General features: G+C 39.5%; 1 protein-coding gene and 1 non-coding gene across 3 annotated transcripts; both read left to right on the top strand.

Moving 5' to 3' along the window:
* Nucleotides 1-93,246: 93,246 nt before the first annotated feature.
* On the top strand, nucleotides 93,247-255,654 carry Cpne8 (copine 8). Of its 2 annotated transcripts, XM_087899190.1 has the most exons (18): nucleotides 93,247-93,282; nucleotides 114,605-114,708; nucleotides 120,966-121,005; nucleotides 138,932-139,009; nucleotides 158,315-158,378; nucleotides 171,847-171,950; nucleotides 174,239-174,343; nucleotides 175,754-175,795; nucleotides 190,781-190,856; nucleotides 205,196-205,249; nucleotides 206,299-206,360; nucleotides 219,620-219,666; nucleotides 224,993-225,174; nucleotides 233,651-233,778; nucleotides 240,757-240,859; nucleotides 242,382-242,439; nucleotides 246,315-246,388; nucleotides 253,940-255,654. In XM_087899190.1, the coding sequence occupies exons 3-18, from the start codon at nucleotides 120,968-120,970 to the stop codon at nucleotides 254,126-254,128; spliced, it is 1,404 nt and encodes a 467-aa protein (XP_087755316.1). In that variant the 5' UTR covers nucleotides 93,247-93,282; nucleotides 114,605-114,708; nucleotides 120,966-120,967; the 3' UTR covers nucleotides 254,129-255,654. The 2 variants fall into 2 exon arrangements, with proteins under 2 accessions (XP_087755316.1, XP_087755317.1); XM_087899191.1 differs by lacking the exon at nucleotides 138,932-139,009.
* LOC125407518 (U1 spliceosomal RNA) lies at nucleotides 231,376-231,542 on the top strand. The gene has a single exon (XR_007234242.3). It is a non-coding gene; the product is annotated as a U1 spliceosomal RNA (small nuclear RNA).
* Nucleotides 255,655-288,358: the final 32,704 nt, after the last annotated feature.

Genomic DNA, 288,358 nt, shown 5'->3' with positions numbered 1-288,358 from the left:
CTTGTTTCATTACCTTGTTGTTGTGAGAAGAGTGGCTATAAATATAGTGAATCTCCATGGTAGCAGGAAAGAGTCCTTTGATTAGGTCATATTCCCTTTATATTTTAAAGGAACCTCCACATAGATTTCCAGAAGGGTTGGGCCCATTTGCTTTCCCATCCACAGTGTGTTCAGGTACAGCTTCTCTGTTCTCGTATCCTTACCAGCATTGGTTGTCATTTGTTTATTGGTGATAGCCATTCCATCTAGCATGGGACAGAACCTCAGTGTAGTTTTGATTTGTATTTCTCTGATGGCTAAGAATGTTGGACAGATTTTGAGTGTTTGCTAGCCATTTGCTTCTTCTTTTGAGAACTTGATTTAGTTCCTTAATCCAATTTGTTTAATGAATTAATCTTTTGGTTTTGTCTTTCTTGATGTTTAGCTTTCCAGTTCTTTGCACACTCTGGATATGAATTCTCAGATGCCTAGCTGGGAAAGATTGTCTTCGTTCTCTGTGTATCTTTCCTTTTCTGTACAGAAGCATTTTACTTTCATGAGTCCCCATTTTTAAATTGTTGGCCTTATTTTCTGACTAACCAGAGCCCCATTCTGAAAGTCCTTCCCTGCGTCTGTGCATTGAAGTGATTTTCATACTTTTCCTTCCATCAAGTCCAGCATTTCACATCCTCCATTAAGTTATTTGATCCATTTAGAGTTGATTTTAGTGACAGACAAGAGATATAATTTAATTCAGCATTGGATTTCTAGCTTTTCCCAGAAACATTATTGAAGAATCTTCCTTCTCTCCCATGTTTATTTGCTTTGGTAGCACTGGAGAGATGGCTCAGTGGTTAAAAGCACTCACTGCCTGCTCTTCCAAAGGTCCTGAGTTCAATTCCCAACAACCACATAGTGGCTCACAACCGTCTGTAATGAGATCTGGTGCCCTCTTGAGGAAGAGACCTAGTCAGTCGACCTCATGAGCTTAGGCCATAAAACCCAGTATGGACAAATTCAATTTAAAAAAAAGCATATACAGGATGCCCATGCATGCTGCAGCATCACCAGGAAAAAATTTCATTCATTCATTCATTCATTCATTCATTCATTCATATTTTCTTGGGCATTTGTGTCAAAAGTCAGATAGCTGCAGCTGTGTAGGTTCGTAATTGTGTCCTTGTTTTTTTCTATTTACCCACATGACTGTTTTGTACCATTCATGTGCTATTTTTATTCCTCTGGTTATATATACTGACTTGGCCTTAGGTTTAGGGGTATCTTCAGCATAATTCATTTTTCTGATGGTTTTCTCTAGCTAGTTGTAATCCTTTCTGCTTACACATGGATTTTAAAATTAAGACAAATTCTTGGCAATTTTATTAATACTTGCAAGGTACCCTTGTTTCTCTACTCCACACTATCTATTCTTTTTCCCATCCCTACCAGTTCCACATCCTTCCTACTGCCCCTTCCCTAGATTTTTTACATATGGTTCTGTTGTATGACCCCTGTGGTGAAGGCAGCCATCTGTGTGGCCACTGACTTGTTACTACCCATTGAAACCTGGTGGGGTTGCCAGTACATACACAGCAGAAATTGTGGACTTTCCCCTTCCCTGAATCTATCCATGGGAAATAGTTTAGCAGTGAGATACAGGGTTCTCTGAGTTCCTCTTTCATCTTTGCTTGGCTGCTGATAATCTCCTTCTTATGCAGACCCAATGTAGTTATCTGTAGTTGTTGAGATTTCAGGGTTGCAAAGGACATAGGACCACTTACCTTGGAAGAACAAACCAGTTTTTGCTTGTTTGCATAGATATTGAAGGTCTTCCTGTGGTTTTCACTTCTAAAAAAAAGCCTTCCCCATACCTCTCCTTTCAACAGGCCTGAAATTTGGCTTTAAGGTTGTCGTCCTGCGAGCAGGTAAATCAATAATCCTTTTAATTATGATCTGATTGAACGTATGGTTTTCCTCAAGGCTAACAAATGCCGTTAACACTATGAAACTCTAGTTCATGGATTTTTAAATGGGTTTCCAGTAGCAAGTATGGAATATCTCCTGTGATGAGGGTCAGATCCAAGCAGTTGTTGGTTGCTCCCATAACTGCTGTGCTACTATCGCATACATGGGCACATTTTGTCTCCAGGTCAGTATCATTATTTGTAGGATTTATAGCTGGCTATGCCTCCCCCATCTCCCTGATAAGAGTCTGCGTAATATCTTTGGAACTGTGGAAGATAGTTGCGTGGAAGGAGACTTCCAGCCCGGTTCCAACTTGATTTCTCTGTATCATGTAACCAAGGATTCTAGTGTCTCCAACAATACGGCCATATCATATAGTTCTTGTGGGAAGCAAAGAACAAAGACAAGGACTGATCAAGAACTCATAAGGAGTTAACACATTCCTATCACTGGGATTTTTGTGTAATAAACTATAGCATCAAGGAAGAATTCCTTTGAAGAGCTTTCACCAGCCATGCATGGTGCCGCCCTTCCAACATTTAGCTTGGTTGCAAGACTATAGGTTTAAATTTGGCTTTTCCATTGTGGTTGACCATTCCCCTTCAACCCCTTAACCTCCATTTCTCCCACCTTCCCTACTTACACTTTTCTACCTTCAGTGTTCACTATCTCTTCTTTTATTGCACCTACAGTGTACTATCCACCCTCCCTAAAGGCCTCTCTCTCTTACTTGTACAGAACCTCCACAAAGTTCACAGTGAATGGCAGATTGGGGGCAGGGTAGACTGATGGCTAGCAAGCCATCTCCCTTGCTGGCAGCTAGGAATGCCAAAGGGACCTGGGGAGGAGGGTCCTGGTTTTTCTCCCACATGGATGGTTTAGGTAGCAGAAGGTCCGGGGCCACAGGGCCACTGCTAACTCACCTCTAATGTTCACCAAGTATTGGTCTTCATGGAGTTCTCAGGGCTTGTACAGAAACTCTAAGTTGAATATACAAAATTAGAAATCTGAAGCTATGGTTTGTTCTGTTTCCTTTTGTGGGGGAATACAGCAGGGATGAGAGAGGAGTATGGAGGAATCCGGAGGTGAACAGAATTGGGGTGCATAATGTAAAACACCAAAATATTCTATAAGAAGTAAAAAAAAAAAAAGAAAAAAGAAATCTGAAACCAGAGCCCACATGTGAAAGAAAACTACACTGGTGATTGTTTCTTCTGTCCTGAAGTTATCTCACTCAGTATATTTTCTAGGTCCATTCATTTATCTGAAAGTTTCATGTTTTAGTTTTTCTTTAGAGATGAATAAAATTCTACTGTGTATGTACACCACTTCTTCACCATCTATTCGTCGGATGATGGACCCCTAGGCTCATTCCATTTCTTGCGATTACGAATAGAGCTGCAGTAAAGAGAGATGAGGAGGATGTTGGTGACAGGGTATAAAGTCCTTCGGATATATGCCCTTACATGAGCAGCTGAGCCACAGGGTAACCGTATTATCATTTCAATGATTTCTAAAGTGGCTCTCTCAGTGTGCAGTTGCACCAACAGGAAGTAAGGGTTTCTCTTTATCATTTGTTGTCATTTGATTTCTCAATAGCCATTTTTATTGTGATGAGATGGACTCTCAAATTATTTTAAATTTGCATTTCCCTGGTGGCTAATCATGTTGAAAAGTTTTAAAGTATTTAGTAGCCATTGACATTTCTTCTTTTGAGTTTTTTTTTTAACATGTCTTTAGCCCATTTCTTGAATTGGTTGTTTGTATTTTTTATGTTTTATGTTTTTGAGCTCTTTGTGTATCCCAGATATTAACTCTCTGTCAGATGTGTAGCTTATAAAGATTTTCTCCAATTCTATGGACTTCTTATTCACTTGACTGATTGCTTCCTTTACTGTTCAGAAGCCTGTTAGTTTCATGAAGTCCCATTTATCAATTGTCAGTCTTGTTTCCTGAACAAACAGGGTCCAATTTATGATATCCTTACCTATGCATACTGTATATTGTGGCATACTCCCTACTTTCTGTTCTAGAACTTTGGAGTTTCGGGTTTCACACTGAGATCTTTGACCCAGTGTGAGTTAATTTGTGTGCATGGAGAGAGATAAGGGTCAAGTTTTATTCTACTACATGTGACCATCCACTTCCTCAAGCACTGTTTCCTGAGGCAGCTTTATTTTCTCTAATGGATATTTTTGTGTCTCTGTGAAAAATCGGTTGACTGTAGCAATTCAGGCTTAAGTCTGTCCTTTATTCTATTGATCTAGGTGTCTGTTTTTGTGGCAGTATCATGCCATTTTTATTACTATGACTCTGCATCATTACTTGAAATTGGGTATGATCACGCTTCCAGCACTGTTCTATTACTCAGAATTGCTTTAGCTCTTGAAGGCCTTTCTGTGTTTAAATGAATTTTGAGATTTTCTTTATTTCTGTGTAAAATGGCAGAGGGATTTTTATTGGGTTTAGATTGAGTCTGGAAATTGCTATTGACAGGATGGACATTTTCCAGGTTTTTGTTTTAATAGGCTCAAATCCATTTATTCATGTCCTCTTTATATTTATCCAGATGTTTATTTGTGAACTCTTCGTACTCTCTGAACACTCTAAAAATCTTTATAATTGTTCTTTTCATTTTAAGTCTTGGGTTTCATTTACAATTTTCTCATTGGTAACACTTGCCATGGGATTGGTGGCTTATGGAGATAGGGCATATTTCTAGTGTTTGGGGAATTGTTGATTTTTGATTTTTAATACTGCTTCTGATTTTTTTCAGTGGGACCAATAGAGTTGGGAGATGGTTGAATCTTTTGATATGAGTGTTTAATAGAGTGGTATGGGAGGCACCATGGTTCAGGTGCACTGAGGGGATGCAGCAGAGGGGAGCTGGTCTCTTACTAGGACCTCGTGGGTGTTTAGAGAGAGGCCCAAGGTCTGGTGAAGAGGAACGACTAGGCAGTCTAAGGAAAGGCCTTGGAGCCTAAGATGGCAGAGTCAGTTTTTTAATTTAGTATGCAGTGAGAGTTCCCAGGGTTTTGTGGGTGGGAACTAAGCAGGGGAAGCTAGGCTCCTAGGTAGTGCCTGAAGCCACTTAGGCCAGAGGTCTGGAATGAGTTTCTTGGGGTGAAATAAGTGGACCTAATTTTCTCAACTGGTTTCTTAGGGTGACCGTGCTGGGTGCCTAGAGACAGTTGTCTGTAAGGATCTTCAGTTGATGTTTATACTTCTGTGAAGAATGCTGTTGGTAGTTTTATTGCGATGGCATTGCAGCTGTAGATTAGCTTTGGGAGGACAGCCACTGCCACGCTAGAAATTCACCTGACCTATGAGCACAGGCAGTCTTTCCATCCTCTAGTGTCTTCCTGAATTTCCTTCTTCAGTGTTTGCATTTCTCTCTGTAGAGGTCTGTCATTTCATTAGTTAGGCTTACTCTTCGTTCTTAATACAGAGGAAAGCTACAGATTTTTTTATGTTAGTTTTTTTTAAATTTTATGAAAATGTTAATTATATCCAAGAGTTGCCTGGAGCAACCTTTATAGTGCTATATATATGAAATCACATCTTCTGCCAATAGAGATACTTTGAGTCATTTCTTTTATATTTGCATTTCTTTCAGTTCCTTTGTCTTCTACCTGAGAATTCAAGCATTGTAGCAAATAGGAGCAGAAAGGGTTGATGACACGATTGTTTTACTTTTGATCTTAGCAGGAAAGCTTCATTTTTTTCTCTACTTATCATGATAGTCTATAGGTTTCTTTATATACAGCCTTTATTATGCTGAGATGTATTCATGCCATTACTATTCTTTGGGGGGATTTAATCATGAAGGGGTGCTGGATTTTGTCAGAGACTTTTCTGCACCTGTTGTAATAATCATGTGATTTCTTTTAAACCATTTATTTGATAGATGTGTTACACTTACAGATCTGCATATGTTGATCATATCTGCATCTCTGGCATAAAGCCAAGGAGATCTAGGTTTTTTGTACTTAATTTGTTTTTTATGGAGAGTTTTGATTTTGCATGTACTTCACCGAGGAATAATCGATACAACAATTGAATATTTGCTCAATGCTTTTTTTGCTATATGGAATCTAAATATAGTCTTCATATAATTGAGGAAACAACGACACATCTGATGCTCTAATTAGACATCTGATATCACTATGTTAAACCTCCCATGACAGGAAGGGGTTATAATTTGTTGAATTGTTTGCTGACGGAGTCTTCTGGACCCCCTAAATAGCTCAGGCTATTGCTAAGTCTATTGGTTACTCTCTCTAACTTGATGGTAGGGCCCAATTGTTGAAGACAGCACTTACTCATTTCATCAAAAAGAGAAGTTGAACCGGTACCCAGCTAGCAGCTTTACCCTTCCTGGGTAGGATCCATGGTGCTAGGATTCTTCATGCTACTAGAGAATAAAAGTAATCATTAATATCTCTTAGGCGGGGTATTGATTTGACCTATATTCCTGTGGCTTATTACAACAAGCAGTCTGTCTGCACGATATATTGATGCAATAGTGTCAGAAAAATATGGGAGTAACCAACCACTTTTTCACTGCAGTTAAAGCCCATTCCATAAGATGGAACCCACACCTGACACCGCTAATGTAGGCAAGAACCTTAGACTAGATTCATTGTGGGCTTAGGGGAAAAACTACTGCTATTGTTTTACTAAGGGAACATAACTATAAAATGATCCTTAGTGACATATTGTCATACCCATAGATTGGTGTTTCTCTCGGCCCTCATCGGAGAAGCTTCTTATTGAAGTAGATGACAAGAAAGACAGAAGCCCACACCTGGACAATGTACAGAGAGTAAGAGACCTTAGCGCACTCAGCCCTAAATGGGACATCTTTATCAAACACCCCACTCAAGATTGGTGGCAATTTCTATGTCATTTTTTTTCTTTAGTAAAAGTGTTTTCAATGTACAAGAGGGCGAGCTTTTGTAGAGCTGGGATGTGTTTTTCTCTACTAGACTGTATTTATGACACCAAGCTCTATCCCCAATCTTCCCCCAAAGAATACTGTTTATGACAATAATAGTCACTATCAGGCATAGATACAATTATTGAATTCTATAAGTATCTCAGTGTTTTTTTTCCTAGCTCCTTGATTTTAGTAGTTTTCTCAGAAAGTGTGAACAGTATTTAAATATGGTCATTTGTTTTTCACTTGCTTCACTCCCTCAAACTTTACATAGATTTACTCTGTTGATAAAAATTTAAATTACGTGAACATTGAGAATTATTCCTACTTCAAAACCATCGTTTTATTTTTAAAGACCAAATACAGAAAATGTAGAATCTTTTTATCCTTTTATCATAAAAGATTTGCTCCACTTGATGGCTCTATTCTCACTTCGAAAATAATGCTCATGCTTCCCTTCTTTTAGTTGTTTTTAGGGAGAATTCATTGCCATTAATTTGAGCTGAGTAAGATTTCAGCTATTTGAAGAAAGACAGGAATTTGATGAAATTAATGAAGATCAACCTAAAACAATCTAATTTTATATTAGATCCTTTGAGTTATGATATGGACACAGGAGTGCTTTGGAGGTAACTGCAGTTGTTGTTTTGGGTCTTGAGTAAGAGGAAAGTAGATGTTTATATCAGTTTATATCAGTTATTTACAGTTGTTCCTCTAATTTTATACTTCTAACAAATGTAGACTGCTCTCCTGCATTTTAATAGTGTATTTGTATGTTTGGTTTAGCTTATATGGATACACTTAATACCAATTATACCTGAGCAAAAGTGAAATGCTTTATTCTGAGATTCTAATATTGGCTTTAAAATAATTAGTATAAATGATATGCTGGTACTAAAAATATACATTATGCTGGAAAGAATGAAACTAGCGTCCTTTTCTCCCCTGTACTGTGTATAAATCTGAGAACCTCAATTACTTCAGGTTGTAATTGCGAAACAAAGCAAACATTCTTCATTTAAATGTATTCTTCATCCATAGTCTATCACAACTGGAGGAATAAACTATTTTAAGTCACAAAAACAAAGTAATAAAATTGTTATTTTTGATGCAAATCAAAACAACTCTGAGATTCCATCTTATACCTCTAAGAGTGGCCAAGGTCAAAACCACTGATGACGACTTATGCTGGAGAGGTTGTCGGGTAAAGGGGACACTCCTCCAATGCTGGTGGGAGTGCAAGCTGGTACAGCACCTTTGGATATCAGTATGGTGATTTATCAGAAAATTAGGAAACAACCTACCTCAGGGTCCAACAGTAGCACTTTTGGGTATATACTCTGAGGATGCTAAATCGTACCACAAGGACATGTGCTCAACTATGTTCGTAGCAGCATTATTTGTCATAATCAGAACCTGGAAATAACTTAAATGACCCTTGACCAAAGAATGGATAAGGAAAATGTGGTACATTTACACAATGGAGTACTACACAGCGGAAAAAAATAATGACATCTTGAAAATTGTAGGCAAAGGATGAATCTAGAAAACATAACAATGAGTGAAGTAACTCAGACCCAAAAATACAAGTATAATATGTACTCACTTATAAGTGGCTTTTAGACATAAAGCAAAGAAAAACCAGTCTGCAATTCATAATCCCAGAGACCCTAGACAACAAAGTGGACCCTAAGAGAGACATACATGGATCTAATCTACATGGGAAGTAGAATAAACAAGATCTCCTGAGTAAGTTGGGATCATGGGGACTTTGGAAGAGGGTAGAAGGGGAGGGGAGAGAAAGGAAGGGAAGTGAAGAAAAATATATAGCTCAGTAATAACAATTTTAAAAATTGATATTTTTGTTAATACATTTTAAAAGATTAGAATCAAATTAAATTTCCTACCTCAATCCAGTAGAATGAAATCAGAAATCAGCAACAGACAGAAATAGGGAAATTCAAAATGCATGAATATTAAACACATTTTAAAATAACACATAGGTCCAAGAAGAAATACAGAAGAAAATTCTATTCTAAGATGTTACAAGATTTCAATCTTTTTCACTTGTTAATGGTTATGTTTTTTCCTTGGCAAAGTTTCTACCTTGGTGAGGATTTCCCACACCTCTATGAAGAACCTGGGCTCTGCTGTTCTTTGGAGAAATGTTCTGTGTATGTCTGGTAGGGCCACTTGTTTTATAGTACTGCTCAAATCCCATATGTTTAACCGTCTGTCAAACTGTCCTCTTCATTATTAAAAGGATATATCAAAGTCCCCCTCTTGCTGTTATGTTGTGATTTCTTCCCTCACCCAGAACACATGGTTTACTCTCTTCTTGCCTCCAACGAGAATTTGTGAATTGAGGTGGTCTCTCTGGGTCCTAAGTATACACATCCCAAGTATGTGTGTGTGGGGGAATGGAAATCATTCTTCCTGTCTATTTTAGAACAGGTGTTCTTCATTTGAACTCGGCAGAACATCAAAATATTATAGTCCGTATATATGGAATATATTCCATATAAGTAAATCATTGCTTCTGGGAAAACTGGCTCTGGGATTTCTTCTGCTATCTTGCTGATGTCTGATTGAACTGAATACCTCTAGTGCTAACCACTTCTGTTTATACAGAGCAAAAAGGTGGCAGAGCGCCTTGGGACATCATCTCATTTGATGTCTATAAATCTTGATAAATTGCGTTGCTGCTTCAGCTTACTAAACAAAATTTCCTTTCTTTTAACTATCTTCTACCTCTCCACCCATGATCATATTCTAGCAATCCCATTGCCCAGTTAAATTGTATTTTCTCTGGATATTGAATTTTCTATACACATTTATTCTGAAGTTTTCTAAAGTAAAAAAAAAAAACAAATACATAATACCAAATGAGCATTATTGCGTATATCACTATAAATCGAGGTATAGAACTTGCTATTTGCTTTGTAAACCTGCACATTTCATTACACCCAAGATTATCTGTGCCCTCTTATCATCCCCTGCTAAAGTACCCACTGCAAAACGAAAGCTACAAAACATCCTCTTTATTATTACAAGGGGAAAGAGGGGATGAGTAAGCCATGAAAGCCCCATTGCTTAAATTTTCATGGTAACGGCATTCTTTTGTGTAATTTTAGTTTCATTCCTTCACAGTAAATTATCTGAGGATACTCTGATAAAATCTCTTAACACTTGAAGGAATCCATTTCCATACTCCAGATCCAAGGTCTGAGATCTGAAGACTGGAGTCAGGAAGAGAACAATGTTTGTGCTTGTACTGTGTGTCTGGCGAGGCTGCAGCCGTCCTGACGAATGCCGCCATTGAACAGATGTATGGAGAGCTCTTGTTTGCCTCCTCCATTTAGATTAAGAGAGAAAAGCAATAAAGAAGGTGAAAATCATGGGGAGATGATGAAATCCCACTCCAATAGATTCTGTTTTTATTTTATTTTCACGTGCCTTTACTGTACATTTTCATGATGCTAGGTAACTTAGAGAAGTCCCAATACCAAGGGTCTAAGCAAAGCCCATGTTTGAGGCTTAGGCAATGAGAATTAAGAGCTGCTCTGCGTATTTTTCAACACTGCGCCTCCATGACCCATACAACCAGGGCTCATACTTCAAGTTTTGAGTGTGTGTTTAGACACAGCCTTCACTTTTCTGAAACAAACTATGTTCAAAAAGGACCTTAAAAATAGAAGCCCTTTAGAATATTGGCATTCTCTAAACTGCTGCTTTGTGCACGCCTGTGTATTGTTCCCATTTGGTTAAAATTCCTTTTCTCCTATGTTGAAAATGCCATGATTAAAAAACGGTTGCTGTGGAATTGATTTCCTGGCATGTGGGACTATTATGATAGTTTTCCTGCAAAGTCAAATATTACTTCTGTAAATGAAAAAATGGATCTAAAACCAGAACACAATATAATTACGGGTTTAAAAAGTGTTGACTTGAAAGGAGAACTTTCCTTTATTAAATCCTGAACAGTAAAATTGAATATTCCTTGAGTCTTGCCTTTTTGAAAAAAAAATCCACAATGGATCATATTTCAAAAATAACAACTTGCAATATTTTTAAAGCTCCAGGGATACAATAAACACAGATTAAATTTCCAGATGAAAGGCTGGGAGCTCCACCAGCCTTCATGGCACAGGAAGAAAAAGTACCGGGCCAGTGTGCGCTCTGACAGATGTGACACAAAGAAGGGAAAGGCTGAGATGAAGCAAATGAGATGCGAGTGTTATAAAAGCGTGAAGATTGCCAGGAGGACTTTATTCCAGGTCCTTTGCTTCACAGACATTTACTTAACTAGACACTCATCAAGCTTCTGTGCTCTTCTGATTGACGGGATGAAGTATCACACTTAAAACTGCTCTCTCTTGGACCTGTTTCTACTGTATTTCATCTGGGACCCTAAGCATCCTGAGGGGTTCTCACAGAACCTTAAAAACATGTGTGTGCTTAGACACATGCTGACATATGATAAGACATGGGCTTCCCTCTTGAAGAGCTTAGTACACAGCACTCCTAGTAGATACCATTTCTACATGCTAGGAAGGAGCGCCTAGAAAACTCAGTTTGAAGCCCCCTGCCGTGTTTCAAACAGCTTATCACATGGAGCAGCCTAACGTTATTTACTAGTACAGTGGAGTGGAGTGACGTGGGCTCATAATACTGAAATTTTTTCTAATTAAAAAATAATTGACAGAGAGGTCATTTGTGAATCGCTGAGCATTTTTTCTTATGAAATATAGTTTTACCTCTGAGAATTTAGTAAGTAGCTTAATTATTATTAATTATTATTATTAGTTCTTATTATTTTATTTTACAGTCCCCTCTCACCCTTCCTCCCAGTCTCTTCCCCACCACTCTGTTCCCACTTCCCAATCCAATCTTCCTACATTTTTCTTGAAGAAATGGCAGATCTTTCATGGATATCTGTGGCGCGCCCCTTGACCAGCAAGGAAGAACGACCATGAAGTTAAGAATCCTTCTCAAATCACACTTTATTGGAGCCTCTTGGTTGAAGGGAGAGCGGGAAGCGAGAGAGAGAGAGAGAGAGAGAGAGAGAGAGAGAGAGAGAGAGAGAGAGAAATAAAAGAGAACAGGAAGAGAGAGAAAAGGCTAGAGAGAGCGAGGGCCAAGCGGCATTTGCTTATATAGGTTGAAGGGACTCGGGTACTGTCCTGATTGCTGAATACCAGTCTGCTGATGCCCAAAGCCTCGGGATTGGCCAGGGACAAGGCTCAGTTGCGCATGTACAGGCAAAGGGCGCTCAGCCCCACGCAGCAGTACCAAATAAGGACTTGATTACCTCCAAGCTGCAGGACCACCAGCGCCATCTTGTAATGGCGATAATCGGATGGCTCCTTACAGATATTAACAAAACCTGGCATATTAAGATGCAGCAATACTAAGTACCTCCCCGTGAATTAAGGTTGGGCAAGGTGACCATGTATGAGGAGTAAGGTTCTTAGAACTAGTTAAAGAGTCAGAGACAGCCCCTGTTTCCACTGTTGGAGTCTTACAGGAGAATCAATCTGCACAACTGTAACATATGTGTAGAGTGCCTAGGTCAGTCCCATATAGGCTCTCTGGTAGTCAGTACAGTCTCTCTGAGCTCCTATGGGGCATGTTAGTTGATTCTATGGGTTTTCTTGGCGTCTTAGACCCCTCTGGCTCCTACAGTCCTTTTTTGCCCTCTTCTCCAAAATTCCCTAGCTTTGCCTTATGACTGTGACTCTGTATCTGTTTCCGTCATTTGCTGATTGAAGCTTCTCTGATGACAATTGGGCTTGGCACCAATCCCAGCCCATCCCAAAGGCAGGACACACTGTAAGTTGAATGCTAAGTGTCTGGGTTAGTTTCCCACTCCCTCCACTTGAAGTCTTGCCTGATCTAGAGAGATGGCCCATTTGGGTGACATATTTGCTAGAAGTCTTAACTGGTGTCATCCTTGTAGATTCCTGGGAGATTCCCTCATGCCAGGTTTTCACCTGACCCTGAAATGCTCCTCCCCTTTTCAGTCGGCTGTCTCAGTACTCTTCCCTCTCTGTTCCCTCCTCCCAATCTGATCTTTCACGTTCCCATCGCACCCTCCGGCAGTCCACTCACAATGTTTCTTCCATTAAACCACAAACAGAATGAGCAGTTTAATATCATAATTATTGTGGTTATTCTTTACTTGGTTTTATAACTCACAAAGCAATTTCTGCAACCCAATTTCATTTGACTCTCAGTATGCTCCTATCAGATTTATATCTCTAATTAACATCATCTAGATTTCAGAGAAAGAAATGCTATCTTAGAATGATCTCATGGTTGTCAAGACAGTGACAGGGAACCTGAGCTGCCTTCCCTTCTTCTTTTTTTTTTACATTCTTTTTTCTAAGTTATGTGAAAATCTAATGTAGTTATTCATATTAAGAAAATAAAGAGAAAGAAAGAACATGTTTATGTATGTGAAACAGACAGTGAATTAAATTTGGTAACAGGAATACATGGATGCTCCTTCTTTATTTTTCCCTTCTAGTAAAGTAAGGAGTGAGCAAGGTTACTAACTTGTGATAAAACTGTGGAGATTTCTAAAGTTTGTATTAAAAATGTGCTCTCTGAGTTTTAAAGACCAAAATAAATGCAGAAAACACAAGCTATACACATATGAGAATACAAAAATCCACAATCTAAAGTTCTGGAGTGCCTATGGAGCAATAGAGAGCTTTGTTCTGGCACAAAATACACTATGGTCTTTTTGGAACACACTTTAGTCCCCTCATACAGACTCACACAGAGGTTTATCACATGCTTTGCCCATTATAACCTTGTTAGGCCCAGATCACGGAGTTCCCTGTAATGATCTGTCCTGTCCCTTTAAGAGACAAGTACCACCTATTTCCTCTGCCCTCTCTCTGCCCCACTCTCTTTGGAAAAGGTAGTGACTCCTCTCCCCTCTCCTCTCTCTTTATCTCTGTCTCTCCCTCTCCATCTTCCCCTCCCCCTCTCTCCCTTCCATTTCCTAAATAAATACTCACTCTGCCTGGTGTGCCTATCCGTCTCTGTCTCTCACCTGCCATGGCTCCTTGTGGGACCTGCTTCCCTGCCGATGACCCATAGTGGTCTCCCACCTACTGAGGCCCTAAATGACCCACAGTTGCTCCCTGCCACCCCTCGGGGAACTGAATTGCAGTGTTTTACCTAAGCCATAACACCCCACAAAGCCAACTAGGAAAACAAGTCCTTTATGCAAAAGTGAAGAGCCTTTATTCATAAACAAGTTTGCAAACTTGGACTCTCCGTGTGTTGATGGCAGAAGTCACAAAATAATCCCACACTAGTTCAGAATTATGAATAATAAAGGGTTAGTTATTTAAAGGAAAACTTATAGACCACTGTCCGAGTCCACAGTCATCTGCATGAACAGGGAAAAGAAAGAGTCTAGCAGCCAGAAGTGAGAGCCGAAACAAGAGAGCAAGCACACACTTTACAGCTGCTTTTGCAGTATAAGAGAAAACACCCAAGTGGGTTGGTATCTTAAAGGCTATTGACTGAAGGGGCAGAATGTGCTCCTACAGTACCTCCCCCTTTTCTTTAAATAAGAGAGTTACAGACCCAATATAAAACAATATACACTAGGAACAGATATCAAGTATAATTAGAATTACAGCCAACATAAACAATATTAAGCAAGGAATGTACGTTAAATGTTTTAATAAACATTCTATCCGAAGGAGTCGAAGTCTTGTATAGGAAGTGGCCTGACTAGATTATAAGAGTACAGTATCTATGACTATCTAATCTTCAGCCCCATTGAAGGCCTGGGAAGGATGATAATATTACTTGAGCAGGCAGGCAGTACCGTCAAGCAGCTTCCAAAGGAAGTAATATATGATGGAGACAATTAGCTACCTGAGTTATCACCCAAAGTCTCATTTGCAACATTGACACAATCAACTTTGGCTAAGGCCTAGCATAACTGACAGACCATTTTCAGAGGCAGGAACATTTTCAGAAATGTCTTACCCTGTCTTGGGAAGATTTGACAGTCTTTTTCCTTCTGTCCTGTTTATTCATTTCTGGATACCATGTACTTTGTCCGTGGTTGAGGCATAGGAAGTTCCTTGCCCAAAGGCCAATGGTGCCAAGAAGAAAACAAACTCCAAGTGGAGTGTCTTTAGTGCTCAACACTCTCTTGGGAATATATTGATGCTGTCAGGAGCAATCATGTCTCATGACAACAGAACCCTAAGTTATTTAAATGTCATGTTCTACAGATCTTTGAAGTGGTTGGAGATGTTCTATCTAGACAGAATACAATCTCTATGTATCTAAAGAACCTAATTGATTTGACTGTATGTATAATAAACATGAGTAACTATTGACCTATAATATTTAATACCTGTATAACTTAAAGACTAAAACTTCATGCCACAATTTTAAATAATCTGTAAACAAATGTGCAACAGATGAGGACACTGACCTCAAAATGTAAACAATGTATACGTATCATGATCAGAGGTAGGAGTATAATACAATATGAAAATATATTCTAAAAGTTGTATCAATGTACAAAATGACCTAAAGAGAGGTAGAAACATGCATATATACAATCTGAAAGAATAACTTTGTATAGGTGTAGATAATGTAAACAAAAATAACAAATATAATTTGAACTTGTATCAATATACAATATAAAAAATTATACCAATGTAAATTATCCATAAATAATAGCTCACAAGTATTCACTCTATTACCCACTATTATTACCCCTCCTTTTTTAATAAACATAGTTTTCACCCCAACCCTCTCTCTATTACAAGTAATAATCAACAACTCCTATACACTAAAGACAAACATTTTTGAGATAGGGGGCATCATCCTCTAGAACTGCTTCCTGCTATCATGGGAGTGATGTTCTCTTAATGGGATCCTACAAAAGTAAAGTGATGGTTAAGTTTCAAAATTACTGTCTAGTGTAGTTGCAAACAATTTTCAAGGGTGTTTTTCAAAGTTCTCATTTGAAGTTCTGACCAGAATGTCATGAGAAAGTGCACCATTTTAGCAGCTGGTACCTAAAAATCTGGTCTTATAGTAGCGCTACCAGCATCACGATGTCATCTCAACCAGGCAGAGTTGTTGCTGTGGGGCCCATCTTCTTCCTGGAAACTTCAAAGATTACTACAGGAAAAGGATCTGTAGGAAAATCTGTTGTTCATCATGAAAAACTTAAACATCATTTATTAAACATACATTCAATTAAGAATACGATATAGACAAAATAGACAAGGAGAAAGTGAATTTTTTTCTAAAGTCTTCCTTCTGTCCCATACCAGATGGCTCCCAATATGAGACAGTCACTCTGAGTGTTCCTTTTAACAACACGCTTGGATTTAGAGAGGTACAGAGCCATTGTCCAACTCCCAAACCAACTCTATATATTGACATATATGTTTAAATGTATGTGCAGCCAGTACTTGGTCTCATAATCCATATTCCTTTTTTTCTAGATGATCCTTAGTTGACAGTTAGATTTTCTTCTGTCAGCATTTAAACATTCAGGGTCTCTTGAATTTTTGATGATGCGTATTTTCCTGTAAAGATAAGAGCAGAACCCTGCCCCAACCCGATATGACTTTCTTTACCACCTGTATGGTTGTCACTGTTGTGGATGAGCTGTCATTTTTCTTTTTCAGGAAGTTTCTCCTTTTCAAAGCAAATGTTTATCAGCTTTGGTGGTATCTATAATTTTTCTTCTCCTGTGGAAACAAGAGTGAAACCCCTTCCCCAATATAGCACATCTCCTGGTTTCCATTATAAGGTCAACACATCCTTGAAATATACTGGTTGATTCAATTTAGAAGTTTTTTCCATTATCCAATGGCTCTCTGCTGCTGCTGTTCCTTTCTCAATAACATTAAGAAAATCCAAGGTTAATAAAGCATTATGCAATCTATTTATGGGGGTATTTTCCACCCCTTTCTGTTTATTCAGGAGATGAAGAATACACGTGTAAGACCCAGCCATGACAAGCTCAGTAGAGGCCTTAGTCTCAGTTGTTTACCCCGGGGCAATACCTGGTTCCAATAAAGACCACAGACTGAGACTCCCCAGGCACCACCCAGGAACAGACCATCCAAAGGAAATTCCTAATATTCCAACTGTTATAGATAGGACCACCTGCCAGCACACACCCTGCTAATGTAACTTTTCTGGGTTTTGACTTTAAATAATGCCTTCTAGAAGGACAGGATACTTCCTCTTGCCACTGCTGCACCAGTTGCTTTTGAGGAGGTTCCTGCCAGCTTTTATTATGTACACAATAAACCATGTTTTTGAATTTTGGTGAGTCGGTCTCCCTGGTGGTCTTTTGGGGTTCATGGGCTGAGCATAACAATATGGAGTCTCCCAAGAGTTTACATATTTGCCTGGAATTTGGCAATGACCCACAGAAGTCCTCCTCACAGTTATCTCTTCAGGCCCGAAGCACTCCAGCTTCCCATCCTTTGAGTTGCTCTATCGTGGCTGTGACACCAATATATCTACACTTGTAATCGAAGTGGCCTGTTGTCTCACACAATGGAAAATAATTACAGAAATGCAATTATCTTTTATTTCAAGAGCCTCTAGCAGTTTAGAATAGTCTAATGAAGCTGATATTAGAATCCAGATTGTTCCCACTGTACATTTATGTTTGATCCAGAATTACTGAGATCCAATAAATGCAATGTAGAGATATTTAACAGCACTCATTGTTTGTGACTTGAGGTCGTCTCAGCACGAAATAAAAAAAAAACCCTCTGAATTCTGGATGGGTGTCTTAGTCTCCTGTGTGACAAGCATTGAGGGGTCGCTGGAAAGCAGTGTAGGAGACACCATATGAGGCCTCTGGTCTACTACATTACTGCTGTTCTCCAAGATGATAAATTACACCAGGAAATGATAGAGTTTTCACAACTGTACTGTTTTTGATGTCCATGGGAAGAGGCATCAAATAATCATCTTTTTGTAGGGAAGAAGGGAACAGGATTGGCAAGCATGGGGGCTTCAAAAGAGTTTCGAGGGAGCAAGCAAAATGTATTATATATGTATATGTATATATACATATATATATATGAAGTTATTAATAATTTTTTTCATTCTCCCAAATGAGAGAACATCTTACCCTGTAACATGGCTCCAGGAGATGTTTGAAAATTATAGTTATTTTTAAAGGGTCATATAAAAGTGTTTTTTTTTTTAAGGAGAGACAGACCTCGTTACACAGCAGCAGCATCAAGAAATGTAATATTTTAATAATAATTAAGTAATTAAAGAGCACTTAAATCAATCTTCAACTTTTATAAATTATTAGTATTACTTAGAACTAAGATAAATTCTCCATGTAACTTCCACTAAAAAAAAAACTATAAGAATAATTTGGTTTGCTACTTCCATATAATTATACAAAATAATTTTATTATGAATTAATAATATTCAACAAGGATCAATAAAGCAAGACCCTCTTTATAGTATTGTTCCTAAACATGTACAGAAAATATGTGGCTAAATTTTTTCAATATATTGAGAAGAACAATTATTGTTTCTAATGCCCAGAAAATGTAAGTTCTTACATTTCTTACACAGCTTATGCCAGAATAGTATCACCTATGCTGACTTTCAGACACAGCTGTTTAAGGAGCAAGATGTAGGCCATGTCTCAAAATACATTTTACATATAGATTATGGATTGATTTTCCTTACTTGTGAGCAAGCAAAATGTTTCTCAAGTGAATTGCTAAAGGCAGCAAATTCACTGTATTTTTCCAGATAAAGAAAAAAATGAAAGATCCTGAAGCGGGAATGAAATAGATGACAATTAAGACAATTGAACACCCCCATAGCCTCAGCAGCAGCCAGAGACAGACATCCCCTGCGTGGATTAGACCAAGAGGTGAGTGACTGGTCTCCAGCTGGACAACCCAGTCTCTAGGCCATACATCTTGGAGCACACCCTGTGCCCCTCTCCCACCCATCACAGCCCCACTAGCCCCATCATTCTATCTGTCCCTGTAATCTACAAGTCTCACCCTGCCCCCAAATCCATCCATTTACCCTGGCATCAACAGCCCCTGATGCTCAGACACTGCCTGTACTGATGGGAGGAAGAGATGGGTGGATGCCAGTGGAGGAATACATTCAACAACATACAGAGCAATATGGCACCATCAGAACCTAGTGGTTCTGCAGCAGCAAGACCTGAACATCCCAACACAGAAGAAACAGAGTAAAACAACTTTAAAAATAACTTTATGAAGATGGTAGAGGTCCTTAAAGAGGAAATGAGAAATTTTCTTAAAGAAATGGAGGAAGAGACAAACAAAAAATTGGAAGAAATCAATAAGACAGCTATGCAGCTTTGTGGTGTCTAAATAATAAAAGGAATCTCAGAATTTCTTTGTATAAATTAAGACTTATAATTTCCAACCATCTTTTAACTTTTATCTTATAAATGGCTCTAGTTTTGGTCTAGCTCACAATTCTGTGGAGATTAATGTAAATTATTTAAAATGCACAGTGCTTTGTTCAGTCTTTTCACTGGCATTCCCATTCTCTCTGTCCGTTTTGTTCCTGAGAGAATTGTGCACGGGTCAGAGGAATCCCTGTCTTGAGGTATTAATTATGTACAAAAGAAAAGCCAACCGTGAAAGGATTTTCAGCATCAAGTGCATCACGGTTTTAGCCTTCAGTACTTTCTTGGAAACGAGGGTGAAAGTGAAGTGTTAAGAACTTGACAGACACAATCACATCATCGCAGCCTATGCCCTCAACCGTAGTACAGATGTGGACACATCTGTATGTAAAACCTCTTTAATTGTTAAAGGAGTTGGCACCATTAAAGACAAGCATGGGACAACAAGGAAAGGTTCCCATTATGCCTCCCATTCTGCTCTGTCTTGTCATACAAATGTAGTCATTCATTTTAAAGGGGCCATTCCAAACTAGGAATGCCACTGAATGGGGTTCCTTGCTCAAAACAAACACTCAGTGTCAACACACAAAGGATAATGCAACTGCGGTGTCTGGGAAACAGGCTTCATCCTCAAATGGCAGCAGAACTTGGAAGCATTATCCACATAGTATCAGTTTTGCCTGAGTAAAGAAAGCAGGATTATGTGAGTCATACAGTCCTATACTAGGGCTTCAGAGAGACAGTGAAGTAGGGCAGTATGTTCTAGCGTCAGTGTTCTGGCAAGAGGCGCCAAAGGCGATTGCATGAAACTGTCAAAGTGAAGGTTAATTTGCAGTGAAGAAACCGTTATGTTGGAGATGCCAGGACCATGAGACATTGTTGCATTATTTTCTTTTCTCTTACTATAATAAAGCATCCTAACCAAAAGCAGCTAAGGATAGAAAGTTTATTTTGGCATACAATTCCAGAGGAATAGAGTCCATCATTATGCAGAAGACATGCAACAGATGCAGGAGAACATGACTGATTACATCCCATATGCATTCAGGAAACAGAACAGGAAATGAGGATGGGTTCAAAACCTCAAAGTTCGTCCTTAGTGACATACTTTCTACAGTCACGCTCTATTTCCTGAAGAGTCCGTAACCTTCCCATGCTACACTGAGAGCTAAGAGTCAAATGCCCAGACACATGCTCCTGTGGTAGACACGTTGTAGTCAAACCACAGCAAATGTCTGCCGAGGATCACTGCAGGCAAGAAAGAAAGTCAGCCGTCCAACCGAGGTGCTGTGCACTGCAGATGTCAGAGCCGGAGGGGAGGTAAAGATGACACTGTCACGAGCCTCAGATGCTGAAATGCAGCATTCTGTGTCTGTCCTGCTGGGGTTGGGTCCCATATTGGTCAGCTCATTCCTCCTTATGCCCCCGTTTATCTCTTTTGGAATGGGAATGTTTACTCTTTGCCGTTGTATATTGGAATTATGTATTTTGTTTGTTTGTTTGTTTGTTTATTCTTTGTAGAAGCTCTCAATTAAGAGATTGCCTTGAGATTTGTTGAGACTTGGCCTTTGCTTTTAAATTATTTTGAAATTGTTAATGACAATCAGAACTTATGAAGAACTTTGTATTATGAGAGGACAATGAGCCTGTGGGGGACAAGGAATGTTAAGTTATGGTTTTAAAGTGGTGTGTTTGATTTCAGTGTAAGAAGGGGTGGAGTTGTGCTGGTTAATCTAGATTGTCAATTTGAGGAGATTTGGAATCATCATAAGTATAAATCTTTGCAGGCGTCTGTGAGGGATTATGTAGACTGGGTTAATTAAGGTTACAAGGTCCATAAACATGGATGGTGCCATGTGTGTGCTGTGGTTCCAAACAAAATACAAAAGTAAACTGAGGACAAGCTTTCGTCTCTCTGCTTCCTGGTTGTGGATTGGTGTGTGATATTTTATTTGTGATATGACAAATAAATCTTGCCTAGAGATCAGCGGGCAGAGCTAGCCACTAATTAACCATAGAAGCTGAGTGGTGGTGGCTCATGCCTTTAATCCAGGCACTACAAGGAGGAAAGAGGATGTGACAAGGTGGGACAAAGACAGGATCTTGGCCCTGTCAGACTGAGGAACCGGACAGGTAGGAAGCAACCGGAAGTTACACCTGGTTCTCTCATCTTCTGGGTTTTACCCTGATATCTGGTTCCTGGTTTTCATTGATTAATGCTATTTAGACTAATGCTTCAGTGAGCACAAAGAGATCAGTTTCCTCTTGCTTCCATGGTCACGAATTTCCTGCCATGGTAGACTGTATATGTTGGCACTACAAGCCAAATTAAATCCCCTGTCAGCCACTTTTGTAGGATATTTTTTTACAGTAAGAAAAACAGAAGCTAACAGAGGTAGGAAAATGACTAACTGTGGAAAAGAGACAGGGGAATCTAGGGTGGCTTAGAAAATAGCTTTTTCAAAAGGCTAGTATTGTGTTAGAATTTTCATGAAAAAAAGAAGGTACTACAAATGACTTAGATGTGAATGAGTTAAGTCTTTCACTTACATATTTACTGTGATGATGAACATGAGCCAGGATCGTAGGGAACCAAGGCAAGATTTAAAACACACCCCACATGTGGGAGAAGTATTATAGTTCAGTAAAATTGCTGCATGCTTTCGCTCACTTTTTGTCTGTCCTTCTGGTATATATGCATAATTGTGTCTTTGTTCACATGTGGGTGGGGACTTGAACAGACACAAGTCACTTCCCTCAATGCAGTTACTGAGTATCATAGATGCCTTAAAAATGGCAATGTACCATCAACATAAAGTCCAAAAGTATCCAGAACAGATGTAAAGTCATTCTCTGAACTTTCCAAGCATCATCGCTGTGGAAGACCCTGGTAGCACAGAAGAAACCAAGAATTTGTCATTGCATTTTAGGAAATGTCACTCTTTCCAAGTTCCTTAATTCAAATTAAATGAACACTGAAGGTACATTTGGCCCCATAGTATACTCACCGAGACTTTCCACAGCAGAATCTCCTAAGAACAACCTTAGGGGAGAGGAAGTTGAGTGGTCTGAGAGCTGGGAAATGTGTTCCAAAGCAGTATTAGAGGGGAGAGAAGGAAGGTCAATGATGCATCAAGTGAACTAATTAATCCTGACCCTCAATAGAGCGAAAAGCTCAGCTCCCTCTTGCGTAGGGTTAAATTGCTTTCTATCGTATTGTTTTAAGAGGAAAATTACTAAATTTGTGTGTTCTTTCGAATGACCAATGCAGAATTTTCAACTCATAATATGTAATGTTTCACTGTGGCCAATCTTTCAACTCCAGATATTCCCAAACAGATTTTTATGAGAAAGACAAATGGCTCACTAGAGTTGACTTTCTGGTAACCATTTTGAAATTTGAATTTATTTCAAAAAAATAAATCAATTTAGAAGCCAGAAACAATATTCAAGGCTTTTTTGTTTCCAACAATTACAAACATGGTACTAAGTAAATGGACTATGGTTTTTGCTTTAAAAATTTTAATCACAAAAAATTTCATGCAGTATATTCATATGCTTTTCTCTTCTTCCAACTCCATCCAGATCCTCCCTAACTTCCCATCCACCAAAATCCAACTTGACACAACCCTCTTTAAAAACAAAACCTAACAAAATCCAAGAAAACAAACCAATCAAACAGCAACAACAGAATGCAGGAAATAGAATTCAAATACAAGCAAATGATTAATAAGACAAAAAATGTCTACAAAACTGCCATTGAGTTCCTTTTGTCTTGGTCAGCTACTCCTGGCTATGGGGCCTAATCTGAGAATCTGAGGAGCGATTAATATGCTCAGGGAGACTCTGTTGGAGAAAACTAACTTTTCCTTTGCCAGTGGAATCATCTGCCAGTATTTAGGGATAAGAGCCAGTATCTACTTCTCATTCTCAGTGCTCAGACCCAGCTGGTTTGAACCCTCCAGGTCCTGTGAAGTCTGCCACAGTCTCTGTGAGTTTATATGTGTGTGGAAGACTCTCTTTCCTTGGAGTCGTCCATCTCTGCCTTTGTAGTGTTTCTGTCTCCTCTTCTGCATAGATCCTGAACCCTGAGGGTAAAGGGTTTGATGGAGATATTCGATTTAGGACTGAGTGCTCCAAAATCTCTTACTGTCTGCACATTGTCCAGTTGTAGGTGTCTGTGTTAACTTCCATCTGTTGTAAGAGGCTTTTCCAGTGATGGCTGAGCAAGACGCTGTTCTAAGAATATAGCAGAATGTTGATAGGAGTCATTTTATTACTATTTTTTAAACCAAATATATATTTGGTTTTCCCCAAGGCTCATGGCCTATCCATTCTTGGGTTCTTGTTCGATGGGACAATGGTCTTGAACTCTGTAAAGATTTGTCACTTGTATTGGTTTAATTAAACACTGATTGGCCAGTAGTCAGGCAGGAAGTATAGGCGGGGCGAACAGGCAGAAAATATAGGTGGGGCAACCAGAATAGGAGAATTCTGAAAAAAGGAAAGGCTCAGGCTGCAGTCATCACCCAGACATAGAGGAAGAAAGATGAAAATCCCTCACTGAAAAAAAATACCAAGCCACATGGCTGACACAGACAAGAATTATGTGTTAATGTAAGATGTAAGGGTTAATAAGAAGCCTGAGCTAATAGGACAACCATTTTAATAAGTAATGTAGGCCTCTGTGTATTTCTTTGGTACTGAATGGCTGCAGAACTAGGTGAGACACAAACCTCTGTCAACATTCTTGGACATCCTAGTAGTGTCAGACATGACTTCCACCCTGTAAAGTGGACATTAATGTCAGAGAGTGGTTGGTCATTCCATCAACATTTAGACAACTATTGCACCATCATATCTCACAGGCAGGTCATCATTGTAGATTGCAGAGTCTGTACCTGGGCTGAGGATTACCTTTCTCCCCTGATAGCATGCAAATACCTTCTAGCACCATTATATTAGACAGTGTGAGTAAAGCCTCTGGTTAGGCATGAGCTTGACTTCTCCATGTTCAATGAAATATGGAAGTGTTGTATTCAGCAATAGGGAATTGCTATCAGTTTATGAAGAGCAATCAATAGACTTGGCAATATCTGAGATGTTTGGGAGTTCCATATGAGCTTTTTGGTTAATGAGTCAACAAAATGAAATCCATTCCTGGAAGTGGATGATTCACTTCATGGCGTAAGATGTCTAGTTGAAGGCACAATCTCCTCCTATAAGTTGGTAACTCCATTTAGATTTCTTTCATATATGAGTATATATTTTAGGAAATTTCTACAATAAGTTTCCATATAGTTCCTCAAATGGCCCTTAGTATTATTTGTCTTTCCCCATATTTCTTCCCTTACCCTTCTCTTCCATACCCACCATACAGTTGATTTTCCACTCACTCTAGTCTACCCCTGTCTCTCCATAACAATATATTCTATTTCCCCTTTCTTGGAAGATCCTCATAGCCACCCTCAGTCCCCTGCTAGGTATCCGACTTCTGTGGTTATACAGACTATAGAGCACATTGGATGGATTTATTAATATGACAAAAACTCATAGAAAAATGTTAATCTCAATTGAAAATATAATCAAATGGGATTAGTGCCCATTCCTGGACTCTGCTACGCTCTGAATAGACTTTCTTGATTGCAAATTTGGAGACATAAATTTTAAGCTATTATAAACTGAAGATAATTTAATCAGAATTTTGCAGAGAAAAATATTATTGAAACAGAAATACAAAATTGCATTAATATTTAAATTCTTTGATTTAAATATTGTCAGCCAGATATTCATAGAATAAGATTGAGCTATAAATGAATTTTTTTTCTTTGTACAGCATTGGTTTTTGTCTTAGCCTATACCCAAGTCTAATTTTGCTTCCTCTTTAAGTCTGGATGAATAACATAAGCAGTCTCTTGCTGCAGAGCTAAGGTAATTCATTTTTATGTTCTTAGGCATAATTAGCAATGAGGCAGAAATAGGGCTTCTGGAGTGGAGAAGGCAGTGATATGATTAGCTGAAGGCAGTCTGGCTACTGCAGGAATAGAGAAATACATACCCTGAGTACTGTGTAAGAGTCAGAGCTGTACAGAGAGAAGTTACAGGCTTAGGGGAAAGAAAACCATAAAAGGGAACGGATAAGTATACCATTAGAGCAAAATAGTGACAGGAGAAATAGATAAGTAGGCTACCCAGCCTTGGTTGGCTGGTGAGAGATTTCTAAAGAACAAGCAAGTGAGGCCACTCTTGTCTGTCCATTTCAACAGAATGAACCATTTATTTCTGTCACTGTACATCTCCCACACTGGCAAACAAAATTCATTGTCTCTATTCATGTGAATCAAGTCTCCTCCACATTCCTTATCAGAGCTAGGCAGAGTCCCACAAGCACACCCTGGGCAATGTGAAGCAGAATTAACCTTGTGTTGTGATAAAGGCACAGGTCTTGTGCTTCATGGCACCAAGTGAGAGCTTAGATAACTTCATTGGAAAGATTCAGGGAACTATTTAATGCAGAGGGTTGTGAGTAGCGTGAGGAGAAGAGTTGGGGTGAGATTAATAAAGTTATCATTTGAGAAAAGAGGTAGGAAATGGAAGAAAAGAAATAGAAGAGTAATTTTGAGTTATCGTGTTTAGTAGAATACCAGATTTCCCTCAGCATCATATTACTGAATAAAATCCATATTTCCCCAATGATATGCGATTTCTTTCAGCTTCTTATGTGGATCAGTTTATCCAAGTGGATACTGACCTACCTATTTATCTGCTTTGGTTACTGCTATATTACTGTTATAGTTTTTATCTGAAGTATCTCCTTCATTCTATGTTCAATGCTTAGTCTCCAGCAGTGGAAAGGTCTGGAAATTTTAAAAGATAGGGACTACCTGGAGGAAGTAGGCTCTTGTGGCAGGCCTTGAAAAGTATGCCCACTCCCTGTCTTGGTTCCTCTCTCTGCTCCTTTTTCTTTCCCACCATGAATAAAATAGTCTCCCTCCACCTCTATCTACTTCTGCTTTAGTGATGTTTTGTTTCTCCTGTTCTCAAAGCCAGCAAAACCAAAGACCATGAATAGAAAAACTAATAGCCAAAACATGTCTTTTGTTCTGTAAATTGTCAGTGTGGGGCATTTGCTCATATCTTCAAAAAAAGTGACTACCAAGTTTATGTTCTAGCATCTGGCAGTTAATGTTGGTAATTGGATGTGAAAAGTCAAAAGTTATGTATGAGAATCTCAGTTCTATTAATTTTTCTTCTGGGTTCTATGATGAAATACTCTGATAAAAGATATTGTTTGTTTTAGCTCACAGCTCCAGTTTTGAGTCCATCATGATGAGAAAGTCACAGAAATGGGACTTTTGAAAGAGATGGTCCCTCATCCTTGTATTATATTATATCCATGGTCAAAACAGAGCAATAAATGAATTCATTCTAGTACTAAACTCATTTTCTCTACCCTTAGGCAATACAGAATCCACTGCTTAGAGAATGGCGACACCCCTACTAGGCAAGTCTTCTCACTAATCAAGACAGCACCCCACAGACATGCACACAGGATGACCCAATCTTGACAATCACTGACTGAGACTCCCTTCCCAGGAAATTCTAGATTGTATCCAGTAGATAATTAAAACTCATCTTCACAGTGAACAAGACCCTATCACCCATTATTGTAAAATTAAAAAATGGAAAAATACCAATTCCTCAGCAAATTTCTTAAAATCCAATATAGCTTCTTATCAGTTCTTTTATAAAATATAAAACTATTGTTTGTTTTGAGACAGGATCTCACTATATAGCTCTGGCTGTCCTGGAACTCACTATGTAAACCAGGCTGGCTTTGAACTCATGAGATCTGTCTGCCTCTGCCTCCCAAACGCTGAGTTTAAAGGTATATGCCACTATGCCCAGCTAGCATACAACTATTTTGTAAAGCAGTGATATAGTACTTGAAAACCATTGTCTACCGGAAAAGTAATAAGACTTTCTTCCTGAAGCTATCAAACAGTTTGGTTACAGGAGGCAGAGAAATCAAGTTGGAACTGAGCCGCAAGCTCTTTCCCTGATGGCTAGCCCGCATGTGCAGATCCCTGATGGCTAGCCCGCATGTGCAGAAAGGTGTTCTATGTAGGCTGTTGGTGGAGAAAATTCATCAAGTGTCTACACACATGTGTACACTGCCAGCTACAGCACTGACCTATCAAGAAACATATGCTCAATGTTGTAATAATGGGATGACTCTTTCAGGACAACCAACCATCTTCTGAATGGATTAAAGTCCACTCTACAAGAGGGAATATGTGGTTGATAATTTAAACTTGACCAGAAGACCATCTCTCTGAAAATCAGAGGACATGGAACTGAGTGGGGGAAAGGTTAGAGGATCTACAGGGGATGGGAATGGGGTTTGGATATAAGCATTATTATATCATGGATGGGTTCTTTAAGATTAGTTTCAAAAATATTTTGAGTTATTACTGAATAATAAGTCCTCTGGCTGAGGAGCTTACAGACCAGGGATGAGGCAGAGATGACTCTACTCCAATGTTTTGCCAAGTGGGCATGAAACCAGCAGCCTTCTACATACTCATGCTTCTCCCAGCGGATGAGTGCTGCTTTCAGTCTTGAGCAAAGAAGCTTCTTAATTAATACAGGCTCATAGTTTTTCAAGGTGATGCAAGGCATATCCAAAATGGTGCCTATAAATATTCTATCACAAATGAAGGAGGCGCTCCTGAGCCCCTCCTAGGGAGCTGTGGGTAGTTCATGCTAGTCGGAGTGGGAGAAGCAGTCATTTTCTTCACTAGTGTAGTCTCTTTGTAAGTTCTCCAAGGTCAAGAAAATAGCCATCAACCCATACATATGTGAGCAAGATTAAACAAACCTGACTAAACTCATTGGTCCAAAACCAAAAACTAAAAACAAAACCCAAACCTGAAAGTAAGAGGACTGGTTGAGAAGAAGGCATTCTGGGCCTGGCGGTGGTGGTGCACATCTTTAATCCCAGTACTCGGGAGGCAGAGGCAGCCAGATCTTTGTGAGTTCGAGGCCAGACAGGTCTACAAGAGCTAGTTCCAGGACAGGCTCCAAAGCTATAGAGAAACCCTGTCTCAAAAAATCCCAAACAAACAAACAAACAAACAACCCCTCTCCAAAAGAAGAAGCAGGCATTCTGGAGTGGGAAGGAATAAAATATACTTTACTCAGATATGTCAAAATATTGTTTTATTAGAGATAAGAAGCACATAATAAAGAGGTAAAAATTAAATCCATACGATGCTAAACACACAGAAAATTAGATTAGTTAGAAAAAATGTGTATACAAAGTGATGATTAAAGCAAATGTGTATTTTGTAATAAATTATATTACCAAAAAAGATACAGACTTAAAACTTAAAAAAAAAAACTATGAATCAAGGGCTTAAATGCATATTTACTTAGTGGAGTGTCCCGAGTGTCTCACACAAGATCCTGACACTCTGTCTAATTGTATACAGAATGCAATTTAAAGACGCTTTCATACCCTTTTGTGCAATCAAGTTTGGGAGAAATTAATTATTGGTACCCAGTAAAACACAGTAGGTGTAGTCTGTTTAGGTTCAAGAAAAATATACTCTTGAGAGGGATGAGTGGTGTCTGTCTTCACTAGCATCCCACCACAGCACTTTACCAATGTTGTGTTGTAGAAGGGAGTGACACCAGTCACATTCCCAGTAATGGACAGTGTATTGCGGTTATATAACTGGTTTTCTATGAGATAAAGAGTAAATGAAGACTTTACCATTTTGGCAACTTTCGTGAGTCTCAAACTATTTCAAATAAAGGATATATCTTTTAAATCTTAACTGGGAAGATTGGGTAGGATGAGAGTGTACTTGATATTGTTAATACAGTATTGTGCTCATTGTATTCACAAAATAAACAGGGTATAATCTTTTGACATAGGCAGAAGTGCTTTGTGTTAGAGGTTATTAGAACACACAAAATGTCACGGTCTGATCAAATTACTCATATAGAAACCAAACTACTACAGGCAAGAAAGAACTAATAAAGCATTTGCATAATTTAATAAATCAGACTAATATAGTGAGGAGACTCCCAGTTTGTAGCTGTAAAGTATGATGATCATAATCATATTCGTGGTTTTTGCAGACAAAAGAGCCACTAGAACAATTTACACAATTTATGTTTACATAATTTCTTTCCTTAGGGTGGTGCTCACTGTATGTTGATGTCTGTTTCAGTGAGCAGAGGAGACTGGAGAGAAGACATCTCTATGTTTGGGGTGTGATATTTCAAGTACTGTGACAGACCTGTCAGCTTTCTCATTAAATCTTCTAATGACTGCAGGTCAAGTATGATTGGCCCCACTTGAAAGTATTGAATGGAAATTGACTCAAGAGATCAAGCAACTTTTCAAAGGTATAATAACTACGTGAGGGCAGGGTGTGCACTCAATCTGCAGTGTTGCTCAGCCCCACTCTTACATACATAAGGACATGATGATTCTGATTTTAACACTAGCTCAAAGACTGTATCTGTCTCTAGAGATAATGAGCTTCTGCTCTTAGCCAGGGAAAGTATTCTGAATTAACGATTATTTTCTAAATTCTCTGTCCTTATGAGAACATTCGATCAGATAGGGATTAAATTCTAAATATTCTTGAGCACTTGGAATTTTCTGTTGCTTTCTCTGTGGTGATCCTCCCCTCAAATAACAGAATCTGCTCCTACTTCCTCCAGAAAGAACAACTTTATTTCAAGGATGTTGGAAAGGCCACCGAATCTTCTGGAGAAGTGATGTCTAGTCACACTGCTGCATTGAACCGAAGTGCCACTCTGTGCTGATGGTTATTTTCTGATGCTCTCAGAATTGAGCATCAGAACCTCTAACATTGCTTTTCTTTGTTTTAGAAAAAGTAAGATAGAAGTTCTATAGCACTGTCTAGAAAAACCTCCCAAATATAACTACAGCCGCATGGTGCGTATTTTCACATTGACGCCTTGTGCAAATATGTTTGATGTGCAGATTCTAAGCCACGAGACAGTATTATGAATAAATGAGTCACCAGGTCTGTTTAAGGAGACATTTTAGATGACACAGCTGGAACACAGCCTTTCAGCTTTAATAATCAAAATAGCCATTTATCAGATGACTAAGTGATAAATAAGGAAACATGCTGACTTTCAAGGACCAAGGACATTGGCCCCTGAAAAAAAAACTGAGTCCCCGGGAACCCAGAAGGTATCCATGCTTGTTCAGACCCTGGGAATAAAGCAAAGCAAGGAGTGTTTCAGTTGAAGCACTCTTCAAGGTGAGCCCCTGAGCTCTTGAGTCCGTTCTACAATACTTCCTGCACATCACTCAGCATTTACTGGATAATATGCTTCCCAGAAGCAGATGCACACACTTTCTGACAGGACCCCATTTACTACAGCATCATCTAACTATGTTTTTTATCAATTATAGATGGAGAAGCAATTTGACTTTACAGTACTGGACACTGAAACTATTGTGCTTCCTGTCGACAATGTCTGAGCCAACATTAAAATTCAAGAACTTACTGTCTGCTTTACTGGGATTCATGGTGTTCAATAGCAATATTGCTTCTGTCCAAAAGTAAATACTTTTTACAAAAATAAGTGAAGGTCATTTAGGATTGTATAAACGAGATTCACGAGTCTGAACTTCATTGTTGTTGATACAAGGGTTGGTACTGTATATCTCTGCCTGGCATGTTAAAAGCTTGAATTTCGGATTAGTTAATGAATCATGAAAAGTCAATGAGCTATTCCAAAAGATTTATCAAGTACTCTAAGTCATTTTATGCACTATTAAATTTCATATTGTCAGACAGCAGAGTATAAAGTGGGTTTATTCTAAGTAATTATTTTACCTCTAATGATCAAGTCTGGATCTGCTGCTGCAGAAGTTCAGGGACTACTGATGTGGCAATGCCTGGTGGTATGGAAGAGTCTTTGGAAACATTTTAAGAGAGAATTCAGAATCATTTTCAAGGGAAGGCTAGAGAAAGCCTGTGGAGGAATCCTATAGCTTGGCACTTAAGTATTCTCCTCAAAGTCCGTGTGGTAAAGACTGGACCTAATGTGGTGCTATTAGTAGGTTATGGAACCTTCAAGGCATGGATATTAATGGGAGGTCTACAGGTCATTGGGAGCTCTTGGAATGGATTGTAGGACTTGTATATTTAAATTAGTCTATCATTCTATCAAAATCTTCTGCTTCAAGATGGTGGAGGCTGTGGCAAAGCTAGTGAGTTGTTAAGCATGTGCCTACTGCCACACTTCCTTAGTAGTGAAGTGGGTTCCCTAGACAGAAGCAGTGTTTCATGTACTATCATTATGGTGGCTAAGAAATGACAGAATTGTTGGCCCAGGGATGGCAGTTTTGGCAGAAGAGTTATATGTAGGAAAAGCAAATTCATAACCAGAATTAGTATCTCTTTTAGTAAGGAGAGAGTATTGCTCTTTCCAGGAAGGAAGTGGTCTAGTGTAGTGACCTGCTACCAGGTCATGGGCTGATCACCCCAGGGAATGGTGCCATAGTGAGAGTTCAGTGTTCATCTCTGCTGCTGACTGATTTGGCACCCAAAAAGAGCTGTAGATAGATCAGTCTCAGTAAGTGGAAGTTCATATTGGTAAGCCCATGCATGATCTCAATCTCTGCCATGGTGACCACTTTATTCATAGCCAACTGGGCAATGGAAGAAATGGCTGGGGAAAGAAACTGATAGTCCAAGTAATAACCTATTTGATTAGTAACCTCTTCCTCTTTGAATTCACCTTTTAATGGGTATTTTTGTGGGACATAAATATTTCCATGTTCTTTGTTCAAATGCCTTTCTAACTAATTTTCTAATCATACTCCTTCCAGTTAAATAATTGGCTCCAGCCCATGAATCAGTGTATAGTGGCACACCTGCTCATTTTTCCTTCCAAGAAGAATGCACAACCATATGTACTGTCTGAAGCTCTGCCCACTGTGAAGATTTTCCTCCTTCAGTATCCTTAATGTCTGTCCCAGAAAGGAATTGGAATGCAATTGGTTCATTTCTGGATAGGGCATGCATAGCTTGCAGAACCATCTGCAAACCAGACCCTAGCCTTCTCTTTCTCAGTCAGCCAATCATAATGTGTTCCCCAGAAGACTATATGTGGACTACAGGGAAATGTGGGGAGGGAGAAGATATTATAGCAATAATAGGAACTGTGGTGGTTTGAAAGAAGTAGCTCCCGTAGGCCCATAGAGAGTGGCCTTATTGCATGTGCGACCTCGTTGGAGGTTGGAGTAGGCGTGGCCTTGGAAGAAGTGTGTCACAGGCTGTGGGCTTTGCAGTTTCAGAAGCTCAAGCTAGGCCAGGTGGCTCATGCTTTTCCTGCTGCCTTCTGGCCCAGATGTAGAATTGTCAGCTCCTTCTCCATCACCATATCTGCCTGCATGCTTTCCACCAAGATGATGATAGGCTAAACCTCTGAACCGGAAGCCAGTCCCAATAAAATGTTTCCTTATGAGCGCTGTCATGGTCATGTCATCTATTCACAGCAACAGAAATACTGACCAAGGCAGGGTGATAAAATTTATCTACTTCCAGAAATTAATTTACATTGAGAAACAAAACCACACAAAGAAATGGAGGCATGTAATTACTAGATATGAACAAAAATGACTGAAATGAAGAGAAATACAGAATGTGTGGGAGATGCAGCCTGGTGATGCGTTTAAATTCTTTTTTAACGTAAACTTTAATACTTGGAGCAGTGCCAAATAAAACTTTTGGGGACGAAATTATCAAAACCCAGAAAAAGTAGAAAATACATGGCTAGGTGAATTTGGTAGGCTTTATAATCAGGAAAGTCAAATAGATCTCTAGGTTAAAAGTTCACCGTTCTCTCATGTGAACTCCATTTAGTCATCACATTGAACACTAACGTTTGCATGTGCTTCTAATACATAAGGGAACAGGGAATGATTTGAATCAAGGAATCCTAGGTGTATCATGGTTTGAATCTTTAAAATCCCAAAGGCTCATGGGCTAAAGGGTTGGTCCCCAGCTGATATAGCTGTAGGGAGGTGATTAGATTGGAGGTTGCTAACATCATCAAGTCAAGTCATCAACCATTGTGTGTGTGTGTGTGTGTGTGCTTGCCTTCACAACTGAATGGGCTACTAGGAAACCATCTTTCTCTTTGCTTTCTGAAGGCCTCATCTCAGTTCCTATGTAGCAATGGCCATGTACAGAGGCATCTAAAACTGTGAGTCAGAGTGAACCCCTTCAACTTGAACAAGGCTTCAGGGCAAAAGAACACCAGCACAGGCAGAGTATTAATCTGTGTTATACATAAAAATGATATTCACATACTAAAATCTGTAGCTCCTACTATCCAACAGTTTCCCCACAACCACCCCCACCATCACCACACACCCAGTTTTGATAATCTTGCTGTTATTTTTCTTTAGGGAAACACCTCTACGCAGTTTCCACTGGCAGTGTTTTAACGCATGCATTCTTCTCTGGAGAAGCTTGAATATTTGCAGATGGTGTGAAGGAGAGGTGGGGGTGGAACTAAGCAATCAAAGCTTTGCTTCCTGCTGTGAGTAGACTCTGATTCTTCCAGGCTCCAGTGAGATTGATGAAATATAGGAACTAGTGTTTCCCAGGGTCGCAAAGAAAGACAAGTGTTTTCTTTTTCAGAGGTGTAGCGACATTCCCACGAGACTAAAAATGACTGCACCTATGATTGGATAGTCAGTAATGGGAGAAAGAGAATGATTTGCACTTCTGCATCAAGCCCTGCTTTAAGAAGTCTTGCAGGGCTGATCTCTGTGTCACATTTACTCACAGTCAGAAATAGCCCTGGTTGATAGCCTCAACTGCTTCCTTAAGTGATTACACACATACACACACACACACACACACACACACACACACACACACACACACAACAAAGACACCCAGCAGGTTGAATTTATACATTTGTCCATACATATACACATATGCTTATGAGTAAAACAATAATAATCAAAAGAGGTTGTCAGTTTGAGAGTGGGAAGGACATGGAGAGGGGACTGGAGAGAGGGTACCTGGGAAGAGATGATTGGTGGAAATAGAAAGGAAAAGTTTTACAATTATATCTTGATTAAAATTTAAAAAATATTACAGGGCTTTTTTGAGTTTTTTGATTTCATTGTTTTTCTTTTATTATACTGGCTGATTAAGGATATTTTACTCACAGTCAGAAATAGCCCTGGATGATTGCACCAACTACTTAGATTAGACAGATATATGTACTAGAAAGTAGAGGAAATTTTATATATTGAAATAGCATACAATACAGGACTGTAATACCATTTACTGGCAGCAATTTTTCAAAGCTTTTAAATTCTAGTTATAAAATAGCTGCAGCTTTTGATTTAGGACAAGCAGTCTTTTGAGAGACACTTGCATTGTGTTAAAATTCGTAATAATATTTAAAGAACTCAATTTGATGAAGTGGTATAAAATAGCTGATACTCAGGATAATGTGTATTCATACTTATTAACTCTGAACAAAAGCCCAAACCACTTGTAGACGGAAAATGCAGCTGTGTAAGAGTGGGCAAAGTTTTGCTTTTCTATTCATACAGATTTAATAATCGTCTTCTTTCTTTCTAATGCTATCTTCCTCAATATTTCCTGCAATTCCTCGTCTACATGATGACTTTTCTCCAGCTTGAGGACCTCACTATCCACATGGCCAGCTACTAGGAAACACTCCCTGTCATCTGTACAGAATGAACATTTATCCATCTCATAGCCTTCATTTGCAATACTTCCCTAGAAAACTTTTCTTCTCCTTCCCTTCCGTTTGCGTGTGTGCAAGAGAAGTGTATGCATGTTTGAAATGCGTAGATGTGTTTACGTGATTACAGGCTTGCATGTGTGCCTGGGTATATGTGCATGTGGAGGCTGAATGTCAAAGTTCAGTGTTTGTCTTTCTCCACGACTCTCCACTGTACTCTTTTGAGGCAGAGTATCTTGATTTAAGCCAGAGCTCACCAATTGACTAGCCTAGTTTGTCAGCTTGCTCAGGGGTCTCTTGTCTCTGCCTTCTGAGCATTAGAAAGGCAGGCAGCAAACATGCAGTTGGGGCAATCACATGGGTGCTAAGAAGACAAACCCCAGTCCATAAGCTTGCACAGTGAGCTCTTTACCCACTAAGCCATCTCATCAACCCATGATAAAGATTGTTAATATTAAATCATTATAAAATAAATTATTAATTAGTTAAATTTTATGAAGTAAAAGAACACCAGTTCATACACTATTTTAGACATTAGGTGGAAGATGGGGACTAAAGACTTCTATTACCTCGCAGGTGATCTTTGCTAACTCTTTTGAAAGTGCTCATGGGCTAGGAGCATCATCTCCAAGACAGCTTCAACTTGACTTTAGAAGAACAAAACCCACTGTTTGGAGCAGAATAAATGATAGAAGATGAGTCTGTTAATAGATCCAGAAGTCAGGCAATGTTGCCTTACTAGGTAGAAAAATTTTAAAATTTAGTTCGAAAAGGCCATTATCAAGAATCTGGTCACTCAACATTAATGGCCACTAAAATCACAAGAGCAACAATCCCAAACTATGTGGTTCTCGGTGGTAGCAGAGAAGCATCTGTGTCATAGATTTCTAAGTGACTGAGTCTACCTGATTAAACTTTGCCTTACACAATATTAAAACATGCAAAGGACCAATGAGCATGTAGATTGATGTAAAGATGTAAATAAGTAAAACTCACACTGTGAGGAAAGTCCTGCAAAAAATGGCATTGTTTCTACAAATCAATCTTCAGGTTTCATAGGGGATTGGAAGTGTGGGGATGTGGGAGTATGGGGAACCTGGAGAGACTGTGACAGAGAGGTTTTGTTTAAATCATTTCAATAAATATGCTCACAAGTTGTAATGTGTGAACTGAAGTTTTGTCTTAAAGCTCAACGAAATGGAAGAAAATTAGAGAAATCAGGATACTGACCGGATATTTTATACTAGTAGGAACCTGGCTAATATCTTGTGAGGCTGTTAGTTCTCTGGGTCTGCTTTTAAACACAGATTCTATCTTTTGTAGGTATGTAACAACATAGTCATTGATGGGGCAAATAATCCTGGGAGAGCTCGGGAGGGAATTGGATAGAGATGATGCCAGCCTGCTTCTGCCCAGGGGATGATGTAAGGTAAGTAACTTTTGCTCTTATGACTTTGTTTTATCAGCTTTGGGCCTCTAGTGATGTCTCCTTCCTGTAAGATTTTCCTGTACAATGAAATTTAATAATATAGATTGCTCTCTTCGGATAGTATTATAGACATCTTTTATACATATGCTCTACAAATTATTACCAGGACACCTTATAATTCCGTTGTGTTACTGGTCCCTATTGCTTGCATATGACAATAACATGAGTTCTACCAGGAACTTCCAAAGACTTGCTGTTTGCGCATCTGCACATTTCTTCCTCTTTTAAATTTGAACTCTAACTCCTGCTGGCATTATACACAATTTCAATGAATTTAGAGTCATGTAAAGTTTTTATTTTTACTTTTAGGTAAAAGTAAAACACATTTATTCATTTTAGACTTCCTTGATAATTTTCCATAAATTTGATAGTTTTCTGTCATCAGTATTAGATAACTTTTGTCATGCTAAATTCTCATTATGGTACCGGCAAATGTGGAAATTTGAGTATCTTTTCATACTGCAAAGCAAAGAAGCGGCTAAATGATGCTACCGTTATGTGAGAAATGGCTCGTGAGCCAGGCACTTTAGATCCATCAGCTGAACTGGGGAGAAATGGGGTTAGAGAAGATTGCACCTGCAGTAGCCTTATGCAAGGCTGTGTTTAACTCTCTACACTTAGAGTGTAAGCACTCAACACTAAAAGAAAAATCACTTGCTAACTTTGGGGACTGCAAATAAACTTATTACTTGAAAAATTAATAAGTAAAAGAAAGAATCTAGCATCGCTCTTATTGTGTCAGTAAACCATACCCCAGGGTAACATAATTTGGATAAAAAAACTATTTCCTTGCATGGGAACATTTTTGATTTTTAAAAAAGGAAGCATTATCATTTCAAAACAATTAATTAAATGCATCTGAGCAATTATAATCAATGGTTTTAATGTGTCACAACTCCCCAGCCATGTCTGTAAGGCCAAGTGCCAAAGCTCGTTTGTCACAAATGACTCTAATGAAGTCACTACATCTAAGGACTAACTTCCAAGAAATACAAGAAACAGCAGAAACTTAGTAGATAAAGCAGGGACACATTTAACAAAAATAGATTATAGGACATTTAACAGGACAAACTTTGTTCTTCTTGAGCAACTAAAAGTCACAAGAAACAAAGTACACAGAACAGAACATAAAGCGTAAGGCTCCTTTGGGTTCTTAACTCAGCAAATGAATAAACACACTGCTCTGACAGCTGAATGTGGATTGATTGATTACCTGTACAATACTATGTTTTACAAAAATGACAACTCTTATTCTCAGAGAATTCCTTTCTTATTCCTTTATTTTATTTTAGAGTTCAATTATGTGATATTTAATTATAATAAGTATCACAGATATTGTTATAAACTCCTTGTTGAATTTTGTTTTCTGTTTCAACAATAACTTTACATTTCTGCAAACATATCTTTCCTAAAAATTCACTGAGCCAGGCACAGTAGGGCAGACAATTCAATTATATTAATTATAATATTAAATATTAAATTCAATAATAAATATTAAATTCAAATAATTATAAAGTTAAAGCAGAAGGGTAGTAAGTTCAAGGTCATCCTTGGCTAGCTAGCAAGTTCCAAAAGAGCTTGGTTTATACAGAGCCTATGTCAAAGGGGAAACAAACGAAATCATTAATGTTTCATGGGCATATTAACTTCCAGAAGTTTCTTTTGGGACATGGTTTTTATGTGTTTTGGTGTTTCTTAATCACTTCCTTCTTCCATTCAGATGGTAACAGTTCTGTTGTGAACTGGGTGATTCAGTGTACTCACCTTCCCTAAATAGTTCCCATTCTTGTATATTTCGTCAGCTTTCAATAGCAAGGGCATTTCCAGGAAGACTTGTCGGTGGAAACTAGCTAGGTAAGATGTGGGTTACTGCTGGAAAAGCAACTGCAATGAGAGGAAACCTCAGAGGTGGAGCGGAAACCGCATTCTTTTGTTAAAAGAGTGATTATGATAGGCTAGGGAACAGAACAAGAGAAATTTAAGGCTCTATGTGCTCCAATGGGAATGATAATTCACAGTATATTTGTGGTTTATGAAGATCTCTTCAGGTAAGTGCAGAGCAAGGAAATATGAACTGTTCCTTTGACAAAGTAAGCGTGGGAAATCTGGGCTTTGTTTGATGTGTGGTTCCACACTGTTCCAGTTTGCTTTTCTATTGTTATGAGAAGTACCATAACAAAAAGCCATTTAGGGAGAAAAGAGATTTTGTGATTGCAGCCCTGTATTGAAGATAATCAAGCTGGAGCAGAGAGTCAGGAACCATGAGGAAATCTGCTTACGGGCTTTTTAACCTCCTTTGCCTAGCTAACTTTCTTACACAATCCAGAGCCCTCTACCTGGGGGTAGCACCCAATGTCTGGGCCCTCCCACTTCAGTTTGCAAAAGAAAATGCCCCACAAAGATGCCCACAGGCCAAGCTGATGGGAGAAAACCCTCAATCTAAGTTCATTCTTTATTGGGAATGTCAAACTGACAAGCAAGATTGAATATCACCCGTATCTTTCAGGTTTTGTGTACTAGGATGCCATCCCACATTTTACTATGGCTAAATACCCACCCCCTCCGCTTATGGTAGCATTTAGTATTACACCGCACTTAACAAAATAATATGGCAAGTAGTCAAATAATGGTAATTTTTACAGTGACATTATGCTAGTAACTTGTTTGGGCATTTTAAAATGTAGAGGTGCCATGCAGGAGTATAAAACATCGTACAACTGACACTGGAATTTAGACAGTGTGTTAGAGCATACCAAATATTCTAAGTTTCCTTGACTGCTTCAGGACACACTTAGTCCTGGACAGTAACATGTAAGTGAAGTAGGTCTATCTGTGTCATAAAGAATATGTTAAGAGGCTGCAGACAGCCATAATGTTTCACGGGAGTCTAACCTGCTGAGTTTCCATTGATTAGGTGTGGCAGTTTGATTTTCCTGACATTCAACTACGGTTCAAATGCTACATAGTGGAATGAAGATGGGGACAGAGCCACATGTTTAAGAGACAGGTGGTATCTTTAGACTCAAGAACATTTAATATGTAAGGAACTCATGGGAACAGCAGGCAACAAAGCTCCACAGTCACAGTTTAAGTGCCTGGAAAATCACCCAAATGATAAAGGTTTTAGGGGCTTGAGAGTAAGCTCAGCAGTAAGAGCACTGGATGGTCTTCCAGAGGATCTGATTCATTTCCCAGCACTCACATGGTAGCTCACAACCTCTAACTGTCATTCGAGGGGATCCAATGCTCTTTCCTGGCCTCTATGGGCACAGGTACATGTGTGGTTCACAGACATAAATGCAAGCAAGCAGCCATCTATATTCAACAAGCAAGAGCAAAACAAAAGGCAAGAAAAAACACTTATCAAATAGACGAAACACAGAATTCACAGTAGTTATCATGTAGGTGTGAAAAGTTTATATGTCTGTGATGTGCCTGTATCTTGGTCTTTGTTGAGTATTAGAAATGACAAGGAGGCTGGGCAGTGGTGGCACATGCCTTTAATCCCAGCCCTTGGGAGGCAGAGGCAGGCGGATTTCTGTGAGTTTGAAGCCAGCCTGGTCGACAAGAGCTAGTTCCAGGACAGGCTTCAAAGCTACAGAGAAACCCTGTCTCGAAAAACCAAAAAAAAAAAAAAAATTGAAATGACAAGGAGAAATGGAATTTGAGAGGAGAGAAGGGGTAGATTTTGGCAAGGAATCACAGACAATGCAGTGAAGGAAAAGGCTCAAGCCGAAAGGGAGCTCGGCAAGGAACTTGTGCCAAGAAATCCTCACAGCTGCGTTTGCCCAGTGCCTGCAAAATGCAGGCGAGGGAGTCTTAAATCTGGATTTCTGTTCCAGTCTCCCAGAAGAGCTGGTTATAAAGGAAGTATTTCTTTGCGTTTCCCGTAGACACTCCCACAGAGGCATTTATGCTATGGTACCTTTGAAATACTTTTTAAGTGACAATTTCGTGAATACGGAAGTAACACTTTTGCTTCTATTATAGACAGACTTTTCGACAAAAATTTATAATTCAAGCATTAACGGTGTCACTTGTTTAGTGCTTTCCATAAACGGGTAGATTACTAACCTTCTAGCCATGACAGCTGTTGGGTTTTCCTGGCACTTTCAGAAAATAATAGTTTTTAGGACTCTCCTTAGACTCTGAGTCATAAAAGAAAGATTTCCAGGATGTGTTAATTAATGACTTCCAATGGAAGTGGAGAAGGCGGTTGTGGAGGAGTGATTGATATTTACGTCCTGTTGGTAGTGCACCTCAATTATACCGTGGAAACCTAGAACAATGAACTGCTTTGAAGACCAATTTTGCTTATTCTTCAGTGTTCTGAGCCTCCTCGTTCTGGAGGACCGTAGGCTGCTTTAGAGTCTTTGCACGAGGAAACCTTTGTGTGCGAAGGTGAGAAACCTGCGCTCCTAGTCTCTTATTTGTGATGATGCCTTGTCATGTTCCGCTCCCGCTGCAGAGTTTACACAGCTGCTCCCCAACTTCTGATTAGTTTGTTGCCATGGAAACATGAGCTCCCATGAAAATGCCACTTTGGAATTTTAAAAGCGGTTTTCCTCCATCTCTACCTGCTTGGGAAGGTTCCTTGAGTCCCATGGATGGGGTTCTCCGGAACAGGGGTTAAAATATGGACGATAGTATGAAGTATGCTTTTATTTTCCATAGAAACCCTTTATGTCAATGTTTCCTGCCTTTCAAAATAGAATGACTTCTGTTGTTTTCTATAATTAGGAAATCAGTAGGAACTATGTAAGTGAGTAAAATCTTTCAAGCCACCAACTTGCAAATCCTGTCCAATCGAGAGCAAGTATGTGCTTTCCATGTGACGCTGGGCGGTTATGCTGCAGTGCCTAACGAAGAAATCACAGTTGGAAGCTAGAGCCCCATTCCATCCTGCCAGGAAGACATGAAGTGCTGGGTCCCTGGCTGTGCCATTTATGTGTCATTGGGTTAGCAATCCCAAATTCCAAGATTGTAATTTTCATTTCCATTTTCTGATCTAAGTTTCAGATGTGAAAACAAGGGGTTTTGGAGCTGGAAAGCAGGAGCCCTCTGACTTTTGGGTTATTTTTAAAATGGTCTTGATTCTTCAAGGCATACTTTCCAGTGAGTAAAGGCACTGTTTAGGATGGTGTGATAAGCACACTAATTCATTCTCACTGATCTTAACCAAGTAGCTTTCTGCTAGTATGTGTCTTCCCTAGTTCATCCATTCATCATTCGGTGTGGAGTGTCTATTCTAGGTGCTAAGAGTCCATAAGAAAGTGCATAAAAATTCTCATCTCTGGTTTTTCAGATATTCAGAGCCTCGTGGATAAATAAACCTGTGGTTAAATGTTTCCCTTTCATCTAGGGGAAATTTTAATTGCTCAGTATTGGCAGTTTGTATTCACAACTGGCTATATGCTTGAATTTGGCTGGATGACATTGATTGATTCGTGACAAGCTCTCAATGTCCACAGTAGGCTGGCCTAAACCTCAAAAACCTCCTGCTGCAGCTTCTAGGATATTGAGAATACGTGTCTGCACCACTATGCCTGGTTGTTGGAGAAACTTATGTCAGTTAAGAAGATGTCTTAGCTAAATTGCTAATATAGAGAAGAGACAAATTTCTTCTCCAACAAAACCCACATTTCAGAAATAAACTTTATTCTTTGCTGTAGCTTAACTTAGTGTCCATCTCAAATTCCTCTTTCACCTAGTGGTGAGAAATCTCATCATGCAAATTTAAGGTAAACTTAGTCAGTGTTCAGTGTGTGGTTATGGTCTTCTGGGCCCCATACTCCAAGGTGCTTTCTTTTCTTGGGTCATTCACAGTAGTAAGAGTTCAGGTCCTAGACTTGATATGGTTATTAGAAGTAGTAACCCATTTCCAATTATCTGCCCTCTCTTTGCCTCGGGACTCTACTGCGTCATTTCTCTTGCTGTAAGGCAGTTTTTCTCAGTCTTCCTACTGTTGCGACAGTACCTCATGCTGTGGTGACCACCACCCACACCAGCCACAAAATTATTGCTTGTTGCTTCACAAGTGTGATTTTACTACTGACATGGGTCATATTATAATGGAAATATCTGATCTACAACCCCCTGAAAAGTAAACTCTGAGAGTTTAATTATAGTGTACCATGCCTGTGTTGAAGATGTACTCCCTGGTAGTCAAGGCAGGGACACCTTCAAACACAACTCTTTTGGATTAGAAGTTGTGGCTACTGCTGAGTAGATACTTCTAACAGCTAACCAATAGATTGACATTTAGAAGATGCTTGTTTCAGGTACTATGGCAAATTTACATGAATTTTTCTGAATTTACAACATACTCTATGTACTTCGGGAGTCAAGCTTCCTTCCTTCCTTCCTTTCTTCCTTCCTTCCTTCCTTCCTTCCTTCCTTTCTTCTAAAAAATGTAGAAGACTCTGGTACAGTGGCTGCTGGAAGACACAGTCATGAAATGTTCTGTTAGATGCCTAATAATGTTTGAATATGTTGAGTGGTGATTTTCTCTTCTAATCAAAGGACTGGCTTCTAACAGACACCCCCAGGTTGTTGTAGCTTGTATCTGAGGATACAGAGGGTTGCTTTCTCTGGAGATATTAATAGTTCCATTGAATTCAAAATTAATATTGCTGCCTGAAAACTTTAGGCTCCAAATGTCGTTTAGTAAAAGATAGATAGATCAAGGACTGTGGCAATGGCTTTGCTGATTTAACTTGATCTCACATAGGAATATGTTTGATACCACACACTGGGGACGTGAAAGAGTAGAAATAGAACCCAAGAGATCTCTAGTATATACACATTTATTAAATGGAATAAAAAGCAGCATAGTGGAGGCTAGACTCCTAGAACTGCTTTTTTAAAAAATTAAGCTGTAGTCTATTTCAGGATCCCCATCAATTTCAGTCCATATTCCAAGAAAGGATCCCATAGCCACAACTTGTGAACCAGCTTGAGGTAGCCTCTCTGTGCTCCCCCTCTTCTGTCCCCATTGTGCTACCTCAGTGCTGTTGCCTCAAACAGCTTCCCCTCCTCCAGTGCATCCCTTTTTCCCTGGGATTTGTGCTCCACCCCAGATCTACCTCCTACTAAGGACCCTGAAGCCACCATAATTGAAGCAGACCCAGGTAGGATCCCTATTCTCTCCCTTCCCTCCTTCACTTCAGCCAACCACATTACACCCAAACTCAGACCTTCCATAGATCTGACATCCCATGTCCAGTGCCAGGCCAGAGAATTTTCGTATTCCTATTCACCTATACCATTCTCCCCTTCCCAGACATAGCCAGAGTTGTGTATGTTCCTTGTAGTTATAGTCTTTCCAGTCTTATCTGCACTGTTTCTTGTCCCCAGCTTGATCCCATGCCTGTGTGCCAGCCCAGCCTGATCTGCCATCCTGACCCTAGTACACCCCCTCCAAATTCAACTGACAGACAGGCAAAGTCATGCTTATGTAGCCTATGCCTAGGTGTAGTCTGACAAGTTCCCTGAACCTTAGCCTATCTCAACCTACCTCAGTCCCCAGAGATATCTATGGTTACATATCCTGTGTGCTGATTCATCCTGGTGTCCATAGCATAGCCTATGTATACCATATCAAATGTTAACATGTTATCAGGGATATTTAACTGTACTAGAATCCAGCCTGGTGAGTTCCTGGAACCTCACCTACTCATTCCATCCCCAACCCTCAAGCCTTGCTAAAAAGACTATGGTGGCCTAGCCCAAGGCAACTTAGCACATCACAACAGACATGTAGCCAACGAAAGAAGTCCACAAGTACAGATCTCGTAAAATAAAATATACAGGAAAGTCCAAAATGGTGTATCTCCCTCTGAAATCCCCAATCTTATTGAGATGATCCTCATTGAGAGTTATTTATATGGACCCCGGGTCAGAAGATTTAAAAGAAGAATCTGAAAATTCATCAAAGCATTCAAGATGTGTAAAGAAGTTGTCAACAAACAGTGCATAATGAACTTAGAGAAAATAGCAATGCATGCCTCAGTATTGCCAAGAAAACACAAGCACACATCTTGATAAAATGATGGAGCAAATCCAGAATTTGAAAACAAAATTAAGTAAGGAGATTAATATTTGAGGACAACTCAAGCTGAAATAAAGACTAAATTTAAGAAAACTCAACAATCCAATTAGAAACTTCACAGGGAAAATCCAACAAATAAAATGGTCAACTAGAGGAAAGAATTTCAGAACTTGAAGAGAAAGTCAAAGAATTAGAAGTCTAGCTTTAAAGATAAGTACCACCTAAAAGCGAGAGAGTGGAAATAATATTCCAAGCAAATGGGACCAGGGAGCAAACAGGGGTCACTATCCTAACTGTAGACAAAATAGATTTCAAATCAAAGCTAAAAAGAAGAAATCAAGAAAGACACTTCATTTAGGCCAAAGTAATGGTTAATGAAAAGACATCATAAGACTCAACAGACATGAATCAAATTTTGTCACACTCATTTTCATAAAAAGCATATGACTGGAACTAAAGAAGCAGGTTAGCTCAGCAGTATGACTTAAATGCCATACTTCTCCCAATAGACAGCTGATCTGAACTAAAAAGCCAGAGAAACATCAGAGTTGAATATCAAATGGACCTAAGAGATATATGTAGAATATTCCACACAAGCACCAAAGAATATACATTCTACTTAGCAGCCCATGGTAGTTTCTCTAAACTAGACCACATCCCGGGAAACAAAATAAGCTGATAAGTTAATAGATTCAGAACATTTGAAGTGATTTCACGCATCTTTTATGATTACAATGTAATAAAGCTTAAAACTGACAATTAGCAAATCAGTAGTAAATACACTCATCATGGGTTGCACTATTTCCTGGTCTGGCCTCTAGTGGCTAGCTAGTGGCCAGCTAGTGGCTAGCTCTGCACTCTGACCTTCAGGCAAGCTTTACTTGTTAGATCACAAACAAAATATCATTACCGTAGAAAAGGTTTACTAATTAGCTTAATAAAAACAATTATTCTTCTTTTGTTAAAATGAAAACAAACCACACATTTTAATAGAATACACAATTCAAGTTCTTTCTTCTAAGCAGTTGCCATTCTTGGTGACTACCTTCAACATCTAATAGGTGTATATATTTCTATGAACTCTACAGAACACTAAGGGTCTCACTTGGGAAGTACAATGTTTTAATTAGTAAATTTCCAATAGAAAATACTCCATCTCCTGTGGCAAATTATAGAAATTTGACAGCTGTTATCAAAGTTATAAAAACCAGTTTTGTGAATCTCCATTTTGCCTAAAGAACTTGTGCAGTTGACAAAAGAGCCTGTTGCATTTAATGTTTTATTTTCTTAGTTAACAGAGTGATTTCCAAGTGTAACAGAAGACTGGGTTACACAGAGAATGCTAATTATATTAGTATTATTAAATGCCGAATTTTCATTGTTTTCTGTCTCTCCTTTTCCCTAGTTTCCAATAAAACACTTGGCCTTCCACATTGTTGCACACCTTAATTGTCCAAGCAGGCAAGAAACGGCAGCACCCTCTGGGGAGGGCAGGTAATGAATGCCTGTCCGACCTGATGGAGCAGAGAACTAAATCAGGCTTGAAAAGCTGGCCTCAGTCCCACAGACATGAAGCGCGCGCCGAGAATGCACGTAGCTTACTGAGACCTTGAAGACTTCTGAAGCAGATGGGATTGGCACTCTAGGCAGTAAAGTGGAGGCTGGCAGTGGGCTCCGTGTTCATTTCAGCAGACGGCCAGAGTGACAGGCGTGGGATGAGAGCTGGTAACCTGTATAGGGTTCTGTAAAAAGGAAGGATGAAGCAAGAGTCCTCCGGGAAGAGGGAACCTCACCTGAGAAAATGCCTCCATCAGATTGGCCTATAGACAACTCTCTAGGGCATTTTTTCATCAGTGAGTGATATGGGAGGGTCCAGTCCACTGTGGGGTGATGCCACCCTTGCGCAGGTGATCCTGGGTGGTGCAAGAAAGCAGTCTGAGCAAGCCATGGGGAGGAAGCCGGTAAGCAGCATGCCTATGGCGTCTGCTTCAGATCCAGCCTCCAGGTTCCTGCCCCTGAATTCCCTTTATGGCGGAATGTGTAAGCCAAATAAACCCTTTCCTCCCCAACTTGCTTTTGGTCATGGTGCTTATCACAGAAATAGAAACTTAACTGAGATATATAGTGGTTCCAAAGCGAAGACAGGACCATGGTCTCAGCAGCATTGACTATAGGAACTCTCCCTTATGAACCTGTTTACTCTTTTTCTGTGATGGCCTATTTGGTTGTTTTATCCGCCCATTGGTCCAAATCCTTCTTCCTGTTTCTTTGTTGGGACCTTTTTGTTGTTGTTGTTGTTGTTGTCCTTTTCACAACTTATTAGAGTTTGCCCTTGTATTTATTTTTCATTTAGTGTTCTCACCCAAATGCTTCCATAAGTTCTTAACGTCTATTGCTACTTCTGAGCTACTGACTCCAACCTCTACAATCCTATTCTTTTAGTATCCTCTGACACCTGCCAGGCAGTCTCTTGAATGCTCAGCTTTCATTTGAATGCAGCATAAAGAGAGTTTAGATGCGCTTAGCAGTCCTTGGGTACACACGCCCTGACTCCACTCACATGGAGTCAGACAGATGTGCTCTTGTGCTCCTCAAAGGGGAGTGGGAGAATTCAGGATTAAGCAAATTGCTACACAATAATTGTATACCCGAACCTACATTCATCACTTAGGACAGATTGTGTAGAAGCAAATTGTTCATCGTCCATAACCTTTTAAGAATGCACTCTTGGACTCATTGCCAAGCCAGAGTCTTTGGGCTTGCCCAATCTCATTCATTCTGGCAAGAGATTTTTTTTGGCAGCTTTGAACAACAAAATTATCTGATTTAGAAGATTCAGCGAAAGGTTACTTAGGAAAAATTTTTGGTGCATCCAGAGGCTGAACACATAAAAAAGTAATTTTGTTCCGTGTTTAGTAACCACGGAAACATGTCCTTGTAAAATTCTTATGGTGGACCCTTTTGAAAGACATCAAGACTGTGAAAAGTGTAGGCGATATTCTAGAAAATTTATCAAAATTAGATAGTTGTCATTGACTATTCATGTTAAAAAAATCAGTGTTTTAATATAAATGATCACTTTATTCATTGGGCAAAAGAAGCTGAACATTTTCTCTCTGTCATTTCCCTAGGAGTCAGGTGGGTCACTCTGTTAGTTTCATTATTTAAAAAAGGAATCAAATGAAGACACATTGTGGACACTTTGTTGATGGAGTGACTTTGTAGAGGAGCCCTGGAGGCTGAATATGAGTTTGGCTAAGGAAGTGTACCATGCAGCGTGAAGCTTCCAGAAGTGTAGCACAGCACACTAGACAAGCTCAGATGAAGACAGGAGGCTGAAAGACATTGTATGGGGTTCTCTGGGCACAGGGCCACTCAAGCCATGTGGCAGCTGGCAGCATATCGGAAAAGTTAGACGAGCAGATAAAGTCAGGGTGTTTAAATCTATCACCAAATCATTGTCATCTGTGTATCCCCTCTTTCTTCTTGAGACAGGGTCTCACATGGCTCAGCTTGGACTGAATTTACTGCGTAACCTAGGCTGACCTTGAGCTTCTAGATACTTCTGATTGTGTCTGCAAAGGGTTGGGACCGCAAGTGCCACCACACCCAGGCACTAGTCTCTCTCGTTTTCAGCGAGTTACATGACTTGCCCCTAGTTTACAAGGAGGACAATGGGCTTTCACAGAGAATCCTGAACTTTCCAACGAACGAGTACTTCCTCAGGCGCCACTCCCTGCTCAGGGCTGCTGTCTTATTCAATGAGTAGCTCTTCCTTTCCTGGTCCTTCACAGCCTATGCTGTGGGAATTAGCAAAAGTCGAGGGTCCCATGAACTGTCAAGATACCTGAAAACAAAGAAGCTCGACTTCAGGTTTTCTGTAATTTTTCTCTCCTGTTCTTGAAGTAGGGAGCAGGGCCATTGTTGAAGAGAGAGCCAAACTCAGTACAGTGAACACTTGTTAAAATGTAAACCAAGAGATTTCCTGCTTGTCCATTCTTTCAAAGATGTCTAAAATATCAGAAAGATCTAATCAGTGTTTTTTGTTTCATTTTAACCTTTTTTGAACTTCACAGAACTATTTTAAGCAATTCCACATCTAGATGCCCGGTCTCAGTTCCTTGCCAGATTAATGTTTCTCAGCCCTGCCAGTCAGCTTCTCCTGACACTAGTGTAGGAGCCCACAGAAGTGAATCAGTCTCCATTGACTATAGGTCAGAGAGTTCAGGCCTATTCCTGCTCCTTCAAGATTATTGGAGGGGGGTTTGGCTTAAGGTGTGGCTAACAGCACCTAGGGTGTGGTCACTTGGTGTTTTGGATATTAAGATGGTAATTACTTTGTCTGTTCTTTGTTTGTAAGAAGTCTTGCCTTCTTCCTTCCCTTTTGGATTCATGTTCGCTGACCCAGTATTCCATGGGTTGCCCTCTCGACTCTATCCTGTGTCCCTATTTCGTGTCTCTGTTTTTTCTGCTTAACATTTCTAATCCCCACACCTCTACCCTAGAACTACGAACCCATGGAGACTGGACCCCAACACATTAGCTTAGACAATGGCACTGCTTCAGCCCCTCAGGGATAGCCTGGCAACTTCTACTTTGACAAGAGTAAAGCCAGCATCTGTGTTGAGGGGAAGCACCAGAGGGACTCCTCCAAATGAGGAGAAATCACAGAGCAGCTTCTTAGAGGATGGACCTAAGCCATCTGGCATGAGGTTTCTAGTCGTAGCTAGCCTTCAGTCACCTGTGCCCAGCCAAGAATACGGCCCCATTGGTCACATGAAGCGGAAAATCAGCCTGACCAAACCTTAGCCAAGTGTCTGACACAAAACAAGCGGCAGGGGGATGACAGCTCTTTCTGTGACTAGTTTGGGAATGACTTGTCACACTGGAAGAGAATGCTGACGTAATATCATTAGAAGTCTAGGAGACTTGCCATGGAGAGATGACTAAGGCCAGTTGGGTAACTTGAGCACCCTGGGTGGTATTTTCTTAAGTATCCTGTGGTCAGAGGGAAATGGTCTTCATGATGCCCTCTGCAATGTGTTCTTTTATATACATGGTGCATTTGAAATTCTGAAAAGGGAGAATCCTACCTTCCAAGTGCCTTTTCGAGTATAAAATTCATTTACCAAACAAAGAGAAAATTTTATCTAACAAGTTTACCTTTATATCCATACTTAATACCCCCCTCCAGAAATTAAAATACTGGATTGAATGCTCCTAGATATTTATACATGATGACTATCAATTATGCTATTATTTGAAATATTCCATAGTTGATTTTAACAGGGCTGTTAGCCATGGAAAGCTGGTGACGTGTGAAATGGACATACCCGTGACTTTTGGTCATAACGGCGACCTCACAATGTAAGCATCGGTTTCCAGGCTGTAGCCAATCTTAGATCCCTGAATTCCGGTTGACTGGACCTACTTTGTGCTGTTCAGATTCAAATGGCCATTAGGTCCACAGAGAAGCCATGTGTTCAGAGACCTTTTCCTTTCTTGTTGTTGTATTTCTTTCTTTTTTTTTTTCTTAAGAGACTCTTGCCATGCAACCCTGGCTATGTAGACAAGGGTATAGATCCACCTGCTTCTCCCTCCTGAGAACTGAGATTCAAGGCCATGCCTGGGCAGAAAACATATTTCATTTTACCCATCATTAAACAGTCAGTTTTTCTTGCTCTGGTGACTCCACTAGATGTTAAGACGTGCCTTCTTGAAGTGGGTCAAGTTACAGATTAAACAACTGTCCACAGGGATTGAATGATAATTCCATCCTGGGTTCTTAGGTTTTCTAAGGACATTTTCAAGACAAGTGTATAGCAGTGCTGGAAACTCTGGCTTCTTTTAGAGCTGCATAGCTGCTAGGGCCACAGACATATTTTCAGTGGGTGGAACTGCAGCCTGGAGAATCTTGTCTTTCATTTTCTGTCTGAGTCGAGCATTAGCTGCCAGGTAAGGCGATGGAAGCCAGCCGGATGCTATGGAAGCTCTTTAAGGAAGAGTCAGTTTCCAGGAGCACAGCCCTGGTCTCTTGTTGCTTGTGGGTTTTTCCCTTTGTTTTCCTCTCCCTACTGTGTCTTTTCCCCATTGACCTTTTCTTATTCTATCTTACAAACAAATCCTCCTAAAACCAGTGGCACTTTTATTACAAAACTGAAGTCCCTCTACTTTTGCGAGGCAGTAAAATCAGGGAAATGATGGGAACTGAGTTATTCGGTTAATGTAATTCCCCAAGTGGTCTTCATCTGCTAACGTCTGCATTTCCTCTTTCAGATCTAACGGTGTCCAGTACCGAAGGGACACCCAGCTAGCAGTGTTTGTCAAACAACCACTGCGATGAATAATTTATCTTTACTTTTAGCATGGCACAAGGTCACATGCTGCTTACCTGAGAGAGTTTTAACACATGTATGTGTAGGACCAAACGAGGCCCTCTGAAGGTGGGGAACAGATGTGTGGCTGGGGCAGACTGCAGGGTCACTGGCAGTGGCACCAGGATTTATCCCAACTGCTTCTACTGGCTTTTTGGGAACCCATTCTCTTTGGATGGATACTTTGCTCAGCCTAGACATAGTAGGGAGGGCCTTGGACATTCCCCAAAGCAATGTGACTTATCCTTTCCTAGGAGTGGATGGTGGGGGGATGGAGGGAATGGGAGGAGGGGAGGGAGTGGGAACTGGGATTGGTATCAAAATGAAAAAGGATAGTTTGTTTTCATTTTTAAAAAAAAATTATAAAAAACTGTTAAAGATAAAATTGGAAAACTCTCTTTGATCGACAAGAAAATGAAAATGTAGATTTTTTTCTTTTTTTTTCTTTTTCCATTCAAAAATTTACACTTCCTCCCCTCCTCCCATTCCCCTCTAGCTCCTTCACTCCCCCTCCTCCCTTCCCCTCCCTCCTTAAGAGAGGACAGGGTACCCTTCCCTGTGGGAAGTCCAAGGCCCTCCCTGCCTCTATCCAGGCCTTGGAAGGTGTGCACCAAACAGACTAGGGTCCCCAAAAGCCAGTACCTGCAGTAGAAACAGGTCCTAGTGCCATTATCAATGACTTCTCAGTCTGCCCCATCATCAGCCACATTCAGAGAGTCTGGTTTGACTACATGCTCGTTCAGTCCCAGTCCAGCTGTATTTGGTGAGCTCCCATTAGATCAGGCACACTGTCTCAGTGGGTGGACCAACCGAAAATACATATTTTTCAAACTGAAAGAAGCACATTGTTTCTTTTACCATCACATATGGTAAAAATCTTACATGCTTGATATATAATTTTCAAAAAACTCAGAAATAATACAACTAACACTCCAATATAAAGGGAAACCTCACCAAAGTATTTCTACAGATGAATAACTTCCTGGAAACACAGTCATTAGTCCTTTAACCACAATGATACTGTCTAAATTGTAAAAGACTAACCCAAGCGTTGACAAGGTTGAGGAACACCTGGAACTCACATACTCCATTAGGGGTAGGAAATAGTAAAAGTGTTTTATAAAGCAATTCAGTAATTTCCTAAGAAATTAAACATACTATTCTATTTTTATCCAACTATTCCATTTCTACTTGTCCAAAATGATGAAAACTTACATCCACAAAAGATGTATAGACCAATGTTCCTAGCAGTTTTATTTGGAATAAACCAAATGCAGGAATAAACACTTTGTCGGTCAAGGGGGGTGGCTCACTGATTTGTGGCATGTCTTCAAAAGTGGACCTTTACTCTTTACTGATGCACCCAGCATTGTGGGTAGAATTGGAAAGAATTTTTACAGAGCAAATGGAATTAGATTAAAAGTGGGGCATGCCATATTTTGTGGTTTTAAATTTAAAATGGAGTGATGTTCTGATTGTTGAGTGGAGGGAGGGGTTGATTACAAAAGATACTCAGAAATTTTTGGTGGTGAGGGAAAGGCTTATTATTTTGATTTGATTTCACAGGTAGACACTGTTCAAAATCAATCACAACTACCTACTTGTTATTGTACGTATAAATAAATGCATTAAAATATACACACATATGCACCCGACAAGGTGGAAAACTAGGAAGAGGCCTTTGGGTTGAGTACTAAAGTTCTTACTTTTTATTTCTTCAGCAGGCACCTACAAAATAAAATTCTGGTCAGTTTAAAAAACATCTAGACCTCCTTCACCAAATTTCGGGCAGCAATAAGAGAATTTGAGGGCAGGTTTTAGTCATAAAGTGCACTTTAATTTGTGATAGGGGAAACAGAGAAAACCAAAACTTCTGGGTTTAAGGGGGTGATGAGGGGAAGGTGGGGCCACCAGGGAAAGAAAACAAGACTAAAGTGTGACAAGCCCTTGGAGCAAGGAGGAGCGGTAAGCACCCACATCTTGCCTCTCGCAGCAACAGGAATTCTTTAGGCACGTGATTGGTCATCACGCCCCAAGGGAGACCTGCTTTAAGCCCCTGCTTCTCCAGGTGAGCCCTGAAGGCTGGTAATGCCCCCTAGCACCAGCCATCTCTTTCCCCGGGCTAGGCGTTCTACTCCCCGTCGCCTCCTGGTGGCCACCACCAGAGAACCCGCAGTGACGCCTGGGGTCAGGTGTGTGCAGTAAAGTGGGGTTGCCAGGAAGCTGCTGCGGCTTCCGCGCGTCCTGCCCATCCCCAGTCCTGCTGCCTAGAATCTACTTGCCAAACGCCCTGCTGCCTGAGCTGCGCACCTGGTCTACACTGCACAGCTTGCAGGTCTTGAGGACCATACCAGGGAAGAAGGAGATAGATTATAAGGTTAAGATCTCCTATCCCACCCTCAACCCCGGACTTCAGGGCAGAAATCCCACCGGTTTGAAAAGGAACGGACACAGCAAGGCGCTGAAGTCCCTTATGGGGACCCTCGCCTATAGGGACGCAACCCTCAAGTTACAGAGGACGCAATAAAGCCTCCTCCCTTATACCGCAGCAATAGTCCCAACAGTGTCCACTCCGCCCCAGCTTGCCCCATATATTGACGCGCCCCTCTGTACTCGCTGTCAAAGGCTGGAGACCATCCTTTCTCCCACGACCCCAGCAGTCCAGTAGCCCGAAGTAGGAAACCCATCAGCGGGGGTGGGGGTGGGGGAGTGGTGCATGTGTCTGGGTCACAGGAGGCCGTTCCGTGGGGTGGTTTCTAGCCCACAACTCTGACTTCCTCCCTAGAGGAAATGGAGTGACTGGCAGGAGTGGAGTCAGCCACGGCCCCTTAGGGTACGATTGTGCGGAGTCTACACCGCAGGCGCCGGGGGCTCTCCGGCTAGGCGGTCCCACTCAGGGTCATCCAATGTCTCTGCGCTCTACGCTCAGATCCTGAACCAAGGGGGCGGCAGAACCAGCCCCTCCCCGCGGCTGCCCTGGGGCTGCAGCTGCCTGGAGCGCCACTTGCGAGACCGTAGCGGCTCTGCCAGGACTGGCTCGGTCCCCGGATTCGCCACCAGGTCCGCCTTCTCCCTCCCCTTCCCGCACCGCCTCCGCCTCCTTCCTCTGCCTCCACCCTCACCCCTTCCCGTCGGTGGGGAGCTCTCTCCGAGCAGCGCTCAGCCCGCCGCAGTTTGGATGTGGTCTCGGGACAAGTGCTCCGCGCCTCTGCTCGAGATGGACAGCCGCTACACCAGCGCCGCGGGCATCGGGGACTTGAACCAGCTGAGTGCCGCCATCCCTGCCACACGCGTGGAGGTGTCGGTGTCCTGCAGGTGAGGACACGGCTCGTTTCTCTTCCTTTCTTTGGGGTTTGATGGCACTTGGCTAGCGCTCCCTGTACCACGAGGCTTGGCGCCGGTGAGAAGTTGCTTGATGAGTGGGGACACTTCATTTGTGAGACTGACGCTAACCCCTCGCCCCCCCTCCCCCGGTCAAGTGACACAGATTTGGGGACTAAAGTGGTGGGCTTTGGGACTGAGTCTTCTTGTGTGTGTGTGTTTGTTTTCTTTCTGGGAAATGCCGTGAAAGTTGGCAGAAGCTGTGACTCAGCTTCGGAACCCCAGCCGCCGCCCACTTTACAACCTTTAAGAAAAAAAAAAATGAAATCAGGGCCAGATGTTCAGTGATGACGGGAACCGAAGGGTCAGTACTGCCAAAAGCGCGCGTGACAGCTGCATACATTGGCCTGGGACTCCCGCCGCCCGGTGGGATCAATTCCAGTTCCTCAGCTTCCTCCTCTCCACCCACTTCCTGGAACCATCCAACTTCCTCACCCTACACTATTCGGGGACATTTGCCGGAGCCTGTGTCCGTTCCAGGTTTCTTCCTCCTGGCAGGGGCTTACCTAAGAATTGAGAAGTCACGACTGATTTTCTGCCGGCTACTAGACAAACATAAATGCTTGCAGCAACTTTCAACTCAAGGACTGCCGGTTTCAGAGCCCCTTTCCTGATGCTCAATGGGACAGATCCTCCTTAAGTCAAGTAGAGTAGCTGCTCTGCCCCAGTTCTGGAGAATTAGGTGGTCGGCTATATTAAGAATTCTAGAGTGATTGCACACACCCAGGCGCTCATTCCTACTTTAATGGCCTTTCTCAGAGGAAAACTCCACACATACCCTGTGCTTGCAAATGTCTTCAAATGTTCTCAGCCTTTCTGTAGGAAAGCTTGTCTTAAATTTTAAGTCTAATAAGCATGGGTGATTTTTGTTGGAAACAAACCCTGATGTTTAGATGCCTTCAGCCTCTACAATGGTGGTTCTCAACCTTCCTAACGCTGTGACCCTTTAATACAGTCTCTGACGCTGTGGTGACCCCCACCACCACCAGAAGATTATTTTTGTTGCTACTTCGTAACTGTAATTTTGCTACTGTTATAAATCATAGTCTAAATATCTGTGTTTTCCGATGGCCTTAGGTGACCCCTGTGAAAGGGTTGGTCGACCGCTCAAAGGGGTCGCAAATGACCCACAGGTTGAGAACCACTGTTCCAAAGCTAAAGTATCTTGAAAATTCACATTTCAGCACCCCTCTAGCCACGTTCCTTGGGTAAGGGATAGCCCTGAGGACTACAAATGACGATTTGATTAGTCTTGAAGCTGACTGACCTCAGGCTGTGAAAGTGATAATGGTGTTTGGGACAGCTGACACATACCCTTGGCTTATTAAGTCACCCCCTTTAGTGCCCCCACTGGCTCCTTCCAGTTAACAGCTGCAATTCCTGGGAGCTTGCAATTCCTCGGAGCCTTGGTTCTCTCTGAAGCTGGCTTTGGGATTTAGCAGGCAGTTAAAGCTCCCTAGCACAGGAACACGGTGCGTGGTCAGGAGTTCTCTCAAATCAGCATTTTCATATCCATCATCTGTTCAGCCTCCTGCAGGCTTGGGAGGGCTCTAAACAGACAAGAACATTGCACACCGATTGCCATTCCTCAGGGTTGAGTGGAATAGTACTGGTGGCTGGGGGTCCTGAAGTGCATTGGCTCACACCAGTTTGTTTCAGCTCTGCTCCAGGTCCTGGACACTTTCTTCTCCGAGGGATTATGCTTTAACGTTAAAAAAAAAGTTTCAAATAAGAAACAAATATTCTGAAGGAGAAGCAAGTACTTAATGCCAAATATTACTGCTAAGGCTGTTCAAGCCCACTCTACTGTTTGAGTTGTCCAGACCAGTTGATTGTTTATTTCTTGCTAAATTCAACATAGAAACCACTTTTGGGCAAGTGTAGGTAGGGGTTTAAGGCAGGTTAATTTCACTTGTGTGGTGTTGAGAGGCTTGTCTTGCCACCGTGGGAGATGGTGTGGTTTGAGCTTCAACATCAGACTCCTGGGTGCAAATTTTGGTCTTGGAATTATTATTACTTAAGAATTGGTTCTTATTTAGTTTGTCTAAGCTTGTTCATATCTGATAATGAAGCTAATTGTGGCATTTTCTTTAGAGAATTATAAGGGTTTTACAGAAGAATATGGGGAATGTACTTGTCCTAGACACGGCGCTGTTAGCTCTGAAATAAAAACTGAGCTATTTTTGTGATACAGCATCTTAGCTATGATAAAACACCGTGACCAAAACAACTGGGGGTGGAAAATGTTTATTTGGAACCTGGAGGCAGGACCTGATACAGAGGCCATGAAGCGGTGCTACTTACTGTCTTGTTCCCTATGGCTTGCTCAGTCAGTATTACAGAACCAGTATTACCACCAGCCTAGTAATGGCACCATCTCTAATGGGCTGGGCCCTTCCCGTGATTCACTAATTAAGAAAATATCTTATAGCCTGCTTAAAACCAGTTCTTGGGGAGGCATTTTCTCAAATGAGGCTCCCTCCTTTTAGATAACTCTAGCTTGTGTCAAGTTGACACCAGACTAGGTAGCACATGCAGAAAATGGCACGTAGAGTTCTGTTAACAGGGTTCTATAACTACTCTCTTTTTGAACTTTTGTAAGTCAGATAGTGAAAACAGAGCTAACTGTACCCAGAGCACAGCTTTCCTTGGATGCTTAGCAAGAATATACAATTGAGGGCCCCTCAGCCTTGCTGCTGGTGAGCAGGGCAAGGCCTTCCCATGCCACATTGTCTGAGGGAGCTCTGATCGCTACTGCTTCAAAAGCAGCTTACAATGGAATCTCTTTTTGATAACCTTCTTCTTCTTCACCCCCATAATCAAAAGATTCCTTGTCACTTTGGGAAGGAGAGAAAGATAACAATTGAAGCCCGAAGCTAAATATATCTCTTTTTACTGATCAAGTACCTGAGTGTCTTTTATATATCCAGGAATTAAACTGTGCTTTGTGGGTAGAACAGATAAGCTGTCATCTCTGGAAACGTAAAACGTGACTGGCAGATAAACATTATAGAAGATGCTTACCTAGAATAAAACCTAGCAAAGAGGCTTCTGCATATGCAGGGAGAGGACATGGTGGAGTTGAGAACTCAGTATACATGACAGGAAGATGGGTGTGACTAATCTGGGAGAGATGACAGCCTCATTTTCAGTGGCTGTGAACTTGTCCTGTTAGTGAGGAAAACCACACATTGGTTATAGTCACCTAAGGGCAGAATCACAATCTCCAGGCTTCTTTTCTGCTCATTACCTTATTATTTGTGCGTTCACGTTTCTTTCTGAAAAGTCACTTGTAGAGTTTTAAAAACTTAAGTTCCCCGATTAACCTGTAGCTGAAATGGTGCAACTTTAGCTAAGCTTCCTATTTTATTCTGAAAACACGTCACTGTGAGCTGATGCTGAAGTTCATGGAAAGAAATAATTTTCAGTAGTTAATCCCTTTCTCAGGAGCCTCCGTTGCACTATTTTGGTGATTTTTGTCATTTTTCGTGACGGAGGGGGTAGTTAGCAGTCAGAGCATGGGATGCTTCTGGTCTTCCCCTGCTGGTTCTCAAGTGCTGATCCATCCCGTTACTCCTGGAATGAGGAAGGAAGCTGAAGTGTTTTGAGTGTGCGCGTCCTGGTAAGAATTTGAAAAGTCAGACCTAAAGATGCTTCCTTGTCTTGTCTGGCACTGCTTCACCCATACACTGTCTGGATGCAGTGTGCGAAACGTGTGCCTACCCTCTATCAAGGCACCTGGCAAATAAATATGGCAGCAAAGTTTGACCTAGAGATGCAGTTCCAAGGCACACAGGGTTATCATCCTGGTCCAAGGCAGTGTGGATGTGCCATGTTGTTCTCCGTCTGCAGCCTCCCTTACCGTCATCACTCCCACTTCTTGATTAGATTTTTTTCTTTTTATCTGCTTTCAAGACTTAGGTCAAATGTCATCTTCCTTCATGGCCCCTTTCTTAATTGGAGTTTTCTTCACTCCTCAAACAGCAGGCATGGACCTCTATTAAGCAAGTCTATTGTAATTCTTGGGTACAATGTAAGAACCATTGTGCCTCTTTCATGATGGTGGATTCTGAGTGGTCAGTAAATGTGCAATGCTAAATGAAGTCATCTGGTGTCTGTGAAGAGGAGAGGGTTTCTGTAACAGATTCCTGGGCTTCAAAGAAGATCTACTGAGATGCAGTCTCTGGGACTGTGATGCTGGACTCTCTATGTTCACAGGTTCACATATGCTGGTTACGTACATGGCTATTATGCTGCTTACATACATGGCTATGGTGCTGCTTACATACACAGTTTTGATGATGGTTATGTACAAGGTTATGATGCTGGTTATATACACGGTTATGATTCTGGTTATATACACAGTTATGATGCTGATTACATACATGGTTATGGTGCTGGTTATGTATACGGCTATGATGCTAGTTACGTACATCATTATGATACTGGTTATATACACAGTTATGATTCTAGTTATATATGCAGTTACGATTCTAGTTATATACGCAATTATGATGCTAGTTACATACATGGTTATGATGCTGGTTAGGTACGAGGTTATAATGCTGATTATTTACACGGTTATGATGCTGGTTATGTATACAGCTATGATAGTTATGTACATTGTTATGATGCTGGTTATACACATGGTTATGATTCTGGTTATATACACAGTTATGATGCTAGTTACGTACATGGTTATGATGCTGGTTATGTATACAGCTATGATAGTTATGTACTTCGTTATGATGATGGTTATATACATAGTTATGATTCTGGTTATATACACAGTTATGATGCTTGTTACATACATGGTTATGATGCTGGTTATGTATCCTAAAACCTGTAGGCTTAATGAACAAATGACTATGATGAAGCAGAGTTTCTATCAGGTTGATTGCAACTGATTTTTATGTTAGAATTTCTACCCACAGACTCTATAGCCTTTGGGAAATGGAGACATAATCAATTTAAGTCTTTGTGAGTTTGTCTTTTAAATTAGAAAGTTCATTTAGAAAGTTTAAAAACTTTGAGAGAAGTTTGAAGTATATTACTTAAACGATGATTGGTTTTCAAATCAAGGTTATTTTTGAGCTAAGTAGGTTCAATTTCTATGCTTTATTTACAGCATTTTGTTGTGGGCATGTCACTTGTGCATGCAGGGCATCCCCAGTCCTGAGCTTCTCATCCTTCTCTGACACTATATCTGTGATCTTTGACAAGACCTTGTAAGGAACTCGAGTAAAACAGAAGGTAATCTCATGATTGCCATTTGCAAAGTAGCTAAGTCGCAATTTATGTTTCATAAAACAAACAATAGTTTTAAGTAGACAGTTATACTGGTATAATATATGATTTTTATAATTTAATCTAACACATATGGAAACAATGGGATATAATATTATTTGATGAAACTATATATCTTGAAGGGTTTTTTTGTTTCTACTTTTATTTTAGCTAGTATCTCCCCATGTGACGAGCTAGTCGAGTTTGGCCTGAAACTTGTGATCCTCCTGCCTCAGCTCTGAATGCTGAGATTATAGACATGAAACAACATGCCAGACCTGGATTTATATTCTATAACAATGAAGAAGAAATAATTGGGAAAAGTACAGAGCTAATATATGTTTATAAGCTGTTATTTTTTCCTGCTCAACGTAACTTTGTTGATATAACACACATTGCTGTCTAGATGGTGTGACCTAATTTTAGTGTCTGAGATTTTAAATTATTATTATTATTATTATTATTGCTGTTGTTGTTGGGGTGTGATGGGCATGCGGAAGTTGGAGGACATCTTGTGAATGTAGGGTTTCTCTTTCCACTATGGGTTCCGGGATTTGAACTCAGCATGTATAGCTTGTGTGCCAAGTGCTTTTACCTGTTAAGCTTTCTTACTATCCCTGTGCGAGACTCTTTTAGAAGGAGCTTATGGTAGGTTATTTCTAGAACCAAGCCCTTGTAATTTCCAAGTCCTAATTTTACTCAAGCCTCTCCCCAAACAATGTGAAATTTTGCTGTGGCTGATCTAGATTTTCCTCTCAACGGGAATCTAGCTGGTTTTGTTCATCCTAGAAATGAACAATGTTCTATATTAATAAAAAAGCTGTACTTTTCCTGCAGTTTACTTCTGAATATGCTTGTAATATTTCTGGTAAATAGAGCTTCCAGGGGAGATGGCAAATGAATTCAATCTTGTGTGCTAACTCTGCTCACGCGTTACTGAGTGCTGGCTCCCTGGGCTGTGTCAGGGAGGATTCAGAGGGCACCAGAAGGCTTTGTGGGAAACAGCTGACTTTGGAAATGAAGTAAAGCAATGCTCTCTGGTGTTGCACACTGCTACTGCTCTGCCTTAGCGTCCCTGACACGCTGTCTTTTTTAAGTTTGTTACAAGCAGTTTGGGCATATTACATTAGCTTACATTGCTCTGAGACTCTGGGTTCTGTTGCATCCTTCTGTTCCTGTGGTTCAGGAAGTGGTCATCTGCCTTCAACATTGAGACTGGTAGGACAATATGTGGATGCCCAAGCCTGCAGGATGACTAGTTTTGTCTATTGAATGATGACCAGGGAACTTCCTCATTCCACTCAACCACCCCCTTCCTGTCTCATTTGGATTTAGAGACTCCAGCTTTCTGAGTGCCAAAAATCCTTGCCCCGTGGCTGACAGTAAAGGCTATCTTTACATATTGTTGTCCATGATGTTTAGGTAGGCTCACAGAGGGTGATAATTAATTACACCTTTCTTTGAGTTCTCATATTACCTCCTTTTGTTTTTTTATGATTAAATATTATTTGGACTTTTATATGTATTTCTATATAATCAGTTTTTAAAAGCACTTGTTTTACCATTGATTACTATAAAATGTGACTTTGTTCTTTGTGTGTAAACATTTTCATTACAGTAGATATTTGCTGCTTGATGGACAGGCTGGAGAAATGAACCTACATATCTGTGTTTTTAATGACCTTTATAATCTTTTTTTTAAAGTAATTTTATTAAATTATAAAAGTTTCCATTTACGCCCCTCTTCCCAACACCATCCCACTCCCCCCTCCCTCTCCTCCTCCCTCTTTGTCCCCAAGGGCAGTCAGGGTTTCCTGCCCTGTGGGAAGTTCAAGTTTTCCCCCCCTCCCTCCACGTCCAGGAAGGTGAGTATCCAAGCAGACTGGATCCCCAAAATCCAGTATGTGCAGAGGAAACTAGTCCCAGTGTCATTGTCAATGGCTTTTCAGAAAGACTCCGGGCCAACCACATTCAGACAATCCGGCCACACTCAGAGAATCTGGTTGAATCACGTCCTCTTTCAGTCGCAGTCCAACTGGCCTTGGTAAACTCTCATTAGATCCGTCCCCTTGTATCAGTGGGTGATAGCATCCCTCGCAGTCCCCATTTCCTTCTTCATTTTCTTCGTCCTTCTGCTCCTCATTTGGACCTTGGGGGGCTCAGTCTGGTGCTCCAATGTGGGTCTCCGTCCATATCGCCATCCATCGCCAGATGAAGGATCTATGGTGATAAGTAAAATATTCATCAGTATGGTTATGGGCCAAGGCCGGTTCAGGCACCCTCTCCTCTGTCCAGAGAACAATCTGGGGATCTCTCCTTGGACCTGGGATCCCATATATAATCAAGTCTCCTGTAAACCCTAAAATGACTCCCTTAGTTGAAATATATTCTTCCCTGATCCCACATTCATCCTTCCTCCCTCCCCCCATCCCGGTCAACCGAGCTTTCTCCATTCCTCCCCTACTCCCTTCTCCCTAACACTCTCCCCTTCCAACAACCCTCCCACCCCCACCCCCCCATGCACCCGAGGTTACCTGGGACTCTTGACTATTTCCTACCTCCTGGCGGATAGCTAAATAATCTTCATCAGGTTCGTCTTCTTATTTAGCTTCTCTAGGATCACGAATAATAGGCTCAAAAACCTTTAATTATGGTTAGAATCCACTTATGAGTGAATACATACCGTGTTCCTCTTTTTGGGTCTGGCTTACCTCACTCAGTAAAGCGCTTTCTATTTCCATCCATTTGCATGCAAAATTCAAGATGTCATTGTTTTTTACCACTGAGTAAAACTCTAATGTGTATATGTTCCACACCTTTTTTAACCATTCTTCTATTGAGGGGCACCTAGGCTGTTTCCAGGTTCTGGCTATTACAAATAGTGCTGCTATGAACATAGTTGAACAAATGCTTTTGTAGTATGTTAGGAAATCTCTAGGGTATATTCCCAAGAGTGGAATTGCTGGGTCCTGAGGGAGGTTGACTCCCAGTTTCCTGAGAAACCGCCACACTGATTTCCACAGTGGCTGCACAAGTTTGCATTCCCACCAACAATAGATGAGTGATCCCCTCACCCCACATCCTCTCCAGCATAGGCTATTGTTGGTGTTTTTGACTTTAGCTATTCTGACAGGTGTAAGATGGTATCTCAAATTTGTTTTGATTTGCATTTCCCTGATCGCTAAGGAGGTTGAGCATGACCTTAAGTGTCTTCTGGCCATTCGAAGTTCATCTGTTGTGAATTCTCTGTTCAGTTCAGTACCCCATTTTTTAATTGGGTTAATTAGAGTTTTAGTGTCTAGTTTCTTGAGTTCTTTCTATATTTTGGAGATCAGACCTTTGTCTGATGAGGGGTTGGTGAAGATCTTCTACCAGTCAGAAGGCAGCCTTTTTGTCTTACTGACAGTGTCCTTTGCTTTACAGAAGCTTCTCAGTTTCAGTAGATCCCATTTTTTCATTGTTTCTCTTATTGTCTGTGCTACTGGGGTCCTACTTAGGAAGAGGCCTCCTGTGCCTATATCTTGTAGACTACTTCCCACTTTCTCTTCTATCAGGTTCAAAGTGGACGGATTAATGTTGATGTCTTTAATCCATTTGGACCTGAGTTTTGTGCATGGTGATAGGTATGGATCTACTTTCATCCTTCTACAGGTTGACATCCAGTTATGCCAGCACCATTTGTTAAAGATGCTTTCCTTCTTCCATTGTATACCTTTAGCTCCCTTGTCAAAAATTAGGTGCTCATAGGTTTGTGGGTTAATATCCGGGTCTTCTATTTGATTCCAGAGGTCGACTTCTCTGTTCTTATGCCAATACCAAGCTGTTTTCAATACTGTAGCTCTGTAATAGAGTTTGAAGTCAGGGATGGTAATGCCTCCTGAAGTTCCTTTATTGTATAAGATTGTTTTGGCTATCCTGGGATTTTGGTTTTGCCATATAAACTTGATTATTGTTCTCTCAAGGTCTGTGAAGAAGTTTGATGGGATTTTGATGGGGATTGCATTGAATCTATAGATTGCTTTTGGTAGAATTGCCATTTTTACTATGTTGATTCTCCCAATACAAGAGCAGGGGAGGTCTTTCCATTTTCTGGTATCCTCCTCAGTTTCTTTCTTCAAAGACTTAAAGTTCTTGTCAAATAGGTCTTTCACATCCTTGGTTAGAGTAACCCCAAGATATTTTATGCTATTTGTGGCTATCGTGAAAGGTGATGTTTCTCTGATTTCCCTCTCTGCTTCTTTATCCTTTGTGTATAGGAGGGCCACTGATTTTTGGAGTTGATCTTGTATCCTGCCACGTTACTAAAGGTGTTTATCAGCTGAAGTAGTTCTTTGGTAGAGTTTTTGAGGTCACTTATGTACACTATCATATCACCAGCAAATAACGAAAGTTTAACTTCATCCTTTCCAATTCGAATCCCCTTGATCTCCTTATGTTGTCTTATTGCTATTGCTAGAACTTCAAGCACTATATTGAAGAGGTATGGAGAGAGTGGACAGCCTTGTCGTGTTCCTGATTTTAGTGGAAAGGGTTTGAGTTTCTCTCCATTCAATTTGATGTTAGCTGTCGGCTTACTGTATATTGCTTTTATTATATTTAGGTATGATCCTTGTATCCCCAGTCTCTCCTACATCTTTATCATAAATGGGTGTTGAATTTTGTCAAATGCTTTTTCAGCATCCAATGAAATGATCATATGGTTTTTTTCTTTCAGTTTATTTATATGATGGATTACATTGATAGATTTGCGTATGTTGAACCAGCCCTGCATCTCTGGGATGAAGCCTACTTGATCATAAGGGATAATTTTTCTAATGTGTTCCTGGATTTGGTTTGCCAGGATTTTATTGAGAATTTTCGCGTCGATGTTCATGAGTGAGATTGGCCTGTAATTCTCTTTCTTGGTTGTGTCTTTGTGTGGTTTTGGTATTAGGGTAACTGTAGCTTCATAAAAGGAGTTTGGCAATGACTCTTCTGTTTTTATATTGTGGAATACATTAAGGAGTATAGGTATTAGCTCTTCCTGGAAGTTCTGGTAGAATTCTGCATTGAAACCATCTGGTCCTGGGCTTTTTTTGGTAGAGAGATTTCTGATAATAGCTTCTAATTCTTCACGACTAACAGGTCTATTTAGATTGTTCACCTGTTCTTGGTTCAACTTTGGTATATGGTACTTATCTAAAAAAATGTCCATTTCTTTTACATTTTCCAACTTTGTGGCATATAAACTTTCGTAGTAAGATCTGATGATTCTCTGAATTTCCTCTGTGTCTGTGGTTATGTCCCCCTTTTCATTTCTGATCCTACTAATTTGCATGTTCTCTCTCTGCCATTTGATTAGTTTGGATAGGGGTTTGTCAATCTTGTTGATTTTCTCCAAGAACCAGCTTTTTGATTCATTGATTCTTTGGATTGTTTTCTCTGTTTCTATTTTGTTGATTTCAGCCCTCAGTTTGATTATTTCCAGTCTTCTACTCCTCCTGGGTGAATCAGCTTCTTTTTTTTTCTAGAGCTTTCAAGTGTGCTGTTAAGTCTCCAATGTGTGCTTTCTCTGTTTTCTTTATTTGGGCACCTATTGCTATGAACTTTCCTCTTAGCACTGCTTTCATAGTGTCCCATAGGTTTGAGTATGTTGTGTCTTTGTTTTCATTAAATTCAAGGAAGACTTTAATTTCTTTCTTTATTTCTTCCTTGACCCAGGGGTGATTTAGTAGTTGACTGTTCAACTTCCATGAGTTTGTTGACTTCCTGGGGGTAGCATTGTTGTTGAATTCTAATTTTAATCCATGGTCATCTGACAAGACACAGGTGGTTACTAATATTTTTTTGTATCTGTGGAAGTTTGCTTTGTTACCGAGTATGTGGTCAATCTTCGAGAAGGTTCCATGAACTGCAGAGAAGAAGGTATATTCTTTCCTATTTGGGTGGAATGTTCTATAGATGTCTGTTAAGTCCATTTGATTCAATACCTCCAATAGATCTCTCACTTCTCTGTTTGGTTTCTGTCTGATTGACCTGTCCATTGGTGAGAGAGGAGTGTTGAAGTCTCCTACTATTAGCGTGTGTGGTTTGATGACTGCCTTGAGTTCTAGAAGAGTTTCTTTTACATATGTGGGTGCCTTTATATTAGGGGCATAGATATTCAGGATTGAGACTTCTTCCTGATGAGTTGTTCCTGTTATGAGTATGAAATGTCCATCTCCATCTCTTCTGATTGATTTTAGTTTGAAGTCGATTTTGTTAGATATTAGAATGGCCACACCCGCTTGTTTCTTAGGTCCATTTGCTTGGAAAACCTTGTCCCAACCCTTTACTCTGAGTAGGTGTCTGTCTTTGTGGTTGAGGTGTGTTTCTTGTAAACAGCAGAATGTTGGATCCTGTTTTTGTATCCAATCTCTAAGTCTGTGCCTCTTTATAGGTGAATTGAGTCCATTGGTATTAAGAGATATTAATGACCAGTTGTTGTTGCCTCCGGTCATTTTTTTGAGGGGGGAAGTAGAGTGTATGTGTTTTCCTTCTTTGAGTTGTGCTAGTGAAGGGTCGCTAGATGTCTGAGTTATTGTAGGCAGTGTTGGCAATGTTGGATTCCTTGGGATGTAATTTTCCTTCTAATATTCTCTGTAAGGCTGGATTAGTAGTTACGTATTGTTTAAATTTGTTTTTATCCTGGAATATTTTGTTTTCTCCGTTGATAGTGAATGAAAGCTTGGCTGGGTATAGTAGTCTGGGTTTGCATCCATGGTCCCTTAGTTTCTGCAGTACCTCTATCCAGGACCTTCTGGCTTTCATGGTTTCCATAGAGAAGTCTGGTGTAAGTCTGATAGGTTTACCTTTATAGGTTACTTGACCTTTTTCCTTTGCAGCTCTTAATATCCTTTCTTTAATTTGAATGCTTTGTGTTTTGATTATTATATGGCGAGGGGATGTTTTTTTCTGATCCAGTCTATTCGGTGTTCTGTATGCTTCTTGCACCTTCATAGGAATATCACTCTTTAGGATGGGAAAGTTTTCTTCTATAATTTTGTTGAATATATTTTCTGGACCTTTGATCTGCAATTCTTCTCCTTCTTCTACTCCTATTATTCTTAAATTTGGTTTTTTTATTATGTCCCATATTTCCTGAATGTTTTGTGATGAGAATTTGTTGGATTTGCTGTTTTCTTTGGTCAAGGCGTTTATTTTCTCTATGGTGTCTTCATAATCTGAGATTTGTTCTTCTATCTCTTGTATTCTATTGGTTATGCTTGTTCCTGAAGTCTCTGTTTGTTTACCTAGATTTTCCATATCCAGCCGGCCCTCGGTTTGTGTTTTCTTCATTGCCTCCATTTCAGTTTTCAATTCTTTAACTGATTCCATTACCTGTTTGATTGTTTTTTCTTGGTTTCCCAGGGTATCATTTACGAATTTACTCATTTCTTCAAACTTTTTGTTATATTTGTCTTCCATTTCTTTACTCATTTCTTCCATCTTTTTGTTATATTTCTCTTCTATTTCTTTAAGTGAGTTATTCATACCCTGTTTAAGAGACTCTATTGCTTTCATAATGACAGTTTTCCACTTCTTCCGGAATAGGGTGTTCAAGTCCTTCTGTCCTAAGATCGCTGGGATCTGGTGTTTTCATGTTGTTTTTCAGATTGTTGGAGGAATTCTTGCCTTGGCGCCTGCCCATCTCTTCCTTCAGATGCTCTCCAATGGCTCTTCCCTCCACTGGGTCTTCTTCTACTGGATTAGTGCCCCTTACTATCCAGGAATCACTTTGCCTGCAACCTTAGCTTACTGCAGGCAGGATATTAGAACAAAGGGACTTCCGTTCCTTTGCACTCACCACATGTCCGGCCCACGGTGCCCACCCTGGCTGAGATGGAGGAATTTAAGCCCCGAAAAAGGGAGAGGGGAAGGGTAGAGGTTCCAGGCAGAAAGCTGGGATGGCATAGCAGGAGAGAGGGTTTAGCTGGGGGAAGCTGCCCCTTTGGAGTAGCCAGGGAGATAAGGATGGTGGGAATATTGTGTGTTCCCTAACCGGACTTGTGTGGTGGTCAGGAACAACACACTTACCCCTCCACAGGATCAGAGCCACTTGCTGGTCAGAAGTCTCCCTGCCTGCAGTCTTAGCTTGCTGCAGGCCGGCTATCAGAACAAAGGGACTCCCGTCCCTTTGCACTTACCGCCTGTCCTGGCCTGCGGCACCCACCCCGGCTGAGATGGAGGAATTTAAGCCCCGAAAAAGGGAGAGGGGAAGGATAGAGGTTCCAGGCAGAGAGCTGGGATGGCGTAGCAGGAGAGAGGGTTTAGCTGGAGGAAGCTGCCCCTTTGGAGTAGCCAGGCAGATAAGGATGGCGGGAATATTGTGTGTTCCCTAACCGGACTTGTGTGGTGGTCAGGAACAACACACTTACCCCTCCACAGGATCAGAGCCACTCGCTGGTCAGAAGTCTCCCTGCCTGCAGTCTTCGACCTTTATAATCTTGAAGTGTTATTATAAATAATACAATATGAAACTCAACCTATTTTACCAGTATAACTTATTGAAAGAATAATTTTTTTACCCAGTTATTATAATGTTCTGCAAAATTTTTTATGTGAAGAGACAAGAAACATATAATTTTGGTTATATTGTCTCTAATAACAGCTCAGTGAGTTTTAGAAGTGGACACTATTTCTGCATACTGACAGATAGTTTGTTTCTTTAATTAGGAATGAATGTTGAACAAAAATAGGCAATCAGTGTAACTTGCAGTATGGCTGGGCAGACAACTCCTTTGGTAAGATATTGAAGGCAGTGGTGTGCCTATTGGGAAAGGTGAAGGGGAGTTCCTCAAGGCCCCCTGGCCCACAGTCTACTGACTAAGCAAGCTTCAGGTTCAGTGGGAGTCTCCATCTCAGACTGCAAGGTAGGAAATGACTGAGGACTATTCCTACTGTGAACCTCTGGCTTCTACACACACACACACACGCCAATGAGCTTGAATGTGTGATATTCTATGTAATGTATCTAAACAGGAAAAGAGATCAGCATGTCTTAATAGTTGACTCAACATGGACTTTGTATTGAAGAAAAAATATTTCTGTTAATTTATTTGATAAACCAATGAAGTGAGAGACTCACGGTGTTTCAAAAGAGTATGCCAATCTCTCGAGGGAGCTGTTGGTTAACACACTTTCTTACAGTCTCAACATACTTGTTCAATCAGTTTTAATTTTGTGCCACAAAAATGTGAACAAAAGCTTTTGAAAAGCCAAAAGTCACAGCAAGATAAAGCCTCAAGAGTAGAGTGATGGAAGGAAACAGTTCTAGAAAGGAGAAAAGAGCAGAGCTGATCTTTCTGTAGGATATTGACGATACTTATACAGGATATCTATGTTAAAGCAAGCAGACTTATTGCGAAACCACTGTCTATAGGCTATGTCACCTCTTCCCTTTGTCTGGCTAGGATGCTTTGCTGAGTTGTCTAAGAAATATCTGAAGTGCTTCTGACAGACGTGACTGAATCCTCCATTGATTATATTTAGCCCCAAATCTTGCCATGCTTAATTGTATAAAGTCTTTTCAAAGGCACAGATCTAACGAATGGTGTAAAGTTAGGGAAACCCCAAACTTAGCATTACTTTTCTTCAGTGAGTGCGGTACACGGGTTTCATGCATGAGGACATGCCCAGCAGCTCCCAGTGCAGAGGGAATGCTGTGATTTTACCACGCAATTATTGTACTCTCGTATCGTTTATTTCTCACTTGGGAAAATGGTCTAAACCTGCTGTTTTCAACGGAATTGTCAGTGGCGTTTCCTCAGAGATTTTTTAGACTGTGTATGTGCCCGCTAAAGGAAGCTAGTTTACATCTTCGCAGGGGACTAAGTCCTTTCTGTTTTTTTTTTTTATATCCTCAGTCCATTAGTAAAATTTCTGTCATGTGAGGAGTAAGCCCTCGTCTCCTGCTGCTTTACTTCCATAGCTACCCTTTAATATGGCTCTCTATGATACCGATTAGCTCCAGGCCCGTCTGACCAGGGTGCAAGTGTAACTGGAGTTTTTAGGCCATGCAACTGGCTCTGACAATCCTAATGAGCCTGGCTCAGCTACCCCCACAACATGCCAGTTTAAAGAGACAAGTAATATTGCAAAGCAGAGAAAAATGATATGTTAAGCGTGGCCTCATCGGTGAGGGAACACATAAAGATTCCAGTGACCTCCCCACTCACACCCCAGATCTATCTTTGGGGTCCTCATGAGGTTCAGAGATTCAGGTTCAAATACAGAACAAGAGATAGGCTTAAGTAAGCACTCCTCATCAAAATATTGTCTGCCCATCATTGACTCATCTGAGCTGTGTGGTATCTCCTCCTGGGTGTTGGGTAGGAAAGGACAGATACTTAACACAATTTAACTTTTGTATACAACTGCTCAATTGCTAGTGCAGTAAGAATATTTAAATATTTTGAGTGTTAGTTTGGGTTTTTGCGTTTTCATGTAGCTTTGGTTGTTCGTTAATTCACTATGGAACAGCATGGCCCTAAAATCCTGGTTCTCTTGCCTTCTCGTCTCAAGTGTTGGGGTCTTGACCTAACTGTTAACTTCATCTCTTTTCCTTCATGTCTCCACTTCCCTCCTCTGCACTGCTCTTACCCAAAGCCTCCCTAGTTCCAAACCACTTCAGATGAGCTCAATCAGGAGCAAACTGGGAGCAATCCCTCTTAGCATCCCTCCTGCTGGAGTGTGTTGACAGTTGACACGTTTCTGTCACTGTGAAGAATTTCTAATAGATTTGATTCAACCTTTAGTTCTCCAATTTATAGTGTGTTTGTTGGACGTGCTCCACATTTCACTGGACTGCTTACAGATCTCTCCCTGTAATCAAGTACAAATAAACTAGAGGCAAGACTGCAGGCATTTATATATAGTCTCTTACACTATATCCTTTCTTCGGCTTCCAATGGACTTCGTGTTTTTTTTGGAAGAAAGAGTTGAAAGACTATCAGATAACCATGAAATTATAAGTTCTCATCGAACACCAACTGAATCTTATCCACCACTGTACTATGCCTATCTGATAGTCTAGTATCTTGCATAGAAAGTGCTTAATGATTGTTTACACAAGGTTGTTGAAGAAAGGAGTGTATTTCATATTATTGGGACCTGTGAGTGGTAGACAGAAGGCAGGAACAAATACAGTCTCAGCAAGTCAGTTATCAAAAGGCAAGATGAAGGAGATGGGGCTGGGTGAAGGCCTTTGATGAGGTTATCCATTTACATTTTAGGGTTTGTAGAACTAATTTCACAAAGGGTTTGTAGGTGCTGGGACTGAGTTTATCTGTGAGTCCTTATGAGTCAGACGCGCATTTTCACTCTGGTCACCCTTGATGATGTCACCTTAGGAAGTCATCTGTGGTTTCTGTGTTACCTGGTCCTATGTGCTAACACTCAGACTTTGATTCCGGCTTCTGTTTAAACTCTCTTGGAGAGTCTGCAAAGCTCAGATTGCCGTGAAGTACAATTTGAATTATTCAACGATTTAAACAGATTTCTGAAAATAGTTTAAAGCCCGTGGGGAACTGTGAATTTGAAAGAGAGCAAGGAGAACGTGAAGGGAAGGCTTTGGGGGAAGAGAGGGAAGGGGGAAATCATGTGATTATATTATAATCTCAAAAACTAAACTAAAAACGATGAAAGGAAAACAATAACCTGCTAATGAGGCATTCCTGTTATGGGCTTTTTTTTTGGTTTCTTGAGAATAGGCATGTTTTTTTATTTGTAAAGGATGTATGGTGACTGAAGAAACTTAAAAATCTAAGCAAATGACCCTCCTGTACAGGTTCTATTTTGCAATGGGAAGATATTGAGTTTACAGTGGTTGAAATTGCAGTGGATTTCCCAAAAGCTAATGGACAAAGAAATTAAAAGTTGGAAAGTACTTAAGTACTTCACATGCACTTGGAGCGCGTGGGAGGCAGCCTCTGCTGAGTTTTCTCATGTATGCTGGTTTGTGGACCAGCCACAGTCATCAGCATTTGCCTCCTGGAACAGACATACTTCGTGCATTGACTCTGCGGGGAGCAGTAATCTCACAGATGACGAATTTAGCAAATTTTGTAAAATACACAGCAGCTCATTGTCATTCAACTGTTGGCAAGTTCAAACACAGTGACTGTATTTAGAGTGGGCAGGAAGAGAGATTGAGAAAAATGATATGAAATCTCCATGGTCTAACATACTAAGGGGAACATGTGAGAAGCAGAGAAAGAGGTCAGAGCTGGACAGGCATGGCTTTGGTTACAGCTCATGTATTTAACTGGGTCCTAATCTCTGCTTTTGTATGTAAGTAGGGTAGAAGAAAGTCTTTCTCATATAGTTGCTATTCAAACTGTGTGACGTTACATCAGCAAAACGTTTTGAAAGCACCTGCTACTTAGCACAGAACTCATTTGTGTGACCATTCAACCGCAGTAGGAGAACAGTGACTCACAAAATGAAGATGGCGAAGAATCAAAGATCGGCCATGTTATAGAAAAGTTCTACACAACTACTATAAAAATACATAGAAAACTCAAGCCAGATTGTGTTGAAAAGAATGGAACACACACACACACACACACACACAGTGTTTTCATTCCAGTCCATCTTCTGATGACTTAGATAAGACGAAGTTCTCTTTTGTTGTTGTGTTAATTCCATTCCTCTTAGCAGGTTTGTGGTCCTTTGCCTGGGGTTTCCTCACCTGTGGTCCAAGCAAACCCACTTCCCAAATTCCAGAAAATCTGACCTTGGGGAGCACATTACCATGCCCGGATGTGTGGAACCTGACCCATGGCCTTGTTGCCTGCTCCCACAGTGACTCCAGCCATTGTCTAGTGGTGCGTGGCTCTTCATTTGCCAGACCCTGTGGTTCTGTGTGCCCCTTGGGGGTCGTTTTCAAGTCAGCAGCTTCTTTAGTCAGATCTCCCCCCACCCAATATGTTCACAGGTTTTAGCCCTGTGCTCACATTGCACAGTTCCAGGCTGCGGTTGTGTGGGTCCAGTTGGGACTTGTCTTGGACCCTGAATTTCCAGAATAAGCTCTAATTTTGGGGGCGGAGATGGCGCATGTTCCATTTAGGTTTCTCTCGTAGTCTAGCTGGGAGTCAATCATGACATCTCACAGAGAACCCATGAACTTTCTTATCCTGTTTCCAGGAAGCTTCTTGGCCTTTTCAAACTTCACATAGGCACACAGGAATTTGGAGGGCAGTGTGCCGAGCATGGGAAATGTTTATCATGGTGGCTGCCTCCCCCCAGTGCTTTTCTATTCTAGTGTGTGCTGGGTGATGGTCTAGATACTTTATGTTTTCTGCCCAGAATATTCTGTGTGGAACATTCGTGCACCATCCTATGTTTTCTCACACATTGCTTTTGTTTCTATCAGCGGATGGGTGAAGCACAGAGGACTTAGGATGAACAGCCAGGAAATGCCCACGCTGGTTGGTGCTTCCCAAGTCTATGACATCATGAGAGTACTAGGCTCTTTCTTTGATGCCAAAATTCCACTTAAATCATTCATTAATTTGATTAGAATCTCATCTCTTTAATCAGTCGCTTGATGATTATTTAGTTTCCACCAAGTGTTCTTAATCACAAGCAACAGTTATGATTATGCTGTGATAGGCATTGTACATAATATATAGTTATATAATTGAGAAGGATGCCCATGTGGGCACATTTTTTTTTAAAAAAAAATATCTGTTTGGCATTCTAGACTGTATTTCCAGTTTAGGTATAGGTTGGAATCTCCAAAGGAATGCACATTTTTAAAACTGTGATGTGATGCCAATGAAAGGCTTTGAAGGCTCCTTCGTCGACACAAAACTCATATTCATGTCAATCCGGCTGTGGTAGGACAGTGGCCCACACTGTAAAGGCAGTGAGAACGAACCATCTGCCATCTTTTAGAAATGGCATCTCATTTTCGACTCTGGGAGACACGCTCGAGTCCATCTCCGTCTTGTTTTGTAACAGCATCAGATTCCTCTCACTAGATTGCATTTTTTTTCCCTTAAAATACACGAGTCCCTCTCTCCAGGACATGATTTTTTTCCATAACGCTAACAAGATTTCACCATGAAATTGTGTTACCATGGCCACAAGAGTGAGCGCTCTCCCTCACCACTCTATTTGCTGGAACTCTCACTTTCTGCTGGGGCTCAGGGCATTTGTGCTTGTTATATTCTCTGGATCTCTGCGGACAGACAACACCGGATAGCCAGGCCTCTCTGTATTGGCCTCCTTTTCCTCAGTTTGCCGTGCAAATGGCTTCTTCTCAGAAAGCCTTGCTCTGAACCACCTCTGAAGGCACTTTCCCATCCTCGATTTAAATATTTTTGAATATTTGAGTGTTTTCACTCTCCCCTCTCCTTTCTCCTTCCCCTGTTTCTCTTCTACACCTCCTGCCTTCCTTCTTGTGCTGCTGAGGACAGAGCTCAGGGGCTTGCGTATCCTGAACTCTACGGTCGAGCTAGGTGTCCTCTGTAGCCCTGTCCTCTGTTCTTAATGCCACCTGAAAGTTATTCCTCCATCTTTAGAGACCGCATCTCTCCCTGTCTCTGTAAAATAAACTCCTTGAAATAAGGGCTTCTCCATTTCCATATCCTGCTCTTACATGGTGCTGAGACACCGGTTGATAGTTGACAAGTGTTCAATAAATACAGATTGAAAGGAAGAATAAATGTAACCTTCCCCCTTGATAGCAATGCTTTAGCTTAATGTAGGGCTTTCCCACCCATTCAGAGGTAGGCATCCTACCAACTAACAGAGAATCCATGAAATTTGGTGATGGAAATAAAGCGGGTGGAAATGATGGCAGAGAGTCTTAGGTGCCAAGGTGATGAAGGACTCTAAGCAGTTGCTTCCTACCATGCGCAAAGCACAGCTACAGTGAAGATGTAACTCAAGACTGGAGCTGGTAACTGAGCTCCAGGCAGCACTGCTGGTCTTTGTTTGGGGGAGGCAGCCTTCCCCTTGAGTCTGGAGTCCAGAGAACTTACTCTTGCAGCCTTCCTGGTGCTGGCCTTGCAGGCACAAGCTACCACTGTTGGTGGTGCTGTCATTTCTGCCCTTGCTTCAGCCATGGTCAGCTGAGTGTCTAAGTCTGGGATTCATAAGCACCCCTGTTTGTTTCATCACGGCATTCTTTGTTTTCTGTGACAACAGAATAAGCCTTTAGTATGTTATTTATTCAAGAGTAGCTAATATTTGCCCATTTTACAGGAAAAACAGTGTACACCTCATGTGAATCTCAATGAGCATCATTCATGATGAACTTTATTGAATATGCATGCACATGGAGATGTTTGGTATTTCTTCTTTTATAAGATGGTATTTCTTTTATATATATAATATATATATAATATATATATATATATATATTTGTCCCGCGCTACCGTCTCGCCAGCAAGAACCACACGGAACACTAGGATCCTTCTGCAGAATAGCTTTATGTCTCTTGGGAGCAGAGCATAAGCCAACACGGCCGTGGGGACCCAGATAAGATGGAACCCATCCCTTATAAAGGAAACAGACCCTGCCCTGGACGTGTCATTCCCGGATTGGCTGACTGCTCCCAGTCCCAGGTGAAACCTCGGGAGTAGGCAGGGACGCAGCGGTAGAGAGTTACAAAGCACGTGCGCTGAGATTAAAGGTGTGTGCCGCCACACCTTGGGGTCACAGAGGTCAATCTCTACCTTTGTTCCTAGAAGCAATGGAGAATGTGGTCCGGCCCTCCACATATATTATGCTTAGAAGCAGGCAAATCTCTATGAGTTTGAGATCTACAGAGTGAATTCCAGGGCTGCATAGTGAAATGCTGTTCTAAAAAAGTTCTTTAGCCTATGTTTTCTTAGGGATACTTTTATTTTTTTCCATTACTGTAGATCATTCTTTCTATTTTTATAAGCATATATATTTTTCTTATGTTATATATGCATATGAATAAAATAGATGTTAAACTTTAAATTTGATTAGTCTATACTTTTCTGGGACAAGACTTTACTTTGGGTGTGGTGACATGGCTTGTGATGTGTAACCAGATGCCCACATTCTGGCGTGGTCACTATCTGTATCATCTATGGTTAGTCAGTTTCAGAGGAGTTGGTCATATTAAATGTTATGAATGACTTCCTTCCTTTTTCTGGTAAAATGTATGGCAATTAGATACATTGGTGAACTGACAATATTTTTTTACAATTACCTGGTTATTGTATAAAACAACATGATTTGGATGTACAGGCACCCTTATACACATATGATAAAAACATAAAATGGTGCAGCCACTTAGAAAAATGGTCTGATTGGTTCATAGGACTCATCAGTTCTACTGTTATGTAGCTATGTGCCCACTAGAAATGAAGCCGTATGTCTACATAAAACCTGCATTCATATGAAAAACACTCCTAGAAACTCATGCATTACAGCCAGAACAATTAAAGTATTCATCAACTACTGGCAGTATACGGAGTACCCACGTGAAGGGATACTGTTTGGCAGTAGAGAAGAATGGAGACCTGGCTGATACTACAGAAACAACTTGTGAAAGTTAAAAATGTGGCAGGCGCTTATAATTCCACATGCATGCGATGTCTAGAGCAGCGGATTAGATGAAGAGGAAAGATGAATCATTACCAGGGGCAAGAAAAAGTAGGATAGAACGTGACTGTTAAAGGACAGTGACTTTTTGATGGGAAATATGTTAAAAAAAAGTTCTAAAACTAGATTATGGTGATGGTTGTTTCATAGTTGTGTGGATAAACTGTAAACTAAATGTCAGTGTTAGAAGGCAGAGTTCATGCTCCATGAATTATATCTGAATACAGTGGTGGCCAAAAAGGGTACATGTAGATGATTAATAGGAAACATGGGGATGTTCTAAGAATACATTCTCAGGAAAATTCACCATTGAGCAAGCATCATGTATAGAATTTATTCACATTAGCTTAGGTGGTCTAGCCCGGACGATATGGTGTATGTATGTGTATGATGTAGCCTATTGCTCCCAGGATGATGATGAACAAGACGGCATGAAATTAATTCAAGTTCAGGAGAAAGCGTTGCAGTTTAGAGAGACATGGCATTCATGAGTCTGCTGTCACTCTGGTTGCAGCACACTGTTTTAATACAAGTAGACTCTACAGCTTAGGGCTAGAAGTTTAGTGGGTTTCCAAACCAGTAGCAGAATTCTTTATTATCAAATATCAGACACCTTTGTGCAACTGACTACATCATCACATCGCCGCAAAGAGTTGAGTAACTTGTGTCTTTGCAATGTTAGGAGGACAGTTGTGTCACTACAAGATAGATTTTTCAGCTCTGTGAAAATGTCATAGGACAATTGTTGCAAACATATCCCATAGGGAATGAGATGTATTATGTGGCACCTACCTGTACTTCCAAAGGGAATAGGACAGACAGACTGTTATATAGGACTACTCTTGCCGGAGCCCACCCTCTTCTAAAGTTCAGCTGGGCCTACTTGCCAAAGGTCACCATAGCTAGGTTTGTTAACTCTTGACCTTTGCTTTTGGAATGATAGGACAGGGTGGTCATGGAACCCTCCTCTGAGTCATCCTTCCCCCAAAAAAGTTGTATGCTGCCTTAATTGATTATGATCTTGGGAAATCTTGGAAGAACTAGAGGTTGTAGGTGGAAAAGTACTGGAGGAGGGAGAGGTCTCCTTCAATGAGTCTTACGGAAGCCATCATTCTTGCTAGATGTAGACCTTCCGGTTGTTATGGGTCTGGGCTCCCTCAGAGAGTCATCATGACCATAAATAAATTTTAATAAAAAGAGGTTTTTAGATTAGATCCTGGTGTCCAATGCGGGGCCAAGACTGCATCTGAGAGCACTTCCAAAATGCAAGACTTAGCCATATCAGTCCAAGGTCTATAAAGTCAAAAACCGTATGATTACATGTATTCTATGTGGAGCAGGGTTTTTTATTCTAACATTTATGTGTTACAGTTGTCCTGGTCATCTTGGTTTCAAAGTCAGAAATGACAGTTAGCCTATCTATCTAGCAAGTCTATCTATCTAGTTACTATCTAGCAAGAATAGGAAATGCGCTTCTAGGGTACAGCCTGTTCAAGTTAGGGCCTTATGTGTCAGAAACATTTTTTTTTTTGGTATCACAAGCATAGTAAGTTTAAGCTTCAAATGTATTGCTAGCCATCATTCCCCCCACCTCTTGAGTTGTATCCTGCGTCAAATCTTTGACTCTGTACTGGGTATCTGTTTATATTTTTAAACATGTAGAGGGAAACTAGTTTGCTTAGAATAAGGGATGATGTATTCTCCTCTATAATTGCTTCTCAGATGTCATTGTTAGGGCCCAGGAAAGCTAGAATAGTTTTCAAAGTCCAGGAGGGAATTTAAGTATTGGGGTGCGGGGTGTTCAATAGAAGCATCTGGTTGGTTGGTTGACACAGCTGGAGAGACTTAGTCACAAAGACTGACTGGCTTTCAGCAAATTTAGGGTTCTTTGGTATTGGAACAGTTTGTTGTCTGCAACTGATTCATGAATGGTGTTACATCAAGCTGGGTAGAAATCTGTTGGGGCAGATCTAGATCAAGGACAGAAGTTAAAGTTTAGGAACTTAAAGGAAAATCTTACATTTGGAACTTCCCACTTAGAAATATGCAGTAGGTGGGAATAACGTGCTATTGATTGACAGGAATACTTCTCAGGAGTCCATTTGACCTGTCATAGGTGAATCTACATTATGCCTTCCTGAAGCTTCTATGAATTCTTTTTATAAAAAGAGATGAAAGTTTAGGGATGTTAGCAGTACTATTGTTTGTAATTTATGTTTGAGATTCATGCTGTGGGAAAAGCAGTAGGCTTATGTGTTTGAGTCACAGTAAAAGCTTGAGAATCCAGAGTGCTGAAAATGTGTGTGCGTGTGTGCATGAACGTATGTGCATGTGTGTGTGCACGTGTATGTGTGTGTGTGTGTGTGTGTGTGTGTGTGTGTGTGTGCTTGACAGAGATGTCTCCAGTATAATGAGAGGCATCTTTATGTCCATACTTAGAAGACATCCAAAGGAAATCTTTAAGTTTGGAGCTTGGGACTATGATAATAGTACTCAGTGCTTTGGCAGAGGGAGATCGATAGTTTAAAAGAATTTGAAGACTGCTATGTCACCCCCATGGTTGCCTGTCTATTGGTAAAACTAGTAAGCTCATTGGGTCCCCAGGTGAATTTTGGTGAAACCACAGCTGGCATTGTACTTGGGACTTCAGAAGGAGGGGTAGACATTGCTATATCTGCTCCTGAGGAAGGACTATTAGTCATACACTGTAGTGGGTCACATGGTCATGCCTTGTAAGGTGTTGGATGCCAATAGACTATGTACTGTTATAGCCACCTGGCAGTGTTTGGAAATGCTTGTTTGGAGTGTTTGGAGTGCTTGGAAATGACAGAAAGCTGCACATGGATTAAAGCCATGGAGCGAGCTATATGGCTGTCCTGGATCCCGCTTACTGAAGAATATTGTCTCATTGGCAGTGACTTATAGTCAAGATGTTACCTGGCCCTCATGGACCTCAGCATAAAAGCAGCATGTAATTGCCAGATCCTGAATGCTATAAAATAATAAGCAGTAGAAACCTAGAAAATGTATTAACCTTTACATATTTATCATAATTATAATAATTTTATTAAATTATTTTGTTGATTTAAAAAGTTTTATTACTTTATTCTCTTACTTGCTTCTTAGGTGCCAAATTAAATCTTCTGCAGAACAATTTAATTTTTCTCTTTCTAGTATTCTTTGTGATTTTTATACCTTTCTTCCTAGAATTTTTAAGTTATGTTCAATAAATACTTTGTTTATAGCTCATTTCATTTTGTTTTCATTGACACAGACTGTATTTATAAAAATAAAAATTAGAAATCAGTTATAAAAAATTACCCCAAATATGTACTTTTTATGTGATTTTTGTGATTCTGGATGCTTTATAGAAGAACATCTCTGAATTTTGTAATTTCATCTGGAGAAAGAGTCTTGCTAATAATTGCTACTTGGTAGGATCTTGTTGAGGGTTAAGGAAACGGCTTATGTAAGCGGTGAGCACAGAGCCAGGCTTGGTAACGGAGTAGGAGTGAAATTTGTGCTTTGGGTTCCTGTTTTGTGCTGGCCACATAGGAGGGAGTGGGCAGCGTTGAGAACAGCAGCAGGTAGGAGAGAAAGTTCCAGAAAAACAGAGTTCTGAGGGACAGTGTGAACCTAGAGCATGAGATCGGCAAGGTTTGGAACTAGAGCCATGGTTTTCAACCTTCCTAATGCTGTAACCCTTCAGTACAGTTCCTCACATTGTAGTGACCCCAATCGTAAAATGATTCCCATTGCTGCTTGATAACGGTAATGTTGTAACTGTTATTAATCATAATATAAATACCTGATATGCAGGATATGTGACCCCTGTGAAAGAATCTTTCAATCCCTGAAGGAGTAGTGACCCCCAGGTTGAGAACTGCTGAGCTAGATGGACAGAGATGTGAACGCACAAGGTCGTGGGTGACAAGCACTAGGACAAACACTGTGGATATGTGTAGGCAACGGGTTCCTCCTGGAGGCATCGTGGTGACTGTTGGGGACTGCAGGCCCTCAGACCCTGAGTTTTCTGCAACCCCCTTGCCTGTGAGAGTAAAGAACTTCCTGTGCTTGCAGCTGCTCTGGGCTTGAGACCCTCATGAGTTCCTGATGGTAGGGGACTGAGTGGATTCTGGTGGGCTTGCAGCTGAAAAATCCTGAGACCTAGGGCATGGCCATTAGTCAAGGAGAGGCCTATGAAAGCTGCCCTGGAACACATTAAAATGGGCATTCTTGTTTCAAGGAAGACCTGTGTCTTTCTGTGTGTGCGTGCGTGAGTGGTGTGTGTGTGTGTGTGTGTGTGTGTGTGTGTGTGTGTGTGTGTGTTTCAATCTCCAACCCCTTGCCTGACTCACAAACCGTTCCATAATGTAGGTACCACAGGTGACTGCATTTGTGAGGTGGGAGGCTACAAATCCAATGAAGAGACTCGGTGTGGGGAAAGTAACTGAGGCGTGGCCAAGGTGGTGGCCTCGGGCCAAGGTGGTGGACACTCCAGGACTGAGGAAAGAAGCAGAGGCTGGGAAATCTTTCTGTGTTAGTTATATGAGATTTTCACACAGTTGTTGCATTCCAAGAACAGGTTTTAATTATTTGACAGTTCTGGAACCCAAGAGTCTCAAATCAGTGTGGCTGGGCTCTAGATCTTCTGTGGGGGAATGTCACTCTCCTCCTAATTCTCCTGCTGCTTCTATTCTTTGGGCTTGAAGTGTCTCAGCAAGCCATCTTACCAAACTTAGCTTTTGGCTAATCTAATCTTCAAGAACAGAAATTGCAAATCTGTCTACATAGAGGTCACATGGCCTTTGGAACTCTGTTAGGGTCTGTATTTCCTGTTCCTTCCTCTTAGAAGGATACCTGTGATGCCATTCCTGTCCCACTCAAGCACCCAGAATAATTTCCTCAATGAAATTCATGACTTAGTTCTGTAAAGACTGTGCCCCCTCCTCTCAGATAAGGCTACATTCCCCGTTCCCAGGAACTAGAACCAGGCATCTTTAGGATAGCTCTTTCATTGAGATGGGAATATGGAAGCTTGATCTGTATGCTGTATGCTGTGAATAACATTGGTTAATAAAGAAGCTGTTTTGGGCCTGCTGGTAGGGCAGAACTTAGGTAGGCAGGGAAAGCTTAAGTTGAATGTTGAGAGAGAGAAGGCGGAGTCAGAGAGAAGCCATGGAGCCACCGCTGGAGACAGATGTGGTGAAACTTTGCTGATAGGCCATGACTGCCGGAGACAGATGCGGTGAAACTTTGCTGGTAGGCCACGACCTTGTGACCTCGTGGTGATACACAGATTAATGGAGAAGGGTTAAATTAAGATATAAGTGTTAGCCAATAAGAAGTTAGAACTAATGTGCCTAGCAGTAATTTAATTAACACAGTTTCCATGTGATTATTTTGGGGCTAAGCAGCCAGGAACGAAGAAGCAGTTTCCTCACTACAGGAGATGTGTAATTTCAGAAGGAAAGTGTACCCCTAGTTGATGATTATAACCCCGAGATTTAAGATTTTTAAGAAGACCCATTCGTTTGTGACATTTTGTCAGTTTGACACAAACTAAAGTCATCTGGGAAGAGAGAATCTCAGTTGAGGAATTGCCTCTATCACATTGGGGCATTTTCTTGATTAATTATTGATGTGAGAAGGCACAGCCACTGTGGGTGGTACCCATCTCTGGATAGATGGTCCAGAGTTGTATAAAGTGCTGACTGAGAAAGCCATGAGAATCACACTGTTAAGCAACACAGGTTCTTCCTACAGCCTCCTGCCGTGGTTCCCCCTAACTGTGACCTGTAAGTTGAACTCAATGTTTCTTCTCCAATAGCTTTCAGTCATGGTTTTAGCCCAGCAACAGAAACCAGACTAGAACATATATGGTCTCCTTTCAATTTGCTGTATTAATATTATTAATATCATTATTGTTATTTTTATTTCTTATCATCACCTTTAAAATGGTTATGCTTATCTTCTGTACCTGGAATCAGATGTTTTGCCTTCCACCATTTCTCCTGAAAAGTTGCCTCTGAATTAAATTTGCTTCATGCCTTTGCTTCTCCAGACCTTTCCTTATTGTCTCATTTACCAGACTTTTGATATGTAAATTTCTTTGTGACATATAGATTGATTAGTAATTTCCAAGAGTGGCATTTGTAGTAGACTGCTTCAGAAGAAATATTAAAATATTCTCAATGTTTTCATTCTTAATTCTTTTCTTAAATATCTTTGGGTGTCTGAAGCAAATCTCCCATGCAGAACTGATACTATACATCACTGGCCTTTTCCTCTCAAGGATACTATTACATAAATATTATTGGAATAACCCAAATTCAGCATCAACTGAAAAGATACGGTTGTTTCTGTGGGTCCCAGCAATTGCTGTGAGGTGTGTGAAGTTCCCCCAAGAGCCTAGTTTACCTGTGCTGAAAGCCAGGCAGTCTTGGTGAGGGCTGCCTAGTGAGCCAGCTTTTCAGAATTACCTCATGGCTTAGATTCAAGAGGACTGTGACTATTTTTGTAATTTCAACCTCAGAATATTTATTTTTATTTGCATGTTTACTTTTTTCCTTTTAAACCTCTCCTTTTGCCTGTACACAATCTGTCTCCTTCTGCTATAACGGTTGTAGTTTGGGGGAAAAATAGATTGTCTTTGAATATGCATGTAAAATGTCCAGAAATGTGTTTCAACCAATGAAAGAATAAGTGAATCAACTATGACAATCAGATTACTTCCAAAGGTAACTTTTTTCCCTTGCCTTTATAAATGAAGAATGCAGAAAAAACTATGGTTTTAGATTTAAGAAAATGTCTGTGTATAAACAACTTCTGGATTGCAGTCTGTGCGATACCGTAATGACCAACGTAAAGGCCCAACTAGGCCTGTTCCAGTGAACTTCTGTGACCTCGAGTGCCACCTGGCTCTGCTCTGCTGTCTGTGATAAAGCACCTAACCACCGTCAACCCGAGGGCAGTCAATGCCTCAGATTAAACAATAATACACTTGTGTGGTTCAGTGTTTGTCAGCCTGGGTTCTGAAAGCTTGTGCTGTTCCCGGAGCTGTCTGGGCAGTATCTGGTAGCAGCCTGGCAGACGGCCAGTGCTCCAGAACCCACACTGAATGACAAGACTCAACATTTTCCAACATTTAGTCAAGACATGACTTCTTCTTTGGTAGAAACATGACAAGTTTTGGGTGAGGCCCTGTGAAACGGAGATTCTATCACATGTGGAATGTTTATACTGTGAAACATTACCTAGCTCTTCTTTTACCATTGTCCCTAAGGGAAATTGTGTGTGTGTGTGTGTGTGTGTATCCCTGTTCTATTTTTTGCCATTTCTATTGAAAGCTAAGAGACCCACTCATTTATCAGTGGAGGCTTGTATTGTTGGAGAGAGCTCTCCCAAATACTCTTAATAATAATAAGTATCTTACAGTCCACCCCATGTGTTCAGTGATGTATTCCATAAAGCATATCACATGCGTTATTAAATTAGCACTTCCAGAACTTACAAGAACTCAAAGTGTTATGACTTTGAAACTCTTTAACTTTGACATTCATAGAAATGTATAGTAGATTTGTTTTTCAAGTTGTATCTTGTGATAGGCTAGGTAATATTTGTTTCCTTAAAAGAGTGTGGTATTGGTAATTGAGGAAGAAAATGAGCAATGAAAATATATTCTTTTAACCTTTTATTGCTGTGTATGTGTGTGTGAGTGTGGATGTGCATGTTGAGTCTGTTCCCCCATTTCATGTTTAGGAGGGTTCTGGGCTTAGAACTCGGGTTTTCAGGCTTGTATGTCAAAACCTTTTGCCTGCTAAGCCATCTGTCTGGCATTACAGAAACTCCTATTGTGAGATTTATCTGTATTATTTTACTTGTGTATATAAACTTCATTTTTTTCCAAGTACATTTCTTAAAATATCTGGAATCAGAGCTGAGGATTAGTTGGGTTTTTAACTAACATCTGAATTAGTGTGGCTGTTTTGGTTACTCTCTATTATACTGTTACTTTACATGACAATGGATATGGCTTCTTAGTGGTCTTACACATTTGTCTTCCCAGTAGTACTCAAGATTCATGCAATTTAGAATGTCTGTCATATTTGCTGCATCCCTGCTAGTGCACAAACAGAAGCTGATTGATGTTCCTTATTTGCTTGGAAACTGCTTGCAGAATTGCACCAAAGTTTAAAGAAAATTGCTCTTTTTCACTTAGAGGAAAACAACCTCAACTGTCAGGGTCTCAGGATGGCAGCTAATAGTAAAAAATGCAGGAGCCATGGAAGCCATTGTTCACATTGCTGTTCCACGTATCTTCCTGGCTAATCATTCTGGAAGCTGTGTTACAGTCACAAAGTTGTTTGGAGCATAAAGTCAGAGCAGGCAGGGTAATGTAGGTGGTTGATTATTGTCTTTCATTATAGCTTGTGCCCCTCTTTATGAGGACTGGATAGTTAAGGGACCCCACAGTGGTAGTTAACTACCACTGGATAGTTAACTCTGCCCTTGTTAGGGAGGTGTTGGTGACTTCTTGATTATCCACTGTTTTGTTATAAATATGTAAAACGCACATCCTCTGTGAACCAAGTTCATCCTCATACAAGCTGTAACTTTTTGACTGACCCTAGGTTTAGCTGTGCTAGTTAGTCATCCTCTGTCAAGTTTAGAGACCAGCATTTTAATTGAAATTTAAGAGAGATCTTTAGAATAACTTGGTCACTATCATGTGCAATTTACCCTATGTATTTTTTCAGGCTCAAACACACACACACAAGTGTACATATATAAATACAGAGCATTAGTGTTCTTCATGTAATATCAATGTATGCATGAATATTACTTGACTGTGTAATGTAGTTATATTATTTGCAGTGCTGGGGTGAAACCCAGAGTCTTCCACATGTTAGAAAAATTCTCTACCACTGAGCTATATCATAGTGTTTCAGACAATATTTCTACAGTGCACTGCTTTTCTAGACTACTTTTTAAGAATTTGCCCTCTTCCTTGTTTTGGCTGTATCTAAATTTCCAAAATGGAGACAGAACATTCAGTAGTTTTAGCCTGATGCTTCAGTTCAACATCATAAAACTATTGGCATGAGTTTTTGTTATTCTAGTTCAAGCTAATGACAACCCAGATGGGTGCATGTGCCCACACACATGTGTGCATTCGTGTGTATGTGCCTGTGCCCGTGTGTTCAAGGTGTATTTTAATATATGTGTATGTGTGTATGTGTTTGTATATGTGCATGTATGTATATGTGTGTTCATATGTGCATATGTGTGTGAGTATATATAGATATGTGTGTGTATGCCTGGTACATGTGCATTGGTGTGTATGTGTGTGTGTGCATGCATGTGTTCAAGAAGTGCCTTGCATAGGAACCAAGGTGCCTCTCTGTGACAAATGCGGTCTTTAGCCTCTTGCTCTGATCCTTCATTCTGTAAACAGGGCCTTTCAAAGTACCTTACTGGTGGGAACTTGTTTTGTTTCATACTATTTGGCTGAAGTTGCACATTCCTAGCATTTCTAAGAAAATAAGTTATTTCTTCTGAAATTCTCCAGACAATGTTTTATTCTATAAAGAAAGGGAACTGGAGTTGGAAAAGTTAATACCACAAGGCCATTTATTATTGGAATTGTGTCTTGTTTATTAACTTACTTTTTCTGGGCCTCTGCTGAGTTTTCTTCTTATCTTTAAACTGACTTTTAAAAAATAATTTCTTTTATTTTTGGATTAAAATAAAATCATTTTCTCCCATTCCTTTTCCTCCCTCCAAATCATCCTCTCTATTCCTCCATGCTCTCTTTCAAATCCGTGGCCTTTTAAAATTAATTTTTGTTACATGCATATATGTGTATTTGTGTAGGCATATGTAAATATTTATATACAATGTATATAATAAATTATACATTTAATAGATACAACTTGCTCAGTCTTTCTAATGTTACTTGTTTGTATTTTTCAGAGCTGACTATTTGGTATTGAATAATCAATTGGTGTGTTTTTCTCCCTGGTAGGGAAACCCATTTCCTCCACCCTTGTTGTTTCTATGTAGGGCTGATGCCTCCTGGGTCTCCCCACTTCCAATGTGGCATATCTATTGTCGTACTTGTTCAGCTCACGTTTTGGCAGTGATGTTGATGAGACTTGCGTGTGTAGCCTCTGACATTACTAGGAAACACAGTCTCACAGGAGGCTCCCTGCTTCTCTGCCTCTTCCAATCCTACAGTTTCTCTTCTTCAGTGTTCCTTGAGCCTTGGGTGTGAGAGGTTTTTGGTAGCTATAGCCATTGGGACTATCTAGACTCCACATCTCTGCTTAGAATTGGTTCTGCTTTTCTGTAATGGTCTTGGTCTGGTGTGTAGAAACTTTTTGAAAAGGGGTGAGGTCTGTACTTATCTGTGGATAAAAGGACAAATATTTAGATGTAGTTAGAGATGTTGCTGTTTTAATAAACTGGTGGTTGTAGGTTCTTCTTCAAGTTCCATGACTTCACAAACTCTAGGTAGCTGGCTAGGTTTACAGTGCCAGGCATGATTTCCCTCTTATTGAGCAGGTCTTAAGTCTAACTAGAGAGCTGTTGGTTATCACCAAGGTATGTGTGTCTCAGCTGTACCCTTTGGGTTATTGTTCTGTTCCATTCTGGTCATTCTTGTGGTTCATAGGCATCGTAGCCAGATCTTACTGCTGGTTGCTTCCCTTGCTTGGGAATTTGCATGGTGCCTTCTGGTACTATTAAATCTTCAAGGAGGAGGCCTTCATGCCAGTTACAGCTTAGTGGTCTCCAGGCCCTGTTTCTGAAAGCCCATGGAATTTTTACTAATAGAGACTTAACTTCTACCTCTGAGGATGAGACCAAGGGCAACAATAACCTGTAATGTTTGGGAGTCTTCAACAATCCTGACCAGAATTTCCAATGACTACTTTTTTTTTTTTAATAGATGGTCTTTGGTTCTAGGAGGAAGTATTATCAACTTAGATGAGATAATTTCATTTAAAGTATATATGTCTATTTATACACAGACTTCTGTGTATTATAGGTTTTCCTTTTAGGTGGATAGTTAATAGTATGATTCCTTATGACTATTTCAGACATCCTAACTGCTTCTTTGTCCTTCTTCTGTATTTATCTTCACCCCCTCCCTAATTAAAGAGCCCCATTTTCCATTTCCCCAGTGAAATCCTTTGTACCCTGTTATTCCCCTGCTGACCATCCAGGCCATGGTTCCAATTTACTTTCCTGGTTTCTGCAACCGCTCCAGCGTATGGACTCACATCTGAAGTTTTGAAGTCAGGAACCTTCAATTAAAAAGAAAATGCATTATTTGTCTTTCTGGGTCTGTGTTACCTCACTCAATTTGATCTTTTCTAGTCACATTAACACAAGTGGTCTTTCTTTTTAATAAAATATTTGTAAAGTAAAATATTTTGTACCTATCTCGAGTAGGTGGGAATGGGTGTAGTTTAACAATTGTGATCCCTTGCTCTCTATACATAATTAAAGGGATTTGACTTTTCTCACCTTCCAAAATGTGTGAGCATAATAGTTTTCCAGGAACTCACAGTCAGATATTCTCGGTTGTATTCTATTCATGTGACCCACAGTAGAGAAGAACTTATTTTTAGAAAAAACTAAGAAATTAAATCTTAGTTGTCAAGATCACATTGATGAAGTTCTGGAGTTTTATTCTTCACCTTGTGAGAACTTTTAGTTTGCTGAGTTCTCTTGTAAAATATTTTTTAGATTGTAATATAATTACATCATTTCCTTTTTTCTTTCCTCCCTCCAGGCCTTCACATGTGTACCAGTCCTTTGCTTTCTTTCATTATTATAACACACACACACACACACACACACACACACACACTTCCATAGACACATAAATGCAACCTGCTTGATCTGTATAATGCTATTGGTATGTATTTTTTCAGGGCCGACCATTTGATATTGAACAACTATTTGTTGTGCTCTTCCCTGGGGATGTTGGTAGAGTTTTTTGTTGGGACCATGAACTCCCAAATCATCACACAAAGACTTGTTATTAATTATGAATTCTTGGCTGATAGCTTAGCATCATTACTTACTAGCTCTTACATTTTAAATTAAATGTTTCTATGCCTTTACTGGCTGCCATATGGGTTGTGGCTTATTATATCATTTTGTACACAGCCTGCTTCCTCTGAATCTGGCTGGTGACTCCAGAGACTCCCCCCTCTTCTTCTTCCCAGCATCCTCCTACTCTGGCTTACCTGCCCAATCTCTTCCTGCCCAACTATTGGGCAATAAGAGTAATACATATTTACAGTGTACAAAGATTGCTCCACAACATGAAGAGGACGATTTCTCCTGTTCTTGGAGTTCCGTAGTCACCTATAGTTCTTTGTCTAGAGTTTAGGCCTCCTGGTCTCCCTCCCCACCCCCATCCATGTCAGGCTGCCTGTTAGTATCATCCTTGCCCAGCTTACATTTAGGTGGTCATGTTGGTGAGACTTTATTGGTGTGGCTTCTGGTATTCCTAAGAGACACAGTCTTATAGCAAAGCTTCCTGTTTCTCTTGCTTTTATAATCTTTCTACTCTTCCTATGTAATGACTCCTTCGCCAGAATTGTGTTTTTGATATATCAGTTGGGCTCCACAACTCTGAAATTTTGATTGCTTGGGTTTTTTTTTATTTTTTCGTCTGTTGCAAAGAGTTTTCTTCATGAGAAGTGAGGACTACACTTACTATGGGAGTAAGGATAAATATTTAGAATGTGGTTAGAAATTTTGCTAGTTTAGTGAGGTAGAGGTTATATGTTCTCCTCTGAGATCCATGGCTTCACTAACCCTGATAATTAGGCACGTTTTCTAGTACCAGGCATGATTTCCCACCTGTTAAACATGTCTTCAGTCTAATTAGCAAGCACTTGGTGACCACCAAGGGACTCATGCCCATCACTAATGTATTCTTATGGTGGCTGTGCCATCCTGGTTGTGGTTGTGCTACATGATGTATTTTTTTTTACCTTAATATTGTGTTTTAGGATTCGCATGCCTAGAAGACACAGTGTTGAATAGTCAGTGATTGACCACATTAATCTTGCTGGTGAAAATTTATTTGATTTTTTAATTTAAGATTGTAGTTAGTCTTACATGAGCAAGGCACTGGAACTGTATTATAGTCCTCAGGATACATATCTAGCATACTTTCGAGTCTCAACCCCCCTAGTGTTTTGTACTCTCTGTTTTCATGAACTCTGAAAGGAACAGCTTAATGAACATTATTTTAGAATCTTAATGAGCAGAAGTTGGAGCCAGTGAAAGGGCCAGAGAATTATTACTAAGTGGAAAACTACCTTTGCAAATGTAATATCGTAGAACCTCCTCAAATGGAAATGTTTTGAATTACAATTTGCCAACCACTGCTGGAGTCTGGGAGTCTGCATGAGGGACAGAAAGGATTGTTTTCATTTGATTTCTGTGTAGCATAGCCCTTTTCAAACCTGAATAAATCCAAGTGCAAATATTTCTGCTCTTTTGTTTTTAGGAATACTTCAAGGTGTGGTTTCAGGCTGCCTCCTGCATAGTACAGTTCAGTTGACTCTCTTTGTTTTCTCAGTGATGATGTCCGTGGAAGTGGTAGCTTTGAAGAATTGAAGTAAGAGGGATTATATCAGGCTGGTGTGAACAAACTCTTGTGTTTTGGTGGGTGTTTGTATTGTTTGTGTAGGTGCACTGCCTCTCTCCCTCCCCCTCCCTCTCTTTCTCTCCCTGTGTGTATGTATGTGTATGTGTGTATGTGTTGTATGTCTGTGTGTGTCTGTGTGTATGTGTGTGTGAATGTGTTCTATGTGTGTGGATGTGTGTGTGGATGTGTGTGGATGTGGTGTGTGTGTGTGTGTGTGTGTGTGTGTGTGTGTAAGCCACAGATCAACACTTCCTCCATTGTTCTTTATCTTACTTATGTAGACAAGTTCTCTCACAGGGCCAGAAATTTGCTGATTCAGAAGGACTACCTGGTCCTTGAGCTTCAGGGACCCTCCCACCTGCTTTCCCTGGGCTGGGCACGTGATGTACTTCCTGCTTTTGATACACATGTGTGTGTGTGTGTGTGTGTGTGTGTGTGTGGTGGGGCCCTGACCTCAGATCCTCAGATTTGTGTAGTAAGCAGTACTGACTCAGTCATCTTCCCAGCGCCCTTACTTATTTTTTTTTGTATTTTTGTTTTTATTTATTTTCTTAAAAAAGAAAACAAACTATCATTTTTCATTGTGTATACCAATCCAAGTTCCCATTCCCTCCTCTCTTCTCATTCCCCTCCACTTACCCCACCCTCCTGCCCCATTCATTCTTCAGAAAGGGTAAGGCACATTGCTTTGGGGAAGGTCGAAGGCCCTCCCTACTATATCTAGGCTGAGCAAGGTATCCATCCAAAGAGAATAGGTTCCAAAAAAGCCAGTACAAGCAGTAGGGATAAATCCGAGTTCCTCTGACAGTGGCTCCTCAGTCTGCCCCAGTCATGCAACTGTCACCCACATTCAGAGGGACTAGTTTGGTCCTTCCTATGTCATCCCAGTCCAGCTGGTGTTGAGAGCTCCCATTAGCTCAGGTAGACTGTTTCAGTGGGTGAACCCATCATGGTCTTGACCTTTTTGCTCCTATTCTCATTCCTCCCACTTTTCAACTGGACTTTGGAAGCTCAGTCCATTGCTCCAATGCAGGTCTCTGCCTCTGTTTCCATTAGTTGCTGGATGAAGGTTCTACGGTGATATTTAAGATATTCATCAGTCTTACTACAGGGCAAGGCCAGTTTGGGCACCCTTTCCTCTATTGCTTAAGGTCTTAGCTGGTGTCATCCTTGTGGATTCCTGAGAATTTCTGTAATGCCAGGTTTCTTTCTAGCCCCCAAATGGCTCCCTCAATCAAAATATCTCTTTCCTTGATCTCATCTCTGTTTTTCCTCCATCTCAACTATCCTGTTCCCTCAAATTCTCCTCATCCCTCCCCTTCTCCCCTCCTCTTTCCCTTCCACCCTTCCTTCTATTCCAACTCCTAAGTCCTCAATTTTGTCAGGTGATCTTGTCTATTTCAACTTTTCAGGTGCATCTATATATGTTTTTCTTTGGGTTCACCTTGTTACTTAGCTTCTCTAGGGTCATGAACTATGGGCCCAATAGTTCTTTTTTTATAGCTATCCACTAGTGAGTGAGTACATATTGTATTCATCTTTTTAAATCTGATTACCTCACTCAGGATGGTGTTTTCTAGTTCCATCCATTTACATGCAAAATTCAAGATGTCATTTTTTTTTTTTTTACAACTGAGTGGTACCTTAATGTGTAAATGTGCTACATTTAAAATCAATTCTTTGGTTGAGGGGCATCTAGGTTGTTTCCAGGTTCTGGCTTTTATAAATAATGCTGCTATGAACATCATTGAACAAATGTCTTTGTAGTATGATTGAGCATCTTTTTGGTATATGCCCAAGAGTGGTATTGCTGGATCCTGAGATAAGTTGGTTCCCAATTTTCTGAGAAACCGCCACACTGATTTCCAATGTGGTTGTACAAGTTTGCACCTGAACTTAATTTTTAAATGGTAATCCAGTATTATTTTTAGAGAATAGTGTATGTGATTGTACTATTGTTGTTGAAGATAATGAGATATCCCCTTGTTCATTTTCTGGTTTCACATTATTCTGTTATAGGCATGAAAACACATGCAAAAAAATGAAATCAGCAATTGTGTTATGTTTATCTAGTTGCTTGATATTTCTTCCTTCTAGAAAGAATGCTTAAACAAGGCTTGTGTGTTCAGCAGAAATTTCCAGACTAAAAGCTTGTTTGCAACAACCCTTCAAGGCTGAGAAGTGCCAGTAGAAGGGGTACCTGCTGCATGCTGTTGTATGCATTTATAGGGTCACAACTCTGAGTCCTTAAGTGTGTCTTAGCAACTGATCCACATTTCAGTTTGGGGAGTGTCCATGGAGTAGTGACATCTGCATAGATATTCCGATTCCACAACATGGAGAGTCATGTCAATAATGGTAATGCAGGACAAGGACAAGAGTCACCTCATCTCTCGTCCATTGAGAACCAATCTGAATTAGAGAAGCAAGACTTTAGAAAATTTACATTTAACTCTATGCATACGTTTACATATTCATGTTTTGTGAGCTTGTGTAAATCTGTTTGGTTTTGTAATTAATGTTCTCTGTTTTATTTAACAGAAATCTTCTTGATAGAGACACATTTTCTAAGTCTGATCCAAGTAAGTGAAATATTAATTATTTTACTTAATCATTCAAAAATTATGTGTAACCTACTATTTCTATTATATGTTTGTTTTTGAAATGAGAAAAGACATTGGCATTTTTGTACAAAAAAATCCTTGTGCCTCATTTGACAAGTGATAAGACTCTTCTTAACCTACAATTATTTATATAAAGTCTTTAGTTTCATTGTTTTAGACTTTATCAAACAGTAGAATACTTACAAGTTTACAAACAGTGATGATGGGTAACAGATATAAATGCAGAGCATGTTTGACTCAGGGTGTCACTTCTGAGGTTGCTTTGGACCATTTAAGTATCTTAAAACAAAGGTTTCCACACCTGCTGAAGCCCTGATATTTAAAATTACTGAAGTAGATTTTAAAATTTACCTACATCTGTAGTGTAATCTAAAGACATTATCAAACAATGATAATATTCTCTATATGCTAAAATGCATTCATAGTACAATTTGAAGATTGGCATAGTTTGTTTTCTGATTCTTTGAAATAACTTTAAGCAATGAATGATTTTTTTTTGGTGATTTCCATGCAAGATAGGAAATTAAGCATGTGGTTTTGATATAGCTTTTGGAGAGTTAAAATAGAAATCATGTACATTTGTGCCAGACATTTACATAAGTATGTGTTTTTTCATCTTTTGTAGTTTGTGTCTTATATATACAAGCAGTTGGAAACAAAGAATGGAGAGAGGTAAGAAAACCATTGCTTTCAAAGTTACTGTGCAGAGGTACAGCATCTTTATCTTAGAGAAGCTTACCTGTGTTCATTGACTTTAAGTCTTTCTCAACTTAAAGACCTTAATTTCTTATTGTTTGAGTTTACTGGATGTTTCACTCATGAGATTCCCATGAAGCATTCCAGACTTGCCCAGTTGATTTGACATTATGTTTGTGGAATTAATCTTACTTTTAGAAGCTGGTGGTTGAGTTTTCATAAAATGCCACACAAAAGGATCATAAGTAGGGTGCTTACTGCCAAATATCACCTTGCTTTTTTTTGTTAGTAAGTATATTATTGTTTGGTAAATAAAATAGAAACCCAATTTCTTTCCATAACTATGCATTGTTCAATGAGCAAAAGCAAAGAGGAGGAGAGATTTCAATGGTCTCATTTTCTCAATCATCTCTGCATTTAGAGAGAAGATGAGCAGAGGTGGGTCTTTCACTTTCCTCCTGGTCTGTGCTTTTCTTCTTCCTTTTTAATTTTATGAAAGGCAGCAGATCATTTAAATGGGGTCACGTAATGTGACTAGACTTCCTTAGGGCAATTTTAAGTTTTCCTACTTGTTGCCACAGACTGATTTTCACTAGTTACCTTATCAATTTTCTCAATAGTCAGGTAGCCAGGTAAGAATAGATCGATGTAGTTTATACTCAAATGGGGAATAAATAACTCAAATAGTATAACTATTGCTAAAGAGGGGTTGTCAGTGTGATGCCAAGCAGCAGGTTCTTGCACATATATTTTAGGAAGCTTTTTATTATTATAATAAATATCCAACACAACGTACTTATAAAGAAAAACCATTTCTTTTCGGTTGCAGTTTTAGAAGTTCAGACCATGCTTGGTTAGCTCTTTTGTTTTGGTTGCAGTAACACCTAGTAGGAGGTCAAATTTTCCTATTGCCAGGAAGCCAAGAGGAGTGAGGAGGGGCTGGGGCTGTTGAAGGTCAAACCGCTAGAGACTTCAGGATCTCTCTTCAGACTGGATATCATTCCCAAAGTAACACTTTAGAAATGAACTCTTCAATGTTTGTGCTTTGGGGTAATATTAAACTTATAGTATTTCATCCCTGATTCTCCACCCCTCAAATTTCATGGCTGTCTCGAAATGCACAGCACATTTACTCTACACATAAGAGTCACAATACCTTGATTATTTCAGTGCTGCTTGGAAGTCTGCGACACAGGCAAAATGAAGTGTGAGCCCTGCAAAGTTAACACACGTACCAGGCATAGACATGGGGAGAAGTCAGGCCACAGAAAGGAATGAGAGCTAAGGACACTCAGCAGGGAAGAATCCATAATACCCCACTGTGGCACCTGTAGCACCCTGGCACCAGATGTGTACTGAAGGCTTGTGCAACCCTACACTCTATGGTCTCCTTGGTTGCAGTTGCTCTGACCGGCCCCTTGAACTACCTTTGCTTGCAGTATTCCCAAGCAGCACTGCAAGCACCCAAGCGCCTTCTAGAATCTCCACGGAGACTTCAGCTCCACGCATTCATCCGTCAGGGGCTGCTTGCTGGGATTCTGAACCAGTTGGCCCGGTATTCCTTTGACATCTGCATGGGAAAAATTTATGACCCTCTTTCAGGTCTTATATTCTGTCTACCTGTAAAAGCAGGATGATATAGAGGACACTCAAGTTTCCTTACATCTTAAGCTATCGGTCCTGCTCAAACTGTGTAATGAACTCTTCAAGGATGGCTAAACTTGTGGGGATGATTCTTTAGTAGGTCCTGTGAGTGAAGCAGGCAAGAGCTCTCTCTTCTGATGTGAATGTTCAAACCAAATCTTCAGCTCAGCCCTCTGGAACTGTGGTTGGTGGGAGCAGAGACTCTCACAACGTGCCTCCTCCCTGTGTGTGCAGGGAATTCAGTTCTTTCTTGCTTCTGCTGGTCTTACTTACCTAACTGTGCCCGTGCCTTTTTTTTTCTAGCCATGCTGCAGAATTTCTCAGTCTTGTTGCTTTCTTCACTTTGATCCAGACTCTTTGACTAAAAGCATCCAGTGATACCCACGCCGAGATCCGTATGCTTTGTTGTCTTGAAATTGTCTTTGCGAGACAAGCGAATCTATTATCATCAAGTTCAAAGCACCACGGTGTCTTATAACATGGACAAAAAGCCTCAAATTGGTTAGTTGGCATGGAATAAGAGGGAAGGCCTTGGCCCATTTCCCAGAGGCATTCTGCTTTCCGTCTGAAACTTCACCAGCAGAACATCACTGTCCATGCTCCTAGCTGTACTCAACTCTACGCCAACCATTACAGCTCTGCTTGTAGAATTTCAGGATTTTTAAAACTCATTCCATTAGTCCCTTCTGCATGCTTGCCCAGATTAACATACAACAGCAGCCAAGACCACTCCACTTCTGGGTGCCATCATTCCATACCAACCAACATCCTGTTCTTGTGACAAATGCATGTTTGAGATAACCATTTTAGCAATACAAAAGTTCACTTTGACAGTTGGAGAGAATTGAGTCCATGACAGGTTAACATTACTTCCTTGGCTGAAGCAGTATCCACTGGCAGAAATGAGTGGTAATTCAGAGCTATGCACCTCATTTCCAGGAAGGAAAAGAAGGTTAGGAGAGGATTAAAGTTCAACAGCATACTTCCAGTGACCTTGTGGTGGCTTGAATGAGATGGCCATCATAGGCTCATATGGGTCTTTCATATTTACCTCAAAATTACTCTTATCTAAATGTCGAGTCATTACCATTTTCTCATGCCTGCTGCATAGCTTGCGTAACTATGGCTAATAACATTTTTTTCAATTGTTCTAACTTGTTTCCTGAAACCTTATCATTTAATTGGTCATCCATAAGTATAAATTCTCCTTGACAAACAAAGTAAAGCAATGTAAAGACTTACTGCTTCACTACATTTTAAATTCACATTGTGTGTGTGTGTGTGTTTGTGTGTGTGTGTGTGTGTGTGTGTACGCAGGCATATGTGTCTGCGCATGAGGAGACCACAAGAGGACATCATGTATATATATATGCAATATATAATATATATATATTGTCCTGACTGAGCCAGAAGCTGAATATTTTGCCTGGGCTAGTGAACCTCTGGGACCTACCACTTCGCTCCCCAGTTCTGGGGTTACAGGCATGTGGGCACACTTGGCTTTTTCCTGCATTTTCTGGGATTTGCACTGGGATCCTCATGCTTGCACAACAAGTTCTTTTACCCAGTAAGCCATCTCTCCAACCTCACAGATTGTCTTTTGTTTTCCTTGTTGCAACATCCTCTAAAGTCTGGCCCTGCTGTCTCTCATTCTTTTATTTGGTTATGCATTTGATCCTCCTCAAAAGCCATGTGATCTCCTAGTCATTTGCTCAGTTCTCCCTTTCCATGTCCTGCTCAATGCAGCATAGAACTCTTAATAGAACATAGGTGCCAGGCTCTGGGGGGCTGAAGCATTCTGTGCTTCAGTAGCCAGTAAAAAAAAAAAAAAAAAAAAAAAAAAAAAAAAAAAACCATGGTAAGTGCAGAACCAGACACTTAGGCAATGCAAGTTCCATAGTGATGTCACAGTCAGAAAATTCATTAGATAAGAGGAATTTGAGGAATAATGGTATAAAATGCTCAGAATTGTATCAGAGTGTTCTTTGTTCTTGTTGGATATTAAATTCAAAGTTTCCCTTGGTTAAAAACAGTCTCATGCTTTTTTTTTATTGCCTAATCAGTGAAGTCAAATATTTTTATGTAACTCGCAAGCTCTTTTACCATAACAATGGATCATGATTATTTAAAGTCATTCCCACTTATTTGCTAATTTGATTTTTACAACAAACTGAAGAGATATGGGGTATTATAATCATTGTAATAGGAAACAGAAGGCCAAATGGATAAGAAACTTGACCAGTGATACTTGCTTATTAATCTAGAGTGGTACTTTGAACCCTGGCTGCTGGGAACGTTTGCTATTAAACTACTCTTTTGTGCACACTTCTTATCCACTTCTAGCTATTACATTCTGATTTTATAAAGGTAAAGAAATTTCCTGTCATTGGGTGATTGGGTGTAGGTTGTGATATTTTTAAGCTTTATTCTAAATTAAAAAAAAAACCACAAACCCAAAACCATATATGAAACCAAGGCTTACTATTTATGAATAGTAAATTATTATTAAAATAAAATGCTGAGACATAATAGTATATTCTGTTATTCTGCTGTTTACCTTTGGGAGAATAGGAAACAGTGGTTACAGGAAACCACTTTCAATGGCAATATGCAAACCCAAAAGAAGTGGAGAAGATATTGAGAAACAGGACCCAGAGTTGTCCTGGAGTGTTAGAAACCATGGATGAAGACTAGAAGGCACTCTTGCCTTAGCTTGCTTGTTTTTCCACAAAAGAACACCAAAGTTTAGATAAAGTATGAGGAAAAGATTTCTCTCTCTCTCTATTTTGGAAGCCGTGAAGTTAAAGTGCTGACACTGAGGGACCTATGTTGCTGTGGGACAATGGTCTGTACCTCGTCACTTGTATTTTAAATAAATGCTGATTGGTCAGTAGCCAGGCAGGAAGTATAGGTGAGACAACAAGAATTCTGGAAAGAGGAAAACTTCAGTCTGAAGTCATCACCCAGACAGAGAGGAAGCCAGACACAGAGCAAGCAAGATGTGACTGCCTTGCCGAAAAAGGTACCAAGCCATGTGGCTATCACTGACAAGATTTATGGGCTAATATAAGCTATAAGAGTTAATGAGAGGCCAGAGATACTAGGTCAATCAGTTTATAATTAATGTAGACCTCTGTGTGATTTGTTTGGGACTTAACGAAGTGGGCATGACAGAAACCTCAGTCAACAGAATGGTGTGCCAACGTGGGGCTGATCAAAACTACTTAAAAGCCAGAGAGAGCTTGGGAAGTTATTCTAGATAGAATAGAGTAAAGCAAGACTTCTTGATAACAGCACTTTCTCAGGTGGGCTCTGCTTGCTGGAAGCAAGTGCTCTCATTTAAGAGAGGCTTCCTGATTCCTCTTGCAGCTCTTTTAAGAGGTCCTGCCATGAAACACTTAAATGGTATTGATGAAAATCTGGCCTCATGCTTTTTGGTGGTGGCAGGAACCTTGAAACACTATAGAGCTGTGGCAATAAATATGTCTTTGGCCAGTACCTCTTCTATGAGGCTAGACTCACAGAAAAAAGCTAAGGAATGGTCTGGATCCAGCCATCAAAGACACAGCTTTAATCCTAGCCATATCCCTTAGCAAATTAAAGACTCATGTGGTCAGAAAAACAGAGATATACAGTAAAGATAGATTCAAAGATGAAGAATACCTCTAAATGATTTACTGTGTGTTTAAAAATATATGTAGGCTTCGGGGAAGAAAAGAATAAAGTCCTTAAAAGAAAAAAGAAAAAAAGAGAGTAGTTGGGTGTGGTGGCACACACCTTTAATCCCAACACTTAGGAGACAGAGGCAGATAGAACTCTTGATGACCTTTGACATTCTGTAACCTGTTAACATCTCCTTGACAGATCTTCCTTCTCTCACCCAATGTCCCATCCCTCTAGAGCCCCCAATTTCCTGAATATCTGCTTTCTGATGCTGTCATCACATTCCCATACTTTAGCTAACTCTTTCTCCTCTTTTCTCTTTATCCCTCTGTGTGTTTTCAAATAGCCTGCCTTTCAGTCCACTGGTTTTCTCTCTGGTTAATCTGTGTTAGCAGTATCTTCTATCAGTTTACTTTTACTCCATCTGTCTTTCAGTTCAGTAATTTGGTAGCTTTTTTTTTCTTTTAATTTCCTCCATCTCTCAAGTTTCTTTATTGGTGCATTGAGTCATTTTTTTGTTTTCTCTTGAACCATGTTGAGTTTCTTTACAATGGTTGATTAAACTCTTCAAGATTTTCCCCATACAGGTATTGTTCCATTGTTTCTTTCACCTTGTTTTAACGGTTAGATGACATGATTCCCAGAAAGTTCCTTAATATTGTAGTCGGATGCATTTTCTGCACATTCAAGATTTAGGGACGTTCTAGTCATTGTAATCTGGTGTTATCTATGCCTATTTTACTAGGAACGCAAGCACTCTACTCTCTGCTTATTTTTTCCGAGACTCTTAAGTTGTGTCTCAATCCATCTTTGCTGACAGTCTGTGTAATGGTTGTTTTAGCACTAGAGAGTGGCCAAAGTTCAGATTTGTCCCAGACCTGTGATTGAGTGTTGTTCACTAAGTATTGGGTTGCTAGGGTAGAAGCTAAAATGAGTAGTCTGACCTTACGAGCTTCTCCTTGGGTCCAGGGTAGGCCCTCAATCCTTATAAAATTTCAAGCCTGTGGTAATAACTTTAAATGTCCAGATAGTGGTGAGATCAGCTGCAGAGTTCTATGCCACGCATACAGCCACAACAATCACCAAACTCTGCCACAGCCTACAGTCCAGCCCACTAAGTACTACACAGCATCAGATTTGGCCAAGATCCATCCTGTTACTGGATGTGACATAGATTCATGACCCAAGATCACTGGAGCCATAAAGTCTGAGGAGAAGAGAAGTCTGATAGACTGGAGTGCCGTCTCCCATTGATGGTGGTCCTCTTCCAAAAGTCCCAACTGCAGACACTGGCTTGTGACTGGGGCTACTCAGTGTTAGCTTTCTTCAGCCCATCTTGAATTCCTAGGCAATAGCCTATGCATTTACCTTGCCCTACAGTGTGGTTAGTAAGTCAAGTTTGAGCTGGTGCAAAGAAGTCTGGCTCTTGTTCACCAGAGGAGACACCAAACTTGGACATGCCCTAATTCCATTGTCACAAGGATCTATAGTCTTGGCAGTGTACCATAGCCGAAACTGCAACTGGAAGCAATACGGGACAAAATGTGAGTGTGTCTCACTAGCACTTTGAAGTATCAGCCCTCTGTGGCAAATCTAGACCTCTGCTGTTAACACTCTTGAGGATAACTGTCATGACCTGAGGTTGGGGAAGGGTGATGAAGACAGTCCTTTGCCCTCAAGACTGATATAAAACTGGGTCACATCTGAATGTCACAGCATCAGATTAGACAGGGGAGTGTGCAACAAACCTATTTTAGAGTTGGCAATGATGTGAACGGAAACTTGAGTCTGACCCACCGGCACACAAGCTTCTCATGGAAGAAGATGCCACAGATGGCAGGTCTGGAGGCTCCATCCACTAGCTCTGCCCTGGATATAGAGCCAGGTATTGGTTCTCACTGTGTTGATCCCAGCACTGAATTATTGCTACTCTCCTTGTGTAGCACTAATAGTAAAAACCCAGAGATAGATATTGGGGTTGAAGCTGAAGTTCAAAAAAGCAAAGCAGCCAAGGCACTAGAGAGTTTTCACTTCTACTAATACTCAGACTGACGGGGTGATCCACTGAACCGTAGACTGCACTGTTCTCCACCAAATCTCAGACTGAGAATAATCCTTGGAAATCCTGCCTTGTATCATTTTGTTTTCCTCTTTAGTGCTGGGATTAAAGGCATGCACCACCACTGTCTGATCTCTGTGGGTAACTAGTGTGACTGCTGGGACTAAAGGTATTTGCCACCTCTGCCTGACCTGTATAGCTGACTAGTGTGGCTATCTTTACATTCTGATCTTCAGATAAGCTTTATTTATTAAAATGCAGATAAAATACCACTATATCCTTGCTGCATAGGATTGAAGGTGAGGATGGGTTCAAGGAAAACAGTTATTAGATAATGGGGTTCCCTTACTCAATCCATGATCATTGGCAAAAGGAGAAAGGTGATGGGCCTCTACATAGTTGTTGATGTCAGAGTGGTGAGCCTGCTGCTGGATTTTAACTTTATGGACTGCATTTAAGTCACTCTCCCTTCTCCAACTCAGAGGCATCTTGCTTTTCACTATTTGAAATTGTGGAAGGGGAGACACTGGCCAACTTTTTCCTTCTTACCTCTTTTATGCTTTCTGTATCTTTTCTCTTCCTTCCACTGTAAGCCATTCACTGTAATTTCTCACCTGGTATCATTAGCTCTTAAGGAGGTAGTGTGGTATGTGAACAGCCTTCCAACTTGGGTATTTGTAGGGGATGAATACTGCAGGGTCTTAGCCATCATTTTGCATTGCCTCTCCATATTACATGTTTTTCAAATTCATCATCAATTGAATTTAGATAATAACCTCTTTACAATAATACATTTTAAATTATGAGCTCATTTCTGTACATTTTATATCCCCAAACACTGCATTTTATTGAAAATGTTAGCTTTATTTGACTGGTTATTCTGTTGGTTGGAGATTCCAGTCATGTAACCTCAGGGTTTACAATTCATTGAAAAACATGTATAACACATAAATTAAGATTTAACTGATAAATAATAAATAAAGCTTGTATTCTCCAGTTCAAACCTCCATGTGAATTAAGTGAATTGGTTTTTCTCCAGGTGCTAAATTATAACACTAATCATAGTATTGATAGCTAGAAATGACTGCTGAGAAACAACTCTAGGAAATATTATTATTTAGAATATGATTACCTGAAATACAGTATTCTAGGAAAACTTTTAAAATAATGGAACCTGGAAATGGATGGGGCTTAGTCTTCTCTGTGTTTCATGTATGAAAGTTAAAGTGATATGATGAAGGTTGAAATTTTTTGATGGCCAATGCTTTAATTTCTAAAAATAAAAGGTTCTAAAAACCCAAAGACTGTCCCATAGGTAAAATTTTAGCAATGTTATTACATGGAAGTCATATGGCTTTTCCTTTTGCATCTCTGTAGCCACAACTCACTAATCAATGATAATGTAAGTTCTGAATAAAGGCTCAGATCTTCACTTTGCCATTTCAGAAGTAAATTAGCTTCAGAGTACTGAATTTGTAGTAAATGCATTGGGCAATGATCAACAGGACCCCACTTTATCTTTTCCCTTCAGAGGAAGAGGACCATGCATTCTGTGATGAGGCCAGAGTTTGACTTTCTAGAGTAAAAGTGTGTAAGGGTGTAAGCTGAGAGAGAGAGAGAGAGAGAGAGCACAAATGTCCGTGTGTGTGTGTGTGTGTGTGTGTGTGTGTGTGTGCTTTCATATGTGCTTGTGTGTGTGAGTGTGTGCATGTGTTTATGTGAAATCAACATCTTCTATCCCTGTACACTGCCTGAAGGTTAGCAGTTTTAAATGGAGTTTTCTGATTAAATGTGTCTGACTAGTCTGTTCTAGCTGTCTGTCTGTCTGCCCTACAGAGTTTGTTATTTCTCTTGTCCTCTGCAGCTCACTAAGAATAAAAGATTCTTATCACAGAATGTGTACTAGTTTTGGTGAATTCTCTACATGCTACAGTTCCTCATCTGACCCGGGCTGCACCTTGGCAACATTTCTATCAGAACAGAGCAGGTCTACCTGATGTCCAGAAAAGGAGCCACTGAATATTATTTCCAGTGCTTCTCTTCGGAATCGCTTTAGTGATTAGTTGATTTAGAAGTCAAGGACTAGTATGCTCTTTCCACCATTTCTAGAAAAAGTAGGCCTTTATTTGATAAACATAATCATTAAAGGAAAACTTTCAAAACTTTATTGTTTTGAAACTTGACTTTCTGCTTACAGTTTGAGAAGAATGATGTTTTATTCCAATAAAAAACTTTTATTTAGTTTTAAATAACTGAAAGAATTTGCAGTTGAGAAATAAAAGAACAATTTCCCAATGATTAGATAGGGAAAATTTAATACTGTATTATTATGGGAACAGGCTGAACAATATATACTTGTGTATATTGATTCTGCTACAAATTATTTTAAGCAGGCATATACATTCTATTTTTAAAATAGTATTTTAATTACAACATTCATCTATTCCCTTTCCTCTCTTTAAGCCCTCCCATATATCCCTTCCCAATCTCCTTTAAACTCATTGGCTCTTTTTTATAAGTTATAATTACATGCATATATACATTGTATATACATATATATATTCAAATATAATATGTTGAGTCCATATGATGCCACTTGTAAGCATTTTTTTAGTGTTTCATAGATTATTATGAACAGGTGTATATATCCTTCAATGATACAGAATAGCTGATGTTCAGAATAAAATTTATTTTCCTCTACTCCCTCATTTCCCTATCCACTCAATCTCATTTTCTCTCTCTAAAAGCAAAAAAAGAAAAGAAAAACATGTATAACAAAACCCAAATAAACAAAAAATTATAAGACAAAAAATACCAGAGCAAAACAGAAAGCACAAAAACTCCCATGAATTCTCTTTTGCGATGGCCAACTACTGACTCCTAGGCATGGGGCCTTTCCTGCATGTACCCTGTGTCATTGCACTGAAGAAAACTAATGTTCCCATTTGTCATATGTAGAGCAAAAATGTAACTGATTGCATAAGTGGACTCAGTTAGAAACCAAATGATCATCTCAATAGATGAAATAACGACTTTTGGTAAAATCTACCATCTCTTGATGATAAAAGGGTTGGAGATGTGAGAGTTAGAAAAGGTGATAAATCCACAACTATCACGATACTAAACAGTGAAAAATTTAAAACATTCCCAATAATATCATGAGCAAATCTAAGGTATTTATACCTATTCAATATAGTGTTGGAAGTCTTAGCTAGAAAAATATGGCATGAAAATAAAATTAAAATGATGCAACTGAGGGAAAGCTGTCAAAGTATCTTTATTTGCATAAGATATGGTTCTATACATAAAAGACCATAGGGACTTTACCATAAGACTAGAGCTAATGAACAGTACACAAAGTAGTAAGATGCACAATTAATATGCAAAAATAAATACCCTTCTTTTGTACCCATGCCTAATACATGAAGAAAGAAATCAGAGAACAATGCCATTTACAGTGTCCTAAAATTTGTGTATATGTATACATGTACATATTCATGTATAGATGAGTAAGAACAACCAAGGAAGTTAAATAACTCTACAATGAAAAACTTTAAAATACTAAAGAAAGAAATTGAAGAAGACACTAGAAGATGGAAAGATGCCCTTGATTTGGTAGGATTAATGGGGTAGGTAGAATTAACATAGTAAAAATGGCAATCTTACCAAAAGCAATCTATAGATTCAGTGCCCATCAAAATCCCAACACAATTCTTCACAGATCTCAAAAGAACAATACTCAACTTCATATAGTAAAACAAAAAATCCAGGATAGCCAAAGCAATTCTATACAATAAAACAACTTCTGGAGGCATCACCATCCTTGACGTCAAAATCTACTATAGAGCTAACATGAAAACAGCATAATATTGGCTTCAAAATAGACAGGTAGATCAATGAAACTATATCCTAGACCCGAATATCAATCCACATACCTATGAACACCTGATTTTTGACAAAGAAGCTAAAAATATAAAATGGAAAAGAGAAAGCATTCAACAAGTGATACTGACATAACTGGATATCACATGCAAATAGATTCATATCTATCACCATGCACAAAACCCAAGTCCAAAATTCATCAAAAAACCTCAACATAAAACCAACCACACTTGGTGTATGAAGTCCTTCTGTATATGTGTTACTTTTATTGAATAATGAATAAAGAAGCTGCTTTGGCCTATGACAGGGCAGAATATAGTCAGGCTGAAAAAGATATAGCGAGGGACTAGGCAGAGTCAGATAGATGCTATATAGCTGCAAAAAGAAGATAGATGCTCCAGAACCTTACCAGGAGGCAAACCACAAGCCTCATGGTAAAACACAAAATAATAGGAATGGGTTAATTAGAGATGTAAAAGTTAGCTAATAAGAAGGCTGAGCTAATAGGCCAGGCAGTATTGTAACTAATATAGTTTCTGTGTGATTATTTCAGATCTGGGTGGCCAGGAAACAAACAAGAAACCTCTACCTATAATTTGGCATGCCAACATGGGGCATGCCAACATAAAACTTGAGAGAGCTTGGAAAATAATTCTAGACACAAAAGACAGAGTTTAGTGAAGCTTCTTGGTATTCACATTCTTTTTTTTTGTATAGGTTCTGTTTGCTGGCAGCTACCTTAAGAGAGGTCTTCCTAATTCAGCAATAGCAGCAAAAAACCATGTGGCTTCTTTAAGCAATGGCAGTCTCCTGTTTCATGGTAGTTGCATAAACAGTTCTGGCTCTTTCAGGAAGCTGAACACTTAAATGGGGTTTGTAAGCAGAGTGTTACAAATTGCTTAATGGTGACATAGACCCACTGTGACCCTGGAGCTGGGGCAGAGTGCATGACTCTCAGAGGCAGTGAGCATGCCTCCACCATATTGGACTGGGCAGAGCTTTCAGGCAAGGTCACAGAATTGGTCCTAGTGCCTGCTTAGCATTTAAGGAAAAAGCTCTCCTGGTCAAAAAATAATTACAGATATGTATGCAATAAAGACAAATCCAGATGGAAAAGACTTCTAAATTGGTCACAGTGTTGGATAAATGCCCATAGGCTTGTGAGAGGGAGGAAAAAGTATAGACAGTTATAAGAGTACAGACAATCATAGGTTAAAGGAGTAAAGATAATAAAATAAATATTAAACTTGTAGAAAAAGTAATAGAGTAAGAAAAATAAGCCATGTAAAGATAGAATATAACAGAGTATCTGGATTATGTATATTATTGTGCTTTCTTTGAATTTTTTGATTGAGAATGAGCTAAGTACACAGAGATATTTCATTGTACAGACTGCTAAGCTAAACCAACATATATACTTTAAAGGTATCTTGACTTCAAAATTTGGGTCTAAGGATATGTTGCTTTGGAAAAGAGGTTCTTCTTTTGGTTCCACATAGGATTAGAACCTGTGAATTTCTTCCAGACTAACATGGTTTGATGGACCAAGATTCCCCAAAGGGTCTCTCTGAACCCCCCAAAAGAAAATACTTCACCCAACACAAATCAGGAAGCAGTTTGGAGAGAGCTACACCCAAATTCCCTAAATGATTGTTTACAAATGTTTGTTTACATTTTAATGGTGATATGCTATAGAGATGAATACCTTGCATTGGTATGGATCTTGGTTCAGTGGTTACAAATTTTTTTTTTTTTTGGTTTTTTTTAGGCAAGGTTTCTCTGTAGCTTTGGAGACTGTCCTGGAACTAGCTCTTGTAGACCATGCTGGTCTCAAACTCACAAAGGTCTGCCTGTCTCTGCCTCCTGAGTGCTGAGATTAAAGGCGTGTGCCACCACAGTGGTTATAAGTGTAAGGTCATCTTTGTTATATGTATATTTTTGTTCTTGATTAAGGTATTGTGTTTATGATGCTCATTAAAAATGTAATTTATAATTAAAAAATACAAATAAATAGATATTCATCTATAGTAATCAAGCTTCTTGTCATGTTAGTTAGGTTTTCTAGATATATAGAGATATATTTCAAATGGGTAGTTATTCTTCAGCCCTTTTTAAGACCTACAGAGTGTGGTATTTAAAATTTTTTTTAAGAACTTAGGACTTTTCTTGACAATGAGACACATCTGCCCCTGGCAACACCAATCTACTTCAAGAGGATGATAGGCATTCAAGGGTTCCTTACGGAGATGGTTAGTCATTTGGGCAAGAAACTTTTCTTGCCTCAACTGCTCAGTGGTATGTTGTATAAACTGGACATGCAGGACCAGCAGAAAAATGATTGCTGAAGTTGCCTTAAGAAGGTGAGACAGTCCTTCAGGGTTCCTTCTTCATGAAAGAGTTTGTCAGACATTCTGCAGGACACAGAAAAAAGACTGACAAACTGCTATATAGGCAAAATTGTCTTTGAAATTTCCTGCTCCAAGGAAAAGTCTGCCAGTTACTATAGACCTATAGGCTGAAGACAGATGTCCCAATGTTACAGAAGAACTTTGGGTGACTGTCCAGGCAGCAAGATGTCTTTGTTAAATCTAGAGTTTTGGAAGTTACTTACAATGTACTGTCTGTTAACATAGGTAATATTATATCCTTTTGGAGTCTTTGATGAAATTAAAGAATAGATAGTTATAATTATAGTTTTCCTTCATTATGATAGAAGATAAAATAGATATAAATATTGCAACTTTAATTTTCCTTGATGACTGTTTTGTACATATAATTTTATAATGTTAAATTAAAACCTTTCTTTGTATTTGGACTGAAAAGGAGAAATTGTGTGAGAAATCTTTCTGTATATATACTGCTTTATTGGTTAATGAATAAAAAAGCTGCTTGAGCTTATGACTGGGCAGAATATATTCAGCGTGGAAGAGATATAGTGAGAGAGTAGGTGGAGTCAGAGAGATGCCATGTAGCACAGATATTGAGAGAAACAGTTGATAAATGGAACTTCCTGAAACTGAGAAGCTTCTGTAAAGCAAAGTACACAGTCAACAAGACAAAATGCCAGCCTACAGAGTGGGAAAAGATCTTTACCAATCCCACATTAGACAGAGGACTGATCTCCAAAATATATAAAGAACTCAAGAAACTTGACATCAAAAGAACAAATAATCTAATAGAAAAGGGGGTATAGCCCTAAACAGAACTATCAACAGACAAATCTCAAATGGCTGAAAGGCACCTAAGGAAATGCTCAACATCGTTAGCCATCAGAGAAATGCAAATTAAAACAACTCTGAGATTCCATGTTACACCTGTCAGAATGACAAAGATCAAAAACACTGATGACAACTTATGCTGGAGAGGATGTGGAGTAAGGGGAATGCTCCTCTATGGCTGATGGGAGTGCAAACTTGCACAGTTTCTTTGGAAATTAGTATGGGAATTTCTTAGAAAATTAGGAAAAAATTCTAGTTGAAGACCCAGAAATACCACTTTTGAGTACATACCCATTCATGCCACAAGGACATATGCTTAACTATGTTCATAACAGCATTATTGGTCATAACCAAAACCTGGAAACAACCTAGATGCCCCTCAACCAAAGAATGAAGAAAGAATATGTGGTACATTTACACAATGTGTATTTGTCAACAGCAAAAATAATAATGACATCTCAAAATTTGCAGGCAAGTGGATGGATCTAGAAAAAAAATATTGCATGAGGTAAACCAGACCCAGAAAGACAAACAAAATATGTACTTACTTGTAAGTTTCTTTTAGACATAAAGCAAAGAAAAACCAGTCTACAGTCCACAGCCCCAGAGAACCTAGACAACAAAAAGAACCCTAAGAGAGACATACATGGATCCAAACAGGAAGAAGAAAGAGACAAGATCTCTCGAGCAAATTGGGAGTGTGGGGCAATGGAAGAGGGTAGAGGGGTGAGGGGAGGTAGGGAGGAGAGTGGAGAAAAGTATATTGTGTAATAAAAACAGTAAAAATAAATTAATTAATAAAAACAATAAAGTATAAAAAAGAAAAAAGGACTTTCTGAGAAAGACAAACAAACAAAATTTCATGAAAATATAAAACCTCTATACATCAAAAGAAATTGTTTTCTAGCAAAGAGACAGCCTTCATTATGGAAGAAAAATCTTTGCCAAATGTCCATCTGACTGGGGGTTAACATGTAGAATAGACAAATAGCTAAAATACTGAACATCAAAAAACCAAACAGTCTAGTCAGTAAATGCTCCATGATACTAACCACTGAGCTCTTGAAAGGAAAAATACAAATGAATAGTGAATGTCTTCAAAGCTTTCAACACCCTCAATTACATGGTGAAATTCAAATGAAAACTACTCTGAAACTGTGTCTCATACCAGTCAAAATAGCTATTATCAGAAACCAAATTATAATTCTGGCAAGAATTTGGGGAATTGAACCCTTACTTTTAATTTTTAGGAGTATAAAACAATGTGGCATTTTTGGAAATCAACATTCTTAAGAATGTAAAAATATGTCTACTGAACCATCTATACCACTCCTGGTAACATACTTAGATTTCTGTATCCTCATATACAGATACTTGTCCAACAATGTTCATTAATGCCAGGAAATGAAACCAGTCCCGGTATCAAACAGTAGAGGAGTGGATAGTGAAGGTGAGGTCAGTATACATATTTGAATTTTATTGAGTTGAAAGAAAAATAAAAATTTCAGGAAAATAGACAGAACTGAAAAACATCATAGAGTGAGGTAACCATGACCAGATAAACAAAAATTAAATAAAATAAATCTAAGAATAAAGCTATTATCACTGAGAGGAGTTAAGTATAGACCAAAAAGTTTATCCAATATTCTCTGTGAAACCATCATGTCTCTTTGTTGAAATGGCAAAATATTTATACATTATTTAAGGACAGCTCTGGTTGTTGGATAGGGGATAGTTTGCAGTGAATACAGAAGTAGAGACAGATAACAGTTCAAAATCCTTGAGACAGTGTGCAACCAGGCCAAAGTCATCTGATGTGGTGGCAAGGAATTAAATCAGGCCAGTTGGAGTGGCCACAACACAACCGAAGCTGTGCCAAGTTTATTGAGAGCAATCAGAGTTTTTATACCTTCAAACAGAATATAATGGCCATTGCCAGGATCAATACAATTGTAGCTTCCAGGATACAGTGAAGTTTGGAAGTCATGCAAGGTACACAAGACTAATTAATCTCTAAGACTAACTGTCCTGTCAAGTTTCCATAGTTCCTTGACTATTAAGGGATCATATAGAGAAACACAAAACATCCTGAACACTTCACGGCCTGAGGTGGGTGCATCAGTCTCTCAAAAGCGCTGGAAGGCACATTGTGACCCAGGAGTCATGGTCCTGAGAAACCTATGACATAAGGCAGCTATTCCAGGCCAACCCCATGGTTCCGTGCACCCATGGGAATATGCTTTGAGATTAAAATTGGTAATTTAACAAGTAGTGATAAAAGAGGAACTGATTGATTTAAAAGGAAGTCACTATTATAGACCACTTCCCTTTATGGTTGGACCATAGTGGAGTGTAAAATTGCTTATTGGCAGGAGGTAGTCCAAATGGCCAACATTAGAGTGGGTATGGATGATGCTTATTATTAGATGGAAATTCTGAAGGACCTGTAAGTCTGTCAGATGTGTGACTCAAGAGAAGCTGTCTGCACTAACGTGACTCTGGGCTGATCACTTAGATTTAGAAGTCACCATTAAATAGGCTGGTTGTAAAGCCAATGTATAGTCAGTCTGTTTTGTAATGTATAATATAGTACTAGAGATAGCATCATTTATAAAGTACTACTTCTTCTCACTATAGGCTGGGAAATCCAAGACCAAAGTATCTTTTAATGAGGACCTTCCTGGTATATTAGGACACGGCAGGAAATGGAAGTGGGCATATCCCCACTTAATCCCCATTTCAGGAGAGAAGACTTCACGAACCTATAGCATTACATAACAACACTTGAATTTTTTTTAAATTTTTTTTTATTTTTGGTGCATTTTATTTTCTTCTTTTTTTTTTGTTTATTCAAGTATCCGAAAACACTCTTTCCACTTCCTCCCCTCCTCCCAATACCCTCCCGCTCCCCCCACTCCCTCTCCTCCTCCCTCACCATTCCCAAGAGCAGTCAGGGTTTCCTGTCCTGTGGGGAATCCAAGTTCCTCCCCCCTCCCTCCGGGTCCAGGAAGGTGAGCATCCAAACAGGCCAGGATCCCAAAAAGCCAGTCCATGCAGACGAAACAAGACCCAGTGCCATTGTCAATGGCTTCTCAGTCTTCATTTGGACCTTGGGGGCTCAGTCAGCCCCCATGTCAGCCACATTCAGAGAATCCAGTTTGATCAAATGCTTGTTCAGTCCCTGGCCTTGGTGAGCTCTCATTCGATCAGTCCCCTTGTATCGCGATGGATGGAGATAGAGACAACACTTGAATTTTAGAGAAGACACACTTGAATACAACAAAGACAAATGGCATCATCTAATAGAAGAGTTCCTAATGGGAGGTGAGAACCTAGAAGGATGCTCTGTAAAGGAGGAACTGAATGCCTGAGGGTATAAGTACAACAAAAAATGCAGTCAAGTATGGAGGCAAAAATCTAGAAAAGCAAGCTTCAGGAAGTGTGAAGTGATCAGCTTCTCCAGATAGGCTGAGAGGCTTAGTGAGGTAAGGGCTCCAAACCAGCACTGAGTTTAGAAACATAAAGTCTATGGCTGACATCCCCCAAAGCAATTTTCAGGGCCCTGTGTCAGAATATGGATTGACACAGATTTATAGATGATTAGCTAAAACCAGAATTTTAAGATCTGCGTGTTAATCTTCAGTAGAGTGAGTAGGGTATACTCAGCTCCACAGCTACCCATGAGAACCAGACCTGTTAGGGTGTTAGTGGCTCCTGAGTTGATGGACTGTAGACTGCCAGTTCAATGGAACCTCCACTCAGAAACTTCACTCTTGCCATCTAGTTTCCTTGTTGGTACAGATTTGGGCTGAAGTTCAAACGAGGGGTGGGCAATGGGGAACATGGATAACAGTGGAGTTCTTTTTGAGTGTCATGACTAGCTCAAGACTTTCCACTTGGTTAGGAAACTGTTCTAGCTCCAGAAGTGGGGAACTGTGAGTGTCCAGTGTAGCCAGAGGCTGTTCATTCCTTCCAGACTGCCTGGACCCTAAATAATTACACAGAAGCTATATTATTTAAAACACTGCTTGACCAATAGATTAAACATATTGCTAGCTAGTTCTTATGTCTTAAAGTAACCCGTTTCTATTAACCTGTGTACTGCCACGTGGTTGTGGCCTACCAGGAAGGTTTCAGCCAACATCTATCACCTGCGGGGGTTCCATGGCTTCTTTCTGACTTCACCTAGTCTCTCTCTCTCTCTCTCTCTCTCTCTCTCTCTCTCTCTCTCTCTCTCTCTCTCTCTCTTTCTCTCTCCATCTCAGTTTGGATTTTCCATCTAGGTTTACTCTGGTAAGCCATTGGCCAAAAGCAGCTTTATTCATTAACCAATAAATGCAACACATATACAGAAGGACTTCCCATATCAGTCCAGATTCTTCTGGACCATGGCTATAGCTGCTACTGAGTGTGTGGCTGTCTGAACACAGGAGGAGTCTCCATAGATGGCCTGTTATGGACCATGTACCTGGAGACTCTCTCTTTTCAAGAAAACATGTTTCAATGAATTTACAACTGTGTATCCTGGAAGCTACAGTGAGCAGCTGCTGGCCTTTTCCTGAGACTCACCTTAGGCATCCTTTCTATTGGGCTTACACAAAGTGAATGGCTTTCTTCTTTGTTTGGGTTATTTTATTCTGGTGTTTTGAAACAGGGTCTTACTATGTAGTTCTGGCTGGCACGGGACTCACGCAGAGCCGCAGGTCTCTCTGCCTCTGGGTGCTGGAATTCAAGGCGTATTCTACCATACTTGGGTGCATAGCTTCTTTTGAATGATGCTCTGCTTCTTAGCAGCCATTCTCTGCATAATCTCAGCTTCCAGCTCCCTCCTTTGCTGATAAGAGGGCTTTTCCAAGTCGTTTTGCTCTCCTTTTTTCCTCTCTTGACTCTCACTATAAATCTGGCTTCAAATACTCATCAGAAACCATCCTATGGCACAAGTGTATGATGTCTTAGAATTTTAGCCACCCAAATAATTAGTCCATTATTTTGGAATTCAGTCTCATTTATGGCATGGATAAAATGTAGATAAATCATGTTCTAGGATGTAATAGAAATGACCTCAGGTCCAATTTCCAGTGTAATTCTTACAAGAACTTTTACTATCCACATGTCTATCAGTATTCTGGTCTTCTGAGTTCCCACCACTAAGCTTTGTTTACAGTACTCAAAATCTTCTCTAGTGGGCATATCCAAACTCTGCCATGTTCCCCCCACAACCTGGTTCTTAAGGCCTAAGTACCCTGTGTCAGGCTTAGTCACAGCAAGAGCCCCATTCTTTGACATCGTCTCTTGTGATCAAAATTTCTTACATGAGCAACCTAGAGAGGAATTCGTTTCTTTGGCTTACTGTTCATTGTGGCCAGGAGACAGGCAATGCAGGTATTTCAAATCAGGGCAGTCAGCAAGCAGATAAAAAGGACACATGAAGAAAGTAAGGGAATGGAATAAAATGTCCCCAAGGTTCTGTCTCCTGTGACATTAGTTGTCCACTAGATTCACCTCCCGAATTTTCTAAAACCTTTCAAAATTGTCTCACAAGCTGGAGAACGACCGTTAGCCACATAAGCCTTCTGAAGGGGCACCCTTCATATACGAGCAGCAATGGTTGGATTAGAGTTTGTCTATGTGATACGAGCCATGATATAAAATATTGTCCAGGGGCAAATTGTTTCACTGTGAGGGAGAGATTAGTTGGCCAGAACCCAAATAAATACTTTCTCATAAGTATTTTATATAATCATTTGAACACAAAGTTTAAGAAAGCCCCTGGCGTTCACATTGAATGGATGAGCGTGATTCTTCATTTTCCTATTAAAATGATAATACTTCGAACGTTAATAAAAATAAGTTCTCTAGCAAGACAGCCTGCCTGCTTGATTGCATAATAGATTCACAGCTAAGGTTAAAATGCCCTCATTAAAATGACAGCTGGAGGTGAAGGCCATTAGCTGAGGGTGAAAGCTATTGGGATGGGTGCATTTGCGCTGTTTTCAGGAGCGCTGTCTAGAGGCTTGCCTTCAGACTTAAAGGAAACGGGACCAGAGTGCACTTTTGTTCCCTGATTTCTACTCCCTCAAGATGCAGAAAAATATTTTTCTAAGCTGAAGTACTCCCTAATTTTTAGAAGTGTAAAAGATTGGTAGGTCTGAATGGGATTAAGCAATGTTTGTGCTGTAAGTGTGGAATAGATTATAAGAAACTTCTTTCTTCAACATGACTAATAGGACTTGCTGTGTGAGAGGGCTGTTTCCTATAAAAGTCAAGGATAAGAACTATGGATATTTGGCTCCTCTATTTAAGAATTCATTTTATCTGTCTGACTTTCTGAAAATTTTTTACTTTAAAAAGTAAATTTATGTATTCATGGATTCTTTTTTTGTGGTTTTTGGTTTTGATTTTTTTTTTCTCTTTCTTTTTTTAGACAGGGTTTCTCTGTGGAACAGTTCTAGCTATCCAGGGAACTAGCTTTTGTAGACAAGGCTGGACTCAAACTCACAGAGATTCACCTGCCTCTGCCTCCCAAGTGCTGGGTTTAAAGACATGAACCGCTATTGCCCAGCTATAGATTCTTTAGATTAGAGAAGAATTTGGTTTTCCAGTTAGCAGAAGAGAGGGTGATGTACTGCAATTTGTGTGATGCAGGGTAGCTGAGTTTGGAATGAACCCAAACTCATATTGATTTCATCCCGGGGTGGTTTGCTCTTTAGGCACTTCTCTCTGGGGCTTAGTTGATCAAATCAACTGGGTATTTATTGCTCACTTTTTAAAGGAACATTGACACTGATACTTTGGTTTTAACCTCTGTGACCTTTCTGTTTCTTATCTGTAGTTTGGAAGAACTGAAGTGATTGATAATACTTTGAATCCTGATTTTGTAAGAAAATTTATTCTGGACTATTTCTTTGAAGAAAGAGAGAATCTTCGTTTTGACTTGTAAGTTCTCCTATGACATGACGTTCTAAACATGATTTTTAGAGACTACCTGAGTATCACAGTCTGGACTGAGTAGATTGCCCTGAGTACCTGGCTGTTCCATTGGAAGGTATCTTTACTCTGTTCGGCCAGAGGTTGAAGCGCCGTACTGAATATCACTTTTCCTTTTTAATACTGTTTTAAAAATATGATTTAAATAGATTAGTGGACAGCTTAGTCATGTTGGGGATTCATGTGGGCTTTCTCTCAAACCTACCTATACTCCAGTGGGCACCTTCAAGCTCAGAGTACTTTAAGAGAACATGTTCAGCATAATGGCTAGTGATAGACGGCTCACTTCCCCCCATGGCCTGCTAGCCTACCACTGTATGTCTGCCTCATGATGACTCCCCTTGAGCCCTTGATGCTTCATAGATATATATGACTTTTTTCTTATAAGATTTGTGCATTGGTGTTTTGCCTGATGAGGGTGTCAGGTACCCTGAACCTGGAGGCACAGACAGTTGTGAGCTGCCTTTAAGTGCTGGGCCTAAGGTGATATAACTAGCATTTTTTGTGTATTTTACATATTTTTCTATATTGATATTGAATCAAGCATATTAAAGTACTGTTACCAAGGTCAACTTCCCGTCCACAGAAAGCATGAAGCCAGTTTTTTACTATGTGTAATATAATATAGTGTTTGCTTTATATATCAAAATGATGAATGCTTATGAATATTAAGAATATTTTAAGAGGTTAATGCTTTGTTCAAATCATTGAAACAATCGTGAAAACCCATTGGTACTTAAGAATAGTTTTTCATAACAAAAACTGGCACCTTATTTGGAAGAACCCTAATTTCCCTCCTAATATAAAATAAGTTCTTTACTGTTAGCAATTGTATTTATTTTACTTTGAAATCTATGTAATATATATATATATATATGCATATATAATATATTTCAGAATATATGAAAACCATGTAAAGAATCTGTAATGCTTTTTTTAAAGGGTATCAAATATTCATCAGATTTAGCAAACAAAATTTATAATGTTCACATTAAGTTTTTGTTTTCACAAAACTTGTTTCCAAATAATCAAATGAGGGGGGGAAAAGATGAAAGTGGAGAGTAATAGTGACTTCTCCCTTGACCATGGAGGCTGCAGTGTTGTTAGCACCCAGTGAAGACCCTGTGAGCACGGCTCACTGCCCCACTCGTCCAGAACTTACTGCAACTGGTTTTGAAATGCTTCTTCTCTTCTCATTGTGCGCCCTTAACTTTTCCACGTTGACTTTATTGTAAAAGAAGTTATTTTTCCCTGATTCTTTGCTGTTTCCCTTTTCTTTCTCTCTTCCACATCCATCTATATTATTCTCTTTCACTTAAAAGTAGTAAGCATTTATTATAAATGTAAGGTGATGTAACTATTTGAATGAGAAGAATACTATTATTTCAATTTAAAAAGTTGTAATTGGTTCAGTGTGTCAACCATCAGAGCTTAGTTAGACATTGATGTGTATGTGGGAATGGGAACAAATTTTTCAGATATTTTCTTCTGTCTAAGTTTTCACATACTTTTTTCTATGCCACAGAATAGCTGTACATTTCATTTATTTCTAGGGTTACATAATTTTTTTTATTGTAAGAATAAAATGTATTTCACCATTTATTGATGTTCATTGCCACTGACTGTTCTGCTACAGGTAACCTGGAGCAGTATCACTGATTGCAATGGAGTGGGCATTTATTATTGCTCTGATTTGCATTTTTGAACATAAAGTATTAGAGTCAAATTTCAGTATGAAAGAAAGCATACAAGAGCACCCATTCTGTGTTCTGATTTGTTAAAACTACCCTGGGGGATGTACCGTCTTTGTTCTTTCTCTGAACTCCTGTTTTTTGTAGCTCTGACTGTTTGAATCATTTCCCTGGTGTTCTGGTTGTTGTCTGCTGACAGGCACCCATGACCCTTACAGGTGACAGCTTACACGTTTTCTCCTCTACTGTCACACTTTATCCCCTTTACTGGCATTTTGGGTTCATGTCATTACCCAGTACCCATTGCTGTGACTGTTTCAGACAGCAGTTATGGCAGCATGACAGGAAATAGGAAGGAACTAAGGCCACACACTGTTACTTCAACTTCCTAGACATTACAGGTCTTATAGAAACCAAATAATCCTTTAGCCACAAAGATGCTCTGTAATATTAATAGCACTTCATTAAAATGTCAGATTTTTTCTGTTTTTTTTTTCAAAAAAAGAAAGCAAACTATCTTCAAGTAACATCTCAATTTTATATATTTGAATAACTAAAACAAGGAGGGCTAGAAAGGGTTAACTGCAGATCTGAAGGAAAGCAACACACACATTCTCTCAGTTCCTGTGCTTTTCTAATGGCATTTAATTCTGTTGGTTCATTTTACTGAAATGTCTCATAAAATACTTTCAATTTGATAGTAGGCTGTTTTTTATACTGCAACTTTTCTCAAGTAAATCAAGCAGGGAAGACTTCATTACTTACATATGTGTGTATAATGCACATGACTGACTTAAAAATTCTCATCTAAGTGGATTGCTTGTAAATAAAAAAAAGTATGCTAATTTTAGAAAATTTAGAAAATAATGAATGGACTGAAATAAAGAATCATAGGAAAAATCATGTGTGGTCCCCAACTCCCATTACCCAGCTAGCTGAGAAGACTCCATTCAACGCACTGACACCAACAGCTGTTTGAGGAAGCCCTTTCTTAGCACAGCAGTGTGTGATGGCCAGCAAATGATTGCAAGGATCATCCCCCCACCCCCATAGCACACTGGTGTGAAGTGGCCAGCCATCATCCTCTCAATAGCACACTGGTGTGAAGTGGCCAGCCATTATCCTCCCTATAGCACACTGGTATGAAGTGGCCAGTCATCATCCTCCCCATAGCACACTGGTGTGAAGTGGCCAGCCATGATCTCCCCATAGCACACTGGTGTGAAGTGGCCAGCCATCATCTCCCCATAGCACACTGGTGTGAAGTGGCCAGCCATCATCTCCCCATAGCACACTGGTGCGAAGTGGCCAGCCATCATCTCCCCATAGCACACTGGTGTGAAGTGGCCAACCATCATCTCCCCATAGCACACTGGTATTAAGTAACCAATTAATAACTGCAAATGGTTTTCTGAATTGTTTTGGGTTTAGTTGATTTCTGCTGATGTACTCTTCTTCCTGTGACAAAATATCTTAGAAAGCAATTAAGGGAGAAGGGATTTTTTTTGGCTCATAATTCAGAGGAATGCTGTCTGTCTTCTTATGGATGGCATGTTAGCACAGCAGTTTGGTCTCTGATGCTGGCCGGAAGCAGAGACAGGAAGTTCTCATCTGTAGTTTCCCTTTCACTCTTGGCTTTAGTTCAGGGTCCCATGCCATGGAATCAGGCCCCACACATTCAGGAAGGATCTTCTTACCTCCTGGGTTAAGCCTGAGTAGACACTCTCAGAAGCACAGGACGAGGTGTGTCTCCTAGGTGACTGCAAGTTCAGAACGAGGATTCACCAACACTTCTGACTGAACAGAGTCAGATAAAAACAACTAAAGCACAGCTCTGAGCATCTATTCTCTAGAACTCCACGGAGGAACTCTTGCTTGGTGTGCTGGAGTTCCTGGATTTAGTGCCCAGCACCACAAAAGAAAGTGTATTGTCTCAACAATGGGATGTTATGGAACATGGTTCAATTTTTCATTTCACAGAGAAAATGTAGAAGAAAAGGGAAGGAAAGATGGATGATAGAGTAAGATAAATGATAGATAGCTAGATAGATAAATAGGCAGATGATAGTCAGACAGACAGACAGGTAGACAGACAGACAGACATTCAAACAGGCAGACAGATATATAGAGAGAAATAGAAAGAGAGAGAGAGAACCTGCCTGTATTCCTGATACCACTGGTCCATACTGTTACTATTCTGATTATGTGCCTTTTGCTATTCTGATTGTGATTGGCCTTTCATATGTACTTAATATTTATCAGTTTTACATCATAAAATCCCCTTGTTTCTACAATATGTGTAAACTTTTCTGTTAATTTTTATTTTTTCCAGCACTCTAATAATACAGTTGTCTCACAAATACACTATTGGTGTAGTTGAAAACTCTATTGTTGGTAGAAAAGGCTGCCTGTACCACAGTGACTCTGAGAAAGGCATGGAAGTGCCCAGCCACTGTGAGGGATGTGCCAGGGTGTAGGAGAGAGTGGATAGGATCCGTTCTGTTCTTTCATTCCCATGAAGCCTGAAACCCCAAAAGAGATTCATGAGTATAGTTTGACTGGCCCATAAAGTATTTCTTGATCAGTTAGACGGCTGTAATCATGAAGAATGTAACATTAACACTCCTTTGCGTTGAAGGACTTCAACATTTTTGTGGGACAAATCAATCATTTTATTTCTTCTTATTGTTCCAATGTGTCCCTTTTGATCTTCTCCACTGGGTAAGGACAATGTAAAGTTCTAATTTCATGGACTTTCAACCACTTTTGTTTAGTAGACGAACAAAATAAGATGGTTTATTTATTTGTCAGGGATCTTTACTTTTAAGCATTCTTTACTTTTTCTCCTCTCATTTGTTCCAGGATTTCCAAGGCAGAAAGAAGCCCAGGAAGGGAGAGGGTGTTGGTAGTTGGAGATGTTGGCTTTAACCCTCCCCAAAAATCTAGAGTTTCCCCAAACACCAGCCTAGGAACACTGAAACCCTCTTGTTCTCCTAGTGAGTGACCCAGAATGAAGCTGTCTCAGCTCACAGAAAGCACTTCCTAACACTTTTCTTGATGTTCTCCTTTACTGGTGCCTTACGGGTGGGTATGCCATCTCTGGCCAGGCAAAATTTGTCTTTGCCAATTGCACCCCATGATCTTGGAGAGTAAAAGGAAACTCCCCTTCTCTCCTTTAATCCTGCCCAGGAGGGAATGGTCTGTCCCTTTAGGAATTCTAGACTGGTCACTAGTTACTAGACTGGTCACTGGGCTGTGTACTGGTTTGACTCCATCAGTAGCTCTTGAGCTGTGCATCATGGGATACTTAGAATAAGATTCCACTTTGGATGATAGCTGCAATTCTATAAATATAGAAATAACAGTAGCCAATATCTGTTCCTCTTTGTTAGAAATGTAACTTTTAAGATTCACTCAAGTGAAACATTTTCAGTTTATCTTTCTCAGCTATGTTTCTTCACAGAAGAAAGCATCACGATCAATGATAGGGAGAAAGAAAAAAAGGGAAAGGGAAAAGGGAAGTGCTGCATTGTATGCTTGTTCTTCCCGGTATAAACATTATGCCCAATGTACCCAGTGTGCCCAATATGCCCTGTATTTCTGAAAGTTCATGACTCTCATTGGCATTCTGGGATTAATAGTTACACTGGGTACATAGGATATGTTGGGTATAGTGATAATAATGGATACACTGGGCCCACAGACACACTGGTACACTCAATGGATTCTTTCTTTTCCTCCTATTATTAACAAAAATGTTTTGTTTTTTTGCAAAGATTCTACTGGGATAAGAGTAAACTTGAACCTTAAAAGGTGGCCTTGATTTTTGGTAAGAAGTTATGCATGAGTGTGAAAGGGTTTGGTTTCGACAAGGACTGGTGTCAGGGCAATATTATCTTACTAAAGAGTCTGAACACTGAGGTTATTTTGGTCATGTCCATAAACTCCAGTTCATGGCGTCATTCTGAATTCTCTCTAGGAGACCACGCATGTCCAGTAGTGACTGGCTAAAACCAAAGCTTATCATATTCCCATGTAAATTCCTGTTTACAAAATTCGTTTCTGTTTACATAAAACACAACTTTTCTAAGTCCTGTGATGGGGAAAAGTAGATTCTGTTGTTCCAGTGAGTTTTCACTCTTTAATGATCACATCTAAGCTATTATATAAGAATTATAATGTGTATAATATGCATAGCCTGTTAATAAGACCCGCTTATGTTTGATATCCAGAGAAGAATCCTCCATTTTAAAGAGATTTTGAAGTTGCTTGAGAGGCACTGAAATACCACTGATTGAAAGAAAAGATAAATTTGTAACTTCTCAACAATGGGCTTTATAAGTGACCCAAAAGTCTTAATTACATCATAGCATTATTTTGAAATTAAAAATGTGTTCCTTTTAATGTCCCATTGGTTTTTTGTTCAAATTAATTTTTATGTTTGTGTGTTCTAGGAAATATTATTTTAGCTGTATTTTGTAGAAATAATTTGAATTTTACACTTTAATTTTTCAGATATGATGTTGATTCAAAGAGTCCCAATTTATCCAAACATGTAAGTTCATATTTTTATTATTATATATGTTTTATGGTTATTTGTTATTATATTTATGCTCATTTGATAATTTAAAAATTATATGCCCAGACTGTTGATATGATATGGTTTTCATAAAAAGTAATATTTTTAAGGAATGCTGGAATCCTATTTAGAAGGAACTTTTTGAAAGAAAGTACCTTCAATAGATACATGGGTCAGTGTTTCTATTTCATTTATTTAAGAAGTGGGTCTATTATATATCAGGTTGAGCACTCTGTAACAGTGAACCAGGTTGTCCTAACTGACTCTATTTTGGAGACATTGTGAAGCACATGGGTTCCAGGCAGAGCCATGCCCTGCTCCCCTAGCTGTTCACCAGAATTTCCTTTCATGCTGGTTTCTTAAGAGTGTAAGGCATTCTCATCTTCAGGTCAAGATGTGCCCGTTTCCCCAGTCTCCAGACCATAGCTGAGAAGATGAGAGTGAGGTACTCGGGCAAATACTAATTTATCTGCTCATTATTGACATGAAAGACTAAAATTAGATCAAACCAAGGAGCAAGGTCCGTTGGCTGTGTTTCTGCTGCTGTGGTAGATAAAATGTCTTGACAAACAGCGAGGTAGAGTAGAAAGGGGCTTGTTTTGACTTGCAGTTCTATAGGGAATGGCAAGAGCTGGCGGCAGGAGCCTGAAGCAGGCTGAGCAGCCAGGAAGTGAGTGATTGATCACATTATACCACACGCTATACCACACGCAGGGAGAGAGGGGAAGTGGACACCAAACTGTGAAATACTAATGGCTGTTAGGATGCAGCAAACTTATGAAAAGAGGTCAGTGGGGCTCAAAGTGAAATCTGAATCCACCCCTGTAGGATCAGCAGCCCAAAGTGGGAGGGCAGCTAGATGCATTCTTTCTTGAGTGCTATAAATAGAGTAGCTGGGCATATGATATCCATTGTAGCGTAGAGAGAGGGTGTGTGATTCAAAGGAGAGAGAAAGTTAGGAACCAGTCACAATCTAAAAGACAGATTTGGGTAGTTAAAACATCACTTCCTTTAGTTCACAAAAGGAGGTATAAAATTTCATTGTGTATAATAAAGAACAGAGTGAAATCATGTTAAGAAATATGAAAAGAACCATCTACATGGTGACTTTTCTATAAGTTAAAAAAGTTCTGTAATATGTTGTTTCCTTCCCATCAGTAAAGGTCATTGAAGTGACCATGCTATGAGCTTTTTATGATGGGTGTGCAGCATTGTGATGGGGCATTGAGGATGTGCTGTTCTCTATTATAGGCTCATAGCACTGTGCCTGGGCATTGTGAATGTTTTCAGTCTATGACAGGCTCACAGCATCACAATTGGACATAGTGAATGTGTTGCTTTCTTTGATGGGTTCATAGCATTGTGCCTGGGCATCGGGAATGTATGTGTTTGCAAAACTTGCTATTGTAAATTTTCTAAATATTCTTGGAAGAACCAGGAAAAGAACCATAGCTTCTAGGAGTGGTTGTTCCGTTAGAAAGAAGGAGTAGAATCTACTCATTCACATGGACCAGGATCATCCCAAAGATGTAAGGCAAAGCTTGGCTTTCTGGTCAGGTGCTGGGAACTGGAGAGTGGGTGGCGGCAAGCACTGTTTTCTCTCTTCTTTCCTGTCCCTCTGAGAACACATGATCATTTTATTATTTACCTTTTCTAAGCTTCCATTCTCCAATGACCATAAGTCCATGTTTACCCATTATCATATTTCATTGGAAAGAGTTCTCCCATCCTTTCATTGGACATAGATTGAGTTACCATTTACCTGGGAAATAATTTCTGCACTTCTTGATTGTTACTTTGTTTTAGTACACACTACTCTTCAGAGATGTATGTAATACATGAGCAGTTAGACACATGACCATGGGGATGAGTGTTTGGAGGATTTGTATGAAGGCGTTAAAATGTAGTCCTTATCATGGTAGATGCCTTGCATTCAAAGAAGAAAATATATAGGGTATATGTACCTCAGACATGACTGAATATATCTTCCTTCAATAAACAGGAATATTAGATATTATGATATCATATAAAATATATGCCTTCTGAAATGTGTGATTGAATATATTTTTTCAAATGTTTAATTTACAGAAAAAAATGTTTTTCTACCTCCTTACAAAATGATTTCATGCTTCTCTCATCCCAAAATGCTTTGTGGGATTGAAAAGATGACTCGGCACTTAAGAGTATATACTACTCTTGCAAAGGAACTGATTTCTGTCTCCAGCACTCACATTGGGTGGCTCACAACCCATTGTAACTCCAGTTCCTTGGGGATCAAGGTCCTTTGTTCTCTGTAGCACCTGTACTCACATACGTATACTTCCACACAGATACATACGTGCATACATACATACATACATACATACATAAGACAGACATGTCATTAAAAGTGATATTTTCTAAAATTCTCATTTTAATTTGATACTTCTTTAACCACATAGATCGTCTTCTACCCTCTGTTTCTCATCATTCATCTTTACTGGCCATCCTGGATTCCATCCTGATTTCTTTCTTTACTTTGCTCGTTACAACTAACTTGATTCTAGTTTTTATTTCTAAAACTACTCTGGCGTGATCAAGATAGTGACCACTTCCCAGTAGTCATCGTATGCATCCTTATTCTTCTGTGCAGAACTCACCCTTGTCCACAAGGAAATACTAATTTCCCCTAAACTGCATGGGAAGGGAGCCTTCCCCTCTAGACTCATCAAAATCGAAAGTTTCTCTTCTGCTTCCCAGGTCTTAATATCAACGTCTTTCGTTTCTTGTTTTTTAATTTTTATCTCAGCTCACTGTATAAAAGTTTCTTCAGCATAGCACTCACATTTCTATACCTTATGAGATTTTGGAGTGTCTGATTTTGAACTCACGAACAAACCCAATATTCAATTGCTTATTAAATATTTTCCAGTAGATATTCTCCTGAAATCTAAAATTAAATGCCTATAGTTCATTATCTTTCTGGTGATGTCTCTATTCTCTGGGAACCTGATTCCTTCTCAATTCTCTCACAGTTTTAGTGTGCTGTTGAAATCTTTCCAACTAATATACATTTGGCAAATGTTCAGTCTTGATCATGCCAAAGGAATTCTTTCTGTCTTATTGCCTTTCTTGCTGGTTCTCTTTGCCTTTCTCCTTAAATACTGTTTAGCTTCTTAGATTCCACACAGTTCATATTATCTAAATAATCTTCATTACTATATAATATATTCAAAATATATTCTGGAGCCAGCAGATGGTTCAGTAAGTAAAGGTGCTTGCTGTTAGCCTGATACCGTGAGTTTGCTGCCTCGTGCCCACATCTTTAAGGAAAGAATCAACTCCCACACATTTTCCTCGGATCCCCACCCATGACCTCCACACATGCACACCCAAGCACATACACATGTTTGCACATCACACAAAACAAATGCAAATGCATGTGCATGCATGTGCACACACACAGAATAAGTCCAATTAGAAATTTAAAAAGTGTATGTTCAGTAGACACCGCAAATGAGTCAATAAATGCCTGAGCTTCTGAGTGGGTAAGGCATGCCCAAAGCAGAAAGATAAGTGGGTTTGAATTATTATCAAAATTGCTAAGATGATTGCCTTGGATTTCTTAGAAATTAATAATAACAAAAACTCTTTCTTATTTGAAAGCTTTGAAGTACAGATTTTAGGTAAAAAGCACATAGGGCCTCCAACTCTAAGCAATTTATGACACATTTCGAAGAGGAGCCAATCAGTAAGCTAGGTCTATCCCCAGAGAGATGATTCCTTAATAGCAGAGTTGTCTACCTGCCAGCTGTGCAGAGTGAAATACAAATCAGTACAAATCAGAGTCCTTTAGAAAGCACATCTAAGTGCACAATCCCCATGTGGAGTGGACTCACTTATTTGTTTTTGCAAAAGAGACTTGGTAACAAATCATTTCTTAGAAACAGATTTTAAAATCTTTTGTTTTTAAATTTTAATTATTGATAATTTTGGAAGAACCTCCCTTTTAGGATGATTTTGTCTGACCTCTGATAGTTAAGGATCTTGGGTTATATATCTGTTATAGCAGATTGTGGTGGCACATACCTTTAATTCCATCCCTCACGAAGTAGAAATGGGTAGATCTATCTGACTTTAAGGCCAGGTTGTTCTACGTAGCAAGTTCCAGACTAGCCAGGGACACACAGTGAGATTCTAACAAACAAACAAACAAACAAAAGTCATAATAATATCAGGGGAAATAGAGATAGAAAGTAAACCTGTAGCTTTGGTTTGGAATATTATTATAAGAAACTCCAACAGAATTTTAATAAGTCTATCTGGCAGTTGGAACACTTCCAGAGGGGAAATAACTGGTTCTATGTGAAGGGTGATGAAATCCAGGTCTTATTTCATCATGTGATTGATTCTCATTATGGTTCTATGGATTGATATTTTGTTAAAGTATTTTCTTCCACAGATGTTAGGTAGTGAGAGTAAAATATAACATTCTTTAAGGCACTTGTGAGCCCAGTCATCTTAATATTGTTTGTAGAACAACATTCCATATTTTAATTTGCATAATTTAATTCAATCAGCTCAGCAATTCACAGAAGGGTTAATGATAAGCTCATAGTTGGTATATGTAGCACAAATAATAAAAACTCAGAGGCAGATAGTGGGGTTCAACCTGAAGATCAGAAAAGCAAAGCAGGCAGCCATTGGCTCTTGCCTTTTCCTCAGACCAAAAATGGCTGATCCTACCTCCATGAATCCTCAGATTAAGACTGAGAGAGACCTGTCTACTCCCATGTTCTATTCCTTTCGAGTTCTGAAATTAAAGGCATGCACCATCACTGCCCAGTCTCTATGGCTAGCTAGTGTGGCTGCTTCGCATTGATTTTCAGGCAAGCATTGTTTAATAAAACACAAACAATATACCACTATATTTCTCCTTTTTGTCCAAAATAAAAGTGGTATAACTAACATAAGAAAAATTAAATACAATAAGTAAAATAATTGTAATATATCTAGGCAATAAGTACATCAACAATGTCTAGTCCATTTGTTTGACAAATTCAGAGAAAACACTTCATTGTCTATCCTTTGAGTTCCATGTCTTGTATGTAATTTATTTTCTTCATAACTTGTTTTCTGTGTCTGGTAGACAAGGAAACTATAACTATCTAGTCTTCAACTCTCTCAGAGACTGGCTGAGCAGTTGGCTGGTATTTCTGGACAGTCACTCAAAGTTTTTCTGCAATATTGGGGCATCCATCTTCAGCCTAAAGGTTTATCATATCTGACAGACTTTTCTGTAAAGAAGGATATTCTGAAGGGCTGTCTCTTATAGATTAGGCTGGCCTTAAACTCAATAGATCCACCTTCCATATTTCCTTTTAACAACAGTACAGTATTCCAAGGACTGGTTGTTTCTTCAATATGCTGAGACTTTATTTGCTACTGTACCATCTGTTCTAAAGCCTGCAGTTTCTTTGTTGTTAAAAACCATTGCTTAACTCATATAGGTTTAGTTGTCTACCATTTTGAAGGTAGGGCTACTGGTGCCTTTGAAAGATCAGCAGTTGTTGTGCCCTGTTCTTGTACAACCCAAATGGTCAGTGACTATATTTTATAATATCTTGTAGTACTTTTTTCCAGAAACATACGTTAATTTATGGTTTGTTTCTAAGACTGAGGGAATGTTAGCCTGAGTATTCCATTGTTGTAACAAATCACATCTCCACTAATTCATTGCTATTTTAGCCACATACAATTTAATATCCCTCTCTGTCCTTCTGGTCCTATACATTTGACTCATCTCATACTTTGTTTTACATGAGATAAAGTTCTGATTCCTAAAAACTGAACATTTACATTGTGAAGAAGCCAATTTGGATGCCAAAATTCTGGTAAAGTTCTTGTTACATCTGCACTTGTGTCTACCAGATCTTTAATGACAATGTCATTTATTCATAATTTTAATTTGATCTTTATTCCTTTATAGACGTTTGCCACAATACTTGCTTTATGGTTTCTCTTGAAGTTTTCGCTCTCTCTTCTCTGTCTGTTCTATTATGCAGAGCAGTATGGTTTTTCACAATAGGTATTAGGTTCTTTAGTTGCTCTGGGAAGGAGTTTCCTCTAAGATGGCAGGATATGACAGAACCAGGATTCACATAGGGACCTGCAAGAGGCCCCTCACAGTTTCCTGACAACAAAGGATTTCCTTGAATATTGCTCATCGACCTATATTTACTAGTCCAATGCCTGCCTTTGCCACACCTTCTACATAATCCAGAAGGGAGGGGCATTCTGAATGGATTATTCTTAGAAAAAAAATATTGTTTCTATGAATGCCTTTTCTACAATTCCTTTTAAGGTGACATTGTATGCCACAATTATAACACTTGACATTTTAATTTTTTCTCACACCTCTGAAAATCACCTCTCTTACCCATGCATCAACATGGTCATGAGATTCAATATTAATTATATCTCAAATCCATTCCTCCAAAAGTGATGACCTTGCCTTTAATACCCTAATTATCCTTTTACACAGAAAATTGGTGTTTTCAAAAGCAAGAGATTCAATTATTATTTGTCCAGCTTCTGAATTGGTGTCGTTTTATTTACTGATGAAGTCAATCTTTTTTTTTTGATTTCTTTATTATTTTAAATTTATACTTGCCTGATCCCATATCCATCCTTCCTCCCTCCCCCCCATCCCAGTCCCCCGACCTTTCCCCAATCCTCCCCTACTCCCTTCTCTCTAACCCTCTCCCTTTCCGACAACCCTCCCACCCCGCCATGCACCCGAGGTTACCTGGGACTCTTGTCTATTTCCTACCTCCTGGCGGATAGCTAAATAATCTTCATCAGGTTCATCTTCTTATTTAGCTTCTCTAGGATCACGAATAATAGGCTCAAAAACCTTTAATTATGGTTAGAATCCACTTATGAGTGAATACATACCATGGTCCTCTTTTTGGGTCTGGCTTACCTCACTCAGTAAAGCATTTTCTATTTCCATCCATTTGCATGCAAAATTCAAGATGTCATTGTTTTTTACCGCTGAGTAAAACTCTAATGTGTATATGTTCCACACCTTTTTTAACCATTCTTCTATTGAGGGGCACCTAGGCTGTTTCCAGGTTCTGGCTATTACAAATAGTGCTGCTATGAACATAGAACAAATGCTTTTGTAGTATGTTAAGGAATCTCTAGGGTATATTCCCAAGAGTGGAATTGCTGGGTCCTGAGGGAGGTTGACTCCCAGTTTCCTGAGAAACCGCCACACTGATTTCCACAGTGGCTGCACAAGTTTGCATTCCCACCAACAATGGATGAGTGTTCCCCTCATTCCACATCCTCTCCAGCATAGGCTATCATTAGTGTTTTTGAGTTTGGCTATTCTGACAGGTGTAAGATGATATCTCAAAGTGGTTTTGATTTGCATTTCCCTGATTGCTAAGGAGGTTGAGCATGACCTTAAGTGCTTTTTAGCCCTTCGAAGTTCATCTGTAGTGAATTCTCTGTTCAGTTCAGTACCCCATTTTTTAATTGGGTTAATTAGAGTTTTAGTGTCTAGTTTCTTGAGTTCTTTGTATATTTTGGAGATCAGACCTTTATCTGTTGCAGGGTTTGTGAAGATCTTTTCCCAGTCAGAAGGTAGCCTTTTTGTCTTACTGACAGTGTCCTTTGCTTTACAGAAGCTTCTCAGTTTCAGTAGGTCCCATTTATTTATTGTTTCTCTTATTGTCTGCGCTCCTGGGGTTCTGCTTAGGAAGTGGTCTCCTGTGCCTATATCTTGTAGACTACTTCCCACTTTCTCTTCTATCAGGTTCAAAGTGGTCTGATTAATGTTGATGTCTTTTATCCATTTGGACCTGAGTTTTGTGCATGGTGATAGATATGGATCTATTTTCATTCTTCTACAGGTTGACATCCAGTTATGCCAGCACCATTTGTTAAAGATGCTATCTTTCTTCCATTGTATAGCTTTAGCTCCCTTGTCAAAAATCAGGTGTTCATAAGTTTGTGGGTTAATACCCGGGTCTTCTATTCGATTCCATAGGTCGACTTCTCTGTTGTTATGCCAATACCAAGCTGTTTTCAATACTGTTGCTCTGTAATACAGTTTGAAGTCAGGGATGGTAATGCCTCCAGAGGTTCCTTTATTGTATAAGATTGTTTTGGCTATCCTGGGTTTTTTGTTTTGCCATATAAACTTGATTATTGTTCTCTCAAGGTCTGTAAAGAAGTTTGATGGGATTTTGATGGGAATTGCATTGAATCTATAGATTGCTTTTGGTAGAATTGCCATTTTTACTATGTTGATTCTCCCTATCCAAGAGCAGGGAAGGTCTTTCCATTTTCTGGTATCCTCCTCAATGTCTTTCTTCAAAGACTTAAAGTTTTTGTCAAATAGGTCATGATGAAGTCAATCTTTGTAATAAATCTGTAAAGGCTTCCTTTTGGTCCTGTATAACTTTAGTAAATAGCTCAATTTTCTTTCCTATTTCTCCAATTCCGTCCCAAGCATTCAAAGCTGCTGCGTGGCATAAATCCAGCATGTGGTCATCATATACAGATTGTCTTTCTACCATAGCATAATTTCCTTCTCCAGGATTTTGATCTTGGTAGATATCCAAACCTCTCGCTTTACTGCATTTTTTTCAATAATCTTAGCCTCTTCTCTGAACCAGGTATTCCATTGTAATAGTGGACCAGGCTCTAAAAGAGCTTTAATCAACTTTTTCTCGTCGTTAGGGATAATTCTACTACCAACTGGCCATGAATTTAACATTTTCTCCACAAAAGCTAAATGAATGCCATATGAGACTATTGCTTCCTTGAATCTCCTTAAATCTAACACTGGTACAGGAGTCCATTCAGTTCTTTCTCGTTATTTGGCAATTCCTGTATGGTTACTGGGTATATTAAGGTTGGTTGTTTGAAAACCCTAGGCTGTTCCTCTCTACACATATAATGCAATGTTAAAATTGGTTCTCCATTAAATTTCTGTGTCTGAATTTAAGTATCTCTGTGATATATTTTATTTAGTTTTTCTAAGGCTTATATTTAGCACTCAGATTAATCAACTTTTTTAGTGATACATTAGAAATGGTAAAGCTGATAATGTTTACAACTGACATTATATAAATGACATCTAAATTAGATATTCTCTCATTTACTCATTCCATTTTCAAACTGCCTAGCATATTATCATACAGCAATCCAAATCCCCCCATTGTGATGTGGTTTTCCATTTTTAAGCATGTAAAAAACTCTCTCTTTAAACTAATTATTGCCTTTGAGAGTTTCCCATTGCCTTACCAAATCTGCTGCCAATGTTGACAAGGATGTGAGGCTTATTGCTGCTCTGTAGAACCGTAGCTGCATGACTGGATTTCAATCCAGCTATCTAGTTTGGTAGCAGCCCAAAAAGGGGGTTCAGGGAGAGCCCACTAGGACAGAAAAAAAAAAACTAGTTGGTAGGGCAGTGACTCTGTGTAGCTCCAGTCTCTGCAGATAAAGACACAGGTAAAGACTTCTTCAATTTGTACCCCAAATATTGTGTGCTAAATGTAGCATGAACAATAAAAATTCAGGGACAGATATGGGGTTCAACCTGAAGATCCACTGGCTCTTACCTCTTCCTCAAACTAAAAATAGGTGATCCTCCCTCCATGAATCCTTAGATTGAGACTGAGAGAGACCTGTCTCCTCCTGTTTTATATTTCTCTCTACTACTGGGATTAAAGGCATGCACCACCACTGCCTGGCCTCTATGGCTAACTATTGTGGCTGCTGGGATTAAAGGTGTGTGCAACCACTATCTGGTCTGTATTGCTGATTAGTATGGTTGTTTTGCACTGATTTTCAGGCAAACTTTATTTATTAAAATGAAAATGTTACACCACTACAGGTGTGTCTAGGGTTCCTGTTGGTGTTCCATACTGTTTGGCATTAAAACTACACAGTGAATGGCAATGCATAGTCAAGAGGCAAGCCACAATGATTTGGTCTCCTGCTGGACTTCAGAAGATGCCACTGAAATTCTTGTTTCAAATGTGGTGACAGTTCACTGGTTTCCTTTGACCTTCCATCACTAACCTTCATTGCAAGCATCTTTGGTCTTTATTGCATTCCCTAACTACTATGCATATAAACTCCTTCCTGTAAGTTAATTTTATTTTATAATTTTATTTGAAAATTAAATACTTGGACCATTAAATGTGCTTTCTCATAGGAGCAGGATCACATATGGAACCTGGTTCTTTTGTTAGGCTGTAACACTCAGTGCAGTGGTTACTTTTCTCATCTCCGAGACTAAACACCTTTTAAACATTAACAAAATATCTGAAGGAATTAACATAAGGAAGGAAAGTTTTTAGGGGCTCATGTTTGGTAGGAAGTCAGTTAGTTATGTCATGGCAACTGACCTGGACTCAGTCCAGGCTATTCCTCTCCACAGCTCATTCCCAAGGAAACTTTAGGGACCCCCCCTTCCCATGCAAATTTCGATAGTCTTGAAAGACAGAGTCACTATGTGGGGACCAGTGTTCAGATATGTGAGACCTTGGGGAACATTTCATATTAAAACCATAACACCCATTAATCTACGTACAACTTAACCGAATTTGATGTGTGTATCTGTATAGGAGAATTTGTGTTTGAGTTAACTCTTGCATTATGAGAGCAGAGAGAGCCATGAACAGTGCAAAGAGTACCTCATCTCCAAACCTGACACTTTGTCACTGTAGAGGTAGCTAGAGTGAGCCAATTTATCCAGTGAACACAGACGCAAAGTGAGTTCTTTTCCTTATAGCATGTATACTGATGGATACTGATGGCATAATACACACACACACACGCACACACACACACACACACACACACACACACACGGGGGGGGAGAGAGAGAGAGAGAAACAGCAATCTGAGATTCCTTTCCGTGCAATATGTCTATACTGTCATTCTCAAGAGTATGTATTTTCTGAATATAGAGTTTACGAGAGAGAGAGAGAGAGAGAGAGAGAGAGAGAGAGAGAGAGAGAGAGAAACAGCAATCTGAGATTCCTTTCTGTGCAATATGGCTGTACTGTCGTTCTCAAGAGTATGTATTTACTGAATATAGAGTTTATAAGAGGAGAGAGGAGGTACTGAAAATTTTAGTAAGACATTCTAGTTCAAAAAGGACCAGCAATACAAAGTCGTTGAGGCAGGAAGGGTTGGAGTGCACTGCTGTGGCCGTCTGTAAATGTTGATGCGAGCCTGAAGATTCCATGAGAAAGGGGCATATAAATACGGGATGCTGCAGTTTTATAGGCCATGCTTCTAAAGGTTTTGAGATTTGTTGTTGTATGCTGCTGGAGGGTGATGTGATTTGATTTATGCATCTTAATGAAGTGTGCCTGCTGAAGTGAAGAATGAGGTCAGAGAAGCAAGATTGCAGTAAAGGATAACAGTTATGAATCTGTTGTAATTTGACTGCATGAGTCACATTTGACAATTAAAGCCACTGAAGTGATAAAGCCGTCCCATCTGGAATGTATTATGGCTGTTTGATTACAGATGACTTCTCTGTTAGATGTAAAATGAGAGACATTGCATGGCTCTCTTGAGTACTGGTGAGAGTACCTGGGTAGACAGTGAAATCAACTACAAAGTGACTGAGTCAAAGGATGAAGATTTAGGGACACTTGGGAAAGAGATTTTGAGTTGAGATGTTCCCCCTCTACCCTAGTAAACTTTCAAATGCAGACGTTGGCTAGATGATGTTCAAAGACTACAGGCAGGGGTTTGGAAAGCACCAATCAAAAGACTTAGGACTTTGAATACTTTAAAGAGAATAAAAGTAGAGAAAATAAGATGACAGGTTCTTGAGGGAACTGACGGCTTCAGAGATCCTGTTGGGAAAACATAACCAGAATCATCATTTTCTAAGCCTGTTACTACATGCCACTGCTGGCTCCAGCCCAGGCAATGCTTTACCCTGCACTCAGGCTGGTGATGGGTCCACTTCCTTGTTTGCTCTGCTCTAACCCTCCCTTCCTCATCCTTGCTTCCCTTTCCTTGAGTAACCATATGCATTGTTGTCCCTTATACACTGTTGTCCCGCATACATTGTTGTCTTAGGAACAATGTTGCTCTTGGGGCTTTTCTGGCTCAAATAGTTACATGGTTTTTCTCCCTCACATTGATTGGTCATTTTTTGAGGCTTTTATCCAAGAGCACACAGTATTTGCATCTTTTCCACCCATTCTGCTTCTTTAATTTCTTCTGGTCCCCCAACCTTTCATATACTTAAAATGTCTTTATTAAATCATTTCTCCTTCTTCTTCTCCTCCCTCCAACCCCTCCCATGTCCCTGTCTCTACTCCCTCTCAAATTCATGGCCTCTTTTTTTTTAACTACTATTGTTACACATGAACCTGCACATATGTGTGTGCATATGAATGCATGTATATGCACATACATATATGTGAATGAATATATAGAGTCGGTTTAGCATTGTTCATATGCATATATTTTTAGCACTTTATCACTTCGTGTTTGATAGCCACTAAGAAGGTTTGTTCTGAAGATGACTATCTCTCTTTCTCTCAGTAATTGAGAGATGCCTGTAGTTCTTCATTTATGGGTAAGACATGGTCAGATTTCCCAAATTCAAGTTGGCATGCCATCCCATGTTTTTACTTTTCAGGTTTGCTATTGTATAGGTAGCTGTACTGTTGAGATTTCATAGGTAGAGCTTCACTCTCATGTATAAAAGACACACTATCACAGCAGGCTTCTTGTTCTTTTGGCTCTTATAACCTTTCTCTCTCCTCTTCTACAGTGTTCCCTGAGTCTTAGGTGTAGAAGTTGTGGCACTAACAATTGGATGGTCACTCCCTGGCCAGTTGTCCTCTGCACTTGGATCAGTTGTGGCTTTCTCTAACGATCTCAATCTGCTTGGGGTGGGAAGAAGGACCTTCTCTGAGACTTGAGAGCAAATATACTGACTGCCCCTTTCCTAAACCAGAGTGACTCCCAACTTCATTTTAATTTCTTTCCTTATACCCACAGATGAATGTAGCTCTCAGATACCTTATGTTCACTTTTAGGAGTCCTTGTCTAACTGTCCCCCCTGTGATCCTCTGATGTCTGGAGGATGAAAAGTTTTCGGTTCCATGTCAAATGATGATTTCTAGCCTTATAAACATCAAGTATTTACAGTTGATATGTGGGTCAGGTTTCCTATCTCCATGCTAGTAAAATCCAGAATCTGCCTTGGACTCTTGAATCATACCTAGAATTACTTCCTACCTGGTCTCAGCTGGATGATTGTTACATGATTACTCTTTAATTTGCATGAAATGGGATGGTTTATGTGGAAAATTGGCTCTTAATCAGGACTTAGTATCAGTAGAGGTACAACGGATAGCATTACATAATTAATGTTATTACTTAGTAACACTACAGTATGCAATACTGACTAGATTTGCATGATTTCTTAGTCTTCTAGTTATTTGCATGCCAGCTCTTTGCATGTTGCATTTTAAACAGCTTTAAGAACTAGTGTTCCACTGAAGATAACGTGTTTCCTGGAGGTGCTATGTTACACATGAAGCAGCTTCTATTTGTGAATTGTATTGTTTTTTAAATGCATATTATATGTGTGTGATCATTTTTAAAATAAATTGGCTTTAATCAGTGGATGCCAATTTGTAGAAACCTTAATTTTCGTTCAGAGGCTTAATTAATTACCTTAATTTGCACCTTTAGAATGACAAAAATATGTTGAAAATCACCAGTAGTCCTAAAGGAAAATAGATGAAGTTAGTTGAGAAATTTTCCAAACGTCTCTTTGTAAGTTAGTTTAGAAGTTTTTATTAGCGTGTTGCAAAGAAGATTAACTTCTGTGGTTCATTAATGTTCTTCTACTAAATGTAAAAACCCAGGGTTTAAAGGGGAAAAGTGCTGTTTTTCTCTATTGCTAAGCTATGACAAATTATTTCTACTGAAATATCAACTCTTTTTGTTTAGTGTTGAGTTTTCGCATCTCCCAAATGATATGACTGTGCCAATAATCATTTAAAAATCAAGAACCACTACTTAAATGTTGTAATACTGTTTTTGGTGTTTAAAAGTGATTGCCATGCTGAATGCAGTGTATGATATAACTAACACCTTATTCTTCATACTGATTGATGTAATTTCTAGAAGTTAAATAAATAGAAAAGAAGTCTGAAATATTAGTGAGATTAGTAAGTAAGCAATAGACGCTAGCAGGTAATGACAGTGATGTGATCTTTATGGACAGGAGTTTGTGTTTCCTCAATTTTACCACATTAAGTTAAAATAATATGAATGAGAGTCATTTCTATCATTCGTTTTTATCTCTTTTTGACTACTTTTGTATAGATGCATTAAAAATTAGCTAAATGAGTTAAAAATGGAGAAAAGCAAATCATGTGATGAAATCTAATGGTTAAGTCATGAACTTAACCTTGACTATTCCCCTTTACTTTGCTGAATTAAAGTGAACTGTCAACATAACAATGGAATGTCTTTTAACCTAAATTACCTACTAGTCAGGGAAATTATGTATTCAGACAGGCATCAGTCATTGCTAAAGTAGGAAAATCATTTCAAAATTATCTTCAGAAGAACTGTTGAGAGAAAGAGATCATCCGGTGATATGCTTATAAAGTTATTATTAGGTTTGCGATATGTTAGTAGAGTGAAAATCAGAAACTTTGCTTTCAGGTAATAGTTCTAGGTTTGCTGTACCACTGTGTTCAAAATGTCCTTTCTTACATGTGTGTCAATATGTACACTATGTATGATAAGTTGGTATGTAAGACACATCTCCATTACATTATAGCACTTACTGTGACCTTCGATGTCTTCAGAATGGAGCTGAAGGTGAAGCTATTTTACTTAGATAGTTATAGTATCCCAGTGTTGGATTCTCGTAGCAATTAATACATTATGAGTGTGTAATAATGTTTTGTTCCAGGGGATAAGAGGGTTATGTTTCAGACAACTATTCTAAGTGTTTTTCAAATATTGTCTACAGATACTTTCTTAAATAATCCTCCCAGGAATCCATGTAGTCAGAATTATTATGTCACTGTGTAGATTAGACTGCTGAGGTACAGGGACACTGGTATGTGGTTGAGCTTGGGCATGGGTGCATGGGTGCAGACCACCAAGACATTCATGACCGTATTCAATGGTAATATGTTATCTACTATAGACTCGGTGTGTGTGTGTGTGTGTGTGTGTGTGTGTGTGTGTGTGTGTGTGTGTGTAGAGAGAGAGAGAGAGAAAGAGAAACCAGGTTTGTTGTCAGCCGCTAGCTCACAAATAATGCTGAGACATCTTATTAATTATGCAAGCTCAGTCTAAGTAGACTTGCCCCACTAGTTCTTAAACTTAACCCATTTCTATGTACTTATGTTTTGCCTCGTGTGCCCTTTTACCTTTCTTTCATTCTGTATGTCTGAATCTCTCCAAGTCTTTTAGGCGTCTGATGGGTGCCTAGATTCTTCTCCTCCTCCTTTCTCCTCCTGCTCCTCCCTCTCTCCCTCCCCCCCCCATTTCTTCTATACTTCCTGTCTAGCTATTGACTGTACAGCTTTTTATTACAACAATCGCAGCAATAGATTTTCATACAGTGTACAAACAGTCCACAGTGAGAGAGGAGAGATTTGAATAAGTCACATATAGGAACCATGAGCATTTGTACCTCAAAAGACAAAATCTTACTGCAAAAAAAGACAAAATTTACTGCAAAGTGAGTTTCGCTTTAGCATTTAAAAACTTATTTATTGTGTGTGTGTGTATGTGCGCGCACACACGCATGTGCGTGTGCATGTGGCATAGTGTTTGTGTTGAGGTTGGAGGATAGCTGAGAAGAGTCGTTTCCCTCCTATGGATCTCAGGAGTTTATTGGCAGCAAGTGCCCTTTGAGCCATCTCACTGCTTACAGAACTTCCTTAACTTATTTGTAGAATTTCTAAAGCTCGGAGCAGAAGCATAATGCATGCAGAGAATGTAGAAGATTATGAAGCTACAGTATAGAATAAAATTCAGGCAAACAGATTAGTAAATATTTATACTTCAGAAATAGCCAAAATAATAGATCTGAAGAATTAGGAATGTTACGCTCTGTGTAGACCTAGCAAAGAAGAGAGATGCTAATATGCATGTGTATAATCAGCAGGACCTTGGCTGCAGGGACGTGGAGTCCGTTAGTTGTAACAAATCTAGACTCAGATTGCTGTGAGTATGATCTGAGCATGCCCACTGGCTATCTGCTGCTTTTCATTCTCATCGTTATTCAATCCCTCCTGCTCCCCCCTCCTCTTTTGATCGCTCTTTTAGCTTTGGCACCAGCCATATTGAGTGTAATAGTCGGATACACTTCAAGTTCCAATGATTCTTAGATATGAACAAAACGTTTTTCGTACATTATGAGACTCTTATTTAAACTATAAAGAATGAATTTAACAAACATTTAATGTTTTCATGGCCATTTTGAGGAGAAAGCCATAACTGTTATTATATTATACACTGAAGTATTTCTCAGCTGCCCAAGATTCTCTAGGCTGGATTCGTTCTGCAAGGGCTTCGAGTTAAAGAAGGGACTGCGTTTATTCTTGGAAATACCATCACAACCTAATTATAATGATTCCACAACTGGGTCACAGCACCAGCCTAAGAAGCAGTGAGACAGTTTATGGTGCGGTTTGTTTTTATTTCCATGTCTACGTACAGCCAAAAATACCTAAAAATACCCACTGAAAGACACTAAGTATTTACACATGAGTGTAAAATGCAGAGCAGATGTGAGCCTTTAAGCCAGCTAACACACACACTGAATAGAAGTTTCCCACCTCATGACGGCCTGGTAAATACCATGTGCTGACTTTTGTGCTGTAGGTAGTGAATGTGTTGCTTGGCACAGACTGTCCATGCCCAGAAATGCAGGGCAAACCCAGAGATAGTGTGAAGATGGGGCAGGATAGGGAAACTGGGAGGATGCCGGTAGGTTCATGCTGATGGTTTTCCCTAGGACTGATCCCCCCCCCCCCCAAAGACCCACCCAAGGCTCACTTACTAGTCTACATGGGACTTTTTCTCCTATTTGGACTTAGGACACTCACTATCCACATCGTTTTCCCTGCACCAAGTAACGAGGGATTTTATTTCTCGGCTTGTTGGCTTTATGTGTATCTGAGTGCAGTTCCTCTCGCTGACTGGAAGAAGAGGCAGGCAACTGGACCTAGTGAGCCTCGGATTCGTCTTCTGGGTTTTCATTATGGCTCTGAGCAAGTTGCTTTATTCAATCTTCAGTTCTCTTCTCTATAAAGCGGCCCCATAGTAGCTCCCAGACATGAATTTTAATTTGCGAAGTCATTTTTCTGAAACTCTGGTGAACTCAGTGGCACACCTTGCACATTTGACAAGCAGATTTATCAGCTCTTCGTAAAAACGAAACATCATATTTAATGTCTGCCCTCGATCCATAGGGTATCCCTTGGGTTATTCAATGCCCAGAGCTCCTCCCTGCAGAGTTTTGAGGATAGTCGAGATGTCTGAAGCATCTGGGGCTACCCTGGAGCACCGGGCTTCTTCCTGATTGCCAGTCTGCTTTCGCAGGGGCATGGATCCAGACGGTAGCAGAGCCCTTGTCTTATGGTCTAGTGACACGGCAGTACCTGGAAGCTCAAAATAACAAACTGGTTCTGTGACTAAAGTGTGAAATTACATGCGGACTGGGAGGAAAGCAGCATGGTAAAATTCATTCATATTGGGCTTATTATTTTTGGAACTGAGAATTCTGTATTTCGGTAACAAAAAAATGCAAACGTGATGCACGAGATATCTATTGTGCAATAGTCTGGGAACTTATGAGCTTTAATCCTTTTATCTATTTTAGGACTTTCTGGGCCAAGTGTTTTGTACATTGGGGGGAGATTGTTGGTTCACAGGGAAGTCGTCTGGAAAAGCCAATAGTGTAAGTACTTTTTAATTCAGACAGTGACATGTCAACTCTGGCGTTTCTGTGTTAGCCGTTTGGAAAATGAGTTTTTAAATTTTTTACTAGAATTTTGTCTTCCAGTAACTAATTTTGGCATTTTAATAAAGAATATATTTCAGCTGTCATATGCTCTACAAAAAAAGTGTTCAAAACCAAATTGATCAGATTTGAAAGGAAATGTACTATATTCTTTTTGTTTATGCTGTTAGATTTAATACTTTATGGAAAATAAATTTACTTCTTTAAGTCAGGACATATGTGTAGCTCTACTTTCACATCCTTTGTTCAATAATTGTACCTTTGATGATTGAAATGTTAATAGTTAATTGCGACCTTGCTTTCCGTGGGCAGAGATGCATGCAACTATGTTCGCTACAATAAAGCAACAGTGACGAACGAAATAAGTGATTGCATCCACAGGCAGTGTGGGGAACCAGTGAGTTCACTGAGTGCATAGAAACATGGGTCCGTGGTTCCTTACAGACTAGCAGTCAGCTGCACCACCAAGAAGTTCCACCTCAGCAGGAGTGATAGCCTACCAAACACTGTACTGCCTCCTGTGTCCGGTACCCTCTGGGACTGCCTGCAGCTGAAGCAGCCCTGTGTGTGGCTGGTGTGTGATTGTTCACAGTGATTCCCTCCTTCTGGAAGGGAAGATCAACAGGACATGTGCCAGAGGCTACTCTGATTTGAGGTGGCAGAGCGCCCCCTGGCATCCCCACCCAGGGAGCAAAGTGCACAATTCCCTAATTGTTTTTACCAGATGCGTTGGTGGAGGAAGCAGTGTGGGATTCTGATGACTTCGATTTATTTATTTATAAAAATCAGGAGATCCAGGAAATCCCAATCAACAACTGAGAACTAAGCACAATGTCCAAACTTTAGGAAAATTTTAAGCCCTGCCTTCACCACATTACAAAATAAATATGTCAAAGTGATCTATTCCTCTTTAGCCCCATGTAAGTGAGACTGTTATGTTATCTCGCTCATATTCTGTATAACATTTAACTTCATGTGTGTATCAACGGTATACAAAACATCTTAGCTCACAAACTATTCATTTTGACTTCTTTTATTTACCTTGATTCTCCGATTTCCTTACAAAATTATTACCAAATATCCGTTTGAGGTCTTCATTGTATCTATTCTCTTTTAAATATTCTTGTTAAGAATAATTTATTTCCATCTAGTTATAAAACTTAAATGTTCATTAGTAAAATGTATTTATGCTCAGTTTATTAAGTAATAAAGCCACCTGTGGAGAATAAAGGAAGAGGATTGCCAAGAGATTAAGACTAGCCTGGGGTACATTGTGAGAGTGTTCCAGACTAGCCTGGGGTACATTGTGAGAGTGTTCCAGACTAGCCTGGGGGTACATTGTGAGAGTGTTCCAGACTAGCCTGGGGTACATTGTGAGAGTGTTCCAGACTAGCCTGGGGTCCATAGTAGAGCGTTCCAGACTAGCCTGGGGTACATAGTAGAGTGTTCCAGACTAGCCTGGGGTACATTGTGAGAGTGTTCCAGACTAGCCTGGGGTACATAGTAGAGTGTTCCAGACTAGCCTGGGTTGTAATGTAAGATCCTGTCTCAAAAATAAAAGCAAAACAAAACAATACCACCAACAATGTCTTAAAAAATAAGTGGCAAAGTAACCGTCTAAGTAAACACCATTAAGTGCTTTTAATTTTCATGGCATTTTTCTAGTCAAGTGACGAGTGTTCACAAGGATTCCTGGTATAGCATGAATGAATCTAACTTGAGCGTTTTCTAAGAAAAAAATATCACATTATATCTTCTACTATCTTAATGGTACCTTTAATATTTTTCAAGAGAAAGCATACACAGTAGAGCACCAAATTTTCATTTCAAATCAGAGAAATGGAAGAGACAACTGGCAATCATATTTTTAAATTGGTGGCTTTATTGAAAAATTATAACTGCTCTATTTTTTTCTCTAGCAAAAAAATTCCTTTATTAATTTTAAACATCTTTTAAAAGTCGAAATTATTATTTTCATTGGGATTGTGTGATGGCTATAGTATAGCATGAGAGTGTACCCTTGATTCAGCTAACACTAAATTTCCATTGGAAGAGGCAAACAAATGTGAACTGAAGCTAAGAGGTAACAGTACCTAGGGTAATGATTGGAAGACTTACTAACCTCAGGAGAATTTAGTAGTTACTGAGTTGAGCTGGTTTTGCACGACTGTCCTTTGGGTTTGCTAAGTGGTGCTGAGACTGGGCAGTCATGAGAGAGAGCCTTAATACCCCGACATGATAAGTGTGGATTCCAATTATTGTGTTTCATCTATAGCAGATTTTTGTTTGTTTTGACATTGTATGTATGTCATAGAATGACATATGATGCACTCCCCTTAGATGTCTAAGTATACATGTGTCCTGACTGAACTGTTTTCTCAGGAAAATAAACACTAAGTCAATGTTGTATGATAGGCTTCTTTATTTGAGAGTGAGATTTTGAGAGATTCCCGAGGATGTGCACTAGGTAACACTCACTAGTAGAAGTGGGTAATGAATTGCAGATTTGAATATCATAGAGACTGGTCACAAAAGAAAGAAGACAGCAGCTATAGAAATTGCAGGAAGGTTGTATCTGAGGTGAGGATGTTGAGTACTTTAGACAAGTGGAGCAGAAGAAAGGCAAGGGAAGTTGAGACACACTGATGCTTAAGAGAGCAAAGCCATGGGCTGGAGAGATGGCTCAGAGGTTAAGAGCACTGACTGCTCTTCCAAAGGTCCTGAGTTCAATTCCCAGCAACCACATGGTAGCTCACAGCCATCTATAATGAGATCTGGTGCCCTCTTCTGGCCTGCAGGCATACATGGAAGGAATGTTGTATACATAATAAATAAATAAATCTTTTAAAAAAAAAGAGAACAAAGCCAAATATGATTAGCTTGCTCGTGGAATGACATTCTGTGAGCTCCCTTCCACTCAGGTGAAGAGGAGATTGAAACAATCACATGTAGTCCCCAATCCCACTGTCCAAAAACTCCATCTTTGAGAGAGGCATGTTTCTAGAAGACATAAAAGGTCTGAAAAATAAGGCCCACGGGCTAAGATGGAAGTTCAGGGTCTTCCGGTGACGATGCAGTTTTTAGGCAAAAAGCACTTTACTCCATTACCTGAGCCTCTAATGAATTTTTTGCTGTTGTTGTTTGAAAACTTGCAGTTGTGTTTAGAAATCCAGGGAAACACTTTCCCTACAACTCTGTTGGGTTGTCTGCATTGCCAAGGCAGTTCTCCAAAGAAGCTGACCCTCCCATAGATTCTCCCAGCTGCCGGCCCATTCTTGTGGATCCACTGACATCATTTCCTCCTAGTTTACCATTTCCCATGATTCCATCTAAGAGGAAAATGGAGGGAAGAAGGACAAGGTTGGGGAATGTGGACATGCTTATTTCAGTAGAAGAGAGAATGACTGTGGATAAAAGGACAAAGAAAATATTAATAATACAAAATCAGAAAGATGCTTCTCTGATAGGAAGTTCAGCGGCACACAGAGACTCCTTAGAAGCGAAGATGTGTGTCTCTGTTCTCAAAGTGCCCTCTCGCGGAGTACCTTCCTACCAGCTGACTAGGCAGCCACTCAAAATCAGACATTTTCAGGCTGTTTCCCAAGGCTTGGGATAGAGATGAGAGCTGCCCATTTTCCTGCTTGGAGGCAGTACCTTTACAATCCTGTTAAGGACTCTGGCAATCTTCCCCACCCTGCTGAGCACACACTTCTGAAATGCAGCATAAGGTACCTCCCAAAGTAGGAAATACACCCACAATAAACAAAATTGACTCATCTTGAATTTTAAAACTCTTCCTGTGTCCTATATGTTATTTATCTTAAATAACATTATTCAAGTGATTTGATATTTATTTACTAATTCATTTAGGTCACAGACTTATTTTCTAATTAGTTTTCCCTTTACATTCCACGTTACTCAGAGCACCCCCTTGTTCTCTTTCCTTTAAATGTCCTGGTTCATATTCTGATAAGATGTTCAGAGGCCTCTTTCTCAGCTTCCTAATTGCAGCTGAGTTATCACACCTCATCAAACACAGGCTTTTAAATGAATAGTAATTGTAAATTTTGGTGATTTAGAGAAGACAAAGTAGCATCCTAAATTATTCATTAATCAAATCTTCGACAACTAAGGCAGGTTTTACATAAAGGCAAAAAGAAATGCTTCTTGTATGTAGCCTCATGTCTTGTTAAATAATCATAATTTGAATTTAAACTTAACTAGTGTATTTCTGGGCTTCAGTGATGGCTGTCTTTGAAGATTTAGATTTTTGTTTTCTTTCAAAAAGTGATTAATAAAATAGTCTCTAAGAACTAACACAAAATGATTTGAAATGTTATCCAAAAGTGTTTCTTTCATTGTAATAACATTTCAACATTTTTTTTTTGCAGTTTCCTGAAAGTCCATTTTGTTGGATACAATATATTTACCAAATCTTTATTACCAAACATTTTTTGGTGTCCTGCTGCTTACTTTGTCTGTGGCTTTGGCTGGACCCCTGTGGCTTCAGGCCCCTCCTTTTAGAGGTCCCATCATTATTTAGCCTTGCTCCCAGTGGGCCCTCTGTTTTCTCATGCTGTGAGATCAGAACGGACTTGCTTTGTCATGTTCCCCGAGCCTTCCCCTGCCTGTCTTTAAGGAGTTTAGTGGTGGACTCAGGAGGGAGTCAGCTCCAGTTTAAGAATGATTGCTCTTATCATCTGGAGGGAAATTAGGATTATGTTCCTAAAACAATAGGCTTTCTGATTTTGTCCCTTTCAGTCAGGCACACAATAGCCTAAAGACACTAAGTAGGCCCCACGTTCTAAATAGTGTTCCTAGAAACTAAGTCTTTTAAATTAGTAGACTTCCAGGAGACAAGATCTCAACTGTGACGTATTATATCTGTACAACTGCGGGTTACACTACTGGCATGAACAATTAACTGGACCAAAGAAACATATACAGCTGTTGAAACGAAGCGGATTTGCCTAAGATTTGGAGGTAAACAGAACTTGGTTTCTCCATTTTTCAGGTTTGTAATTGAAGCAAAATTGCTTTAAATTCCTCAGCTCCAATTCCTCTTTAGAAGCACCCTAATAACACTTCTAACAGAGTTGTAAGAAATAGCAATGCTTTATATGATAAATTTGTCTTGAAGAACTCGGGCTTTAATAAACATGGAAATAGTGGCAACTGTTAATACTGATGTCTAAAGTATCCAGTAACTTCTAGGAGAAACCTCTTAAACCAATCCCTTAATCTCCCTCTGACTTCCTCCCTCCTCACTCTTCGCTCTTCCTTGGTTTGTGGCCATTTCTGTGAGTTAAGATAGATATTCAGCAAATTTAGGGAAAGGACAATCAAAAATCAAGTTTGATTTTATTATGTAAATTTTTATCTAAGTATAAATATTACAGTTATTTTGTCTGTTTGAGTATGTACCTGAATACCAAATTGGATTACTGAGATGAGTTCCACTTTTTATTACATGTGTTGTATGTAAAGATGTGGTTACTGCTAAGTGTCCTAAATTTCTGTAGGGTCAGATGTATGCATGTTCTTACACAAATGCAAAGAAACCAATCTCAAGTTCAGTGTCAGTTAAAAACCTTGGTGTGTGTAAACAGCCTGTGAATGCAAATACGTATCAGTAACATTCATGGGTGACACAGTTTGAGGTCACCGGGGAGAAGGGCTTCTGAGAATGACTGAGAAGTTATTTTCTTCGTGGTAGTTATATGGAAGGGCTTGTATACTCTGGACAGCCCCAATCCTTGTGCTTTGGGTCTTGGGCTGCATAAGTACAGGAAGAGGCTGAGAAATACTCACAGGCATGCATTAATTTGTTGTTTAGTGGATGTACTAGTGGCTTCCACTTCTTGCTACTTTGACTTCTGTGAAATGGTAGGCTGTCATCCTCTCTGTGAGCCAAATAGACGCTTCTTCCCTTCGGTTGCTTTCGTTGGTATACTTTATCATGGCAACAGAAAGAACTAAGACAATGTTATTCAATATTTCAAAAATTAATGCATTTCATAGGGATGTTAGATGCTTGAGCAACACAGGATAAACAGAAAACTTGTCTCTTTCTGTGGGGTGGGGGAACAGTATCCACAAAACTACATGTTCTGTAAAGGCCAAGGGTAGTAAATTCTAATACTAATCCTTTGTATGTCTACCACTAGCTTGCGAACTTTATGTATGATGGGAGTTTAGTACTTAGTTGAAGCAGTTTTTCTGCTTGTTTTTGTGTATAAACTCTGGGAAGAGCTCCAGAAATATTAGTGTTTATTCCCAAAAAGGAAGGTGTCCACAGTAGGATATTCACAGCGGCATTTGACTCTGTGCTATTGAGAAATTCTGGCAGCCACAGTCAGTGTCATGGAGACGAACTCTTCTGGATGGGAAGGTATAGAAAGACATAGCGAGTCATGAAAATTTGCACAAAATGTATTTATGTTCATCAAAAACCGTCTTTGAATGTCACCAAGAGAGGCAAATCTCAGTCTGTTATTCTGTGGAGATTTGACATTTCCTTCATCCAGATGAGACGTGCATGTAACTCCTATAGACATTCTCATATGAGAAAAATGAAGTAATGTTCACTATAACTGAGCAAATAATAAAGTGGAGAGAGTTCTTATTTCTCTGTCAGATAAAATATGGGCTTAATACATGCCTTTCATAAAAATGTCTTTACTGGAAAGTGATTATGATCAGGAAACTGCTAGACTCGAGTGTGAAAGCTGAAAAGGCCTAGTTATTCCTGATCTTGCTAAGTTTCCCAGTCCCCCGTCAAATGAACAACTATAATTCTCTGCTTATGTGAGTGGAATTAGGGCGGCTTAGACTGGTGTTTGTAGGCCATTTTTATTATGATGAATTTTATCATGAATGTGGAAAAGAAATCAGGAGGTTTTTTTTCCCCTCAAAGAGATTCATTCACTTTGGTTTAGAAACTGATTACAGGTTGTCAGCAAAAGCATAGTTCAAACCAGGGAAAAAAAGAGGAATATTTAATCTTGTGCTCCCGAGGTTGGTATCACAATGGTAGATGGATAATGGGAGTTGAAGATGATTTTGAAAATGGCCTTCAAATGTCTGTAAATAGCTGGATAGGGCCAGTGTAAACGCAGGGAGTTCAGATAAGAGGAAGGTGTCCCTTTGGGCTTGCCATACAACTCCTCAAGCTGTGAAGGCAGGTGGGGCTTTCTGTGTTAGCCTAACCTTCTTGCTTCTGAAATCTTCCTGCCAATGTCATGACTGAAGATAACAAATAAGACATGATCTAGTACTTTGGAAGACAAATAATGACTAAATTACTACATAACTTTGTGCACTGAATAAATATCCCAGGTGTCAACTGACTTAAATATCCTGACTGTCTTAAAGGATGCTCCTTCTCCAGTGTTTGGTAACCTAAGCAGAGAAACATTTCATAGATACTCGAGTTTCCTTCACAAAGACACCCACAGCTCCTTATCTCAGCCTTCCCCTCTTGTGTAGGACAGAACTTGAAGATTTTAAATTCAATTTATGAGTGTAATCAACTTAGCACTGTGTTGAGGAAAGCTTTTGTTTGTTTGTTTTTATTATTTTTTGAGACATGGTTTCTCTTTGTATCCTTGGCTGTCTTGGAACTCACTCTGCAGACCAGGCTGGCCTCAAACTCAGAGATCCTCCTTCCTCTGCCTCCTGAGTTCTGGGATAAATGGCATGCACCACCACTGACTGTTCAGTAGTGAGGAAAGATCTTTATAAAACAACCTTGGAACATAAACCATTCTGACACAGATTTAAAAAAAAATTTTTAAAAAAAATGTCACTTTGTAAGTATGTTTGGAAGCAAAATGTCCCTGAGAGAAAGACTCTAAGTCTCCTCTTCTGTGGCAGTGGCACAATTTTATATGAGCAAGACAAATATCAAGTATATAAACTGACAATATGAATGCATCAAGGTATGGTTGACGGGAAGGTTTTTTATTATAGATATTATGGAGAACAGTCAGAGGCATCTAGAAGATTCCAGAACAGGGAGAGAAAGTAGTAGACTGAACATGGCCAGCAGTCTGGACCAGGTCATGAGAGGAGAGAGGAAGGGAACAAGAGGAAAGACGAAAGGGAGTGTGGACAAAGGAGACCAAGGGAATGCATAACCGAAACAGCAGGGTTCTAATGAGACCATGAGAAGCTGGGAGTAGGGAAACCCATGGTCTGGAAAGAGTTTAGGGTAAGGAGTGTGGTCTGAGAAGAACATGGATTCTTAAATGTATAGCAGGTATTCTGATACTGAGGGAGCCTGGATGCCAGCATGTTTGGTATCCAATAGTCACTACCTACAGCCATTTGTTCCTTCCCCCAGAGAGGAGGAAAGGGCTCCTTTAGTAGAGGAAAACAGGTTTCACAGGCTTCTGAGGAATTCTGGTTATCTAACTACCAGAATTTGGACTTGACACCAGGAAATATACTGGAGTTAATTTGTCAGAACCTTGTGAATTCTGCCCCTAGCATCAGATCTTCTGCCTTCCTGTTCTTCTAGTGTAGAATTCCAGGGGGACAGTGTAATTATTTGCAGTCTGTTGTTTTAGGAATCTGAGGAGAAGGGAGAGGCAAAAGTTTCTCCTTTCCAGCAGTGATTCCTATAGCCAAGTCTGAGCCATACATAAGTACCTAAAAGAGGGAACTTTTGCAAGAGGCAGCAAAAATCACCTCCCTCTCGCTCCTCTGATGTGGTCATCAGTGCGAGTGAAAGAGACCCACGAGTATTTCTACCTCAGTTGAGTGGAAAATGTTCTTACAGTGTCTGCTCTTACCTTTACCTGCCAACACCCTGTGGGCCAGGTAACAATTGTCATCATTCTTGTTTACCAGGAAACAGCCAACAGGGGGATTCCAGACACTCAAAATGGAAATGGATGCCTTTGACTTCTGAGCTCATATGCTTAGCCATAACACCATATTGCCATCAACACACTGTGTTTATTTACAGCTTTGAAGGAAGTTACAAAGCCCATTTTATGCTGGTAACATAAAAGATTCCATTAGGAATTCAAGAATTCCAACTCTCAAGAATGAACCTCCCTTTCCATATGTCTCCCCTCCCTGCTTCAAGCGCAGCCCACTGCCCCATCTTTCCTTAAAGTGAACTGGGCTGACCTGTGGTATGTGGAGACACCACAGCATGATTATGGAAGACAAAACATGTACAAAAATAAAAATAAAAAGTCCTTCCACTTTGGGAATGAATCAGACAAGGACGCAGTTCTTGTCTGAAGAATCATCGCTTTCGATCTTCAGTGTGGTGACCCAAGAGCGCCTAGTGTCCCCTCATCGCTGTCTCCATTCTGGTACTGTAGGCTTCCTTGCTTAAATGTTTTGTTTTTGTCTTTCTTTTGTGAGCCTTCTGTCCCGGAAACAGCTGAAATCCGTGGCTCTTCACAGTGTCAAAATGTATCCAATAACAAATTCCCTGAGTTCAGTGGTTTCAAGGGAAGCAATTTGTCAGCTAATTCCACCTACTCCAATATCCCAGCTGAGGCAGATGTAGATTCTTTTATTCCACCCTTAATGGCTAATATTAACTGTAATGCTAATAATGGATATTAGCTCACGGCACACCATAGACATGTCTATGTCCCTACGTGCATAGATGCCTTTTGTGGAATGAAAACAAATGAAAGGGGGCAGCTGTCGAGTTCCAAAGGCTTCAGAGCTGGGCTGAGACAGAGCCTTATGGGTAAGAAGGAAGCAGCCCAGTGTCTGGAGGAGCTGTTGCTGGAGCTGCTGAGGTGACACCAGACAGCAAATCTCTGAAGTCTAGCCACAGGGGAAGGCTGAACTAGGGTCTGAGAACAGGAAGCACTGGGTTCAAGTCCAGAAAAGGGAAAAGATCCAATACGCTGCATCAATAGCACGGGCCTGAGTGGAGTTGAATCTTTGAGGACTGGCAGGGACCCTTCTGTTTGCCAGTGCTTGGTGCCCACACCAGGTATCAGATGACGGTTTGGTGTGCAGCCGGATTGTCACAGAGTTAGGCATGTATATTTTACGAGGTCCATGCAGTGGAGTTGTACCATTCCTGGGTCTGTGTAGCTTGTAAATTCTGGCTTTTGGTTTTTTTCTGATTTGATTTTAATATGCCCATGGCCGTCATAGTCTCAATTCACCCCAATAAACTGATAGGGTGGCTCCTTTTCCAGTCCCCCAAAATAAGTTATTTGTAGCTTGTGGGTTCACCTAGGGGCTACAGTCATCTTCAATGCCTAAAATGGAGTCAAACTGCTTATGAAATGGAGAGAGTGTCCTAGGGCAAGGCATTTTAAAACCTGAAAATCCACATTTAATACAGTATTGAGTAACTTCTAGTAGGGAATTCCTGATCTCAACCTCATCCCTCAGGAGCTTTGTGCAGAGTTCCCACTACAAGGCTCATATTGTCCTTGGAGGAAGAGACGTAGATACAGTGTTAGTTTTTGTGTATTTGTTTCGTGGCCCCTGTGTATTCAGCCTTCACTGGGGCACAGTGTCTGTCATTCTAGAACTAGGTACAGTCAAGGGACCTCAGTCTCTGAGAATACACCCCAGTGAGTGGAAAACCTTCAGTGTGCCTGAATGCCTCATCTCTGCCTTGAGAATACTGTCAATCACACGCTCTGTAATCCCAGAAGCTGTGCAATCGGATCTTAATTCAGACTGAGTCAGTCTGAGGCAGGATTCCAAACACAGATAGCTGCTCAGGCAACTGGCATTTCTAAATAAAGTCCCTTCTCATGTAGGCTTTCAGTCCTTTGGGCAAATGGATTCCGTTGTGGTTTTAAAAATAAGTTTGCAGTTCACACTTGGCGACATCGATTTTTCTGAGCCTCATGTTAAAGTCCATTCCTTGCCTCGTAACCATCTTTGATTACTTGTTTGTTTGTTTCTAAATTCTCTGTTGTTTTTCTTAAGCACAAAAGCTCAAATCCTGAATAAAATAGGACAACAGAGAAATGGTTATGGTCCATTCTTTCATGAAGCCAGACACAGGTAGCTCGCTGGGGCAAACCGAGAGCATTCTTTTAGGACAGGCTGGAGGCCAAGATCTTTCCTGTTCCATCCCCAAATAACAATTGTCAAAAACCTTAAAAAGAGAAACATCACACCCCTGTTATTATACATATTTGCTGTGTCTTATGAAGAATAATAATTGAATATGTGTTTATGAAAGTAACTATTGTGGAGTAATAGATTTCTATGCATTTCTTGCTAAGCATTTTATTCTGTTTTACATTCTCTGGTGCTGGAAATCAAACTCAGGACCTAAAGTATGCTGGGAAACCTCTATTCTGGTGAAACACACCTCTTATGTTTGTTCTGCATGTAAAAGCCTTAAATTTATTTCTTAGGAGTTGGGATGAAAGTTTTAGATTATAAAACCCTTGCTATAAATGGAATCACTATAATATAAAGGCAGAGAGTAAGTTCAGTAATAGTAGCTTAATATTTCTATAGATACATAGGTAATCTAGCTCATCAAAGCCAAGATAAATAACATCTTAAATACTTTTGACATATGAGATGTTTAAGAATCGCGATTCTGAAGCCAGGAGGTGGTGGTGGCACACGCCTTTAATCCAGCACTTGGGAGGCAGAGACAGGAGGATCTCTGTGAGTACGAGGCTAGCCTGGTCTACAAGAGCTAGTTCCAGGACAGGAACCAAAGCTACATAGAGACTCTGCCTCAAAAAAAAAAAGTCATTCTGGTAATCAAAGCAACTAATAAACCAATTTGGCTATGAGAGAGCAGTGCGAATCTGTCTCAAAGCATACACAGCAAGATTTTCATAACAGAACAATTGTCAGAAGTATAATACAAGGTTGTGTGAGACAGAATACATATCAGGATGATGGACAGAATTTACACAATTAGTAATAGAACCCTTTGTAAGGGTTGTCCAGCCCCTGGTCTGGAGAGCTCAGTACAGAAGAAAGGACAAGTGGCAAAGGAGTGTAGAAATCGCTCATGGCTGCTGCCTGCTGATGTGGGGGCAAAGCTAGGGGTCCTGAAGACTGGAATGCAGTGGAAACCCGATCTGCACCAGCTTCAATCACAGCCTTGATTGATTCAGCAAATGAACACCACTGTTCAAGTCAACTCTTTATCTAGATAGATTTCATCACAACTGGCCACTCTAAAAGAAAGAAACCCAAGATTAGGAGATGAAGTTAGTGTTCTAGAAAAAGTTATCTTTTTATGGTAAGATTCAAAATATTGAGACACACTCAACAACATCATATTGCATTAACTATTATAGATTTTTATGTTACTCCTCTGCCCTTTAGGGGTCAGTGATATTCTGGGATTCATTGTAATCCACAAGGTGTTTAGACTAGTTCTCAGCCTGCCATCAATATAGATTATGTTATAAATATTGGCTATAAATTATAGATTATAAATAGTTATTAAGCATAAAAAGAATTGCCATTCTTTACTACTGCAATGGCTGCCTTCTTTTTTTCAGTGTTAACACTGACACACCATGCCTATAAAGCAAGACCCCATTTAGTTCCAATACTAAATTTTCCGGGTGACAGATGAACTTCTTGATGAAGACAATGGTTCAAATTTTAAACAAAGTTTTTACTTTCAGTTGTCTGGCATATGAGATATTTTAAGAGTACAAATTGTTCACTTTGATAACCAATTTACCATAATTTTAGAAATGAAATTTTGTTAGTATATAGCATATTGCAGAGGAGGATAAATATATCACAAATTAAATCCACCACTAGTTTTAAAAAGTTGCACTTGGGCAGTTCTTTTATTTTGGGAAATGGTGTACCTTATCCTATAATTACACTTGGAGAGAATACTCCAATACACAATAAGGAAGTTTCTTTTTGTTTGAGTGTTTTCATCCGTGACACTTTTATGTAGATGTGCTTTTGGGTTTGTTTAGAAGGATGTCAGAGGTCTCTGGGCCAGGAAAAGCTTGTGCTGTTGATTAGTCTGGCATATCTCATAAGAAACTATTCACAGTGAGTTTACATATTTTGTATACTCTATGTTCTGTCTTAAAGTGCAGGTGCACTGAGTATAGTAGTAGCAGCAGCAGCAGCAGCAGCAGCAGCAGCAGCAGCAGCAGCAGCCGCAGCAATTTCTTACACAGTGTCCTTTGTAAACCTCTGCACATTCACCCCTGAGCTCAATAAGGCAATCTGGTTTTACCAGTAATTTTCACATCTCTTTAGGCACACTGGTGTCAAGCTAAGTTGGATGCCACTTAGCTTCCGTGTAGTCTAAAACAAAATAGGAAATAGGAATGAAATAGAAATCGGATTTATTACGGTTTTTCCAAGCTGAGTCACCCTTCCATTTTGCTTGTAGCAGTGCTACAGTTTTCTAGAAGACAGGAGACAGAGACAGAAAATATGCCTGGCTGGGTGATCAGTCATAAGCTCTTGAACGGTGGGACTCCTTTACTATGAAGCAGGCCAGTCTTCTAGCTAGTGACCTGATGCTATGGGCTCTTAGTCCTTTCTCCATACCTGGGCCTCCTGGAGAAAGATTTATTTAATAATAGACTAATGCTGTGTGTGCATGTGTGCCCGTATAAGTGGTCATGCACGTGTGTGTGTGTGTGTGTGTGTGTGTGTGTGTGTGTGTTGTGTGTGTGATGTGATGAGTGTGCAAGCATCTGCAGGTACTGATGTGTGTGCGCACGTTTGGAAACCAGGGAAGGCCAGTGTTTTGTTCTATCTTTGCCTTATTCGCTTGAGAAAGGGTCTCTTACTGAAATTTGAGTTCGGTTGGAAACCAGCAATCCTCCCATCTCCAGAGCAGGGACAAGAGGCCAAACTCTGCTTTTTAACGTGGGTGCTGACATTTGAACTGAGGTTCTCATGCTCATGCTGAAAGTGCCCTGACCTACTGAGCCATCTCTCCAGCCTGGAGAGTTTTACTCCTCTGGGCTTCTTGGTTTTACTGTCCTGGTAATCTGACAGCCAGGGAATCACAGCCACATGACTGAAAAGGGCTGAAGTAGCTGTCTAGAATGTCACAACCCCTTCCAGGACCTCAGCAGAAGGTCAAAGTGACAGTGTGAGGTTTACCAAGCCTGTGACTCACTCTGCCACGCCTTTTTATCTTCAGTCTACTTAGAATCTCACACTTCGTTTGTCTTTTACGCCTGGCTCCATCTTCCATGGGGTACCATGAGCCTCCATCTAGTTACGTTCTCTGTTCCTACAGCATGTAATCTGGCCAGAGTGTATCCCTGGGGCAAATCCAAACAGCTTTTGCCTACATCAAATCACACCCTTACCTCAAAAAGAATAAGTCAATTTATTCTGGAGTCATGTATGGATAATTGTGATACAGAAATACAGATTCATGTCACTCCAGTGCCCCAGACTCCATGTTCCAACACGGTAACAGTTTTGTTCAGTTTTTATAGTAACAAAATAAAGCTGTAGAATCCCTAAGAGAGACATACATGGATCCCCCTGGGAAGCAGAAAGAGACAAGATCTCCTGAGTAAACTGGGAGTGTAGTGGGGAGGGAAAGGGTGGAAGGAAAGAAGGAAGGGCACAAAGGAGGGGTAGGGAACATGAGCGATCTGGAAGGCCTAGCTGTAGGAAAGAAACAGGGAGAACAAGAAAAGAGATATCTTGATAGAAGGAATCATTAAGCGGTTACTGAGAAACCTGACACTAAGGAAATTCCCAGCAACCCACAAGGATGACCCTAGCTAAGAAGCTAAGCAATAGTGGAGAGGGTGCCTAAACTGCCCTTCCCCTGTAATCAGATTGGTGACTAACCTGTCATCATAGAATCTTCCTCCAGCAACGGATGGGAGCAGATGCAGAGATCCACAGCTAACTAAGCACTGGGCCGAGCTCCTCAAGTCCAGTTATAGAGAGGGATGAACGATAATGTGAACAAAGGGGCCAAGACTATGATGGAGATATCCATGGAAACAACTGGCCTGAGCTAGTGGGAACTCACTGACTCCGGTCTGACAGTGGGGGAACCTGCATAGGATTGAAATAGGCCTGTTGAATGTGAGTGACAGTTGTGTGGCTAGGGCAGTCCGTGGGGCCACTAGCAGTGGAACCAGTATTTATCCCTACTACATGAACAGGATTTTTGGAGGGATACCTTGCTCAGCCAAGATACAGAAGGAAGGGCCTTGTTCCTACCTCCAGTGACAATGACAGACTTGTTGACTCCCTATAGGAGGCCTTACCCTCTCTGAGGAGTGAATGGGAGACAGGGCCAGGGGAAGGCAGAAGAGTGGGAGGATGGGAGGGAGAGGGAGTTGGGTTTGGTATGTAAAATAAGAATGTTTCAAAATTAAAAAAAAAATTGAAGAATATCAAGGCCCTTTAAAAATACTTTGTTGGGAGCATCAGTTAGGCGGGGAGATCTGTTAGAAGCCCCAAATGTAATCTGATGACACATCCTTAGCCTTAGGGTTGGTGGAAGTCCATTTCCAAAGGATTTATCTGATAATCAGGCTGTTAGGTAAGACTCTGAGGTGAGTAAGGAATGGAATGGCTCTAAAGGGACCTAATGAGAGCTGGAGGTAATTTGGCTCCAGGCCTGAAATAACTGAGGGCTTTGTAATCACTGCAGTTCTAATCAGTTCACGGCCCTTGTAGGATCTTTAGGTCTCAAGGCCACGACTGACCCCTGGTGTCTAACCATAGGGCTCTGACTAGCATGAGCATGTTTGACAGTTCTATCATAAATATTCCTTCGCTGCGTATCTTTTTCACTTCTCACTCATTCTTAGCCTTGGTGAAAATAACTCTGTAACAAGCATTCTCTCCTACTACGCCTTAATACTTAGCGTTGCTTCTCACGCTCTAAAATCACTCAACCTTCCTTCACTCTAGCATAGGGCAGACTTTAGTATGTAGCAACTCCTTTACAAATCCATTACACGTATTCACTGTACTTACCATTCTGTTGCAGAAAGATACTTCATTATAAGTATGTCCATTGAGTATGTCTTTCTTCTTCACAATGCAAATATTCTCCAGATGGCGTGAGGCCATAGATAATTCAGTGCCATGCCCTAAATTAAAAAGAAGTGAGTTTCCCACTGCGATCTTACATTATCTGGACTTAACATTTCTTACATCAATCCCACATTTGGAATTAACAGGCAATTTAAAATAATACATAATAAAACAAAAGTATAATAATGATAAATACTAATTCTATACTAGAACTATAATGTATTGAACGTTTGGCCTGTGCTTTGATTTGGTTTGGCTTTTATTGTTTGACAGTACTGAGTGGGGGCTGAACTCAGGCCCTTGCACACGAGAGGCAAGCACTTACCTGAGCTGTACAGCCTATTCTGCACCATTATTAGTAGACATATGATATTTAAAATTACATAATTGCTTTGAGCTGTCAAGTGAAGACTCTGAGTTTCAAAGTGATTAGGTAGCTTGCTAAAGGTAACTGTCAGTTGGTTTAAAATGAGCTGCTAAAATAACAATAATAATGAGGACCCTAAGAGAGACGTACATAGATCTAATCTACATGTGTAGTAGAAAAAGACAAGATATCCTGAGTAAATTGGGAGCTTGGGGACGTTGGGAGAGGGTTAAAGAGGAGGGCAGAGGCAGGGAGGGGAGCAGAGAAACTGTAGTGCTCAATAAAAACCAATAAATAGCAATAATAAAATGCATGTGAATAAAGTTATGGAGTCATAGAGTATGCAGTATAGAATGGAGAATTTTGTCTTGTGACCTTTGTATATGCAGAGCTTTGTGTATACTATATATGGAGAATAATTGTAGTATGGCTGTAGCATGAGTGCTATAACTGTCTAGTATGCAAATACTATGCATGTAGCACATATTTGTGTGTTTGCCGTGAGTGTAGTACATGGATCATATGGAATGGAGGATCTTGTCTCCTGTGACTTTTTTGGTATGGTATCACATCCATAGTGAGTCTACTTTACATATGGTGAGGGGGGCATCTGCGTAGGAAGTCAAAATCACAATACATTGCTGAGTGCAGGTTATGAACTGACTGCATTGAATGTCATCACACGGACCCTTGAAAAAGGCAGAAGATGAAAGCACAGATACACAGTCATGGAGGTCAGCCATTCCAGGCTTGAGAGTAATGTGCAGCCTGCTAGCCTGACATGGTGCTTCTGCTATGAGGAACTGTAGGCCGAGTGCCTACCCAACCCCACTGAGAGTTTGATCTACAAAGCTAATCAACAGTGAATGTTATTTTAACGATTTATGTTGATGGGAATTCATTTTAAAAGCATGAGGAAACTAAAGCATATTTTGCTAGCTGGAAGTGGGTGTTACTATTTTAAGTTAGTTGTCTGAAAGTAACCCTTAACTCTAGGAGCACATGAAGAATGGGGGAATTTTGAATAACACATTTAAAACCAAGAATACATTTCAAAGTCACCATTGACTCCTGGTGTCCAGTCAGAGGGCTGTGACTCTCATGAACACATTTCACCATAATGTTAAAATATCCTTTTGTTGTGCATCTTCTCCACTTGCCACCACGCCAAAGGCTTCTGAACAACAGTCTGTGACTGCCAGGTTGCTCAGTTATCTCAGCTGGAGCCAAACTATAAACGTGCCTCATCCAGGGAGGATCTGGGCAGGAGCCTGTGCCTGTGACATAGCAGGAGAGCCACTAAGGTTTTCAGTAACTAGAAACACTGCTGGTGAGAAGATATGGCCCACAAGGGAGAGAGTGGTATCCTTCTAAGTCTTGTGCACTGAGATACCTTTGTTGGAAGATACTAGAGAGGTCAACTCCTTAAGTTCTTTTCCGCCCCACTTTGGCCAATAGGAAGAAGACACAGATTCAGAGTGAATATAACCTATATCAATATTTTCACAAATCCTGAGATTTTTAACTGCCCATTTCCTTGCATTTTCCCCATAAAGATAATAATACTTCAGTTGGTTGCACATATATCATGATTGTTAGAAATGACTTGTACCTTCCAGGGCATAAACCATGCTTGGGCTGAGTCTCCCTGTGTCATTCTAAGGATGCACAGAAGGATCCTGGCTGTATGGTTTGATATAGATCACACCGATAGAGCCCTGCCATGCCTTCTGGAGGATTAGCAAGGATTCCTCTCTCTTTCCTTGCAGGCGGAGAACTGTGTAGATCAGCTGCATCTCAAAATAGCTGATGCAATTACTTTATAAAAAGACAAGGTTTCTTTTGGCTTGCAGCTCTGGAGATTCCAATCTAAGATCTTGGTACAGGGCTTCTGGCAACAAGAGACAATGGAGGTGGGTTGTCGTATGAAGGCAGCCTCCACCTCCAACCTGTACCTCTCCAGCTAGGAGACAAGGGAGGCTGGAGAGATGTTGGTTCCACTATTCTTTTTGAGAATGAATTCTCAAGGACTCTTCCCACCTCCCAGCCCTAAGCGCACCTCCTAGTAGTGTGTGGATCAAACCTATAGCAATTGGACTGTGGAGGAACATTTCTCCAGACCATAGCAGGAGCTATGTATACATCCCGTATATTCCTAGTTGGCTTTGCTCTCAGTGTCCTTTAAAAGTATACGAGCATAAATAAAACGAGAGATAGTTTGAATAGAGATTTTCCTTGTATGTCTTGAGTACCGGGTACATATAAACTATGAGTTGACATGGTCGAGCATCGCTCTTATAATGCTTAACAGTTTGAAAGAAAAAGCATAAAAATCGCTTCATAAAACAAATTCAGAATAATTATATGCTAATTCTTATGGTTCAGACTTTAATAGGACATAACAGAGTGATGATGATCTTCCAATAAGTGGAACTTCGCTGAAGGGTCTAGGCAGTTTGAAGCAAGAGTTGCAACACACCAGCTGGGACGTGCTGTCCTGGGAATACACAGGCAGAGGAGACAAGGACGAGTGAATCACTGTTTGATGAATGAGGGGAGAGATGCTGGAAATTGGGTCTTCTGATGTCTGTGAGAAAAAAAAACTTTGCTGTATTACATTATGTTATTTGTATGTTAGACGACAAGAGGGACCTGAAGTTTCTCAGACAGAGGCCTGACATATTGTTCACGATGTTAAGAGATTTCCTAAATTTGGGAATGTGGATCTAAGGACAAGGTAAATGGCAAGGCTAAGAATGCACTCTGCAGGGGAAGACCTCAATAATAGTAGTAGGCTCTTTATGTGATTATATAAAATAAACCTATATTCATTAATAGAATTCCTTCAAATAGATCTAAATGGGCTAATTGTGACCTTATTGTTGTAGAGGAATCCCAGGCAGGAAATGTGGCACAATCATACTAACGGCAGAGGAGCTAAATTGCTGCAGGGTAAGTAAATATTTTCTTTTGAAAACTTATTTGTGTTTAAGAATATTTTACTGGTTTGTGAGAATCCTGTACAATATCCTATTCACTCCCTAGCCCCAAGTGTTCCTGATCCACATCCTCTACTTTCCGCATCCAGTGCTATGTCCACTTTAAAAGCAAAAATCAAAAGTCAAACCTAAAAAGCACCCAGTCCAGTTTGTGCTGCCCGTATCCTTTCAGTTATGTGGCCATCCCCTGGAGGGTGCTGGACATCCCAGCAGTCACACCGCCACACAATGGCTGTCACTGTCCCCGCAGCTATCGTTGCTCTAGCCCCTCGGCCAAGGGTTGAGACTTTGTGCCAATTTCCCGACTCTAAGCTGAGATTTTATTTGCTTTGAGCTTGACTAAGTCCTGTGCCTGCTGTCACACTACTGTGAGGTGACACGGGAAACTGGCCTGTTGTGTCCAGAAAATGGCTTCCTTGTAGTCTTCTACCACCTCTGGCTCTTAGAATGTTTTGTCTTATCTTCCACACTGATACCTGAACCTGCGGGAAGGAAGAGCATGACATAGATGCTCCACCTTTTTATACAGGTGTATGTTGTACCTTTTAGGAAAGTTGAAGTATAATTGTTATGAAAGATCTTCAGGGTTGGAGGCCCTCTTCCATATTCCCTCTGCTACCTCCACCCCATTAACTTTTCCTGTCCCAGTATTCACTGCTACAGCTCTTCACAGCATATTCTAGCTCTCATCCCTTGAAAGCTCCTCCTCATGGCCTCTTATTAATTTCCTGACCGAGATGAGTATTGCAAATGAAACACATATATCTAAAGAGTCAATGTTAACATCCTCAGATGAGAGAAAGTACATGACATTTGCCTTTTGGGGTGTCTGTTACCTCACTCAGAATGAATATTTTAAGTTACATTCAATTTGCCTACAGGTGTAATAGTTTCATTTTTCCTAGCAGCTGAATAATATTTCATGTTTTAGCTGGGCAGTGGTGGCACATGCCTTTAATCCCAGCACTTGGGAGGCATAGGCAGGCAGATCTCTGTGAGTTTGAGGCCAGCCTGGTCTATGAGAACTAGTTCCAGGACGGGCTCCAAATCTACAGAGAAATCATGTCTCAAAAAACCAAAAGGAATAATAATAATAATAATAATAATTCATGTTGTAAGTATACTGCATTCCCATTGTCCATTCAATATCTGATGGTCATTTAGGACATTTCCATTTCCATTTCTTGGTTAATGTAAATAGAAAACTCCATGCCCTTTCTCTCTCTCTCTCTTTTTCTCTAAAAAGCAAAAATAAACAAACAAAATAAGAAACTCAAATACATGTGCATACACACACACACACACACACACAAACCTAAACCCACAAAACCACAAAATTGGAAACCAAATGTACAAGCAATGACTAGAAGGACAAAAATTGTCCCAAATAAAGAAATAAAAACAAAAAGTCTACAAAATTACCACTGGGTTCATTTTTTGTTGACTATCCACTGCTGGGCATAATGCCTGGCCTTAAGTATAGTTAGTATACCCAGCAGGGACTACACTGAGGAAGCCTAATTTTTCCATTACGAGAGAGTACGAATTGCACATTGTCCACTTGTGAGTCTCTTTCTGTATTAGTTTCCATCTTCTGCAGGGGGAGTGTCTCTGATGATGACCGAGCAAGGCACTGAATTATGGGTATAGCAGAATATCACTGAGAGTCATTTTATCACTATGTTCCTGTAGTAGAACAATAGTATTTGTTTTCCCCTAGGGTTATGGCCCAACCTGTCTCAGGTTCTTGTTTACCCTGGCAGTATTAGGGATGGGTTCTATATGAATGGGCCTTAAATCCAGTCTGAGTGTGCTTTGTTAATCCCACAGCATTGTGTATTTCAGTATTATGAAACCTAGTCAGTGAGGGTCAAGCCTCTAATCAGATGCCAGCTCAGTTTCTCCATGTTCAAATTTTATTTTTGGTAATAGGGCATTATCGTCAGTTCTGGAGAGCAACCAATAGCCTTGGCAATAGTCTATGATGTTTGGGAGTTTCCATGGGGCCCCATTGGCCAGCAACTCAATGAGATGTAATTCATTCCTTGCAGTGGATATTTTACTTGGTGGCATAAGATGTTGAGTTTAGGCATTCTCTCTCCCATTATTTGGTGATTTCATTTATGTTTCTTCTACATTCATGTGACTATATATGTGAACACACACACACATATGTAGGTATGTATGTTATGTTCTTCAGAAGCAGATTTCCATATGACCCCCTCAAGTAGGTTTTGCTGTTAGTTGTTTTTTCTCATATTCTCTTCTCCCTTATTCCTCTCTTCAATCCCCTTTTAAATTCTCCCACTCCAGTTTCTTGCCTGTCTCTTAATAATAATGTATCTATTTCTCCTTCAATAGGAGATCTCTTCCCTCATAGTCCCCTAATATGTACCTAACATCATGGTCATATGGATTGTAGCACACATATTGAAGATTTAGAAGCTAACATCTGTTGGTGAGAGAAAACACAATAGTATTTTTCTTTTTGAATCTGTGTTACTTCACCCAGGATGACATTTTCTGGCTCCATCCATCTACCTACAGATTCTATAATTTTATTTTAAATAGCTAATTAACATTCCATTGTATAAATATAACACGTTGTCATTACCCACGTATCAGTTGGTGGACATCTAGACTGAATTTCTGAACTGCAATTATGAATAAAATAACAATAAACATTTGTGAGCAAGTATGTCTGTAGTTGGATATAAAAATCTTTGGTGTGTTTGTCCAGTGATAGTATAGCTTGGTCTGGAGGTAGATGTTTTTCCAGATTACTGAGTAACTGCTACACTGATTCCCATGTGGCTATACAAGTTTGCAGCCCCAGTAGCAGTGGGTAAGTGCCACCCTTCCCCCACATCCTTGCCACAAGAGCTGCCATTTGTTTTATCCAGGCCATTCTGAAAAAGATAATATGGCATCTCACAGTAATTTTATTTTGTGTTTCCATGATAACTAAGAAATGTTTAACATTTAAAATGCTGCTCCATCTGTTTTATCTTTAGAGAAATCTCTGCTTAGTTCTGTACCCCGTATTTAATTTGGTCATATGTTTTCATGACATTCAGTTTATTTGGTTCTTTTTGTATTTTAGATACTAAGCCTCTAGCAGATACAAAATTTGTCAAGATCTTTTTCCATTTTCTAGCCTGCTAGTTTGTCTGAATGATAGTGTTGTTTGCCATACAGAAGGTTTTTTTTAGCTTCGTGAAGTCCCATTAATTGTCCTGTTCAGAAAATCTTTCGTGCAAATGAGTTCAAGGCTACTTCCCATGTTCTTTTCTATCAGATTCGGTATATCCTTATTTTGAGACCTTTGATCCATTTTGGAGTTGAATTTTATGTTGGGTGATAAGTAAGGATCTTTTACTTTCTTCTACATTCAGTCATTCAGTTTTGCCAGGTTCTTTATCAAAAAATCAGGTATTCAAAGGCTTGTGGATTTATGCCTGGATCTTAGTTCAATTTCATTGATCAGCATATCTATTTTTATGCCAGCACCATGTTGTTTTCATTATTATACTTCCGAGAGTACTTTTATCAATCAGAATTGTGTTAGCTGTCCTGGGATACATATTTATTTAAGGTGTGTGGTTTTCATATGAAGTTTTAAATCATCCTTTCAATTTCTGTGAAGAATTTTGTTAGAATTTCAATGGAGACTGCATTGAACCTGTATTTGTTTTTGCTAGGATGGCCTTTTTCACGTTTTCACAATATTTATCCCACTGATCCTTGAGCATGAGTATCTTTGCATATTCTGATGACTCCTTCAATTTTTTTTTAAGATCATAAAGTTTTTTGTTGTTGTTGATATACACACATATGTGTATGTATGTCATTTACTTGCTTGGTTAGAATTATCTGAAAATATTGGAATTTTTTGAGACAATTGTGGAAGGCATTGTTTCTTTGCTGAAAGTTTTTACCAGCCATAGAAGTTTCCTGCTGCAGTTTTAAGTTCACTTTATACTATCAAATCATCTGCAAGTAAAGATACTTTGACTTCTTCCTTTCCTGTTTGCATCCCTTCAATCTCCTTCAGTTGTCTTTATACTCTAGCTAAGACTTCAAGTACTATGCTGAATATGCATGAAGAGAGTGGACATCCTTATCTTGTTCCTGATTTGGCAAATTGCTTCTATTCAATTCAAAAGAATTGTTTTATGTCGATGTTGGCTGTGGACTTACTATAAGTTGTCTTTATTAGGTTGTGGTATGTTGCTTGTTTGTATCCCTAGTCTTTTCAGGACTTTTATTAAGAAGGGAACTTGGATTTTTTAAGTCTTTTTTTTTTTTTTTTTTTGCTCTGTACATTTATGGTCCTTTTTGTTTTCATCTTTCAGTCTGTTTAATTGGCAGGTATGTGTAATGATTTGCATATGTTGAATCATCCCTGCAACTCTGGGATTTAGCCAACTTCACTCTGGTTAATAATCTTTTTGATGTGTTCCTAGATTTGGTTTGCCAATGTGTATTGAGAATTTTTCTATTTATGTGTGAATTCTTCTAAGATGGTCCAGTAGAATTCTATACTCAATCCATCTGACCCTGGGATTTTGTTGTGAAACTATCAATAACTGCTTCTATTTCACTAACAGTTATGGGTGTGTTTAAATTGTTTATTTGATCTTGATTGACTATGGCAGGTTTTATATATCAAGAAACTGATCTGTTTCTATTAGATTTTTCAATTAGGTGGAACACAGATTTTTAAACGTCCTCATGATTCTCTGGATTTCTTCAGTATCTACTGTAAAGTAATGTCTTACCTATCGTCTCTAATTTTACTAACTTAAATCTTCTCTCTGTGTCTTTTAGTTAATTTGCCTAAGGGTTTGACAATTTTCTTGATTTTCTCAAAGAACCAACTTTTCATTGATCCCTTATGTTTCTGTTGTTGGTTTGTTTGCTTGTTTTATTTATATTTGATTGATTTTAGCCCCTAAGTTGCCATCTACTTCTTTGGGGTGTTATTTCTTCTTGTTATTCTAGAGCTTTCAGGTGCACTGCTAAATTACCATTATGAGATCTCCCAATATTTTTTGACATAGACACTTAATTGCTATGAACTCTCCTCTTTGAACTGCCTTAACCACGCCCCATAGGTTTGGATATGTTGTGTTTTCAATTCTAAAATGTTTTAAGTTTTCTACTTGATCTTTGCTTTGACCCATTCTTCACCCAGTAGTGAGGTATTCAGTTTCTCTGAATTTGTAAGTTGTTTTGTTGTTTCTGCTGTTGATATCCAGATATAATGTGTGGTGGTCAGATAGGATACAGGGCATTATTTCAATTTTCTTACCTCTCTTGAGACTCACTTTATTTCTCAGTATGTGGTCAGTTTTAGAGAAAGTTCCATGAGGTGCCAAGAAGAAGGTAAAATCTATCGTGTTTTAGTGAAGTGGCCTATAATTATCTGCTAAGTCCATTTGATTTATTACTACATATTCTTCCAGCATTTCTCTATTATTTTCTGTCTAGGTGACCTGAATGTTGGCAAGAGTAGGGTATTAAGTCACCTACTATTATTGTGTGTGGGCCCATATGTGGTTTTAGCTATAGTAATGTTCCTTTTATGAACTGAGTGTCCTGTGTTTGGTGCATACATGTTTAGGACTGCAGTATCCTCTTTGTTGGTTTTCATTTGATTTTGACTTGTTTTGGCTTTAAGTCTACTTTATCAAATATTAAAATAGTTTCACCTGCTTGTTTCTTGGGTTAGTTAGCTTTAATACCTTTTCCAACCTTTTACCTCAAGGTGATGTCTATCCTTGATGTTAAACTATCTTTTTTAGATGCAACAGAAAACTAGATTCTGATTTTTAATTCAATCTGTTAGTTTGTAGCTTTTTTATTGAGTAATTGAAATTAATTAATATTTGGTGTTTTAAATAAGCAGTATTTATTGATTCCTGTTATTTTTTCTCATGGAATTTCCTCCCTTTTTTGTTTTACTGTTCTGACATTATTTCTTTCTTGTATCATCTTGCATGCACTTAACATCTCCACAAAGTTTTGTTTCTAGTACCTTCAGTAGAGCTGTATTGGTAGATAAACATTGCTCTGGTTTTATTTTGGAATGTTTATCTTTCTCAGTCTATTCTGATTGATAGTTTTATTAGATTTACTAGTCTGTGCTGACATTTTTTGTCTCTCAGAGATTGTAGAATATCCAACTAGATCCTTCTGGATATCAGAGTCTTCATTGAGATATCAACTGTTATCTTATTTGACTTGCCTTTATATATTATTTGGTCCTTTCCCCTTGCAATTTTTAATATCTTTTCTTTGTTCTATACAATTAATATTTTGATTATTATGTGTAATGAGGAATTTCTTTTCTAGTCCTGTCTATTTGATGTTCTGTCTGCTCAATATTCCATGATAGTCACCTCCTTATTTGAATTGGGAAAATTTTATCCTGTGATTTTTTGTTGAAAATGTCTTTGACCTGGGTTTCTTCTCATTGTTTTTATTATCCTTAGACTTGGTCTTTACTTAATTCCCTGGATTTACTAGATTGTTTGTGCCTGGATATTTTTAGATTTCACCCTCTTTTGACTGAGGCTTTCATTTATTCTATCCTGTCTTTAACACCTGAGATTATCTCTTCTGTGTCTTGTAGTTGGCAAGGCCTACTTCTGGGGTATTCGTATGACTTTATAAATTTTTTATTTCAGGTTTAATTTCAGTTTGAGTTTTTTTTAGTGATTATTTTTCTTTGCTAAATCCATCCTTCATGTCTTGAATTGCATTCATTATTTCCTTCAGCTATTTCTTTTGTGTTTCCATGGTCCTCACTATGGGGTTCGTTCATATACTTGCTAAGGTCTTTGGATCTATCTTAATTGCTGCTTTGAAGTCCTTGTCTTGTGCTTCACCGATACTACATTTCTCAGGATGTACTGTGTAGGTATCTGGGTTCTTGCGAGGCATATTGTCTTGCGTGTCCATGTATATGTTTTTGTGATGGAGTCTAGGCTTCTGTAGTTTTTAGTACTGAGGTGTTTCTAGTTGTTGATAGCTGTTCCTGTCTTATTGGGTGGGTATTTGATGCCCTTTCTGGATCCCAGGTTAATGAGATGGCTATGGCATCTCTATAGAGACTACTTTCACAGGTCTGTCGATGGTATAATATGATGGAGATGGAATGGAGGAAAAGAGGAGATGGGCTATGGGAATGAGCTGGAGGTAATGGGTCCATGTTCCAAGTGGTCGATTCCCCAGGGAGTAGAGGTGTGGTAGGAGGAGGGACTCCTGCATGCAGGGTACACTAAGACAAAAAATAAATTTGGTGAGACAGGAATGAAAGGGCTAGGGAGATTCTAGATCTCCAGTAAGAGCTGGAGTCTCCAGGGAATGCTGTTGGGGCTGCAGAAATCAGGCTGCTGTAGAGCTAAGAGTAAGTCTGGTCATAGTGTAATGTAGAAACCGAAGGACAGTGACAATCACCTACCTAAGTCCCAGTCCAGTGTGGCTTCTGTGAGTCCTTGGTAGAATGTGTTTCTGAGTATTGGTGATTGATATAACAGAATGGAAATGAAAGAGAAGGGAAAGCTGTGAGGGTCAGCAGGAAAGAGCTAAGTTGTATCTACACCAAAGGTGGAATTCCTGGGGAATGAAGGTAGTGTGTGGGGAGGGACACCTGACAACAGATTGTTACACAGCTGAGGGTGAGCCTGGAGAAATAGTAATGAATGACAGGAAGAATAAGGAATATTACCTACCTGTGTCCGCATAAAGTATGACCATTGGGCACCCTGTAGAAAGTGTTCCTGGATATTGACAGCTAGTACAAAGGAAAGGCAATAGCCTAGAAGGGAAGCTAAGGGAATCAATGATAGTCGTATGTTTTCTGCAGTTCATGGGACTGTGTTTAGTCAACATACTGAAATGCCTAAAATTGCTTGCCTTATTTTGAACTTGTCATAATTTCTTTCTCATCTATACACTGATATGATATGAAAATTTTCTTCAACAATTTTTTTTACCTTTAAAAGACTCAGGCACCAAAGATACAGAGAAACCTCGTCTCGAAAAAACAAAAAATAAAAACAAACAAATAAACAAAAAAGAAAAAAAGACGGCAAAAGACTTGTGTTTAATTCATTTAAATAAGTGGTTACTCTACTAAAAATTCACGCCACCGTAAATTAATTTTCATTCTCAAGTTCTGGCAACAAAGTAAATTTTGGTTCTCAAACCTCAAATGATTTATTAATTTGTTATAATCTTAAGTATTTTCTATATTTGGTCCCTACCTAGGTATCTTACAACCCCCAAATATATGATGCTATCATTGTCAGCATCAACACTTGTAAGGAATTTCTGGAGTTGGTGAGAGTTTGACCCATTGGTTCTTATGAAATTCAGGATTGATGATGATTTGCATGCTTCTGTACATTTTTAAGACTTTTCTGCCTGAACGTTTTTGTTGTACTATGCAAAGATACTCAATTAAGCTTGAGTACTGTGCAGCAATTGCATCACCTTCTACCAATTTTACAAGCCCCTCTCCTTTATCTGGTATCACTGGAGCAGCATCAGATATACTGACAATGGAAAAATAAATTGCTTTAACATGTTTTTACCACTTCATGTAAATCCTTTGATTTAGTTGTATCTTCTAACAATACTAAAGAAGTTATTTCTTCAGTGACATCATATTCACCATCAATACTCTAATAGAATTAGCAAAATTAGTCATATTTGTAGCATCAGACCTCTGTCCAACACAAAAGTACAAAATTTAATGCAATGGCTCTGCTCTCCAAGCATCTTTCCACAGATTTTCCAACGTACTCAGTTCTTTTGGCTATAGTCTAGTGAAACACTGTTTTTGGAAATAGAGCCCCTCTTTTTGAATCAAGACTTGAAGATGGAACAGAGAAATTGGACCACTCAAGAAAAGATCATGAAAAAGCACTGAAAAGAATATTCAAGAACTTTGGGATACCATGAAAAGATCTATGAATTGCAAGAATACATAAAGAAAATACCACGGGATAATCGACTAGACCAGATCTTCGGTAGAATCGTAGAATTAAACTTCCTCCAATTTAGAAACGATGCAAGAAACATCCAGAATACAAGTCAAAGAGTACCAAATAAGAAATTTCCCATGTAATATTATAGTTAAAATGTCAGATATACAGGGAAAAAAACAGTAAAGACTACAAGCTATAAAGGACACATGTCACATACATTGGAAAAATTATTTGAATAAGGACCCCACAACATTGATTCCACCTAGAATGTGGTAACAAATGACTTCTCAGACTTCTCAATGGAAACTTTAATGGCTAGAAGAACCTGAAGTAATTTATACTCCAGGTTCTAAAAAAAAATCTATCATTTTATTACCCCAAAGATGCCCACCTTTGTTTTCAAGGACAGGGAACATTTCTAAACTCCTTCTATGAAGTATTACTCTAATAAAAAGACCAGGTAAAGACATAAGAAAAAAAGAAAGCTACAGGCCTATAGCTACAAAACTATAAGCCTTAGATGCAAAACTTTTCAATAAAATACTTGAAAACCAAATACAGTCAAACATTTAACAGTGCTTCTCAGTCTTCCTAATTTTGCATGCCACATTTTAATAGAGTTCCTCATGTTGTGATGACCCAACCATAAAATTATTTTGCTTCTACTTCATAACTGAAATTTTGCTTCTGTTATGAATCATAATGTAAATATCTGAAATGCAGGATATCTGATATGTGACCCCTAAAGGAATCCGGACCCACAGGTTGAGAGCCACTGAAAAAGATCATCCACCATAATCAGATCAGCTTTATTGCAAAGGTATCAGGAAAATTCACCATATATAAATCAAAAAATGTAGTACATCATATAAATGGACTTAAAGACCAAAAAATCACATGATCCCATCAATAGATGCAGAAAAAGTCTTTAACAAAATACAACATGCTTTCATGGTAAATGTTCCTTGAACAGGACTGGGAGGAACAAACTCAACATGGTAAGCACCACCACTGAAGTAAGGAATGTACACAATCCTTACTCATTTTGAATATAATGCTTAAACCCCTGGCTAGAGCAATATGACAAGAGAAGGGAATTAAATGGATACAAATAGGAAAAGAAATCATATTATCCATATTTTTAGATGATAGTACATATAAGAACTCCAAATTTACATCAGATACTATTTACAATACTTCCAGCAAAGTAACTGGATACAAGCTCAGTATCCTTTCCTTATGCTGATAACCAGCTCCCTGAGATCACAGGAACACTCCCATTCACAATAGCCTCAACAAAGAGATAGCTAGGAATAATCCTAACCATTGAGGTAACAGAGCTTTGTAATAAAAGCCTTAAATATCTGAAGAAAGGGATTCAGAAAGACACTAGAAGATAGAAAGACCTCCCTCATGCTTATGGATTGATAAGATTAATTTTTGTAAAAAAGAGCATCCTACCAAAAGCATCATATAGATTCAATGCAATCCCAATCAAAATCCCCATGACATTCTTCACATAAGTAGAAAAAATATCATAAAATCCAAAGCAATCCTGAGCCAACAGAACAGTGCTGGAGGAATGGCCATTGCCATACCAAATCTCAAGTCGTATTACTGACTGTAATAAAACAAATGACATTGGCACAGGAAAGTACATGTAGACCAATGAAACAAAATTGAAGACCCAAACATGAGTGCACATAACTACAACCATCCCAAATACATAGCAGACCAGGGATGACACCACCCAAAATGGGCTGAGAATCAACATAGCGCATTCTCAAAAACTAAAAGCAGAATGATCATTAAGGACTACACACCCTATGCCCCAGATACTTGTACAGTCATATTCATTGCTGCTTTATCCACAATACCAAGGGAATAGAAAAAGCCCAATGCCATTCAACCCACAAATGTATAATGAAAATGTGATACATATGCATACTTGAACTAGATTCATCCATAAATAATAAGCCATGGAATTTTCAGGTAAATGGGTACAATTGAAAAATATTGAGTTGCATAACCCAGATCCTGAAAGACAAAGGTCAGCTGCTGTGTCTCATTTGTAGATCCTCGCTCCAAATCTTCGGGTGTGCTTGCCTGTATAACCTGAAGTAACTGAAGAAGCCAGAAAAATAGAAAGGGAGCATGGGATAAAAGAGAGGGGAGGTGAAATGTAGCTCTGGGAAAGAGAATAGTAGCAGACAGGCCTATTAGCAGGCTAATGTAAAAAGATGAGGATTTTCAGTAGCAAATGGGAAGGAAGCTTAATTCAAGGCTTGAGGGAGGAAGGAAGGAAATAACACCAAGAATGTTTGAAAAAGCCATAGGGAATCATTATTTTGCAAGTTTACATAAGCATGAAAAAATCATAGGGAGTCACATTATTATACAAGCTTGCATATGTATCTATTCATATGCATATATGTATGTTTGACTTATTTATGCCATGTGGAGTGACGCTTTCCCCAAGACCCTTGTACTGTGACAAGACCCCTAGTGCCAGGCACGTAAAACCTCCCCTTGAGCTGTTTGTTTGGGAAGTAGGAGAATCTCCCAAAACAATATAGGACATTGTCACTGTCCTTACTTGCCTCCCAGGACATGAAGGTAAAAGATCCTACAAACTTCGGACACAGATCTTGGAGGATTTGAGCGGGAATTGTCCTATAAGTCTCTCGAAAGTTAGCTCCCATCCCATAGTATTCAGAGGTACTATTAAGCCGCCAAAGTAGAAAACAATCATCCTACCCAGCTGTAAACCTAGAATCCACAGCAATAACTAAACAAGCAACATATCCATAATATTGCAAGAGTGTCACTTTTATCTTGGGGTTAACCAAGAGCTGTCTAATTGCACTTCAGACTATCTTGATATGAAGGAATTGCAATTCTGAACCCTTTCCAATTTTTCATGACTGGAGAGGTCATAGGACCTAAACAACCTACTTCTGCCGTTTTTTAAAAGTAATATGAGGTCTAGTTATATTCTAAATACTTATCCTTATGCTTCTGGATAACAGTAACTCTTAAGTCTCATCAGAGAAGCTTTGTTTTTGCAGCAGAGACTGTTAAAGAAATACACAGCTGAAAGACCAGATGCAGAGAATAAGAGACTATGTGGTACTGAACCCCAAATGATACATCAGAAACACAACCACTACACATAATTAAGCTCAAGAAGAATTGGAGAAGAGTGGGCGGAAATATTGTAGGAGGGAGCGATGTTGGTCACCTGCTTCTAAATATTGTCTCTTAGATGTGACAGAGAAAATGTTAACATGAAATTCCAACAGTATGGTGGCTTTAACAGGTCTGGTATACTGATAAAATCTTTTGGCTTGCCAGTATGGGTGGTGGAAATTCCATGTAGTCCCCTGCTAGATGAGAGCTAGAGGCTCTCAAGGGCTGCCAAGAGAGGGAGAATCATTTTCACCTTGGGATAAGCTCCCACATAGTTCTCTATTCTCAAGTGGTCAGCCCTGGACATATGTGCATATGAATAATGCTAAATAGTTTCAGTAAGTTATATATGCACAGGGGCATATGTACTTATACATACACACACATGCATTTACTTGTAACAATAATTGAAGAAGAGGTCATGAATTTGAGAGGGAGATGAGTGACAAGGAGAGGTTAGAAGAGGAAGGACAGGAGTAGTATAGATTTAGTGCTCATGAATGAAGTTCACACACACACAAACACACCATAAATTCTCAGAGTATTGATTTGAAGTTTAAATAACTGTACATTTTCTACCACTAAAAACACTTAGTCTGCTCAATTTAATAGTGTTTAACTTCCTTAGTATGATAGCCAGATAGTACTTTGAAATTACTCAGAGTATAAGTGCCTGGATAAACCAATCGATTATAATGATTAGTCTGCAATTGTCACAGATGTCAATTATGCTGCACACACAAAGGAAGGTGCTTCATTTCTCTTGAACCCAAACACCAAAGAAATGATTTTAGTTTTCAGACATTGTGCTCTGCTGCTTTATAATAGCCAATTTCTCCCAACTATATTGTAACAAGGGCTTACTAAAAGCATCCCGTGTAATAGATGATCATTAAACCTATCCCGAGTGATCAGGAATTGCAATAATGTGTGTAATGAGAGACAGTGACTGTTGTATGACATTAAAGCCTTGAAGTTGTCTCACTCATTGCCAATTGGAGGGTAGGAGCAGGCTCAGCTTCTGAATACTAGACGTCTGGCATTTGAATGAAAATTTCCAGGATATTTTAAACCCTCATAATCCTGCAGTAAGCAATGGCTTTTTGTCTACAGTTCCCAACACTTGGCCTGCGGCATCAAAATAACAAATGTGTTTTTCTTGTCAAATCGTGTTTGTGATCTGTAGCTATTCCTGTCCCAGATTTTGAGCTGTGTTATTAATTTTGCTTTCAGGATGCTGTCTTGATGCAGTTTTGTGCGAACAAATTGGACAAGAAGGATTTTTTCGGGAAGTCGGATCCTTTTCTTGTATTTTATCGAAGTAATGAGGATGGAAGGTGGGTTTGTATTCTGCTCCACCCAGTGCCAGGGTAATGCTAATGTGTGTGCTATTATTTTTTTCAGATATCTTCAAGTTAGTAAATGGAATAAAATATATGATATTCTAAAGATGGATGTGCTTTTTATTTCAAACTAATCTCATAAGCATATACATGTTATGTCTAACATATAAATTAGTTTATGATTTCTCTTTGTTTTTCTATAAAAATTTTCTCTCTTCTAACAATGTAGAATAATGGCAATTTTTAAAAACCTGAACTGCTAATTATATTTTCTATAGAATTGAGTGGCAGCCATTTGTTGTGGAAGAGAGTGGGGGGACATGTATTATGGTGGCCTACCATGATTTTCCAAGAAACCTTGGGGTGGAAAGCTCAGGGAAGTTTTTCAGTGTTGTGTAGTGTTTGCCAGTCATGACTAGTTGAGTGTGTGCTGAGTTCGCTGTGTATGACCCTCTTTTCTGATTATTCATTCCTGTGGTTCATATTTTACTGTTCACATTTATGAGAAAGTTTAGTAGCTAGAAATATGGCTGAGAGTATGTTGCCAAGAAGTAGCTCATGTCTGATACTTAATGACTCTGATAACATGTACTTAGATACAGTTTCCTGACCTATCAATGGGGTGATCCTCCTCACTAGGGAAGGAAGGAATGAATTACTATACAAACTCGTGTCAAACTCTCCAACACATCAGAGCTTAACGCTTCTCTATTGTTAATATTGTTTTATGTATTGTTTGTTTGTCTGGAAAATGCATAGTGAAATATTATCTAAAGAGAAAATGTCGCTTAGAAATTGAAAGTGGAGGAAATGGAGCTCAAGGCTTAGCTGCTATTGGGGTGCTTCTGAGACTGTGGTAGATGTCGGTGCTGTCCACACTGTGTCTGTGGACACAGCAGGAGGACAGAATTTCTTCAGTTCTATGTTCTGTCTCCTTCTGATTGAACTGCCTGTTTCACAAGTTCTGCTACTGATATCTCTAAGAGTTGTACACTTGTATGATTTCAGCTTATCACACATTTAATGATGCTTTTGTTGTGAAAATAGATTCTGCTTATACAAATGGTATTTTAAATCAAGTGAAATATAGTTCTTCTAAAGTAAAACTGTTTCAGACCTTCAAGTCATTGAAAATTAATTCTTAAAATTGATATATCTTATTTCAGACATATTTTCCCATTTATTGAAAACTATTTTACCATCTGTGTCAACACATGAATCAATGGATACATTAAAACATTTATAGATATTTTAATGATACTTGACTGAAAAATAATTTTAATACTGCTTACTTACATATATTTTTAAGTGCAAGATCTGTTCTTTGTTTTTACATTATTTAAATGTGAAGCTATTTCTAAATTTGCCTTCCAGACAATAGGTTAAAACAATCTGTACTGGAAGCAATAATTAAAACTCTTTCTAGTATATAATTATAAATTTCTGTTTTCTTGATTTCCTTGATTTCCTTGATTTTATCACACTATGTTCATAACTAAGTAACAATTTTCCTATGCAAGTAGTATGTTTGGTTGAGAGCTTCATATAAAACTTCCTGACAGGTTACTTATTTAGAACGTTTTTGTGTGACTTTGTCAGTTGTAAACATGTACACACAGCCTGATATTTACACAACAAGGCTCCTGGCTACTAGGGAGGTCGCATCTGAATCCAGTGAAGATGTTCGGTCATTACTCCGGCAATGGAATGCCTACTAGGCAGCGTTTTATGTCTATAGCTTCATACAGTGTGCTAGAAATAAGAATGATTAAACAAATAAAAACAATTCCTGGTTTATGAAAATCTCCTTGAGCAGAAGAAGTCATTATCTTAGGAGGAAATATTCCCAATGTGAAATCATTAAATTTCACATCTGGTGACTCCAGGATCGTAACATAAACGTTGACCTTACTTTAAGCAAATTTGCCAAAAGCCATTGACCTTAGTTGAGTACCTTAGGTTTTTATAAAATAGCTTTAGAATTTATTGGCTTTACAGAAAATTGTTTGGGGTAAATATTGCCACATCTTATTTTTAGTATTCTAAAGAGTAGATGTCACAAGTTTATAAATCTATGTTTGTATTTGAAGTCAGGCAGCAGTAGCAGCCAGGGATTCACAACACTAACTCTGCCCACAGACAGGCATGGCTAATAAAATGATGACAGACAGGCATGGCTAATAAAATCAAAAATGAATTATTGATTTATATATATATATATATAATTTTAAGGCATTACACATATTTATCTATAACTTCATAATTGAAAACTCTTTTCACAGTTTTACTATTTGTCACAAGACAGAAGTTGTCAAAAACACTCTAAATCCTGTGTGGCAAGCCTTCAAGATCTCAGTCAGAGCCTTGTGCAATGGGGATTACGACAGGTAAGACAGCCGAGACGTTCAAGCTGAGGATGCAAATTGTTCACGGTCTGTGGAACTGGAATCTAATCCCGTCATATTTTTCTGAAAGTGGTTTCTTCATCTTAGTAAACATATCATTTTTTCTACCAAAGCACGGAGTTATTTTTTAAAAAAAATTCAAGCAACGTGGCCTTAATCCATAATGAGTTGGGGAATAGATAAAATTTTTACTAATTAAAGCTTGCTTAATTGGATTGTTTTTCTCAAGATAAGCTTGTGCTAAGTGCTAAAAATAAATGGAAGATTAGTGAACTTGTAGCTTACTATTTAAATATGGTTTCTAAATTCTCATTGCCCCAGGCTGCCCATTGCCTCAGTGGCCCACGCTGCTAGAGTGTGGCACAGAGGTGCTTTCCGTGGACAGGACATTGGCCAGAGTACTGTCACTCGGGTATAACTGTGCTCATGGGCTCATACAGGCCCTACATATACAAGGAAGACATTTTAATAAGGTCTACCCAAGCACTCTAATCCTTCCAGCACCCTTGAAGATTCATAATAGTGAAGTTTTCCATTTTTTGGAAACCATTATATAAAAATCTCTATAGAATCAAAACTAAAAGTATATAAATAAATACAATTTCTATTTTTTATTGTTTTACTAGTCTTACTACTTATATGTTAGTAAAATATAAACCATTGTCTTTTATGTAATGTTGAAACAGGGCCTTGCTGTGTAGCTCAACCTGGCCATAAATGCCTGCTTCCAATGACTCACTGCCAAGTGCATCATTCAAGGGTGGTTGATTCTATTAATAAATATCATGCTGAGAATTGGTAGCAATTTATCATGTTTACTTTTAAACATTTGATATCATCATTGGTAGGTGAGACTAACTTTATTGAACTGGTTCATTCTTACCCTAAGAAAGCATTTCTTATATGTTTTCCGATGAGTATTGTCGGTGCTACCACGTCACCTTGTTAAAAATTAAGGTTTCCAGACTCACCTCAGACCTGTTGAACCAAAAGCTCTGGGAAAGACGTCTAGTAAGCCTCATTGTGATGAGGTCTCCAGGTGACGCTAATCCGTGTGGATTTGAGGAATATGTGCCATGACAGTGGTCTCCAAGAGGGAAGAAGTGGGTCTATCTTCCACTGAGAAGTTATGTTGTCCACCTTGCTTTCTCTGTGCATTGAAGAATTAATAGAGATTCTTGAAACTGATTTCACGATGTATATTATATGGTAGTAATGAAATTAGCTAAATCAACTTCAATTTACTTTGTGAAATTTGTAAGCCCATATTCTCTAAGGACAACTGGATGGATTTTATTTCATAGATTCTGATCATATTGTTTGAATGTTATGTTATTGGATCATATTATTTTATGTAAACCACTTTTTTTGTGTGTGTTTTCCTCCTGACAGAACGATCAAAGTAGAAGTGTATGACTGGGACCGAGATGGGAGGTAAGGCTTCACGTGCGTCCTGTTTCTGAGACTTTAGCGCAGCCTGAGCGAGCAGACTGTGTGCAGATGAGGCTTCGCGCGCGTCCTGTTTCTGAGACTTTAGTGCGACCTGAGCAGACTGTGTGCAGAGGACGCTGATGTTTTCCTTAAGCGCATGTTTTTCTGCTTAAAAGTACAATACTGATGGGTTTACACGTGATTTTAAAAGCAATATATTTTGTTCAACTTTGAGACTACAGTGAAGTCTTTCTTCACTTACAATAAGGATTTCATGATTGGCCTTGATGCTTTGATAATGTGTTCAGCACACAGGCATCTATTTTCAGAGCTCCAGAAGAGAGATTGCCATTGTTCCAGCTCAGAGGTTCTGTGAAGGATCCTATGAAGTGTTTGACATGCCACTCAAGGGAATGTAAGCAAACACACACACACACACACACACACACACACACACACACACACACTAAAAAATATCAAAAAAAAACCCACACTATTTATTTTTATGATGGTGGCAATAAAACCTGAACCTTACACATGACAAGGACTGTTGAGGTACATCCCCATGATTATTGATTTTTGAGAGATCAGATTTAGAATCAAAGAAAATATTGGAACCCAAGAAGACTGAAAATACAAATGATGAGGTTAGAAGAAAAGATCTTTAGGGAGAAAGTTAAATATTCCTTGGGAATAAATTATGTGAACAGATTGGTGAAAGATGTTGCAATCTTTTAATAATTCCTTTTAGTTCTAGGACAAAGTGTCTTTACCTTCATTTAAAATACAGATCAGCATTTTGAAATAAAATGTTACTGCATATTTTTATATCATACATGTACCCAGAAGTAGCTGCTTAAATTTTAACTGAATATTCAATTTATGAATGAATTATAAAAGGCTAAAATAAATTATTTATTAAATTCTCACTAATACTCTCAATTAAATAACTAATGAGATTTGAAAACATGTTAGGTTATAACAGAAAATAATACAGATAATGAAACTCAGATGTTAATTTTATGATTAAATAATGATCATCATACAGGTCTTTATGCCAGTTGATAGCCTTTGTTCTGTGTGGGGTAATGACAGTCGTACTACAAAAATGTTTATTTATCCAACAGTTTCCAAATATGACATACATGCTTTATAACACTGTAATTAATGATCAAAAGGACCCTGCTATGTTTCCTTTCTGCTCTCTTTAATGTCTGAAATTCTTCTGTACCCCTCTCATTTTGTGTTTCCTGTAATGCCCAGATATTTTGATGTTTCTTTTACCAAAAGCATTATGAGTTGTTTTTGTTTTATTTTGTTTTTCTTTGTTTTTGAGCTACTACATAGTTCTGGTTAACCTTGAACTTGCTATTTAGATCAGACTGGCCTCAAGCTCTGAGAACTCTCTTTGCCTCTGCCTCTTGAGTATGAAGATTAAAAGTTTGTACCACCATGCTCAGCCCAGTGGACCATCTTTTATTTTGAACAGTTCCAAGAAAATAATTCAAGTATCTTAGTTTGGGTTTCCATTGTTATGAAGCATGGTCTATAAAGGAAAACGTTAAATTGGGACTAGCTTTTTAGCTTCAGAGGTTTAGTCCTTTATTGTCATGAAAGGACATGGTGGTTTGCATGCAGACAGTGCTGGAGAGGTAGCTGGGTGTTCTACATTTTGATTAGCAGACAGCAGAGGAGACTGTGTGCCACACTGGGTATAGCTTGAGCACATAAGACCGTAAAGTCCCCCTCTATGGTGACACACTTCCCATTCCTACTCCAACAAGGCCATACCTCCTAATAGTACCACTTCCTATGGACCAAGCGTTTTAAACACATGAGTCTATGGTGGCCAGACCTATTCAAACCACCACACCAAATCACATGGATAATTTTCAATTTTCTTTTGGCAAAACTAGAATGTAAATGTAAATCAGCAGCTTCAATGTAATAATGATTTAATCTTAGGTACATAAAATGTTACCTTTTAGTAACAGAGTTACTGTAGCAATGGTTAAATAATTAAATTAGAAAGTGCACTCTTAACACATTCTTTAAAATCCGACGTGTGTCTTATGCTTAGAGTGCAGCTCAGTTGAGACTCATCGTGTTTCAAGATCCTTAAAGACAGCATCCACATGCTGGGGCTGCTTCACTGAATAGCATTGTTTTGGCTATGACATAATCTATAGGACATGAATTATATGAAACATTATATCACTTGGGCATGGTTTCCATTTCTGTAATTCTAACTATTCAGGAGGCAGAGACAGGAAGATGCCAAGTTCGAGGCCTGTCTGGGCTATACAGTTACTTCAAAGCCCTCAGGCAATTAATGAGATCATGTCTCAAAATAAGAAATAAAAGTAAATAAATTGCCTAAATATCGAGCAATAGGCTACCTCTAAAACCCTGAGTCTAATCCCCAGGACAAACGGAGAACGTGAGAACTCTGTGTATTACTTTGTGTGGACATTTAGCCATTCAAAACTAGTGCGTATGGTCTAGAGGGAATACTTGAATTAAAAACTTTCAAGGAAGACACTTGATCAATTGGTTGCCCACAATTACTCATAAGGGAACCACAGGTGACTATATCATGATAATGTCCCCAGAATGGGAACTTAAAGTACACCTGTGACCTGGGATTTCCTTCTGTGAGGAAAGCATTGTGGGTAGGAAGTGTATGAAAGAATATTGCTAAATAGTTCACATTGAATTTACTGTCCAGATCCAGTCTGGAATAGGAGAAATGTAGTTACCTGGGTTTTTTTTTTTTTAAAACACAATGACAGTGCCCTGAGAGTGCAATGGTATTATGCCACCTCATTATGAAGAATCAGCTCAGATATACTTGATTTTCAACAAGTCAAACCACCTCCGTGTGGTGCTTCTTTTCGTCTCCTGCCTGTTATCTCTTTCATGGATGTGGCAGAATATTTAAACTTCATTTTGAAAAGCGAAAGTTAAAATGCTAAGGAACAGGGTTGTCTGGGTGATAAAACCCATCAATGGGGACGTCCTTGAGAAGCCCCACTTTCCTATTATTTTTTCAGCTGAATTCAGTTTGATTCAAAATTGGGGCCCATTAATGGGACAGTTCTGCATAAAATCCACGCGGCTGTAATGTGTGACTGATTGCCGGAGGTGACTAAGTAGGCAGTTGCTACCGCAGCATAGTGATTTGATGAAAAGACAGAGCCAGTGATCTGCCAATCATCCCATCCCAGCTTCCAACTGTTACATAGGGAGTGTTAAGTGTCATTGTGACCACTGCCTTCTATCCAATAATGGCATTTATTATAAGTACAAACTTTATCTGTGAAATGCTACACAATGGTAGGTCTGCTGGTCTGTTTCCTTTAGTGGGTTTTGCTAAGCCTGTTTGTTGAAAGTTGCTGTTCTGGGATTCTGTCATCTTAAGATCAGGGTTTAAGAACTTTACTTGTGCTTAACATGAGATGTGAGACCTCACTTAGGAGATTATTTTATACACCTTTCATGTTTTCCTCTTTTATTTTCAATTTCCTCACTCTGTCTTTAATCTTCCCCTAAAATTAGCCCATTATTCACTTGCAGTTAATCCTACTGTCCTGTGTATGCAGGCCACAAGCTTTGAGGTATTTTTTTCCAACATCAATAAACCGAATTTCATAAACTGAATGTTATTGAGGCATATCTACTTTTTATTCCATCTACTTAGGTCTTTTTATTTTTCTTTCAAATGTAGTATGTGACATTCTGTTCCCTGACCTTTTAATTTGTAATTATCATACTCAAAATGGGTTGCTTTAATTATGTGTGCATTAGGTTCTTAATCAATTTTTAACTCTGGAACATCTTTACTTATTTAAATGAGTCAATGCAAAATCTGTTCAATTAATTTTGGAATAAATTGCCATTGAGTAGTTACATGTTAAACAGTTGACCTGGTATAGTAACTTAACTAAAGAATTTAATCTTTATGTAAAATCTTCTAATTATGTTTAATTTGCTTTTCAATCTTTCTGTCTACCTCAATAGGCTTTGGAGTCCTTAAATTTTAATATTTTTTTTTTAGAAAATTGCATAAGCATTTCACACTGGGGTTCTGATAAGATATCAGCAAATTCCTCAGTCATTTTCAACTACACAGTGCGCTGGTCTGCTATGCCTTGCTGACAGATCTTTCCTAGTGTCTTCCCTATCAAAACAGGCTTGCTCAGGTCATGCATAGGTTTTCTGTTTAGACCCTGTTGAAATGTCATTAACTACAGGCAAGCTTTCCTTGGGTATCTAGAGTCACACAATCCTCCGCTTATTCACACACTTAGTGAATTCTTCCTGCTGGGTCTTCCATGCTAATTGCAAGGGTTTAGGGTACTGTTTCCTCTTACTGTTCATGCAGGACTTTAAGGTAAGGGGCCTCTGCTTGCACCCAGTGGTTGTGTCGGTTTCACACCTGAAAGGAACATCTGAATCAGCTGAGACCTTTCTGAAACTCATTCAACCCTCGTGGATGTTTGTGAATCTCCCCATTCTCCCCTCCACTTCAGATAGTGACATTATCACAATTATCTTTAGCACATTGGAGTTTTATCTCTGGGGAAGCTTCTGTTGTGATTAATTTAGCTGTCGCTTCCTTATTCAGGAATTTTGTAAACATTTCTCTCTTAATATCTTCTCCAACCATTCATTATTCTGTGCTATGTTGTTTAATCCTTGTGAATTTAATTAATTTCTGGAGATTCTTTCCATCTTTGTTTCATTGTGGTCAGATTGGATACATAGAGTTAGTTAAGTTTTTCTGTACTTGTTGAGCTTTGTTTAGTATTCGATATGAAGTCTGTTCTAAAGACTCTACTGTGGGTTTTGGAGCAGAGTGGACATTCTTTGGTGCTTGGGTGGAATGTTCTACAGATATCTGTAGTTAAATGCATTGGATACACGATGTCATTTATCTGGAGGCTTCTCTGTTTATTTTTTGTCCTAATGATCTGTCTATTGGAGAAAGGGTGGAATTGAAGTCGCCTACTATGACTGAGTTCTTTTCATCTGTGTCTTGAAGTCCGGAAATATGCTTTTTATAAAACAGTGTGGTCGAGATTTTATTGCTCATCTGTCTCCAAATGCAATAACTTCTCGGTTAACTGTTGTCTTGATTGGAACACAGTGTCCTTTATCTCTTCTAATTAATTTAGGTTTAGAGTCAGATCATAAGATAGTGCACCTGCTTCTTACCTGGTCTTCTTTCTTTGGATACTTTTCTCTATGGGTCCTTGTCAATAAGATAAGTTTCTTGTAGACAATAAAATGATGGCTTTCATTTTTTTAAACCATTTAAGTGACCCATGTCTTTTGATGGATGGCTTGAGGCCACTATTTAAAGTCATCATGGAAAGGCGTGTGCTGACTGCTGTCACTGTAGTTGTGTTTTTATTCCTAGTTTGTGTTTCAGAATTTACAGTTTCATTTTCTTTCTTTTTCCTCTCTTGGTTGTGCCCATTCCTCTCTCATTCTATTTATTGCCCCCAGTAGTTTCAGCAAGACTGGCTCAATGGACATGAATTCTTTCCGCTTGTTTATCTCATAGAGAGATTTTATTTTTCCTTCTACTATGGCAAGTAGTTTAGCTGGGTACAGTAGTCTGGGTTCCCATCTATGGTCATATAGAACTTGTAGTATTGTCCCAGTTTCTTTGGGCTTTCAAAGTTTTAAGCAGCATCTATGGTCTTCTAGAACTTGTAGTACTATGCCGAAGTTTCTTTGGACTTTTAAAGTTTTGATCAAGAAGTCAGCTAATACTCAGATAGGTTGTCCTTCTTATGTGACTTGTGTTTTTTCTCTTGCAACTTACATTATTATTCTTTTTGTTATGAATATTGAGGGTTTCCACTGTAATGTGATACTTGGAATTAATTTTCTGTTTTAACATTGTATTCATTGTGCTTCTTGTGTCTGTACAGGTATGTTTTCCTTACTACAAGAAAGTTTTCATCTATGATCCCATTTAAGATCTGATCTATGACACTGATCTGGGATTATTCTTCTATGACTAGAATTCATTGATTTGATATTTTAACACTATTGCAAATTTCCTGCATATTTGTTTATTATATTTTGAATTTTTTTCATATTCATTGTGTAAATAGTCCAGTTCCTTTTTTTTTTTTTTTTTTTTTTTTTTTTTTTTTTTTTGCTTTAGGCTGGGAATGCTGTGTTGTATAGCTTTGGAAGCTTTGGAGTAGGAATTTGACCACAGTGTATGCTATTCTTGCTACATTTTCAACCTTTCCTGTTAGTTTTCTTACAAAAATATAAACATTTGTTTGAGAAGTTTTGGACTACTTGATTCTGTGTTCAATCATAATAAAAACAAAAATCAATTTAAACAATATAATTTTTTAATGTCTTACTGGTAGTGAATTTTGACAGAAAAAGACAACACTAGAAATATAATGTCACATTCATATAGATTATTACATAATGCTTTATGAAGTTGAATAAATTTGGTGACACAAAATAAAAGGAGGTGTATGAATCTGTATTCTACAGTGGCTCAGAAATATTCTGCTGTGTAAAATGCATAAGGCAGAACTAAGGTAAAATGATTAAATATTGAATCATATTTATCCTTTCATGATAAAAGAATATTTGTTTATTCTTGAACAAATATATTACTTGTGACTATTTAAGAAAGTAATTGATGTCCTAGAATTGAATTTCTGTAGCTATCCACTAATGGCCAACAGAAAAAGATGTGAGCAGGGGCTCCATAGCTGGATTTGTTTGTTTTTGGTTTCTATTGTTATTTTAGTCCTTTGGTTAACATTAAAATTATCATTGTATACTAAAGCTGCTCATAGCATTTTGTTTTGCCCTTTATAACAACAGTAATTACCACTGGTTGGTATTTTCAACTTTTCGGACTGTGTATTGAATCACACACATTTACCTTTCTATGTATGAATGCTTAAACTTAAACCTAAAATTCAGTTACTTTCAAATTATAGTGAAAAGTAGGTGAAATAAACAGTATGAATATTTTAATGCCCTGAATTTGGTCGAGATTTTAGGTTCAGATATTAGCTCAGTAATTTTCTAATCCATGCAGTACTAGATGAATATCAAGATTCCCAGGTGGAATGGAAACAAAACCAAACCTCTCTATTCTGCATTCTAACAGAGGGTATTGCTAGGTCTGTGTCACTGTCACGTTGGTTGGACACTAGCTCTGTAGGAATGTGAGGGTATTTCATAGGTTTCAATGAGGACATGGTTGACAGAATCCATAGACTAGGTACTTAGTCTGCATACAATGGGGGAAAGGAGCAAGCCTGAGGATTGACAGCACCCTCTTCTCCCTACTTCCTGCTCCTCTGTGATGTGAGCTGAGGAGCAAATGTCTTCCTCACCTTAGTAAACTAACCATGTAAGTGGGGAGTCCAAAATAAATGTTCCTTTTTGGTGTTCTTTTAGCTATTTTGTCAATAACAATGAGGAACGTGAAAGACTGGGTAAAATCTATTTATCAAAGATATTTTGATCCTAAAATATAGTATTGAGAAAGGAAGTTTTAATGTGTGATGTGTTTGTTTGATTAAATGGTTTAAGATAAAGTTTGCTGGCAAAGAATTAAATGTAATTATATTTTTAAAAGTTAGATTTGCATGCATTGCTTTAATTATATCTAGTATACATGAAGTTTGAATAATGAAGCATAAATACATGAACATTTCTATGCATTTTCTCTTTAAAAAATTAGTTGAGACTTTATAGGGATGTAATTTTCACCTAAGTTTGACAAAACCAATTATAACTTATCCTTAGGTGTGAATGTGTCATTTACATGTCGTTATAAACTATGTTAAGGATTATTGTTTTCATCTTAGAAAAATATTGTATCCAAAACTTTGAGTGGACACAATAAAGTGAAAATCAAGTTTATGAACAAAATAGTCAATAAGCATAAAAGTAAATTAATAAAATTATAAGTTATGATTGCTTAAATATGTTACATGCAGTTATATATAAACTCCAAAACACAGCTACATATTACTTATACTTATATATTGGTTACGCCACATATGTATAAAATATAACTTTATAACTTATGTCTGTATTAGAAATGGATAGAATGGCAGATATGAATAAGATTAATAAAATTAGCCTACAGCTGCTGAACTAGTAGTGTATGAGAGTGATAACATTCATCCAGTTCTCATGGATACTGAGAAGCACAACTGTAATCCACAGAGGAACAAGGATAAGAGGTGTACTAGGATTATATAATGTTTGCCCAGGGTGGTTTATATCCTTAATATACACATATACAGTATTTATATGCAGATGTACATTATACATGCATATTTAATATAGTATACAATACTATATGTGCATATATGTAGTATGTACATACACATACTATATGGATATATAGTAATTATGTATTATTTATAATTGTATTTACAAGATAAAATATAACCAATAAGAAATTCTACTTCTGTCAGAATATGCTGATAATGAAGGAGCTTCATTGTGGGCTAAGATGGGGCTCTGTGGCGGAGTACTTGACAAGTACCCAGATTTGGATATGATCTCTGGCATCTCCAAGAAAAATAATAATGCTTATTCAGCAGACTATAACACAGCACATCACCTGGGAGCTCTCAAAAGTCATACTCCTTTGGGGTTTTAGACATTCTCTACCAGAACTTCAGAAGGTCACAAAAATATCAAACAAACAGAAAACATTGGATCTTAGATTGAACCTTTTAAAAAGTCAGTGTTTTTATTGCTGTGATAAAACACCATGGCCAAGTCAACTTATAGAATAGCGTTCATGTGACCTATGGTTCTAGATGGCGAGAGTCCGTGATGATAGAGCAAAGGCATGGCAGCTGTAGCAACAAGCAGAGAGCTTGCATCTGGAACCTAAGGCATAAAGCAAAGACTGCACTGGAGATGCCATGAGGTTTTGAAATGTCAAAGCCTGCCCCCAGTGACAAACTTTCTCCATCAAGGCCACTCCTCCTAAACCTACCCAAAACGTATCAGCTGTTGGTGCTACCTAAATTACCAACGGTCAGTGAAAAGCGGGAGTTATCTCATTTAAAAACATTCTTAAATGCTCAAAGGAGCGTTAAAGTAGATGACGTGTGACTATAGGACAGACAGAATCAGCAAAATGGGGAGCAAGATGGGAGAGGTTATTCTCTGAACTTCCTAAGACGGCTCTTTGCTGCGGTCATTGCCAGCCAAGAGTCCAATGTGCATGTGACTTGCCGTCGTGGAACTGGTTGTTGATTTCATTCACCTGGGAACAAAGGCTCCTGCCATGCAGTAAATAGGGGTTTACCCAGGAGGAGGAATGTACGCAGCTGTGCATCTGCTTCCCCCACCATGAGTGGAAAACATCCGCCATTGCTGTGGATGCTCACTTTTCAAGACCTTGTTATATTCAAACACTCTACTATGCTTGCTGACACTGGTAGAAATGGAAGAAGACAGAAAAACATGGGAAACGTAAATGAAGAAGAGGAAATAAAGATAGACGCTGTCTTCCCTCAGAGGAAAGACAAATTAGTGACCAAAATACCAGACAGAAACAAGAAAGGATGCATTTATTTTGGCTCAGAGTGTGGGGGAATTTCCACCTATTTGTCAGGGACAGTGCGGAGAAACCGCTCTCTTCTCACAGGAGGATATGAGGATACAATTCTTCACATCCTAAAGGACCAGCTCACAAGGCTTCTGAAACTGGGAACTGAATTGTGACTTACCTCTGTCAACCAAACCATAGCTAAAAGTTCCACAGCACCCAAAATTAGAGTGACCAGTATGGAAAAGCAAGCATGAGTCTGTGGGGGGATCTTTTATATTCAAACTGCAGGAAGTGGCAACAATTTTCGTGCTGAGTTCAACATGTAGAAATGTTATTTTTTAATATTAAGTTCACATGCAAGTCTTCATTTGAAATAAATTTCCTTCAACACACATTGAAGCCATCATATTGTGATATACACCAAAGAGAAAGACTCCCGAAGTAAGCATCCTGGAATTCATCCAGGGTTCATTTGCATATATAACTTCGAAATATTATGCTGTATTATAGAGTATTTCAAATTCATAATCTTAATATAGCTCTATAAATTTTATTTATATAGAAAGCTATATCGGTTATTAAGGTTATGTGGGAACCTTTTTCACTGGCTGCATGAATAGTTGTTTTGAGCTAGTTTGCTAAAATGTAGAATGCATTGTATTAGGGTCTTTAAAAATACAAACATCTTTGATAAAAAGAATTAAATTAATTACCTGAATTTAATCTTGAAGTAAGAAATAGTCATTCCTTCCAACATTTAGGTAAAGACACACACACACACACACAAACACACACCACATATAAGAAACCTAAAGTTGACAATAACTCAGGACCACAGTATGGTAGAAAAAAATGAATGGGCGTTTTGGGATGTATCTGTCAGCTGTTACAAAATGTATCTGTTACAGCTATATCTGTACAAAATTTTTAAGAGACAGTTGTGAAAATTAGCATGAAAAACATCCAAACTGCCAGCCAAAGAAAGCACATCAGTGTGATCTAGTCGGCACAAAATGTGTGGGCAACAACAGTCAGAGTTGTGTTTAGATTTTAGGGCTTTGAAAATTGACATAATTCATGCATTTGCTGTTGTGCTGAACTTCATATAATCACTATGAGGGAAAATAATGCCAATAGTCTAGGCAATATATCATAGAACAGCTAATTTGAACACTGTGCTATCCCTGGTACCTACTGTGTGCCAGGCACTGTCAGATGTAATCCAAGTACTCTTTGCCATTCACGGTACCCACTGTGTGCCAGACATTTACAGAGATACAATCCGAGTACACTGTGCCATTCACAGTACCCACTGTGTGCCAGGCACTGACAGAGATGCAATCCGAATATGCTGTGCCATTCACGGTACCCACTGTGTGCCAGGCACTGACAGAGATGCAATCCGAATACGCTGTGCCATTCACGGTACCCACTGTGTACCAGGCACTGGCAGAGATGCAATCCGAATACGCTGTGCCATTCACAGTACCCACTGTGTGCCAGGCACTGGCAGAGATGCAATCCGAATACGCTGTGCCATTCACGGTACCCACTGTGTGCCAGGCATTGATGTAGACATATGGAATACTGAGGTGAGATTTTAGCCTTGTTGTTTTCTAGACTAATACAAGCTCAGAGAGGAAGCATAAAAACAAATGTGCATACTATGTGTTGGGAGATGCAACGACAGAGTGACCCTGGGTGCCTTCTTTTTGTTCCAGAGAGCTGAGTGGGAGGGTGTGAAACAGCAAAGGCCCTTGGAGGAAACAATAGCTAAGTCGATAAGTGACGTCAAGATGGATATATCCTAAAACACATGTGGGGAGGTGATGTGTGTATTCATGGTCAAGTGTAAACATAAATTACATTTGCAGTTGCCACTCTCCACTGTCATCGGAATGGAGATATGATTGTATTACATAGGCTGCATTCAGCACGCGACTCCAAACTAGTTTATTCAGTGACATTGCTAGTGATGTAGTGATCAACTTGTTCTAAATATTGCTAGGCTGAGCTTCACCACTGTCTAGCACGTACGAAGGGCCTAGTTCAGTCCCATGGAGGCTACACAGCTGTTGGTCTAGAATTCCCAAGTTTCTGTGAGCTTGGTTTAGCTGTCCCTATAGATTTCTCTCTCATGATCTTGACCTCCATTGCTCATGTATTTCCTCCTCCCTCTCTTGGATTGGATTCCCAGAGCTTGGCCTGGTGCTTGGTTGTGGATCTCTGCATTTGGCTCCATTAGTTTCTGAATAAAGGTTCTATGATGGTAGTTGGGATGTTCACTGTTCTGGTGCCAGGGTAAGGCCAGTTCAGGCCCCTCTTCACTATAGCTAGGAGTTTTAACTGGAGTCATTATGTGGATTCTTAGGAATTTCCCTAGAACCAGGTTTCCCCCTTAACCCCAGTGTGGCTCCCTCTGTCAAGATCTCTCTTTCTTGCTCTCCCACTTTGTCCTTCTCTCCTCTACCACTGATAACAAACAGGTTGTCACCTATCAAACATTTCTCAGCTTCGTAAGAAGTAACAAATATATGTGGCTCAAAACACCCAAGTATTAAAGACCCCTTCTTGACAAGTGAGTTCTACAGTGAGGTCAGTATAGCTGTATCAGAGTGTGATTGGCTACAGATGTTCCACTCTATCAGAATGGCTTTTTGTAGGCAGATGTTCCCGAATTTGAGTCTGGATTACCCAATTCCATTTGCTTGAGACTAGTAATCATTGCTTCACTATGTCAAATGTGTGATAAGTGTCGAGTGGCAGAAGTGACGTGCTAGCAATCAGGATATGAATACTGAATTTGAAAAAATTGGCCAAATGCAGATAGACCCACGCAGCGTGTGTCAGGTCTCTATTCCCTTTTCCCACCGATGTTTAGTGCGAGCTCAGTGTTACAGGTCGGCTCACACTTAGCAGCATCACAGCCTTTGAGGTGCTTCCACGCTTTCATCTCCATGGTTACTGTTTCAGATACCTGAAAGGTGCATGGGGTTCTAAATAGAATCACTAGGACTCAAGAGAATTGCAAGAATTTTAAAAAAGACATTGTGGGTATGAAGTTGTATTTCCTGTGGTCAAAAGAATTGTTTCATTTATCCAAATTTCATAAGAAATGTAGAAAAACGAAGTACCAGTACTAAAGTCCTATTGCGTGCTTTCAATGTGTGAGTTGAAAGACTGCATTCTAGGGATTTCATCATAACAAACTACTAACTTCAACACCCTCCTCTGATATCTGTATGTATGTGAATCCAAATCTGAAGGTCAATTACAGAAGTCAAGATTAGGCTGCTCTAAAACGGAGACCCCATGTAAAACAATGGGTTGTAAGTGGAGGATCTTTCACATAAGGGGAATCGGGATGCTAGATATCAAAATGAGTTACACCTCAAATGATATATAAGGTTCCTAGCAGTGAGATCACAACCTGTCCCCAATACTTAGCTGGCTTTTGGTAACCTGTTGTCCATGCTGGATTACCTCGACAAAAGGAAGGAGCACAGTCCTGCCTCAACTTGCCATGCTTTGTTCAAGTTCATGGGAGGCCTGCCCCTTTCTGGATGGAGAAGGAGGAGGAGGAGTGGAAGAGGACGGGGGTAGATGTGACCTGTGTGTGTGTGGGGGGGGGTACTGGAAGGAGAGGAGGGAGGGGAAACTGTGATTGGTAGGTAAAATAAATGAAAAAAATATTTAAATAAAATAAAAAAAGCATTCTCTTGTGATAAAATTTTATGTAAGTGACTGCAGTTAGCTTTTTTTTTCTCTTTAATGTATTACCTTCAGAAAAGAATTTTTTGTCTAGGTTCTCTGGGATTGTGAAATATAGACTCATTTTTCTTTGCTTTATGTCTAAAAGTTGTTTTTGAGTGAGTACATATGATATTTGTCTTTCTGGGTCTGGGTAATCTCACTCAATATGATGTTTCCTAGATCCATCCATTTGCCTGAAAATTTCAAGATGTCATTATTTTTTTCCATTGTGTAAATGTACCACATCTTCTTTATCCATTCATTGATTGAGGAGCATTTAGGTTGTTTCCAGGATCTGGCTATGACAAACAATGCTGCTATGAACATAGTTGAGCACATGTCCTTGTAAGATTGATGCTCCTTTGGGTATATACCCAAAAGTGATACTGTTAGGTCTTAAGGTAGGTTGTTTCCTAATTTTCTGAGATATCGCCAAACTGATTTCCAAAATGGCTATGCGCAATCCCAGAGAACCTAGATAACAAAGAGGACCCTAAAGGAAACATACATGGAGCTACTCTACATGGAAAGTAGTAAAAGACAAGATCTCCTGAGTAAATTGGGTGTGTGGGGATCATGGGAGAGGGTAGAAGAGGAAGAGGGAGGAAGGAGGGGGAGCAGAGAAAAACATACAGTTCAATAAAAATAATTAAAATTTTTTTGGTTGGTTAAATACAGCTATTCATAACTTATTACTGGTCACTGGGAAAGGGCCACGACTTTTTAAGAGGTTCACAGCTAAACAGTAAATTCACATAGGGCTTATGGGGGCATTCATTTATGACAATAAACAGCTTGCAAGTTCTGTGACACAAAACAAAAACTACTTTTGTTTATTATAATCCTTTAGCTCCTGTCTTAGATTCCTTTCCAGTTACTGTGAAAAGCCACGTAAGGGAGAAGGGCTGATTCTCACTCACAGCTTAAGGGACAACGCATCATGGCTGGGGAATCCTGGTGACAGGGGATTGAAGCAGCTGGTTATATGACCTTATCAGCCAACACCTGGTCATATGACCTCGTCAGCCAGAGGTGTTGAGCAGTGAAGGGAAGCTGCTGTAGAGCTCCTCCCTGCATTCACTCCAGGACACACCTAGGGAATTGTTCCACCCACAGTGGGTGAGTCTTCCCGCTGCAACCTGCACAATCAAGGTGCTCCTCCTCAGGCATGCTCAGAGGGCCATCTTCAGGTGTTTCCAAATTCTGTCAAACTGACCGTACTCTCTAGTTCCTCTAGTGGACACGTTCTTCTTTTAGTGAATTACAATTGCCTGAGGACCCATCGTCAGTCACGAATTTCTCAGCAGTATGGTTGAAACTTAGTGAAATAGTTAATCATTTGGATAACACAGGATTATTATTTGCTTTAGAGGTGAATATCATTAAAACTGTTATTCCTGTTTCAAGTACTAATTTTGGTGTGTAACTTGAATAATTGAATATTAATGAAATATCATTGATTTTAAATTTTAGATTAAGGGACAATGAAATTATTTATCAGTCTCTCAAGAGATTGTCCAAATTATAAAGTTGTATTCATAGAGCTATTAAACATTTTCAAACTCAATAAACAGTTCCTATGTAAAATGTTTTGAAATATGAATGAGAATTGAGCAAGCCTGGTGCCACATACTTCTTTCTCCTCTCTCTTTCAGTCATGATTTCATTGGAGAATTTACAACAAGCTATCGGGAACTTTCCAGAGGACAGTCACAATTCAACGTCTATGAGGTAAGAAGTGTTTGGCTTTCCTGCTGACCTCCTGTGGTACGCAGTTTTTGATTTGCACTGTTTTCTAAAGGTAATTGCCAAAGATTAAATGAGAACATACATGTGTCTGTGTGTATGAGAGAGCATATGCACACATACATTTATAATCTTTAAATTCATGGAATCTATTTGTTTCTTTAATTCATATTATTTTACTTGTTTCTTTAATTAATTGGTTGGTTTAGATGACCTGTTAAATGAAGGTATTTGTGGAGAACAGATTAAGCCATGAGTGACTGTGTATTGTTGAGTGGTGGCAAAGCCTTCCTCTTGTCCCAGTACAAATGTTGACAGTGTAAGCAGAAACTTTCAACCATGGCTTCCTTTCTCCAACATAACTGCAGCCTGAGACAGCTCCCCTACAGAGAACTCCTACCGAGATTAGCTAAACCTACATTGTTTATACCAGGAATCTGTCTCCTCAATTCTGATGTGTAAAATAAACTTGCTGAGGTTTCTGGGTTGCTGCCGAGGTTGGTGTACTCCATCAAAGGAAGCACAACTCCTGTCACTCTGGCCTTTCTTTGTGCCTGTCTGTGTGTCTGTCCTTTCTTCATTCCCTCATTGCTCCAGTTAGGTTAATTCCCAAAGCCCTGGAGTGCTGCAGACAGTTGGTTCTGTTTTATTCTTGCTCTTAAGTCACATGGTCTATTTATTTTGAGCTTTTAAGATTTGCCTAAGAAGCTTTCTTTTCCAATTCATTTTACTTCTTTTTATTCATATTTAAGCATATGTCTGTGAGTTTGTGTATGCATGTACCTGAAGAGAGGTCAGAAAGGGCTGTTAATGTCCAGGAATTGTGATTGCAGGTTGTTGTGAGCTGCCTGGTGTGAGTGCTTGGACCAAAACCGGGATCCTCTGGAAGAGCAGTAATGCTCTGGACCACTAAGTCACCTCACCATCCTTGGAAACATTTTTCTTTTCCTTTTTCGAAGTTAAAATATAATTAACATAATTTTCCACTTTCTGAGTCCTCTCTCTAATTCCTTTCAGTTTTACTCTCTCCCAAATTTGTAATGTCTTGCCCCTTTTTCTTTAATTTTTGGTGTGTGTGTGTGTGTGTGTGTGTGTGTGTGTGTGTGTGTGTGTGTGTGTGTTTGTGCTCCTGAATATATAAATGTAATTTTCATAATCTGTATAATGCTAAATCAAGTAGATATGTTCAGAGTTTACTGTGTGGTATTGCATAACCCATTGATGTCCTCTCTCCTTGGAAGACTATTTCTCCTGCTCTCTGCATTGCTTCGTTGCCAGTAGTGTTTTCTGTAGGTTTGGGGCTTTGGAAGATTTCCCCACTTTGTGTTCACATGTCCACTGGTGCCATCCATGCTTAGGTCTTGAGAAATGTTTTCTTCTCTTTCCTTCTTTTATTTTCTTGGTTTTTCGAGATAAAGTTTCTCTGACGCTTCTCAGTCTGTCATGGAACTAGCTCTTATAGATCAAGATGGCCTCAAACTCACAGAGATCTGCCTGTCGCTGCCTCCCGAGTGCTGGGATTAAAGGTGTGCTCCACCACCACCAGGCATGGGAAATGTTTTCTTATTTTATATTCAAATCCTAACTTGTTATGTGTACCTGAGTTGCTATGCTTTGCTTCCTATCCATCACTAATCAATTGGTTAGTAATTAGAGAAGGAAAATTATTCATTTTTCTACTATTGGCATAGCATTATATCAGTGAGCTACAGTTGGCATAGTGTTCCTAAGAACCTTCACTTTCATTTAGGTAGACTCTGAAGGGAATGCCAGGGTACCGCACAGTCTGTACAGAGACCCAATTAACTACACATACTACAACTGCATCTGTCCTCAGACACCAAGTCTGGGATAAGCACTACTGACCCTTGATTGCCATCATCTGTACATTTTCTATACGTTTTCAAAACTTTAATGTATATTGTATCAAAAGAGTGTATCTCAGTATTTAATGGATCGTGGCACCTCTTCTCCACAAGCTACCATTAAAGCAGGCTTCTTTTGGGAGTGTAGGATTCAAATCGATTGTATTCCACTCATACTGTGTCTATTTATTCAATCACTCCTTGACTAATACTTTCATTGTTCTGCATTCCATGCTCGTACTAGGCTCTGCATCCATCTGGGCATACAGAGATGAATGAAGAATTCAGTGTGTCATAGCAAGACAGGCATAGTGTTTGCAATGGTCATTTGTGCTCTGAACAGGTAGTGTGCAGACTGACCTATGAAATTATAGATGCTAAACTCAGCTCAAGAAAGATTCAAGTCACAGGCAAAGGTGGAGTCATAATCTTTTCTACTTTAATCTTTCAAAGAAAGGATATTAAGACTATATGGGCAATGAAAGTATCATCAGATAGTCTGTGCACATGTAAACGTGTGTGACATTTGATGAGCTGACAACGAAGCTAAATAGGGATTGTTCTTATTAAATGTCCCGGAGGGATGTTGGTGTCATTAGTTTAATGTAAATATTTTCTTTTTAATAAGCATTATCAATAGAAATCAGGCTGAAGGAAGCTAAAAACAATGCATTGTGCAAAGTTTTAAGATACCAGTGGATATCTGGACATAGTGACACACAGCTGTAATCCCAGCACTCAAGAGACTGACAGAAGCAAATCATAAGTTCAAGTCCAACGTGTGCTGTATAGTGAGACTATATCAATAAAGCAAGTCCTTGAGATGTTCTCAGTTGTTAAGGACTGGCCTAGCATGTAAAAACCCTGAGTTCTGCCAGGCGGTGATGACTCATGCCTTTAGGAAGAGACAGGTGGATCTCTGTGAGTTCGAGACCAGCCTAGCCTACAGAGCAAGTTCCAAGATAGTCACGACTATTAAACAGAGAAACCCTGTCTTGAAACAAAACAAAACCAAGCAAGCAAGCAAACAAACAAATCAAAAACCTAAAACCTAAGTTCCTTGTACAACACACACACACACACACACACACACACACACACACACGGAAAGGAAAGATCCCAGAGGTTGTTGTTTTTTACTTAGTGACTAATGAGTTAGATTTGTGAAGAATAAATTCTTTGTGTGGGCTATGAACATCTTTGTTTTGCTAGCATATTGATCAACAGATGGTTTTATGTACATCAGTTCACAAATTATATGATCCAATAGTGTGTAAAATCCTGTTTTAGCTTTCTCTTGCTTTTTCAGTAGAGACTTCTAACATTCCTTTCTGATCATTCTGGTACATGTGAATATCCACACATCCCTCCAGCACATATACTTGATAATAGTATATTATTTTCCTTTGGGGGTTAGTTGATGGTTTGTTGTTCTCTCTCTCTCTCTCTCTCTCTCTCTCTCTCTCTCTCTCTCTCTCTCTTTCTCTCTCTGTCTCTGTCTCTCTCTCTTTCCATCCATCTTATCTATCTGTCTTTCCATTCAACTAAGGTCTCAGTTTGTTGCCTAGTCTGGTCTGGCATTTTGGCAATCCTCCTGCCTCAGCCTTCCAAGAGCTAGGATTATAAGTGTTCTATCTCACCCAGCTTTGGATCTTTGAGATGTTCTTGGTTTAACATTGATACACAGATGTTCAATTCATACACAGTATTAACACATGTGCCAAAATTCTGAAGTCATGCATTGTGCTGAGGCATCAAAACTCTCCTGAAGAGCCACGTGCTGGTTTATTTTTGAAGTTATTCTGGTGATCTTTCAGCCTCAAACTTGGTAGTAAGTTTGCTTAAGAAGCCCTCACACAGCAGGGTCAAACCCTCATGATCTCCACTGATTCCCAGATTTTATACCATATACAGCAGCACACACTCAGTTCTCCTGCCATTCACAGCTCATTATCACAATTGTTAGGAGTACGGACTGCCATGTTACAGTCCAGACAAGGCAAAGACCAGGGAGTGAGTTTGTAAGAAACTGACCTAATAGAAATGTGAGACCAGAAGTAACTGAAAATATTTCAAACATAAATGCACAACTGAAACTCCAAACTGCAGTTAAGTATGCTTTGTATTGTAGGATATAAAACTAACTCCTATGTGGATTGTTACACTGACCCCCTAGATAGTCACAGTCTTTCCTAATTGCCCTGTCTTCGGGTTGTATCAGAAAGCGAATGATTTCACCTCTTAAAAAAGTCATTTACACTTTAAAAAATGGGATCACCTCCAATTTAAAAATGTTTTTAGAGTTACAAAAAAATCCATTTACTGAATAATTGATTAAAACATATTTTTTTCCTCTGGATACAAGGAGGAAGACAATGACCACTTACAGACACCATGCATGATTAGTCGTATGTGGCCTCTTTTGCATTTACTTCAGAGGCAGGACTCTGTTTTCCATCTTTCTGTCTTCTGCAGGCAGATCTGTAGGTCAGATGCTTCAGCCTATTTGCCCTGGGCTCCTCTCCTCCTTTTTGTCTAATGATTTCTCCTTCCCCATGGCCTTATAATGCTCTGCCTCTACCTTGGCCTACTTGGGATCCTCTTTCCCTGCCCTTCCTCTTCAGCATCCTGGCTGGCACACTGGGAGGTGCATGTGACACCCAGCAGGTCACAGTGCCTGACTGTCTCTTGACCTGCTCTAGTTGGAGCTTTTTAAAACCTTCTGGGACTGGAGAGATAACTTGGCAGGTAAAAGCAGAGTTTGCTTTTGCAGAGGATCCAAGTTCAGGTCCCAGCATCCGCATCATGCAGCACATAGCTGCTTTCGACTCCAGCTCCAGGGTTGAACGTCGAAGGCCCCAACATTCACATGTGCACAAACACACATAGACATGCTTGAGTGCACAGGGTAAGATTAGTAACTTTTCAAACTTTAGAAAATCTGTCTAGATCAATGGTTCTCAACCTTCCTAATGCTGGGACACTTTAATCCAGTTCCTCAGCTTGTGGTGACCCCAACCATAAAATTATTTTGTTGTTACTTTATAACGGTAATTTTGCTACTGTTATGAATTGTAATGTAAATACCTGATATGCAGATGGTCTTCTATGGCTTCTGTGAAAGGGTCATTTGACCCCCAAAGGAGTCTTGACCCAAAACAATGTTCTCACACCATCTCATATCCCTGAATTTCCCTTTTGCTTTCCACATCAGCCTTTCCTTTTCACCTTTGAGAGACATCCAGGTACTAACAGTTACTGTAACTGACTAGTCTCTTTTCTGTTTTTAAAATTAACTGATTACTTTATTAATTTTTTTACATCCCAGCTCCAGTTTCCCCTCCCTCCTCTTCTCCCAGTCCCTGTCACGTTCCTCTGTTCTTACCACTTACTATTTTCCTTTTTATTATTAATTAAATTTTTAAAAATTTATTTTACATCCCAAATGCAGTTCATCCTCCTTCCTCTCCTCTCCCTCCCCACTTTCTATCTCCTGCCCCCCACAATTAATTCCTCCTCTTTTTCCATTCAGAAAGGGGCAGGCCTTCAATAGGTGTCAACAAAGCATGGCACATTAAGGTGAGGCAGGATCAGACTCCTCCCCTGGCATCAAGACTGGGTGAGGTAACCCAGCATCAGGAATAGGTTCCCAAAAAACAGCTTAAGTGTCAGGGACAGGTCCTGATCACACTTCAAGGAGCCCCACAACAGACCAAACTACAGAACGATCACACACATGCAAAGGACTTAGGTTGGCCCCATGCAGGCTCCCAAGCAGTGGTTCCGGAGTCCCTGAGCTCCCAGGAGCTCAGGTCAGCTCTCTCTACCACTGCCTATTTTCAATAAAGGTCCTGGAGATAAATCTTTTCCCAGCTCTCAAGCTTTGAATTAGGTCAAATGAAGACAAGTCCGACACTGTTTAATGAAGCTTTTGTAGAGAGCTTTCAGGCAAATCAGTTAATACTAATTCTTTGTAAGTAACACCTTTTCAGGAACCAGTGTCTGTCCAGTCAATGGCTTTTAGACTTCGGTTTTTCTCTACTACACTTATTTGTTACTGGGCTGTGTAGGAACTTGAGTCGGGCTATGCCATGAGATTCAGTGTTTGTTCTTGAATGAATGAGCCTGAATTTTGGACCAACTCTTTGTTTTTCCAGATTCTCATTAAAAAAAAAGAAAGAAAGAAAGTTTCTGATTTTTTCTTGACTTCTTATTTCACATTTTAAATAAGCTTCTCTAGTTCATTTTAGTTTCTGAAGTAATAAATGTGATGATACTTGCATGCAATACCAGGTATTTTCTTGGTTGTTGAGCCTGCCATATGTGACTACATGACAAATCTTGTAACTCAGTCGTAAATCACATTGCCTGAACTAATCCTGCTGTAACTACCACTGATTATGAAGTCCCAGGAGTCAAAGAGATGAATGCGACTGAAATCCTTCTAAGGTTAACTGGGGTGCTCATCTTTTTCCTCAAACCTAGGAAAATTTCCACTAAGGTTAACTGGGGTTCACATTTATTTCCTAAAACCTAGGAAAAATTTCATTAAGGTTAATTGGGGTTCTCATCTATTTCCTAAAACCTAAGAAAATGCTTTTCTCCTAATGCTAAATGTAAGATGCTTGGTTTTAGACACAACAGTGCTGACATATACATTTTCAAAATGTTGAAATTATTGATTTCTGTTCAATTTCAACCAACTTCTGATTTCCTGTTGTCCTGCGTTCCCAATCACTGCACAGTACTATGTACTCTAAATAACTCTGAGGCACTGCAGAATACGTAGATTGGTCTTGACTTTGACTCCTCAACAGCCTCCTCAGATTTGAGAACTCTTGAGTTTGTATTGGTGGTCTGGGTCCTGGTCAATGCATGTTTGTTCATGTAAAATCTGATTAATCAAGGGATTTATGAAATACATAACAAAAACATAAAAGCAGATCAAAAAATAAATGAGCCAATTTCCATTTTATGATTTCTGCCCAATCTAGTGTGTTCTTGGTTTCATTGTGAGCCTCCACAATGCAACAACTCATTCAACACTTTCTTGATTCTTGCCTTGTTATCTTAAAATAGAATACCTATTGCTGCTTGCACTTCTTTCTCTAAAGTTCTATCCTATAGACAGAACCAGGATAGAAAGACAGTGATGGAGCCCTGAGAAAAGAAATGATTTCCACACTACTGAATCTGATTGACACCTATAGGCAGATGAAAAGCAAGAATTCTAGAGCAGCTAATTGTGGTGAGAAGTAAGACTGCGTACACTTGGTGGGGTATCTTGGATACTAGAGGATGTAGAAGCTGGGACTTTGGGATTCAAAAGTTCATCTGCAGGTCAATTTCCCCAAAGTCTCAAAGTGGTTGATCCCAGCAAGTTGGTAGGTCTGGAACTCTTCATTCCAGACCCGAGAACAGATAAAAAAAAAAGGGGGGGGGCAACTCTTTTTGTCATTAGCCACTTCCTACAAAAGGGGGACTCCAATGAGGGGCAGATAGGTTCTGTCCCCGGGATCTAATAGGCATAGGTTGAGTTGACTTCGTATCACAGTAGGAGAACTCTAACTTGATCAGCTGCAGTGAGTCATGGTAATGCCACCATGTCCTCCTAGAGATGCATCTAAGGAGATAAAAAACTGAGACAGAAAGTTTGGTTACAGAGTGAAGCAGAGATTACTCAGGAAGGTGAAAGCCGAGCAAGAAGAGTAGAAGTGGGAGAGACAGAGAGGAGCTGGTGAGAGGGTTTGGGTGTCCATGGATGGGACAAGTGAAAGATTCGTATTGTGTCTCAAGGGGCTGGAGGTGTTTGGCAGGGGTGAGCAGGGCCAGAATGGGAAGGAGGATAATAGAGTTGTTAAGCTGGAGGAGAGCAATAGCTCACCACTTAGGATTGTGGAAATAGTAGATGATGTTAAAAGGCTGGGTCGTCTTGGGAGGTCTGTATGGATATAGGACCTGGGAAGGGGTGGGGCATTGTGTAAGGATGTAGCCTGAGAGGAATATGGATCCATAGCATTGAGGGGATGTGTTGCTGGTTGTCTTTGCTATTCACTCTTTTCTCTTTTTGGTGGAGAAGGCCACCATCCAGCTCTCAAGTAAATCACACATGGAGGCTTATTCTTAGTTATGGATACCTGGCCTTAGCTTGACTTGTGTCTAGCCAGTTTTTCTTAACTTAAATTATCCTTACTACCTTTTGCCTCTAGGCTTTTGCTTTTTCTTACTTCTGTATATCTTACTTTCACTTTTACTCCATGACTGGCTGGGTAGCTGGGTGGCTGGGTGGCTGGATGACTTGGTGGCTGGGTGGCTTGGTGGCTGGGTGGCTGGATGACTTGGTGACTGGGTGGCTGGGTGGCTGGATGACTTGGTGGCTGGGTGGCTGGGTGGCTGGGTGGCTGGATGACTTGGTGGCTGGGTGGCTGGGTGGCTGGATGACTTGGTGGCTGGGTGGCTGGGTGGCTGGATGACTTGGTGGCGTGGTGGCTGGGTGGTAGCTCCTGATGTCCTACTCCTCTTGTTCTGTCATTGCTTCTCCTCTTCCTCATTTCTCCTGTTTATACTCTCTGCCTGCCAGACCCACCTATTTCTCTCTCCTGCCTCACTATTGGCCATTCAGTTCTTTATTAGACCAATCAGGCACAGAAACACAGCTTCACAGAGTTAAACACATGCAACATGAACAAAACATAACACACCTTAAAAATAATATTCCCTACCAGGGATGAAGCCATCAGGGAATGCTGAGCCTTAGTGGTCATTCAGGCCCAGCTGTTGGATGAGTTAGCAGAACTGGCCTCCCCCAAGAGCTGACCAGTTCTGTTAAAGATGGGCACTCAACTCTCCTGTGTGGAGATTAAGAGGACAGGGAAGAGCAGAACGCAGAGAATGATCACGTTGGGGTTTGTGGCCAATGAAGAGAATATTTCACCTTCTCTTAGAGATGAAGCAGCACCCTAACAGGAGCAGAGTAAGGGTGGCAGTGTTTGAAGCCAAGGACTGTAGTACAGGTGAGGTAACGGAATGCTGCCAGGAGAAAGCTTTCCTTTCAAGTCATTCAGGTGAACAGTGACAACTCCCAGTGCCCAGGAGTGCTGTACTGATGCAAGCTAGCCGAAACAGCAAGGGATCTAGAGCACTGAAGGGAAGGAGCAGAAAAAATAGAAGACCAATATAAAGAACTGTGTCTGAAGGCTGAAGGTTCCTTGCAGCCAGAGCTCCTCCACTGCATCCAAAAGGTCATCCTGCAGATGTATCAGGGAGTAATAGAGCTCTCATAGAGTTGCAAGTCACTAGGAGGCTTATGTGGAATTTTCCTGTTCAGGTATATCCAGAGTCGGGTTATTTTAAAGGAGGTGGTTCCAGTAATTAAAACATTTAAAAGATGGTACAACAGTAAGTTTGAGGATAATGGGAATCGAGTGTTCAAGGGGAAGAGCCAAAGTGGGAGGGCACCAAAGGCCATTCGTAGAAGAAGGTTGTCATTGAATTTTTGTCTGGTCTCTGCATTTTTGAGACCATCTTGAACCAGATAGGATTAGTTGGTGTGGGAGCAGCACTGTTGCTGGAGGAGGGCACAAATCACATCCTCAGCAGTAGTCAGGCTGTCTAGTCCTCTTTAACGCTGGAGCATTGCAGTAGCCAAAGAAGCAAGTTGTTACTGAAGGATGTTAAGCTGATCTGAGGTTTCTTTAAGCTTTCCAGAGAGCTTGTAAGACAGAGTGGTTAGATGCAAAGAGGCCTTCAATCCATCTCTTGTAGTTCTGAATCCTGAAAAAGAAGTCCCAGAGTGGCAAGAAGAGGAATGAGATGGACTACTCATTAGCCACTATTTCTGGGGTCACCCAAACTTCTTTTAGGAACTTGGGACACAGATCTCACTTAAGTGCTTCAAGCTTTCAAAGGGGAGATGTGGAAAGCACAGAAGTTAAACTTCCTCAGAGGAGGGTTCATCTAAGGGGTCGTGGCAGAACAGTTGGCAAAGACGCAGAGCGTAATACAACCCTGTGACAACAGTATGCATGCATGGACTGTGTTATTCGAGTGAGGTAGCATCTGTAATACGTACAATTCAGACTTATGGGACGACTATAACTCCCACTAAGAGTGTAGTTAAGAAAATAGTTGGAGCAGTTTTGCTGTCATTGGAGAACAGGCAAGAAAACTCTCTTTGTCATAGGTGTTATAGGCTAAAATGGTTGATCGTCGTCACCACTGTGCATTATAAATAACAGCATTGGTTTAGTGGAAGAGCTTGAAATATTTTTCATTAATCACCATAAATTCAGAATTGCCATTTGGACCTCCTCTATTACAGCCTTGTGGAGAACATTAAGAGTTTATCATCGTGATTAACATGAGTTTTGTGTAGTATGGTGAAATATATCTAGACAGCTGCTTGGACCATACACCAGAGCTCTGTAGATAGGACAGCTGTGATTATGTTTCTGTCACATCAGACTTCTGCATAAGGAACAAACATCTGGAGGCTTTGTAAGAGAACTCAGTTAAAATGAAAGAGAACTAGAATTTCTATAGACTTGTCCAGAAAAGGTCCAAGGATGCAACTTGGGTATCCTGAATTATTTCCTAATTCTGTGAGTTTGATGTCAGGCTATCTGACAACCTTTTTTGATCAGGGAACATGTAATTGGGGCATAGGTTGACACATAATAACTGAAAAGTGCTCTTCCAGAAAGAGGTAGTGTTCTATAGTTGGAGAATACAGCTGTTAGGTTTGACCTCTGTGTTTAAGAAGATAGGCAGGCTTGTTTTTCTCAGGTATACGTAGATACTGTAGTTACTGATGTAAGCCAAGGTCCTGTTTTATATCTGGTGTGTGTGTGTGTGTGTGTGTGTGTGTGTGATAGAATCATTAATAAGAAGTAGTTGTTCAGATTCATACGGCTAGGAATAATGTCTGAGAACTGTTATCCTTTGAATTGCCAGAGAAACACACTGAACATTTTAATCTTTGCTATACTCTCCTGCTGGATGTTTAAGACTATGTAGATGCTAAGGCCAGTTGAGGGTCCGGTCCTCAGGAGTCAAATGGACTCATGAGGAGTTTCTGACACCTCCAATCTCTCTCTTAACAGTTTTCCATCTATGCAAGGATAAATCAAAGTCTTAGATTGGCCTGACTGTGGCTTCCACTAGAAGCTCTGAAAAAACTTCTCCTGTGTGTTTACCCTTCTTTTTATAGACTGAGCACCGGGTTAGCATTCATTGAGTGGGACTTCAAGGCCTCTCTGAACAATCGAACAGTTGACTCTCCACAGTTGTAGACATTTCTAGAGATGGCCTACAGTCCCTCTGTGACCTCAATGACCGTTGAGGGCAAAGGGAAAAGTACTCTCCCATTCAGTCCCTCTGACCACATTGGAATAGCCTCCAAGTATGGTTATTGAACACTCAGAAGATCAGTCCACCAGTCCTGTACTTTTCACTACTGTATAATATTTTGATAGTCAAATATTTCTAAATTATCTTTGATCTGACATATATTTTCACCAGTTTTTATAATTGTTGATCATAGACCTTAAAAACTTTCATGTCCCATGTATTATCTCTATGTCTCATCCTTTACATACTTTAAATAACTTACTTAGACCTTAATAACTTGCAAAACCTTTTCATTTTTTACACTCTGTAAATATCCATTCATCTTAACCTTAATATATAAATTCTTCTTTACTTAAACAACTTCCATCTTTACATCTTTTGATATTTTTTGTTCTTAACACAATGAGACATAATAGCTTTGACAAATGAATTTACTCTCTGCTTTCGGAGTTATCTCCCCACAGGAAGGAAGAGTAAACTTTATCTGGTTCTAATCACAAACCGAAGTTCAATTTCATCGGGGTTCAGCAGCAGAATCAAGGAGTTATTGTGCTTACTTACAGAGAATTGGTTAGGGGTCATTGATGGAACTGTGAGTGGCCCAGAAGGAGTCACACTGAAGGACTTTACTCAGTATACACGAGGACATTTTATAATCATACAGACTAGATTTTGAATATTATTGCTTGTTGCAATCATATTTATATACCTTTTCATTTGAAACTTGACAGAGGATTTTAGTAAACATTTTGTTAGACTGAACTAGTGAGGCGAGAGAAAAGCCCCAAGTGTTGCTGCCGAGACTGTGACCCTTTACAGGACATTTATTTTTTCTCAGCTCCAGTCACCCCTGTTTGTACATTGAGGCTTTTCTCACATATGATGCGTTTCTAGGATGAATCCCAGGTGAGGGGAGGTTTCGGATCTTTTTCTGCAACCTGGCCTGAGAGTCATCTCTTAGTTGTTTGAAGCCAGATGGGGAAGGGCTTCTTTTCTTCCATTCCTTCTTTACTGTGATTTTGCTGCAGTGTTCAGCCCTACCTATTGCCCTCCATAGTATGTCCCCAAGTCTATCCCTACCAGCTACTGTGTCGTGCCTGTATGTGTGATTATAACGTTATAAACAGTAGCTGTGTTGGTATGTCTCATTAGGTGATTTTTGCTGTTAAGTTTTAATAAAGGATAAGTTAGGTATTTTCTTTAGCAACCTATAACGTTTTCCTTCCTTCCTTCTTCCCTCTCTCCCTTTCTTCCCTCTTAGTGGGGACAGTGGTAGCTCTCCTCTTTTGTAACCCAGACTGACCTCAATTTCACAATCCTCCTGCGTCATCTTTTTCAAGTATCTGCTACCACCGCCGGGTTGCAGTTGATGATTCTTTTCAAGGAATTTATTATTGTTTAGATACTTTGATCTTGAAGGCCTCGTTTAATGCAGACGACATGTCTGACACTGGCGAGAGGACTTGGTGGTCCAGAGCACTTGCTGCTCCTCCAAAGGAACTGAGTTTCATTCTCTGCACCCACAACTGCCTATAACTCCAACTCCACAGGATCCCTTGCCTTCTTCCTGTCTCTCGAGCACTCTCATTGCAGAGGCACTTTTCTCACCTCAAAATGAAAAAAGGTCATTTATTCTGGAGCCAGAGCTAAGTGACTGTGGCCTGGGAACACAGATTCAGCTTTCGCCATGTTCTGTGTTCTAAAGTGGATGACGTTTCATGAAGATTTTATAATAACAGAGAAAGACATGAATAAAGACTTAAAAAAGAATGCGTTGGTAGGCCTGATGTTAATGTGAAATGTTAAATAATGTTTGTATAAAATTCTGTAAATAAAAGTTTTTTTTTTTTATTATTTGCATTGAATTGGATCTCCCACAACATGCTAAAAACCCAGTGTTGCAGGTTGGCTCAGTGAAAGTAATAAATTCAGTTTCCCCAAAACAATATGTTATTACAAAAAATAAAGTTTGAGGACACAGTATAGAGAAAATATGTTGGTGGCAGCATCAGAGATGTGAGATACAGGCAAGTGGAAAACATCTTTATAGTAAGCCTCAGACACTGGTGGCGGGATGCTTCGTTTTGTGGTTGTTGGAAGGTAGAGATCTAAGACGTTAACAGATTCCAAAGGATAAGTAGTGCTTTGTTTACGCATACCAAACTGATTCACCTAATGTCCACAAAGCTGTTAGGTCAGGTTCACTGGAGGCCAATCAACATCTATTCAGAGGATTAAAGATGGCTCAAGACAATTTGACTCTGGACTTGTAACATTTCAACTGTTACGGGGAGCGCACCAAAGATGACCACTCAGACACAGTGTATAGCCAATTGAACATTCTTATTCCAGCCAACTTGGACTACACTTACACATTCAGAGTCCAGGGGTAGCCACAAGTGTCCAGAGGAAAAGATTTTTTAAGACAAAGACTACATCTTGCCTACAAATGCCTGCTGTCTTACTCGGCAGCAACAGGGATCTTCAAAGAAGCAAGCAGTTTACCAGAAGTCAAGTTAGCTGGGGCATCTTGGCCTTGGGTCTTAGAATACAATGGGGTAATTTTCCTCAGGATTTTCCATCAAGGAGTTTGAATTCCAGTTCAACCTGAAAAGGCCTCAGCAAGAATACAAGATGAGGAACCTCTGCACCGTCTGGCCTGTCATACCACCTCTCCACTCTCAGTGAAGTTCTGATCAGGCATGCAGTTCAGCATGTCGGGGCAGCTTTGCCCACAGCACCTCCATGCATGTGGCAGATGGTCACACACACACTCGCACACACAAACACATACACACACAATCTTTCCCATCCTCTCACATACGTGCATAAACACAAACATACACACAAAACAGATCTTCATAAAGCATATGCGTGATCCTACGTAATCAAAACAAAGTGAATGAAAGCTGTCAGGAACAAGAGACTTGTTTGAAAGGTGTCCACTGGAGATTTTAGCAGGAACTTGGCCAAGTGATTACCCAAGAGTTACCGTAAAGGCGCTGTCCTGAGATTGTGCAAGAAATGAACGTAGCAAGCTGTAACACGTGTGTTTTTAATCTGGGGAACCTAACATTTTAATTGTTGTTTTTTTTTTTTTTGCTTTTCAAGGTGGTGAACCCCAAAAAGAAAGGAAAAAAGAAAAAATACACCAATTCAGGAACCGTAAGTCGTTTTGAACGGTATTGGTTAAAGGCACAGATCAGAAACGACATAACAGACTTAACTGTTTGGATGGTACTGAGATAACCTCAGAAAGAGCTTTATGTCTCTTAGCAACTCACAACAAAGGCATGGGCTGGAAGCAGTATCTTCCTAGGAGGGTGGTTCTGGAGAATGGATGTCGGAGGCCTTGCCTGGGCTCTGCTACTTTCTGCCGAAGGAGGATGAGGGGCTGTGCTGACCTCTCTATTCAGTGGCATTCACTGTGGTGAATCCAGCCAAGGCCAAGCTCAGGACTGCATTCCTCAATGATTCCTAGGCCTGACCTAGGAGGCCAGTACGCTCACTGATGGAATCTCAAATATCAGTCCTTGGGATGCTGGAGAAGATCAGGTCTGGGTCATAGGGCAAGGGCCATCAAAAGATGGAAAAAATCAAGAGCATGCTACTTTCAGATTGAAAAAGAGGACTAAGCAATTTTTCCTAAAATTAACTTTACTCAGAAGAAACAAAGCCTTAAGTTTTTTTTCATTTTCTTTTAATGTTTTGTATTAATCATAATGTAATGGTTCAAATACGAGATGACCTTGTTAGAGTCCAGTGGCAGAAATGGCCATTTCTTGCACAGCTCACCTTGGCGAGTCCACATGTGGCTGTAACTGCTCGCCAGCTTTTCTGTCTTTCCTAACCTAATCTACAGTGGGAAACGGCACAGTGTCCCTACAGGTGACTTCCACGCTGTTCTTCACAGTCACGGAGAAGAGTCAGAGTCAGATAGTGAACGCTGCCTTTCATCCCTTTCCTTCTGATAACCTCAAATGTGTGTCCTGGCAGACTTTAATAAATAATAATGTCTTTTGTTATTTTAAAATGCTAGGGAATAATATATTCTCTTTCGTAGAATACTGTCCACGTCCATGCTGGGATTGCAGTCAATACTGACAAGTAATTCAGACTCTCTTTCTCTCTCGCTCCTTCCCTCCCTCCCTTCCTCCCTCCCTCCCTTTTGCTCTCCCTTCCCCTTTCTCTTCCCCTCCCCCATCCCTCTCTAGGTAACCTTACTGTCTTTCTTGGTGGAAACAGAAGTGTCCTTCCTAGACTATATTAAAGGAGGGTAAGTCATCTTCTAAAACCCACACAGCATTTCTTTCTGTTTAAATCGTCATCATGACCACAGGAGCAAGTTGATAACCACCTTTGAACGTTATATATACACACATATGTATATATAATCTGAATGCATATGTAATTTATTTAATGCTAGCGTGTGTGCTAAGGCAGTGTACATATGCCACAGAAACTGCGTGGGGGAACTCAGGGGACAACTTGTTAGAATTGGTTTTGTCTTTTCCCACTGGGGACTCCAGGGATAGAATTCAGGGCCTTAGACTTAGCAGCAGACACATTTACCTGCTAAGCCATTATCCTGGGCTCTGTTTTTGACTACATTGATGCATTTTTATTTCAGATCTTCACAGAAACACAAGCCTTTGCATTTTTTTTCTCAGTTGGGGGCTTCTATTGCTATCATAGAATGCCACGACCAAGAGCAGCCTGTAGGGGAAAAAATTTCCGAAGGAAGTCAGGTAGTAGCTTTAACTTGGAGACAGGAGCTGATGCAGAGGCCATGGAGGGCTCCTGCTTACTGGCTTGCTCTTCATGACTTGTTCAGCCTGCTTTCTTATAGAACCCAGGACTACCTACCCAGCAGTGGCACCACCTACAATGAACTGGGCCCTCCCTCATCAATCACTAAGGAAATACACTACAAGTCTGCCTATAGCCTGGTATTATGGAGTCATTTGAGGTTTTCTCCTCACAAAGGACTCTAGCTTTTGTCAAGTTGACATAAAACTACCAAGGACAGATACTTACTTCAAATAAATCTATTTGAAAAAAAAATAAGAATACGGCTACTATAGAAATCCATGGTTTACAGTTTTTCCTATACTGCAACAAGAATGTCTTTATTTCACTGCAGAGAGGAGATGCTACAAGATCGCCTGGAATATGCTTTTACCATTCATTTTGTATTGATTATATTGGTAAAAAGATGTTCTGGCTCACACTGCTAACATCTGTGTGTGAATGTTTGCCAAACTGAATAGTGTCCCTTTTTGAAAAAAATTGCTAATTAAATAGGTCACTGTTCTTTTTAACTTACTTTTATTCAAAATGTATTCTTTTAGAATTCCATGCATGCATACAATGACATATGATCATATCTAATTCCATTATAATATCCAATTCCGGTCCCCCTAATCCCAAGCCTCGCTTGAACCGCCCTCATAACATGTCCCCTTCTGACATCATGCCTTCTTCTTTATTAAGGAAATTTAATACCCTCAGATGTACAATTGGTACTGTATGTATGTGGGGCCATCCACTGGAACATGGGCAACCGATCAATAGTCATGCCCTCAAAAATGAGTCCTTCTTCTTCCCCAGCACCTATCCACTGTCATTTTAGTCGGTTCTCTGTCTCTGCAGAAGCCTTTGTTGAGAAGACTTAAAAAAAGAAGGTTTGTAGGCTCCTTCCTTCCACTCTTCTTCTAGGTTCATTGAAGGGTTGGGATTTTCACTGAAGATGGTCTAAGAGGGTGGCTTGGAGCAGAGACTTCACAGCGACACATTGCTACCCTTCCCAGACTTTCCACCCTGGTCCGAACCCTCTTCAGCACATGTCAGAAGAGGTTCCTCTATAGTTAATCCACATGGCCTGGCCTTTGTTCACTCGGTAACACTAAGAACAATAACCCAACACTCAAGGCTATGATCAGATTCTAAATACAGTGAGATGACCGCTGGTCAAGTTAGAAACTCCAGTATCCACCTTTCCCCTCTTGTCTTAGAACATCACCAACACCATTCATTCATTGAAAATTAATTAAAAAATAAAGAAAGAGAAGATAAAAAAATAGCTGGGTTGTATGCAAGGTTTGTAGGATAGTGAAAACGAATCAAGGAAATCTAAGCATGTCTTTTAAAATGTAAAACATTTACAGGACCTCAAAGCAATATAACACCTGACTGTGTACTGGCTGGCTACTGATTCTTCAGGAAGTATACCTTATAATACAGCCGGGGCACAGAAAGTTAATTGTCAGAGACTACGTTACTTACCAATATGAACCCGTGAGTGATGGAAGAGGGAAGTGTTCTCATACTTTAAAGTTCTCTAGTACTTTAAAGTAAAATGCATTTCAGACTGTGTATTACTGTTGTTCGCATTAAAACGCCCAGAAAGTTTGCTTTATGCATACTTGATATTGAAGTATATATATTCTAAATGATAATAAAACTTGTTAAATTAAAGCCAGGGGTGGTGGCACATACCTTTAATCCCAGCACTCAGGAAGCAGAGGCAGCTGGATCTCTATGAGTTCGAGACCAGCCTGGTCTTCAAGAGCTAGTTCCAGGACAGGCACCAAAGCTACAGAGAAGCCCTATTTCAAAAAAAAAAAAAGGTATTGAAGTATGAAAATTCTTCTGTCTCTCCCAGAAATTATTGCTACTGGACTTTTATTCTAACTCTATGTGGAGGACAGAATACTGAGATTGAGGCATGAACTGCTGGTTTTCTTTTTGTCATGAAAGAAAGAGTGGGACGGAGTGGCCTTGGAAAGATACTGTGTGGAGAAATTCTGGGACAGAATTCGAATAATTCAGCAGAGTTAAGAGGGGGTTGCTGGGGCTTCCAGTAGTGCATAATTGTGGCCATGAGTCTCAACTTGACTGCATGTTTCAAACAACAGGCCTACCTCTTCCCACCAGAACCTGCTTCTGTTTCCAATAAGTAGGAATAAAAATAATGATGCCTGCTTCAAAGTAACTGTGCGATTGAATTCTGTGTAGTTCTAATCCTTAGTAATACTAGTCATTGTTTCCCGAACTGTCAATGGGTTTAAAATACCAAAATACTTTTTTTTTACATTTGCTTTCCATAATTTTAGTGGTGGCAATTTCAGCTCTCAAAGACATGGAGAGAAAAGAGAAATCTAAATGAACAAAGTCAGTGAAGTTCATCCTCAACTAAGTAACCATTGCTTTCAGACAGTACTGTTCATCCTGCCCGCATCTTGATTCTGATTCTAAGCCTTGTAAAGATTATAGACAAAGTGTTATTTGTCCCAGTCACAAGAAATAAAAGTCTTTATGGGAGAAGAGAGAGGGAGAGAAAGGGCTATCCATGTATTAATCAGTTTCTTTCTTGTTTTGTTTTGTTGTTGTTGTTGTTTTCAAGACAGGGTTTCTCTGTATAGCCCTGACTGTCCTAGAACTCGCTCTATAGATCAGGCTGGCCTTGAACTCACAGAGATCTACCTGCCTCTGCCTCCGGAGTGCTGGATTTAAAGGCATGCGCCACCACTGCCCGGCTAAATCAGCTCCTTTTAAAGGCCAGAGCGAACACCTTGACTTTACTTGTCTGAAAGGCTAGCTGAGTATAAGAGAATTTACAAATAAGTCCCATGATAGTTTTCTTTAAAAATACTTAAAGCTGTTTCAGAAATGCAATAAAACGTTTCCCTGGTTTTATAAAATATATGGCATTACTTCGAAGGTTGCCTCGGGGAGCATGCTTTGCCGGAGCAGGCGATACTATAAGTTTTTCTAATCTCATTTCTTGTTTGAATATGCAAACCTAGGACTTTTTTTTATTAGGTTTCCTTGTAGGGACATCCAAGTGCTTTGTTCTCATCAAAGCAGCAGAAAGCTAAACCCTGCAGCAGCGATGGAGATAAATCTAATGAAAACTGCCTTCCTCCTATAAACTAACAGGGAATGCTTCCGTAGCTCATCTAAACCAACAGTTAGAAAAGAGACCTTTACGCACATTAAAAGATGTCTCAAAACTTGTTTTGGTTAACGTTTGATTCTAAATTTGTATGTTTAAAGGGAGAAGTTGGGAAAGGGTCAAACAATATGCTATATGAATGAAAATCCCATATGGAAACCCATTTCTCTGCATGTCATCTGAAACAGCAAAAGTAAAATATTTAAAGTTAACAAAGTAAATATGACGTGGGGCTTGGAAGTCAAGGGATGTCTAGCCTCGTGGTTGACATTGTCCTCCACCCTTGGCTTGTTTTTCTGCAGAGAGCATGCTCTGCACCGTCTGTTTCTTACTCAGGGGAATAGTGGAGATGTGTCATCATAAGAAAGGATGCTAACAGTGTTTGTGTTAGGCAGTTTCTCAGCCATGGTGCATGGTGAGCGTGCAAATAGCCAAGTGAACTGAAGAGGGAAGGGAGGTGGGGGGATGCGTCAGAGGGCTCTCAATGCACTGTAAACCCTCTGTTGCTAACTGGGGGTCAATCATCTCTCTAAAGGGGAATTCTCTCTGAATATGTGAGCTTCTGTACAGGGATTATAACCATCCATTTGAAAGAACAGCTGTGGAGAGCCTGCTCCTATTTGAAAAAGGCTTCCACTCTGGGAAGCAATTAGAGGTTGGGGCCGGAAAACTGAGAGGAAAAAAGGGGCTAATCAAGAACAGGAGGCAAAAGCAGGTGGAAAATCCATCCCTGCTCCGGTTGACACCACCATGCAGACTGTGTGTTGGAAGGTCGCAGGATGTCTTTTGAAGCTCTCTCCAGCGGTTCATCCCCTGCTGAATGCAGTGGTTGTCATTCATCGCTTGACCCTGAACACTAGCCAGCAAGCATGGAGAGGATTAAAGAAAAAACAAATCTTAAGGCAGAATAAAGAGAGCTGGGTCTCATGAGAGGAAAGAATTAGCATGAGCCTGGAAAAGCCCTGGCTTGCTTCTCGGAGTGCCTTCTGCAGCTTGTAGATCTATTTATTACACACGGATACTCAGTATTCTGTGACCTTTAAAGCAGTGCTTCTTCACCTTCCTAATGATTCAGCCCCTTAATACAGATCCTCCTGTTGTGGTGACCCCTACCATAAATTGCTGCTTTGTAACTGTAATTTTGCTACTGATATGAATAGTAATGTAATAATAATAATAATAATAATAATAGTAATAATATCTGGTATACAGGTAATGGGAGTCTAAAAGTTTTAGCCTTTAAAATTCCATTACAAGGTTCAATTAAAGATACCACAAATGGCTAAAAGGGGGCTAGCAATCTAAGGGTGAAGATCCGAGGGGTGAGAAATCTACTCACAACAGGAAGCATCCATCCATGTTTCTTTATTCTTCTTCCTTCTCTTCTTTCTCATTTCTAACAGTTCTGCCTTGCTCTCTCTTGTACATCATCCCTAGTTCTATCCATTACAAATGTTCCCAGTCATATATACCCTTAAAACCAGAAATTCTCCAGCCCTAGCAGGTTCCAGGGTTGGAATTCTTTTGCCTCGTAGAAAAACAGATAAGGGTTTTCACACATACACACACATACAGAGAGAGAGACAGAGACAGAGACAGATACTGAGAGACAGAGACAGAGAGAGGAAGAGAGAGAGAGAGATCCATGGGAGTGGCTAGTATACGTCTAGTGAACCCCTTAATGGGGAAAGTTAGTTAGGAAAGGGATTAAATCATCAGGAAATTCTAGAGGGGAATGCTAGTACACTACAGTACATTTTTAGGTGGTTAGTAAAGGGCTAAAGGGTTTATTTCTAATAAAATTATGAAGAGGCTACACATTGTTTAAATCAGAGCACCACTTCTTTTCTCCCAGTCTGCATAGAGGATACCAGGTAACTAGGCAACCTTTGTAAACAGTCAGGGAGAAGTTGATAGTCCTTAATCAGATAACATATAAACCAGACGTTGCAGTTTCTACAGGCCTAGGTCTCGAGTTAGACTTACTTCTCTAAGCAAAGGAGAGACTCAAGCCTCTAAATTATCAGGTCCAGACTATGCTGTTATCAGCCATTTGGTTGCGGGGTAAAACCAGAGCAGCAGCTTGGGCAAGTAGTAATTCTATGTCCTTGGAGATCTGTGAATATCTTAGATGGGTGCTCTTTGCCTGGACCCTAAACTCTGACCAGATGCCTGCTGTTAAAGATAATTGCAGGAAGGCAGATCCCTGTGTTTACCTAGGAGAGAGGAACAAGGCCTAGCACTGGGAAACTGTTCTGAACTTGGGAATTAATTCCCAAATATGTAGCAGAAAGGGAGTTAGCTACAGCGAAAAATCTACAGCAAGAACAAACACTTATTCACAAAGCGATAACACCAAAAAGCCTTGCCTTTTGGTTTAACCTTTACCAGATCCTTTGGTTCTGATATGTCGCTCATGAATAGATGACTGAGCAATTACTGCATAATGTTGTGGCCTGTAGCATGCAGGATATTTGATATTTGACCCACAAAGGGGTCTAGGCACACAGGTTGAGAACCACTGTTTCTAAAAGACTGGAACCTAATTGATATATTAGAAAGTCATGTCTTGGAGACTTGGTAGTTTGGGCAAGGATTTGTGTTCACAGTCCCCTAGCTTGCTGTGATTCTGGGACTCAGGCTCTGCTCTATGATGAACAGCCCAATGTTTTTATACTAGGAAATCACTCATTTCATTTCAAATAGAATTTTTTTTTTCAGCAGTGCTTGAGTTTTGAACCAGGGGTTCATTGTTGTTTATTTTGATATTACTTATGAGATACTTTTAAAACTATCATTTACAAAGAAGGTGAGATATTTTCAATGTCTTCTGAAATTATACTTTGTAGCCTCTGTGGTGTGTTTAAAACCCTAAACTCTGCAGCACAGGCCTGACCGTTATGGCTCCTGTATGACATCATCAAAGAGGCACTAGATAGACTGAAAGAGCCAGAGAACCAGGTCACTTACTCTCTCCTACCAACAGCAGGGAAGCTATGGCCATGGCATCCTAACAATATGGCTCCTTAAGCAAGACCTCAATAACACTGGAGGGAGACATCTCAGGGGGTCTCTCTCCCTAGAAAAAGAACTCCAAGTATCTAATGACTGCTGAGGGAAGGGAAAATAACCTCTCCCAGGGATGAACCTGCTAAGTTCTTAGTTGCCAGCCCTGAAATCATATACACACAAGACTTACTCAAGGGAGTCGACAAATTGTGTTTAGATATGTATGCACACATACATGTAATAACAATAATTGAAAAGAGGCTATCGATTTGAGAGGGAGCAGGAAGGAGAATGGGAGAGGTTAGAAGAGAACAGGGAAGGGGGACATTAATGTAATTATATTTTAATTAAAACAAATTTTAATAAAAAGAGCTTAATCCGCAAAATCCAGAAAAAGCAGAACAGCTGTTGATTTATGAAACTGCATCTTTTAGACAGAGAATGACGTCATCCCTCAGGGGTTGTTCCTTTTCCATTTGAGGGAGGCAGCTCCTAAGTGTGCTCCAGACCATTTGGGGTGCTGCCCTGGGTTGAGCAGGTTCAGACTTAGTAGCTGACATGAAGGAAAGGAAATCTTGGGTGGGAAGTCGAATTTTGAGGGGCAACCTCTAAATCTCAGGTAAAACCAGAAACTTGATCAGCGTGGCACACTCTGATGTTCACAGAAGTGTCTTACATCCAGACGCTGAACATCCGTGACAGGGTTACTAAGGAATGAAATACTTAAAGTCCTTTCAAGTGTGGGTACAATGACAATACTGTGCTCTTACAAGCAGGGTATCCTGAAGTAATGCGGCCTTCCCAAGGTCCATTAGAGTATGCATTTGTATGAAAACATGCTTTCCTCTGGGCGATCAGGGCCAGTACTTGGGAAACAGGAGGTCTCAATTTTATTTTAAGTGTGTGAATGAGGCATGCTGCCACATGGGTGCTGAGACCTGAATCCGGGTCCTCTGGAAGAGCAGTGTGTGTTCCTAGTCACTTTACATCTTTCCAGCCTCCAAAGGAAACTGGGAGTTTTAAAGAAAAAGCATTGATTGGGTCAGGGAGTTTTCTGTTTGTCAGTTAATAGTTGGTTACTTTTTAAAGAAAACGGAAAAACTGAAGCAGAAAAGGCTTCAAGGTTTAGCTCGTACTGCAATAGGATCACGGAGGACAAGTCTGGGTACCAGTGCTTAAGGCAATAACTCAGGGGGTCAGAGCAGGTGACCAAACCGAAGTATAAACTAGACTGCATGTTAGTAAAGCAGGGCAGAAGCCTGGACCTGATGACTCCATGCCTGGAGGGTGCTCTAGAGGTGGGTGGGTGTGGATCCAGACAGCTACAGAATGACAATCTGTGTTTATCAAAATTAACTTAAACAGGGATGGGAGGCGCCACCTTAAGGGTTCATAGTGTTTAATTTGTGCAACTGGACGGGACTTGAGTTGGGGAATAAGTGTGAACAGTCCTGCACATGCCCGTGTTCACTCATGATAGCTAGTTCACGGTAACTACCGTAAACATCTGGGAGGCGCGCTGGCGTGCAGACCTCTCAGTGCTGTGTGATACCCTCTGTCCATTGTGCCCGGGGATTTTCCTGACGTTCACAACTTCAGGAAGGTGGTGACATAAGATGGGGACACCTGTTAAGTGCATGACTTCACAGACCTCAGCATGTGCGATGTTGATACTAATGGGCACCCTTTGCCGGGAGACCTCGCTTGGGTAGTCCAGAACAGCTTGGGTATTCCAGAACGGAATAGAACAGGTATTCCGTTGACCATGGCTCTTGAAATCCCACTTTCTCTTGTCTGTTTCTTAAGCAAGACTTCTAAGTGCAATATTTCAGGCATTCCTACCTGATCCTTGTATGGCTATTTTATCAGGAGTCGTCTTATGTGTTTGATTCTTTGTCTTTGGCTCTAAGCTCCAAACACTGATAAATAACGGAGATAAAAATGCAGTTACTGGTGAGGTTCGGCTTACTTGATAGAAAAAGAAGCAATTTAACAAAGTCTTCAAGAAATCTTAACAGTCTAATTTCCACTGTCTTTCTTTAGGAAATTGTTTCACTAATATTTCATAAACATGTTATGTATAGATATACGCAGCACTCAGAAGAATGAATTGACTGATAAAATTGCTGGACTGTTCTCGCTGTTGAACGCCGTAAACCAACATTGAAATGCTAAGCATGCGGAGTTCAAAGCTGGTGTTTCCTTTGCTTCCAGGACTTTCCATCACTTGGCACAGCTCTTGGCAATTGGAAGATGATTTCTGAACTTTCGTTTTTGTTGCTGCTGTTGCTTTGTTTTGCTTTGCTCTGTTTTTGAGATGATGGCAGGCATCCTTCCCAACAGGTGCCTGTATAGTAAGACATAACGTTTCCATCCCGATATGAGCACACCGAGGCAGAGCAAACAGTGGGAGGGAGTGCACAGAAAGCGGGAATTAGTCAAATCTTATCATCAGTCAGCTAAGCAATATACATCGAGGATTCCTCTGTGGTCCTTGACTGTCTCTGTTACTCCATGATTATTAGCTACCATTCAGTGCTAAGGGCATCAGGCTTTTCTCCTCTGTCTTAGAGGATCCTGGTCCTTTAATCTTTGGGTTAAATGATTAGTCTATAAGGTTTTAACCCTTGCCCCATGTGTCCCTCTCTGTCCTGCTCGCTCCATCCCTCGCTATCTATCTACCTCTATCTCTCCCTCCCTCTCTAACTCTTCATGTGTCTTTTCCTTTCTCTTTCTCCCTTTTAATCTCCTTGCTTTTTTCTTTTCAGTCTTTTAAATTATTTTAGCAATTTATTAATTTTAAAAATTAAGCTGGTCTGTGTTTGGGTATTTTATTTTAGTTCTAAATATTCCTTTTTTCTATAGCTCTGTAGCTAGTGGTCACAGCTTTCCTCTTTGCTTTGATAGATGCCACTGCCTTGGGAGGACCTTGGTTGCTGTGACTGTTGCCGGGTTTGTTCTGAGAATCACGGTTTAAGAGACTGTTTTTTTTTTTTTTTTGATGGTTTCAATAAGCAACAGCTTTTTTTTTGGTAATTTTATTAAATTATAAAAGTTTCCATTTCCACCCCTCCTCCTCCCACCACCCTCCCACTCCCCCCACTCCCTCTCCTCCTCTCTCTCCATCCCTAAGAGTAGTCAGGGTTTCCTGCCCTGTGGGAAGTTCAAATTCCTCCCCCCTCCCTCCAGGTCCAGGAAGGTGAGTGTCCAGACAGACTGGATCCGCAAAATCCAGTATATGCAGAGGAAACGAGTCCCAGTGCCATTGTCAATGGCTTTTCAGAAAGACTCCGGCCAGCCACATTCAGAGAATCCGGCCGCATTCAGAGAATCTGGTTGGATTGCGTCCTCGTTCAGTCCCAGTCCAACTGGCCTTGGTAAACTCTCATTAGATCCGTCCCCTTGTATCAGTGGGTGATCACATCCCTCGCAGTCCTTATTTCCTTTTTCATTTTCTTCCTCCTTCTGTTCCTCATTTGGACCTTGGGGGGCTCAGTCCGGTGCTCCAATGTGGGTCTCCATCTGTATCGCCATCCATCGTGGGCCCGGCGAGGAGGAGCTAGGACTTTCCCCGATCCCATAAGAGACTGTTTTGTGATATGTTGGGTGTTATCTTAATGAAAGAATGAGAAACAACCATAGAATAAAATTACTCATGAATGTGGAAGCAAAGCGAGGTTCCAGTGCACAGAGAGAGTTGGAGGGCTGGTGAGACGGCTCATGGGAAAAGCGTTTGCTGCAGACGCACGAGAACTTGAGTTCGCTTTCTCTGCCAGGTATAAAGGTATGGCAGCATACTCCTATAGCTCCAGCACTGGGGGAATGAGACAGGCAGGTGGATGCCTGGGGGGTTCTGGCCTCTGACTTAGCTACAATGGTAAGCTGGAAGTTCACTGAGAGAATTTATCTGAGAAAATAAAGTGGAGGGCAATGAATGAACTCAGTCATTGTCAACCACACAAAACCATGTATATGGATACATATACACACACTCACACTTATACCACGCTCAGAGAGAGAGAGAGAGATAGAGAGAGAGAGAGAGAGAGAGAGAGAGAGAGAGGAAGAGGAAGAGGAGAAGGGGGGAGGAAGAGGTGTTTGTTTCTACAATCTAGGGAAGATTGTGCCAAATTTGGTATTAAAAATATGCTAGAATAATGTGTTCTCAAGGCTTTGGGTTACTTTTATGCCTAAGCAGTCTCCACTGGAATAACAGACACGCAGGTGCTTCTGAGATTAGTATTGATAGCATACTCAGTAGAAGGCAAATTTATATCACGCCTGTGATAATGTCTTAGTTATCTATTATTAAGGACATCTGTTTTTGGAAAGATGTTAATTGACCTTCTAATGCTGGCATTTGATGGTGGTATAGAAAATGACTGAGTTTTTTGAGCTCAGTTTCCTTAAATGTGAAATATTTTTTTTAAGAAGGGATTGTGTTCTTATCAAAATATTGCTAGACTAATGGATATAACCTATGTAACTATGCATCATAACATGCATATTTATATGTATATTTAATGTGTAAGTTATTTACATGGAATATGTTTTATGTATACAGCACTTCCCTTGTCTCTTTCTGTTATTTGCTCTTACTGTGAGACTGCCCTCTAAGAATATTGGAATTTGGCCAAGGACACAAGTGAGCTGCTGAGACTCAAATCCAGCTCTTGCAGACTCAGCTTGGCTCTTTCTGTTTCACTGTCACCCTGTGTTACTGTCGGTTACCATGACATACCAGTCGGCTGTGGGCAGTTGTTCCTTTTAGCACCTCAAAGGGAGTTAGGTATCTAGAATGTTCTCCCCAAAGGCTCACTGTGTTACTTCTCTCAAAGCTGTGCTCATTTCGATTCATGCTGATTAGAATGAAGCTCCCTGTGAGCCTGGATTCCTAGCCTGTAAACCTGATTTCTACTCTAAGCAAAATGTTAACCGAGTGGCTATAAAAGGAATCTCCATTGACTTTGTTATATATAAATATGTGAAGTTGATCATTCCTCGGGGAGGAGTGTGCATTTGAGTCAGTCTCAGAATCGCATGCAGGATTTTTGAGGCTGAATCTGAAAAAGGAAAGGACTGCTTGTTAGTGAAGTATGATGGGGCTGGATGATTTCGTTCTAGAGTCAGAAACCTTTCATATCTAAGTCCTGTCCAGGCCCGGATGGACAAGGTAGACGACCTTGTTATCATCGTCATCATTCAGACTTTGAATAGTTCAGTTTGTCAAGGGTACTTTTTTTACAAGAAATAATTCAAGTTTTTAAAATATGCTAAGTGTGTTCTTCAAGGAAATGCTTATTTTCCTTTAATGAAGTGTTGTAGGAAGGCTGCTTATTTGTTCCTGGCTGCCCAGAACCAAAATAATCACACAGAAACTGTGTTAATTACAACACTGCTTGGCCTATTATCTTATGCATATTTCTAGCTCAGTCTTATCTCTTAAATTAACCCATTTCTATTATGTTATATTTTACCATGAGGTTCATGGCCTACCGGCAAGGTTCCAACTGGTGATTTGCGTCTTTCCCTCTGGTGTCTCCCTGAATTTGCGTTCTTCCTCCCACTGTTCAGTTCAGTCTTCCTCACCTAGCTCTATTCTACACCATCACAGGTCTAAACAACTTCTTTATTTATTCATTAACCAATAAAAGCAACATATATACAGAAGGACTTCTCACACCGTAGAAGTGCTATTTAAGTAACCTGAGAAGGGGAGATTCACAGATAGGGCTGCACTACCATTGGCGTAATGGCATTGCCACTTACTATGACTTTGTCTTTGGAAAGAAAGGAATGGTATCATATATATTTATAAATAGTTATGAGTGTAGCAAAAAGTGAAATGCCACTCATTTACAAATGCCACTTGTAATAGAACAAAAGAATTGAAGGAAAAGCAAGAAAGAAAAAGAGAGAGGGAGGGAGGGAGGGAGGGAGGGAGGGAGGGAGGGAGGGAGGAAGGAAAGAAAACAGCTAACTTACTTAAAAGAGACATAAACTAACCAAGGTATGTATTGTCTAAGAGCTGAAAATTAAAATATATACACATTTCTTGCCACTATATTTACCAAAAACTGATAAATAGGTGGAGGTTACCATGCAAACTTGTTGTAGATTGTCTCTTGAGCTATTTCAGTTTTCAGAAATGCAGAGGAGGGTTCTATCTTCAGGACTTTTGAAAGTTAGTTTAAGGACTGATGCTGTAGAGGTGTGTGACAGTTTTACTGATGTTTTCAAAAGCGGCAATTAGCTGTGAGTGCTGGACATGAACGTCATGGCTGTTTGTTTAGACCCTTCGCTCAGCCATGTGCATGGTTACTGACCCCAAAAAGCAATCCAAACTTGTTCAAATGACTTTTTTTTTGTTTCACAGTATTATGATAACAAAGATATTTTTTTAACACACATGCCTAGTAAATCTTCCTATTTAATGCCGTCTAGCATATGCTATATTTGTTCAAATTCAACACTTAGAAAATTTGTTACACTAAAAATGTAACAAGAATGGACAATGACCTCCTGGGTGCTGCTGCTTACTTAGCGATTTTTATTTGCTTCTGTTCTAGAACACAGATCAACTTCACAGTGGCTATTGACTTCACAGCATCAAACGGTGAGTGCTACCACTGTCCCCAGTAAGAACTGCTGCCCATTAAGTGATAAACTTTTGTTTTCATCAAAAATCTTAAAATTTTGTCTCTAACATTATGTGACTATTTAGATATGCAAAATGTAGAAGAAATATAACAAAAATATACAACAGACTGACTACATGTTGAACCATTTTGCTGTTTCTTGTTTCTTCCCAAGGAATACCGATTTTAGATGTAGTTAGCTATTTCTGAAGTGTGTTTAATTATAATGGGGTTCAGCCATAAGTTTACTCACTAACATCTTGACATCTGGTTCATTAAATAGGATTGCTATGTGATATTTTGGTACAGACATTAGTAATTCGTATAAAATATTTTAAAAAGGTAAAATAATGGAAATTTAATTTTATTTTGAACCAAGTTTATTTGGAATGGAATGACCATTTGAACTGGTTGTATTGTATCCTAAGAACATGACCTCACTTTATCTCTTAATTTGTTTGTTGCTCTGTGTGTGTGCGTGTTTCTGGTGTACATGTATGAGTGTGATGGGGCATGTGTCACAGCCCATGTTGAAAAATTTCAGGGGTCAGTTCTATCATTCTGCTGTGGGTTTTGGGCTTAGGCACCAAGCACAGCTAACCACCTGTGCTTGCAAGCCTTTGTTATTTGCTTTTGCCAAAAGTTGCCATGAGTTTTTCCCATGTAATTCCCAAATGACGACAGTTTCCTTAGAAAGATTCAACTTTATGAGGCAAGAAAGCAGTAGAGCTTTGTTAGAAGCTACATTTGGAATTTTTCATTTCGTCTTCCTCCTGAACTTGTGGTACTGTGTGATATTCCCAGCTGATATCAAACAGTTGCAGCAGCAGCAGCAAACCACAGCATCCACGTTATACAATAACAACAAAAACTGAGGCTGCTGCGTGGGATCTGGTGTTCCTGAGATGTGTTAGAGGGTTTAGAGTGTGTTGCAAGGAGCCGCTTGTTTGATCTTGGCCGCCCAGCTAACTTAGGCCTGAAATAATCACACAGAAACCATACTAATTAAAACACTGCTTGGACTCTTAGCTCCAGCATCTTATCAAGTAATTCTTACATCTTAGTTTAACTCATCTTCATTAATCTGTGTATCACCACGTGGCAGTGGCTTACCGGCAATGTTTTGCCATGACTTTCTCTGGCAGCTCCATGGCATCTCTCTGTCCCTGCCTCTTCTCTCCCAGCATTCACTTTAGTTTTCTCTGCCTAGCTCTTTTCTTTTGCCCTATCACAGGCCAAAACAAATCTTTTTATTCATTGATCAATAAAAGCAACACATAGGCAGAAGGACCTCCCACACCAGGAGTGTTGAGTACACTTAAGATTGACAGTTTCTTCAGCCTCCACTGTATTTATGAGGATGATGCCTGTTGTAGGGTTACTATTGCTGTGACAAAATGCCATGACCAAAGCAAACGTGGGAGTAAAGGGCTTATTTGACTTAATCTTCCACATCACTGTTCATAGTTGGAGGAAGTCAGGATCAGCACTCAAACAAGGCAGGAACCTAGAGACAGGAGCTGGTACAGAGGCCGTAGGGGAGTGCTGCTTTCTGGTTTGTGCTTTGGGATCACCCTTCTATATGCTGTGAATATGTATTGCTCACATTGGTTAATAAGAAAGGCTACTTTGTCCTATCACAAGGCAGAATATAGCTAGGCAGAAAAGCCAAACAAAATATAGGAAGAAAGAAGTGAAGGAGTTGAGGGAGACACAAGCCAGCTGCCCAAGAAACAAGATGCCAGTAGACCAGTAAAAGTCATAGCCACATGGCAATACCTTGATTAATAGAAATGGGTTAATTTAAATGTAAGAGCTAGTTAGTAATAGGCCTGAGAAAGAAATGTCTGTTTACATATAGGTTTGTTCTTTGTGGGTTGCTTAGCCTACATTCTTATAGAATCCAGAACAACAAGTCCAGGGATGGCACCATACACAAGGGACTGAGGCCTCCCACATCAATCACTAATTAAGAAAATGCCCTACAGGCTTGCCTTCAGTCTGATCTCATAGAAGCATTTTTTTTACAGTTGTGGTTCCCTGTTTTCAGATGACTCTAACTTGGGTCAAGATGACACAAAACTAGCCAGCACAATGCCCCTAGTGCACGTTGAGGAGCCCATGCTGATCTTCCCTTCCGAATCACCCATTGTGTCTACAGCTCTCGTGTTATCTCCTTACATTTCTCTTACACTGGTCCTCATTTCCCAAATCACCATCCCAAAAGCCGTTAAATCCGACCTCTTACACAGCTGCACAAACCTAGTTCTAGAAAACAGTTTATTAATGAGATATGTTGACTTATGCCTTGAAGAGCTAGAGCTATACTTAATGAGACCAAATTCTATTCGTTTACTTTTTTCCTGGGTGTTAAAATGCTTTCATTAGCATTATGTCTAGAGATAGAAATTCTTGATCCATGTCTATGAAATATGACCCATAATAAGTAACTCAACTTAAGTCCAACTGGTTGAAATAACTTTTCATTGTTCTATTGATGAATTTTAGGCCAACTAAGAGAATCAACTGTCTATTCAATAGAAAGACATAATGACTGAAACTCGTCTAAAATTTTGACAATCTGGACAATGTGTAACAAGAAACTGAATTAGCAATGAGAAAACGACCTTCAAAGTTCATCTACTGGGCCTTAGTTCTAGGTGGCTTCATTTATGAAATCTACCAAATTTTTTAATTGCCAGACTTTAGGACAAACTGTTCTAAAAACCAAAGAGAAAAGGTGAGGCCGTTAATAGTTTGATTCAAAGGTGAGGCCAAGATATCACAATGAGAAACTTAAAAATTACCTTTCATGTACATGTGTGTATAAAAATACTGGATAAAATAACCCAGACCAACAGCATATAATGGTTTATCATCTGCTTGTTCATTTTTCTGATTTTCTGGTATCCATAGGACTATATTACATTACTTGATTTTTGGATATTAAAATTTTGAAAATGAATAATATCCCACATGATGCTGAGAAACCATTTGACAAAGTTCTGCATGTGCTTGTGGTGTATGCTTTCAAGACCTTGTAGAGGGAAACTGTATAAAACCTACTAAGCAGCATCTTTAGGAATGAGAGGCAGGATGGTTTCTCCTGAGATGGAAAACAGGACAAGAATGCTCTGATTATTTCTAGTCAACACTGCACCAGGTGTTGTTGCTATGAAAGGTAGATAAAAGAACTAAATATTGATACTGTAAATAAAAGTGAAATAAAACTACTTTTGAATACATCCTGTAATATGCAAAATTCTGAGAAATCATCTAAAATGCCTTACAACTAATCACAAGCTGAGTAAGTCTGCAGGAAAGAAGATAAAGGCCTCAATTCTTTCCTCTACCCTTGCAAGGGAAAATATTCACAAAGAAAATAAGAAGAAATATATTCACAAAGAAAATATTTTTTTAAATGAAAACGTTAGGATTGCATTTAACACAAAACATATAATATGAAGACTATATTTTGCAAACTAAAGATTATGTTCTGATAAGAATGTTAAGAGAAATTACATAATAAAATCTAAAAGTTTTGTTTTGGAATTTAAGAGCAAACATCGTTAAAATAACCATCTTCCTCTAAGTGACTGACAGAGTTGATACAATGTCAAAATCTGGTAGATTTATTTTAGAAAAGGAGAAATTCACTTAAAATTTATGTGTTGTTGCAAAGGATCAAGAAAAGCCAAAGCAAATGAGAAAGAAAGATACCAAACTTTATTTCATGGGGAAAAAAAATGGTCTTTTTAGCAAGAGAGCTGGATCAAGTACTCAGCCACATGCCAAAGATGAAATTAAGACTTTTGTCTCAGGTCATGTGAAAAAACTCCACTAATACAGACATGCTTCAAAATGTTAAGCTGTAAAGAGTTCAGAAAAAGAAAAACAGAAAAGGCTTTGATGGCTGTGGTTGTGGCATCTGATTCTTAAATGTGACAACAAGGGCATTAGCAATGTAAAGAAAATAAAATGAATGCTAGCAAAATTACATTTCATGTTTCAAATGATACCTATCAAAACAGAAGACACGCCCTAAATATAGCAAATATGCCCACAGCCTACAGGTTATGAGAAACTTGTATCTAGAATACACAAAGAACTTTAACAACTCAATGGAAAAATATTCTCAATTTAAAGAGGATACAGTCAGATGGCTCAGCAGATAAAGGTGCTTACTTCCAAGCCTTAAATTTGAGTTCAGTCCTTAAGACCTGTATGGTATAAGAAGAGAAGCAACTCTCAGAAGCTGTCCCTCAAGCCCCGTTCCACACATACACACACACACCATGGCAATGCACACTCACATGCACACGTTCACATACACACAAATAAATAAATAAATTTTTAAGATAAAATAAATAAGAGTAGGCAAATGATCTAAAGAGAATCTTTCTCCATATAAGATATACAGAGAGCAAATAATTCTAAAAACATATTCTTAACATACAGACTCCAGGAAACTTAACCAGAACTATGGACAGTTGCCATTCCGCACCCGTGAACATGGCTAGATAGAACCAGTCTGTTGAGTAGTGTCGTGGAGAACTAGAGTAATCAGAACCTTGGTAATACTGTGGATGTTGATAATGTAGGTGCTTTTGAAAACAAATTGGCAGTTACTCAAATGGTAATATTCAGAGTCACCATATAAGCCAGCAACTTCACTCTAAGTTGTATATCTGAGAGAAATGAAGACATGTAGAAAGAAAACGTGTATGTGAATGTTCTGAGAAGCATAGTTGCCAAGAGTCAAAATGTTTCAGAATAAACTTATTATTAAGGCTTTGTGAGATACAATGTCAGCTGTTCAATCTATGATAGATTCCTTGGTATTTTAACCATTACTGCTACTAGTTAAGTTCAATGTCACCCACCAACTACCACTTAAGTCTCTGTTGACATTATCAAAGGCACGAGGGAGATTAAGACATGGTCACAGACTCAAGAAGTTGGGAGTTGATTTTTTTTGTTGCCAGTTTTATGAAACAGAACAAAAGAAACACAAGGGCAGGGAAAAGAAAGACAAGAAGAGTCCAAAGAAATAAGAAGTGCTGTTTGCTGTGTGTGATACATAACTAAAGGGAGAGAGTGAATTCAGGACACAGCAACAGCTTGAGACATGCAGAAGGGAAAGAACCATTGGTGTAGACTACTAATCTAGGTCTAAACAAAGATCCTGGGTAAGAATAGGCAGAAAATGATAATTTTGAGTATTTGAAACTGAAATAAAGAAAGCCTACAGTATTGCTACCTGTGGCCTGACTGCTTATGTTTTGATCCATTTTCTGTCATTAGGAAATCCTGCCCAGCCTACTTCTCTCCACTACATGAACCCTTACCAACTGAATGCCTATGGCATGGCCCTGAAGGCTGTAGGAGAAATCGTTCAAGATTACGACAGCGATAAGATGTTCCCAGCTCTTGGTTTTGGTGCGAAACTGCCTCCAGATGGAAGGATATCTCATGAGTTTGCTTTGGTAATGATCCATTAAAAGTATTTGATTTGTTTGAAAAAGGTAATGTGTCAGGTTTTTCAGTTTGGGCTTTCTATTTCTACCTTGTTTTGGTAGCAGTTCTTGGTGACCAGGCACTCATTTTAGTTTCATAATAGTTCACTTAGGAGAGTGAACTTCATATCAAAATGACAGCCTTTCAGTAAATCTGCTTAAAGAACCCCCATTTATACACAGTAGGTCTAGTCTATTCTAGGTATCAGCCATTGCAGAATAAATATCCCTAAAGTTAAGAGATGTAAAATATTACAGATAGATGTGTCATATTGACAATCTGTGGGCTTCAGCTTCAGCTCGGACATTTTTAATGGTTGGAGAATAATTTGACTAAGGCGATATTTCAGAGCCCCCCTCTGGACACTGGCTTAGTTTCTCAGGTCTCCACCATGGGTTTTGTGTAGTGTGCACACTATGGTAGTTTCCTTGCCTCTGCTCATTATCTAATGCCTGGGACGAGATGTCTGGAGTCGCTGGAGTGTCCTCTTAGACACAGGTTCTAATTGACTTTGTCCTAGTCTGGTAGACTCCTAGTCTTTAGAGTCCCCACCCGTGGTCACTTTTCTTAGGTGTTCTGAAGTCTGGGACAGAAATGCCAAATCCGTTAGATCGCAGGCTTAGAACTTCTGAACTGTGACATTATTTTTACTATGTGAGTTACTAGGATCAGCATAGTTTCAAAGCAGAGGAATGAATTTTGACTTCTCAGTGGGAAGACTATCAAGGAATGTATGGCTATCTTTAACTGACCGTCCTTCATTTTGCCTGATAAAAAGAATGATTTATTAAACCAAATGAAATTAGTAATTTACCCTGAAAACATCCCGTCTCCTTTTGTGTGTTGTTACTCATTTCTCTTCCCCTTCATTCATGACTTCTTGGCTCTCCAATCTTTACATTTATTTCATGTAATCAAACCAGTGTTGTTGTATACTGTTAGGGATAGATATAAAAATTGCAAACTAAATCAGATCTTTAAAAATCTAGTTTTTTCGTATATAGATAGCTGTTATCTGGATCTATCTTGTCTAAAGTTCTGGTGTCGCCAGCACTAGCAGAACTAAGAGGTAAACCAACTAAGAGGTGACGAGACTAAAATATTGGTGTTGTGACTCAGTGGGTCACATGCATCCTGTACAAGAATTAGATTACAGGTCTCTACCATCCACATAAAAGGCTGGGTATAGGGTATGTGTCTATGACTTCAGTGCTGGGGAAGCAAAGAGGTGAGGGTTCCCAAGATTTGGTGGCAGGTCATGCTAAATTGGTGAACTCTAACTTCAAGGGAGGAGGGAACTTGTTCAATTAGTAAGGTGGAAAGCGACTGACAAACCCCTGCTGCCAACCTCTGGACTTCACACGCAGCACACACACATTCATACACACACACACACATGCACACACACACACGAAGTGATTAGGTCGGGAAGAAGACATGGGAATAAGACCTTTTTAGAAGAGAATTTACACAACGTTTGCTTTCTCATGCTTTTCACCTTCCACCATATGAGGAACCAACAGTCCTCCATCCGGGAGCAAGCATCCATCCTGCTCTTGGATCATAGACTTTCTAATCGCCAGAGCCTTGAAAATTCACTTCTATGGATTAGAAATGACACCACCCAAGTATGCTGTTGTACAGCACTGAACCAAAAAATGATGTCTCCTCAACCAGCAAGACATCATCTCCCAACTGATGATGGAAGCCATGATGCCAAAGATGGCAGCGCTGTCTCGGCCTTACTGCTGCTTTTCCACAGCTTCAGTTTCCTTGGGTAGAAAGACACACCAATGTTCTGAACATTTGAATTACTAGAATCAAAACTCACCACTGATGCTCATCATCTTATATGATGTCCAAAAAATCCATGTGTGGTAGATTCAACATGACAGACACACTCACTGTACTGCTTATACTAGGTGTCATGGGAATTTCTCTAGGTGCTGTGTGACAGTTCCAAAGGACAGCACCAAACCCTATCTTCTCAATACCTCTGCTCTTAAACATTATTAAACTATAGCTTACAAGAGCAGCCCATATATCTCTGTAAATATGTGCTTTCTCAAAACACACACATACATGTGCTTGTGTGTGCACACACACATACATGGATGTTAAATACACACATATACACATGTGTATACACGTATGTACACATATACATAAGTACATGTGTAGAGACACATGTGTACATGCACATGGACATATATATATATACACACACACACATGTAGACTCACAGATGCCTAAATGTACACATCAATATATGCATGTGCACATGCACACACACACACACACACACACACATATATATATATATATATAACAGAGAAACTTTTATATGAACAGTTTTAGTCTTTTTTCACATATTTTGATGAGAATTTTGAGACTTGTTGTTTCTATATTTATCCTTGTTTGTCCATTCCATCATCCACACAATTTAGGAAAAGATGCTGTGGGGGAGGGGATCATTGTTTCTTTCCACAAAATAGTCCACACGTTGTACTCCTAAGTCAGATAAAAGATGTATCTGTTGGGAATGTCATGCCTCTCAGAGAATTAAATCCTTCCAAACTTAAAAAGCCATGGAAATCACTTGTGCGAACCTCAGGAGGGTCTGGATCTATTTTCAAGCCCCCAGAAGGAATGATTGTGGTTAAGCAATGAGGTTAGTAATTTCTTTCTGCATAGTTCTCACCTTTTGTGTATAAATTTTGCCTATCTCCTTTTCTGCTTTTTTTTTATTCTAATTCACTCTTGTAGTCAAATTCATAAAAGTGTCTACTGATAAGAATGAACTATTTATTACTTAACCTATAAGATCTTCTTGAAACCCAATTCAGAACTGCTAAGAAAGCTGTTACAGCCTGTGAAATCTGTGGAAAATGTTCCTGTGTTGTTAAGGAAACAGGATTAGGTTGATTCTGATGGTAATAAACCAAATTTAGTATTGCCTGGTGATTATATTCTGTTTTCAGAGTACTTTGTTTTCCTGACTAAGATAAATACTACTCTGAGATAATGTTGGCATACATACAGTGCCATTCTAATTGTTTTAAAAGACAAAATTTGCTTTTTTGCATAATTTGTTGAAGGAATTAGTTTTAAAAAACCTTTTTTATAACTTAATACAACTTTGTCATGAAAGGAGAAGTCTAATTTTGGTAATACAAAATATTTTAAATAATCTGATCTAATATAGACAAGATATTCTTAAAGAGATAAGACTTCACATTAAAAAGCATTCTTATCATCCCTGGCTGTGAGGAAATCTTAGTGCCACTTAGGAGGACTAATTCAGAGACCAGGCTTTCAGCAGTCCATGGCGATAAGCAGAGCAGACAGTGCCTTTCTTTCCACTGCCAAGAGGGAAGACAGTGACCTCATAATTTCACTTCCAGAGGAGAGGGAGAAGGAGCTCCATAGAAATACAGCCCACAGTGAAAATATTCAAATGCTCATCAGAAAAGTAGTTTATGACTATCCTATTTTGTAACTGTTCCCCTAAGGTTGTTATATTTTTTTTTATGTCTGAAATCATTAATGAACTTCAGTTTCAATTAGCTTGCACCTTTTAAGGGAAAAGACTATCATAAAATCTTATTTAAAAGAAGATGAAATAGGTCAGCTATGAACTGGAGAGATGGCAGAGTTAGAAAGGGGTTTGCTGTGGAAGCATGAAGACCTGAGTTCAAATTCCTAGGTCTCATGTGAAGACCTGAGTTCAAATCCCTAGGTCCTGTAACATGAGGGCCGGCTTATTGGGGTTTCCGTCCAGCCCGGTACCCCACAACCGGCAAGTCCCAGAGAATCAATCACACAGAGATCTCTATAAGTTATAAAACTGATTGGCCCATTAGGTCAGGCTTCTTATTAGTCCTTGTAACTTATAATAATCCATTATCATTATCTATGTTAGCCACACGGCTCAGTACCTTTCTCAGTGTGACAGCTCACATGTTGCCTCTTCAGTGGTCTGGGCAGGAATGGAAGAATGCGCTTCTTCCTTCCCAGCCTTCTCCTGTTCTCATCACCCCGCCTCTGCTTTCTGTCTGGTTGACCCGCCTATACTTCCTGCCTGACCAATCAGCGTTTTAGTAAAATACATGATTGACAGAATACAGATAATTCTCCCGCACCAAGGTCCCATGTGAAGACCTGAGTTCAAATCCCTAGGTCCCATGTGAAGACCTGAGTTCAAATCCTTAGGTTCCATATGAAGACCTGAGTTCAAATCCCTAGGTCCTACATGAATACCTGAGCTCAAATCCTTAGGTCCCACGTGAAGACCTAAGTTCAAATCCCTAGCTTGCACGTAAAAGCATCAGTAGAAATCTGGGCATGGTGGTACTGCCACAACCCCAGCATTCTGTGAGTGGAGACAGGAGGTTTCCTGAGATATTACAGCAAGCCAGGCTAGCAAAAATGGTGATCTCCAGGTTCATTTCAAGACCCTGTCTCAAAAAATAAGGTGAATTGCTACTGTAGAAGTCACCCAATGCTGCTATCTGCCCCCACACACATACAAGCCAACATACATGTATATATACATACATACATACTCAAGGTGACCTCCAATTAACATCAAAACCAACATTTTTGTGTTAAATGTTAATTTCTATATTTTAGATTTTAGATTCTTTGTATATCCATTTTATAATGAGGTTTTTATTTTCTTAATATATTTTCATTTGTTCTTTGATATTTATACACATATATGCAATATATTTTTATCGTGTCCACATGCACTTCCCTCTCCAGCTCCCCCACATCAATATACCATTTTCAACACTGAAGAAAATTGACTGTGTCTCCTTCAACAGCCATCAACTTCCAATAGCTCCTCAGCTAGGTGGCCTCTACCTCATCCATGCTGGAACGTGGATTGGCTTGTTTTTGCATAGGTCTTGTGCTGACAACTCACAGTTGGTGTAAGCTCCTGAGTCTACGGTTCTGTCACATCACTACTTCTCAGATGGCCCTGCCTCCCCCAGCCTCTTGCTCTTGTACTCTTTCAATCCCTCCTCTGCATAGTTTGTAGGATGATGTGTGATATAAACGTATCACTTAGAACCCAGGACTCTCTAGTTATTTATTCTCTACACTTTGGCCAGTGGTCAATCCCCATATCTACCGCTGTCAACTGAAACATGAGGCTTTTCTGATGACCTGTTCTGTGGAATGAGAATGTGAGTTGCACTGGTTTGTAGATATGAAGATAAACATTTAGAAGGCAATTTAACACTTTGTCTATTTAAGAGTTTATAGTAGTAAACTCTTTTCAAGGACTTGTGTCCTCCCCAGGTTATGGGCTAGGTTTGTAGTAGCAGGTATAAAGTTCCTTCCTGTGGAGCAGGCCTTACAACCAATCACAAAAAATAGTTGGTTATTTCCATAAGAGTGACACCCCAGTCACATCAAGGGATATATCCTGTCAGACCCTTGTTACTATAGACTGCAAAGCTCACAGCCAGATAAGACTGTTGATAACTTATTCCCCTGCAATGTCTATAGCACCTTCTTGTCTATGAAAGCAAGCCATCGGGGAGTTAGTTTCCAGGTCAGTACCAGCTTCATTTCTCCATGGCCAATGAATGACCCCTGTGTGTGGTGTTTTCATTAATAGGGTCTTACCATCAAGTCAGATTGGCAACTAAGAGCAATGAGAACTGCCTGCATTATTTGGGGGGTCTCTGGGACTCCTGTTGTCAACAACTCAGTGGGAAGTATCCACTTCTGGCACTGGGTTTTTTGTTTGTTTGTTTGATAACCTATGGTTTGTGGGAGTAGCATTATCCCACATGTAAGGTAACTCCATTTATATACGCTCCCTATCTATCTGTCTATCTATCTATCTATCTATCTATCTATCTATCTATCTATCTACCTATCTATCTATCTATCTCTGCATATATATGGAACCTTATAAAATCGTAAGTTTTCATATGACTTTTTCAAACATCGTTAATGTAAGTTTTTCTTCCTCCCATCCCTTTGTCCCTACTCTCCTCCATCCCTTCACACTTATTCATCCTCCTTCCGTTTTTCCCATTCCCCAGTGCTTACCTCCTGTGTTTCATCCTTACTTCCTTAAGATTAGCCCCCACCAATGGCCCTATTCTTTCTAGACTTTTCTGGTATCTATAGACACATCAAGCTAAATACCTATAATTACCTGGCAGGCAAGATACCATGATCGCAAAGGTAATTTTTCCCAGAGTGAGGCTTATCCACTGCACTCCGGATGGGTGCTGACCCCTGTGGTTTCCACCAACACGAGAAACTCAACTGCATAATTGGTGGTAGTGTCGGACAGTGTTTGTGATCTCCCTTATAAGAAACAGACACAAAAATCTAAAGAGCCAACACCAGAATCCCCCTATTGGAGAGCATTTGTTTTCCGGGTGGCATTTTATGCTGTTTTGTTTTGTTTGTTTGTTTGTTTTTAGTTTTGTATTAGTTACTCTTCTGTTTCTGTGCTAAGACACCAGGACCAAGGCACTCGAGAGAATGGAAGGCTTTTTGGGGGTTTGCAGTACTGGAGGGATAGTGGCTCATCACTGTCACAACGGGGAAGCATGACAGTAGACAGCTCACATTTTAAACTGTAAGCAGGAATCCAGTGAGATAGAAAACTGGGGGAAAACATGGCTTTTAAATGCCAAACCCTACTCTAGTGACATACTTCCATCAGCAAGGCCACACCTCCTAAGCTTACCCAGACAGCACTAACTGTGGACCAAGAATTCAAATATCTGAGTCTACGTGGGTGACATTTTCGTTCAAACCATCACAGTTAAAAAGCACTGTATGAGTGTTAGCTAATGAAAATATCTGAAAAAAATTTAAAAATGAAAGTGAAGAGTGCAGTATAAATCCCTTGTTTATAATTAACAAGACTGAAGGTGTTGATCCCTCTGGCTTAGTTCCTAAGATCCCCAGCTTTGCAAAGCATCAGGTGTGTCCTACGTGGTGACAGGAAAGGATGAAAGGGTCCAGTTCTGAAGTCAGATTTCCTAGAGTCACAGTTCCTCTCTCTGCATTGTGTGGCCTTGAATGAGCTAACCACTCAGTGTTTCCATTTCTTTATGTGTTAGCTCTAACAACACTTTACTGAGCCTTTCAGCTACTAACATTTACATGCATGAACTATTCAGTACAAAACTTGCTACCTAGACTTCAACAAACCTCAGCTGTAAATGATCCGTTATTATGATGATTTGGGGATAAATATGCACGCTAGCATTATTGCTGCTTAAGTATAGCTATGGTTATTATTTCTTTAAATATGTCTACAATTTTTGCACGCCCCCACTTCCAGAGACAGAGCCTAATTGTCCTTAGCTGGTGAAGGCGGCTCTTTGTGGTCCAGTCTTGGCAGATAGGGTAAAGGAGACACAGTGGTGAGAAACTGCTGAAAGTCTCACACGAAGTTGCTGCGGGTTTATCCTTCTCTCTGACTCCTCATTCTGAGAAGTTAGCGGCCGCGTCATTAGAAACAAAGCTGTGACACACCCACTGGCTTCCTACTCGAGCTCCTGTCAGGCTTCTGCGTGACTGCAGCTCACATCAGCATCTTAACCTGTCACAATCTCATGAGCTAGCCTGCTCTGTCCAGAACAACCCACCTTAGGTATCCTGGATTTCCCAACATATTGGGACAATATAGATTACTGTTTGATGCGAAGATAGAAAGTGTTAAAACATTAGGGACAATTAGATAGATAAGAAATCAACAGTTAGCAATGTCTCACTTGAATAACTTGTAAAATCTGGACCTGGAGGGTTAACCTCAACAGTACCAGGACATGGGCAGTGTGAGAAAGGAAGGGTGTGATGTCCGTGTGGGCACTGTTCCCAAAACAAGTATTCATTACTAACCAGCTCCATTCACTCGATTACATGGATATCCTCTGATTTTTTTTCTCCCCGTTTCTTGGTCACTTCAAAGTGTGGACATAGCAAATATTTTGCTTTTTTCCAGTAAAACTGAATTGAAAACATTTACTTTTTGCGGGTCGTAATACATGCTTGCTACTGATATTAAACTGGGAAAATGTAGACTATGTTAAGGATATGGAGTTAAAACCACTAAATATCTAACCACTCAGAGTTAGGTTTCTTCTTTATGGATTTTAAATAAAAATCTCTAAATGTGCAGAAATCTATTTGGAGTTATCTCTGATTTGAAAATGTCTGCTGTGCATCTCAGATTATTTTAAATTTTTGCACTCTCTCTTTTTCAAATGTACTATCTTTATATTATGATCTATATAATATCTTTTGTGGACCAGTTAATTCATCAGTGTTGGGTGGGTGCTACTAAAAAACTTTAAGTTTAAATTATCTTTAAACATGTTAGTGCGTATTAATTTCTCCTTAACTGATTTTCATGGAGACTAACTTTTCTTTTTACTCTCTTTGCCCATCATTTTTTACAAGAACGGCAACCCTCAGAATCCTTATTGTGATGGCATCGAAGGGGTCATGGAAGCTTATTATAGAAGCCTGAAATCTGTGCAGCTGTATGGGCCAACCAACTTTGCTCCTGTGATAAACCACGTAGCGAGGTAAGTAGGGAGCAGGCAAGAGGCTTGTTCTGCTCCAGGCTAATGTCCTGGATCAGGCTTAAAACTGCCCATCGCTGCACCTTAATTCCACAGGCAAGGAGTTTTCTTCTCACTGACTCCGAGAAGGTTAGGAAGTCGGTAGGGGCAGGGTGGTCCCCACCAACAAGTGAACACTGCTTTACGGAGGACTTTGCATCAGATTCAAATGGAGAAGCTTGCACCAGGTTATGTTAGGCCTTTCCTTTCCAACCAATGAAAGCCTTTTCTATAAAAAGAATATGTGAGAGCAAATAAGAGTGATGGCCATCTTAAAATGGCTGAGTCATTCATATCAATGTCATGTCCTGAGGTGGCATAAAAGTAATGAGGCAGTCCCATTAAGTCAGGTGCTTTTTTTTCTGCGATATATAGGGCACACTCTTTCAACCTCTCTGAGGTTAATATGAAAGCTAATTTTATTAATTCCCAGACGTCTGCTGGTATATAGCACACGGTACAGAGAGGAGAATTTGCTTATGGTTCAGACTACATGTTCCAGAGAAAATGTTAAAACAGAAACTCTATTTATACATTAACGATGCTTCATTTATACATAAGTGGATTCGATATCACTTTGCAGATCCCTGAAAGAAAATCTGGCTTAATGTTGCTGGAAAATCCTATAAAACTCTGTCATAGTTTGAAATTAGCTAAGAAGGTCCAATCCTTTTGAATGTACGGCTAGATATTGAAATTAGTCTGCATCCAATATTAAACAGAAGTGTAAGACCGCAGTTCTCAGAACATTCTTGGGGTTTGCCATCATCTCTCTGGATGTGACCAGAAGTCCAATGTGTTCTACTTTGAATTCCATGGGATGTGACAGTGCCTCAGCATTCAGGGTTGACCTCAGGGTGACAAAAATCTAAGAAGCCACTCCTCAATAGTGACTCTTGGTTCTGGATTTCTCAAATACTTTCTTCTGTAATTTATACTAATGTGTGAATTCTTAATCTCAACATTATTTTTTCATAAGAACAAGCATTGATTTTTGATGAAATGACACTTAATTTTGCCTTCTTTCCTCTCTGTTTCTCTATAGTGGGCTATTCTTTCCTGTTCCCCAGGCATTCATTCCACAATCAACTATTTGATCATTAGTCATAATTTGAAAATCGTATTGACTTAATAAGTTTCCTATAGAAAATATGTTTCCTTTTAAACCATTCTAGGTTATTGATAGCTGCCAAAAAATAGTATCGAAACCATATTAATGCAAAATAATTTTAATCGATTCCCTAACACTACCATACACATCACTTTTTCATAAAAGAAAGATAAAAGAAAAATGCCAAAACCCATTTTATATGGATTCATGCCCATTGTTTTAAATATGCTAATCAATACTTATGAATCAGTTCTGTGTTTGTTTTCTTGGTATTACTATAAAAAGCTAAATTTATATAGAATTCTTCTATATGCTTTTTTATTTCTGTTTAAACCATAGTTTTGGACTGGGGAGATGTAAAGTGCTTGCTATACACATATGTAGACTTGAGTTCTCATCTCTAGAACCCAGACTTTCTAATTCATGTCTTCTGCCCCAGCGCTGGGGTGGGGTGGAAGGACAAGCAGATGCTTGGGGTTCATTACCCAGTATCCTAACCAAACCAGTGAACTCTAGGCTCAGTGAGAGATCCTGCCTTAAAAAATAAATGTGGAAAAGGCTTGAAGATAACCCCTGACCTCAATTCCTGGCCTCCAGTTCACTTCCACTCTTGAGCACACCTTCACACATGACACACACACACAAAAACAAAAGAAATCGATGAATGGAAGCCAAGGACGATAAAATAGTAAACTACATCCCTACTGCTATTCCTGTGTGTCACTCAACGCTCTCTAAATCTCAGATATAGAAGTCACTGTTGACTAAAGCTTCAAGATCCTTTGAAATAAGCCATGATCTAAAAACTATTTATTATTATACTTAAAATGGGAGAAAACAGCCAAAGCTGGATTTGTATTACTTATCTTTTCTTCCCAGGAAATTAAAGTGTTCTCTCTGATGACCTTTTAACAAAAATCTCTAAAATAAACGCTCTTTCCCATTTTCTTTATCTGAAAATTATATTTAATTTTATTGCTAATATTTTATTAGGACAGACAATTTCTGGCTCATCTAAAATCATCATCTGAAAACTTCATCTGCTGGAAGATGATATTCTATTTGTTTCTTTACCGAAAGTAGCAGCATAATTAACACACGCACTCACTCTGTTTATATAGTTTCTTGACTATGTCATCTCTCATGAACGCGTTTCAGTAGTAGACAGCACCAGTCTCCCATTTAGAAAATAAACACTAGACATGTGGACAAGTTCTGGCTTGGGACTGGGATGGACTCAGCTGCTAGAGTGCTTGTCTAGCATACACCAGTCCTAGGTACATTCCCAGCTCCCCATAAACTTAACATGGGGTACATGCATGTAATCTCAGCACCCAAGAGGTGAAGCAATAGGTTCAAAGGTTAAGGCCAACCTCAGCTGCATAGCAAGTTTGAGGCCACCTGAAATACGTAACCCCATATCTCAAAAACAAAACAAAGTAAAAGTGTCTACTAGCTGAATTCTGATATGCTTATATCAGATGTTACCATTGAAACCTATTTGTCCCTAAGTCAGAGCAAGTACATATTCGTATTTTTATGTTTGTTTGTTTTGTCCTTCAAGGGTGTTTTCTCCATGAGTGAAATGTAGACTGTTTAGTATATACCTACTGGCATTTTGGATTCTTTTTTAGGAATAGCAATTTTGTGCACACCTTCATTTTTTCACTAATTTCTCAGTGTTAACTTGACTTTGAAATAATAATAATAATGGGTTGGCAAAAATATAAAATAGATAAAACACAAAGTATCAGACTTGTAGCATACACCTTGCTTCCAATTTCTTGAATTCCCAATGGTATTTGCTCAGTGTGATTTAAGGACTTTTTCAAACACTATAAAAATGCTTCTCAACATCGGCTGGTGCCTTATGCATATCTAAGTACAAGCCAATAGCCTGACCCCAGGATCTCCAGTGTCTAGCTACCACCTCACCAATCTAGCCCTGCTTCCATCGCAGAGAACTGTTGGTGTTGCTTCGAGTCTGCCATTTCCTTCTCAGCACTTACTTATAGTGAATACCAGTTTAACCCTGCTCCGTTGTCAACTTGGCATTTCTCCTTTTGTTTGTTTGTTTGTTTAGCACTGAGAACATTCCGGGATCTGGATAGCCAGTTAACATTAGTTTTAATTGCTTAGAAACTGACATTTTTATTTTGGAGTTGCTATAATTGATTTCAAAATAATAAGAAGAGCACATTGTTTGATCTCTTCCCTCTGTGTGATCAGCCAGCGAAATCATAACAGCAATCATTTTTGAGGCTGTGGCATCTCTGGCAGAATCTCTGTGCTGTAGCATGGATTAATTTTTGTCCTTCACAGTAGTTCATGAGGTGCCAGCACTGCCATCATTCCTACTTTTCTGGTGGATGCAACATGCGTGTATAAAGTGACCATTGTATGGACTAAAATTCAAACCACTATAACCAAACACAAAGTCATTGTGTTGCTGTACCTTGTACCATTGTCTTTAATCTCTACTACAGAGGTTAAGACATGCAGAAGGCTGGAGAGATTGCTCAGGGGTTAGAGCACTGGCGGCTCTTCCAGAGGACATGGGTTTGATTCCTAGAATCCACATGGTAGCTCCCAGCCATATCTAACTCTAGTCCCAGGATATCTGATGTCCTGGGCTCACCTTCTCAATGTACAGATATACATGTAGACAACTCATCCCTACATATAAAATAAATAATTGAAAAAGGACAACAAAAATGTAAACACAGTAGGCAGCAAAACCACGCTCCACACCTCTGCAGGGTCTCTTGTTCACCACATTACAGAGTTAAAAATGTAGTTTGAGGTGGCAGCTTCGGTACACAAATTTTTTTATATCTATGATGAAATGTTTAACTGTGTGTGTCCCTTTACTTAATATTAATATGCACAATCCACTGTATAATGATAACCTAACTATTTAGGTGGCACATGCCTAAATTGGTTTCTTAGCTCATTCTCATGCCTTCTGTGTTCCTACGAGCCAATGAAAAGCTAGAAGAATACTTCACAAATCGGAGAAAACCATTTCTGAAGTTTTTATGAAAAATATGCTTGGAACTGTTTTAGAAACTCCAGGCAGATAGATTTGAATTCTGAGGCCTTTAGAAAGGTAATGTTTCTCTCACATTTTTCATGGTAATAGTAACATATAAATTATAGATTGGCTATATTCCAGAATAGGTAGTGATAAGGCTATTAATAAGAGGTTTAATTATGCAATTCATTGAAGACTCCATTAAGAAGGACACTTCTGTAATATAATTTAATCTACAAGCCTGTGTCTCGTTGTCACTTTCTGAAAGGCACTTGGAGTGTGGCCTGCCAGATACATCCTACTTCATACCTCCTGTAACATATTAATTCTTTTGATCATAAGTATTATTACTACTTTTAAGAAGAAGCTAAACTAAAAGAAATAGTAGCATGAGATTGGTTTGTCTGAAATTTAGATTTACTCTCCAAATAAATGATCAATTATAGAGCAACTGCTACAGGAATGAAATAGTTTCAAATCCCTAGTTTTCAGTGCAGATAGTAATTAAGCACAAGAATAGATTGGTCAGCTATTATGCAAATTGTGGAATTTACAATAATTTTAAGTATATGAATCCTTACAAACATACTTTTATACATTAACTATGAAGCACTATTAAAAATGTCTAAGATTATAAACTGCTAGGTTTCTATGAGTTTTAAGATGAATAAGCTAGGTTTCTATGAATTTTAAGATGAATAAGAACTACAGAGGAATGTAGGTTTATTTTGGTCAGCTTCAGCCTCTACCCCCACCTCTCCATCCTGTGAACACAGCCTCTCCTCTTAGGACTGGGATCGAGCCTGCTAAGTCACTCAAGGTGGAGGCTTACATTATAAAACCTGACTTCTGGAATGAGCTAGGAATCTTCCATTTTTAGCAGCTTTGACTGGTCTAAACTAGCACAAAGGTAATACCATTGCACGTCTAGATGTGTTCCTATTGCAATTTCCAGTCTTACATTAATCACGCAAAATATAAAACTTCACATTGAATTGTAGTCAGTAATACATGCCTTTTCATTTTCTTTTTTTTGAAAAATGACTGTTCAGATATTAAAAATTGAACAGCTGGAAACTACAAGGTTTCTTCTTTTGAAAGTGAAAAGGATAATGGGTTTCCCTGCTTGGGGTTGTTCCCCGATGATTGTATTGCTGTCACATTCATATGGATTCCTTGGTGTTCAGGGTCACTTGTTCTGTGGTGTCATTGTGGGACTAATCCAAGTGTCTCTGCAAGTATAAGTGAATGAGCCATGTCAACAGCCATCTTATCATTAGCACGAGTACATGCTAATTTCTTTTGTACCCCAGAAAGTTGCAAATATTTGTAATCATGTGATTTGTAAGTCTACTTCAAAATGATATATTGCTTGCACCCAACATGTTCAAGCAGGATCAGTTAGGATTTTTCAAGTTGGATCAAGTTCTTTAGCCTGTCAATTTAATACATTTAAACAATTTCCCCACCCACCCACCCCCCGTGGTCTGGTTGATAGTTTTTGATATAACAAGGTCTTCTTGTTTCCAGTCCTGTGTCCTAAGAGTTGTGTGAGACTCACTTGTCACTGAACATGAACTCGCCTATGTGACCATCTCTAGATCAGTGAAACACCCAGCACATTTGTGTCAGGATGCACACTTACACACATACATATAAACATGTGTGCACACACACATACATACATACACACGTACACACACATGCACATATACACAAATGCTCATTTAACCTCATACACACACTTAGAACTGTGAATATACCCTCTATTTGACTTTTTTATTGAGGTAAAATCTCTATAATTATAATAAAAGGATTGTTTCTTTGGATACATGCCAGTGGTGTTTAGTATATTCACAGTGATATACATCATTGCTTTAGTCCAGTTCAAAAACAAGAATCATTTAGTCATTATTTAATTTACAGAGCCCTGTTTTATATTGAGTACCATGAATATAATTATACATATAATTTATTCATTTAATATTCAAAGACATAAATATTACTGTCTCAATTTTCAAGATAAGAAAACTGAGTTCTGATGACTTCAACAATTTTTGAATAGCTTGCACATAATAAATTGCAGCCAGAATAGGTCTTTTTAAAATCTATATCCAGTCTTTCCTTTTTATGAAAGAAATCTCCATCCTGGCAAATTTTGTTAGTGAAAACACTTCTAAGAAAGCTAAGCATTTCTGTGTCCTGGCAGGCACTAGCAGTGCAGCTAATCTGCCTGGTTGTTTCAGAAAAATTCGTACTTAATGAGGCTTCTGACATATGTGTAAATATTTTCTCAATATTAGAAGGATTGCTGGCCATGCCTCATGGCTACTCTGTGAAGGAAAAAAGAGGAAAAAGGAAAGGACATGGCTACTGTAGATATGTGTGAGAGCATGGTCAGAGGCAAGGACATCTGGGAGAGTCCACAGTGGACATGACCACACTGAGCTGGGCCATGTTGGAGAGAGGGTTCCATGGAGAATGGAACCAGAGGCAGAAGTCAGGAAGTCAAAGGTACGAAAGGTGAAGGGCAACCAAAATGTCTGGATTTTATAGGGAAGAAGAACAGCCCAGATCCTGGCCCGAGAGTTCAGGGTATCCTGACCAGGGATACCCCAGCCATGCCCTGTAACAGGTAGGAACTTTGGGATGCTGGGAGAACCTGGCAGCCAGGTCTGTTTTAATGTGTTAAGTAGTCATCTCAGGCATTTGTCCCAGATTTGAAACTTAACACTCTGCAGCCCTCATCTGAAGCTCCTCCTGTTCCTGCTATTCTTACCTTCCTATTGTTTTTCAGGTATGCATCTTCCGTAAAAGATGGCTCCCAGTATTTTGTGCTCCTGATTGTGACAGACGGTGTGATCTCAGATATGGCTCAAACTAAAGAATCCATAGTTAATGTAAGTAAGACCAGGGTCTCAGTGACACCACAGTGCCCCTTAGGTTGAGAACAAATTCTATTTTAGGTGACTACGTGGAGAAACAGAATGACCACACCATTGCAGTTGATCTCATTCTTAGTTCATCCAGCAATCTTCACACGTTTGCTGCATAAGGACTGGGGAGGTGGGAACTACCTTCATGTATACAAGGTTTGTTTGGTTTTCAAACAGTAGACTGATTTGTACTCCTGTACTCTGATGACTAGGACCTATCATGCCCTGACATTCCAGCTCCATGAGGACAATCTAGCCAGTCTCTGCTTCGGTAGTTGACTTAAAGCCTTGCTATTATGCATTACAATCCCAGATGTATGTTTTGTTTGCTCACGATTTTATTATCTTCTTTTGATAATTTACTCTAAAATCTATGTTTACCAGATGGAGGTTTGCTAAATTATACCTGTTTTACCAAACTTTTCTATGCCTAAGCTTGGCATTGCTTGGCAGAGAGTCATATTTAATTAAGAATAAGTAGAATGGATGAGTTGTGTGTCAAGCCTCAAAATTTTAGTAACAGAAAAATATTGTTAGTTATTTAGTATGCGAAAAAAAACAAATGCAAGTAGGGAATATTCAAGTGATTCATCGATTAATTTTCTTTTTGGAACAACCCAATGTCTTTATAGATTTTATTTCTACCTAGACCCTTGAATTTCTGTTCCCTTTCTAGTTATGCTGTTTGCAATTAGCATGCCGACTTAATAATTCACAATTAGCTAAAAGGAAAACAGTGCACTAAGACGGAGCTTTTTGTAGTTCACCGACTTCCCAGCGCAAGATGTTCTCACTATGTGTGCTGTGCATCTGTTGCTGATTCTAACTGTTGACTTTTCAAAAGAAAAAATTACATTAATTTATTTTACATATGTGCATGTGCGTAACAGGTATTTTTGATTCACATGTGAAAGTTAGAGGGCAATTTACAGGAATCAGTTCTCTCCTTCTATTGTATGGCTCCTTGGCCTATGCAGTCCCTCATGCTTGATCCTAAGAGCCTTTACCTGCTGGGTTGTCCTCCTAGCCCCATTTGGTAACCTTAAATAGAATATGACTCAAATACTTCATGTGATGAAAGCCATGTTGCAACATTAAATATTCAGTCTCAGCAGTTCACAAATATTTAATGCACGAATAAGTAAGGTTAAAGTTATCTGAGTAGCCATTGGTTTGTACTTGCTAATTTGCTGTGAGAATAATTCCTGATAATAATCCCCTGTGATGATGACAATTTTGAACATGTTATTCAAAGTTATCTTAGTGAGCATCTGTGAAAATGTCAGAGAAAATCAAGAAATCGTTTTCTTTTTGTCTTTAAGTTGTAAAAATAAAATTTTAAATTAATTATTAAATTATTAAAATTTCTAGGACTGTCTGCAAAAAATAGCCAAATCCAAAGTCTATACAATGTTTATATGTGCTTTCATTTTACTTAAGAATTAAATGTCTTTATTGAGATCTCATTGTGCTATTCTTCCTAAAGGCCTCGAAGCTTCCAATGTCAATAATTATAGTAGGTGTTGGACCTGCAGAATTTGATGGTAAGTAACAAGAGTTCAGTGGTCTTATGGTCTTGTTACCTTTTCGTCAGCCTCAACTGGGTAAAAGAATGTAATTGAGCTTGTAGATATATAGAACATCATCATAGGCATAAATACAGTTCCCATTCATTGGCTAAGACACCCTCCCTCCAATTTATACATTTATTGAGTGAGCACCTTTGCCTGTTGTTAGAATTTGGATCTTGAAACAGTCTGTGAGACTGACAGAGTGCTAAATTGAGATTTGGTTCCTAAGGCAAAGAACACTCCAGGGGAGCTCGCTGTGTGGGGGAAGAGTGCCACAGCCTTTAAAGAACAGTGTTAAATTAATGAATCATTAAATGGTGAGCAGAAATATTAACAGAAGCACGATATGCTAATTTGATGTGATTCCAGCTTCTGGCTAGTTAATAGAATTAGCTTTAGAAACAAAGAGGTCCATCAGGTGAAAGAATGAAGTCCAGTAACATTGGGACTGAGCTGGCTGTGTAGATGATCCTGGACTGAGCTGACGTAGGCTCAGCGTTCTCAAATGCCAGTTACAGGACAGCTTTTTAGGTTACTAGTGACCTGAGTGAAGCTCTTTCAAGGTGGTTTGTTACTGGTCACCTGGCTAATTTCTTTTCACGAAGGCCACTGAACTGCGATTGAGTGGCAACTTTAACTTCCACATGGGTAGTTATTTTTACTAACAGTGGCCATGTATTTAGCATGAGACCTGGCTGTCCTGTTGCTACAAAGTCTCTTAATTCTGACTGCCACAGCTTCTGTGCTGTTTTCTCTGGCTGTTCGCATCTGTTCAGCTGTGGACGTGGGCTACTTCTTTAGAGCTGCAAAGACTAAAACATCTTCTTCATGCTCTGACTCATGATCACCGGCTTTGGCTAGTGGTGACAGACTGTGCTTCTCCAAATCCATCCGTTGCAAGCTAAAATAGCTCATACATTCTCCTTTGGTACTTGTTTTTTCTTCTTTACCACTCAGGAATATGTTACAGTCTGCCAGGTCCCCTGAAAGTCACACTGGTCAGTTTTTGGTCTGTAAGAGCCCGTCCATGATACAGGAGCGCGAAGCCACTGACTCTTGTTGTTGTGAATTTCTGCCTGCATCCTTCTATGCAGATCAGCAAACTGCTAGTTGGATCCTAGCCTCACTCCAAATCCAAGGCTACTTATTCTCTCTATTTCTTTCTTCCCCCAGTGAATTTGTAGGGAGCTGAGAAATGATAATCCATCATTTCTCCACCAGATACCCAGAACTAACTGAAGAAAAACATGCAGAAATCTGTCAGACCAAGATACATCTGAGATACATTTTAGCCCCACCCTTAATCTTAGTCATTGGGAGGGAGAAACAGGTAGATCTCTGTGAGTTCAAGGCCAGCATGATCTACAAGAGCTAGTTCCAGGACAGGCTCCAAAGCTAAAAGTGAAACCCTGTTTTGAAAAGACAAAACAAAAACAAAATGCATTTCAACCCAGTGATTCTCACCTATGGGTCATGGCCCTTTTGGGAGTTGAATGTCCCTTTCACTAGGGTTGTATATTAGATTTTCTGCATTTATATGTTTACATTATGATTCATAACAGAAGTAAAATTACAGTTATGAAGTAGCAACAAAAAAAATAATTTTATGGTGGGGTCACCACAACCTGAGCAACTGTTAAAGGGTTGCAGCATTGGGAAGAGTGAGAACCCATGGGTGGAGCCAGATTCCCCATTCCTTGAAGGCTCCCACCATCTTCCTAGGCTTCCCTGATAGGTTTTGTTGAAGCATAAACTGCCCTAAGGCATGGTATTCACTTGGAGATGAATACCAGACTCCTTCTGTAGCTCAGCACATTTTCTGGAGCAGCCATGGTGCGGTAAGGAAGTGTGAGGGAAGAGTGTAGACAGACAGGGGACTTGGTTTTGCCATGGCCTCCCCAACTCCTAATTATCAGAGTGACATTAGTCTATGGAAAAAAATGTCACTATGGAGTTAGGGTCCGGCTGTCAGCATGGAGTTAGGGTCCTGCAACACCTAGTTTCTCTTTTACCACTGCAGAAGTTTCAATGAGATAGATATGTTTCCTGGCTTTAGAAAACTAATTATCTGGCTAGGGTACAATACATGCTTCTCTAACACAGTTTTTTCCCCCCTTTCCTTTCCTGTCAATTCTGTTTCTCCCTTTAACTCCATGACTAAGAAGCAAAAAAGACAAGATAGAAAAATCTCTGGCATACAAATTGCTATTCTTTTGTCAAAAGTCCTCCTTTAGTACTTTCAAAACAAAACAAAAAAAAAGTTGAATTGATACAGCAGCTGCTCTGACGCAGGCTGAGGAGAAGGGATGTAAGTTTATCCTTCACCCTGTCTCCGATGGCTGGAGAGAAGCACAGGAGTGTCCCTCTGGGCCACAGTCTCTGCTCCTGGGATCAGACGCTCAGAAAACCTGAAGTGTGGAGATGACTCCTCCGTCATTATCAACTTGTTTCTGTTGCTCTCAAAAGCTTGCCTCCCACTTCCTGCCGTCTGCAACCTTTAAACTTTAAGCATGCTGAAGAGTGGGAGGTAATGTCTAGAACCTCTCTAGTATGCAAGGTTATTCATCTTCTTCCTTGATGTTAATGAGGCAATAGACGTTGTAGGAGATAATAATGACAGTGTCTCCGTTGCTACCGGAGCCTTGTTCCCATTTTAGAGCGAGTGCAGGGGAATCGTCGCCATCTATGAGCATAGCAGGGAGGGGAACACATCACTAGCAATGCACAGCTATATCTTGAAATAAGATGAAAATCGTAAAAGCCAACCTAGGAGATAACAGGAGCTATTCACTTCACATATGTGAGCACACATACCATTTACAGTCTCAGGAATACAGCAGTGGCCTTATTATCAGTCGAACATACATTTCATAAAATTACGGCATATATTGTATATGCAGGCAGATCTGTTAACCATATTTACCAGCAATGCTCCAGCCAAAACGTTGACTCATGAACATATGTAGGAAGATAAATTTGAAAACAACGTTTTCTAAGGCAAATACGTTGCAGGGACTGAAGAAAGCAGTGCAGGGTGAGGATTGTGTTCCAGCCAAGCAGTGCTGCACTTTCTGGGGCCTCTTCCGAGTCTGTTGATTGTCCTGTGTATGCAAAATGAATTTTCAGTAACAGAATTACACTTTAAGCACAAACCAGCTCCCTCATACAATTAATTATTTAGGGAATTCTCACAGAAAACTTAATAAACTCTGGGAAATGTTTCTAATTGCAGCACCACACATCCCCAGCTGCTCTGTCGGGACAGCATTTCTGAGGACCAGCTGTTGCAGCCAATGCTGAAATTATTTCTCAACAAACACAATTACCATGCTTCACAAAAAAATCATATTTTATTAAGGACTGAATAAATACTGCCTTGTTTTTCAGTGGTCAGTAAAGGAAAACTTGGACAGTCTCGACCTTGTAATGTCAGTAAGAATAAGGTTCAACTTGAAGATGACAATGGCTGCTGTTTCTTATATTAGAAAAAAACCCATTAAAACAGATGGGTGAATATCACATGCCCAGCCAGTCATCTAAGCATATAACCAAGATTTAGATCCTACAGAATGGTAAATAGGATGGAAAGATGGCTCAGAGAATGCTCCACAGTACTTGACCCTGCCCGACTTCAAGAGGGCCATTCATACTCCTGGCTTCCTTTAGCTGTAGATTTTGTACTCCATGGCTGTTTGGAGAAAATGATTTAAAAAAAAATATGAAGATTGCAGCTGCCTTGCTGTAACTCCAGCGGGTGCATTGCTGCATGCATGCATAGTGATTTCTTAGTTCACACGGTTTTATTTCAGCACATTGTATTCAATTAATAACTGTGTTTCCTTTTCAAGCAATGGTTGAATTGGATGGAGATGATGTAAGAGTTTCTTCCCGAGGGAAATATGCTGAAAGGGACATTGTACAGGTAAGGATTTAAATAAACATTATCTGTCTCCTTCTTTGTGATGACCCCATGTCTACCTGATGTATAAAGGGACAGCTTAAAGTGCAACCAGCAGTGCTGGGTTCTGTTCATTTAGTTAATTCCTTCTCCATGTGGGTAACTTAAGTAACAGGGATTGGAATCTGCGTGAACTTGCTTTTCCCTTTGTCTCAGATTCACGACCTGTAAAGTGCAAGTGTCAACAACTGTCGTTTTCTAACTTACTCCCATGAGAAATTATATTGTGATCCTTATAAAACTGGAAGCTAGAAATATAGTGGACTTTTTAATCAGTTCAGTGTTTAGTCTTCGTGTAAACTAAGCATTTTCTAAAACAGCTGATACATACAAAAATAATACAGTGTAATACAATTACAAAAAGGATTATATAAAAAGATTATTGTTATTGTCAGAATTTACCCAGACTGTGGTTGGAAAAATGAAAACATGTGTGTTAAAAGTATACATAATAAGTAATCTATATATACATTTTATTATGATACATTGTATATAAATTATATATTACCCATACATTTTGCATGTAGAAAATGTTTGGGAAAAATGCTTGGCTAAATTTGTGGAGCTACCTGCTATTTGAGGAGAAATAAGAAGAAAAGAATCAGTTAAAAGTTGTCACTGAAAGCAGGGCATTAATTCAACCATGTCTATGCATGCTTTACTTAGCGTGTGTACCTTTTAAGATGCATAAAAGAAGGAAAAGGCTTATTATTCATACTTTTCCAAGTAGGAAAAGTCAAAGGATTCAGTACCACTCAAGGATATGATATGCATATTTTAAGAGCATAAAGAATGGACATCAATATTACTTCCAAATAATCTCATGTCTAGTTACTTGTAATGTAAGTACTGTAAGAATATAATTTGGAATCCTACAGAATTGAATTCAAATTTTAACAGGTGGCAACTTGGACAAACTTTCTTACTTTCCATGTTGGGAGAGATAAACAGTCTTGGGAAGTAAAGTGAGGCCACTTACATAGTATAAAATATGTCCCAGAAGTACAGCTAAGTAGAGGCCAGCAAAATGATTAGAATAATTGTTGGGGGAGGGGACAAATGTCCTAAGTTCATACATAAAAGGATCACAGTGTAGCTCCGTGGTAGTGTTGAGTGAGCTCTCCAGCACTGCAATACAGAAATAATAATATTAAAAAGGACCATATATTACTCTTCCAAAATTAATGAAAGTATCTTTTAACACAGAAACAATATCATAAGAATTATTTGAAAATATAAATAAAATGATTTAAGCTTCTGTACAAGGCATGATGAAGAAAACACAAAACACATACAGTAAATGATTTGACTCAACGTAGCTGAGAAAGAGAACATGGTGGTGCCATCTATTTGCATGTATCATGGCGCTCATTTCCATAATTAGACACATAATTATTCACCTTAACCTCATCATCATAATTATGGGTCCAAGTAATTTCACTTTATCAAAGAGCTCCACATAATGTCCAGCCCACACTTTGCGAAAATCAGATTACTGAAAGGAAATTTGAATGCAAAGGACTTCAGAATGTGCTCTGTTGCTATGACAATGCTTCTTTATAAAAACAACAGGGGAATCTCATAGCTTGTTCCATCCTAATGGATGTTAAGGGAAGCAGCATAGCATTATCCCTGGGGAATCGAGGTTGCTCACATCGCCAAGGCTTCTTTTGAGAGGACCATGACGCTATACTGTCACCACAAAAGCTTGCATACTGACATTTGTGGAAATAAGAGCCATTTCGTTTCTCAATGGATTGACAGCATAGGGAAGTATACTGAGATGGGACCCAGAATGTTCATGAATGCACAGTCTTCTCACTCCAGTCTTGAACAAGTCAGTATGCTGTCTGAGCCTATGTGATCATTTGTAGAGTTCATCTCTTTCACCTCTGCTTTTCTCTGATGTTACAGAGAAAACTCTTTGTTACCCATGAGCCTAAGTTTATAGATACAAGGTGATATACGTAGGGACATTTCTTCTTCTTGAACTGCTAGTCTCTGAGCCAAGTCTATCTTGACTTTGGCATTGGGATCCCCAGAGAATTCCAACACACCTAGAGATACAGGGAAACACTGGAGGCTCTGCCACATAACCCCAAAATGAAAGGATGAAGTTGTCTTATAGGCACTAAACAGGAAATTGACATGTACTTGAGAATGAATAGCCCCTGAATGATAACATCCTGTCTTTAATCCCTGCATTCGGGGAGGGGATCTGACATAGTTTTCTAATTTCACAGAGAAGTTCCTAAATTCACCCTTGAACTATGTGAGCTACTTGGCCATTGACATCCCAGTTATGTCCACCTCTCCCTTATCACCTTGAACCTCAGTAGGAGCCTGCCATCAAAGTTCTCCATGTTCTGCTGAAATATTCTTAGATTGTTCATTTTAAAGACTGGAAGCTTTAAGTGTTGCAGACAGTAGGATAATATTGTATATCTTCCAGTGTTCAGAAAATATGTCTGAGCAAGCCAGCAAAATCACATTAGAAAACAGAATAGAAGCTGTGTGGGCTCTGGTTTTCTTGCACTCCATTTCATTTTGAAGCTAATCAAGTTATTAAATATGTTACTAAAGAATCCCTAAATTTCTCAGGTTGGAAAAATCAGAGCTGTAGTTTGTAGAACATAGCTGAGGTTCAGTCGGAAGTTGGGAGCAGTAGGCTGAGTTTTTCTTTGGTTCTCAGTATTACGCAGCTTCTGCATGTGCACTTGATGAAATGTGACTCTGTCCTATGGTCTCTGTGCTAGGCAAGCTATGACCCCTTCCCTAACATTAGGACAGACACTTGATTGCCATACTCTTAAAAAGTAATTCTCATTTTGGTTCCTCTTGCCCACAATCCCCAGCTATGAAAAGTAGAAGCCAGAAGCTAGATGCAACTCTAAAATGCCAGAGAAAACTCTTTACAGGACATCTGTGTCCCGTAAACATCTCTACAGCCCGACTTCAGTTTTCCTCTTTTGCTAAATACACTCAAATATACATTCATTCTATCATTCCCACACATGTGTTCATGATGCTTACTTCTAGTTTACGTTGCCTTTACCCGGGTCACACTTTGTTGGTGCAGGCAGAAGTCCTCAGCCTTGACTTGTGCCCCTTCCCCTTTCTTTTACTCTGTTCCCTTGCCATATAAAAGAACTGTGGCCCGAGATGGAGGGTTAAGTAAGCATTTTGAGTATAAACCAAGTTCTGATTCCAAAAGTTGCCTTCTATTACAGTAAATCTCTCTACTTAATCTAAAATTCTAAAGATTATCAAACTCTAGCCAAATTACTATAAAATCTGGCATATCAGAGTCAAACCCAATAATTCCTGGCGCTGGCCACTATCACTTTTTTTCTAAGTTAAACTTTCTGTGCTTCAGTTTCTTCTTAAATCAGATCAAAATACAGATAAGATGCCTATGAAATTAAACACGATGCTATATTTAATCCCTTAGCAAAAAAACCTCCCATTGTTCAGCAACAGCCCATTAATTAAGTGTTGATAGCTGTTAATTACCTTCCTGAAACCATCTGATGGGAAAGCATTTTGCATGTCTTTATTTTATATTAGCCGTATTTTGATCTGATCGTCTCATGTATGAAATGACCCATGTGCAGTAATCAGGATGAATCCTTCTGTTGCTTATTTTCTTAGGTCAGTACCTACAATGTGTGTCCCTGTTGTACTATGGATTGGCCATTGTGCTTAATGCAGGGCCATTCTTCCTGGCTGCATGCAGCCGCAGGCCGCCCTATCATTTCCTTTAAAATTACATTTAAATTATATTTTCCATTAAAAGGGGAATAATAGCCTTGAAGCCTTAGACTTGAAAACTCACTAATGGAGTTCGGCACAGTAGGAACAATCAAACACGATCGCGTGAACAGCAACTAAAAGCCAATTTGCCCAAACACATTCAAATTTGTTTTCATGAAAAGGCAAACCCTCCATCAGAGCAGCCATGAACAATGTCCCTTTGCACAGGAGTTTGGGGGAAGAGATGAGAAAAGATGTGGAACACCACACATACCATGTTTTCTGCAGTACAGTTACGTGGCTATGTTAAATTAGTGCACTGTGGATATTGCTTTCTTCCTAATGTAACTATTTAAGAGTTTGAATTTAGTGATGATAGGATGCCCTCACCATATGTGGGGATTAGTTTTGTTGATTTTCTTTAAGCTGAGTACCCCTAGCTGCAGCATCCAGAAATGAAAGATAAATGAGAAAGTAGAGGATGATCTGAAGGATAAAGTGTCAGAGTCAGAGGATCTGTGAGGAGTGATTAGAGGATATTTTGTCCAGAAAAATGTCAAGCTGATGTAACAAGAGGGAATGGCAGCGAGGAGGCATTGGCCTTTCCCCCTCATTGACACCCAGTGGCAGGACTGAAGACTAAATGTCCCTCAAGAAAATTTTGCTAGATAATTCAGGAATAGCAAAGTGAAAATTCTCAACTTTTTCTACTTCCAAACTATTTCTGTGATAAGTAAAACCCTGTTGGTAACAACAACTTTCTCTGATAGGGTTTGTTTTGTGTTCGTTCTGTCCATTATTTATAAAGAGGCTCAGGAGATGAGAAGAACTCTGGGTATTCAATACTTATAGAGTACAATAAAATTCTCAAAAGTTAATTATAATTTATTTCAATTAAGAAAGTATAATCCAGATCTGTTTTTCTGTCTGTCATTAAAAAGTAAATAGGCTTCTGGCAGATAATAATAAAATATACGAAACTAGACTAGATTATACTATGCTAAAACAAAACCAAGCACATCAGAATAGGCTAAAACAAACAAGAGGAAAATAATTCAAAAAAGGCACAAGAAGCAGATACAGATCCAGAGACCCTTTGTTTGCACACTCAAGAATCCCATAAAAATACAAAACTGGGAACCATAATATATATGGAAAGGACTTGGAGGGCTAAAACGAGATAAATCAATAAATATTAAAAGATAAAATTAAAAGAAAAATGTCCTGATCCGACATAATGAGACAAAAAAACAGCAAAGATGTCTTTGAAGCTGTTTTCTGTTGCCCATCTACTGCCGGGTGTGCAGCCTTCCCTGAAGACTCGTTTGTTTCCCCAGTGAGACTCCATCGGAAAAAATGAAAATCTCATTCACAAGTGGTTATAAATTGAGGGTGGCTTCTAGGTTAGGGATGGAAGCATCTGTCCTCTTCTCCTTGTGCTCTGGGACACCACCTGGTGCGACACCCCCTGGTGCAGACCCTTGCAAGCCCTGGTGCACGCTGCCTCAGCCTCTGTGAGTTCATAGGAGGAGGAGTGGGGAAGAACTTGGAGGAGTAGAGGGACAGGGAAATAGTAATCAGGATACATGATATGAGAAAAAATTAACTTTCCATAAAGTAAAAATTAAAAGCAATGCCAATGAAGTGTGGCGTACATTGTGTTGCATGGAGGTCTTCAGTTATGTAGCAAACAGAGCATTCACAAATAGGCCCTTGCTAACTAAATTGTATTTTTATTTTAAAAACAGAAAGAATGCAATAAAGAAATCATATGCCTATACAGTGCTCACTAAAAAGGTTTAAGTAGTTAAAAAACACAGTAAATTCTTAGAACTAATTTAGTAATTTAGATTAAATGAGAGAAAAACAGAACCTAACTTGTTTCTTTATACCTCTGTGTATTTGTTTACAATTCCATCTTGCCTCTAGTGACTTTGCAAAGTTCACACCCTCCCTATTCTCTCCCCACCTGGAGACTGGACACACTGTGAGCCTTCTCCTACCCTGGCTTAGCTGTCTTCAGGGGTGAATGGTTCTTTTACCTGCCCGTCACACCTCTGAATGCTACTCTCGTCTCTATGGTAAACAGGTACAGGTTGGAATTATAGAGGAAGAGACTTTGGAAGAATGGAGCAAAACAGATGACCTTTACCGCATCAAAATTACACCTTCTATTTAGTTTCCCATATTTTTAACTCATTTTTCCTGTGGCAACTGGATAGTTTTAAATGTCCCCAAAACAGATGGTTTCTAAAAGTTCATTTTGAATAATTGCTTCCATCAAAAGTAGATTTTCAGAAGAATTTTATGACAGAATCTGAAGAGGGAATGTTCTTGGTCTCTCTGAAAGAAAAACATTAATAAAACTTTCAAATCCTAATGCAGAAATTATTCTACATCCTAAATTAATGTCTTCTCTCTTCTTTTTTTCCCTCAAGACCAAATGTTAATGTGCTTACAAACTATCTACAGCACTAAAAATTTCAATCATTTCCAAGTTATTTCAAGACTCGTCCCTTACAGAGAAACTGAACTGGCAAACTCAGCAGGACAGTGTTTATTTACTAAGTAACCGTTCCAAATGAAAATGGACCCAGACAGTCTCTTGGCAGAGTGCATGGTGTAGATGTGATAAGGGCTGCTGTGTAATTACTAGATAAAGGCAAAGCAACTATGTTTAGATGCCAAAATAATTATGACATTTCAGTAAAAACGGTTCTAACATCTCACGCTGAGATCTTTTGCTTTCACAAATAGCACATACATAACATCTACGTAGGAGCGCACTGCCTCTGCATACTATAGTTCAGGCTCCCACCCGAGGAACTGTGTGTTTTTCCTATTCAGTAGCCATGATTTGATGTCCTAGTAACAGTTAAAAATAATATGTTTAGTTCTCACTAATCATGTGTGCTATTTTCTTTGCTGAATGGTATAAAATTTGTTCCTTGGTCTGTATTAGCTAACTTTTATAACAAAGCAGAATTAAACATGTACTGACTCAATTTGACAAGGAAACAAGATCCATAAAGGTTAAATGCCACCGGTATTTGGTATCAGCTAGGTAATGCAACAAAAGACAATACAGAACAACAAGGAAGAGAGTTCCATCTCTTTTGTTAAACACACATTATAATCTGACCACTTCAGAATCAACTGTAGTGAAAAATACATTTTAAAGATAGGATTGGTATACATGGCACTCTGGGCACTTACGATTCTCCTTATTGATATGACAAACTACCCAGACAACAAGCAAATTTGGGAAAGGAAGGGGTTTATTTGGCTTATACTTTCAGATCACTTCCATCACACAGTAGGATACTGCTCAGTGTCTGACTCACCTAGCTAGTTTCCTGAGACAGCCTAGTACCAATACTGGGATGGCTCCTCCCACATCAAATATCAATCAAGACATTCCTTTAAAGATGGTCCAAAAGCCAGTCTTATTTGGGCAATCCCTCATTTGAGTCTCCCTCAGATGGTGCTAGGTTGAGTCAAGCTGACAGAAGAAGTTAACTAGGACACTCCTAAAATCAGTTGTTTGAACATAAGCCAGGCACAGTAATGCACACCTGGAAGCTCTTCCTGTTTGAGACAGGAGTATCATGAGTTTGAGGCCATCTTACCCTATATAGTGAGGTTCTGTATCCAAAACCATCCATGAAAGTGGAAGGTTAAAAACCTACTTGTATGTTCTGATTTTGTGTCTGCTAAGTGAATAGCTGGACACCATAAAGTAATTTTTTTCCTCTGTTCTAGTTTGTACCATTCAGGGATTATATGGACAGAAGTGGAAACCACATATTAAGCATGGCTAGACTGGCCAAAGATGTCTTAGCAGAGATACCCGAGCAGTTCCTCTCCTACATGAGAGCCAGAGGAATCAAGCCATCGCCTGCACCTCCGCCATACACCCCGCCTACACACGTGCTGCAGACGCAGATATGACTACGTCCAGATACTGATGTCCATCACGCGTGTCCAGATGCTGATGTCCACCACACGTCGGTCAACTGCTGAGCCTGTGCTTTGCACCTGGTGCTCTGCTATGAACCAGGGAAGGAGACACTTTCTCAGTTTGGTTTCAGCAGTACTCGATAATGTGCTTTCTTGGATCCAAAACCAATTCTCTTCCTAAACCAAAACTGTAAATATGGTGGTTGCATGAGCAACAGGAAAATTGTTTAAAATGCTTGAACGCAAAGTAGAGATGTCGTCTCTAATTTTCAGATATTTTTGTTTTGTTCTTGACAGAATAGCAAATTTCCAATGTATTATTGGGAAAAAGCACAAGCTATGTTTTTAACACAAATATTGTCCTCGACTGCTATAAACATATATGGGATGGCAGTCTCTGTATCAATGTTTACATGTTACTACTTTTTAAATTTCAATACTTTTATAACTGTTCTTAAGAGTAAGTTTTGAATATCGAATCCTTTGTCTTCTAAATTGCAATAGCTATAATCACAAGAGCAATATCTCTTTGAATGACTGTCTGGACATTCATGGTATTAATAGGGAATAGTAGAGGAAGAAAAATTTATTTAGTGAGTAAAATCTGTCCTCAGTTTTGGCCAAATAGTGGGAATTTAAACTTATAAACAGATGTGACCCTGTAAGAAAATGCATTTTGCATGGACTGCAGTCGACTTGTGTTTTGCAAGGCTAAAGTAGAAACCATGAAAAGGCAAACATAATGAACGGCAAATGCACAGAATATACTTTATATAAAAACTACCATCATTATAATGCTATTTAACAAGTAAAACCAAGACTGTAACTCCGAACCATGTAGCAGGGGTTTTGAACTTTGTATTCAGTTGTATCCTGTCTAGATATTTTAATTCAAAGGGATACTCGCTCTCTTGCTTGGGGTTTCTTGTTCTCACCATTCCACTTTGCCATATGGGTTGCACAGGTTGGAGTCTCTTGTGAGTTCTCAGTTCAACATTCACAACCCTGTGACTTAGCACATGACACATTTGTGAAAGAAACTTGTTCTCATTCCCTGACCTGCCTGTTTGTAAAATAACCCAACAGCCCATCCCTGTGCCCTGACCTGCCTGCTCACAATCAATTCTAAATAGTTTTCCTTGTACAGTTTTTATACGAATTACAAGTTTTGTGAAGTTATGTATAAACTTCTTTAGAACAAATGGCCTTAAATTCTCACAGAATTCCTGGAAATGATTGTGAATTGCCTTCAACATACAGAAATGTGTATTTATTTATTGTTCTTTTTGTGTCAATGGTGTGACTGCTTTATAACCTCTCTGCCTTCCCCTCTTTGCTACTTGGATTATTCCTTCCATGTGTTCTCTTGTCACGACTGGACTAATAGTGACTTTTATAAGCATGAAACCGTTTTACTGGAAAAATGCATAATCCTCACAGATAACAGAATCACAGTCTCATAACTGTGTTATGAATTGTCCATTTTTAAGTACACATTAAAATCTTTAAAAGGATAACTGTGTTCTGTATACATTGTGGTAGGGGTGGAGTCTCATCATTTTCTTTGTTGATCTTAAACATTTATGCCACTTTCTTTATTTTTATTACCCTACATTTAAAAAAAAACCTCATTCTTCAGTCCAAAAGAAAAAAGAAAATATGACCAATAATAATCCCCTTGTGTCAAACACCAGTTATTTTCCTTGTACTGACAGGCAACACACTCCTGTCTGAATGATAGTGTGCTCGCATAGAGTAGGACTGGATCCAGGCATGAAACAATCTCAGTGATGTATCATCCTTATGGCTGAGAAGAATAGTTTGGACAATATTTAGCTTTAGGTCTCTGTCTAAGACTGGGAAAAACCTTCTCTCCTCAGGGAACAAAGATTGCGTAAATAATAGGATGTCGTGGCTCACACGAAGTTGGCTCATGCTCACGACCTTTGTGAAAACTCTGTTGTATCGACTTGATTTTTCCAGTTGCTAGGAGGTATGGTACAGTGGCAAATCCCGGGAGTGGGCTGCATGGATCACATACATGTGGACAGCTACACTGACAAACTGCACATCAAGGCCACACAGACCTTAGACAAGAAACTTTACAGGGTGTGCGCTGAGAAAGGAGTGACTGGACCAAGTCACCAGATCTGTTGCGGAGACCTGTTCCAGACCTGAAGTGAATGCCGTGGGAATTCCCATGATCCACAGTGCTGTCTCATCCTTATTCTGGCCCCTCACTCCCTAATGGATGCCTAAAATTACCATTTTATCTCTACAATGCACTCTTCAGCTTCTGTCCAATTATTCCTACCATCCAGGCTTAGGGAGTCATGTGTCATCAGTGTCTATTGCTTCCTAAAGGAATATTAAAGCTATGCAGACCCATGGTTCCCTCCTCTCTTACCCATCCAGTCTGTTTGGGGTCTCAGCCTTAGGAATGTGCTTAGTCATTAACTTATATCATTGCTAAACTACTTTCTAGAATATCTTGTTCCCCTTTTCTTAGAGAATATGGCATGAATGGCACCTGAGTAGAAATGAAGTTTAAAGGATTCCAAGTTTATTGTGTAGCTGCTAGAAAACGAGAAATTATTGGAGGTCTTAATTGCCATTTTCAACCCTCCCTTCCAGTATGTAATACAAAAGATAAAAGAGGTAGGTGCAGAGAGGGAAGGACTTTGGAAACAATCTTGGTTCACAGATATTTGTTCTTACACATAGTTGGGATTACTAGTTGGATCATGCTTTGTAGGCAGAGCTTGCACGTTCATTTCCTGGCCTCCCAGACCCAGAATAATCACACAGAAACTATATTAATTGCAGCACTGCTTGGCCAATGACTCTAGAGTATTCTTAACTAGCTCTAACATCTTAAATTAACCCATTTCTATTATTTTGTATTTTACCATGAGGCACACAGTTTACCAGTAAGGTTCTGGCTGGTGGCTCATATCTTTCTCCATCGGCAGCTACATGGATCTCTCTGATCCATGTAGCTTCTTTTCTCCTTTTCTTCTTTTCTCTCTTTTCGCCTTCTTTTCTCCTTTATCTGCTTGGAATTCCCAACTTACTCTATTCTGCTCTTCTGTAGGTCAAAGCAGCTTTATTCATTAACCAATAAAAGGAACATACCTACAGAAGGACTTTCCATACCAATGCTTTTTTTGTTGTTGTTTTGGTTTGTTTTTGTTTGTTTGTTTGTTTTTGAGTCAGGGTTTCTCTGTATAACAATACTGGCTGCCCTGGATCTCACTTTGTAGACCAGGTTAGCCTCAAACTCACAGAGATCCACCTGTTTCTGCCTCCAAGTGCTGGGATGAAAGGCATGCACTACCAACACCTGACTCATGCATTTTTTGATACTGGGAACAAGAAAGCAGAACAACCAAAAAAAAGAAAGAAAGAAAGAAAGAAAGAAAGAAAGAAAGAAAGAAAGAAAGAAAGAAAGAAAGAAAAACAGGAAGAAAAAAGAAAGAAAGAAAATGGAAGGAAGGAAGGCAAAAAGACAGAAAGAAAAAGAGAAAAAAATCAGTACCACCACCATGATCACCACCACCAACAACAAAAATGACCAATTATATAACAGCAATTTCCTAAAAGAGAATCACCTGATTTTGGTTCAGGGAGTCTTGACTCTCACAGTCTCGAAAAGTCATCTACCTTGATGACTTTTTTTTTCAGTTTAATTGTGCAGCCTTGAATGAGAGTAACATGTAGTGTTTGTCTGATGACGCCAGCTTCTGAGGGAGTTCAATTCAAAGTCATGAGTCTTTTTCTTCAGAATCCCTGGAACCTATCATCAGCTTAGCCACAAAAAGGCTCTTCTCAAAAGTGAATCTATTTCTCAAAAGACATGCACTGCCAATCCAGCTGTTGAAGAGCCTGCATCTGCCTATTGGCTTGTGATCTTTTCATTTTTGCCCCTGTGTCATTTCCATCTGATAAAAAAGGCAAGAGAATTAATAAAAAATAAAAACTCTTTCCTAACACTTGAGTCGAAAACCAAACTTGTTTCCTGTCAGTGTTAGTGTATGTGGCTTAATGAAAATAAGAAGCTTGGAAGAGAGAGCTCTACATGGAGACTTCTCATTAGTGTGTGACCTGCAAAGCTTCTCGTTGGTGTGTGACCTGCAACTTGCAGAAATGCACCTTAGAATCACGTTGGGTAATGTGGCATCTAGAGTAATTGGACCTCCAGCGTTTTCACTGAGTAAATTCAGGATATCATTCCCATATTCTCCTCAGCAAATATGGATACTGTGACTTATTTCCTATATGTATTCTTTTATTGCCTTCATTTGTCTTACTGCTCTGGTTAAGACTTCATGCACTATTGAACAAGAATAGAGAAAAAGGACAACCTTGCTTTGATCTTGACTTCAGTGGATGTTTTCAAATTCTCCATTTCGTAAGATGTTGGTTGGTGTGGGAGGTCCTTCTGTCTATGTGTTACTTTTACTGGTTAATGAATAAAGAACTGCTTTGAACCTATGGCAGGGAACAACAGAACTAGGCAGGGAAAGCTAGGTTGTATGCTGGGAGAAAGAAGGGTGGAGTTAGAGAGATGCCATGTAGCCCTGCCAGAGTTGGGCAGAACTTTACCTGGTAAGCCACTGCCATGTGGCAATACAATGAGGACATTAAGAGAGACTTACATAGATCTAATCTACATGGGAAGTAGAAAGTAAAAAAAGGCAAGATATCTTGACTAAGTTGGGAGCATGGGGACCTTGGGAAATGGTTGAAGGGCGGAGGGGAGAGGCAGGGAGGGGAGCAGAGAAAAATGTAGAGTTCAGTTAAAAAATACACAGATTAACAGAAATGTGTTAAATTGATATGTAAGAGTTAGCCAATAAGATACTAGGACTAATGGGCCAAACAGTGATTTAATTAATACAGTTTTTGTGTGATTATTTTGGCCCTGGGCATCTGGGATGAACAAGTGGCCTCCTCCAACAGTTGGTTGCTGGCTTGTCTGTACATTGTCTTTATTATGTTAAGGTGTGTCCCCAGAATCTCTAGATTCTCAAGGAATTTGATCATGATGGGACATTGGATTTTATCAAAGAGCTTTTTATGCATATAATAAGATGATCACATGATCACATGGTTTCTATTTTTGAGTCTTTTATGGGATATATTATGTTTATTGGTACACACACACACACACACACACACACACATATATATATATATATATATATATATATATATATATATATATATATATATATATATATATATATCTTTCCCTGGATCTCTAAGATGGAGCTGACTTGATCATGATGGATTAAGTTTGAAAGTATTTTACTGATAATTCTTGCATGTATGTTCATCAGAGAGATTGGCTGAAAATTTTATTGTTGCTTTTGGATATTTCTCTGGTAGTAAGATATTAAAATCATACTAGCTTGGTGAAAAGAAATTAGGAGTGTTTCTTCCTCTTCTGTTTTAGAGAATAATTTGAAGATGATTGATAATAGTTCTTGTTTGAAGAAAAAGTGGTAGAATTTTGTGCTATATCCATCTGGTACTTGAACTTTTATAGTTGGAATATTTTAAGTATTCCTTTAATCTTATGGGTCTATTAGGTTATTAAACTCATGTTGATTGTTCTTTAATAGTTACACACAGAGAGAGATAAACAGACAGACAGACAGATAGATAGATACAATTACCAAATGTAAATATATTCAGTTACTAAACGTGTGTGTGTGTGTGTGTGTGTATGTGTGTGTGTGTGTGTGTGTGAAAGAGAGATGTTTGGTGACTGAATTTATTTGTTTACTTTATGTGAATGAGTGTTTGGTCTGCATGTATACTTATGCACCAAGGTGACCAGAAGAAGGCATTTTATTTTCTGGGACTAGAGTTACAAATAGTTGTGACCTACCATGTGGGTTCTGGTAATCAAATGCGTGTCCTCTGAAGAAAAGCCCATGCTCTTAACTGCCAAACCATCTCTCTCGGCCCAGAACATAGATGTTTAGAGTATGCTTTTATGACTCACTGAATTTCCTCGGTGTCTGTTGTAATGTGTTCCCTTTCATCTCTGATACTATTAAGTCCTTTATCTCTTTCTTTTTTCAAGGTGTCATAAACTACTGAGAAAAGGATGTGTTCTTTAGTGTTTGCATAAAATGTTTTGTAGATGTCTGTTAGATCCTTCTGAACTATAATCTTATTTAACTCTAGAATTTCCCTTTTTAATTTTTGTCTAAGTGATTTATCTATTTGTAACAGAGAAGTATTGAAGCTATTCTCTATCATTATTTGGGGTTAGTCTGTAAAACTTCATTAAGGAATTTGAGTGCCCCTGTGTTTGATACATAGATGTTTCAAATTGTAATATCCTCTAGGTGAAATTTTCCTCTAATGAATATGAATGCCCTTAATCTTTTCGAACTAGTTCTGGTTTGAAGTCAGATATCAGCACATCTGTATGTGCTTGAAATACTTTTTCTCTCATAGGAACCTTTTCATATATGCTTTTCGTCTTAATGTATTATCTATTTTTGTTTTCTTTGCAAAAAGATAGATCTTATGTTCTAATCCAATTTGTTAACCCATACCTCTTTATTGGGGGAATTGAGAACATTAATGTCTAGAGCAGTTTGTGAAAAATGTGTATTACCTGCTATTATTTCCTGCTATTATTTTTTTGTAGTGTGCTATGTTCTGAGACATTCTTTGATTAATTATTCTGGAATTACTTGCTCTTTTATTCTCCTGCATGAGTTTAGTGATGTCTTCAAACTAAGGTATTTCTTTCATTATCCCCTTATCTTAGTGGTCATAAATTTCTTCAACCTGTTTTCATCAAGGTAAGTTTCTCTTTATTTTTCAATGACAAATGATACTTTTGCTGTGAGCCTGTGGTCATTCAGAACTTGTAGAACAACCATTCTGATTCTACTGGCTTTCAAAGATGCCTCTGAAAGTTGGATATTGCTTTGATGTTGTTGTTTTATATGTTTGGCAAGTTTGGCCTTTCCCTCTTACACTTTTAGTACTCTTCCTTTGCTTTGTATATTTAGTGCTCTGGTTATTATTATATTATTATATGACATGAGAATGCCTTTTTCATGGTGTGTATTTCATGTTCTGATGCCTCTTGCACTTTGACAGGCATCTCTTTTATTAGATTGGGTAAGTTTGCTTTTATGATTTATTGAAAATATTTTATATGTCTTAGCCCTGAGTCTCAGTTGTGGGACATTATTTCTGTGGAGTAGAACACATGTCTACTCACTCCAGATAGAGTACTTATGAGAGAATAGTACCTAAGTCGACTTTGAAAATCAATGAGATCTATTGTGGTTACTTACAGGAGCAGAAAACACTCAAAAGGAGGCACCACTAACAAAAGCCCACCCCAGTGTGGACTGGACCTCACAAAAACTACAAAGCTGAGACATATCACATAACCTACAGGAAGCTGCTAACATATTGAAAAGTATCTATTTCAGATAACTCAGCTGGTCTGAGTCTCTCCCATGAAATTTATCTGGTCTCTGATCCTTTCAAGCAACTTGGTTGATCTCTATCTTACAGGCTGCTGGTCTGATCTGAACCCCTTCTCAGCAGCTCAGCTTGTCTGGACTTGCATCCATCTCAGCAATCCTTTCTGCTCCTATCTGCTTGGGAACGAAGGCTCTTAGTGAATCTGATTGGTTTCAGGGACTTCCTGAAGCTTTCCAGGTGCTTATTTCTTGAGTTTGACAAGTTTCCCTGCAGGGTGGAAAGCTTTACTTCCCGGCAGACCATCTTTTGCCTTAAAGTATTTCTTTACAAGATGAAAAGTTTTGTCTCTGAAGAAATTGCTGTCCAACAATTTCTTTTCTTTCTACAGCTGTTCACAGGATTAGTCTTTTTGTAATATTCCAGAATTTCTGCACTTGCCAGTCTTGGTTGTTCATTTGTTTGGATGCTGCCTGTTTTTGTTTTGTTTTAGATTAATCTTTTTTTTTTAACTGACCTTGATTTCAAGACTTGATAGTCTCTCTTCCACTTAATTCACTTTATTTTTGAGGTTGGGCTTTTTATTTGACATCTTGAATTTTTCATTTTGACTTTTATTTCAGCTTAGCTTATCTTCAGAGATTCTATCTCGTTGTTAAACTCTCTTTTCACATCTAAAAGGCTTTTCTTTATCCCATTTAACTAAGCATTTGTGGTCTTCAATTTGAAATTTATGCATATCTCCCTTAGATTCCTTAACAAGTTTATAATTAGCATTTTGAAATCACTGCTTCATGCACTACAACTAAATTGCTTTTCTCAGAGAATATTATGATCAGGGAACTAATATTTGGAGGAGACATAGGCATCTGGAGTGAGTTGTTGGTGTCCCTTGGGATGGATAAATGGTTCCACCTTTAATGAGTGGGTGTTTGGATTTTGTGCTGTTGTCCCCATTGGTCAGGTTGTCTAAATGAATGGTGCTTAGAGCTTAGTCTTGGGTCAACTCTGTGTTGATGAATCAAAGTGGTGCAAGAGGTAGTTCCGGCTCAGCTAAAAACAAATGCAACTTCTAAACCCTAAAGCAAATTCTCTGTAGCTAGATTTTTCTCACTGCTGGTTTTTCACAAGTATGTCACAGGTTCACTAGCTGCTACAGGTGATCCTTAGGTGGCAAGGGTTGCAGTCACTTTGGGAATGGGTGGTGCTCTCTGGATTTAGGGTACAGGATGCCGAGCTATCCTATGGAGGAGGTGGGTATGTGGATGGCAGGTTGACCATCCAGACATGAGTTTGGAAGTCATAAAATGCCACATTCCTCAGGAACTGTGGTGATCAGGGTGGCTGGTCACTCTGATCAGATAGTCTGTCTCTGGTGGTCCCCATTTGTAGTGAGGTTCACAGGGTGTCAAGTGTTTGCCAAACAACACACTGGTAAGATGGCAGGAAAACTGGCTCTGGGGCTTCGTGTTATGGGTGTTCCTCATAGGATGACAATTGATCTGCAGGTAATGTGAAGAATAGAGAGGCAGACAAGCAGACTGGCTCTGAGGGTCTGTACCTGGACCCAGATCAGGAAATCTTATTTGTAGTTGTACACAGTAGTTGATATAATACACAGAATGGTCTCTTTACCTCACACTCATCAACCCACCGCCAAACCCAACATGTGACCATGAACTTATTTTCTAGGCTTTGGAGATATTCTGCATTTTACCATGGAAAATGAAAAAAAATCATTTAAATTTTGCTTATTTAAATCTAAAGCAACAGTGGCCAGGAATTTATGATTTATCATCAGGAAGTTGCTCACTGATTTAATTTCCATGAAAAGGGTCTTCTGGGAATTCATAATGTATTTAGAAGAGTGGATTCCTTACAGATAGGATTCACTGTTGAAAGCAAGCATATGGTTGCGTTTATACCTTATGAGGAAGGGTGTAATCTTAGATGAATTGTATTGAAGAGAGGTACACATAAATTCTTAGAATTCCAATTAAAGCAGTAATTACCAATATAAAGTCTAGTAAGAGTGTTAGTGATTATATCCAAAGCATAAAATCTTGGATCATCAAACCAGGGCTGGCTCAGATTTATGGGTAGTAGAATATAAGAAGGTTGATTTATTTTATGAAAGGTTCTTTCATCATTGGTAGAAGTAATATAATTGGTGATAGTACAAGATGAACAGTTTATAGTGAAAATAGAATTATCACTAAAGTATGTTTTTATATTTTCTAACAGTATAGCATAAAGAGAAGAAACACAAGCCTGTATTCTTTTTCAGGATCCTTAATTTAAGGTCTTTTTAATTCTACAAATCCCTAGGCAGCTAATAAATGAGAGAGCTCCCTTTAAGGTCATGGTTTTTCTGTATTGGAACCTATAAACATGGGGGAGGCCCATACAGGAGAATAACACCTATTAATAGAAATTATTTGGAAATATAAATGCAAGATTCATCTCACGTATAAACTATATTGAATTTAAGGTAATTCCTGCTATCATTTTCAAGATAAGACATTGACCAATCAATTTGTATGAGGAATAGGAATAGAAACTCCTTTATTAAAAAAGGTGCAAACAGATCAAAGAGATAGCCAGTGGTCCTACTAACATGTTCCCAAAGTCCCTTTATGTTCTTATGGCACTCACCAGGAAGAAAATTAGAGGGTGGTGACTATTTGGGTATAATAGGTGTAACATAAGATGAGCCAACTGAATTAAATTTAAGGACCCACATACATCTGGTCCACTAGGTAACTTATGAGAATCAATAATCTAAATACCAAGGTGTAACACATACAACCTTTTAATTCATTAGTATAAAAACACATGGGAGCAATATCCCTATGTCCAAAAAAGAGACATTAATACTAGTTTTATGTAAAATGTAAGAATTTTAACCCTCCCATAAAGGCAGTGTTTTTAGTTGCCACTTTGGCTTTTGAGGCATCCCAAGGAGAAACTTGAAAAAGTTGAAGAACAGGTATATATGTCCAGTAGGTACCACCGTCCTCAGCAAGAACACAAGAAAACAAAAGTACCTGAGCAGAAATAAGAGTGACCATAGCAACAAATAGATCATCGGTAGAGAGTGAATGACCTTGTCACAGAACCATGATTTGTTATTGCTGTGAAAGATTCATGACTTGATCTCAGGTTGGAATCAAGCTATTGAGGGTGGATCTTGCAAGGGGGGGAGTTTCTCGGTCCTCTTTCTCAGAGGAAGTTGAGACGAGGGCACAAGCTCTGTGACTAGTTTTTGACACTCATTGAAAGAGCTAATGTCTACTGGTGATGCTTTATGGTCAGTCACAGCCTCTTCACAAGGCGGGGACATAGTCAAGCTCAAATACTGACTCAGGGACTGAAGAGGAGGGCTTGCCACAAGCTTGAATCAAGGGATCAGGCTCCCAGAGCTGAGAATCAGCATCCTGCGGAAAGACACAAGCAAATCTGAGTCCTGTCGTTAAAAGCACATCGGGGCCTCTCTAGTGACCTGTTAAAAGGTCTTTCCATCTCACTAAAGATGTTCATTACTATATAAACGATTGATCACCACAAGAGCATGTGGGAGAATATGATATGGAGAACTCTGTATTTTTAAGAGAATTAAATCTATTTATTGACTACATATAACAATGGATGGTACACAAGCTTCATTCCCATCTGCAATTTTATCTGATATTCAATTGTTATATTGCATAGTGTGTGCCCACAACCATTTTAGCCAAATTGTGACTTTGCTAGGATGATGACCCTTTTAATGGTAAAACTTATTAAAGACACAGTAATAACTGACAGTCTAACTACATCAAGGTTTTAGAAGACAATAGATTCTACACCCAAGCAATTATAAATAAATGTGGAGAACTATAAATTTTCCTTCTGGTAATTTAGTAATCTGTCCCTTTAATGTTTGACGAGTTCTCTTCACAATGTGGTTTATATGGAATCTCTGTAGAGTCACTTATTCTCATTTGAATACAAAATTTTTGAAAAGGTTCAGAGGTATAAGAGAGAACATTATCTGTCTTCAAAGCCTTAGGCTGTTGCAAGATGGTAAAGCAAGAAAACAGTGCTTGAGCAACATTCTTTAAAGGCGTCTCCTCCTCAGGCAGAGGCCATAATGACATGTGAATAAGTGTCTACAAATATATGAACATAAGATAACTTTCCAAAAGAAGGTGCATGAGCAACATCCACCTGCTGTAAGTCACCAGGTCTAAGCCCTCAAGGATGTGCCCCTACAGATAGTGAATGTGGAAGAGACAGAGCAATCCCTTATTATAGTTCTAACAGTCTCTTGGGAGAGATGAAATTGATATCTCAAAGCAGAGGCATTTTGGTGATGTAAGGAATGACATTGGGCTGCTTGTTCAATAGCAGAAAGCATAATCATCCTGGTCTGAAGGTCTGTGGGTCTATTTCCCTCATGAATATGGCCAGATAGATGGGTATGAACCACAACAAAGGGACAAAGTTCTTTTAAGGATAAGATCTTGTAATTTTTGTAGTTGTAAAAATATTGTGGTTTTTCGGGAAGATAAAGTAGCTGTTTCAATATGAGGATATAATCTAACAATATAATGTGAATCAGAAGACAAATTGAAAGGTCTATCAATTAAATCAGAAAAAGCTGAAATTACAGCAACTAACTCAACCCTCTGAGCTGAGGTTTCCTATATTATCTGTGAATGAATTTTGTTCAGTCTATTATTTTTACAGCTGTCCCATTAGAAGAGGTGTCTGCAAAAAACAAAGCAGCCAGTTGAGGCAGAGGCTCCTGAGACTCCATGGGGGGGGAAGAAATTATAAGAAATTATTTTATGTAATTTTAGAAACTGTAAAAGTGGGTGTGATGGAAGGTGATGCAGTATTCATGCTGTAAAATTAATCAAGCATGTGTGCCATGATTCATCATGCAAAAGAAGATGAGTTAGTTGTTCTGTACTATAAGAGATGATATTAGAAACATCTTGATCAAATATCTCTGTGCCAAAAAGCTGTGCTGGCTTCATGACTCTCGCCATTTCTGGTGGATATGGTTATGCCAGGTGGGGATGTGTGTGCATTTCACCCACCTGGCTTAGACCTGTGTAGGCCCTGTGCATGCTTCTACAGTCTCTATGGTTTATATGAGCATTTGTCCTGTTACATCTAGAAAGCTGTGCTTCTTTGGTTTCTCTCATCCTCATTGACTCTTTAATCTTCCTGCCTCCTCTTCCACATAGTTCCCTGTACCCTTAAAGGAGGGATTCGATGGACACATTGCATTAAGAAATGAATGTGCTAAGGTCTTTTCCTCTCTGCCTTTTGTCCAGTTGTGTGTCTCTATATTTGTTCCCATCTACCACAGCAGGAAGTATCTCGGATGATGGCTGAGCAAGGCAGTGATCTATGAGTACAGCAGAATGTTTTTAGGAGTCATTTTATTGCTTCATTCCTTTAGCAGAATAGCAGTATTTGGTTTTCCCACAGATTCATGGACTATCTAGTTTTGGACTCTTGGTCACCCAAACAGTAGCAGGCATGGGTTCCATCTCATGCAGTGGGCCTTAAATCCAATCAGGTACTGGCTTGTTACTCCAACAATTTTTAAGCCACTATTGAATCAATGAATATTATAGATAAAAATGGTATGGGAGAATTGTCTGTATTTTGTCAATCATATTTTAAATAAATGCTGATTGACCAGGCAGGAAGTATAGGCTGGAAAACCAGACAGAAAGTAGAGGTGGAGCAAAGAGAGCAGGAGTATTCTGGGAAGCAGGAAGCTTCCTCCCTCATTCCTGCGCAGACCACCGAAGAGGCAGGATGCAATCTGCCTGGCTGTGAAAGGTATGGAGCCATGTGACTAACCTAGATAAGAATAATGGGTTAATATAAGCTACAAGAGCAAATAAGAAGACTGAACTAATAGGCCAATCAGTCTTATAACTTACTGAGTCCTCTGTGTGATTTTCTTTGGGGCTTGCCTACTTGTTGGGGTAACAGGGGGACAGAAACCCCAACAAGCAGGACCCCTCATGTTACAGGTCACCAATATAAATAGGAGGTTTTGTAGCTGAGTTGATGTTTACCTTTATACTTTGAAAGCATGCACAATACCTTACAACACCATGAACGCTGGTCTGTAGGGGTGAGGATTCCTTGACTTCTCCATGTTCAAAAAGATTGTCTTCAGCAATAGGGTCTTACCATCACTTTGTGGAGAGCAATCAAAAGCTTTGGAAATAGCATGGGTTGTTTGGGGGTTTCATGGGGCCTCTTTCACCAACAACTTAATTAGATGTAATCCATTCCTAGCACTGGGGTTTTCATTTGGTGGTGAGAGATGTCTAATTGGGGCTCTGTCCCTTCCATTATCTGGTGATTCCACTCACAGGACACCATATAGTAGAAATCATTGAGTACATCTTTCTAATCTTTACAAGCCATTTACATTTTAGTATACTTAAAATTAATAAAATTACATCCCTATTACTGTCAGTGCTGGGAAGAAATAAATCTGTACTTTGTTTGAGGTTTGGCAAACTTTAGATCACCTAGAGTTCTGGGTGTGGTTCTGAGAAGACACAGCAACCATCCTAGAAGAGCCTTCTTTTGCTTCATCCAGAGCCAGCATATACATTCTTAGATCTATTTTAACTACAGGTTCTTGACATTGGTCAGCAGATGGAAGTTTGAAAGATGATTAACTCTCGGTGATTTGAATTTTTCATTCATTTCATGAGGACAATTTGGTATTTTATATCAATGATTTGAAATCCAAATCCAAAGAATTGCTTATTGTGTTTGGCTGATCACAAAATTGCTATAAGGCTTAGTAAGAGACTGTGGTATGCCAGCATACCATGCAAGCATGGAGAGTCAAGGGACCTGGATTTTCATCTCCGTTATCTAGAAATGATGTGATATTTTCAAAGGTTCTCGGAGTATTCTGCTGGGCTCTCAAGCACAGGTTTTGCACTCCCTGAAGAGTGACTCCTTTTAGATAGGTGGGGTTGCTGGATGAACTTGGGTACTTAGCTATGAAAAGCACCCTCTGGGAGGTTTATACAAGTGGAAAGTCTTGACTTCTCCTTTACAAAAGAAGCCATATATCATCACCATTCTTTCAGGCCTAAACTCAGAGGCTATGCGACAGATGGGGAAAGGTCTTTGAGTATATGTGTGTGTGTCCTCATAACTGTGATCTTCACAAAGAGGGATACTGGACACACATTCCTAGTGATCTTGTGGATAATTTACAAGGCGCTTTCTCAAGACTCAAGAACTGAAAAAACAGGCTTCTGAAAACAAGTCAGATTAGTGGGTTATATATCTTCCTGTGGGAACCTGTCCTCCCTGATCCTTGAGGCCAAAATACTGGATGCAAATAATGTTTACGCTAACCAGCTAAGCTTCCTGCTAGTTCTGTCCTTGGTTCTGCTACAGCCTAGTACATTAGCCTGAGGGATCTATTTTACTTTAAAATGGTAATTTCTCAACCTGCCTGAAAGAAGCTCAGGCGCCAAGGCCCATCTAACCTGTCTGACATTGCCTTGTACCCTCAACCACCTGCCTGGGGAAAAACTCCCACAGAGGTCAGTTTCCCCAGCCCCCTCTGGGTGGGAGGAGTTTTCCTTTACTGGGGCCTGTGATCCCCTCCTCCCTGTTCCTGGATGGGAGGAGGCTTTGCCCTTTTGATCCCGGTAGCCCACTGGTATAAATACCTGACTTGAGTTTAATAAAGTTGCCATTTGCCACTTGCTCCTTGGTAGATGAGCCCGGTGTGTGTCATATCTTTCAACCCTCAGGACAATCGTCCATTCTCATGGGCTCGAGTTCGGGAAAGCGCGCAGCCTGAGCCGGGTGTGGGTATCCACTGGAAAATGCAGACTCTTACATCTTCCCTTCCCCAAATGATCATTAACTCTTACCCAAAGCCCTTGTGAGCAGATTTACAGTTCCTGCACAGGGCCCTGCACACACGCATCTAACAATCCCTTCATCTAACCCTTGTAATTTAGTAATCATTCCATTGACTTCTTGCCTCCATCCAGCTGTAGCAGGCTTTCTCTTGGACCACCGGCCAGCTCCCAAATAAAGACACAGAGACTTATTATTAACTAAGAAAGCTTAGCTATAAGAACCACTAGCTCTCATAACTTGTTTTTCTTCATATATGTCTTGCCTCAGGGCTTTCTACTTTTCTTTCATTCTGTAAGTCCTGTTTTCATTGCTTCCTCCATGTCTGACTGGTTGATGGAGAAGCCTAGATTCCTTTTCCCATTTATTCTCTCTGTCCACCAGCCCTGCCTATCCTTCTACTTGCCTAGATATTGGCCATTCAGCTTTATATTAGACCAATCAGGTTCCTAAGGCATGCAAAATAATTTTGCATCATTAAACAAATGCAGCATAAACAAATGTAACATACCTTCACATAGTTAAAGTAATATTCTGCAGCATAAGCCAATATGACATACCTTTACATAGTTAAAGTAATGTTCCACCACAGTGAGCCTCATCCTCTCACTAACTTCTCTGGTGACAGATGGTACAATCACTTTGTCACACCCTGCTCTTCTTCTCCTTCTTTTACTGTCTATATCCCAGTTTCCTTTTCAAACTGCGTGAAAAAAAGGGGCAAGGGAAACTCATTCACTCGTCTATCTCTAATACATAACACGTGGCCTCACTGTTATGTAGATGGTGGTCGAATTCTAAAAGTAAGCTGAATACAAAGACTGGTTACTAGAACTCTTAGATTACTAATTAGTTTTCATAAAGTGAGTCAGAGTTCAATGTCTTCAGACTGAGAGTGAAGATCCGTAAAGTCTAATTGAATGGAAGGCCTGCAAACTGGGAGGGAATTCACATTTAGTACTATCAATCTAGTCAACTGTCCATGGCTGGAAATATCATAGACCCTAGAAGGGAAATGGCTGCTGTCTTTTTCCAAAGCCAATACCATTTAACTATATGCTAAAAACTTATTTTTATACTCACGGATAAGTATTGTTTGATTCCTTACTGAAGAGGCTCTTTTTTTTTAATCAGAAGGACTGTGGCAGAGATCTCCAGCTGGTCAAAATATAAAGGATAAGTGATGGTGGGTGCACAACCCCACTTAGTCCATCTGTTCAATGCAAGTCCTGCGCTAAGAGAACATTTCAGAAAAGAGAGGGGAAAAACTGTGAGAGCCAGAGAACTGGGACACCTGCTGTGACACAGTGTCTTCTAGACAGGACAGGAAAGCTGCACTCAAGAAGTCACAACAATATAGTTTCCCAAGCAAGACTTGCTTAATGGCAGGACCAGTTGGCATGCCAGCATGGATAGGGGAAATCTCACAAGACACTACCTGGAGATGAAGAATGGCACTCAGCCATTGAATGCTGGGAAAGCCAATCCCAAGTGGTAAGTGGTAAATTCAAGTACAAGCAAAACTAAATGGTCTCAGTGTGTTGTATGTATGTACGTATGTATGTACACATATGTAGCAATAATAAAAAAAGAAGAAAAGGTCATCAATTTGTGAGGGAGTGGTAGGCATGGAAAGAGAGGGGTGGAAGTGAAGTAAATAGAGAACTTACATATAAAATTCTCAAAAATTAAAAACGTAAATAAAGCAACAATATCTAGTTACAAAGTAAGCAAATTTTCTAAAAATGAAGGCGAGAATGTCAGCCTTATTCTTAACAGCAGCCACCATCCTCTGTTGGCTTCATGGAAGACCAATGGTGGGTAAAAGGGAAGGACAGAGTGTTGGTCTTGCTCTTTACAGCTGTTCTCCTTTGTGAACTTGACACTCAAGCCAATGGTGGGTAAAACTGTCCTGTTAAAATGGATCAAAGCGAACTAAAGATCAAACAGGCAACAAGAAAGTTAAAGCATCCCATTTTTCACTTTTCAAGTGTTTTCCTTTCACCCTGATTCTTTGGAACTAATTTGCAGTGAAATGGTCAAAATCCAGGTAGAGAGCAGGAGAGTTGGAATTCTGGACACTTTGACACAATCTGATGGCCTCTTGAACCTAAGTTAGTACAGACTGGATAGAGGCCATAACAAAATGCTGGCCATTCTATCACCTCTTTTCTGAAATTTTTTTGATCAAAATGTTGAACACAACAACAGACACACACACGCAGAGAGAGAGACAACACACAACACACACACACAGTTGTGATAAATGAAGTGGGAGGCTATATTCAGCAAATACCCTGATTTGCTCTTAAAATTGAAAAATAGCATGAATTCATGTTTTATTCTGAAAAGATATATTAAATCCTCACCTCTATGTTTCATCTCTGTCTTCCTGATGTATTTATTAGTGGATCCATGTCTCACTGGTGTGTGTGTGTGTGTGTGTGTGTGTGTGGGTGAGAGAGAGAGAGAGAGAGACAGAGACAGAGACAGAGAGAGTACTGATAATAGTAAAAATGGCCCCAGTAAACAAGACATGGATCTTGAAGGAAGGAAAGCTTTTTGCAACTATTTCCTTCCTACATTTCTTTATTTCTCTATCCTAAAGGAAGTATTTGCGGCCTCTGCAGGTCGTGATCATTCTCAAATTGTACTGTGTCAAAAATGTATTATTTTTTAATGTATTCTTGCATCTTTTGCTTAGCAACAATGGTGAAGTGTTTAATGCCTGTGGATTGGACTCTAGTGTAGAGGACTCTAGGTTTTACATTGGCATTTTACCTCAGTATTCCACCCACCCACCCACCCACTGTCAAGACTGAATCCCATTAAACCTTCTAAGAGGGGGTGAATAGATACCCTAAATCATACCAACATCCATCATTATGTGACCAATTTTCTCTAAGCAATAGTATAATCATGCCTGTTAGTATTTAATCACTTAGGAAAAGTTGCTGCACAGGGAACCTCTAAACTATCACGTTTTTAATTCCTCAGGTCAAATACTTCTTTTAAATGCAACTTCTTTTTTTGCCAGCCCGTATTGCGAGGATTCAATTCTTCTTTTTTCTAATCCCGAAGAGATATCCTCAGCTGTTTTTCTGGGCAGCCTCTGGGTTTTCACTGGGTGGTTTTGATACTGGGAGCCAATATCCAACTAACATTCATTAACAAAAAGTCCATCTGCCTGAGTATGTGTTTCATTGGCAGCAATTTGTCAGATCTTCCCAACTTCCTTGACAGACATGGCCAGGCAAACACAGGCTCTTTTGTTCCAAACGTAGTTACTAATATAATTCTCCCATCACACATTATATAGCACACAGTAAACATACCTGTGATAGTTTGTTTTGGTCAACTTGACATAAACTTAAACATGTATGAGAAGAGGGAAATTTAATTGAGAATTTGCCATCATAAGATTGGCCTAAGGGAGGTCTGTTGGACATTTTATTAATTAGTGATTAAGTTGGGAGGGCTCAGCCCATTGTGAGAGTTGCCACCCTGGGCATGTCCTGAGGAGTATAAGAAAGCAGGCTGATCAGGCCGTGAGACACAGACCAGTAACCCACTCCCCTCCATAGCTTCTGCATCAACTTCTGCCTCCAGGTTCCTTCAGCACTTCCTTCCCTGACTTTCATTCATGATGGATTATTGTCTACAAATATAAGATGAAATAAACCTTTCTTCATCAAGTTGTTTTTGGTCAGAGTAGTTCATTATATCAATAGAAGCCATAACTAAGACAATCTCTATATCTATATTAAATTTTACTATTTAAATAGGTAGGTTATAGAATGATGAAAAGGGTTAAGAATGCAAGGAGTTCCAAAAAAGCATATGAAAACGAGCTAGAAAACTTACAGGAATAAAATATGTTCTCTGTGGGGGGTGAGATGCAAAATCAAGCCAGGCTGGAGAACCTATTCGGGCTGTTGGCTACAGGTTGTAGATTCAGGCTGTAGGGTCAAAGTTAAGATGAAGGAACAAGGTCAAGTGCAAGACAGGACTAAATCTAAGAAACTGAATGGCAGGCAGGTACTGGTGGACTAAAGGCTGGATGAACTGTACATCTAGATGGGAGGAAGGATGGACAGATATCAATTCTAAGAGACCTCATCAGCAGTGATTTCAAGTCAAGCTGAAGTCCCTGCAATAGTCAGAATTTCTCTGCCTGGTGATCACTGAACACCTACACTAAATGGTCAGAAGACAACCTGGTGGGGTCGTCACCTTTGCATTTCACAGGGTCCAGATATGGGAGTTATATCCCTTAATCAGACTAGTATGCCCTATAAGTTCTTGGGCATGATTTCCCTGATAGGATCTTAATAAGCCCCTAGACTTTCAATTAACCCAAATAAATGTATAGGGTGACACTCCTTTACTCCTAGGAATAAGTAATTTATCAATCCATGTTGGATAGGTGATGCCACAATGTTCATATGTCAGTCTAGGGGCAGAGTCTTTCTTTGTCCTCACAATGCAAACCGGAGTCTTTCTGGGTAAGGCACACTTGACAAACCATGTTTAACCTGGAGAAGGGCACAACCTCATCCTTATTGGGTGCAGAGCTTATGAGACTTGGTACTTCTGCTTCTCCAGACACAGCTCAGCTAGTGCTGGGCTCTGGTTCAACCTGCCCATTTTGAAGCAACTCAGAAAGCCTGCTGCCAAAATTATGTTCTTGAAGGTCTGACAACTTTGTAAGCAATAAAAATATGCCCAAATAATCAAGGTTTGCCAAACAAAATACAAATTTGATTGTTTCCATTCCAAATACACAGTGCATAATTAAGAACATTGAACCTTATGGGTTTTTTTTTTAAATTTGAGATCTAAATTTAGCAAAGAGTGATATTTTTCTTGCTAAGTCAGATATCTTTATCTTTGTACAATAAAATGTATGTTTTTGTCCAAATAAGCCGACATAATTACTAATATATAAGGTAATATCTACCGTATCAATCAGTTTTGAAATTCATTACCTCACTCATCTTTTTTCTTAGTTGGCACTGTTATTAATTAGTATTTTAATTACTATGATTGTCAATCTATTAGCCTATTATTGCCTATTGCTTTACCATAGTAGACATTATAATTGTATATGTAATTTATTATATTTTACTACATACAATATTTCTCAGGAAATGCCAAGATCACAGGCAGACCTTGTGTTTATGTTGGGATATATTTCAATTCCATATATGCATCAAACTCCTTATGATAAGATTCTCATTTTTGTGAAATTAATGGTAATTATTATTCACCCATATATTTTTTCTATTGTTTTTATTACTTCCTGAATTTCTGTGTTTACATGTGGAATAATTTTTCTTTTAGCTTACTTAGGCTTTTCTTTCTTTCTCTTTCTCCCTTCGTCCCTCCCTCCCTCCTTCCGTTCTCCCTCCTCTCTCTTACTCCTTTCCTGTGAAGAATCTGCAGGTAAGAACTTCAGCATTGTGCCATCCCCACCCACCTTGAGACAGGTTTGCTGTTGTATTTCAGGCTGGCTGTCTATAGCTAATGATCCTCCTGCTTCCCCCTCCCAAGTCCTGAGATTGCAAATGTGCTTACCATTCTTCAACCTGCCTATACTTTTGGAGGAGAATTGCTCTGTGCAAATATTTTAAGTTAGCTTTTATTTTTGCTCGCTAGCGTGACAGTTAATCTCCGTTCCAGCTTGGTGAGATTTCTAAGTATCACACAACTTCTGAGGGTCTTTGTGAGGATGTTTCTAGAAAAGCTAAAGAGATCAGATAGCACTCAACTGAACGGAGTGGCACTGCCCCAGGAGCTAAGGTCTGCCTGGAATAAAAAGGAGACTGAGAACTGAACGTCAGGATTAATGTCTCTCTGCTTCCTGGTTGCACTGCACCATGATGGCACTCATGCTCCCATGGCTGTAACATCCCTGTCGTTACGTATCTTAGACTGTGAGGGTGTCATGCTCCCATGGCTGTGATGTCCCTGCTGGTAGATAACTCAGACTGTGAGACGAAATAAGCCCTTTTGCTCTAAATTGTTTTTGTCACATAGTTTGTCCCAGAAACAAGGAGAGCAGCCACGGGGAGATGTCATTTCATTTCCTTCCCACTCCCACTGTTACACATGCAATACTCAGGACATGACATTGTATCCCTAAAGTTTATATACTCCTCCAACAAATGCTTATTTGATTTGGTTTTCGACCAAGGACTACGCTGTATCTGGTTGTGGGTTCCTTTGTATTTGTTTTAATTTACGCTTATTTGGATGGCACAGCTTAGTATTTTCATTAATTTTGAAATTTTCTCACACAGCATTTTAATTTAGAGTTCTACCATTCCTCCTTTTTTTCACCCTCTGCAAATTTGATTATCTTCCTGTGCTGGCTAGTTCCACATCAACTTGACACAAGCTAGAGTCATCTGAAAGATTGGACTCCCAGCTGAAAAAATACTTCCGTAATATCTGGCTGTAGGGCATTATCTTAACTAGTGATTGATGGGGGAGGACTTGGCCAATTTTGGGTGCTTTCATCCCTTCAGTTAGTGGTCCTGGGTTCTATAAGAAAGCAGACTGAGTAAGCCATGCGGAGCAAGTCAATGAGCATCTTTCCTCCATGGCCTCTGCATCAGCTTCTACCTTCAGGTTCCTGCCCGGTTTGAGATCCTACCCTGACTTCCTTCAATGATGAACAGTGATATGGAATTGTAAGCCAACGAAACACTTTCCTCCACAAGTTTCTTTGGCCATGGTGTTTCATCATAGAAATAGAAACCCTAAGACAGAATTGGTACTACGATTGCAGGTTATTGCTATGACAGACAGACCTGACCGTATCGTTTTGGGGGTAAACTGTGGAAAGACTTTGGAACTTTGGACTAGAAAAGTCAATGAGTGTTGAGAGCTCAGTGGGCTGGTCTGAAGAAGCTTAGGAGATAAGAACATTGAAAGCAGTGCAGACAATGGCGACCTGGCTTGTCAGGTTTCAGATAGAAGCAAATACTCTATCATGTCCTTTGTATGAAGAATCTGTAATGTCTGGTTAGCTGGAGCTGAAGGTTTGGCTGGGATTAACAAGAGACCAAAACCTCTAAGGTGGTTTTGCTTTGTTGAGACAATGGATGCTGGTCAGCTGAAGCTGAAGACTCAACTGTGATTAAGAAGAGGAAGTCTTCTGGGAAGTGTTTCCTCAAGACCAGCACATACATATAATGATGGAAAGAAAGCATGTGAGATTTTCAATTTTTGTCAAAATTTTCAATGTATTTTTTGACTCAAAGTAATTCACTTAAAGTCAATCTTCTCTGATATATTTCTTCAGGAATGTTTTGACAACATTTTGAATTCTTAGATTCATATCTTCCTTGAATAAATGGATTGAATTACTAGAAAGCTTTGACTGAACAATCAACAGCCTGTGTTAAAGGGGAGTAAGCTGACTGGGGAATGGAAGTGTCTCCATGAATATTAAAGAATTTCCTCATCTCTCAGTTATTGCTTGCCTGAAGCCTTACTAAATAAAGCGTAGCTGTTTAGGTGTTTGTATTACAAGACAGAAACTGGAGAAAGTAGCACATGTAAATGTGTCACATAGGCAAATAACTTTGAATGACCGAATAAAACTTCCCTATACCTTCAGTTTTTCTTTCCCAGATATCGGAGATTAACAAGACTATGGGGAAATCTGCTTGCCTCAAGGACTAAGTACAACTTCATTACTGTTTACTTAAAGGACATGCATCCTGGGATTTAAATCAAAGAGTATTTGTAGGGGCCCTTAAGGACACACACAGACACACACATACATGTAGCACACACACAGAGAGACACACACATACACGCACTATAGTGCTATTTGTATGTGTCATCTCAACGTCCACCCACTTTTAAACTTACTTCTTTCCTACATCCTGTCACCTTATCTACCCTAACTATTCTTTGTCTTAAATGTCTTCTGAATCTTCCAACTCATTCTCTCCAACATGAGTCCACCAGTATTTCTGACTCAAATGGTGACAGTTGTCTATCTTACTCACCTGTCTTCTGTCTCAGCTGTTACGACCCTTTTACCACTACAGCGAGTGACCTTTATCAGTCAGAAGATGCCGTTCTCTTACTCTAAACCTGTCAAGAGTACCCTATTGCCCTTCGGAAAAAGTCTGTTATCATGGACTATGAGTCCTGACATAGCTGTAGGTTATTGTCCTATCTATCTTTCCTAAAGGCATTTTCAGAGAGAGAGAGAGAGACAGACAGACAGACAGACAGACAGACAGACGTACTGCCACACCAGTTTTAATGCTGTGTTTTATATATTGATGATACATACATTTCAACAAAGTCAGAACAATATTGAGATCATCATATAAAAATATCAAAGAGAACCAAGACAGTTTGGTAAAATAGTACAGTTACCATCTTCTGCTGAACTTTTGTTCTGATTTTGAAACAGGGCCTCACTATATAGATTTATCTGGCCTGAAAATCCATATAGACCAGGCTAGCCTCAAACACGTAGAGATCCAGCTACCTCTGTCTCTTGGATGCTGGGATTAAAGGTGTGCACCACCACATACAATTTTAGGAAACCTTCATTTCTCTGTGGGTTTCACATATAACATGCAGTTTTGATACAGATTCATGGTCACTCTTTTAATTCCCAGAGCCACGCTACTCTTTCGATGAACCCATCTTTTCTAAGTTCCTTAGATGTGACTTGCTTTTTGTTCCCTGTCTTTGACAGGCTTCTTCTTTTAATACAGTGTTTGGTCTTGGAAAAACCTTTCTGACTCACACACCATCAGAGTCTCTAGCAGGACAATGCTAGATGTACTCAGAGAACAATGTATTTCTACATTGTATTACAAAGTTAGAGGTTTTACTTTAATGAGTTGACCCACAAAGCTGTGGAAGGCCTACTTCTGACTCTGGATTCAAGCACTCACAGAGTTTTTAAAAGCTTGATCAGGATTCAGAATCTATCCTGATTGGCTGGCTGGTTGTAATATAATGTGCTTTATGTGCTAGCTTGCCTTTAAGTTGTTCATTTGACTTTATTTCTTCTGTAGTGATAAGGCATTGGTTTTTCATCAGCAGGCACAGGACAACACACACAAAGGAGAGGGGGATATCAAAAGACTATTATAAGATTCTCATCCAGCAATGTGAAAAGGCTTCTGCTCTCAGAATTTTAATTTAAAGTTTCATTTCTTTCTGTTTTATATGTGTCATGCAGTGTTGGGAGAGGGTGTTTACTCTTCCTGGCTGCCTGGCTAGCTCAGATCGAAAATATCACATAGAAACTTTATTAACTAAATCACTGCTTGGCCCATTAGCTCTAGCTTTTCTTTCTTCTTCTGGCAGTACAATGGAAGCTCTAGCTTCTTATTGACTAACTATTACATATTAATTTAACCCATTTTTATTAAGCTGTATATCAGCATGAGGTCGTGGTATACCAACAAAGTTTCTGCACATCTGTCTCCAGCGGTGGCTTCATGGCGTCTCTCTGTCTCTGCCTTCTTCCTCTCAGCAATCAGTTCCATCTTTCCCGCCTACCTAAGTTCTGCCTTGCTATAAGGCTAAAACAGTTTCTTTATTCATTAATGATAACCACAGCACACAGAGGGGACTCCCACATCAACGCCGTATGTGGTTTGACAGTGTTCCAAGGAGGAAAGACCCATCTAAATGATGTCCTGATTATAGAGATCGAAATTTGTAAAACTTTCGACTCACTTAAACTGCCCCACGTCACCTTGATGTGATAGCTAAATGACAAATGGTAAGTGATTGCTTCTTCAGTGTAAGTGAAGAAAAGGAAGTGACAAAACTTAGCACAAAGCTTTGTAAAAGGAGGTATAGAGGACAAGCAAGTGTTCTGTCCTGTGTGTCTCAGGGCTCTGGCTGGAGGATAGTAGTTGCTCAACAAATATTTATGGGAAATGCGGGCCTTTCTTTTAATGGAAAGCGATTTTATTTTCAAATACATATAAAAGGCTCCTGAAGGCTGTGACCATCCATTTACAACACAAGTGATGCTTTACTGAAGCCATCAGTTCTCTTGATGGTTTCCTCTTAAAGGTTCTGTGTCTTCAGTGGTCCTGCGTCTCCAAAAGGCTTCACTTGATCAACTTACATCAAAGATGTCTGCATCCATTGACTGCCTATACGTAAGGAAAGAGACTAGTCTGAACAAAATGGATAACCTAGATAAAATACAATTCTAGACAAATTGTATAAAGACATAGTACCAAAGACACAGAGGTCTGAACAACCAAACCAAAACAAAAAAGATTACATCTGTAGTAAAACATTTCCCATTAAAAGAAAGGCCCACATTTCCCATTAAAAGAAAGTCCCTAGACCTGATGATATCTACCAAATAATTAAAACACAAACACCAATCCATTTCAAATTCTCTACAAAAGTGTTTAATGGATATTTCCATACAACTTTGGCAAAGTTAATACTATCTTAATGCCAGAGCAGGATAATACAAGAAAATAAAGTTTAAGGTCAATATTCTTGATGAAAATACTTAATGAGGCTCCACCCTGCTAGCGCCTCGGCCAGCCATCCCAGCTTCCATCCAGAGGGCCATCAGAGGGGTGAGTTTGCTTCGGGCCTGTGGCAGGGGCCCGGTGAGGAGGAGCTTGGACTTTCCCCGACCCCATTGGCTCCCAGACCAGCATGCACTGCTGGCTCCACCCTGCTAGCGTCCCCGCCAGCCATCCCAGCTTCCATCCAGAGGGCCATCGGAGGGGTGAGTTTGCTTTGGGCCTGCGGCAGGGGCCCTGCAAAGAGGAGCTCGGTCCTTCCCTGACCCCATAGACTCCCAGGTCAGCCTGCTCTGCTGGCTCCACCCTGCTAGCGCCCCCGCCAGCCATCCCAGCCTCCAGCCAGTGGGCCATCGGAGGGGTGAGTTTGCTTCAGGCCAGCAGCAGGGGCCCGGCGAGGAGGAGCTCGGACTTTCCTCAACCCCATAGACTCCCAGGTCAACCTGCAGTGCTGGTTCCACCCTGCTAAGCTCTCCCGCCTGCCATCCCAGCTTCCATCCAGGTACAAATTTCTATATTTCTCCCCTCCCACTGGGGCCATAAAATTTCCCCAGCTCAGCTGCCTTGCACACTGGGCCTGCTCTATAGGCGCATCCCGGAAAGAGGGAGTGCCTGTGCTTCAATAGCCTGCCTGAGGAAAGGTAGGCATTCTATCAGTGAACTCCCTGCCCAACAAGGGAACCTGACCCGCTACCAGAAGTTCCAAAAGAGAGCATTTGAACGAAGAGATGGGCAGACGCCAAAGCAAGACCTCCTCCAACAATCTGAAAAACAACATGAAAACAGCAGATCCCAACGACCCTACAACAGAAGGATTTGAACACTCTAACCCAGATGAAGTGGAAAAAAGTGCCATTATGAAAGCAATAGAGTCCCTTAAACAGGATATGAATAACTCCCTTAAGGAACTGGTCGAAAAGTATAACAAAAAGTTTGAAGAAATGAGTATAGAAATGGATGAGAAATATAACAAAAAGTTTGAAGAAATAAGTAAATCCGTGAATGATACCCTGAGAAACCAAGAAAAAACAATCAAACAAGTAAAGGAAACAGTCCAAGAATTGAAAACTGAAATGGAGGCAATGAAGAAAACACAAAACGAGAACCGGCTGGATATGGAAAACCTAGGAAAACGAGCAGAGACTACAGAATCAAGCATAACCAATAGAATACAAGAGATAGAAGAACGAATCTCAGATTCTGAAGATACCATAGAGAAAATAAATGCTCTGGTCAAAGAAAACAGCAAATTCAACAAATTCTCTTCACAAAACATTCAGGAAATCTGGGACACAATAAAAAAACCAAATCTAAGAATAATAGGGATTGAAGAAGGAGAAGAACTGCAGATCAAAGGCCCAGAAAATATATTTAACAAAATTATAGAAGAAAACTTTCCCAATCTAAAGAACGATATTCCTATGAAGGTTCAAGAAGCATACAGAACGCCGAATAGACTGGATCAAAAAAAAAGTCCCCTCGCCATATAATAATCAAAACACAAAACATCCAGATTAAAGAAAGAATATTAAGAGCTGCAAAGGAAAAAGGTCAAGTGACTTATAAAGGTAAACCTATCAGGCTTACACCAGACTTCTCTATGGAAAACATGAAAGCCAGAAGATCCTGGATAGAGGTACTGCAGAAACTAAGAGACCATGGATGCAAACCCAGACTACTATACCCAGCCAAGCTATCATTCACTATCAACGGAGAAAACAAAATATTCCAGGATAAAAATAAATTTAAACAATTCGTAGCCACAAATCCATCCCTACAGAAAGTAATAGAAGGAAAATCGCAACCCAAGGAATCCAACATTGCCATCACTGCCTACAATAACCCAGACATCTAGTGACCCTTCACAACCACAACTCAAAGAAGAGAAACACACAAACTCTACTACACACACACACACACAAATAATAAACGGAATCAACAACCACTGGTCATTAATATCACTTAATATCAATGGACTCAACTCACCTATAAAAAGGCACAGACTTAGATACTGGATAAGAAAACAGGATCCAACATTCTGCTGTTTACAAGAAACACACCTCAACCACAGAGATAGACATCTACTCAGAGTAAAGGGTTGGGAAAAGGTTTTCCAAGCAAACGGACCTAAGAAACAAGCTGGTGTGGCCATTCTAATACCTAACAAAATTGACTTGAAACTAAAATCAATCAGAAGAGATGGAGATGGACATTTCATACTCTTAACAGGAACAATTAATCAGGAGAAAGTCTCAATCCTGAATATCTACGCCCCTAATATAAAAGCACCTACTTATGTAAAAGAAAAACTTTTAGAACTCAAGGCAGTCATCAAACCACACACACTAATAGTAGGAGACTTCAACACACCTCTCTCACCAATGGACAGATCAATCAAACAGAAACTCAACAGAGAAATAAGAGAATTGCTAGAGGTAATGAATCAAATGGACTTAACAGATATCTATAGAACATTCTACCCAAAAAGGAAAGAATATACCTTCTTCTCTGCAGCTCATGGAACCTTCTCGAAAATTGATCACATACTCGGTAACAAAGCAAACTTACACAGATACAAAAAAATATTAGTAATCACCTGTGTCTTGTCGGATCACCACGGAATAAAGTTAGAACTCAATAACAATTCGAATTCCAGAAAGCCTACAAATGTGTAGAAGTTGAACAGTCAACTACTGAATCATCCTTGGGTCAAAGAAGAAATAAAAAAAGAAATTAAAGTCTTCCTTGAATTTAATGAAAATAAAGACACAACATACTCAAACCTATGGGACACAATGAAAGCAGTTCTAAGAGGAAAGTTCATAGCGCTAAGTGCCCAATTAAAGAAAACGGAGAAAGCATATATTGGAGACTTAACAGCACACCTGAAAGCTCTGGAAAAAAAAGAAGCAGACTCTCCCAGGAGGAGTAGAAGATTGGAAATAATCAAACTGAGGGCTGAAATCAACAAAATAGAAACACAGAAAACAATCCAAAAAATCAACGAAACAAAAAGTTGGTTCTTGGAGAGAATCAACAAGATTGACAAACCCCTAGCCAAACTAATCAAACGGCAGTGAGAGAACACTCAAATTAAGAAGATCAGAAATGAAAAGGGGGACATAACAACAGACACAGTGGAAGTTCAGAGAATCATTAGATCTTACTACGAGTTTATATGCCATAAAGTTGGAAAATGTACAAGAAATGGATTGGTTTTTAGATAAGTACCATATACCAAAGTTAAATCAAGAGCAAGTGAACAATCTAAATAGACCTGTTAGTCGCGAAGAATTAGAAGCTGTTATCAAAAACCTCTCCACCAAAAAAAGCCCAGGTCCAGATGGTAGAATGCAGAATTCTACCAGAACTTCCAGGAAGAGCTAATACCTATACTCCTTAATGTATTTCACAATATAGAAACAGAAGAATCATTGCCAAACTCTTTTTATGAAGCTACAGTTACCCTGATACCAAAACCACACAAAGACACAACCAAGAAAGAGAATTACAGACCAATCTCACTCATGAACATTGACGCCAAAATACTCAATAAAATACTGGCAAACAGAATCCAAGAATACATTAGAAAAATTATCCATTATGATCAAGTGGGCTTCATCCCAGAGATGCAGGGCTGGTTCAACATACGCAAATCTATCAATGTAATCCATCATATAAATAAATTGAAAGAAAAAAACCATATGATCATTTCATTGGATGCTGAAAAAGCATTTGGCAAAATTCAACACCCATTTATGATAAAGGTGTTGGAGAGACTGGGGATACAAGGATCATACCTAAATATAATAAAAGCAATATATAGTAAGCCGACAGCTAACATCAAATTGAACGGAGAGAAACTCAAAGCCATTCCACTAAAATCAGGAACACGACAAGGCTGTCCACTCTCTCCATACCTCTTCAATATAGTGCTTGAAGTCCTAGCAATAGCAATAAGACAACATAAGGGGATCAAGGGGATTCGAATTGGAAAGGATGAAGTTAAACTTTCGTTATTTGCAGACGATATGATAGTGTACATAAGCGACCCCAAAACTCTACCAAAGAACTCCTACAGCTGATAAACACCTTTAGTAATGTGGCAGGATACAAGATCAACTCCAAAAACTCGGTTGCCCTCCTATACACAAAGGATAAAGAAGCAGAGAGGGAAATCAGTGAAACATCACCTTTCATGATAGCCACAAATAGCATAAAATATCTTGGGGTAACTCTAACCAAGGAAGTGAAAGACCTATTTGACAAGAACTTTAAGTCCTTGAAGAAAGAAATTGAGGAGGATACCAGAAAATGGAAAGATCTCCCCTGTTCTTGGATTGGGAGAATCAACATAGTAAGAATGGCAATTCTACCAAAAGCAATCTATAGATTCAATGCAATTCCCATCAAAATCCCATCAAACTTCTTCACAGACCTTGAGAGAACAATAATCAAGTTTATATGGAAAAACAAAAAACCCAGGATAGCCAAAACAATCTTATACAATAAAGGAACTTCAGGAGGCATTACCATCCCTGACTTCAAACTCTATTACAGAGCAACAGTATTGAAAACAGCTTGGTATTGGCATAACAACAGGGAAGTCAACCTATGGAATCGAATAGAAGACCCGGGTATTAACCCACAAACATATGAACACCTGATATTTGACAAGGGAGCTAAAGGCATACAATGGAAGAAGGAAAGCATCTTTAACAAATGGTGCTGGCATAACTGGATGTCAACCTGTAGAAGAATGAAAGTAGATCCATATCTATCACCATGCACAAAACTCAAGTCCAAATGGATTAAAGACCTCAACATTAATCTGACCACTTTGAACCAGATAGAAGAGAAAGTGGGAAGTAGTCTACAAGATATAGGCACAGGAGACCAGTTCCTAAGCAGAACCCCAGGAGCTCCGACAATAAGAGAAGCAATGAATAAATGGGACCTCCTGAAACTGAGAAGCTTCTGTAAAGCAAAGGACACTGCCAGTAAGACCAAAAGGTTACCTTCCTACTGGGAGAAGATCTTCACAAATCCCTCATCAGACAAAGGTCTGATCTCCAAAATATACAAAGAACTCAAGAAACTAGACACTAAAACTCTAACTAACCCAATTAAAAAATGGGGTACTGAACTGAACAGAGAATTCACAACAGATGAACTCCGAATGGCCAAAAGGCACTTAAGGTCATGCTCAACCTCCTTAGTGATCAGGGAAATGCAAATCAAAACAACTTTGAGATATCATCTTACACCTGTCAGAATAGCCAAACTCAAAAACACCAATGATAGCCTATGCTGGAGAGGATGTGGAATGAGGGGAACACTCATCCATTGTTGGTGGGAATGCAAACTTGTGCAGCCACTGTGGAAATCAGTGTGGCGGTTTCTCAGGAAACTGGGAGTTAACCTCCCTCAGGACCCAGCAATTCCACTCTTGGGAATATACCCAAGAGATGCCCTATCATACCACAAAAGCATTTGTTCAACTATGTCCATAGCAGCACTATTTGTAATAGCCAGAACCTGGAAACAACCTAGGTGCCCCTCAATAGAAGAATGGTCAATAAAGGTGTGGAACATATACACATTAGAGTTTTACTCAGCGGTAAAAAACAATGACATCTTGAATTTTGCATGCAAATGGATGGAAATAGAAAACGCCTTACTGAGTGAGGTAAGCCAGACCCAAAAAGAGGAATATGGTATGTATTCACTCATATGTGGATTCTAACCATAATTAAAGGTTTTTGAGCCAGTATTCGTGATCCTAGAGAAGCTAAATAAGAAGGTGAACCTGTTGAAAATCATGTAGCTATCTGCCTGGAGATTGGAAATAGATAAGAGTCCCAGGTAACCTCGGGTGCATGGGGGGGTGGGAGGGTTGTTGGAAGGGTTAGAGAGAAGGGAGTAGTGGAGGAATGGGGAAAGTTAGGTGGACTGGGATGGGGGGAGGGAGGAAGGATGGATATGAGATCAGGGAGGAATATATCTCAACTAAGGAAGTCATTTTAGGGTTTACAGGAGACTTGATTATAAATGGGATCCCAGGTCCAAGGAGAGATCCCCAGACTGTTCTCTAGACAGAGGAGAAGGTGCCTGAACCGGCCTTGGCCTATAACCATATTGATGAAGATTTTGCTTATCACCATAGATCCTTCATCTGACGATGGATGGCGATACAGATGGAGACCCACATTGGAGCACGGGACTGAGCCCCCCATGGTCCAAATGAGGGGCAGAAGGAGGAAGAACTTTAAAAAAACTCAGGACCGCGAGGGGTGCGATCACCCACTGATACAAGGGGACTGATCTAATGAGAGTTCACCAAGGCCAGTTGGACTGGGACTGAACGAGCATGTGATCCAACCAGATTTTCTGAATGTGGCCGGATCTCTGAATGTGGCTGGTCCGGAGCCTTTCTGAAAAGCCACTGACAATGACACTGGGACTTGTTTCCTCTGCATATGTTGGATTTTTGGGAACCAGTCTGTTCGGATACTCACCTTCAGGGACCTGGAAGGAGTGGGGAGGAACTTGAACTTCCCACAGGGCTGGAAGCCCTGACTACTCTTAGGGATGAAGAGGGAGGAGGAGGGGGAGGGGGGAGTGGGAGGGTGTTGGGAGGAGGGGCGGAAATGAAAACTTTCATAATTTAATAAACTTAAAAAAAAGAAAATACTTAATGAAGTGCCAAGAAAACACTATCAAACTGAATCACCAACACATTAAAAGGGGTATCTATCATAATAAATTTTTATGCATCCATCAAATTGGATTTATCCCTAGGATACAAGGATGGTTCGATGAATATGGTGTATTACATTAGAAAATTGTAAGACAAAACTATATGATCATCTAAATTGATACAGAAATAGTATTTGAACATGTTCAATATTACATTGTGATAATATTCTCTGCAAATTATACATACATATATAATATATATGTTATATGTATATGATATTTGATATATTTAGGATGGTATGACTATAGACCAATAGAAATATTGTAGTAAAGTTTTCCAATGGAATAAAAGTTATCAATATTAAACCCACTGTATATTTGTATTCAGTGGTGAAAGCTGAAAGCCCTTGAAGACACAGGAGAGATAAGTATGCATTTTCTTGCTTTCTATCGAACATAAGTGTGGCGAACATTCCACGCCACGGGGTCTGCATCACCACCCAGCCAGTATGGACTGCAACTCCATACCTACCACGAGCTCTATAATGTCCTAGGGGTTAAAACACAAGACGCACACACAGATACAGAGTTTGAGTCATTCCCCAGAGGAGGAGAATACCCGCTTATTTAAACTTAATCCAGGGTTAAATACTTTTGCCCCAGAAGTGGAGAGCCCTCTCCCAGTCAGGTGTGAGATCATGGTGTTGAGCGCCTGGTGCTTCCAGCACCTGGTGCTTCCAGCACCTGGTGCTTCCAGAGCTGGCAGGAGCTTCCAGGCAGGGGGTACCGAGCTGGGAACTCTGACAGACAGATAGGAGGAGATTCAGGGCACCTGTGAGAACCCTCCTTAGCAGTTGAAATTACCATAGCAAAGACAGAAACAAGGCTCTATGCTAATCCCCTCCAGCTAGCAGAATGGAGCAGAGGAAGCTAAACTGGTTAATGTAAACATTTCTTGCATCCTGTGCTTTGGTCTGGAGGAACAGGGAAGACGGGGCATTACACATAAGATCAGGAGTCTTAGCTAGAGCAATTAGACAAGAGAAAGGAGATATTAGACTTCTAAACAGAAAGGACTGAAAATTGTCACTATTTGTTTATGACATGATGTTATGCATAGAAAACTATATGGTGCATTCTTTCCTGCTCCAGCCACTAGTAGGTAAAGGTTATTCATGACCCAACCTAGATCTTCTTGGTTGACCCAGCATTAGTTCACAACACAACTTTAAAAATGAAAGTAAGTTTAAAGGTGGTAGAACACATGAGAAAAGAAAGAAGAGAGGTTAACAAAGGGTTAAGGGTAAAGCAGGGACTGGGACAGGGTACCAGAAGAGAGAAGAATGTAGTAAGAGGGTTGGCCAAAACTAAGAGTGTAGGAAAAAAAAAAAAACTTATGAAGCCCACTCATTTTACAGCTGCAGTGGCTTGAATGAAAAATGGCCTCCCAATGGAATCAGATATTTGAGCATTTTGTCCCAGCTTTAGGAGCTGTCATCTTGCTGGAAGAAGTATGCCACTTGAGGAGGGGAGTTCTGAAAGTTCACAGCCTCACCCTGCTTTCAGATCTCTCTCTGTCTCTCTGTCTCTGCCT

This window comes from Myodes glareolus, chromosome 19, assembly GCF_982192425.1.
Source record: "Myodes glareolus chromosome 19, mMyoGla1.1, whole genome shotgun sequence".
Classification (NCBI taxonomy): domain Eukaryota; kingdom Metazoa; phylum Chordata; class Mammalia; order Rodentia; family Cricetidae; genus Myodes; species Myodes glareolus.
Note: the sequence above shows the minus strand (reverse complement) of the source record. Positions and strands in the feature narration are given on the sequence as shown.

Excerpts from the sequence above, each read along its gene's own strand:
- Cpne8 (XM_087899190.1), top strand. The coding sequence starts at position 120,968 with ATGATGTTGATTCAAAGAGTCCCAATTTATCCAAACAT. Across the intron at positions 174,344-175,753 it reads TGCAATGGGGATTACGACAG|AACGATCAAAGTAGAAGTGT; the intron begins GTAAGACAGCCG and ends TCCTCCTGACAG. Across the intron at positions 175,796-190,780 it reads GACTGGGACCGAGATGGGAG|TCATGATTTCATTGGAGAAT; the intron begins GTAAGGCTTCAC and ends TCTCTCTTTCAG.